This window comes from Amblyomma americanum, chromosome 9, assembly GCF_052857255.1.
Source record: "Amblyomma americanum isolate KBUSLIRL-KWMA chromosome 9, ASM5285725v1, whole genome shotgun sequence".
Taxonomy (NCBI): Eukaryota; Metazoa; Arthropoda; class Arachnida; order Ixodida; family Ixodidae; genus Amblyomma; species Amblyomma americanum.
Window position 1 is genome coordinate 87,818,862 of NC_135505.1, and position 288,358 is coordinate 88,107,219.

At 45.4% G+C, this 288,358-nt stretch overlaps 3 protein-coding genes and 1 long non-coding RNA gene across 7 annotated transcripts in view; 2 read left to right on the forward strand and 2 right to left on the reverse strand.

Annotated features, from left to right (window-relative positions):
* The window catches only part of LOC144104983 (uncharacterized), a 4,415-nt gene extending 3,325 nt beyond the window's left edge, over positions 1-1,090 (reverse strand). Inside the window, exon 1 of the mRNA XM_077638203.1 lies at positions 329-1,090. Coding sequence (XP_077494329.1) covers positions 329-679 — 351 coding nt within the window. The 5' untranslated portion in view covers positions 680-1,090. The remainder of the gene's footprint in view (positions 1-328) is intronic.
* Positions 1,091-62,899: 61,809 nt separating this feature from the next.
* On the reverse strand, positions 62,900-232,296 carry FMRFa (FMRFamide related propeptide). Of its 4 annotated transcripts, none has more exons than XM_077638788.1 (5): positions 231,613-232,296; positions 73,088-73,182; positions 70,820-71,099; positions 67,804-68,022; positions 62,900-67,112 (listed from the first exon to the last, which is right to left on the reverse strand). In XM_077638788.1, the coding sequence occupies exons 2-5, from the start codon at positions 73,155-73,157 to the stop codon at positions 65,489-65,491; spliced, it is 2,193 nt and encodes a 730-aa protein (XP_077494914.1). In that variant the 5' UTR covers positions 73,158-73,182; positions 231,613-232,296; the 3' UTR covers positions 62,900-65,488. The 4 variants fall into 4 exon arrangements, with proteins under 4 accessions (XP_077494914.1, XP_077494911.1, XP_077494912.1 ...); XM_077638785.1 differs by lacking the exon at positions 231,613-232,296 and adding an exon at positions 149,932-150,414; XM_077638786.1 differs by lacking the exon at positions 231,613-232,296 and adding an exon at positions 75,009-75,428.
* LOC144103495 (uncharacterized) lies at positions 107,911-110,591 on the forward strand. Its single transcript, XM_077636195.1, has 3 exons — positions 107,911-109,329; positions 110,419-110,494; positions 110,563-110,591. Exons 1-3 carry the CDS (start codon positions 107,962-107,964, stop codon positions 110,589-110,591), a joined length of 1,473 nt encoding a protein of 490 aa, XP_077492321.1. The 5' UTR covers positions 107,911-107,961.
* On the forward strand, positions 190,968-221,783 carry LOC144105315 (uncharacterized). The gene is made up of 4 exons (XR_013308757.1): positions 190,968-191,649; positions 191,762-191,851; positions 220,218-220,280; positions 221,299-221,783. It is a non-coding gene; the product is annotated as an uncharacterized LOC144105315 (long non-coding RNA).
* Positions 232,297-288,358: the final 56,062 nt, after the last annotated feature.

Below are 288,358 nucleotides of genomic sequence, written 5' to 3' on the forward strand. Positions count from 1 at the left end.
GAGACCGAAAAACTACATTACTTGCTTAAAAATGGCCCGGCTATTGTTTTTGAAACCAAAACCTGCTCTCGAAACACGAATAAGCGATACAGAAGTGTAGCAGTTGCGCCAAGTACCCTTTCTTTTGAACGTCACCCGCCAAGAAGAAATAACTAATTAATGCAAACATATATAAAAGAGACAGTAAGGGCACTAAATTGAGCCAAATCTGCAAGAAATTTTTTAACAAATGGTAAATTCCGCTAAAGTCTTAATGCCCCCGAAGGTGCTAACAACAACCGCTAAGATCTTTCCAGCCGTTCACTGTGTCTACAATGTGTGCACCCACCTTGCGCGGTCTCTCCATTTCGAGTACTTCCCGCGTCGTCACGAATCCGTGACCCTCCAGGTAGCCGCTGGATTTGCCAGCTTCGAGCATGACGACCACGTGGTCGGCGGCACTGCCTGCCGGGGCGCTACCTTTGAAGACAAACACAGCTTGCCAGTGCTTCGCAAAAGGGAAGTCCAGCATTTCTGCCTTGGGCAACACGTTCGACAGTGGAGATGAAGTGACCGGTGGTGAAGACAAGTGCGGTGCTGTAGAACCACTGCTGGACGAACCGGACAAAGGGCGGATGTGCAAGAACACGTCACAGTCGTACTCCACTTCGGGATTGGCCATAGGCATGCAATGCTGCATCCTGCTTATCACAACGCCAGAATTAGAGCGCGCTGTGAGCGCAAATCGGCAGTTGTCGGTTGGCACAATTTTTGATATCACAACGGCATTCCGGTCGCAAGCCGATGACCGCTGCTACGGCTGCAGAGCAGCGAAGAAGAACGCAACGGCGTCTCAGCAGTAACCAACGAAGCTGGGCCAAGCGTAAGATACTGAAGTAAAAGCTTTCAACAGTGGAAACTTGCAATGGAAAAAAAGAAAAATGTTGGCGCTTTGCGATTGAGACAAGACAAGAGAATCGGAGAATGCGAGTCGAGGAACCCCAGTGAAAACAACGCGGTCAATCAGAAAGGATCTTCGCCGACCGAGGCGAGACGATAGTAAAAGATCGGCTCCAAGGCCCTGAACACTTTCTAACACATATTCTCGCCTCTCTGCGCAAAGGGCAGACTGTGTAGCAAGCTGGACGCGTCACAGTATCTTATAGATTTGTGCGATACGCTTCGCTTCTAAATGCCTGACGAGGTAGGCACCATAAAAGCAATTGGGACCTCGCCAGGAAGCCTTCACCTCCGGTGTTTCTTAATTGCACCGGGACCCACTTGCCGCACCCACTTATCCGTACACCCACCATGCGGGTTTAGTGGCTAGGAAACTGAAGTCGTCATTTCGGTCATGTTCACGGAACATCGCTGTCGTGTTACGCATAGCGATTAAGTATTGGGCGAGCAAGGTCATCTGAGCTCCGTTTTGTGGTGACACCAGTTGGCACGTGTGAGGTAAAGCATGGAAAGAACTTCGTTTTATTATTTATATAGAAGAAACGGTGCCATGCGGTGTGCTGTACAGGTCCTTAATTTTGTTTTGCAAAAATGTCGGCTTAGTGCTGCCAGATGTTTCATGTTCAGAATAAGTATTGTTTTCAGCTGAAAACATTTGGCAACCGCGAGACATGCCTCAGCTACTGATAAAAACCTGTTAATTATGCGAAATCGTCCTACTTATCGGTTTGGATTATCTTTCAACTACATTTGCATGATGTAAATTTCTGGGAGAGTTGCTTCATGCATGGCAATGAAGGAACTATCGGAAAACGGAGAGTAGACGTGAAAGCGCACGCACCATTGCTGATAATTCAACTGATTCCAGTTGCGAGATATGTTTAAAGACAAGTTTGTCTTTTTTTTAGCGGTCCTACGTCTACTTGACGCTGGTACCCTCAGTTCCAGCTTTATTTTCAATACGTAACGCTTTCAAAGTTTGATCTTTTCATGCCATCTAGCGATCGTGTTGAGTCTCCCTCCAACCTTTGGTTTCGTCTATTTTTGCGCTACTTTCACCATGAGTCCCATTTAAATTGCCCAGCTTTCCACCCTAACTCCGCAGACGTAGTGTGCTTTCAAATGTGCAGAATTAATCTTGTCATTAATGCACAGGCGGGCAAAAATTATTATAGTGCGAGCCATGCATCGCCCAAAAAGTCTGGGTAGAGTGATTGCTTTTTTTTCTGTCAATTTTGCCCTTACTACCAGCAGACTATTCATTCACCCACAACGCTCACAATTGACTTTTAACATCTGCATTTTATCAGTGAGACCGAGCATCTTGCTTTTAGTGGCATTCTGACGCTCCGTCCTTTAAATTGCTGTGTTCGAACAACCGAAAAAAGGGGTGTTTATGTGTCCAAATGTGTGTTCACATACACAATATTATATGAACATAATGAATGTGTTCACATTCGCAGCTCGTACTGCAACTAAGAATGCAGTCACAGATAATTGTTCCCATTACGACAGGAATTTCTCGACCACCACCAGATTAAGAAGAAACATTGCTGTCGCCGCTTGATGCTGTCAGGATAGCTTATACGCCGAGTTTATATGGTTCTTAGAATGCGTCCTTAAGTTCCTATATTGCAATGAAGACTTAGCACAAAGCATGAGATGGGTTCATTTCGAAATATAGGCAGGGCATGTGTGTAACTTATGATATTGGTTTGATATATTGCCTGCGGTGGATACACGGAAAAGAAGACAGTTGCAAACGGAAGCACTGCATCAATGCAATTAATGAAAGCAGTGCATCGAGCCAAGAACATAAGCTGCTTTTAACTGAGTTCAGAGGGATACTTTTGTTTTTCTTCCTCAACTTCATTTTGCCTCAACCAAGTACGGTTTGCACCTGAGAAAGCATAAATGTTAGGGTCAGAGGAAAGGATTCTAGAATGCCACAAAAGTGCTCTCTTTTATTAAACGGGGGCAGATGAAGTTAAATTTAAAGCTACTGCCGCAGAAGAAAAAATTGAGGAAATCTTAAAAAGCGCTCCACAAACGTTTAATGACTAGTCTTGTCTACGCCAGGCTATGTTTTTCGACCATATCCGCTATCCGCATGAAGGTAATATGGTTTACAAGTTTCGAGTGCAGCAATACCGTTTTCGTTTTGTAGTGCCTACACTATTTCAACATGGATGGGTTTCTTTATTGGCATAGCATGAGACACTGTTCCTTGTTGATTACACGCAGAGTCGCGCACTTTAAACGGGAACACTCTGCCCGCTGAGAAAGTTGGTATCTTTTTGAAGACTGCGCAAGCGGGCCGAAAGAATACGGTGCCGGCAGGACTTTGAGAAAGAGGTGGGGGCGGCGCAACAGAAGGAGGCAGAGCAAAAAATGGAGGGTTTGTTGGATACGTGACCGGTGCGAATAGGTGATGCATGGGTCACGCCTTCAGCAAAGGTGTGCGGTCCAGTGACAAGAAGAAGCTGATGACAAAGATTTTGGATTTATGCTAACAATCTTGAATAATATTACGCTTTGATCAACGACAGAAACTAGGACGGGTTCCAAGGATAACCGGCAAGGCCGACAGTAGCAAGGGTCTGGGCAGGGCCGCCAACCCACTCCGTAGAAGCAAATTGCTTTCGTAATTGGTCATACACTTCGCAGAGTTCAGTGATGCCAGAGACATAGGTAGGATTCTTTGCCGAGAACGTTGAAAAGTGTTGTCGGCGTTGCACTCCAGGATGTTGTTGACCTGTTCCAGCTCTGGCATAGACGGTTTTGGTTTGGTTTGGTTTATGATGGTTTAACGTCCGAAAGTGAGTCAGGCTACGAGGGTTGCCGCAGTGATCGGCAGTGGAAGTTTCGACAACCTGGGATTGCTTAACATGCACTGACATCGCCTAGAACACGGGCCTCTAGAATTTCGCCCCCATCGAAATTCGATTGCCGTGGCCGGGATCGAACCCGTGTTTTTCGGGTCAGCAGCCGAACGCCATAACCTCTGAGGCACCGTAGCGGCTGAGATGAGCTGACATGCTTGCACAGGTGAACAATGACCTCGATGTAGCTAGTGAACGACCCACCGCTTTGGTGAGCTCAGGCTCGGAGACGTTGTTCGGTGTCAAGCTTCCGCACCACGGGGCAGCCGAATGCGCATTCGAATCTTGCCTTCAGTGAGAACCACGTCAGGATGTCGACTTCATAGTTGAGAAAGCAAAGGTTCGCAACGCGCAGGTATGGTCAAAAGTTCCCAGTCCGCTCCGAGTGAGTCAGGAGCGATTGCTCTTCGCTGTCGCGCCTCGCACACGCCGGCTTCGAGGGTGCGCGCTGACAGGGCATGAAATCCTCTCACCTTGTTGCTCTCCTTTATAACGAAGCTGGCAAAAAGCTAGTGCGGCATGTGCATTCCCTTTTCACTCTTCGATTCCTCTCTCGTAGTGAACGTGGCCTCCAGCATGGTGCTTTACTTTACGGGAAACTGTAGTTTTTCGGGAACTGACTCTGTGATGGCGGCCACATCTAGTTGGACTCCATGCGCTTATAAGCACTTTTCGGCTTCCTGGCGTACTATCCGTGCGTTTACCTTCACATGAGCTCTGTACCGGCTCTTTGAGGCATCCGCGTGACATCTGAAGGGCTGTTTTCTCGAATTTTTGTTTTAATGTTTGGAAACGGGCAACACATAAACGCGGTCAGAGTCCCGCATATTTTATTTTCTTCTGGAAGAATTCTTGTTCTCTGCAATATTCAATGCTCTGTCCTAAGCTGTGTGTTAATGGGTGAATTCGCAGCCTTCGGGCGCGTAGCGCTGCCGAAGTAGCTGTTGTGCAGGAGCAGCTGGCATAAAATGTTGACGCTTTCGCTGAGTATTTTGTACGCTCCTGTGCAGAACGTTCCATCCAAGCGCTTACGCGCGTCTTCCTGTGCTCACGAGCACGAGACGGAGAACAGAACGCATCGAATCGCCAATTGAGGTGTTAGACTATGCTTGATGTTCTAGCAGCTGTTCTCTCGCTTTCTCTTTGCGTGCTTGTCGCGTGATGTCCGGATTGATTCTTCATCGCACGGGAAGAAATAGTTGGTGTGCTGTGAGTCCCTGCCTCGGATTGACTTTATTTGCGGTTGGTGTTGCGCTCGCGCTGTCGAACTATCGGCTTCCGAACATGCCACGCTCCGTTCATGACATGGACCAAATCTTTTCGCCTTTCTGCAGCGAATCTGACGCATGATTTAAATATGGAGAAAAGGCGATAAACTCAAACACTGCGCTGCTGAAATAGTTTACCATGCACTTATGTGTCGTCAACCTTGTATTGCAGTGCAATGAACAAATGACGGCGGAAGCATCAGACTGATTTCGCTGTCGCAGAGATAGCGTCTTGATCTCGAAGAACGACAGAAAGTGAATCACTAGCGATGTGACACTCGCGTTTGATCTGACTCGCTGATCCAAATGAAGAAAAGTAAATGCCACCGTCGTGCTCCAGATGAAAGTCAGTTCGACATCAGGGATTTAGATCAGCACCGTGGTGGCCGATAACTGCCGTAGCGCTGCCCAGAACAGCCAGGACAGACGGGTGAAGGCATACGACCGATGGCTGAAATATCTTCCTTATAGGAAAGCTATCTTTGAGATGGCAAAAAAAAACCATGCGCCCCGTTATCGTCTCTTCACTGCTATGCGACACCTGGATGACGACGCAGAAATGCAACTTATTTTCTTGCAGTGACGTCGTGCGTATGATTACCGCCCGTTGGCCATGCACTAGAGACACGTAAGACTGGCAGGAGAGGAGCGAAATCCTTCGCTCTTTCTTTTCAGTGGAGCGCCATTTGCTTGAGCGCCGATAGCGCGGCCGCGCGGCCGCGCCACCAAAAGCAAACGCATCCAGACAGAAGCAGGTGCTCACAGCATAGCCACTTTTCCGAGTCGGCGATAAATAATCAACGTGTAAATCACACGACAAGCGCGCAAAGAAAGCGGGAGAACAGTTGCAACAACATCACGCGTAGTGTTATCACATTAACTGCAATATGACACGCGTCGTGAGCCGCGTATATGCTGAGCAGGTATTTTTTGACATGTTGTATGAGTCCTTTTTTCTGTCAGAGGGACAAGCTTGAGCGCCGAAAAAGTATAATTGATAGATCGAGCGTACTGCGTAGGGGCACACGAAAGATTTCACAAAAGCGCCCACAGCATGTTTTAGCGGCTTCAGCACATGATGACTTGAGCTGTGTTGCTAGCACAGAGGATATAATTAAGCTCACTCATTAACATTTGACTCAGGACCGCACGCTGGCAACATGGCAGCAAACGTGAAATTCTTCAGAATCAAAAGCAAACATTCAGGACTCCAGGCTCTAACCATTTCCGTATGTAGTCAATTTCCAGACTAGGAAACAAAGGTGTAAGAATATTGCGTTTGAGAGGACAAGCAGATGGCTCACAGAGCCGCAATCGAGCTCGTGTGAACGCAAACGCATTATATCGTGCGCCATGAAATAGGATGGTATGGAGAAGCACACGGAGTCTAACGAAGTATACCCGCCAGTATTCTGCGTCACTTTCTGGGAAACTGTCGTCTACTAAGCCGCGCGCTGTACTGCAGCGCAGTTCGATGTCGAACTGTGAAGGCGCATGCCGCACTAGCTTTTTTGCGGCTTTGTGATCAAGGGGAGCACAAAAGAGGGAGGAAGTCATATCCTCTCAGTGCGCGCCCTCGAAGCCAGTGCGTCCAGGCGGGCTTGCGATGGCAGCGCTCACGCGACAGCAGAGAGCAGACGCTTCTGGCTCGGTCGGAGCAGCCTGGGATCTTTTGACCGCCCTGTAGTTGGGGTAAAAGAGCACGTTGGTAAACCTGAAAGAATCGTCCCCTCTGTTATTACAGCTGACACGATTGTAGGAGGCCAGCCAATCGTCGACGTCGTGGTCATCGGTAGCACTGCAAACAACAGCGTCGCGCTGCCATTTAATGCCATGGAAAGAAACCAATAAGTCCTAACTACCGTGCCATTAGCAAAGGACTGTTGGAGCGATAGGTGGCGATGTCTGACTCCTACCGCATTTCACTGTGGCCAGTTAGAGCGACGTGCGGCCAAGCAGTTTCATTCTGAGAACAGGTTTGATGACCGGCTTTTCCACCGTATGTAATGTGGGGATTATTGACAGGGCTTCGCGCTGTAACGCTCAGCCAGACGTTCTGTGCGGCTATCTCTCGTGACGTTGCTAGAGTTCCAGGTCGTCTTCATCTTCTTTAGCGTTGTGCCGCGTTCTCTGTCGCGGTCTGTGCCTCTACAGTGCGAGAAAAAAACAACAATAGCATCCGCGAATGAAAATAAAAAGCGACACCGACTCTCGAGTACCTTCGTTAAGATGCGAAATAGGGGAGGGCAGCCACTGAATGAAGATACCATTCTTAGTGTGAAATCAGTAGCGCCTTGGGTACTACTTCTAGGAGTCTGCGTGGCCATCACCATCACACGAGTCAGGAAGGTAAAACAAGGATCATTACCACTACGCTATCTGTCTAGCGTTTAACATAGTAATATTGTTACGGGGAAATACTGTTTACATTTACTTACAAGCGTTAATGGTTAGAATAAAGAGTTCCTAGCAGAGAGCACCAATACGAACAGGGAGCAGCATTAACCTCCTCATCTACGTTCGCCCTTTCACGCGAGAGGCCACTTCGTCTTCCACTGCCACATCGTCGTAACAATATAAACGGGGAATTTGGGATTTATAAGATCACAGGCCGCGTCTAATGTCAGTAGAACAACATATAGGACGAAAAACAGGCAAAGCTTTAAATAAGAAAAAAACAAAGGCACGTATGTGTTGAATTGCGCTATTGTGCGCCAAGTTCGGACATCCTTTCTGTGCCTCTTGGGCTGATGTAATTCCAGTGCTCTAGAAGCAGGATGCCTAGTAAATACTCTATTCGTAGTGAAGACATCCTTCGATGCTGAAGAATATTCGCCTTCCACGGTGTAAGGATATATATATTTATATGTTGACACTCCGCTCGACGGACCGTCCAGATCTTGGTCGTCGGTCCTCGTGCTACTTTTCAGCGCGGACAGATTGCGCCATGTGATGATATAGTCCAGTATATTCGCCGATGAGCGGCAGCCGTACTGCATGTGTTGAGGGGACGTTCAGTGGCGCGGTAAGCACAGTTGTGATTAAGTGCTGCAATGCACAGAAGGAGTGAAACTTTTTTCGACATCGATTAATTTTACACTACTTCGTGCTCTGCAAGCTGGAACAGCATGAATGGGCAAAAGAGCAGCGAGGACGTGGCCTTATGTCCTTCAGAGCTCGTTATCAAAATAGATTCGTTGCAAGTTTTTTTCCGTTCATCCGCATGGCTGTCGAGAGCATGGTTAATTATTCCGCCTATTTAAGATAAACGGTCGGCCTCCACGTGCACGCTACCACCCACGTCCATTATAAATGGCTACCATCCGCTTTTAAACTCCTCTTCATAAAAGAGTGCGACTGGCAGTACGCGGTAAAAATGTGAAAATTCCCCCTTTTTAGTGTCGCCATGAAATCAAGGAGTAAAATAAAGCATTCAAATGATTTTACTTTTTTTTCGAAACAGTATTACGTCGGCTTGAATAATCCTTCAGAAACTTTAAAAACTCCTTAGTGTCTGCCCGCCGCCTAGTGCCAGCTGCCGGTTCGTTGCGCTTGCAGGCGATGACGCACCTGCAAGTTTTTAAGAATGCGGCTGAAAAAAGTGTGCGGCAGTACAGTCGTGGCTCTTTACGTACAACTGGAAGTAGGGAAGTGTTCCTAGAAACCAAATTTTCTCCATGTATTTACGCCCCATGAATACAGAAAAGCTGGACAGGCATTGAGCAAAGTGAAAATGCATCGCCGTTGGGGGTCCGTGAATTTTTCTATACATAAATAAATAATTGGTTTTTTGGGGAAAGGAAATGGCGCAGTATGTGTCTCATATATCGTTGGACACCTGAACCACGCCGTTAGGGAAGGGATGAGGGAGTGAAAGAAGAAAGGAAGAAGGAGGTGCCGTAGTGGAGGGCTCCGGAATAATTTCGACCACCTGGGGATCTTTAACGTGCACTGACATCGCACAGCACACGGGCGCCTTAGGTCGGGTTTGAACCCGGGAACTCCGGATCAGTAGTCGAGCGCCCTAACCACAGAGCCACCGCGGCGGGTTGAATTTTTCTAAGAACAGCAATAAGAACAAAACATCGCCTCCCTTAATCGCTTGCTTACTTTCCTCTATTTCTAGGAGGGCCTTGTGATGCAAACAAAGCAAGAGATTTAATTTTCTGTAATCATAGCACAGGGTATGGCGATGCCTTGGCGCTCAAGGATACAGCCTAAATGTTACATTTTTTTATTCATAACGGAAGCGAAGAAGCACAAACACGAGAAGAAACACGAAAACACATGGACGAACGCTGCACTCACAACTAGTTTTATTGAAAACAGATTTTGTGTAAATAAAGGTTCTACGCGTCTGCGCACTAAAGAGATTATAAAAAACAATCACATGCCACGGTAAGAGAAGAAACACATCTTATAGCCGCGAAAGGGTCGAACACGGAAGTGTGCATAAAAAAAGAAGCATCATTGCTACAGCAATGAGCTCTTTTCTTTATATAATAGGACTCTGGGAGTTCACGTGCCGTTTTATTACTGCTCCTACCTTGAATCTAGCGCTTTCTAAACGTGGCGCACATTCCCTGCAAAATGGCAGTGCTCAGCCAAGTGCAGACTCTCTTTGTTCTTTAAATTCTTTTCGTGCTCCCCTAGCAGGTCGTTGATACATCACCCCGTTTGACCGATGTACACTTTTCCGCATGTATGTGGCAGCTCGTATACCACCCCTGAAGCGCACTGCACATAGGGCGTGGTGTGCTTTTCGCTTCTTAAGTCGCTTATTCTTGTCTCCTTTCCGGATGTACGAGTGCACAGCTTGTAAAGCTTCACCAGAGCCGAAATTTTTTTTTAACCTTTTTTCGGTAACAAGGTGCATCCTTGACGGCTTAGTGTACGCAAGGAGCTTTCGGGAACGGAAATGCGCATGCGCACAGCGCAAGCACGAGCTCTGCGTCTTGTGTACATACGCAATCCGGCGGACTTTGCGGTGAGGTGCTTGCGTGGCTTGCGTGGTTAACGTTGACACTACGGCGGAACCCGGCCCGCCCGCTTAGGATCAAATACTGCGTCGCCGCAGCATTTTTCGACGCGATAGCTCGAAACGGTTGTATTCGCTTTTATTTTCCTCATTCTGGCGCCTCCGTAATAATAGAGGTGAGAAATAGTGACCGCTTGTTAGATAAATTGAAGAATTGCTTAATGCTAAACCTACGAACGGTCATACACCAATGGCCGATGCCGGGGCTAGCAAAAAATCTTTTCCTTCTTTTTATTATTATTTTAATAAAACCACATACTACTACATTGTCGTCATAAAAACGAACCCGGTGATGCACTTCTCCAGCGTTGCACTGGAATTTTCATTTGATTCAATTGATTCACACTGAAAAAAGAAACCTTGGAAAGAATCTGTAACTGCCATTAATAAAATAGAAAAAAAATTTTGACACACATTTCAGGAGTTTTGACTTGCTATGACTAGATGGCGCCACAGTATGCTACGCTTCTCGGGCGCTACGCTAGCCACTCTAAACTAAAACTGACGTTGCCAGGACGGCGGCAGTGCGCGTTAGGCGCGCCCGTAGCTCACGCAAAGTTTTTGCGGACGCAGAGATAAAACTATATAATAGACAGTTTTAGTATAGCGTACGCAAAACCTTTGCGTACGCAATAAAATAGCGTATGTAGAACGCGCATGCGCACAACGCTAAAAGAAGCTTAGCGTTTAGCGTACGCACGCAATTTTCTGGAAATAGCGTATCGTCTTTGCGGGGCTTACGGACGCAAGGTGGCAGCACCCTGCTTGCACGATTCGGTTCTAAAATATCTCGTCATTGCGTTATTCGGCGCTCAACTGGCTGTAAATGGTTGCATTCACTTCCGCTTCTTGTTATCTCACTCGGGCACAATGTTATATGTGATAAGCTGTCGGTAATTTTGAGATAGCAGTCTATTTTCAAGTCTGTAAGCCTAACAACAGGCGGTTTACACTGTCGTCATGGCAACGGCCGTTTGTGTCATTTTTATGGCTATTTTCTCAGAAGTTTCGGTTTCGCCCACGTGTGAGGACCATGGCTGCTAGCCGCGCGTTTTTCGGTCGAATATACTGCTTGAATAAGGAGTTCTCGAGGCAATTTATGTCCTGCAGTTCGTGGCGGGAACGGTGTCGTAGTAGCTCCGACTCCCGTTGGCGCCACATTTCATACTCCAAGTAATCTAATGAAATATCTCCTTTCAGGAGCCATCGCTCCGAATGCGGCAACATGAGGTCGTCGATTTCCACTCATGTGAGCACAGAGAGGAGGCCATAATCGCACAGGATGCTTGAGGGCATGGCGTGGAAGCTGGAGGAAACATCCGCCAAAGAAATCAGCATCATCATCATCATCATCAGCCTTACTACACCCACTGATGGCAAAGGCCTCTCCCATGTCTCTCCAATTAACCCTATCCTTTGCCAGCTGCATCCACCCTTTGCCTGCAAACTTCTTAATCTCATCCGCCCACCTAACCTTCTGCCGCCCCCTGCTCCGCTTACTTTCTCTTGGAATCCACTCCGTTACCCTTAAGGACCAGCGGTTATCTTGCGTTCGCATTACATGCCCTGCCCAAGCCCATTTCTTTCTCTTGATTTCGACTAGGATGTCATTAACCCGTGTTTCTTCCCTCACCCACTCTGCCCGCTTCCGATCTCTTAACGTTACACCTATCATTTTTCTTTCCATGGCTCGCTGCGTTGTCCTTAACTTAAGCTGAACTCTTTTCGTTAGCCTCCACGTCTCTGCCCCGTAGGTGAGTACCGGTAAGATTATGCTGTTGTACACTTTCCTCTTGAGGGAAATTGGTAAACTGCCACTCATGATCTGCGAGAGTTTGCCATATGCGCTCCACCCCATTCGTATCCTTCTAGTTATCTCCCTCTCATGATTCGGATCAGCTGTCACTACCTGCCCTAAGTAGACGTATTCCGTCACAATTTCTAGGCTGTCGCTGCCAATTGTCAACTGTTGCTCCCTTGCTAGGCTGTTGAACATTACCTTGGTTTTCTGCATGTTAATTTTAAGACCCATCGATCTGCTCTGCCTGTCTAACTCATTGATCATGATTTGCAGTTCACCTCCTGAGTGACTCAGCAAGGCAATGTCATCAGCAAATCGCAGATTATTTAGGTATTCTCCATTTATTCTTATTCCCAGCTGTTCCCAATTCAGGCCTCGAAATACCTCCTGTAAACTTGCGGTGAACAGCATTGGCGAGATCATGTCTCCTTGCCTGACGCCCTTCCTTATTGGACTTTATGGAGGACTATAGTAGCTGTGCAGTTGCTATATATATCTTCCAGTATTTTGACATAAGGCTCTTCTACCCCCTGATTACGCAATGCCTGTATGACTGCTGCGGTTTCCACTGAGTCGAATGCTTTCTCGTAATCAATGAAAGCTATATATAGAGGTTCGTTATATTCTGCGCATTTCTCTATCACCTGATCGATAGTGTGAATATGATCTATTGTGGAATATCCTTTACGAAAGCCTGCCTGATCATTTGGTTGATTGAAGTCTAATGTTGCCCTGACTCTATTAGCGATTACCTTAGTAAATACTTTGTAGGCAACGGATAGTAAGCTGATCGGCCTGTAATTTTTCAAGTCCTTGGCGTCTCCCTTCTTATGAATTAAGATAATGTTTGCATTCTTCCAAGCTTCTGGTACAGTCGAGGTCATAAGACATTGCGTATACAGGGTGGCTAGTTTTTCTAGCACGATGTCCCCTCCATCCTTCAACAGATCTGCTGTTACCTGATCCTCCCGAGCTGCTTTTCCCTTTTTCATTGCTTCTAAGGCTTTCATTACTTCATCTTTCGTTACTGGTGGTATGACGCATTGCTGTGCACTGCTGTCTTTCTTATTAACGCTCTGATTACATTGGCTACTGTACAGGTCTCTGTAGAACTCTTCGGCTACGTTAACTATCTTATCCGTATTGCTAATGACATTGCCCTGCTTGTCTCTTAATGCATACATCTGGTTTTTACCTATGCCTAGTTTCCTCTTCACTGTTTTTAGGCTACCTCCATTCTTTATAGCATGCTCGATTCTCTCCATATTAAACTTCCTTATGTCGGCTCCCTTGCGCTTATTTATTAACTTTGATAGCTCCGTTAGTTCTATTCTATCGGTAGGGTTAGATGCCCTCATGTTTTGGCGCTTCTTAATCAGATCTTTCGTCACCTGAGATAGCTCGCCGGTATCCTTTCGAACGGTCCTACCGTCTACTTCTACTGCGCACTCCGTAATTATTGATGTCAGATTATCGTGCATTGAATGAACATCAAGATCATCTTCCTCAGTTAAAGCCGAATATCTGTTTTGCAGCGCTATCCTAAACTCCTGTGCTTTCGCTCTTACGGCTAACTCGTTAATGGTCTTCTTCTTCCCTAGCTTCTTCCGTTCCCTCTTCAAGCCTAAGCTAATTCTAGACCATACCATTCTGTGGTCGCTACAACGCACCTTTCCGAGGATGGCCACATCCTGAATGATGCCAGGTTTAGCGCATAGTATGAAGTCGATTTCGTTTTTAATCTCACCATTGGGGCTCTTCCAGGTCCACTTCCTGTTTTCGCGTTTGCGGAAGAAGGTATTCATGATCCGTAAATTATTTCTATCCGCGAATTCGACTAATAACTCTCCCCTGCTATTTCTAGAGCCTATCCCATAGTCACCGACCGCGTGGTCGTCAGCCTGCTTCTTGCCCACCTTCGCATTGAAGTCGCCCATCAGTACAGTGTACTGCGATTTTACTCTATTCATTGCTGATTCTACGTCCTCATAGAAGCTTTCAACGGTCTGGTCATCATGGCTGGATGTGGGTGCGTAGGCCTGCACCACTTTCAGCTTGTACCTCCTATTCAGCCTAATTACTATAGCCGCTACCCTCTCGTTAATACTGTAGAACTCCTCTACGTTGCCAGCTATATCCTTATTAATGAGGAATCCCACACCTAGTTCTCGTCTATCCTCTAACCCACGATAGCACAGTATGTGTCCGTCCTTTAGTACTGTATACGCCTCACCTGTCCTCCTAACTTCGCTAAGCCCTATCACATCCCATTTAATTCCCGCTAGTTCCTCAAACAGCACTGCTAGGCTAGCCTCACTGGCTAAAGTTCTAGCGTTAAACGTTGCCAGGTTCAGATTCCAATGGCGGCCTGTCCGGAGCCAGAGATTCTTAGCACCCTCCGCTGCGTCACAGGTCTGACCGCCGCCGTGGTCAGTTGCTCTGCAGCCGCTGGGGACTGAGGGCCGAGGGTTAATTGGTTTGATCATAGAAGGTTGTGGCCAAGTACTACACCAGGGTGGCCAAATCCTGCTATGGTGAGAGAGTGCGTTGTCGGTTCTTGTTACCGAGATCCGGCCGCAGTCCAGGCCTGGCTATGCAATTCCATCGATACGCGGATTTTTTTTTTAAACCCGGTGGAGAATTGCGCGGCACCAGGATTTGAACCCCGGTCCTCTTGCACGCGAGGCGGATGTTCTACCTCTACGCCATCGCTGCCAAAGAAATAGCAGACGAGAAAAATCGCGCGCTTTGCCGTGGATTGCTTTAGATCAAAACGGCCTCAGAGTTTCTTTTTCTGACGTGTGGTGGCGCTAGGTACTTATCCAAACATGGCTGGACATGGGTGTTGTTTGTGCACTGAGCGCCTGTTGCGAAACGGTCCGCAAACGCTCATCTAAAAGCGTCGTTCGCGCTGTGGATTTAGCGTGCGCAACCGTGCTGAGTACGCAAAAAACGCAAACGCTATACTAAAACTGTCTAATATCAGTGCGCCTACTATAGCGACTGTGCTGCCATTGATAATTTTCTGTCACAAAATGCTGCACTGATCATTCTGGTTTTGTTGTTCTCGCATTCTAAATGCCGCAAAAAAAAAATGAGCATATCACATTCACCAGGCGCATAGACTGCAACGACCGTCCACGAGCTCAGAACGCTCCACCAAGGAAGCTTGCGCAACAATCACTGCGGGGGGGGGGGGGGGGGCAGTAAACCGCAACACGGAACCCTAGATTTAGCATAACTTTCTCGTGCATAGGCCCTACCGCAAAGTAGAAGCAGGAAAGCCTCAAAACATAGACAACAGTCAGCTTGAAACGCCACCGAAACGGTTCGCCCACTGGACACAGTGCCCCCGCTCCTCTGCGGTCGGCATACCTACTACAGGACGAATATTATCTTTGCGCCCTCTCCGCCGTGGCGGGCGGTCACTCTGAATAGCTAAATATATTCATGCATCGTGGGGCCTGCCACGTAAGCTGTCTACAAACCCTGGCATGTAAAGCGCGCTAGTGCAGCTTCAAATCCGGAGTTCCCGGGTTCGAACCCGGCAACGTCGGATGCGTATTTATGGAGGCAAAACGCTAAGGCGCCCGTGTGCTGTGCGATATCAGTGAGCGTTAAAGATCCCCAGGTGGTCGGGATTATTCCGGAGGCCTCCACTGCGGCACCTCTCTCTTCCTATATTCTTTCACTCCCTCCTTTATCCCTTCCCTTACGGCGCGGTTCAGGTGTCCAACAATATATGAGACAGATACAGCGCCATTTCCTTCCCCGCCCCCAAAAAAGAGACCATTATTATGCAGCTTCAACGTCGTGCTCACACGAAACTAATCCAGCAAGATAATAGGAATTGTGAGCCGTCAAAGGTGATTCTAAAGCAGCGTCTACGGCTTTAAAGATCCGATGTTTCATCTTTAGTTTTGCAGCATTGTTTTCGTACATTTAAGCACGTGTCATTTATTTTATCATCATCATCATTAGCCTGTCTCCGCCCACTACAGGGCAAAGGCCTCTCCCATGTCTTCCAAAGTCAACCCTTCCTTTGCCAGCTACGGACACCGTAGCCGTAGAAAATTTCTTCAGGCGCACTCTTTATTTCATCCTAATTGGAGTGTGAAAATATTTGGAGAAATGGCACTGAACGTCGTCAGTTGCGTAGCGCGTATGATGTTTAGTTCACACTTAGTTTGAGTGCCTTGAATGAACCCGTACATCTGTTATGAGTTTTATCAATTACCAATAAATCGCAGCGTTGTGAAGGTTTTTTTAATTACTTTTCAATACACATACTTCACGAGCACGGTGATGTTAGTTAGCGACAGGGAACTTGGCTCTCTCAATCTTAGCAAGTATGACGTCACATCTACACTGCCGGTAAGGTGACACTTGTCGCCACCAGGTCGCCAGGTGCGGCCGTGCAAAGCGGTAGGGGGAACGACATGCCTTCCCCGTCGCCTCCAGTCGGACCGTGTGCCAGGCAAGCCCCGTGAGGACGTCAACCAGTCGTTGTTGCGGTCACCGGTGCTAAAAAAAATTGGAGGACGCTTAAGCTTCGCCTTTAAGTGTGGAACGCGAGAGCGTGTTGCAGCACTGCCAGGGAGTCCACGGAACGCCATCGCCCGTTCGGCGCGATGCTTTGCCCGTTAGACATCTGATACGTACGTTGAAACGGACGCGCGAAGTGGCAAACCACGTATAAGCGCTTCCAGGGGCATTGCCGAAACGCGCGGGACTCAAGTTGCAGTCGTAGTTCGTCGGCACATCATTCTCAACAAACCCGATGCCACGAACGCCAGCATAGCTTCCGCGCCGAACGAACGGGCAGCAAGCCGCAAACTTCGTGGTGATCGCGCCTTGGATGTGCGCTGCGTTGTTCGTCGCTCACCGCGTGATTCCTGCGTGCCCGCACGGCCCCAGTGCACCCGAACGAGACGAGCGGCAGGCGATGCCGTCGCGCGCTATCTGTTGGAACAGTGACGTACATTGCGAGGAGGAGGAGGAGCAATTTTACGCTCACGGCCAACGCCGGCTTTTCTGGGACACGGGGCCCTTAAAGCTGTCACGTTAGAACGGGTTTCCGCACGTGGCGTACTTGTAAGGTTCGAAGCACATCGCGGTGGTCACTTCCAGAAGTCGCACGTTCAGATCCGGGTCTATGATGCGGTCCCAATGACCGCATAAGCGATTGCGCCGACTGGCGGGTAAGCGGGTACGGCCACCGGAAGTAAAAAAAAACCGTGTTCCGACGCGTGACCTGTAGTCACGGGGAATACGCCGTCCGAACCTCTTTTATTTATTCTTTTTTTTTCTTGTGCACCGCAGTGTGTGAATGGAGGAGGGGCAGCACGAAGGCCATTCCTGCTAGCCATTTTCTTCCCGTGTTATAGATGTTAGCCCAAATATTTTTGTAGCGTAAGCTACACTGGCCGAGGTTCAGCAGTTTCGCGTGGTTCCTGAAGAGCAGTGCTGCGCATGCGCGAGGAGCAGTGACATCACACGGCGCACAGCTCACGCGCCGGAGCAGCCGCCACCGCGCGCGCCTCCCCGGTCTGCGCATTCTCTCGAATGCCGCACCACGCGACCAACCACGAGACTGGTAATGTGACCGACCGCGTGGCGAACCACGTGATCAGGCACGGCGTCGCGCCGCCGGCAGCTGCTCCGCACCACGTGACCAACCACGTGGCCAACTTTGTTTTATCTTGCTGTTAACCCTTTTTATGCACTATGTTGCTTGTAATTGCGAACAATTGCCGCTTTGTTCTAAAACTGCCTCCCCTACGATAATGCCCCGAGGTGAGGCAGGTATTCTGTAACTAAATAAGCTAGCTGCAATGAATTTTATTATGCAAGTTTTCTTCCACCAAACAAACCTACGGCTGGTGCAGTTTACTAATTTCTTTAAATTCATTGTATTAACCTGTTACCTTTCGTGATACCAACTGGACAGTACTGAGGATAGAGAGGGCATAAGACGCACCAATAACTCTAGAAAACAAAAAAGTTGAATAGTAACAAAATCAAAGCACATTAATTTACTTTCCTTCTTCGGTATACAGAAAGAGGGGTTCAAGAAAAAGGCTTCCCTTGAAGAGATTCAGGTGAGTGCAGTATTTCTGTACAGCACGGAGGCAGCACGTATTTTTTCCAAAATTTTAAGAAAATACTATATGAACCACTAAAAAATGGGATAAAAAAAATCCCGGCGTGAAAGGGAAACCAAATAAAAAGTCGTGAAAGTGTACCAATTAAAAAAAACCGTAATAGGGAGATGAAGGTATTTTCTTCCAGTATTATTGCTAGGTGTCGCCGTTCCTGCTGATAGCTTCCTCTGCTTATTTGGGGAAATTTGCGCACTTTGGTTATATTGTCATTATTTCTGAATTTAAAAACGGCACTGAGCCCATAATTGCGAAGCTCGTGTACTTTAGTCAATGTGGAATTACTAAATAAGTTGGTCTCAGAAGTGGACATGATGAGTTTTATGCGTGCCGGACAGTGGCGTAGCTAGGTCGTCTGACGCCTAGGATCCGTAGGTCCTCCGTCACAGCCCCGGAGGGCTGTATGCAGGAAATCCTTCAGGGGAGTGTTTTCTTGGGGAAAGAGCTAACGTATTTGAGATTAAAGCACGTACCTCAAAATTTTAGGGGGTGGGGGGGGGGGAGAGGGAAGGTAGCAGGGGGGGCGGCAGAAGTTTAGGTGTGGCGGATGAGAATAAGTTTTGCAGGCCTAGGGTGGGCGCACCTGGCAAAGGACAGGGTTAATTGGAGAGACTTGGGGAGAGGGCTAGCTGTGCCCTGCAGTGGGCGTAGTCAGGCTGATGATGATGATGATGATGATGATGATGAAGGAGCCGAGTTTGAACACCAGAACAGCCGCCTTGGCTATAATTATTCTCCCCTGGCATCCCTCTCCAATATACCCATTGATCTCGAATGGAGGCAGGTATACACGACATGTTTTTCTCTGGAGCAAATTTTGAAGAAAATTGTGCTTCAAAGTGCATTTTCACATCCACCATCAATATTAGTGGCTTGGCAGCCACTAGGCAACGCAGCATCGTGCAAAGTAGGCCAGACAATAAACAAAAAGAATAAGATCTCATTACCACTTTTAAACGCAGCATTGCGTTTTCAAAAGAATTGTAAGTTGCAGAAGAAAACTAACTTAGAGATTTCGCAGCAGGTGCAAAAACCTGGAGTGTATTGATCTGTGGGCAGCCCGCAACAGAAAAAAAAAAATTAAATGCGCCGTCGGCGACGCCGATCCGCCAGTTCCGCGAGGCCGAGTGTTATGAGAACTACGAGTCTTTCCATTCCGACCATAATATCTCTCTTTATTTCCCGCTCTTGTTATACTGTCAGTATCGTGGCTGCGGAGCAGACACAACGCTGTGAAAGGCAGACAGCATGCTTGCTTCGCATCGATCGTTTGCTGCCCCGTGCAAATAGGAAGGCCACGATGCAGCCAGTGCCAGCGAAAGGTTGCACTACCGGTGGTCTGCATTCGCAACGTTGAAGAGGGGGGAGACAGATTCACGTCACAGGGGCGCCAATTTAATTTCCGTTTTGGTCCTGGGCCACCCGTTGTGCCAAACTAGCGCAATACCAGAACATGTAAGACAATATTTCTATTGCTAAAACGTTTTTTCTTTTTTTTTTTGGGGGGGGGGAGGGGGAATAGTATGCAGGGTGTGTAACTCGACTCAAGGATATAAAAAAAAACGCGGCGCACCGGAGCTGGGTGAGACCAGGGGCATGTTGTTTAACGTTGACTGACACTCCTCTCAGCATTTCTTGTATTACGCTTAATTATGTAAATAGCTTAAACTGATTATGCAAATTTTTAATATTCGCGTTAGAGTCACGTGCGTTTTGGTAAGTTGTGCTGAGCGGTTTGCGAAACAGTCGATCGAGTTTTTTATAGCAACGTATCCCTACATGTTCCTTTCTTCCAACATTTAAATATAGCCCGCGAAATATGAAAACAACGAAGTGATCTTGCTCTTGCGGTACAGTATTGTCGCGCTTCCATGCGCCTCCTGAGTTAACGAAATATGCGCGCTCACCGTGCGCGCCCATCAGCATGAAAGTGCGTCAGCACGTTCTTACTGAACATGAAACGCATGCGCCGCGATCTCCGATAAGTGAGAGGCTGGCCATCTAGAGACAATTCAGATTGAGCATCTATCGAGCTATCCCATAGGCAAAACAAATAAAGATGGGAAAGCAGTCAAGTCGCGAGTTTCAAGGTAGCCTCCTTTTTGTTATTTTTATCATTTTTTAGCCGGTCGAACTGAGCGGCTCGCATGGGCACGGTCACCGCGGACATTTCGCTCGGGGAAAACACGGTTGGGTATGGTAGCGCATGAGCGCATTCACATGTTTTTTTTTTCATATTTCGTGGGCTCTCTTTAAATGCTGAAAAAAAAAATCACGTAGGAGGTACGTTGCTACAAAAAACTGCGTTGGGGCTTTCTAAATCTTCTTTACAGCTAACGAAACTCACGTGGCCCTAAAATAAATATTAGAAAATATGCATAATTAAAACTTAGCTAATTAAGTAACTAAAAAAGATTTGAAAACTCTAAGGAGAGCCACATTAGGAGAAACTGTGCGTTTTGGTTTCAACCAGCTCAGTACGCCTCTTTCCTTTTAATTTTTGGTTCAAGTTACGCGAAAGACACTGTGTATCACTTTCTCGCTTCAAGTCCAGAAATCCGATAAGCAATTTATAATCGCTAATTAAATTGCCGACTGAGATTTTGCTGATTATTACCCGCATTGGGCCAAACGCCTCGTTCCTAGTCGTGTTAAAGTCATGTGACCTGATGGTACATCGGGAAATGTCCTCACAAAGTTCACCTTTTTTTTTTAAATTACGCGCAGCTAGAACAATACATCCTGCATTTGTCATGGGCACTCACGCATCAATAGCGAACTAATAACGACACTGTAAGCAAGGAGAGAGCGTTTTTATTGAACACTGTGTGAGAGAATAAAGGGAATACTCTATACATGCTGACGGCACATGAACGATGGCGTGCCTTCGAGTGTTTACGCCTAAAACTTAATAGCAGCTAACGATTTAGTAGTTCTTTTTCGGACACTAGGCTTCTGCACATGGCTTAATTACAGCGCAATGGTTTATATTTTTATGTGCTCTTTTTGTATGCTACGTTTCATAACATTTGGTGGCCCATCATCGCTCTTTGTGCGGCGCAGAGACGTTTTCATCCGCTATAATTTAGAGAAGTTCCTCCACCTAATGAATCTGAGACACACATCCTTAGGAACAAGCGAATAATAACACGTAAGGGTTTCGGTGCCCTGAGAAGTTTCCATTTGGCGACAAATTCCAGGCACTGTTTTGAGGTCCATAATCATGGCATCCTGCGGCCTTGAGGTACCTTGGTAACTGGATGACCTCCGTAAAGATTTCATCAAACTTAAACTCTGCATATCTTTCACTTCATTAAGACAACGCGGCGACGTCTGAGGCGTTTCCCCGACCTCAAACATTATGAAAACAGTCTCAATGATGTTGGAAACCAAAATCACCATCTCTTGTGGCCTTTGAACGAATCTGTGGAAATGATCAAAGAATTTAAACATTGTACATTTGGTCTGTTCTGTTAAGGTCACACTTGCGTTCCCTTCTCTTTCTCCTTAGGTCTAGTGATATGTAATATAAGCGCGGAGAACAAATTATGAAGCACGGGTTTGCATGCTCCGACCATAGATGACCTTCATTGAACATGCAGTGAGTGATTGTTTGGTAGCGGCAATCAAAAAGTTACACATCATGAGAAAAAATGGGAATATAAGGCATTTCCTTAAAAACGTAGGTTTCTTCCGAAGATTCTTCCCGCCGTTCCTGCTTACAGTCTAGAACTAGAGCCTACAAACAAAAAAAACTCTGCTAGACTTGGAGCAACGTATAACTTACGCGAAAGCAGTGTCGCCCAACCTGGGGTTTTCATGGTGAGGTCTGGTCATTAGTCGCATTTTTACAAGCTTATGTGCATCCCTATGTTTTGATTACACACCTTCTCAATCTCCCTCACGTTTACCTTTTTGCAGAGTAGGTAAGGTTGCGAAATAAATAATAAACGCTGGGCTTCCGAAACTTGCGCATGTTTCGCCAGTGAGTTATGTCTTTAAAAGAAATCTTGGATCGAATTTGTAGCGCTAAATATTGTTATCGTACCTTCGTAATTTTTTTGCGAAGTATTTAAAAAATGATTGTGAATGCCGTTCGCTGAACGATGTGTGGAAAATGATGGCTCCGAAAATCTGCTGAGTTTTGTCTCACGAGAGCGAGCATTCCAGTGGCCGCTATAATGCATTCGAAATTTTTGGAATATTGAATTAAGTTGACAAACAGTGAATGCTGACAATTTTCCTTCTACTTAGTTCCGGCGGTGCCGGTTTGCCAGCACTGGAATCCGGTTCTGCTTCTAGTAACACAGTCACTGATTTCGCACCAGCAGCAACCGCAATAGGGCCAAATAAGGTTGAAAAACCGAAAGCACCGATATTTTAGACCACCTTGATGAAGCCCAGGAGGTTGCTCAATATTTACAGCATTGCGTTCTGTGTAGTTGAAAACGTGGCTAAGGAAGTCACACCTCAATATTTCATTTGTTGCGGTGGTGGGCCCTCGCCTTCCAAAGCGAACTGCATTTTACGACTTCCTTACGAGCGTGCCCCACGCAACGCGACCACTTATCTCAGACTCGCTTCGTTCTGGCTGATCAACTCGGCCCCGTCTAGCAGCTCTCTTAATGCCTTATTCGCGCACACACGAGGGCGGCCTGTCATGGAAGGAGAGATTAGGTAGAATTAATTGGATATTGCGAAGGCTTATTCCAGGCATCTAACGCAACGTGGGTCTTATCGCGCACCTTGGTAATCCGGAATAGCGTTTAGTTTGAGACGTATTTAGCACGCGCATAATATGGAAATAATTTGCACGCCAAGGTTGTTCCTTACCTAACCGGTACCATTTTTATGGAACATGGTACCAGCGCAAGAAATAAGGACGAAGGGAGAAGAAAGACAACACGAACGCCGGACGCAAAACTTTGGACCGTAGCTTAGCACAGCTTTCACGTTTTCAAGCAAATTGCACTCACCAATACAGGTCACTTGATGTGGCGCAGTGTGCTGACGTCGCGCATCCACTTTCTTAAAGGCACTCAAATTTCGGAGACTCAAGTTAAACAGAAAGTCGGCATTCTTTGCAGCCAGACGAGTAAGTGTTCGAAAAAGATGTTCACCATTTTGTCCTTGTTATACCGAAGCGGCATATGTGCGCAGGTGGTTCTGCAGGTGCCGAATCGGCCGCCACAGCCCGGAGCGCAGTACTTTCGTCATTCTTCTGGCGTGCCGCGCAGATGGAATGCCGCGCCTTGTCCTACCTGGTGTTTGTGGCCTGTTTTCACCGTGCTTTCCATCTGCGCGGCACGCCAGAAGAATGACGAAAATCCTGCGCTCCGAGCTGTGGTGACAGATTCCGCACCTGCAGAACCACCTACGCACCTATGCCGCTTCGGTATACCCAGGACAAAATGAACCTCTTTTTCGAACACTTACTCGTCTGGCTGCAAAGAATGCCGACTTTCTGTTTAACTTGAGTTTCCGAAATTTGAGTGCCTTTAAGAAAGTGCATGCGCGACGTCAGCACACTGCGCCAAATCAAGTGACCTGTATTGGTGAGTGCAATTTGCCTGAAAACGTGAAAGCTGTGCTAAGCTGCGGTCCAAAGTTTTGCGTCGGGCATTCGTGTTGTCTTTCTTCTCCCTTCGTCCTTGTTTCTCGCGCTGGTACCATATTCCATAATAATGCAAACCCACTAGCCCAGCTGTATACCCTTAGTAACCGGTAGCTTTCAGGTTGGCAAGCTAAAAAACGAGTGCTTCTCTATTCCGTGTGAGTTCACTGCTGGAGGTTTGGGTCAGTGGAAAAGAAGTTGTGTTAAACAGCACAGAAAAGAAAAGTAACGACCAACGTAACGCGATTATCCTGCGTTATGCTTTTTTGCCTTAGTACAGCAGGGGCTGTAATGGCTGCGGCCACGAAGGACGAGTATCCGTTAGACCTTTGAAGCCAGTGAAATCCGCAACCTCGTATGTATGACCCCGGCTATAAATTCTTCTCCTCCACTTGCCGTCAAGGTACCAATGTCGGGACAGTATTCCTTATTTCGCAGTGTTCTGACTGCAGCGACCACTTCACCTCTTGAGGTGGTCCGATTGAATGCAAAAATTGCAGTTCCGCATTCCAATGAAGCTTAGTAAGGTGTACCACCGCATACCACCCTGCGAAATACGCTGGAATTTTCGATGCAACCGTTGCGGGCATGGGGTGAGATATTCTAGATTACATTTACACTAACATACGCAATTAGCAGTTCAGTAGAAATTGATAGATGGCCTATTGGCAAGATTCGACAACAAGCGAAAATGTTTGGGTAAAAGAAAAACGAGGAAGATCAGACGTGATCAGAAGAGATAAAGTGATTTTCACGAAGGAAAAATACAAATGCTATACACCGGGTTTGAAACCGCGTGCGCTCACGTCGCTAGAGAGGGGAGGGGGGTAGATCGATCGGCAAGTGGACAGCGACACTGCAGCCCGAGGTCTGCAGAGTGGACTGAATCGGCGCTGAGGCAACATCACACGGCTTGTTTTCGCCTCTCCATACGGCGCACCTCGCAGCCCCTGTGTTGCTTCGAGACGTCGCATAGTACAAAATAAAATTCACAACTATTTTTAGAATGCGCAGACTGTCATTCTTAGCGATGCATTCTCTCTCATGTTCGGCCTTGTATTTGTGGCCTCCCTCTTACGTGGCTGAGGCTGCGTTCGACAGGCTTGTAGGGTTTGCACATCTTCGCTTCATATGTCATAGCTTTTCTTTCTTACAATTGTTTAGTTCTAGCAACGGATGCATTGCTTGCTCGATTGAAGCCCTTTATTTTAAGTAAAATGCTCAGTGGCCTACATTTAGTTATTGGGAGAGGTAGCTGCGCAGCTGGCAAAAGTAAGGGTTAATTGGAAAGAGTGGGGGAGGCTTTTACCCTGGAACGGGTGTGATAAGCTAATAATGATGATGCTGAAGTTGGGACGGAGGTCACATTCGGTGGTTGATGCCGCTACCGCGTACAAAGGCCAACAAGAATCGGCAGATGAGTTCCGGGGCATAATCCAACCCTGCAGGCAGCGGATATCCGGCGTAATATTCCGAATGCGGATTCGACGCAGTATGACACTCCCATAAAAGGTGATTTATGGTCTGGCTCGCCTCTGTGACGCGTGTGGAACAGGAGGCTTGTTGTAAATGCGAGGCATCATAACGTGCATCAGGTAGTAGCACTCTCTTGGCGGTGTGTTTTCTCCACTTAGCAAGAATGTCGGCAGTGTAGGCCGCTACGGAGCGCGCCCTTTGGGTGAGGGCGCGCCTCGAGGGACCTTGTGATAAGTTAAGGACTTCACATCTGAAACAAGTGTATTGAAAATTGAAAATTGGTTTTTTGAGGAAACGAAATGGCGCAGTACGGTCTCACATATCTCTGCGGACACCTGAACAGCGCTGTAAGGGAAGGGATCAAGGAGGGAGTCAAAGAACAAAAGAAGAAAGGGGTATCGTAGTGGAGGTCTCCAGAATAATTTTGACCACCTGGGGATCTTTAACGCGCACTGGCATCGCACAGCACACGGTCGCCTTGGCGCTTCGCCTCCTTCGAAACGCAGCCGCCGCGTTCGCGTTCGAACCCGGGTACTCCAGCTCAGAACACGACCGCCTTAGCCACTGAGCCACCGCAGCAGGTCAGGCGCATTCTCAGAAGTGGATTTCGGGCTGCACCTAACGCCTCTGACGTCCCTGAGCAGAGAGAGGAAAGCGCTGAAAACCAAAGCTAGATTTTGAGCATTGACACGTTGTTTTTTTTTTTTTCCATTCTCTCTTGCGCCATTAGAGCACTGCGCCGTTTTGTTGTTTGTAGACAATTATAGAGAGCGTGCTTCCCGCCACCGTTTAAGAATGCAGCAACCGGTGGACTGTCATGCGCGTTCCTTCGGTACTTCGGTTCTCTGAGGGTCAAGCTCTGTGCTTTAACACGAGGGCGTTGTCATTACAATGACGCTAGCCTGTATTCGTATTTAACCATTGATTTGGCACCGATACAGAGACACTTTTAACAACTGCCAACGCACGGAATCAACGAGAAATCTTGAGACGACCACAGAACTGCACCGCTGATACGATCGCAGGTAAGTACTTGTTTCTTAATTGTCGACGTTCTCCCTGAGTTCTGAACATAGATGAAGGCTGGGCAAGCCCTACAGATAAGTCGGAATAGTGCAAGGTTGGGTAGAGAGCCAAAAGTATTGAAGTGAGAATTTGTGCGAAATTCTGTGCAGCTTGGAATCCACAAATTTGTTGCGATTAGTCCGGCCGCTGTCCCTAGCCTATTACTGCAGTCTCAGAACGACGCGCGTGGATTCCTTTCGGCTCATCTGTCACAGAAGATCGCGTTATAAATATAGAACTCGAAGAAAATACCCAGAAAGCGCGAAGGAAGAAGAACTAGAAACAACCAAAAACGGCGACGGCACTAGCCAGAAGCTCCCAGTGGGATCTGACGCTTCAGAGAAGACTACAGACAAAAAGAAATGGCTGGAGTTCAACGTGACCCGAATATAGTTATACGAGCGAAATGTCTGGTAAGCATGGCCTCTGTCGTATCAAATAAAATGTCAAGGTCAGGGTAAGGTACCCAATGATCATAATCATATGAACACGTGGTCAGGATACTATAGCTTGGGCCATACCACCACGCAGTTAAGGTCGGTTTGACCTTGTGGGGAATTGAAGGTCATTTCCGATGTAGTGCCCACTGTCAGGAAACCATTGGTCATAGTCATATGGTTTGGTTTATGGTTTGGGGGCTTAACGTCACAAAGCCACTCAGGCTATTCAGGATGCCGTTGTGAACGGATCTGGAAATGGTGACCTTTAACGTGCGCTGACATCGCACAGTACATAGACCTCTATATATTCGCCCGCATCGAAATTCGACCGCAGCGGCGTAAAGTCGTAGGATCACATGGTCATACTATCATAGCTTGGGCCATACTAGAGCTGTGCAAGAGCTTGGGCCGGCCAGAAAGCCTGCACCCGGCACTGCCCGCGGGCCAGGCACGGGCCCCTCGGAAGCGCTTGGACCCGGGCTCGGGCCGAGCCAGTACCAGTGTACATTTGTCTTGGACGGGCCGGCGGGGCTTCGAGATCGCGAGTACACGCACAGCCTTAGCCAGAAGTTTAGAGCCCAGGGGGTTCGTTTCTAAGCCTTATAGCGGAGCCCCTAAAGCGTTCATGGAAGTCCTAACTGGTTGGAGGGGACAGGTCTAGAAGTCTTACCTTCAGGAGATTTGGAACTCTTGGAATGCATTACGAGCCACACTGCTTAACGCATAACCAAACCCCAAGGGCTCTGAACTGGACAAAGGCTGTGTCATATGTGGAAGTGCGAATATGGCCACGGTAGGGTGGGTGCCTTGCATGGTGGACAGCAGGAAGTTATTTGTGTCTAGACCATCCATGAGGGAATGCGCAAGGACGGGAGGAAAGTGCAAACGCTAACAAAAAGTGAACAAAAGCCAGATGGGGCTCAAAACGCATTTTGTGTTCTAGCAAGTACTAACGTTGGGGTAAAGCCACCGGTTGTGGGCGCCTTGGAGTAAGGGCGGTAAGATGAATGAAAGTTTTTGGGAAGCAGAGGTAAGGCTGCGTACGGCTTACGCGCGGTCGCGGCGTCTAGGGAAGCTTTTCTGGAGAACTGCGGTATTGCTTGAAAACTAGTCGTTGACCGAGGTCGGCGAGAGGAGCGCGTCACTGCCAGCGCAAGAGACGTCGTTGTTTTCTTGCAGCAGCGCCTCGGGAAAGTGTGAACTTCCACTCGCCGCTGTCGGTATCCAGCGAAAAAAAATGATGGGACATTTTTGTACCTAAAGCTACACTAGGCTAATCAGCAGCGGATTTCAGGCGGTCCGCGCTAGTCACTTCGGCGCGTGCACCATAACCATGGCAACCAGCAGCACCTCTGGTCTCCTTCTATCCTTTCTTTGTGTCCCCTCACCTCTTTCATTTTATTTCATTTCCCCATGCTGCCTGCTATCCCTTATTTCCGCTGCCCCAGGTCAGGTGCTTCAGTATCGATGGCAGATGCAGGGACTCTCCGCGTTTCATTCTTACATAGACGGGCAGCTTCACGGCAGGTAATGACTTCTGGGTAGGCAGAAGCAGCTTCCCGTAGGCTCTGAAGATGCCGCTTGCTATACACGCGGCCACCAGCCGCGTCTTCTTCTTCCATTGCGCCTTCTCCCAAGGCTAGCGGCTCCTCCGCGCCTTATATCCTCCGCCCCGCCGCAGCTTTTGAGAGCATAGCGCATGCGCCCTTCCTTTCCTCAAAATCATCGGCATCTAGAACGTTATCAACGCCAATGTCAATGAACACAATGTACGCCGACAGGTTTCGCTTTGTATATCCTGGATTAGCTGAGCTAATCCACATTCATCTTTTTTGGTGCCATCCTCGCGAAGATGTTTCCCAACGCACAACAGCCCCGACAGCCTTCTCTCTTGTCCGTCTACCCGATAGGACCTAGTCGCTCCGGATACGGCCGGGGAGAAGGACAATAGTGGCGAGCAAGAGCCAAGGGGGGCCCCCCACCGTATGAGTGGCGGCAAAAGAATGCTACTGGCGCCGCAACTACGGCTCGTACTTTTACGGCGCAGGCTTGGTTGTTGTGTTTCGCCGTAATTGCTTGCCAGCGAAGTAAACACAGCGCCCTTCTTTCTCACGAATAGCAGTTCGTAGGAGAGCGACGTGCTGTCGCTTATTTGCAGGCTTATCCTCTGACAAGTCAAAAAGTGCGCCAGCCACGGCAACCCATCCGCGGCTTACGAGAGCACGCCTGTCACTCGATCCCCTTCGTACATCGAGCATTTCGTTCATTTCGCACACGCCGTGAGCTTCGAACAGTCAATCTTGTACGATGGAGAGGCTCATTGCTGAACACCTAAAAGCGGCATTTCAGGCGGACGCTTTAAGCGTATTCCCAAATCTGATGGAAAGAGCGCTGTATGGGACAAGATTCTCATCGCCGTTGAGTGTGCAACGAATTCACCTGTGGGACATGTAGAGTGCAAGCTGTGCAGGACGCTTTTCGCCTCCGACTCTTCGAAAACGGGAACATCGCATCTGCAGAGGAACCGGTCTAAATGTTTCGCGGCCAACGCGAGTGCAATAGCGTATTTTCTGAAGCCTCCAAGCTTACAGCTGACAAAAGTATAGCCCAAGAGTTCTTCTGCATTGGAGCTTGCAATGCCAATGTTCAGGTTGATCAGGTCCTTCCTTATCGCAGCACTGTCTCGAGAAAAGTAGGCGATTTAGCAGCACAAGTTCGGGGCAACTTAATGCCGGATGTTGCCACGTCTATGACCGAGGGGCGCTGTGCTATCACTACGGACATGTGGACGCATGATTTCCGTAAAGTGGCGCACACGACGGATACGGTACGTTAGATTGACAGTGGGTGGTGCCTGCACTCCTCCGTTCTTTTTACATCAATTTTTCTAATAAACGCAACTATGAGGAAAGCATTGAAACGAGTTGCAACGCTGTTTTCCTGAACTGAAGATTGACACGGATGCTCTGCCGAAGGCTACGTTTGTGACTGACCAGGGTGCGACCATCATGTCTGCTCTCCAGCCTTACAGCAGAATGAACTGCTGCGCACATCTCCTAAATACTGTTATTTGGAACACCTGAAGATCTTATTGCAGGTGAAGCCCTGTGTCCAAGAGAGACATCGGAAAATGCCAAATTGGTCGTGATATTCCTGAAACAAAGCGGCCTAGCTAGCCAACTCAACCAAACCATCTGCCAGAAAGTTCCTATAATATTTAACTCAAAACTTTCTATGCTGAAGTATCTATTAGGTCGACATGCAGAAATTGAAGCCCTTCTTGAAGCGAGCAACTCTTCGATCATGGACATTGTGGACAAGACGTTTTCAGAAGCAACCGTTTTCAGAAGCAACGAGAGTCCTCGGGGCGGAATAATTTCCAACGTTGCCTCCAGCCTTATTGCACTTTGCGAAAATAGGAATAATTCTTTATGACTAAGTCCAACGATCTAAGGCCTCAGAAGTGGCGAAAATTCAGCAACGTGCCCAAGTTTTTCTAAAGTAAAAGGTTATCCTGACCACAGACCAGAACACAGCGACGATTTTCCGCCCACAATTTCGACACCTTAGCATGGTTCCCGCTGAGGAGCGTGATGAAGTGTACGGGCGTATACGAGAGCTCGTCGGGCCGTCACCAGGGGAGCTGCTGACCTCTGTGCAAGAACAACCTCCCGCAAAAAAGCCGTGCATGCATTTGTTCAGCGAATGGAGCCACGAAACCAGCAATCGGAATTCCGAAGGGGACGAGCTGACTGATTACTTGGCCCCAGAATCGAACCCTTACTCAGCGTTTGAGCTAGCACAGTTTTGAAGAAGCAACGAAGCTACGAACCCGAAACTTCCTCTTCTAGCTAAAAAAAGTATTAGCCGTTCTGGTCGCCAGTCCAGGCAGCGAGAGAAATTTCGTCGCTTCCGGATTCATAATACTGGGCCGCCGCACTTGCCTCAACCAATCGTCAATGAATGACTTGTTGTTCTTGATTAATAAGTTGCAGTTATATTTCCATACCTATAGGCACTTTGTCTCTATATGTCACAAACTGTCATCTGAACTCCGAGACAAAAATTGAAATGTCATTTAAAAGAACTCATTTTTTTTTAATTGGTTTTGGGGGAAAGGAAATGGCGCAGTATCTGTCTCATATATCGTTGGACACCTGAACCGCGCCGTAAGGGAAGGGTAAAGGAGGGAGTGAAAGAAGAAAGGAAGAAGGAGGTGCCGTAGTGGAGGGCTCCGGAATAATTTCGACCACCTGGGGATCTTTAACGTGCACTGACATCGCATAGCACACGGGCGCCTTAGCGTTTTTCCTCCATAAAAACGCAGCCGCCGCGGTCGGGTTCGAACCCGGGAGCTCCGGATCAGTAGTCGAGCGCCCTAACCACTGAGCCACCGCGGCGGGGCACTCATTTTCCTGAAATTAGCTTTTTCTGTGTCGTCGTCGCTTCAACTGCACTTATTGCAGGTTGGGCCGCTCGCGGCCCGGGCTTTAAGTTACGTTTGAATTTAAGTTAAGGGCCGGGCCTCTTGTCGATATTGTCGGGGCCGAGCCATGCGCGGACTCGAAATTACGGCCCGTGCACAGCTATAGGCGTCGCAGCAGCATTTGCTCGGAGCCTCATCGCTTCTGTACCACTTTACTAGCGTGTGATATGAAAGCTGCTTCGCTAGATCCCGGCCGCTCAGTCTCGCCACAGATGAGCGGCAGGCCAGATCGAGTCTGGCGCCGAACCATGCGTAATCTTGCTTAACAGAGCTTTCGCTTGTCACTACGTTTAACAAGGGCTAAACCTGCGTTAGTTTTTCTTTTGATGGCTCGTTCGTCGCATGCACAAAATAAGCAAAAATTAAAATAAATCCCTGCGCCGAGATACCGAAACGGGCGGTGATTCTTAGGAGACATCACCACGCTACTTCATTGCTGGATGATTGCAAGTGACGTACCGAGACCAGTGCTTACAGGTTTCTTTCGGGACAACCTACATTGTGTTTTTTTTGTGTGTGTTTACACGGCATCAAAATATTCATCAGCATGCATGCATGCATTTCAGCAGTGGGGTAGTCTGGGCGTTCCATGGGCTACACAGCTAATTTTTATTTCTGTTTACAACTAGATATCTGCTGCCTTCAGCTGGTGCGAAAGCGGTCTCTGCAGCCTCGAACACCTTTCTTCTTCATACGTAATATCGCCTAACACTACTGCGGATCAAGCAGTATAAAAGATATTATAGCAGTGGAATCGGTCATTGAGCGTGTCCGATTACCCTGCTTTTAAAGCGTTTTTTCGAGAAGTATGCCGCACTGCCGTCACAAATAAGGCATAGAATAATGATATAACTTTGATACATACGATAAGCGTTTGATGGTCGCGACCGATGGGAGCTCAAAAAGAAGAATCAAAAAGAGCCAGGGAGGACTGATCAAGTTATGGTTGGGACAATTAAAAAATATTCAAGGGAATCGTTACCACTGCCCCTTGAGGATGCCGAAGAGGTCAGTGAGAGAATGTGCACGTACGAAGAATGGTTGGAGCAACAACATGAAGGGTTCTCGCGAGCCACTGCATTTACGAGTGCGCAGGTTGAAGAGCAAGAACAACCGCCATGCACAGGAGAGTCATGCACGACTAACGTTTTCCATTCATGAACACAAATTAAAAAATTAAATAGAAAAAAACATCCGCAACGCTCCATGGATTCGGACACTGTTGGATTCCGTCATGTGTGTGCAACACTTTTACGATGCACAAACAGCAATAAACGGTGACGCGCAGGGGGAGTTTGCGAAGAGGACAACTGTTGATTTGGAATCAGACACATGCACAGATGCAGGAACAAAAACCCTGAAGGCACCCTTCGTAAGTTTTAAGCCAGTATATTTAGGCGCACTACGGTGAAGCCCTGTGCAACAGTTCGAAGCCTTTAAACCCGCATGTTCGTTGCCTGCCAAGTGGTGCTGGCCAGACAACACTCTACATGCAGCCCAAGTCTCCACGAAGAAGAGGGTACCATGCGACGCCACCTGAAAATATTTAAGCACAACCGTTATCTGATCACAAGGAAGCGACAGGAATTTTTAAAGATGACTATATGACAGTGGTACGTGGCGGATACCCGCCACAGATGACGTCATAGTCAGTCTAGTGAAGAGAGAAGTGAGCAGCTCTAAAAAAGCATGGCCTATTCCACCGTGTTAAGAAAGAAGTAGCGCACAGCCATGAAATGAGATCGCATTTGACCAAGCTTTCATTTTATAAAACGTCCGCAAATGGCAGCCAAGTTCAGGGAAACTTAGTTGCATTGTATGAACTCCTTGACCATTTCCACAAAGAGCCGGACATCCGCTTAAAGAGAATTGAGAAGGTAGCATCAGCTTTCCGCATCATTGAGCTTGTTTCAATTATGTTTCTGACCATGGAAGCACCTCATGCCTTGAGGACTATTCTTGCTGAAATATGTGCCGATTTTTCAGGCGATCAAATCGTTGCTTAGATACTCCGGTTGCGAAGGTGCCTCATGGCCGCCGGAATGCACTCCGGTGCCACGCAGATATCAGCTCCACAACGCTTCTGTGAATTTATGTCAAAACGGAGGTTCTTTTAGATCCTCTCAACCCTTACCGCCAAATTTCGCTTGTTCTTCACGATCTGCGTTTTGTGTGGACGTGTCCGACTCAATCCCTTTAGTTCGCTTTCGCGCGATGCACCCTCTCTGGTTAGTTATCGTAACTAACAAGACACACCGCCTGCGCCGCAGCGACACGAGCGCCACGGACGGCGGGGCGCGAGAGGGCGGGTGAAGAGACGACTCTGTCTTGGGCTGAGAAATTCTACGGGTGAGGACATTCCGGGGCGACGCTCTGCTCTTCGCCAGCGGGGTCAGGCCGTTAGTTCTCAATCCCGTCCATATACCCTCTTTACACGGGTAGCCGTAACTATGGTTAAGCTTAACTGCAGTTAAGGCGTTTAACCGCGGTTAGAGTTAAGTGCAGTTCGCCGCGCTTACACGCAGTTTAGCCATCTCGGTTAGTGCGACGAAACAAATTATGTGATACTCGCCTCATTGAAGTTAAAACGTCGCCCACTCAGGCGTATTATTAAACAGGGCTACGTTGAAAAGAACACATAAGAGGAAAAAACGTTGTTTCTTGTGCTAAGGCCAGCTTAAAAACTTTTTTCTTTGTGCTTGTGGTTGTCGTTAGCCGAAATCTAAAAACAAGTTCTAAACAATGATCACAGTCGACTTCGTATGCCGACTGCGCGTTCTACTTTGGCTACTTTAAGCCTCTTCCCCGTGACTGCTCACTGCGACGCATCGCTGCTCACTGCTATCGTTGTTTATTTTCGTGGCTTTTCTTTCACAGTGAGTGCTGTGCTTGTGTAGTTTAAGATCCTTCGGACGTCTTGTGTGTCCAAGCCTATGTTGGCCTTTAGCAGGCCTGTCGTGAACGAGGGCGACGCTCAATTTTGGGCTGCGTTCGTGGGCGCATCAGGCAGCGCTACAACGCCTGCGCGTACAGATGCTGGCGCTGAGCGCTGAAATTGCCCATGCTGGAAGAGACGAGGAAGGGACACCGGGGGCGGCCGAAGCTCTTTTTGTGGGCGGCGGCGCACTTGTCCGTCAGTGAGCGAAATCTGTCGGCGTACCCGCGCCCAGACTCGTGGTACGAGGACCACGCTTCCGCACCTTCCGGACAGCTGACTCCGAGAAAACTTTCGGATCAACCGCGGCAACATTCCGGTACATGGTGGCTGTTTGTGGAAGCATGAGCCGGCAAGATACCAACATGCGGAAAGCGATTCCACTGGAGAAACGCGTGGCGATCGGCTTGTACCGCCTCGAAACATCAGCAGAAGAGCGGGCTGCTGCCAACTTGTTTGGCGTGAGCACTGCGTCAGTTAATTTAATATTTCACGAATTTTGCAGCGTGTTTGTGGAGCAGTTGAAAGCACGATTTGTGCATTTCCCAACAGTAGCTGAGCTTCACGAGCTCACGTGTAAATTCACAGCAGTCTGTGGTTTCCCTCAAGGTGTCGGTGCAGTGGATGCTGTCATATCGAGGTGTGCCGCCCAAAAGCAAGAAGCTGCTGAATAATACAATCATAAGGGGTGGTACAGTGTCGCTCTACTTGCTGTCGTCGACCACACATACAGGTTCCTATGCACGAATGTTGGGAGCCCTGTAGGAACAATGACCCGGCACTGTTTCAGAAGTCTCTGACTGCCAGCTTACTCTGGCTAGTGAGCTGTTCAGACAAGAAACATAGCTCATTGAAGGTGTGGGAGTTGGCACAATTCTTCTGGTGATCAAGCTTTCCCCTTGAAGACGCACCTGATGAAGCTGTACCCCTTCCAGGTGCCTCTGGGTCCCCCTCATAGACCTTTAACTACCGGCTGCGAGTGCCAGACGTGTTGTCGAAAATGCTTTTGGGACGTGTCAAGGCACGCTTTAGAATGGTGCTGAAGGGCCTTGAGTGTGACATCCACAATGTCAGTTATGTGACCCGTGCTGCTTGTGCGCTGTACAACATTTGTGAGCAGCTCAGTGACCGTTGTGATTCAAGCTAGTTTGGTGTGGTGCAGAGCGCTGATGAAAGGCGGCCTCAGCCGGTGTGCACAAGCAACCGGGAAGAGACGTCAGGTGTGGTCATCGGAACGCCCTGGCCAAGCACCTTGCCTTGAGCTAGAACCCAGTTCCGTAGGAAACTCAAGAGCAGCTCAGAAGGACACCTCTACCAAGAGGGGAACAGTCCTGAACAGAGCTACGTGCACATTATTGAAGGAGCAGACCACCGGGTTCGGCTCACCTTCAATGGCTACCATTGCACGCGCATGATGCATACTCCCTACTGGGGTGAAGGTTATGAGGGTTACAACGAATGTAATTTTAGTAACCTACATGTTCTTCATAAAATAGGTTTGGTTTATGGAGTTTAACATTTCAAAGCGACTTGGGCTATGAGTGATGCCGTAGTGAAGGGCTGCAGAATTTTCGACCACATGGGGGGTTTATTAACATGCACTGACATTGCACAGTACACGAGTGTCTTGCTTTACACCTCCATTGAAAAGCAGCCGTCGTGGCAGGCTTTCAGATAATAGTCTTGCATTATATAGCTAATGTTAATAATTGGTTCTTGTTAAACTGCAAAACGAAGTGGTTCGTACCAACTACTAGTACTCCTTATGACAAACAAACCTTCACCTACATGCAACCATCGCTAATGAACCAATAATGAAGATCTGATTACTTCCTGTAAACAAATCTCTTTCTTCACACAGTTTTGCGCACAGACGATAGTAAAATGCCAGCATGAGCTTTCAATTTTTATATGACTCATTCTTGTTGAGCACTGCTGTTTATGTTGCTGCTTCATTGCCATTGTACTACCTTTTTCACTGTTGTGTTTGTGTCACATGGTCCTGTGTATTGGCAGCTATTCTATCACTTGCTGTTTGCTTTAATTTTCGTGTATAACTGGCCATCGTTTTGCCACATTGCCAATCAGCAACTTGTTGGTACCTTGTCAAGCAGTACAAGCTTTTAGTCTTGCATTCCTACTTCTGAAAGCAGAAGTACTTGCTGGGAGGCAATAGTTGGTTCATCATAAAGTTGAATGGCACAAGGGAACAAACACAGGAAGACACAGCAGTGGCGCTTTTTCTGTCTCTGTGTTTGTTCCGTTGCGCCATTCAACTTTATTCTGAAGGTAACGAAACCATGTCGGTCACAGGTGGAAGCTTCATATTTTTGCACACATCATCCACACACAAAGCAAACACAAAAATGTGACGTAAATGTGACCCAATGGTGAGAGCTTTGAAAGACTTAGTGTGATAAATTTCCATTACATTCCACATCCCAACTCGTTATACCAAAATACGCTTTCTGTGAACAATTCATGACATTACTATTTTGCTGTTATCAAAATTCCCCACTGTTATATACCCCCCCCCCCACCCCCCCCCCCCCCCCCCCCCAAAGAAAAACCAGTTACGTTGCAAGAAAAATATCAGCCTTGTAGCAAACAGTTCCTGGTGAACATGCAACAGCCATTGGTTCTGAGTGGAGGAGCAGGTGTAGTGTTACTGCGAGAGCAGCAGCAATGTACTTGCAACAGACTTGTTTGATTACTGCACTTGTGTACCCCTGCAGTGTATGCATGGGCTCTGTAACTAATACTGCAAGCTACTACGGTAGCCAGCCCGCACAATACAATTCACTGTTTTAAAACACAATACAAAACTTTCAGCAGGAAAAGATCTTTCATCTCATCGCATGCTGTAATATCAATAAATTCCAGCTGTTTTGATCACTCTTTATTGAGCGAGTCATTATTTTTTTTGTTGTTTAGAAATTTTGCTAGCAGTTGCACCATGCTAGCAATTATGGCATTCGCTTCCTTCTGGAGGGGCACTAATATCTTGCACATTTTTGTGTGCCTTGCGGTCGGCTTTTGCTGCTGCCTCGCTTTCTCCTTTATGGACAGCAACTAGCTGCTCTATAGCAGATCCTTGTCGCTTGTGGCGGCTCTTTTGGGGTTCCCTTCTTTTGGCGCTTGTGCCAGCACCGGCACTGCTGCTTGCCCCTGCTGTGGCACTGCTGCTTACGCCAGCACTGGCTCTGCTTGTGTCGCCGCTGCTGTTGCCTGTGCTTCGCAGTACAGGTACTGCAGCACTGGCACTGCAAATGGGGGAGCTGGCCGCAAGTTGTGCGAGGTCGTCTCTTCTGCTTCCTTCAGGCAGGCTGTCCTCCCATGACAGCAGCACTTCCGAGACGTGTGGTGCCTCATTGACAACTGGCAGCTGAAACATACAAGAAAACAAGTTATCATCTCAGAAAAGATATTAAATTTGTCTTCATGTAATGCAATCATCCGCTTTCATAATATATTACAAAAACACTAAGTTATGATGGCCAATCTGGAAGGAAGGCAGCCGGTTCAAATTTTTGTTCTCCTGAACATAACTAAATAGATATATGAAGATCCAGACATGTACATCAGCATTCCCCTAGCCCCAAACTTTCACATGAACCAATGGGTTCAGTTTTTTCCTGAATACTGTTGCAAAGTGCAATCGCCTTCCTTTAGGTTTATGTGACACGAAATATTTTGTGAAGGAGTTGGAGGATTTTTGTACGGCTCCTAGTGTCGGTGTTGTGATGAATGTTGGATTTTATGTCCTTTAAATGACTTGTGGCTGTTGAGGCTAATGGTTTTATGGCTTTTATAATTGTGTGCCCTCCTGCTTGGGCCAAAGTTACGGCTTGCAGTATGTGCAAATAAATAAATGAATGAACAGCTGGACAAGACAGTATACCAAGCTGATCAAAGTCAATAACAAGCAATATGTTAAATATTTGCAAGCATGTGGGCATGGTTGACCAAGGGTAAACCGAGCTGATGAGGTTGAGTTGAACAGAAGTACATGGAAGGTGAGGTGCGAACTCTGGCACGACAAGGCGCTGCGATTTGAAGACGCAAGTGCCATTTCCGCTCCCCATTGCCATTAATGCCTATGGTTGTGGGAGTAGCTTACTCCGAATCCCCCCCTCTTCCGAGTCTGTCCAATTGTTCCAAAGGAAGGATTGCTGGGTCAGTTGGTTCATCATTCAAGGCTTAAAAACTGCACGAAAAATGAGATGATACAGAAAGAAGGAATAGACAGCACTGAACCTGCAATTTAGTGTATTTTATGGGAAATGGCAATAAATACAGAAAGCATGCACAAAGAGCTTATAGACAAAAATGCAATACAATACAGATATTACTTATATACTTCGAACAAAAACAGCGCAAAAAAAGGAGAACCACAGAAGAGGACACTACACAAAGAACGCTTCTCTTCTGTGGTTGTCCTTTTTACACTGTCGTTCATTCCAAGTATGGATCACCAACTAGCCCACCACTTTGTTTTATTGAATTACTTGGGCATTACAGATATCACACAGAAATTTATTATCTACTTTGCTACTTCTCTTCAGTGTCCCTGTAGAGAAACAACAGTTCGCAATAACAGCTTATGATCCACAGATTGCTGTATTACTCCACTGTATTCAAGCCCTGTTGCTAATGGAATCAATGGACGACGATGAGTATCTACAAGAGAGAAGGATGAAGGTGAAGCTGCATGTGCACAGGTGTGAAATATGAATTGTCATACAGTACTAGCAATATTAATATATCACGCAAATAAAGGCACCAAAATTCTGGTGCATACCGTAACTTCATCTTACTAGAGACCTTACTTCGTATCCATCTGCAGTGTGTGCCTCTTGACATATGATTCCACCTGAAAAAAAAATGGACGTAACCTAAACCAGCAATGCACATTGAACTCCCTGTACAACAAAGCGTTCTTTGCTCTGGCGTGGTAACATTAAGTATATGGGAGACAACCAGCTAACTACCGATATGTATAATTGCTAGAAAAAAAACAAGGATTTATGAACGAGCATTGAGAGTTGCTTGGCTAGTTGGTTTACGTTTCATGACAGAACAACAGCACAAGGCAAGAATGCAGACGTGGAGGCCAGTGACCATGTTTGTGGGAGTGGTTTACACAAGTGCTCGAGTCTGTTCGTTATTATCTATTGTTGGCCAGCATTTTATAATGAGTATAAGTTCCGCACTGAGAAATGAGCAGCAATAGAATTCTGAAGTGACCTGAACGACAGATTGCACGCAATGGTGTAAATCACAAATTACCTCTAAACTTTCCTCGACTCATCGTTGATGGGAAAGCAGCCGAGGAAACTGGAGCTGCCAGTAGAAGATACATGGGACACGAGGCGACCGAGTTGAAGTGTCTGTCCGTCTCAGCTGCCTGGACAAATAAAAATGATATGAGCTATTAAATGTGTTGCTAAAAAAAACATTTGAAAGCTGTGATCACAGCATTTCTCTCAGTGGATTAAGCTTCACTCTACACATTCTCAATGCAAGAATAAAATTTCATAGATATGTGTCTAATGCACATGCACAGGTACTGGTGAAATTAATGCATGCAATTTACATTTGCAATGTGGCTAAACTACATCCTGCTAGTTGCTTCTTTGCAATTGAAGCCACGACTGTGCATTATGGTTCAACTATTGTCATTCTAGCAATATCTTAATTGGTTAATTTCTAGATTATTTCTTTCATATATCATTCCCCAGGCTGCACTGTGTATACTACTTCACAAATGCTGCTAGTATACAGAGAAGCCTGGTAAAGAAATATGAAATAAATATAGAAATTCAATTAACTACATTGTTGCTCTAGCAGGTGGCCACAAATAGCGACGTGTATAGCAATGCTGTCAGCGCTGCAGCTCGCAATTTGCAAATAAAAACGACGAAGAACACGTTGTGTAACGAGGAAGACGAAGTTTGCATGCAGCTCCGTGCACGAGCGGAGATTCTAAGTGCTGCGTATGCTGCTCCTGCCTAAGGACATTACTCTCGATTCTTTACTACCTCAACAATGCATTCTCAAGATCGTCTTCGACACTCCAGAACTGTGCGACGACGGCGAAGAGAATCGACGCGTTGCTCCAGCGACAACACATGCTACTGTCGCACATGCGAGGCTGACGTAAGCAGTTTTAGCTGCACTATGAAAACAGCGCCAAGAACCCGATGGCACGAGCATCGTTCGGTAAAGGTCGCGCTTACCGTATATAATGTTGAGGTTTTCCATTTTCAGCTTCACTTGTTTGCTGATGTATGGGCCTTGTCCCGGCGGCAGCCCGGCGTTCAGTTCCGCTACAATCGCAACATATATCAGAGCGTTGCGCGTGTTACCGTATCAGATCCGTATCCGATGCGTATCAGGGCCGCGGTTGTTGAATCAAGCCAAACGACACAACTCTGGAGGACGAGTCGTTCGATGTTGCTGCTGCCACGGGCGCCGCCATCTTGTCGGTTAAGGCAGCAAACGGTGGTCAGCAAGCTCGGTTTGGGCAACGTGGTTAGGTGGCGTAACTGCAGTTTCGTCTGCCGTGTGAGCGCGGCTAACCATAGTTACGGGGAACCGTAGTTGCCTTAACCTGTGGTTAAGGTCGCCCGTGTAAATGCGGTATTAGCGGCCGTGCACTATCTCCCCGGCCCTAGCATGGGCGAACACAAGCTCGTAACCGTGCTGGTGAGTCTGATGACCTCGAATCCTTAGCGCATTTTTTTTTCTAGCTGGCGTTATTGTTGTTATAGCCATAAATGCCTGCTTGTGTCAGTCAGAGTGTCTTTCCTTTCTTTCCCTCAGAGCAAGACCCGCCGTAGTTGGCGTGCGCTCGTAGCGTACGCGATTACGGAGTGAGCTCCGGCGGTTTCACGAGCAGCGGTGAAACGGGAAACGAATTTATTCCCCCCCCCCATCCGCCCTATTAAACCCCCATATCACAACTTGGGGCTGCTCATGGAACAGTGGACGACTGTCCGTTTGAGGAACGCTCTTTATCCGGACATAACAAGTGCTTAGGCCTAGCGAGAATATTAATCTCCAGGACCTGGGGCATGCTTTCTTGAGTAGGAGGTTATTGCACCGCGGCATGTTTCAACTTTTCGACATGCTCAGTACATTTCTCGTCGTTTTCTCTGGAGTTTCTTCAGAACGGAACCACTTGGTCCGCATCGAGGGAGCTCGAGGCCAAGCCCCCCGTGGAGTTCCCGAGCCCTAAGCGAGTGAGTACGGAAGCCGCGTCGGTGGCCCGAGTTTTGTGTACACATTTTTTCTCTGCTGTCTCTCTTTCGACTCTGGGAATCGCAGCTCCGGGACACGGGTGGCCTCGGGCCACGGGTGCCGCTAGGTGCTCGCCGGTATTGCAGGGCGCCCGCGCCGCAGCGACACGAGCGCCACGAACAGCGTGATTGCGGCGCGCGCACACGGGGAGGACGACTCTCTCGTGGGCTGGGAAACTCGACGCGTGCTGACGTTCCGGTGCGACGCACCGCTCTTAGCCAGCGAGGTGAGGCCGTGAGGGGAAACGTTCTCCAGCATCTCGTTCCCGTACGGCCGTGGAGTATCTCCCCTGCCCTAGCGTGTGCGAACACTTGCTCGTTACCGTGCTGGTGAGTCGGACGACCTCGATTCCTTAGCGCATCTTGTTGCTAGCTGCCGTTGCTGTTGTTGTTATAGATCAATAAATGCGGTTTGTGTCAGCCAGAGTGTCGTTCCTTTGCTTCCGTCAATTCATCATGAACAGTGATAGGCCATGAAATTCGGCGGTACTGAACGTAGAAAGAAAGCACGTAAAAATATATTCTTTACCATCATAATGAATCAATTTTCTGATGCCAAGGGTAGGAAATGATATTCCGAAGGAAATAAGCGTTTAGCTGCCATTACGTTTAGTGTTGAACGCTCAATGTCCCTCTATTGTACATGTGTAGCCAGTGTGTGTGCAGTTATATTGCCTTCGGCCGTGTAGAATGAAAAAATGACCGAGCTTTTAGGGAGGTTAGGCGATATGCGAGTTAATTACGATAGAAGTTAGGTTGTGGTTTGGCTTTGACGCTCGATTTCCGAGGTGACGCAGGTTTCAGACTAAAATCGGTGAAATGGGTGTAGGGGGTCTTAGTGCCAGCGCTTGAAAGTAGAGTGACACTTAAGCTCCCAACTTAAGCATAGGGAACGTAGGGGCTAAAGGCCTCGCATTCCAGGAATTGGGGTCCGCAATCCGTGGTTTCGCCCGACGATTGACAGACGCACAGTCAGCACAAAAATACCGTTTATTCCGGACCAAAACAGCGCTTCAAAAGGGACGCAGCATAGAAAAAACGGAGCATGTGCTACCTCTCGGGAAGCACAATACTACGGTTACAAGTAAAGAGTCGCTGCACCTGAGCGCGGCCGAACAAAAGTGGAGTCGAAGGGGCTGTTAAAAAGAACTAAACAAAGTACAGCGAGACGCGTATGAGACAAAACTTCAGCGATGAGGGTTTGACGCATTATACATGAAACCTGGCTTCTTGCGTAACCGTCACTCAAGCCAAACAGCTATTCCATCCTCGCAGATGCAACTTCCTTCTGCGCTCTTCGACCCGGGTACGGTGCCACCTCACCATCCGTGTATACATCCTACTGGTTCGTGCTGACCGCAGAATCCGCAACCATGCTCTAGCAACGCTCCGGCAGGAATCTCTCGCGCGCCTCTTTGCTGCCTTTATCAAGGATTCACCACAGCGATCGCCACATCTCAGGAGGAACTGTTCGGTCATGCGCAGTTGTGCTGCCTGCGCGAGCACCTAGGTGACTGGAAGAGATCGCGCTGAGTTTAAATGGTTGAAAATGGGCCCCAGAGCTCTACAGATAATTAATAGGGTAATACCAATAACTTCAGAATTAGTGATTCTCAATCTCACATTCATAGATCCGTGTTGGTCTTCAAACCACTCCTGCCGCAATAGTGCAGCCGCTAAGCGATGCGGCACTGCCCTGCGATGGCATGTGCTTCCATGGGTGGTGCTGGTTAGGCCCAGGTTTCTCTTCCCAAGCACCCTTTCGCGACCAATGAATAAATGAACTGCCACCGGTCACAGTGCGCAGTTTCTTCGGTATCGGATGGCAGGTTGTGATGACCTCACAAGGTCTCGTGGCCTAGGTGGGCCGCATAGGTAACTAGTGGAGCCGGGCGCAGAGTGAAGAAATCGGTTAGGGGGGGGGGGGGGGGGGAAGGGGGGGTTTGTACTAGCGCACTAAAAGACCGTCTCTTTACTAACCGTGCTTTTATTAAGTTATTAGTGCGTTATTTCACATCACATATACCGAGTGTCTTGTTTCAGCTGCCGTAGTTTAGAGGAAAATGTGATTTGTGTAGGGCCATTTCCCAGTTTGTGATCAAGTTATGTGGCCTCTTGACTAGTCTGTGCAAATTTTGGCGCATAGTAGACAAGGATATCCTAATTAACTGTTTATTTAGCGAATTTAAAGGGTTCACTGCAGTTCCGGATGGAACTCGGATTGAGAGCCATAACCACTAACCCAACGAAAACTCTTTCTCTAAAAAAACATTTTGTTTCGTACTAGAGCCTCTAATAGTTTGGCTCTGCGGGCTGTTGTGCCCGGACAACAAGCCCGGATTCCAAATCTACAAAATGAAAAATTTCCCCTGCGAACGCCCTTGGACAAGCCCGGTGCTTCGCCGCAAGGCAACAGCGCCCCAACGCTCCCTTGACAAGGTAAGATGCTGCGCCGCCAGACAGCGGCGCCCTATGGAGAAGCATTTGCAAGCGACATGTCCAAACGTGCGGGAAATTGATAGACAGCCAGGCGCCGGTTCCCCTTTCCCCCTGGAAGTCAGCGCGACAAACTTCAAGCGGATGGCCAGCGCGGTAGCTGGTTGGACCTCTCGGACGGCCGTCAAGTGCTGGCTTTGTATTGGACCGTTTGAGTGACAACCGTTTCTCGGGGCTTTATAATCCCCAACGCTTCCGCCTGAAGAGCAGCTCCGATACACCGAGCCCGACCTACAGAGGGACCGACCCACCGTGAGCCTAGTGCCCCTCACGAGGGGAGTGAGATGTGTGGCGCGCTGGAGCCTCGCCGGACGTCGCCGTGCGAGAACAGTCGCGTTTGCTGTTAGCACTCGGCCCCCGAACCGATCTTGTCCTGTATAATGACCTGTAGATAGTGTATAAAATCCCTTTTGTTTTTCTCATCGACGCCTGACTCGGAGTCCTCGCTAGCGAATTGAGAACTGGCAACGCTCTTTCACAAAACTGGTGGCGAGCGCAACGGGACCTCCTCAAAGTCGCGACATTGGATGGCAGCGGTGGGATCCCCAATCTCAACAAGGCGCCCTCGGACCGAAATAACATGAAAATGGAGAGCAAGCGTCGGTCACACCACCCTACACTTTGCGAGTGCAGACCAACGGCATCGAAGCCTTTCACGGGCACTACCTTCATCGCAGCCATTTTTTCTTTTGCATCTTGAAGCCAATAATGGACGCGAAGCACACGCTATTCCGTGCTGAGCCCTTTGGCTGCACCGCAGCTCATGTATTCACCTTAGTCAATAGCAGCAAAGAAAGAAAGGCATTATAAGTCCTCATGGAGAGACCTTGTTATTGTAAATTCATTATGCTTTTAATAGTGGGGGAGATCAGCGTCACTGAAGCGCTAGTTTAGTTTCCTTTCTGGTCAGTGTGGCCCACAGACTGCAAAAACTGCATGCCGTCCAATCTACGACGATTTTTGCAAATAGCTTGTTGTGTTACAACATATAAAAGCGGGGCTTCAATTTATAACTGCATTAGTCTGCGCAAAATTTGTATTTAAAACTTACTGCGCTATGCCGCGTTTGTACTCGCTGCCAAGCGGCAGCGAAACTACCGTTATGCAGCACGCTTTATATCAAAATTTGGGGAAGAAAAAGAACCAATATACTGCTCCTTACCTTCCTCTGTAATTTTAGATACTACATTTTATATGGGTACTTGACTAGTAACACTATTTGCATCTTTTGTTTAAAAAAAAATCCACCCAAAAGGGCTTTCTGGCTACACTACCTCTCCTAGGGAAATAGCAATGTGAAAACAATCTCTTTTCGCAAGAAAATGTAAGTAGTGGTGGATTTAGGCAATGAATGCCGAAATATAACATTTCGGCTGGTCTAATTGTAGGATTTTGTTCGGCTGCAATTCAGCGGACGTGTAGGTAGGATTACGCATATAGTGTCAGATTGTCGCGACAACGCACGGCTGCAGAGGAAAGACCGGGGTCACTGAAACGAGCTATTTATAGGGCAAGCTATACAGCTTCAAAAAGGTGTTTTAATAAAGCATTCCACAGAATCAGGCCATCACTGTGGCTCAGTGGCGGTGCACGGCTGCGGACAAGAAAGATGCGGGCTCGATTCTGGCCGCGGCGGTTGCATTCCGATGAACGTGAAGTGCTAGAGGCCCGTGTGCTACGCGAAGTCTGTGCACGTTAAGCACCCTAGGCAGTCGAAATTTTCTGGAGCCCTCCACTACCACGTCCATCATAGACTGAGCCGCTTCGCGACGTTAAACCCAATAAAACCAAACCATTCCACAGAAACAGAAAGCAATGCGGCAGCTGGCGCTGCAATGCTGGGCTCATACGTGTGTTACCACTATTTTAATTCCTGGAGGTTTACAGCGACGCCGGATGGTCTTTGCGTTGTCTAGCTTTGGTTACATTCTTAATAAATAAAAATGACAACAAATCAAACTCAGGCAAAAGTGCAGCAAAACCAACAAGGCCTTGAAAGAAGCTTTTCTAAAAGGCAATGTGAGAACTTTAGATTCGTTAAAACATCTCTAGGTGAACGATGAAATGCTGAATTACTGAAAACCAGCACAGATTATAAAGCATTATAAATATTATGACGCGAAGTTCCCCACAAGTCTGTTTTTGTTGTCATTTCAAAGCAGTGTTTGTTCTGGACAACAATGCCGGCGGCAGCTCGTTACGATGGGGTCTGCGACCATGATTCCATTGTGTGATTTATGACAGCTATTATGAAGCGCCTGGAGGGCGTGTCGCTGAATTCCTTTCTTCGCGGCAACTGCGCTGTCATCTACTTGAAAGCGAGAGTAATGAAAGCTGGGCACTGAAAGAGTGTGTCATTGAAGCATGAAACAAGTCAAACAATATGAGGCTGGTGGGGAAGAAATGACGCAAAATCTTCTGGCTGTGCTGTCAGAAAACCAAAACCTGAAACAGCCTCCGGAGAAAACTTCCTATTCCATGGCAATATAAGAAACTGTTGCCTTGATAACGACAGGACACCGATGATAACACCGTTATGCCTTGCTAATTTTTAACTTACAGAAGCTTTTTGTTTGTTTCATATCGTAGAAGGCAGCAGCTTTATTCCTTTGGGTTGACAGCGTTATCGTCGGCATGCTTCCTGCCACGGTTGAATAGAATCCTGCAGCTCTTACGCACTCTTCATGGCTGGCTGCAATAAAAACCTTTTTAGTAATATCCGAGCCAGGGGCGAAGGTTTCTTAGCTACATCTCTTTACTAATATCAATACTGAAATTTATAAAGCAGGCTTTTGACAAGACACATCCGCTTCACAGGATGATGCCAGCTTGTTAAAGTGCATTCCTTATTCCTCCTCAATGTTTCTGCTTTTTAATGTTAAAATCGTTATTTCCTAGTCTCTAAAGATGATGATGATACCTAGTAACCAAGACTGGTATAGATTGCAGTAACCAAAGGAAAACATATTTTGAGGTGCCCTTACTTTTCAGCTGTCTATATTAAGAAAGTGTTTAGGTATATCAGTGGTTTTCCAGAAATAGAAAGCCGCAAAAGGATAATGATAACACGAGGAAAACCAAAGTATAGAAGAAGAATGATCAACGTACACTTAGAAAAACGTTCATTATTCGCTTTTCTATCGTTCATTTCTTCTTTCCTTCCGCATGAAATATACAGGGGATGAAATGTTAGGCTTTCCCTGCTTACCGACTCCTTCCTTTTTCTCATTGCGGCGCGGCGCGATACGGGTGCCCTGGATTGAAGGTCCTGTCTTATTTAAGTTACAGGTTGAAGGTACAGGAGGAAGTCTGGATGCTCCCGCGTCTTTACGCGTTCCGTCGGAGGCGTGGGGCTCACGGCGCGTGCAACGAAGCGCAAAAATCATATTCAGGGGGGAACTCTATTGACCCAAACTGCGGTGACGCGAAAGCCTTTAGCGCGGTGGTGCTGCTTGTGTCACTGATGTGTGGTAAAGATGTTAATTACGTTCACAATTGTTTGTGAATATTAAATGCTAGAGACACTGGAGGGCGTCTTGAAGGCATTCGTCTGATCTGACGCCTTTCTGCAAACACTCTCCATCGTCCTAGACAAGGACAACTGCATGCGCGTTGGCAGAAAGTAGCGTAGTCGTTAGCACTCTCGGCTGGGGAACTACAGGATGGTGGTTCGAATCCCATCATGCACAAGGATTTTTTTTCTTATCGAGTTAAAGAGGGTAACGGGCGGACGGACGCTACGAGTATGAGCCATTATAGGCTTTCGCCTTTAAAAAAATGCTCCAGGGCCAGGTCACTTTGTCGTGTTATTCAGTCGCCCCGTAGCTGCAAGCCTTGGTGCCACGTTGTTTCAAGCCACCACTCTGTCATGTGGTCAAACGCTGCTTACCTTTTTTATTTGCCGCTTTGTATCTCTGGCTGCGGGAATAGCGCGGTTTATATTTTTAACGCTCACTCTTTCACAACCGGCCGTTACAGACGAGTGTGCGTATATTTGAACGTATAACAGCTTTGGCATGTAAACAAATGTATGTGAAACTCAATTACGCTGCCAGCTGTGTAGCGTTTTAGGATTAGCTGGCTGCAAGAATCGTTTACAGCCAATTTCAATGCTACCGGAAGTGTCATGCGACATCAAAAAATTGTTTTGTTTATTACCTAACAGACAAATTATTTACGTTTCTATATGGACCCAAAAATTTCTTAGTAAACGAGGGGCGCCGTGCGGAGAGGATAGAGAAGACAGGTGTCTTAGCAATAGCGACAGCAAATGTACTAAAATCGCATTCATGAGGAGGATGCTGCTGATGGAGAGGACGTCAACTCGGGAAAACTTGAGATCGAATTTTTGGCGACAGTCGGGAAAGTGATGCTATGATGAAGAACAAAGGAAGGTGAAATTGCAACGAGAAAAATGCCTCTCTCGTGGAGTAGATGTGAGGGTCTTAAAATAATACGATAACCGTGGTGTAAAACTGGCCAGCACATTCATTCGGTAATGGTGTGCTACCTAAACCAATAAAAGACGTATGCAGTGATATCCTCTAGCGCGAGTGTCAGTGACCAAGGAGGTGGACAACTACACAAGGAATTTATCAATTTGTTCGTAGCAAGCCCGCATTCTCGGTTTTGGTGTTCCCTAAACTGCACGTTCGAATTTTTTGGGCGCCTCGATTTACGCGCCGTCAGCCCTGCACCTCCCATGGCGCGCGTGAAGACGCGCGAGAATCCTGGTGCGCTCCTTCGTAGCGGGCGTCACCCGGGAAACACGACCCAACGCGGTTTTCCAAGAGAAGGTTCGGAAAATTTTAAAGATAATTGTGAAAACATGATTCCACATGTCTTTGAAATTCGGCATGACTGAGCAAGCAGGATACAGTAAGCCTTCGGGTCCTAATGGCTTAATTATTCAATTCTCCTAACCCTGCCATTCAAGCAACACATGACGTGTTTCACATTTATCGTAGGCTTTTGTTTTATAAGGGTTGTTATTACACCGTAGCGAGCGTCAGCCTGGAAACACGACCCAACGAGGTTTGCCAAAAGAATGTTCGGAAAATTCTAAAGATAATTGTGAAAACATGATTCCACATGTCTTTGAAATTCGGCATGACTGAGCAAGAAGGATACAGTAAGCCTTCGCGTCCTAAAAGCTTAATTATTTAATGCTCCTAACGCTGCCATTCAAGCAACACATGTTGTCTTTCACATTTACCTTAGGGCTTTGTTTTATAAGGGTTGTTATTACACCGTAAGCGTACTACAGATTATGTTCAGAAAGCCACTGTATGCAAAGCTTCAATTTCATAATGGTTGAGTCACCTACATCAGTTCCCGTTTAGTTCTTTTCAAGGCGGTCTCTTCACCAATTGCCTGTTCGGACCTATGCGAATAAATACGTGGTGCAAGTTATATAAAGTTCTGCAAAAGTTCAATCCACAATTTATTAAATTTCCTATCAGTGATACCGGTCCTTCTAGAACAAAAAGATAAGGTAGGCATCCAGGCGCATTCTTCAGATCAATCTCAATTCTATTAGCTGTGATGAACAAGCAAGGCAATAATGGTTTTTAATATTTTTTCGAACGATTTTGCTCTTGTAAACATAACATCCGCTATTAGCCGTTCTCGTTATGCAAGAAAAGTTAACTGGAATGAAACGCTCTTGTTCTATTATCAGTGAAGTACAGCGGACGCAAACTTGTAGTGCGGACGAGTGGTAGTCTGCATAATAAAGACTGGAAATTTTCAAGTACATAACGAATCTCACTAATACCATACGCTTAAGCGTGGCAGCACAAGCGTGCAAGCGCGGAGGGGTACGCTCTGTTCCGCACAGGAAGCAGCTGGTATAATATTCAGCTTTGCTTGTTCAGCGACAAACCACTTCACCACTCTATACCAGGCTGGTCATGTGTGTTCCTTCTAGCAATGTCGCATTCGCCTTTTGATATAGCTGAAACAAGACGTCGCATAATAGAAGCCTGAGCAAGAGGTATTACACCTGGTTGAGTTGTTTCAAAAGGTCTGTGAAGTAATAACCCCAATGTTAAAAAATATACACAAATCTCATTTCTTCTAAATGGTCGCGGACACCCTAAGTGGCGCATTTTGTCAAAAAGTTAAGCATTATGTTTGGACAGTGTGAAAGCTGTATCCGCACAGCACTAAGCAAGCATTTTTGCAGCAGTTGATCGGCGGAAAGCATCGTGGGGCGAAATTGGTGCATCCGCCGCCAGAAGTCAGTAATCTATCTATCTATCTATCTATCTATCTATCTATCTATCTATCTATCTATCTATCTATCTATCTATCTATCTATCTATCTATCTATCTATCTATCTATCTATCTATCTATCTATCTATCTATCTATCTATCTATCTATCTATCTATCTATCTATCTATCTATCTATCTATCTATCTATCTATCTATCTATCTATCTATCTATCTATCTATCTATCTATCTATCTATCTATCTATCTATCTATCTATCTATCTATCTATCTATCTATCTATCTATCTATCTATCTATCTATCTATCTATCTATCTATCTATCTATCTATCTATCTATCTATCTATCTATCTATCTATCTATCTATCTATCTATCTATCTATCTATCTATCTATCTATCTATCTATCTATCTATCTATCTATCTATCTATCTATCTATCTATCTATCTATCTATCTATCTATCTATCTATCTATCTATCTATCTATCTATCTATCTATCTATCTATCTATCTATCTATCTATCTATCTATCTATCTATCTATCTATCTATCTATCTATCTATCTATCTATCTATCTATCTATCTATCTATCTATCTATCTATCTATCTATCTATCTATCTATCTATCTATCTATCTATCTATCTATCTATCTATCTATCTATCTATCTATCTATCTATCTATCTATCTATCTATCTATCTATCTATCTATCTATCTATCTATCTATCTATCTATCTATCTATCTATCTATCTATCTATCTATCTATCTATCTATCTATCTATCTATCTATCTATCTATCTATCTATCTATCTATCTATCTATCTATCTATCTATCTATCTATCTATCTATCTATCTATCTATCTATCCATCCATCCATCCATCCATCCATCCATCCATCCATCCATCCATCCATCCATCCATCCATCCATCCATCCATCCATCCATCCATCCATCCATCCATCCATCCATCCATCCATCCATCCATCTATCTATCTATCTATCTATCTATCTATCTATCTATCTATCTATCTATCTATCTATCTATCTATCTATCTATCTATCTATCTATCTATCTATCTATCTATCTATCTATCTATCTATCTATCTATCTATCTATCTATCTATCTATCTATTTATCTATCTATCTATCTATCTATCTATCTATCTATCTATCTATCTATCTATCTATCTATCTATCTATCTATCTATCTATCTATCTATCTATCTATCTACCGTACCACAGTGAAAGCTTTAAAAATATGTCTGTTGGAACTTAATGGATTTCGAACTCGCACTGGTTCACGAAGCAGGCTATCTCGTAACCAAAATATTCATTATTTATTAATACGAGCAAGATACCAACTTGGGTTAACACAAATTTTCCGAATCATTTCTTACAGTTGGACATTCTTCCGCCTTAAGAAGAGTCGTTACCGGCACCGCTACTGTTTTCCTTCATTATATTAGTGAATTCAAAGTCCAGAAAACCACCAATGATAACATAATCCAGGTGTGACAGCCAGGTGCTCGCCGCTTTGCATGCGAAAAGGGTATTTAATTGAACAATACATTTTTTGTTGTTTGGTGAAAGGGTTCGTGGGAGCGAATGCTCATACAGTAAATGCCGCAGAGCCATCTTTGTGCCATCTACGAACGCGGTAACGGCGAGATCAAAGCTGGCAATACTATGCCGCAAAAAAAAGCAACAACATATTTTTACTCCAAAAAGCCTTTTTTTTTATTTTTTAAAGTGTTCGCTGAAACACCCAGTATTTTGATGTACTATACCGCTAACATTGCTATGCCCAAAAAAAGCGCTCTTCTAAAGGCTCTTTTAACTCATAAAGCCTATTTTTTCAAATTGTGAAAAGTTTAGGTGAAACACCCCCTATTTGACTAAAGATCATTGGCTGGCTTTTTTGCTCACACAGAGGTTCAGACGTGTTGAATATCACAGTCCGCTAATCACCTGCCACAGTTTTTTGCGAACCATTGGGTCATTGTGGAGGAGCAACATGTCATAAACGACAGGAACAAATCGTTCTTTTCTTGTTGTTCTATTTTCACTGCTTATCTAACCTTGCATCAGTGAAGAGCAATTTCGGGTTGACTCATTCTTATCATGAATGCTATTCCCACTGTATGGCAAGGAGTGCACCCGTCATCCAACATTTTGCCACCCTATCTCGGCTAATTACTTATGTTAAGCACTGTGAACATTTTTATCAACCCCAGCTACGTTTTTTGCTACCGTGATATGTTTCAAACAACTGCGTGGCGGAACTACGAAAAACCGTTCAATCTTTCATCACTGCTTTAGAAGTTCAGTGAAAGTTTATTTCCTCCTCTATATTACCGTTACAATACGACTATGTCAAGTTTCTTCTCTCATTCATACTCCAGAGTTCTGCGATCGTAAGTTTACACACAGTATATTAATTTCTTATCTCGCTGTGGTGACCGTGATAATTTAGAGCTTTGAACTGCCTCGAAATTGCACAGGTGGATGCTCGCAGGGCACAAATTATATGTGGATTTTTTTTTTTGCGGAATGCAAGCGAGCTATTCGATATGGCTAAGCAATACTTTTTTAGAGCGTACTCATTTGTTGAGAGCGCCTGCCTGATGCATTCAATAACGTTCTTTCTTTGTATCAATTGCTTTCCCATGCTGATATGTGCTCGTTACTTTGCTCTTTGGCTTTTGTGCAATCTTACTAGCTATTCTAAACTACTCACTAAATCTATTCTTCGGAAACTACTCGTCGAAGCTACTAGAAATATTCTTCTCAGAGTGAGACATTACTTCAGATTTATTTATGTTACATGCTAAGCCCATGACTGCATTTTTTCATGCTGTTAAAGCATCAGGTACATATATTCTTAGGGTTACTTAATATAACACACTCAACAGCCCAATGGTGGTATGGGGGGGGGGGGGGGGGGGGGGGCTGTTTTCTTTAACTATTATATGTATTTCTTTGCAATCTAATTTTTTTTAATTGGTTTTTTGGGGAAAGGAAATGGCGCAGTATCTGTCTCATATATCGTTGGACACCTGAACCGCGCCGTTAGGGAAGGGATAAGGGAGGGAGTGAAAGAAGAAAGGAAGAAGGAGGTGCCGTAGTGGAGGGCTCCGGAATAATTTCGGCCACCTGGGGATCTTTAACGTGCACTGACATCGCACAGCACACGGGCGCCTTAGCGGCGGCTGCGTTTTTATGCAATCTAATCTACTGATGCCCTTTTGAAGATGTGGTGGAAAAGTGTGCAGAAATTCGGTCTGCTTTAAACCCTCCCTCTTTCTCTTCTTTCCTCTTTAATCCACAGAAGACCATGGCGTGTAGTTATAGTTGATAAATTATGTGCATTTACCTACGCGTCCTCTAAGCCAATGATAAGCATTCATATCGTGACAGCTAATTTTTAAATTCAGCACAATGCGTTTGGTCACATACGAAGGCTACCTACAGTGACTCATTACAACCTGCACATTTCGGGAAGGCCTTGCTAATACAGCCGAACTGTGTACTGTTGATTATGTATCGGTTGCATTCATGCCACTGCGTCTTGGTCGGTGACATGCGCCGTGGGATCGGCCTATTATCCTTAGGTGGTCTAAACCCGACGAAAAAATTAAGCTTTGCAGATTTCTCAGGATTGTGCGCTAGGTCTATAGCCTGCACCCGTTGTACAGTCGTCAAGGACCAATTTCGGCTGAAAATAAGCTTTCTTGATTGTACGCAAGAAGTGTGCAATGGGCAAGCAAGCATTTTATTGTCGAAAAGTAAAACTGCGCGTTTTAGTAAATAACGTTGATTTCGGTCAGGGAACACGCCGAAATCGCTTTTACCGAAGTTGTTAGTTAGCACGGTAACATGCCGTATTATGTATCATGTATAGTCATGTATCATCATCTATGTTCGGACACATAGATGGTACGCATGAATCAAAATTTGAGCTATTAATATTGTATAGTCAGCGGACTATAGCCCGGAAATTGCGGTATCTGAAATCTTTTTCTGCACTTAAGTAATGTTGCCACGAAGACACGAAATGAGATGATAATTGTCGTCTTCAGGCACGCAGAGGCCTAAAATCTATTGAGGAACTTTTCTGAGACTGCCGTAAGAGGTCGCATTTGTATTAGGAACTTATACGGAGAAGCATCCCTGCTTTATTCTATTCAGTAGAATTCGGCTATCACGTATATGTTCAGTGATATTTGCTTCGAAAATTGCAGCTTGATGAGCATAATCGCGCATGGAAGGCGGCGGCGATCGGCGCGAAACTGCTCCTGGAGTGCCACGGCGTTTCCTCTGCCAGCAATGTAGAGCGACCGTTGGCGCGGAGAACTGCTTCCTTTTCACTTTAGGCTATCAAAACACAAAAAACGCCCTACCACGATGCAAGATATATTGGTGGAAACACAGTGGCTCGCTCCGTGGGTCGATAAAATCCCCCAGTTCCTCTAGGCGTCACGAGATGACTCTTCCCTCACTTGGCCATCTAGGCGCGTTATTTGAACCGGTTTCCACGGGTAAGAACCGGCGCCCCTTACTGAAAAAGCAGCAACTCAAGCCTGGCGTCCTCTCGTTCTTCCGTTTGTTCATCTGATCGCTGGCTCTTTCATTTTCCGCCGTCCCTTGCCTTCGTCACTGCGCGCTCCATCTAGTGCCCGCTTTAAGAAACAAACGATTTTGCCACATGCGTATGGCGAGGTTTCTGTGAATGGTGGCTGGACAGGAAACACCAGAAAACAGGCGTCACGAGGTGCCGTCCGATTTCTATGGTAATGAGATAGTTCGTATATCTTTTTTTTTTTTTCTGCTGGCAAAAGTTCACCGCTCGACGGACAGAAGGCGAAGCGATCAAAGGACCGGTTCGGAGGTGCCAGAGTAGTATATAATGTGGCCGCTTGCGTGCAGTGCATTGCGCTTGCTGTGTCCTCACCTGTATATATTCACTTTGATCCCGACGCAACAGTTGTTGCAAACCGCTTTGCATGCGTAATTAAGCGAAATCAATGGAAACATTGGCCGGGGATATCTCGGGACAAGCGTGCTCCGGATGAATTCCAACAAATTGCGTACTCTAGAATGGTGACTGCGTCCATGATTTAAATAGAAACATTCACGATAGACGAAGAGCCAAAAAGTTTAGGAATAAATTTCAGTTTTTGGATGCCTCACGCTGACAGTTATCATGCCCCGGGCGCATAGCCTATGTGCATAGGTGGATTTCATTACCTCTTATCACCTAGATTTAAGAAAGCTGCTAAAGCTTAATTGAGATGTCAGCGCACTTTAAAGATCCCCAGTTGGTAGAAATTATTCCGGAGCCCTCCAATACGGCACCTCTCTCTTCCTTTCTTCTTTCACTCCCTCCTTTATTCCTTCCCTTACGGCGCGGTTCAGGTGTCCAATGATATATGAGACAGATACTGCGCCATTTCCTTTCCCCCAAAACCAATTATTATTATTATTACCCATGAATAATCAACACTTTCTAAAAACCTTCGTTGGTCTTGTTCTGGCTAACATGCTGTGGTACCGTCCTTGCTTGCGCGGATACCTGGCATGCGAAGTGGATACGACGATCTATATTGGAAAGCAGCATGGGAAGCATGGAACTGCTGAAGGTGCCTTAACAGCAGTGTCGGGCAGAGAAGGGCATAGAGGAAGCGTTTCAAGCAAACATTTGATCCTTTCCTGTAAACGCGAGAAGTTGAAGACCAAATGAAATGTGAGACTTCGAAAGCTTCGCTCATGCTGAGCATCGCCGACGACCAGGCACTCCACGAGCTCAACAGTCATAAGTTCCTGCCGGACGACAGCGAGGGTGACTACAAAACCTGGCTACGAAAGTTCGACCTCTACTGCACAGAGATGACCAAGAAAATGTATGTCGGATGCCTTTATCGAACGAGGAATCAAGAAGATCAGAAATATGCTTGAATTCTAAAGTTGTATGGTAAATAAAATAACATACAACTTAACATGCAACTTTTTGATTGATAGTTTGAGCGGACAACTTCCGTCCACAAACTTCCGTTTACAACTTCTGTCTACAACTTCCGTCTACGCCACTCATGAGCCAAGCAGGACTAACACCTTAATAGGCTGATTATGGGAAGAGTACCCTTCACCTGAGTAGGGAAGAACGTGTCTACATTGTGACTTCCAAAACGCCAAGAACGATTGTTTATTATAAACAGTTGTTTGTACAGAGTGTTTCACTTAAGGATTTACAGAATTTTTAAATAGATGTAGACACTTTGAGATAGAATAGCGGTTCTTTTCGTCATAGCTTTGTCAGCAGTGTAATACATTAGAATACAGCTTAGACGTGCTAAATAAATAAAAGAAGGGCAGCGGTGGCCTAGTGGTATGAGCACCCGTCTCGCATGCGGGAGGTGCGGAGTTCGATCCCCAGTACCGCCGAGTACCCACCGGTGATACAATGGGTACAAGTTTTTCCTAGGCCTAGTGCTCGGCTCCTTTAGGGTGAAATTCCTGGGAAATGATTCTTTTACTCTACCTTGAGAATACGAAAAACACCTTATGTCATGGCGCTCTTTGGCCCGAGATGCCCTTGCCCGGCAAAAATCCTCAATCATAATCTAAAAAATAAAATGTAGAACTTGATTAAACAACAGTTAATAAGCAACATACGTGTAATGAAATAAAACAGCAGAAATAGAAAACAAAAAATAAAAGCAAAAAAGAATGTAAAACTTAAAAATGCAGAACAAAAGTATAAAGAAGATGAAGAACATCAAAAAATAAAAAATAAGAGAGAAAGGCTTAAGTGCAGTCTTGTAATTTTTATTTTGTTCTTTCACTTCTGTTGCGTGGAAACTCTTAGCCTGTACCTAATAAACAGGCTGCGATCAAAGACCAAAATGGTAGTAAATCTGTTTTCATAGCGCTTTGGACGTAATTTTCTTACCACTCAGCATATCGTAAGTACTGCTAAGCAGGTTTCCGGCAACATATCATCATGTTATACATTAAGGGCAGGAAGGTATATAAGTTTTGAGCAGCGAAAAGCAAGCCAGTTCCTCTGTTTTCCTCAAGCATGACATTATTTTTTTTATATCAATATTTCGTTAGCAATTTACCGTCGGTCCGGTAAGCGTAGATGCAAAATGGCTAAGTAGAAGGAGCCTTTCCAACCTGAAAAAGTTGGTCACCGTTTAGCGGATACAAATTCCCTTCATCATTTATTCCTGCTTTGGCTTGTGTGTTGTCTGTAGGACTTTCCTTGCGCCTTCCTTCTTTGGAACCAAAATTTCAACAGTGCCATAATTCCTACTAGATTCTTCATTGCTTTGGACAACACAGATCAGCATAAAATTGACTGCTTAAGCTACCTTCATTACACAAACTGCAAAGTGCGATTCCTTTACTTAAACAATGAATTCCGGTTCGAAAATGCATACAATATCAACCACTGCATAATTTTTTTTAGTTTAATTATTTCACCTTTCCTTCGTACATTGTTTCATGCCAAATCTTCTTAGTGTAGTACTGTGTTGTGTCGCTTCCCCCCCCCCCCCCTCCAGTTTATGCAATATTTTTGAAGCTCGCTTAGATACACATATTATTTGTGTCGCATGAACGTTTAATGTTTTTTCTGCATGCTTTTATACCTTTTTGTTACCTCGGGGACATCGTGTGTGTGTGACAAGCTTACTTCAAAGACAAACCCTTATAGCAGCTTGCGGTTCGTGGCCACCTCTCCCATCATGCCTTACTCACTCAAAATGTAAAATCATCAAGTACTGCACATCGCGCCTTGTTCATCGTAATCATCATCTGCCTGACTACACCCACTCCAGGGCAAAAGCCCCTCCGATGTCTCTCCGATGCCTCCTTTTCTAGCTGCGCCCACCCTATGCCTGCATACTTCTTAATCTCATCCGCCCACCTAACCTACTGCCACCCCCTGCTACGCTTGCCTTCTCTTGGAATCCACTCCGTCTCCCTCACGGACCAGTGGTTATCGTACGTGCCCTGCCCAGGCCCCTTTATTCCTCTTGATTTCGACTGGGATGTCATTAACCCGCGTTTCTTCCCTCACCCACTCTGCCCACTTCTGGACTCTTAACGTTACACCTATCACTTTTCTTTCCATGGCTCGCTGCGTTGTTCTTGACTTAAGCTTAACCCTTTTCGCAGGCCTCCACGTTTCTGCTACGTAGGTGAGTACCGGTAAGATGCAGCTGTTGTACACTTTTTTTTTCTTGAGGGATATTGATAAGCTACCAATCATAATCTGAGAGACCCTGCCTTATGCGCTCCATCCCATTCTTATCCTTCTAGTTATTTCCCTCTCATGATCCGGATCAGCTGTCAGTACTTGCCGTAAGTGGACTTGTTACTTGCGCGTTGTTACTTGCGGCTTAGTCAATTTTTAATGTTTCGCGATAGCATTTCCCCTCTTTGATTTCCTATCGCGACTTTGTGTTGGCACTGTCGTCGTATACTTAACGCCTGTATATGCTGCACAATTTCAATATGGCAGCCCATCATTGAATGTATATTATCTAAGATCCCTTGATTTTTGGTATTCCATGTCCACGTACAATTTTCCCGTCGTCGCAAGAAGCCAGTCATGAATGATGATGGAGTTCCTGCTTTGACTTAGCGAAAAGTCCTGCTCTGTAACCTGTATGAGATTTCTCACTTCGCGCCCACCTGCCTGCTTCTAAGTCCCCTCTCTTTGTACAGTACTGTGCTCGTACTTTAATTATCGGTACTTCAACAACTTCTTTAAACCTTTGAGCTGTCTCGTCATGAACGCTCACTGTTTATGCTTACATCTGCATTTCTTTCCATTTCCAGGCGCTCTTAACCTTGCACACAATGACACTGGTCCTCTATATAATGCAGTGGAATTTGTTACCGGCTATTTAATTACCGTTCAGAAATCGCACTACAGGTTCTTACCTTCTGGTATGCCCCGGTAACAGAATTCAAACCCGTTGTTTGTTACTGTGTGCACTTTATTAGTCATCCTAACTTCACGAGCAAGCAACGCATCTTCATTTTTAGCGTAAATGGAAGGAATTGCTCAGGTGCACGTAAAAAAAAAGTTTTATACATTTAAAGACTGCAGGTCCAGGATGTAGACACATAGAAAAAAATAAACTGATTCCATTAAATATATATTAACGTTGATTCGGGAGGGAACGCGTTAAAAGAAACGTTTACAAAGACGGAACAGCTTCTTATTTTTTTCCGGGTAGCAATATTTTTCCGCACGAAATAGAAAATGAGAGCTCGCACCACAAGCCGCGGTGAGAGAAGGCTTTTGCTCTGGTAATTGTCGTTGTGAATGATGAAACAAGGAAAATAAAAGAGCTAGCGTTGCGGCTGCCATTATACACAGCTTTTTCTTAGTGCAAATGAGGGTTTATTATTATATAATTTACGGCAAATTTCAAATAAATTGCGACGTATGTTCACACCAGGAGCGCTATTAGTCTTTTAACCATTCATCATTTTTACCACAACTATTATGCAGGATCAATGTCATAAAGTTGCGCATGTGCGGCGTGAGCTCAGATTGAGGAATTATAGTTTGTTTCCGGTCGGCAACATTGTGGCCGCTCTTTTATAATTTATTTGTTGCTCTGTGCACGCTCGCACTGTCTTCGAGAGTCATTTATAACTCGTTTTCGTCCCTATATTTCCGAAAGATTCCGCTGTTTCTTCAAAGGCTTCTTTTAAAACTAACTGTTCAATGTCAGCTATTGATCTCAGCTGTCTTTGCGTATGCATCAATTATAACTACGTTATTTGGCATCGCAGGGAACGTATGGTTGCAGTTATAGAATGCAGATTAGCCAGGCTGGTTGGTGCAGCTCATGCAGACGACTGACCAGCGCTAACACTCGGGACGGAACAGAACACATGCGTGAGGACAGAGAGAACACAGCGCATGTGTCTGTGTTCTTTTCTTTCACGTCTGTAAGCGATATTAAGTCGTAGGGTTGCAGTGGGTTGTTTAAGTTGATTGAAATTCACCCGAGCGAAAGAAAGGAGCTAAATATACTAGCAATCACAGAAATGCAGTAGCCTGGCATGACATGTCAATAGCTGCGGTGGCACCGTTTCATTTTCTATATTAACGCCCTGGAGGGAGGGAAAACTTTATTTCGTCACAAGCACGTGTAGATGGTTCCGCGATAGATGGCCGTCAGTCCTCGACTGACGTTGACCTGGGCCCAGACTTTGACGTCCGAGTCTGTGCTAGCCAACACGGCCTCCCACTGTTCGAGAGAAAAGCATTGCAGCAGAGCCACAGGGGGCGGCTCTTCCTAGCATTCCTAAAGAATAGGATCACATGTCGCCGGGTCCCTACATCATTTACACGCAGGCTTCACTTCTTGTGGATATATTTTGCTAAGTAAGAACTTAGGAAAGATCTCGTCTGGAGTCTTCGCCCAACACACTCCTGCTCCTTGACCAACGTCTCATCCGGCGCCGGGAAAACCCCTCCGGCTCAACTTGTAGTGATTTGTAATCTCATGGAAGGAGGCCAGCCCAGCTGTCGTGAGCTCTCTCGGAACATGCGACTTACCTGCTTGGTTGAAGAAACCTCGAGCTTTTGCGTGAGCCTCCTCATTCCTTGGGTTTCCGGAGTGCGCCGGTACTCATACCATCTCAACCTCTGTCATATATACCTCCACGTCTGACTCGGCTCAAAAGCTGGGATGCCGCAGCCGATATCCTGCCCGTCGCGAAATTGCAGATGGCCGTTTTCGAGTCACTGAAAATCAGATCAGCCTTTGTACTAGCTATCGCTAGAGTGATTGTCGTCTCGGACCACCTGGTTTTGACCGTCCCGGAAACGATAGAGCGTCTTCGCTCGTCCACTATATCGTTATCGCAAATGCTTGCCTGTCTCCATACTCAGCAGCGTCCACGTTGGCCGCTCTTTCGTATTTCTATACTTTGCGTACAGCGCTTTCGCCCTCGCCTCTCTTCTGCCTTCATGGTGGACAGTATGCATGCTTTTTTGGTAACGGTTGGATATACAACCCCTTTCACACCACCTTCAATGCTTTGTTTTCCTATCTCCCCCTGGAGCTTCCACCTCAATTCCGATGTTCTCTAGAACGTTTCTCCCAGCCCCTGTTATCAAGAACCTAGCAATCTGCATCGTTAGATGCGCCTCGTTTAACTCTTTCAAGGTGTTGTGCACCCCTAGACTTATTAAACGTCCCGTCGATGCATTGTTGGGTAGGCCCGAAGCAGCCTTGTACCCTTGCCTGATCATAGCTTCCGCCTTACCCCTCTCCGTGACATCCAGCTTAAGGTAGGGAAGCGCGTACGTCACCATGCTTATAATGAACGCCAGCACCAGCTTAAACAGGTCTCTCTCCTTCGGCCCCCTCTTCCGGTTGGCTATTCTCCTAATGAGTCTCACCGTCGCATTGACCGTGTTCTTGAGCCGCTCTAATACCTCCTTATTCTTTCCGTTCGCCTGCAAGTACACCTTTTACAGCGACAGGGGAAGTAGTCATGCACTGAAAGCGCAGGACAGAAGGCCATGTGGTACTCCCGGGTGCAGCCTTGTAGTTGGTCTCTGGGTTTCTGTTGGAAATTTTGCCGAGGTAAGTTGCTTTAAGTACATGTATTCTTTATTTTCGTGTACAAGAGCAGAAATCAGTTTTTGTTTCTTTGCTAACACGTCGCTAGATGTTGAGGCCTGATGTACAAGAAATAAACGCCAGTAAAGCTTTGTGGGGGGGCTAGTTGGTCGTGCATACTTAGACTGGGGAGTGCTAGATTCAAGACAAGGGAACAACACCACAAAAACACAACGAGACACGAGCAGTCGTGTCTCCTGGTGTTCCTATGTGGTGTTGTCACTTTGTCTTGAATCTAGCGCTCCCTTGTCTCAGTTTTCACGACCAACTAGCCCCCTACAAAGCTTTACTGACATCGCTGAGGCTTGCTTTGGGATTCGTGCGAGGTTTACTTCAGTGGGAGGCAACCACTTTTAAAAATCCGCCTCCACACACAGCTTGTTTGCAGTTCGCACCTGTACATTGTTTTAATTTATTCCCCAAAGTTTCTCTTTTGACGTTTTTGATCTCATGCATAATGTTTATTCGCCCTTAGAATGTTTTCCCGGGGTGTCTCAACTTTCAGCCTGCGTTATTGTTTTGGCGTACGGTTTTCAGAAATCTTGGGACTAAGAAAAACTGCAGTATTTGAACGACGTAGCAATCTTTATATGCTGATGCAGTAGTGTGTAGTAAATTGTGTATACATCAGGAGTGCCACATAGGTGCGCAACCTTGTTAATTACTACCCATGTAGGAGGGGCTCGGTACCCAGCAGAACCCTATTTACTGTTCTCGTGTTTTGGGTTAAATCGTAACTTCTGAATCACTGCAATAGGGCTGTCATCGGCAGTGTTTTTTCTGTATTGTGAACCATAATATTGCCCCTGAATGTTCTCTAACCATACATCACGTTTCTTTTTCAGCAACAATTTTTGAATTCATGATCGATTCATTGCTCGTGGAAACTTAGTCGAAGTGCAGAATTTCTTGTGCTTTGTCAGCTGTGGAATATTGAATCAATTGCTGTAGGTTTGCTCTATAATCGCTGTTGTATTTCTTTATAGCTGTACTTCCAATATAACTTCATTTTACTTTTTTTATCTGTTCATATAAATCTAAGCGTGTTTAGGGCTCTGGGACCAAAATAAAGTAAGCAGTACAAAAGTGACAGCAACGGTTCCACTTCTAAACGTTCTTTTTTATTATTCTTTCATTCGTGCGTCTTCTTTGGTCATCCGGTTGAGATTGTCAACGTCTCCTTTTCCGCACGCTGGATAGAAGCTGTCCTTCGGCGTTCTTCCAAGTAGAACGGGCCATCAGGACAGCTTGCTGCTTGGGCAGCTAAGTGACGCCGGGTATAGACGCCCGGTGAAAATAAATAATAAATAAATAAATATTAAAATAAATTAAGTGCGACTCCACAATCAGAAAGATGAACCTGAGCGCAAATGCAATAAATAGAATAGGATGAATAGAATGGGATTCTTTTAAATAAAAAGGCACGAAAACGCATGCTAGCACGAGAAATATTTCCGAAAACAGTCGAGAGCACGACCTCTATCTACAGCTAGGATATGAAAGACCGCTTTCAGAGCTAAGCAGTTAACTCGTTGAAGCACTTACATCGCTTTGAACTGAAGTCACGCCACCGAGGACTCCTGCTACAAGGAAGTTCAGCTCAGTTTTGCATCTGCCGTTATCGTTGTTCTTTTTTGCAATAAGAGGTACGCAGAGTGTAATCCACCATGCCTGCTTATAATCAATGCAACAGTGGCATTATAGTTTACGCTACACTTTCCGGAGGAGTTGTCTGAAGCTGGAACGTCCAAGCGCTGTTTTCAAAATAAACTGAGAAGTAAAAAAGAAATATGGGACTGAGGAATTCCAGAACAGGAAAATCACGAAGCACTCACTGATGTGACTCCCTATGCTCAGAATCGTTTTGATTCGTGACACCTTTAAAGAGTAAGGACGTATTTCAAATATCGAAGACCGGCCAGATTACCAACTTTTCTTTTTAAGAATAGTAGTTTTCCATGTATGTTCTGAGCACCACCTGCTAAGAATGCGCCCTTCCAAATTGCTTTTACGGTCCGGTTTAATATGTAAGTGTAGGTGGTCATAGTACAGAGAGGATTTCTTCGGCTCGTAGCGTTTTACAAGAGACATCCCCACATCGAAATGTAAACTTTTGTTACACTCAGTCTAAACAAGGGTTTGGTTCTATGGAACCACGTATCCTTTTAAAAATTTCGGGGATGCTTCAAAACTTAATGCTTGCAAGAATGACGCTTAGAGTGTCCAAATCTATGCGTTTTCCCACTGGAGGAAAGAGAAAGTTACTCGAAACTGATATGAAGTGAAGACACGATGTGACACGTCCACGCACTGAAAGTGATTTTACGCTGTCATGAGGTTTGGATTTGCTGCCGGTTCTTAACTTCCATAAAGTATTTCGGCGCACCCAACGGTTACAAAGACCACACCATAAGAGCCAAGCTGATGTATTTTGATCATCTAGTTACTTGGAAGCTGGCTGTCCCAACAATTTCTGACCATCACTCTCACTCAATACGAGAAGGCGCCGGTAAACCGTACAGAAATGCACGGCACTGCCTTGCGCAAACAATGACTAAAATATCAATATACCGGATTTAAAGGAGCCTTGAACCTAATTGGCATAAACAAGTATTTTATATTTTCTGCTTATAGGAGGTAGCATAATAATGAGACGAGTTCTTGTTTTCGAAGGAAATCATAAATCATTTGCAGTGTGAAGTGAGAGCTTAAGTATAATAGGCACAACCTAAGAACATAAAAATATAATATGATGAAACAAAGGAAGACTAACACTAGCAGGAGTGATTTTGTCAAAAGCGATTCACACCTAGTACACAGAACACACGAACATGAAGTCATCCAGTCTTCTAAGATTACATGAATAGTGCCATCCGCATCAGAGTAACTTGCGACACCAAGTGCGAAACCAACACCACCTCAACCATTCATCGGAATACTTGCATGAATTCTCCAAAGAAACCAAATTGAACAAGAAAAGCAATGCGAAGAACTCACGCAACTGGAAAAGGTCGCTTAGTTCTGCTGCTATGCCATGCAATTCCGAGGAACTGAATCTGGAAGTGGTATCACAGTTTGCCTTCGAGATCGGCGACAATCATGCTGTCATTTGGGAAACGTAACGACATAGCTGCTGTCAAGCACAGAGGGATGTGTAGTTGTTTTTGCAAATCTTCTGCTGCCAGACACGACAAAAAATTTAAAGAAAATTTTCAGAGGGCTTCGGGAGTGCGCAATCTATAGTGGCAAGGAATGTCTGACCACTGACAGAAATATTCATTGGTTCTCTCAAGGTTAAACAATACCTCTGTTTTTCAAGCATTCCTTAAGTGCTGGAAAACGAACAACCCCTATAAGGGCCTGTAGTCAACCCTGTTCACCATGCTGCAGGAAGCCAGCAAAAACAACCAACATAGTGTGCCTCGTCATTCATTAGTGGACAAGCACAACACACACTGACCAGAAAGTAAACAGGCTCCTGCAACGACAATAAGCGGAACGACCAATGAAAATACTAAGGCAGCGCTCAGGTTCTTCTCCTCCCAGATCTATCCCTTTTCCCGCGATCGCAAAGAGGTAACACAAAGACAACGAGAAAGAAAAGGATGGCCGAGCAGAGTGCAACAGCAGGAATGCCAGGAGAAGTGAGGTTTTGCCACGGCTCAGCATTGTGAAGTGTGGAACAAACTCAGCCAAAGTGCAGGAACACGTTGCGAGACGTGCCCTTGGGCATTGTCTCAGCGCCATGTTCTCCGCTGTACAGTGCGCGGAATAACCTGTCGCTCCGGCTGGGTCGACTGAGCATGCGCGGAAAGGCATTCCCGTACACCTGCGCGGCCACGTACGCGTGAGGTAGGTGCAACGGTCCGGACAGGCCCGAGTGACCCATAGTGATACGATCCGCGTAGCCTTCTTCCCCCATCAGTTCGCTCATCATTTCCGCCAGGGTATCGTCGATGTCTTCGTTCGGTCGTGGAGACGAAGTAGATCGCTTCTTCCTGACCATGCTCTGCGTCTCAGGCTGCCCAAGACCGGCCAGCTTGGACGCTCCGGAATCTTCGACGTCTCCTCCCATGACGAGGGTGTCAGTCTCCGTGCCCTTGTCGTCGTAGGCGGTACCGCCTTCACGTTTTCCGAAATGGAGAATTCGGTGGGCTCTCTTGGAAACATCTGTCCACAACGATGGGTTGGTGTGAGTGTCGTATGGCCAGGTAGGCGGAGACGCTGCAACGTCTGCTCCTTCGAGCCTTTTACCAAAGTGAAGGATCCTGTTTCCTGCACGCTTGTCCATTGGTAGATCACCTGTTGGCATGTCCAGTTCGCTGCCCACCCGTTTCCCGAAATGCATGATTCGATTTCGCTTGTCTCCGCCCGTGAAAGAGACGAGGTCGTTCTCTCGCTTGCCAAAGTGCATGATGGAATGCTTAAGCCTTTTGTCCTTCGCAGCACTGCTAGGTCCTTGGTTGCTGGAGTAAAAAGTGTAGCCACCGCGCTTGCCAAAATGCAAGATCCTGTTTCCAAGACGTTTCGCCTGATAATACCTGGACTGCAGCTGCTGAGGCTCCCTCTTGCCAAAGTGCAGAATACGGTTCCGCTTCTTCCACTCCTGGAACTGTCTCTGCAGCTGCCTTCCTATTCCAGTAACGGACTGAAGCTGATCGGTGCGTCCGGCGTACTTGCTTCGGGTAGCAGCTGCCCTCTTAGCAGCCGTGTCCGGTGCTTCTTCGATATTGGTTGCCATGATTTGAGAAAGGTCCTCGTTCTCTCTCTTGCCAAAGTGCATGATGCGATGTTCCAGAGGACCTCGCTTGTCGTTCTCCTCTACTTCGTCTTCAGTCTCGACCTCAATGCTACTACCGCTGGGTCTCTTGCCAAAATGAAGGATCCTGTTCGGAGCCTTTTTGTCAGCGGTCACCAACTCGAACTCCGGTTCACCTTCCAGCCCGGTGGAAATACCGTACTCCGGGTCCCGTTTGCCAAAATGCATGATTCTGTTTCCGGCTCTTTTGGTGACGGCGCTGTCCACTGTGGCGTACATGTGTTCCAGGGCATCTGCGACGTCTTCTTCGTTCGTGCGCTTGCCAAAGTGCATGAGGTTATTGTGCGATGCTCGCTTCACGCCGTCCCCTTCTGTGGCTGACTCCTGGGTCCGTTTGCCGAAGTGCAAAATCCGGTTGGACGAGCGCTTCGTCTTCGGCGCTTGGGCACCGTTTTCTGCGTCAGTTGATTCGGCTCGCTCGTGGTGCTGCTCAATGTCTTCGGTGTCGGATTTGGAAGCCTGAATTGCCTCGGCCGCGACACTCCTCCTGAACCTGAAATAATAGATGTTCACAAGAATCAGACAATGCAGTATGGTGTGGCAATAAATTTGGATGTATACTCTGGCCGGAAAGCATGTTTTGTTTCGCTAATAAAGGGCTTTTGCTTTTCAGAGCAGATGTTGAGATAATGACGCCTGCTATACGTTTTGGATCATTTGTGGGCAGCATCATTTATAGGTGGTCAATATATCAGTTTCGACCGAATAATTCGCCCAATGTACTGAACGCTATATGTCAAGGTTTATCGCTTGTTATAGTTATAGTTTAGTTTCTAGACGACGTACTTATTTCCTCTCATGGCCTGAAATTGCGCACATAAAGTGTTTCGTGCGCGTTAGGTCAATTATAAACGGAATGGGATAATACACTTGCGATCTGCCATTGCGATCTGCAAAAGCGCTAATTTTCAAAGAAATAAGTGAAGCGTGGCGAAAAGAGACACTCACACCAATTAAGAGAAACATGCCACCCCAATAGTGCCAATACTTGATAGAACGCCAGCCAGTAGCTCATCTGTGCGCTGTGCGTGTGATTTTTATGGTGTGTGGGTCCTTTGTGACTTTCCTACACTTATTCCTATAACATTCAATACTAAGCACACAAAGCGATATTGCTTAGGCTTCGCCAGCGCAGAACGATTAGTAAAGGACAGGAAAAATAAGAGGTCGCTATATCGACTTACCTCAATCGCTCAGCGCCGCCATTCAGCTCCGGGTCCCTCTTTCCGAAATGCAAGAAACCGTTAGGGCCCTGTCGCAGGGTCCTCTTCGCCCAGCGCAAGGCAGCCGCTTTTGAACTTTCTTGGGACGCGGCAGCCCCGTCAGCATCGTCCTCGGCTTCACCTCCGCTCCATTCTGCGTCCTCCTCTCCAGAAGCGGTGTCTGCGGCCAGGCCCTGGGACCTGCAGAAATTTAATTAATTATTACTTAAGGTCAGTACGGTCCTCCCGGGACGAAATGTAGAGAAGGTATTTTTTTCTTATACTCTACAGCTAAGGTATTTGATATGTCACAAGTGAATGTCACGAATTATAAGCCACAGGTCGGAGATTGGAGACAGGTGTTCATGACTGCATTAATTTCACCTATAACATAATGAACACATTAACAAAACGTAGCATTTAAATTTCTTGAAAGCGAGTGCTGCTATTTTTGCGTGAATTGTAACGGTAAAAGCATTTTTTTATTGCTGGGCATATAGAAAAAAACTACTACTATTTCGGAATAAAAGTACTACAACCCTGACGGTCCCCTCGGAAAATTATTCATCTTGAATAATTGCAAAGTTTGGCAAAGTAATTATTTTCACAGAGTTTCAAAATAGTTTATAAGCCAGAAATCTTCTCAATTGCTTCTAATTAACGCAGTTTTCAAGCTCCTGCAGGCGAAGAGGGCAATAAATGGACAGTTTTGGGTCTCTTTCAGGCAATTCCTGCCTACGGCATGGAATATCACTGAAGCACATGTGTCGTCATCAGTTTTTGAGTGGCATGAATTTTGTTTCAAACTTCTAAATTATAGGCACTAATCATTCAGGAGATGTGCTGTGCCATCCACTGCAATGCTGTGTGAAAATAAAATAGCCGCAAATAATAGGTTTTCTCTACCACCACCGCAATGTACCCTCTTTGAAAAGGTAACCATGAAACAAAGTTTGTATTATAGATTAGTGGTGGCGCACTTCGAAAACGCCTTAAGCTCTAATTACGTGCTAGTTAAGGAAAACCATTTCCCCTTGCCATACGAGATTCTTTTGTCTCTAAGGGTGCCGTATTGGATACCACTATACAGATGAGGAATACACCTCGCTGCATGGCCACTTTTGACAGAGGGGTATTTCTGGTGCATATTAGTACTACTCATTCGAACTGGCTGTTTATGTCTTCTCTACGCTACCGTTTTCTACCGTGTTGTGAAAGTAAAGCCATTTATTTTTATAACTTGGATTCAGCACGAAATTTTCAAAATTTGTAAAACCCTTTCCAACACGATGATAAAATTTTTCCTCGCTTTGAAAGCATGACGTGTAACGGAGCTTATTCGAACTCAGTTTCTGCGAAGAGACTTTTAAGGGGCGAAAAGTAAGACAAAATTTCATATAATTGAAATAGGTACAGGCTTCAATTTCATCATACACGATTTACATAACAACAGGCAGATCGTTCACTAACGGCTCATAATGTGCTCTAATGCTTAACAGAAATTAAGCAGAACAAGATTGCTGAACAGAGTCTACAAGGTTAACACATTCCATGGGTACCTCTGAATCCTCGTAAGGATGTGTACCGGTAAGACATCCTGGTCGAAATCAGGAAAATAAATGGGCTTGGGCAGGGAACGTAATGCGAAGGCACGATAGACGCTGGTCCTTAATAGTACCATAGTACCAGAGTGGATTCCAAGAGAAGTCAAGCGTAGCAGGGGGTGGAGGAGGGTTAGGTGGGTGTGTGAGATTAAGAAGTTTGCAGGCATAGGCTCGGCGCAGCTAGAAAAGGACAGGATTATCTGGAGAGACATCGGAGAGGCCTTTGCCCTGGAGTGGGTGTTGTAGTTGATGATGATGAAGGCAGTGTACGTGATTGTGCAGTACAGATGTCGTTCTTTTTATTTGGTTGTATATGTTCGCCTGTTTAAAATATTTATTCTTGCATAACTTTTTAGAATTATGCACCGTTAATGTTGTACTTTCCACATTGAAAAAAATCACACTATTCTTTCTGAATAATTTGTAAATATCCGCCATAGACATTTTTTTTTTGTTTTCAGTTGTTAAACAACTTCTGTTTAGTTATTATGTAGTTGCATGGCCTAGAACTTGTTTTGGAATTCGCGTTCTACTGAGTGCATAGCAGCTCCTCCTTTTATGTGCATGATGAAGCGAGCTCTTAAACCGGGCCATGGGGCATTTTCCCACGTGCCCTTAATCTCGTTCATGTGTGCATAAAGATAAATTTATTAAAAAGATATTTGCTTTCCAGCCACTCAAGGACTGGAGCTGTGTGCGCTGCTTGAGCTAATACTGTTTTAATCGTGCACAAAATTCTGGATGCACTTAATGTCAACGCCTGTGTTCGTCACATTAGAAAAGAAAACAAAATGAAGCAAGAGACGTTCAATATTTATTGCAATTGAATGGAAGATTTTCTGCCCCGACTCCTCATTAACGCTCTCCCGGCTATCTTCGAAATCCATCACCTTCCCTTTCAAAAGCAGAATAATTGAAGAACGTGAAAGCATATTGCAGCTTCCCAAGCAGCGGATTTCCGGAAATGCACCAAGCCACTCAAGTAGGTATCTGTACTGGATTGACGCCAAAATAGCAAAATCATAATACGTTTCTTTGTCTTCTGTGTTCCAATATTACCTGGAAGACTGTATGGCGATTTTGCTCTTATCCTGAGGAACCATGTGAGTGAGTGCGTGTATGTGAGCATTTTCATCCATTCATTCAACACATATTCCTCCGCCTTGTACGTCATGCTATTCATTTGTATTCAGCTGCAATATTCATTACGCAACACTTCTCGTTATACGTGCTGTTTTGAGCTACGGATTAGGCATCCCCTCAAGATAGCAGGCTGTCTACCTTTGGTAGATTGATTCACTTCTTCCATCCCCCATCACCACCATCACTAATGAAGCCCGTCTGGTATAATGGGTACGAAACCCCGACAACAGCGAACCCGAACGGCTCCTCACCCGTAGTAGGGCGCGAAAAGAGCCCGCTTGCGTCCAAAGTGCAAGAACCGGTGTCGACGTGGGCCGGTCAGGGCAGCGCGGACGGCACTGTACTCGTCGACTACGTCGCCGCTTTCATCGAAGCTGCCAGCCGCCCGCGACACCCGGTTCAGGATTCCCGGTTGTTCCTCCGGCGTAGCCGCGGCATCTACGTTGCGGGCACCATCGAAGATGTGGTCGGACTGAGGCGGCTGGTGCCGAGGCGACGGCGAAGTCTCCGGATGGGTCAACAATTTGGCATCTGCGAAACACAGAAGAAGGTGAAGACATTGATCAAGATGTAAAAATTTCTCGGAGGTTATATCGTCTGAAGAACAGAGCAAGTGACAGTTACAGGGGTATAACTCCTGCAAGTAACCAAGCGTAAATCGACCTGCGTCACAGGGCCACGCATGTCCAACATTCTCGGACGAAAATTTTGAAAACTACAAAATCGTAAGATACCATTTTGGAAATCATGAACGTAATTATTCATTCTTCTGATATGTTGCAAAATCCTTCTTTTGCTGTGTTTCCATCGATCGCATCGAACAGTTAAGACTGCCATAGAAAACCAATGAGGAACGCTTTCGACGATAGCAAAAACGTTAAGAGGAAAAAAAGTAAAAATTACAAGACTGCCGTCGGTGATCTGCGGGCATATTGATTGTCACAGTGAAATCTTACATTATATAAAAAACTGTTTAGAAATTTTTTTCCGCTCAAAAATGGTTTGTCCAGAGTTGTTGAGTATGAATACCAGAGCTCATGTCCCTAAGCACTTTTTAATGTTCAGGTATTATCATCTTCAAACCAAGTGAGCAAAATTAAAGAAAATTCTACAGCAAGTACAAGTGCAACAAAAATCACAAGTAGCTGACCGAATAAGAACAAGTCCTACCAGAGCCTCGGCTAATATTTCAGGTTGAAAACGAACTCAGCTGCTATTTCCTCCTTAACTACGTGAGTGGTATGCATGGTGATGATATGCGTATGTTGAATGCTGCGAGTGGGAGTTATCCGCCTGACTTTCACCTTTAGTCTATTTTATATCCTCAAACATTGCCACGTTCCTACCAGTCTGCACTTCGTGAATGAGTCCTGGAATTGGCCTAATATCAAGTTGAGAGGACACAGTAGTAGCGCTAAAAAAAAAACACAGGGACGATAGAATAGAAGTAGAAAACACAGGCGCTAGTGTTGTTTTGTCTACTTCTATCGTACCGTCCCTGTGTTCTCTTTTTGTGCTAATAATATGTCCTTTATATATAAACACCAACTAGGTCAGCTTTCTGCCCTAATAACAAGTGCATTTTAATAATTCTTGGTTTCTTAACAACTACTCGAAAAGAACTTGAAGAGACTTTGGACACGTAGGTAAGATTTTAGCTTGCCTTCTGAAAAGATCTTGATGTCAGCGCTAACGCAAAAGTAGTGGGAGTTCCAAGAATAACAATTCTTGCCGCATGGTTGATTCACAGTGTTTGTGTTTTGTTCATAGGTCTCAATCAGGAGCTCTCCCGGGAGTTAACACAGCCACCCCGATGGTGGAAGGCGGTGATGAGGGAAGACGGTGACATGAAAATTTAAGTTATATTATTCTATACTCAAGCACTGACAGAAATTTCACGCATTTAGGCAGCAATATACGACTGATTTATAAAATCTAATAAAGCAAGTAACTGAATGTAGTTAACCTTTAACAGGATTCACACTTAGTTTTGCTATTTCGCCCTTTTATATTTCAGTCGGAAGAAAAACATTTCGTAATATTTCGTTTGAGATGCGGCTTACCGAATTGCAGCTGCAAGTATGAATGCCCCAAAAATCAATTCTGAAACTTTACCGAAGCTCCAAGAAAGGAAGCATACAAGAAGAGCAGACAGGAAGATGACAGGACGTCAAACTTACTGTAAAGTTCATTTCCTTTCTACGTGCTTTCGGCTGATGGAAATATAGTAATTTTGAATCACCATGTCACCCATCTGTTTGCTGATGCGAAGAGGTTCAAATGAAGTTTCAAAACGTTTTCCATAAAAATCCGCAATCCAGTCTTGCCGCTGCACATTTATCATCTTGAACTTCGTAAACCTGCCTTTATCACACTTTCGGCACTCACGCAGTACTACTTATTTTATGCTTATAATCTCGCCGCAATAAAATGCGCTTGATAAATTTATGACAACCTTATTTGCTGTTTAAGATTCGTTTACCGCAGACGCTTCATTGAGGGCTGAATCAAAAACTTACCATCAGCGGCGCAGAGAAGGAAGGGGCCACGGTAGCAGCCCACTATGCATAGCAGCAGGGCTATCTTCATGCTCCCACGGTCTCGGCTGACGTCCCTAAGAGAGGAAAATAAAAAAAAGAAAAAAAGTCATGTAATGCCTGGAGTAACCGCGTGTATGCTTTTGGAAGGAATATTAATTAAATGGGCAATGTGTACGAATGTGTACAATGCCTTCACTGAGGGATTATTGAAGCGAGCCGCAAGTGTAAATACAATTTATGTACAAAAAGGACAAAGAGTTTTGAGGCTGGTGCAGGGGATTCGGAAGTCAAAAACTAGTTGCACTTGAGTGTTATTCAACCAAATTCAAATTGTGAGCTGTCGCATGCACCTTTAATCACCTGACTTTAAGACAAATAACACGTACTTTTGTACCATTGTCAGTGGAAACCTGGGGACCATCCGTAATTCACCATGATAGAATGCGTTCGTCAGCCGTTTCAGGAAAATTTCTACAAGTTATGATAGATGCTCTTACTAAACTCACAGCTGGCTGTAGTGAAAACGTCCATAACAGCTAGACATATGGTAAACCGTACTGATACAGTTGCGAACAATCCGGAAAATTTGAGCCCTCGTAAGTGAGTAAGTATTCTCTAAAGAAACCTTTCTTAAAATTCTTTACAGAAGGTAAGAAGGCGAACGGTGGACATAAACACACGTGCGCTATAGTAGAGAAGGCAGAAAGCTTATACTTTTACAAAGTTAGAACGAAACAGGAGATCCTCAGGGTGCTTACATGACGTTTCGACAAGGGGACTTGTCTTCGTCTAACAAGTCCTCTTGTCGAAACGTCGGCTAGGTACCCTGAGGATCCCCCCGTCTCTTGTTCACTCTCCTTGTGTTGACAAGTGTGCTAGGTAGTCATCGGGTTCAGTTCGAACGGTCCAGACTATCGGCCGCTCTCTGCGTAAACATGGCTCGGAACCTTCGAAGAAACTCACATACAGTATTGCGGTAAGTCCTTAAAAGCACAGAATAAAAACTGCGCTTTTCCGCGATCTTTCGCGAACAATCTACAGCAGCACCCTTAGCAGAAGCGGAAGGTAATCCCCCAACTACAGCTCTCAAAAGAGAAAAAAACATAAGTCCGCATTCGGGCAAAGATTAATCAAAAGCACATTCCAAAAATAAACAACAAAATTTGACGCCAATCGTGCTGTTATCTGACCAAAAACGCAAAAGCAATCAAAATGTACCACGTGCCAGCGTTTGCTGCACGCAGCCGCTCGCGCAGCAGATGTCGGCACCTTGTTGCGCTTTCTCACAGCGCACCTTACCTGGCTTGCGCAAAAGCAGCGCAGCTCCTGTGGATTCCTCGTCTTGTGCTGACACTACGCCATTCAATCCTGCGTTCTCGTTGCGCGAAACATTTTTTTTCTAAGCGATGCAAGAATCATATATACACGCGATTGACACCGTGACCTATTGGATCTTCGCCTCTTTGGTTATCTTTGATGACTCTGTACTGCTTTATCTTCATTTTCTGTGGAATCAAGATTACCGATACACAATGGCTCCCACTCAGAGACACACGCGCAAGACAAGTTTACTTTTCAGAGAATAGCGACGGATTTCTAAATCTATATTTTATGAAACCGATAGGAAACCAGAATAGTCATTATGCAGGAAAACATGCGCATCGCACGACATTATCGCCTATAATCTCTAAGAACAGTGGGAAGCCTCGATGGACTTTTGAATCAGTAGCTTTGGTTCGAAGATTTCAAGCGGCCAAAGAGATGGAAACCTATACACCTGCCGTTTTTCTACCATGGAGCGTATCATAGATATTGCCAAGGCGGCGTGTGCTAGGACTCAAACTCAGCTTTAACTGCTGCTTCATGTTCAAAGAATGCTCCGAGTAAAATGAAGGATTACCTGTCGCTTGAAACCGGTCGCCTGTTCTGAAGCTCCAGCCTGAGGCAAGGTTGTTTAAAAACGCTGCTCCTCACCCCAGAAACAAACAGAACCCTTGCGCAAGCGGACCAGTGTTTTGTTTTTGTTTTTTGCTCCTGCAATACTCGCAGTGAATGCGGGGAAACAACATTAAGCGGTCGGAGACCTCAACCTGCTAACCGCACGCGTTCAACGCTATGTTTTCTCCGTGCTGCACTCGAGCTGTTACGGGTCGAGTGCAGTTCTCAGAAGATATACGAATGGCGCCAGTGAAAGGATAAGAGCGCGTGCCTGACATCATCCCTGGAAACTCCACAGGTGCGTGAGATATCGACTGTTTCCCAACAAACCTTGAGTTCCTTCTTTCTGCTAGTGTTGCCTTCCCAGAGACAAACGGGACTACCATGCACACTCGCACATAAGACTAATATACATAGTTCTGAGGCACCGGGTAAAGAATACAATCACTCAAAATTTTTGCAGCGTATGTTCCGATTTATACCATTTTATGACGTGCTTTTGCCTCGAAAAATGCGCGATCGCTTTCATGCAAAAAATTATTGTCGCGTAATGTTTTGTATTGAAGTAATTCGTTAAGCGCCAATTTGGCGCTAAATTTACACGTCATTACAAAGTGATGGCTGAAATGCTAAAGCAAAAGTTTTGACAGGCGTAGAAGAAAAATTGAACAGCTTTGTAAGTGTGCTTGGCCGCCCACTGTGTTCTGATTCCCGCACCAGTTCTACTGAGGGAAAGATGTTAAAACCTAAAACTTATGTGAAATTCTCTCAGCATACATATTGAAGGCGGTAGAGAAAAGTGAGGGGTAAAACCGTATTTGTATTTTTGTACTATTTGTAGTCATAAATGAGAGCCACCTCTGCGACTTTTGAAATGTAGCCTTACCGACGTCGAATTATTTCTGACATTTTAACATCCTCAGTGAGCACGATGAGTGCATTTTCCAGCCTCAACAAAACGGATTCGCCTATTAGTGCTGCAATTAGAAGTTTACGGGATGCAACACTAATCCTCCATTGCCTACATGGACACTAGTAATAGAAATGTTACTTCTCTTAAGTGAAGTCTTTCCACTTGTAGGGAGCATTCGTAGACATTACGCTGGCAGCTGTGCGGCCGCACCCTGTACTCCTGTATTCGCATTTGGAAGTCTTGAAGATGCCTCACTAAAGGATAGCGTTGTACTCTGTATTTTCTCAATTCACTTATTTCCCAGGCCACGGGTATAACACGAATTAGTGGTAAGTGACAAAAGGCTGCTCAGTGTATAAGAACTGTAATAGACAAAAAACGCTAACAGAACGGCGGAAATCACAGCAGTCGGGAGGGAAGGAAGGAGAAAAGGGGTTCCAGCATGCGCTAGTTCTTTACATGAAATAATTATTATCTGACGCGTTCTCTTTATCCACATATCGATTTTACTTAACCTACACTCAGAAAAACAAACTGCACAAAACAGTCTGCAGGCCAAATAGAACGCTGGTTTACATTCGACTAGACAGAAGATCTAACTTCAGTGAAATTCAGCTCAGACTAAGGTAATGCTTTCTCTAAGCCTAAAGAGGGCAATGCCATACTGCTGCGCTTGATATGATTGCTCATGGACCCCAAGCTGAAAGAAAGGAATGATGTGTAAGGATACAACCCTGTGTCCTGAAGGAGTTAACGCAGCCGCGGGTTATGGAGGACAAATGCGGTACAAGGCAGTGTATTATGCAGCGAGATAAATGACAGCGCGGGAGAAATACTAGGAACTGTTCTGATAACCTCACTCAGCATCACGGGACTCGCTTTTAGGGGCTCGGCTCTGCGACAAGGGGCAAGATAATTAAAAAGAAACAGCGCTCATCGACCACCGATTATGATAACGGGAATCTGGCACGTGTTTTCATCCTGCCTCGCCACGGCTGCCGACAAGTGCGCTATTTATCAGTGCTCCATGCATCGGAAGGGTTCGCCGCGGGGCCTACTTTTATCATTACTCTTTATTTTTTTCCTTTGCTTGCGGAGTCGCTGGAAATAGACTTGGAGTGCGCACCGTGCTACAGCAGCAGTTACATATCAACCCGCGCAAAGCAAGCGCCAGGCTTGCAGTACTTTATCGCTGGTTCGGTTCTAAAAAAGGCTCTTAAACATCCTTACGCCGCCTTAAGGGCGATGCGCTGGTCTCACTTTTGAAAGTTTTGCCCGCCCGTCATGGCCACGTAAAACGAATATGCAGTTTGATTGGCGAATAATAAATGCTGGAACCACTAATGCCGATCACGTATGATGATTCATAAAAGGGCCCGTACATTCTTTCGTTCTTCCCGTTCCCCCACGATCCGCGTTAAGTGCGGCGTCTGCGCATCTTTCGTGCACGAGGCCATTGCAGCGTCATTAGAGAGTTTTAGTTTCACGCACGTAGAGGCTTCACGTACGTAGAGCTCTTACGGGTGACCAGTGCGCATGCGCAGAACGCAAAGGGTATGCACGAGTCTCACGTACGTACGTGAGATTCGGATTTTTACGTTGCGTTGCTTGCGTACGTAGCGTTGACAAACATGGCGGCGCCCTGCCCGCCGCTTCACAGCGATAACAGCTTCGTCGCTAATCCCTCAACGCGATATCGTGTTCTAAACTGTTGTATTCGCCTTCAATTTGCCCATTCTTACCCTCGCATAAAGTTTCAAGCGGCAAAGAGCTTTTGTTTTTCAGACAGAAGGGCGATTTTTCAGCTGTTAAGCCTGCCGAAGCAGCGCTCCGACGCAGTTCGATTGACTTGGATTTGACTCGTCTTGTCTTAGAGTGGCTACAGCAGTGTCTTCATCTGTTAGGTTTTGAAGGGTTTGAAACTACATGCGCGTATGCTACGTAGACTTCTCACGTTTGCGTACGTGAACTCTGTACGTCCGTGAAACTAAAACTCTATAATGTATACTGACCAGTGACAACGATTAAATGCCGTATAATCGAAGATTCTCTATACACATGAATATCATTTTGCTCTTTTTTCATGACGTACCACCTTTTTGTTTCTTTACGTATTAACACATACCCCTGGCTCGGCTACCTTGCGAACAAAGTACACAGAGAGAACAGAATGGAAGGTTTATGGTTTATGGGGATTTAACATCCCAAAGCAACTCAGGCTATGGGGGACGCCGTAGTGAAGGGCTTTGGAAATTTCGACCTCCTGGGGTTTTTTAACGTCCACTGAACAGAACGGAAGCACCGATGAAAAAATACAGAAGTTTTAAATGTCAGACGCGGGTACCCTAAAGGAACCGTAATTCACAAGGGGAAATGCGTTCGAACAAGGTTAAGGTTAGTGCTCGAAAATGCGTTAAAGAGTGCATACATGGCGAATGCGATAGATGTGTTTCGTGATAAATACTGAGCGCTTCGTGAAAACTTTCTTTGGATAAACAAATTGCGTTTACTAGTACATCAGTGTGGCATTAGTATGCGAAACGCTTGTTTGGTTTCATTTATATTGTAGATGTACTCTTAAGATTTGAATTCACACCCCCAAAACGCATATTATATGCCCGTAAATTCGAAGACGCCTTTGATATCCCGCCACTATTTTCACACGTTACAATTCATAATTCTTTCTATGCATCATTTGTTGCTGGTTTTGTGCTTGATCGAAGTGGATGCTATCTTTGTAGATTTGAAGTTCTGCTTGTTTCTACAATAACACTTGTAGAGCTACGAAATATTCTAAAAGACATGAAAATCTCACTTTCAACGTGCAGTGAGGCACGTCAAGGAAAATCTCACTTTCAACGTGCAGTGAGGCACGTCAAGTTTGCCTCTGAAGGCATGGCCTTCCTGACTATGTGACACCTTTAGCAACAAATATCTGGAGCGCAGTAACGTTAGGACTTTGCGTATTATTCAACCTCATATCGCCAACGGACGTACATTTCAATGACCGCATATGAAACATTTCAGGCAGCCGCTTTGCAATTCACTTTTGAAACTCGCTTCAGAACAAAGTTAAAAGTCTTTTTTTTTTAGATAGCGCAGTATAAGAGCTGTCTATAAGTGCGGAGAATGTTTACATTGCTCACAAAAATAAAACTTCAAATCTCTCTTGAAATTAAGTTTCGAAATTTAGAAACGTTACTTATTCAACCGAAAATAGACCAATATATACGGTTCCCTAGTATCCGGGCTAGGATAAGCGTCTCTATAGTCTGAAAGGAATGTGAGTGAAAAACAACCAAATTCTGCGCACCGTCTACTCCGCGATTCGCGTCATGTACCACGAAAGCGGAATACATTCTCCGTATATCGAATGAAGCGCTGCGGTTCTGTGCTTCTTCCATTCGCCTCATGTTTGACTATTGGTCCATAAAGGACGTCTGGAGACAATGAAATGAATTCGATAGTTCCGGTTTGCCAACTCCACCTTAGGTGTCCCCTTAGATGTGCCAGTGGCGAACGCAGAGAAATCAGGAAAAAAAAAAAAAACTTACGTTGTTTTTTTTTCACGCACGTAACCGCATGTTGTCGCTGTCTGCACAAGATAAAGAATTACGCAGTGGAATGGCTGAAACAGAAACCTCGATTGAAATTCTTCGAGCGTAAGCGTGCCTTCTATATATTATCAAATATCAACTCAGACGGTCTCAAAGAATCTGCCTGCTATACGTGCACGGAAACCGTCTTGAACACTTCGGTGTTTCTCCAGCCTGCGTCGTTCTCAAGGATGCGAACCCCGCGCTCCAGGGATGAAGTCTTGCACCTCCGTCTCGTACTTCCAAGTGTGTGCCCGAGCACGACATTGCAACGGCCAGAATGACGTCAGAGTGCGCGTCACTTCATGCGACCAATCGGCGGAAGTGGTGGCCACAGAGCGCCATCCGGCAAGCAAAACAATGATAGAGCTGAGAACAAACTGGAAGGAAGCGGCCGCCTCCCAGACAGGCGCTGAAAGCCCCGGGACACACGCTGCTTTGCCCCGCGTCGTCCTATAGCAGAAGCCGGCATTCAGACTGCTCGCCAAACTCCCCGGTTGCCGCCAGTTCGAAGCGGGCTCCGTAATGAAAGAGCGCATCGGACTGTGCAAACCTCGGGGCCTTCGGTGCCGAAACTAATGCAATAACCTCACGCCCACTTCTCCCACAGTAACCCAGTCTGTCTCGGAATGCTCCCTAGCGGTCACCACCGCTGCTGTGACGGGTGCGACGGTGGCCACGCCCTTCCTTGCTAGTTACATGCAGCGAAAGTGTAATGGTGAAAACGAGGATTAGGGCGCACCTTATAAATCCACGGACGATGATAACTGCACCGCTTAACTATGCTTGAGAGGAGAACGTTTTTTTTTTTTAACTGGAGGCGAGGTAACATGCAATCTCATAATTAGACACTGAGGCTGTCATCTGATTTTTTTAATGCTATGGAGTGGCCCTGTTCAACCTAGAACGTTATCTTAAAGGTTGTGACATTTTGCTGCCAAGCGCGATGTTCCTGGGTTCCTTAGAGCCGGCGCATTAGAACAGTTATAATCGTTTCCTTGTTGTCGAGTTATATCATGCTGCTCATTATTTAGGCTTCGGTGCGGTTACTTCGGTTAAATACAAGTCAGAATGAAAAAGATCGGGGTAGAATTGGCTTCTAGTGTCACTTCGCCAGGTATAGAATATGAACTACGGTAGCTCATAATAGAAACGCCTGGTGGTTTGTATTGTTTTAAAGGGCTTCGCTAAAACACCTTTTGTAGCCGAGCGCTTGATTTGCTGACTTTTAGTTGTTTCTTTGCTGTATTTTGCATACAGCAGCCTGGATCTCATTTTGACATTTTTCACTGTATACTAATAACAAAACAAACACCGTGAAGGCATATCTAAAAAATAGATGCATTGCAATACCTCATAAACTGATGGCTAATCCAAACCTACGGAAAATAAAAACTATACACATGTGTAGGGGGAGAAATAGAATAACTATAAGTAGTTAAAAATACTCTTAATAATATTCCATCCAAACTAACAGCACTGAAATCCTGCCCAAAGGACTAGACGAAGGAGGTTTATTAGAAGTACTTGAACGAAGTAGGAAGTCATCTGTATATCAAGGCACTTCATACATAGGGAAATCTCTTTCCGAACAATACAACATTTAAGAAATTTCTATATCGACTAATTAAAGTACTGCAGACGTGACGGCGTGCGTTAACCTCCAAAAAAAGGACCTGAATACCACGTGTTGTAGCGGCGTCAAGAACTGTGTCGTTTCCCTTCTGAGTTCGTGAACCCAGGGCAACCGGGCTACGAGGGTTCGACCAGCGATTTTCCTCGAACTGCACACAATTAAGCGAGCATATGTACCGACGCAGCGCTCACTGCTGCTTTCCCCTTCCCATCTCTTAGTGGTGAGCGTACGGCTTCTGCGCCTTTCCTACGCACCTTCCGAAGCGTATAGCTGCCGGACGTCACTGACGAGGGTATTTTGTATTCCAATGCGACGCTTTATTAGGTGCAAAGGCGTGAGGCAGCTTCGCGCCACCGTGGAAGCTCGCACCGCATTTTTCCTACACTTTTCGCGCATGGCTTTGTTTGCAAGGCAAGGGAAGACGAACGCGCTTTATGCTTTAGCGCCTTCTGATTGGGTCCCAGCCTTTTTGTTCGGTCACATGCACACGATTTACATGGCGGACAGCAAGACCGGAAAGCAACCCGCTGTCTGGGCGAAGGGGATGGCGTAGCCATAGGGCGGCTGAGTGTGCGGAAATATTTCTGCTACACGGTTTCGTACTAACCGCTCATTTTAGCGCCTATCATTATTATTATTTCTTCCCCCTTCAAAGCTTGCCTCACTTGAAGTGCATATGTATGCTTTTCTCACCGTGTTCTTACCAAAGTTGGCTAAGAAAACGGAATGAAACCCATTGCCTTATAGAACAATTTAAACACCGCCGCTCTATTCACTCAGTCGGAGTGTTGATCGTATTTCAGCAAGAAAGAAAAAAAACTGAACCTTAAATGCCTTCCACAGCGGCAGAATATTTCACTTCAAGCGTTGAATCACAGTTGCACAGTTGAAAACTATACACGGCAGTGCGACCAAACGCTGACTGTTAGTACCAAATTAGCCATTACTAACAGAATAAATATAGCTCCAAAAACGAAGAAAATGGGGTGGAAACTGATTCTCCACTTTTCGATACTAATATGCACGTTTCTGCGGCTTGAAGTATACCGTAGGCTAATTTTCCGCGAATACGGTAACACACACCTCCAGTCTCACTCTTCCCCGGCCCTACTTTTTATCTCCTTCGAGCCCTAGCTACGTCCCCATTAGAATACGCATCGGGGGCCATGGAGAAGCCCGCGAAGGAGCGATCTAGTGTCTCCCATTTTTGCCCGGTCGTACATGCATTGATCTCGTTAGCCCCCCATCAGGGCCTCGTATCCGAACATGGCCCTTGCTTAGAATTGCCACCGTTTGCGGAACGTAAAAGAAATAACTCGCGGAGAGAGAGGGAGAGAGCGGTGTGTAGGGTTTCCAGGCGTAGTAAAGCGATTTCTTCGACAAAATACGTCCTGTCCTCGACGCGCAACAGTCGTTAAAGCCTTTTACGCCTGCGCTCGAATTCCTTCCCGAGAAAAACTAATTGCAGAATACGAGACATTGCTGAGTGGATGGGTGCAAAAATGGGATTTCAGTCTTTAATTCAACCGCTTCGCTGCCGCCATGCTTGTCAGGGAATAAAATAGGAGACAAAAATGGGGCCGGTGCAACGAATTGGGGCCGCTGAAATGCCGACGATCGTTTGTTCCGCTGTTTTAAAGCGATAAATGTTGCACTTAACAACGTTCACGCGCCATAATGCAAGTCTTGGGACGAAATGTTTTCAATTATTTTGCAGAGGATTTCTAATTTGCTGCGCAAGATTGTGTTAGTTATGACGAAATCTAATGAAACATGCTGTACGAAGACAGCTGGTGCCGCTACAGAGGAAACTGGAGAATTTTTCTTACGCAACCTCTATTGCTGCTGTCATCGAATTTGGGGCGAATGGAGGAGTTTTATTTCGGGTTACGAAAACTTCACTCAGACATCGAGGAATCGGCACAGGGTATGGAATTCTATCAACGACATTTGGTGATATCATTCCTCGTAAATTGGTCTACTTCTAGCCTCTGAAAAATGTAGTTTCCTTTCTCGGAAAAAATATATTGCGCTCCTAGTGAGCTTCCAGCGCTTATGAGATATCAAGTTAATATTTGACATCACGCTGGCTTTGCTTGTTCTTGGTGCTACGGTAAAATTGCATAATAAACAGAAATATGACGAGCATATTTCTAAAAGATGGTAAACTGCTATCACTAAATAAAATTCAAAGATACTGAGGCAGAAGCTTCTCCGTGGCGGGGTTATTATACTGCTATGTTATGATGACATGAAGCGATATTATTACGGTATCAGAACATACGAAGGCATTCGTACGCTTGGGGGTAACACGAGATATCGTTAATGCACAGAGTATTACTGGAACTGTGAATGTCACACACTTTTGCCGAAAAGTGCTGTCTAGGATATGAAAACTCTGAATACAATTTTCAATTTTTCATCAGCCGGAGCCCATTCGGTGGCCAGCAATACACTACTGAGCGCCTTTTCATAGCAGATAATTTTCAGCGCGACTGCTCATTACGTTGTTTTATCGTCGCTCTGCGTCGCGAAAGAGATATCTATTCGTCTAGTTCCTTGTGCACCTTGCTAGTTTCTGAACTTCAAGAAAAGCGCCAGTTTTGTTGTTCTACGCACTGTTCCAGCATGCCGAAGCTTGATTTGCTCCTGGTTGTCTGAGGATGCCCTAAGCAATAAATGCACCCTCCATCCTTTATGGTCTTATTTGTTTTGTTCTTTTCTGCGGAGCAAGCATAAATACTGCTAGCACTTCTCTGAGTTTCCACTCCTTCTAAACGACAGTAAGGCGTGCCCACCATTCTCCTGCACAACGCACGCACCTCAACAACACCCGCAAGCGAAGGCATGCAGTGATCTTTACTGCCTTTTCCATAAATCCTCTGAAGACGTCACGCGGCACACGATTCTTAGAACCGAAAATACGCGCTCGGAAAAGCAAAAACAAGACGGATAGAGTGATAGACTGGAAACATCGCGTGGCGCCCCACGAAGCTCGCCCGAAATGTCCGCCACTGTTTACTCACATAATATTGACGCTAAACTCTTCATCGGAAGCGACCCGTGCAAAAATATGCATATCACAAGTCTAGTTCCCTTCATCACTTGAGCCAGATGTGTTTTCAGGCATTTGTCCGGAAGAAATTCTAGGAAGTAAGCCACACATTGAGAAAACCAGGTTTCTTACGTGTCGCATCTTTCCTAGAATATTTTTCAGGTCGTCGCAGGGGCGCAGCATACGTCAGTAAGTCGGCCAACGCCGCACCTAAAGTGAGGGCTTAGAAACATGTGAGGGCAGGGGAAATTTATACGAGCGACTTTCATACTTTATTGTTACTCTTCAGAACTCTGCCAAAATGCGGAATGTGTCGATGGATGTCTGCGACTGTGCGCGACGAATTATTTCTCTCGCTCTGAGGGCCTTATTACACACACTAAAGTAGGATGCAACCAAAGAACAATGCGGAACAAATGACCCACTTCAGGCAAATGGCATCGGCTGATTTTCGTGAGCCTGCTAGCGTGACACTGCAGGGAATGGCAGATGAAAGGGGATAGTCGCCTCCCTGCTCTATCACGATAGCAGGCTCTTGAGAGTCATTCGACGCCACTGGCTGGAAAGAGGTCCTTTGGCAGGAAAAAGTCGCTTTTTCCTTGAGTTGTCTCCGAATAACCTGCAGGATATGAGACTTTTGGCACGAATTTCTCGTCATACGCATATCATGCTATGTAGAAGTGCGTCATGCCTATAAATGCTAATCAGACAGCGCTTGAACGCAATTTTTTAGCTCTTTCCTAATTTCCATATGCTGTCCTGGAGCCTCCAAACAGGTGCGAAAAATTTGAGAAAATCTGCTGCGCCTAGTTAGCATTCAATAAAGTACACTCTCCTGGAATGTGCTCTGACACGCTCGCCAGCCTGTCACAGGCTCATAATTTAGCCGCGCGTTATCGACCGCGTCTTGTTCCATCGACAAGATTTGAACCTGGACGGGCAGGCCATGGCTTCCGAAGCATCCTCGCTTCAGACACGTGACCCACTTGTGTCGAGCCATCGTCCCAGCCGTGTCTTCCCGTCGCAACGCGGGCAGTTCTGCATACCATAACCTGCCGTCAACGCTGCGTGCCCAGCCCTCGCTATCCCATCTCGCCGAATTTGCCTACATATACGTGGCATTAGCCGAAAATGCTTGGTACGGCCCTGTTCGCGTATGCAGCGGGACATGTTTCGTTAATAGCGCCCTAACGACGAACACGTGTGTCGCTGTCACGGGCGAGGAATATGTATAGAAAGGAGAAAAAATAGGGAGAGCATTGCACATAGTGGCGTGCTTTGTTGATGTGAGGGAGGGTAGTAGCGAGTGAAGGGATAATCCCGAACGAACGTTCGCTGGCCCTGGAAAAGCCACCACCCCAAATAAGCATACGCCCTCTGCGGCCTCAGCCCTGCTTGCCCCGAGGCCTTCGAGGTCGTTATCCTTGCTTCCATTAGACCCTTTTGCATCGAAAGACCGGGGGAAGATTGTGAGCGCTCTCTGAAGAAACTGTGAATTAAGTTATATATAAACATAACATTAACAGAATTTTCTGTTTGAAACAACTGGGAAAGCACCGCTAATTTTGAGCAGCGTAACTTTATAGCCCTAATTTTCTTGAGGCTACAATAAAATTATACTGCTCACAACTGGTCGACAATGACAGTCGTGTTCCGACGTGTCGTGGTGACTGGTCAAACAGAACAAAAACCAGAGAGCAAATATACGATACCTTCTTTGAAGTTAAGTTTAGATGTTTCTCAGGTTCCAGTGGAAGAATGAAACCAACGACACTATAAAACCCAATTTTATTAATTTTAAAGTGTTCTTTCTTTTCTCTACAACCTTAATTGCTGTCATGGATCTCGCATTTTTAGCCCTTACTTCATCACTAGGCTCCATAATAGGAAAAGCCGTGCATGGGGTCCGAGGTCTCTGCGCGCTCCATTGAAATTTATAGAATACTGCAGAGAAGTTCACTGTGAAGTTTTCTGTTCACGAGATCTACTGGTTGTCTTGAACTTCGCACCTGCCCTATGTCAAGTTAGTTTTTCTGCTCAGCCTACTGCCTCCATCAACCCACGCTACTGGCGCACACACTTAAAAAATAAAGTCCGCGGGAGTCAAAAACATGACGTTGCTGAGCTGTGGCGCACGTTTAATGTGATTAACCCCGAGCCCTTGTTCAGAGCAAGCATCATAAATTAATCAAACGCTTGTCACCCTCAACTTGGCTTTTTATGAACGCCGGCGCAGTGTCTCTTATCCATAATTTGCGATTGGCCACTTTTCCTTAGCTCCGCACCGTCATTTGTTTTCATCTGCCGAGGCAGTACCAACCGTGTATAGCTAAGGCATGATCCAGAAATGCACTTAGGTGAGAGTTAATGCTTGTCCCATATTTTTCTCTCGCTTTATTCCGTCAGTTTTAGAAGTTAAAGCACATAAAACCTCGCCATCTCGGGCAAGTAAAAATAAATAACGACACTAGCAGGCGTCACGAGCTCTCCTCCTCGACTGCCGGTGTCGCATTGAGGTGCACTCCCCAGCACGCATTAGAGCTTATGCGGCTCGAATCGGTTTGATTTCTTAGCTCCTGATATGAGAGTGGACATTACGGAAGGAGAGAGGGCATTCTTCTTAAGGCCGCATTTTTATTTACGGTGAAATCCAGAAAAATGTAAAACACCATGGAGCTATAAACGCGAAAAAAAAACGCAACCACAAAACTAAATAATTATACATACATGGTTTACGGTTTGTGGGGGTTTAACCCGCCAAAGAGACTCAGGCTATGAAGGACGCCGTAGTGAAGGGCTGCGGAAATTTCGACCTCCTGAGGTTCTTTAACCTGCACTGACATCGCACGGTACACGCGCCTCCAGAATTTCGCCTCCATCGAAATGAGACCGCCGCGGCCGGGATCGAACCCGTGTCTTTCGGGCCAGCAGCCCAGCTCCATAACCACTCAGCCACCGCGGCGGCTCCCAGATATATATAAAGGAAAACTTAAGCGTTCTTCGGAACTGAAATCGCGTCGATGCTGCTAGGGTTTACCTAAAGTTTCCGTACAATTTTTTGGTCGTTTTACTTGAACAATTATACGTGATTAATTAATTATTTTTTTTCACATACCTTGAAACGTTCAGGCGTCAATAGGAAAGTTGTGAAGTCCCATAAATAATGCCCAAGCCAGGCACTTCCAACGAGATAGCCTTAGCGTGGCCGTTTTCATATGGGAAAAACGACAGCCCGCACAGTTAAAAAATACCACGTGATAGCGCGCTCCGTGCGCCAGAATTCGACGCGATTACAGCGCTGTCATCCGTGATTTGTAAAAAAAAAAAAAACAGAGCGGCGGCGTGTAAGGTGCACAGGAGCAGACGGTGGCGGGATCGCCCTACACACAAAAGTTAAAGACGCGTGCACTCGCGTGCCCCGATGATAAAAAGTAAACAAATAAACAGAATAAAATGCAGACAGGGCCGGAGCTTCCGTCATCTGGAACCACTTCGGCAGCCAGAGCCAAGGCCGAATCAGCGGCGCCGTGAGCTTAACTTGACACACGTGCACTGTGCATGAAAACACCCAGACACACAACAGTAAAACATCCGAGATCATGCCAGTGTCGTGTGGCGGCTAAATGACAATGGCGGGAGCATTTAAGCGAGTAAGGTCTACAGAAACAGACGGTGGCGGAATTGTCCAACATATATAAATTGGAGATGCGTGCACTCGCGTGACCTGGCCAGAAAAAGTAAACAAATAAACAGAATAAAATCCAGACTATATATATATATATATATATACACACGTTTCATACACTTCGAAACATGAACGGTCGGAAGGACCGACAGAGACAGGCTAGAATACTGACAGGTGTAGGTAAATACGTAGAATCTTGTAGACGCAAGAGGTTTCATGGCAATATTTTATACGCGCTTGTAGTTAGTTGCTTTTGAGTAGATTTTAATTGTTCCTTGCTTTAACATTGTGTATAATTTTGTCATTCTGTTACTCCTGAATATATTTTTCTTCCTTCACTGCTAAAATCTCGAAAACGGGATTACAATTCAGAATGTAGTACTACAACAAAAGCAGAAAAAAAAGTGAGACAGAACGATGTAAGTTTAGAGGGGCTTGAAGGGGTCATAACTTAAAACCACCGTGAGGTGCATCCGCATCCCGTACTGGCGGAAGAAAAGACAACGAAGGAGCACACGCGCAGTGACGCGACTGCTTTTGTTAAGGAACGAAAGGGAAAATAACTGAAGGGCCTGCTCGCTGGTCTAGCAATTCGGAAAGTTTTCTGGTCGTTTTAGTGGTAGCGATTTCACCACGAGCGCTTGCACAATCAGTCACGACATGATTCCCTTGTTGCCCACTCAACCTCCGTTACCTGCGCTACTATGGTGGAACCGAGCCGTTTCTTTCACTACGCTGGATATTTATTCCCCCTTTCTCTCTTTCTGCTGCAGCGCCCCACACCGGGCTTACTCTCGAAACTAACGACCACCTTCACATTGCAACGCCAACTTTTGCTCTGCTCGCTGAAAACTGCCCCGGGCGCTCACCGCCCGGAATAACTGTCAACGACTGGTGCGGTAAACAACTCTGCTTGATATACGTATGTGTCCATGTTGCACGAAGATTCCCACGCTCTTGAAGAGGACGGAGGCTGGTTGCCACGGCAGTTTACAGCGCGGCTGAGAACAGCGGCTTTGCTCTTATACTAGGGCAAGAAAGCGTACGTGGCAGAGCTGGCCTTCAGCATAGCTTTGTACGCTTTCTTCCGGTGCCTCGAACATTTCCGGGCACCGTGATTAGCCAAGAACGCGAGCATTATTTCTTCCCTGATTATGCGCACAACTGCAGAACACGCATCCTTTGGGCACTTAAGGACTAGAAAAAAAAAAAGCCACATTCTGGATTACTAACCGTTATTCAGCAGACACGCCTGTATACTCTTGCAGTTAAATGCACTGTTCTTGTCTTTTAGCACTATTCGAGCAAAGAACTCTTTTTTTATTTGCATTAAATTGACAGATTACCCGACGAAGCAGAATTCATTACTGGGACTGCTTCCCGACCTGGCGTCTCAATGGGACTCCGTACGTTTCCAGGGGTGTTGCTGAACGCTTTCTTTGCATACGCTCCCCGTCCATATGCGCACCGACTGTGCACCGTTGAAAGCCCTAGACTACCTTCCTCAGTGTTTCTTGAAGTTCATGTTGGGTGCAGTTGAAATGTACGAATCTACCTCAGGCTCGTTACGGTTTTTTTAACATTGCTATAACTCCACCAGCGCTGTCCAATTTCCATTGTGTTTAAGGCGAGTCAAGCTCCCGTCAGCAGCATTTTCTTTAAATCTCCCATAAATCTCATGTTATTGGAAGCAAATAAAGTTTATTTAATATTCAGTGCAGTATATATCCTACAATGTGTGTGTGCGTGTGGGTGTTTGTGTGTGTGTGTCCGTGCATGTGTGTGTGTGCGCGGGTGCGTGAGCGCGTGCGCGTATGCGTGTGCGTGTGTGTGTGCGTGCGTGTGTGTGTGTGCGTGTGTGTGTGTGTGTGTGCGTGTGTGTGCGTGTGTGTATGTGTGCGTGTGCGCGTGTGTGTGTGTGTGTGCGTGCGCGTGTGCGCGCGCGTGTGTGTGCGTGTGTGTGCGTGTGTGTGTGTGTGTGTGTGTGTGTGTGCGTGCGTGCGTGTGCGTGCGTGTGTGTGTGTGTGTGTGCGTGCGTGTGCGTGCGTGCGCGTGCGCGTGCACGTGTGTGTGTGTGTGTGTGTGTGTGTGTGTGTGTGTGTGTGTGTGTGTGTGTGTGTGTGTGTGTGTGTGTGTGTGTGTGTGTGTGTGTGTGTGTGTGTGTGTGTGTGTGTGTGTGTGCGCGCGCGCGCGCGCTCGTGAGTCTGCGTGTGTGTGGCACTTCGCCGAATATAAGTAGGTCAGGAAAATTTTCTGACAGCAATCATTTCAATTAACATAAACCGCCGTGTAACATTTGCAGTAGAAAATATCCTTGCAGCGTTAGAGGCTTACGAGGATGCGGCACCGACGATGTTTTTTTGTGCTTGGACCTGCAGCCTAAACACCGCTGCTCACAAATGCACAAATTCAACGAGTCTAGGCAGGCATGGATGGCATCGCCCAGCTACACCAGCCAAACCGGGCTCTGAAATATTCTTCTCTCACGCTCCTTTCTTCATTTTGTTGCATTCTCATTCTGAAATATTTGTTTGATGACGCGCCTCTTTTCTGAAACCTCATGCCATCGCCCGCATAATTATATAGCGCGAGACTTCGCTTGCGAGTGGTTGGTGAGCGCTCTCCCAGCCGTGAATAACAGCACCTTAAATAATGGTGCCACGGCAGAAGACGATTTGTATTTCATGTAAAAAAGAACCGTCTTCAAAAATGCCGTGAATGGTGTGAAGTTTTGGGCGTCGCTGTTAGGGTCGAGATTTGGATAGAAAATGACTTGCACATTTATTAACTGAGGTGCACGTCGTTTTGAAGGAACTGAACGGCCTCAAATTCTAACTAAAAATGTGAACAAGTACAAAAATGAATGTATTGGAAGAAAGCTTCTGAGGAAACACTTTAACACATTTCGTACTGCAGATTTAAAAATTCGGTTTTTAATGAAAATAGCCGCCGTCTTTGTTGAAGCTCACAAGGAAAAATGTTAGCAAGAATTAAGCGATGTGGCCTTACTATGAGGCACCTACGCAGGAACAGTGCTCTCTATCCTCATTCTCATGATGTGTGCTTCGCGTTGAGCCGCGGGCGTAATATTGCGTTTTATGAAAGACGCCTGTCATAATAATAATAATAATTGGTTTTGGGGGAAAGGAAATGGCGCAGTATCTGTCTCATATCGTTGGACACCTGAACCGCGCCGTAAGGAAAAAGATTAAGGAGGGAGTGAAAGAGGACAGGAAGGAAGAGGTGCCGTAGTGGAGGGCTCCGGAATAATTTCGACCACCTGGGGATCTTTAACGTGCACTGACATCGCACAGCACACGGGCGCCTTCACGTTTTTCCTCCATAAAAACGCAGCCGCCGCGGTCGCCTGTCAATGCTGTTTTAAAAACTGTACTTATCTGTGTAGGTTGAACTTTAAGATTAAACCGATGGGAAATGACAGGTTTTCATTATATTATATAAGCTAATTTTAAAAATTAAATTCTTTTCTTCATTTGTACCAGCAGAGTGCACATCACTAAGACTTTGAATGTGTTAAAAACAACACCGCATAAAAAGAGCTGATTTCACCTTGCACAGCAGAGCGGCTGATAAATTATACCATGTAGAACCTTATAGTTAATCGGGATGCAAAATATAGCGGTAGCCGTTCGCAAAATTATCCATGGTTGTTTGGTATAGGTTTTAGGAACAAGTGAAATGACTAAAAGCTTATGCTCTGTTTCTTTTCAATGACACTGAAGCATTTTCTTTTCGAGACATCATTGTGCTGAAACATTAAAACGTTGCAGTCCTCCCGGATTTGGCTTCAATGAACACCAATACAAGATGGAAGAACAGTGTTTCATATTCGATGGATCAATTCATGGTTCATATGCCAAAACATGCCATAATTTCCCCCGACAGAGTGCACTTCCATTAGGGGCGCGCTGATATAAGGAAGCTAATTCTATTATAAGCCCGAGGAACTAATTCCAGCTAAATCTTTGCCAACTCTAAGGAACGCTCTTGAGCTGCGCCGGTTTTCTTAGTCGAACTGGTTCTTAATCCTTAAGGTTATGTTCAACCCCGATCATTTATAAATAATATCATTTCTTTTAGAAACAGCGCGGCTATGGGCTCCGATCAAGCAGAGAGAATTCCGCGCAGGATCTTGGCTCTCTGCGTGTGACAGAGTGTGTGTATATTTTGACGTTTTCTGCAGATGAAACGAACTAGAGGCCGTAGTCTTAGCCTGGCGCACCTCCATAGGGGTCCCGCCTTTCATGATGTAGTTGTGACGTTAATTCCGCCCCAGTAAAAACAATGTCCATTGAACTTTCCCGCTCCTGTCATCCAAGGGAATCCTTTGTGAAAACCATGGAGGGCTTTCAAAATCGGGCGAAATTGGTCGCTAAGGGCTTTGATGCGGTTCTGCGATGCGCTTCATTAAGACAAGGAAGCGAAACCTTTCCATTAAGAGATTCTCTTACCGTGGAAACCTCCTCGAAGGGCTTCCTCTGGGCTGCCTGTAGATATGTTCTACGTCCCTTAATAGCGGTCACCGTGTCTTTATATTTAAGAGGATTAGTTGGCGGCACTATTGCTGTAATGGAGCTGGGATTTGCACGGATGTATGCAGGGTTTGTCGTTACGGTCAGAAAGACACAGGGTTTATGCGGGCAGTAAGATTTGCCGACGCTCCGTTCTGGACGCTTTAATTTAAAGATATGGATTTGCTTTTTGTTCCAATTGCCCATTCGGTTGAGTAATATCTGTCTGAGTTTTTCAAGAAGGCTCTGTTCGAGCATTACTAGCACTTCAATTTACGAGCACACAGCTGGAGAAATAGCGCATATATTTAAAAAATTTTAAATGAACTTGTCTACTAATATAGATTAAGATAGAGAAAATGCCGGCTGTGAAAGCATTAGCATAGCTGTCAGGCCTTTGTGTACACTGCTTAAAATGAAAAAAAAAATTGTCTTCCTGTTGCAGCAGTGTAATTTGACGCCATTTCCGTAACAAAAGAGTTTGCCCAACATAAGAAACTGAAATTTCGACGCCACCGCTTGTGGCGACACAACCTTATTCAACTCGCCGACCTGCTTTCAGATTCGTCGTCGCATTACGTTCGTTGCTTTCTTCGAAGCTAACCGATCTCCTAGATTTGTTCTTTTTACACTACTCCATCCGGGCTCTAATTTTCAATAGCTTCAGCGATAGCATTATGGGGGCCATCATGGCAAAAACTGCGGCGGCGGAGTCTGTCCGAAGCCTCCACCTTCCAACCATGGCAGGTGGAGAGAGGCAGGGGATGCCTGACTAAGAACTAAGAATTACTCAAGAGAAATGAAAGAATAAGCTATTACAAATTGTAATGAAGTAAGAATGCAAACAGAATAGCAAAACAAATCGGCATCGCAATTGAATTAGAATTGTAATAAACTGATGAATGAGACGCAATGAAATCAAAATTTGAATAGAATCACAACATAAATATATTAAGAATCGAAATAGATTGGCAAGTTAAAGAAAAATGCTATAGAATTTCCTCTGCATCAATCCAAATGATCACCGTGTTTTTTTTTTTTTTTACCATGCTCGCAAGAAATCAGCGTGCCTATAGGTGTTGGCGTGACATTACTTACGCCTTTCTCTTTCATTTTTTACTCCCTCACTCCTCTCCACCGTGGAGGGTAGCAAACCAATAATTCTTCCAGTTAACGTCCCTGCCTTTCCTCTTCTTCTTCTTCTTCTTCTTCTTCCTCCTCCTCCTCCTCCTCCTCCTCCTCCTCCTCCTCCTCCTCCTCCTCCTCCTCCTCCTCCTCCTCCTCCTCCAACTGGCTCAAAACAAGTCGCTACTTACTCTACGCTAATTCACCGTTAAAATACAAGAAGATCCGTTTTAATCATAAATATGTCTGCATTACTGAATCCTGTTCAGTCTATGCAAAAGGAATCTAAAGACTTGAATGACCAAGGAACAGAGGCTGGCTATTGTAAATGGCTGCAACCATTCCCTCCATATATTTCTTTCCCAAAATTGTCATGAATACTTTTCTCTTTCTTATCTGCCTAATCTGAGGCTCACGTCGTTTTCGTCAAGATGCCGTATAGCACGTTTAAAGAGTCTTCACGCGTAAGCATATCTCCGTGGTTTTATTAACTCAAAACGATTGAAAATATTCTGAGCAATCATATATTAGGTGTCAGAAATTAAACAACCCACATTTAATTCTGTTACTGGCTTCTCCGAACGTAGTTTAATTCTACGCACTATAAAAAATTAGCACTTTCTTTCTGATCCTACTCGTGCCCTGCCTTTGAAATATTTGTGAAATATATGTGATGAGTGGTTCCCCTTCGTTTTAATGCGTTTTTGTTGTATTTATTACGTTATTATAGCCACGGTTGTTTGTCTGCATTTTTATCTTTCTAACAGAGGTACCTTCATGCGAGGCTGCTCTATATGAAGAGATAAGTTCCGCTGTATTCATCATCCAATTGGTAGGACTCCTCCCTTTTTGGAAAGATTACTTGTGGTATTTATCTTGAGATCTTTATGGGAACGTTGATCTCCTTTTGGAATGTATTTTTCGAGGAAAGCAATTTCAGAATTGCGTAGTTACATATACTCAATATCTCGAGGCTTAAACGGTTGCCTTACCGTAAGTTGAAGAGTTCCGTGTTTATATAAACTGTGCACAACTTTACAACGCGTGAAATGAGTTTAAATCACCCACGCACAAAGCCATAGCAGCGCTGCACGCAAATAGGCCAACTTTAGTACTTCCAGGCTTGATATGGTTTTTGAGGGTAACCACAGTTCGGTGCAATTCCGCGATGGACACCGTTTGTGCTACATTCAACACCATGGAAGCGCTTTTATTAATGTTTTATCTAATCAACGAAATTTTATTTCCTTGTATTTTCTGTAGACGAAGAGTGCACGTTGGAGGTGAACATCGACATAGCCTTCATTTTCAGAAGCCACGTGGTGCAGAAGAAGATAGCATTGACAGTGCTATAAAGGACCATTTAGAGTTCCTCCTGTAAGCCCCAAATAAGACTGTGCAAGAAGCAAACAGCTTCTTCGGGTGTTCAGCCGCCTCAGTACACATTTCAAGTGTCCTTATAGTCGACTATTAGTGTCTTGTATTTTTCATTACCTGATAGAGTCTATGAGGACAAGCTGGATGAATTCAACATCACTTGAGAACAGGAGACTTGCGTTCCTCATACAACGCTGCAAGCAAAACGAGAAAGCGTCCGGACCAAACTGAAGCTGCTTCCTTTGAGCATGCTTAGAAAAAGAAACAAGAAAAACGAAGAAGACGCAACCGTCCCCGTTTATAAGACAGCAAAAGCCGGCGCTAGTTTTATCTGGGATGCCGCGTCAATAAAACGTCTTGTGTCACCGAATTCTGTTGTTTCCGTTTTGGTTCTGAATTTTTTTTTTCCGTGCTGGCTGCACCGGCTGCCCACAGAGCAAGGTTGAGGCGAAAAATAATCCGACAGTTCGAGGTGTCGTTTCACAGCAAAAGGGGAAATTAAAAAAAGGCGCCGAATTTCTCGCAAGTCTCAGTCAGCAAAGCTACTCATCTTCTCTTTAAGTAGTCCGAAGACGGAGGGACTGAGATGAAACGAGAAGGACCTGATAGAAAGGAAGCGAGAAGTCCGGAAAAGCAAGCTAAGAAAACAGTGCTGTTCTTGAAACTTCATTCCCACAGACAGGATGGAAGAGTTCAGAGCGGAGAAAAAAGGGAATTAATTTTGTATGTTTCTTTCATCCTGCTCTAGAGTCTAAACTGGAATCGCGACACTCGGAGACCGCTGAGAGTTCAATTTCGACAATCCCGGTATCGACGGTATCAGTCTCTATTTCTTCTCCTGCTGCCTTGTCTTGCGTTTTGGTGCGGCACAAAATAAAGAACGACCAACGTGATCACTACGGGTTCTGTTTTTTTTTAGTTGCGTGCAGTCACAGTAATCAATAGTCTATAAGAGATGCTGCATGGAGTTCACGTGAGAAATTAAGCATTCACGTAAGCATTTATATTACGAAGCGTTGAAATTTTTTTGTTACCCAAGCTCTTTAGTACGTTGAATACGTTATTGACAAGGATGAACAGATAGAAACGTTAATGCGGCAAAATTATCTCGCATTGTTCTTGGAGTTCTGGGTTTTCGCCAGCGAATCCTTCAGTTGAAAGTAGCGCAAGCGGCTTTCATTGCAGCACTGCACCGAATCGTGGTGACCCTCGGAAACAATACCAAGCCTGGCAGTGCTGACGATCGGCTTATTTATGAATACCGAAGTTATGGTTTTGTGCGTGGATGATCTCAACTTATTCTACGCGTTCTTATGCTGCGTACCGTTTATGTACAAGTTTCGATTTAGCAGTTTTGCGAGCAGTGATGATCGCAGCTTCAATGTCGGTTTTTCAGTACTAATATTACAGATGAAGTTGTTCGAAAAAGTAGGGCATTGTTCTGAAACACGATTTCCTCAATTCAATCACCACCCACTCCGGTTTGACGGCTGTCGCTCCAACTTTGACGCCACTGCGCACAACTAGACGACAGGAAGAGCCGAATTGTGAGGGAGGGCACCTTGGGAAAGATCGCCGAGCTGACGCCTCGAACACGACGCGCCGATTATTGACCTCCTTTGAGCGATATCCCTTCTTAGTCCTTTTTCCGACGCTGGTGACGTGAGTCAATCTGAACTGCCCTTTGTTCTTGCTTCCATTGTTTTTTTTTTCCTAAGCACTCCGCCTGTTGTCTCTTCAGAGCCGCGTTGGCACACTTCCGTAGAGGGAAAAAATTTCAGCCCACATTTTCTAGACACCAAAAATTAGCGCCATCTGCTGGCTGTCAGCAGCGAACATCGTGGGAATTAATCATGAAGAAAAGTACAGTGTGTGCTGGGATACTGCGCGATCTTCTTGTTTTGAATGGAACATTTTTCAACTCGCTACAATATCTAACTGGTAAACTGGTTCGGGCGCTAAAATTGTTTATATCCAGTGGCCATTTAAAAATCAAGATCATGTGCCGAATCTTGCCATTATCTGCAGTAATTTTAATAATAATAATAATAATAATAATTGGTTTTGGGGGAAAAGGAAATGGCGCAGTATCTGTCTCATATATCGTTGGACACCTGAACCGCGCCGTAAGGCAAGGGTAAAGGAGGGAGTCAAAGAAGAAAGGAAGAGAGAGGTGCCGTAGTGGAGGGCTCCGGAATAATTTTAAAGTTCTTCATTTTGTGGTACGTGGTGGCGGCAGCGGAAATCAAACACGCTTCTTCGGATTGTGGAGAGGGGGGGGGGGGGGGGGGCTCATGGTGACAGGTTAATCGACGGGTCTCTGCATATCATATAACACATGATTCCACTCAACAAGCTTGAAGATGCTTCCCAGGCACGGGCATAATTCACAAAAAAAGAGAGTTTGTGGGCCAGTGCACCTGAAAGTTCCTTCATCGCTTCAAATCAGAGATTTTGCAAATGATTAGTTTGTATTCGCGCGATTCCGCAAACCCTTTTATTCAATGCAAAGCAGCTTTCATAACCACCCATTCAGTTTAAACAGGCGGTACTCTTTTTAGCAGAACGTCCCACATTAATGTAAACCATACAGGTGGCATAAATGGGGGAGAAAAAGAGTCCGATATGCCGGAATAAACAATACACGCGCGGGCCTGAAGAGCTCCGAGTTTTTGACAGCAGTTTGCGTAGGATGCGTTTCAGGACAAAGCGCTTGCGACCTAATTGAAAAAAGCCGGACAGGCGCCCCGTCGACGCCAGAGCAATTTACTTTTTCCAAGTCTGTGGTCTGTTTGCTTTTTGTTCTTCTTTATTCTCGCGCGTTTTGCGTCGAGCTGACGGCTGAGTAATGAGAGAGGAAGCCTCGTTTTAATGGGAAACGAAATGCCTCTGCCAGGTCTTCTGCTCGCTCTCATTATAAACGACGTTGCCGCGTCGAACTCCAGCCCTTTTTATCTCCCCACCGAGTGCAACCCCTCTCGAGTGACGCGTTCAGCGAAAGGGGAGGCGTCAGCCCCACCGACTTCGATTTCGACCCGCGGCAATTAAGCGGCACACTTTCAACACCCTGCCACTTGAGAAACGATCTCCCTTTCGTTCACGTTCCCCTGTCGTTGTCAGTAAAGCGATTAATATTTAGTTCGGATTTAAGAAATCTAAACGCGCACTCAGAATCTGTTGTGTCCGGTTCCAGTGCTACAGGCGCGAAGGGAAGGCGGTGATTGGTTTAGTCGCTCCTGACCTTAACCCACTCTGCTGTTCACACCACCTGGGCTTTGTTTTTGTTTGTTTTATGGTGGTTTAAACGTCCCAAAGCAACTCAGGCTACGAGGGACGCCGTAGTGAAGGGCTCCGGAAGTGTCGACCACCTCAGGTTCTTTATCGCGCACTGACATCGCACAGTACATGGGCCTCTACAATTTCGCCTCCATCGAAACTGCACCGCCGCGGCCGGGATCGAACCCGCGTCTTTCGTGTCAGCAGCCGAGTGCAATAACCACTGAGCCACCGCTGCGGCCTGTGCTTTTTGTGGTTTTGGGAAACGACAGCCGCCGTTAACTGTTAGTAGAACACGTTCTTGGGCAAGTTGGTTCATAGCTTGAGTGGATGAAGCGCACAAAAGACACGGCACATAGGTCGTGTCCGTCTTTGCCTATGTGCCGTGTCTTTTGTGCGCTTCATCCACTAAAGTTAACTGTTAGAGTTGAGCTGTGCTTGCGAAACGAATTTCAATTGTCCGGAAGTAGCGCAATGAAGAAATTGGGTTTTCTTTGGTATTTCCTCCTCGCGTATTCCATAAAAATGTTTTCTCTCTACGCTTTCTCCCTCTCGCAAAGTGCCCTTCAATTATTGGTGCCTCTTAATGCCGCATTAAGGTCATGTCGGCGGTATTTAAGAACAACGAAGGTCATGTCCTGGTACTTAACGTAAGAAATTTCTGAAAATGTCAACAGCACAGATGGTGGGGAAAGATTATAAAGAAAGAGAAATTCGAAACACAAAGAGAAAGCGGCTCGCAGCAGATATTGCTTTACAAGCGCACAAAAGCATGAACAGCATTTCAGCTGTGTTATTCGGGTCCATTTTTTTTTTTCACTGTTTGGCGCTAAAATTGCAGCCATCAAGGGCGCTGGCCGTCGTCAAGCAGACACTGTGGCATGCCGGCGTACTTCTGCAGCAGTTATTTGCAGGTGTGCGAATTTCAAGAACGTCAATTTTTTTCAGCTGCCAGTCTTTGCCGCTGCCGTGACAGTGCGCCTTTGTTACATTTTATATCGGGGAGCAATGACCGAAGTAGTTTTTTTTTTTAGGGTTTCTGTTCAAAAAGAACCTACGTTGGATAGACGAGTATGCTCGGAAGAGTTCTCACAGCGTGCTTGAGGAGCCAGCTCCACCCTTATAAAAATGATCTATAGTCAGTCTATAGACTTCTCATAGACCCTATTGCCTTCCTATAGATGTTTCTTTTTGTCTATTCATAGTATGTTGACTGTCTATAGACAAAGGTCTACTAAAAGTGTATGGCCATATATTCATAGATTGTCTACAGACTGTCTATAGGATTTGTATTGCCTATAGACTGCTCTCTAGGGTTTGTCTATAAGAGTCTATGGACTTTAGAGACAGAAGCCTATGGACAGTCTGTAGACTGTGTAAAGAAATTTTTGTAAGGGCACGTTCACCTCGAGTTTTTTGCGCAGCTACGTGTGTGAAAGACTCTTGTGTACTCTTGCCTTTTTGGCTTCAGCACTCTCCCTAGCTTGGGTAGATGCTTCCCGCGCTACTTAACTATGGTACACCGTTAATTACATAAGATTTTTGTTGTTGTTGTTATCATAACTGAACCTGTCGTTTCCCGCCGAACACGCTGTAGTAAAGGAGAGTTCCAGCTAAAAGAAATTTAGGAGGGAAGTGACTTTCCACCTGGTCGCTTTATATTGTTGACGTGTTTTCTCTCCTCGACGCGCTTTCAATTGTTTTAGTTGTGTAAATTAGAGTTATTTTCACAAGCTAACCCAGCGCAACGACTAACTCAGTGTTTTGTAAGTAATCTGTGTATATGGCCCCTTCTTCCGGTACACATGTGTCTATGAATACTATATGATAAAAAAGAAGTGGGGGCAATGTCATCTGAGTATAGCGGTGGCCATTTTATGTGGGAAAAGGTATAAATACAATCCTCAGTGTCCCACGGAACTCAAGCAGTGTTTCGGCTATTAGTGAACGCTTTTTCTTGTTCTCATGATTCGTTTTTGTGCAGCAAAGTAGTCGGCATAATGACTCTTTCGCACCATTTCGCACTAAATAAAATCGCTTTAAGAATGGCGCTTGTAAGTCGCCCTAAAGCCACTCTAATTAATTTCATCAATTAATAAAGCAAACTGCTAAAACCGATCGTTTTTTGCTTTCCTGAGATTTAGCAATATGCTCTTCACATCATTGTTTTCGGTTGCGTGCTGCTTCAGCGGTAAACAGCGGCTTTTCCATAGGGCATATTTTGTTCTCTTTCGTTATCTGCGCAAAATATCTCGAGATACCCGCTAAGATCACGCTTTTCTCTCTGCGCCCGTTTTCCGCATTTTGCAAGGCTTATCGCGTCAAGGTTTCCACGCTTGGAAGTAATAATACCAGGAGATATTCTCTGAACTGCTGGCTGAAGAGTCCCACGAGACTGTTGCACCTGGCCATTCAAAACAAGAAGATCCAACAGGTGCTGCTGTTCTGGAGACAGTGAGTCACCACAGGAGACTGATGGACGAGGCAGAACCTGGCGACGAATCGCTAAAATCCCCAACCGCTATGCAAATAACATTTCGCTTTGCCAATAATGACCTCTAAATGAAATATCTTCACAGTTTCAGCAACCGATCCACAAAAATCTGTTGTTTTTGGTGGGTGGCTTTCTGACGGAGAATCCGATGTAATGTGCTCCGAATTAAGTCGTTTCTCTTTAACTTTCTCGCAGGGTTTAATACAAAAACATTAAAGGTGCCGCTCACGAGAAAAGCCGGCGTCCGTCCTTCCATGTCACGAAAAGGCAGATGGCCCACCGTGGTACTGCGCTGCTGATCGTTGGCTGCGTGATAGGCAGCCTCCCGAGGAACCAACCACCTCTGGAAACGCGTGGCGTACGGAAGCTCGAGGGGAATAGCAACCTAGGTCCCAGAAGCGCGACCGGTGGCTACGTTAAAACAGTCACCTGCCAGGCCAGTGGCGCATCGGTTTAACGCTGAACAACTCTGTCGTAGTGGCATGAAGACTCCCGTCAGTCTAGGAATCTATGCAGGAGACGGAATACTTGCGCGGGAGGGATTTCTAGCGCTACCGCATTGTACTGCTAGGGTAGGTTAAGCATGGTCCAAGCTTTTTTTTTTTATTTCTCTATGCGAAAGCCTCTCTCCCTCGGAACCTTTAATATAACCGACGTCATGAAAAGCTCCCTCAAACCTACCAACAGTGCGGCGTTGTGCCACTGTTCAGGAAAGTTATTCAAAAGAGCATTAAGAAACGTTGGCCGTTTTTTGTGCAACTGCCTTCAGACACGAACATCTCGAGATGGGTCCCATGATGTGCGTCTTTCTTTCTAAAGCGAAGTTGTGATTCTCGATTTCTGTGTACTGCTATTCTAGAATGAATTTTAGTTTCATGAAAAAAAAGATCTACCATTGCACCGCGCCAGACAATCATGCCACTCCATTGGTGCAGATATAGGAAGTTCTCACACTGCACTTCATCCGCTAGCCAAAGAACGTAAAGCGCCGCAAAGTGTTCCTTGACATTATTTGCTCATTACGAGTTCTGTGGGTTAGAGGACCCATTTTTCTGCTTATTTCTTTATAATTCGTGTGCGGACTACTTGTACGTCATATTTTCCGACCGTTCACGCGGAAATCTTGAGTAATCGAACAGACACATAGATGAACGGCGTGAAATTCCCACTGAAGTTGAACGTTATAAATGGAAGGCCTATAGGCGTTGTTCTCGCATACAATGACTGAGTTCCTCATTCTGGTTAATGCCTCTTCCTTAGCTTTTCCTGATTCCGCACTCTATGTTGATTCCCCGGGCACTCGTTCAAACCTCCTTGGATAGCTATTCCAAACTTGGAGTTAAACGAATAGATATCTCTTCTAAAAGACCCCTCCCGCTTTTTTTTTTGAGTTAACGGAAAAGCTGTTCTCTCGATCACATTAAGTTTTTTTTGTGAGCCATAGCCATTTTCCAGAAACTCAAATTCCGGCAGATATGACCGATGTATACCGTCGTAGTAGGTCCACCAAAGTCCCCATAACGGCCGTTTTTAACGAGGCCGCACATTCGGTCCGGGGAACATCGGATGTACGTTTAAACCCGTCGTAGATTCGTATACGGGACCCGTGCCATGGAGAAGCTTTGACGTCACTTTTGTACGCCGCACGTGTGGTGGAGGAAGCGAAGTTTCTCTACAGGTTACGGCTGTCCGTTGAGCGCAATCTGCGTCGTACCACACAACCAGGTGGGTAGCAGGGAGCGTATGGCGACACGGACAGGCCAAAGGTCGTAGCGGTCTGAGCAAAGTAGCTTGTGGCCGGGCCCTTTTGCTCGATTGCCCACCTGCAGCGGCCTCGAGGGACGGCACCGTTAGCCTCCTAAGAAGTTACGTGCAGTGCTGTGGGTATGGTGTTCCGGGGCCCCAGTCAGTCAGTGGAAACCGCGAGCCTTTCTCGCTAAGCTGCTGTCGCACCATTGGACGTTTTATTTTTCCCAGCGCTTATTTCTTCCATGAGACATACAAAAACCGACTAGACGAATTTCACGTTCTGGTGAACTTCTCGGTTGTTCTCTCATGTTCTTTTTTAAGAGAACGTGCGCAGTCACTTTGAGATCACTCGAACTCTATTGCCGTGATATTCGAGAACAAACAAAAATATGCAATGAGGACGAGCTGATTATTCAAGGGAATATTCGATACCTGCACTTCTCCAACGTTTGTAAAGTTCGCGATTCTGTTATTTATTTCTGGCTGGATATTAGGAGTTACGGTGTTATCTCAGGAGACACGTATGGTCAGCATTCGTGAGTGTGAAGACTACGCAAGGTATTTTACTACGAGAACATTCGCACATTGCTAAACTTACCTGAGCACCTTTACGCATCTAGTCAGCTTCCAAATGCTTGTTGGTGGTTGTTATTACGGAAAAACTATGAGTAATGAGCCATCGGAAGAACCAATGCACGCCGCTACGGACAAAAGGCACGAATAACGCCGACTAACCATATATAGTCATTACGTAAGATAATGTTTTGTTAATCTCGCGCCAGCTACGTGCCGCTCAACTAATAGTGCCGCATAGTGCTGCACAGATTTAAGCAGAATTCAAATAGAATTCCCGCCTGGACGGCTGGTAAATTAGGGCGGTCGTAAAGGAGCGACGTCTCGCGCCGACGCACGACACAACCGAACGAGTGAGGGTACGGCGCGAAATGGTGACGTCGCGAGGAGGACACCGGGAGAGGCAAGGAGCGTCGTGAATGGCCCGTTTTACGACCAATCGGGATTCGGCATGATTCCCCGCGCGCCATTTTGCTGCCTCTCTCCGGCGCTTGCCTGCTTGGTGGCGTTGCACGCGCCGTCCAGATTTATGCCTTGCGCCAAACGACACGAATGAATGTGTCCTCTGTACATAGGCACGACCGTCCGAAGGGTCCAGTGTATGGCTTACATGCTCTCGAGACGAGGTCACGATGGCCGTAAAAACGTCTACGTTGAGAAAAAGCAAAGTTGTTTCGTCGTTTATGCTTCTACCTGCGCATCCTCTTCATTCTGTTTCTCTTTTCAGAGTTGTCAATGTGCACCTCTCCTTCGCTTAACCGCAGCTTCTTTGAGCGACGAGCGTTATTCGGACAGCTAGCTCTTCAGCGATACGACGGCTGTCATGTTATGTGAAGGCGCTCAAGTCAAACAGGCTCAGTTTATCTCAATGTTGTTTTTGCACGACATCTGCCAACTACTGCGCTTAGTGTCGGAAGCTTTTCTCTGCGGAAGTACTCTTGTACTAGAAAAAACTGTCCAAAGTCTTCAGTTCGTAGTTTTGCTTAATAGCTGCGATGGTTTAACAGCCATCGCGAAGTGTGTCATGAAAGTTTATGCGCAGCAGGCTCACGCCTCAGATTTAGAATTTCGGTGTTAGGTTGATGTTGCATATCAACGTGTGTCTCTTCAAAGCACTTTCTTGCACGAGCGGTGTGTTCCTTAACAGACATGGCACTTTCAAATGCCATGTATTGAAGGGTGCAGGGCGCGATTCCTATGTGCATGCGGCACAAGAAACAAAATTAGAATGGATTTTTTTTCAAATTTGGTATTTCAGAGTGCCTGATTGCAATGCATTGTTAAAACAGCCGGAGGTATATTTAGCTACGATGATTTATCATGTGGCCTTCAGCTTTTACATCCAGACAAGCGTAAATCTTTGGTTCCGGGACATCCGGTGAGGAATGTTATTTTCGGGCCTCAAGACCCTTCTCATGTTTTAGTGAGCAGCGCCATTCGTACTGTTCTATGTTTAGATTATTGTGAAACGGCTACGGTAGCGATGTTCTTCGCCATTTTAATTCATTTTGCTGTCATGGTTAGTGCCGACCGCATTTGCAATCCAAATTATCCGTGTCCCTACACTTCTGGTGTCCTCGTATAATAAGAAAGATTTCCATTCCATTTCTACGCTTTAATTTCATAGCGTAGATAAAGGCCAGAAGAAGGACATCAGTCCATATCTGTACCGGTCTGTATATGTCTTTATTAGTGCTATACTTCGCGTTTTTTGGAAGCTGCTTGGGTAATGACGCGAATAATGACTTCGGTCTTAGCCAAGAGACACGGTAGTTAACAAGCTTGATTCGTTACAAGTGCCGGAGGTTTTCTATTGCAGGCGGTTTCCTCAAAGAATCGGAACGATGGGGATGAGGCATGAGGGCCTTTGATCGGCGTTCCTGCGACCGGAAATGCTTGTGGCATTTAGAGACCTGGCCTGGCATTTCGAGCAGAAAGACATGTGGAAAAGGAGCCTAGAGCGTTTCATCGAATCAGCATCCTTTACCGGATGTAAGACACGTTGTGTGCTTTAAGGAATACATGTTGCTTTGGACACAAGGTGAATGCGTTTTTTTAATTGATGCTGTCTGTGTCGCCTTCTCAGCGTTACATTATCTTCAACATTTATTGCTTCCTTTATTAAATGTTTGACGTTTTAACCTAGTTAGGCGCTTCCGGCGTTTATTTTAGCTGATGAAGACCGCAGCTGTCCGCTGTGCTTTTTGTTAGTTACGTGTAAAAGCAGGTAAGCCTTTCTGGGGTCCTCTTGTGAGCTCCGCCGATTCAACTGGCTTGCAAAGGAGACATAATGCCCAGGCTTTCCTTTCGCTGCTTTAGCCTTTCATAGATTTGTTGCCGCCTGAGAGGCCCGTTGGGAAATCAGCACCCACTGACCTTCACGCAATTTCCAGCCGCCGGCATGCTTTGAGAGCCAAACTTCATGAACATTCACCCCAGGGCACTCTTCTTGTTCGGAAACTTTCTCCAGCGCTCATTTACGCCTAAGAGAAAGCGGGCCGTTAGGCCTGAATTACGTCTGAAAGCAGAACTTAGTTAGAAGGTCACCAAGAAAGTAGTGAAAAGACGTGACATGGGAGGTGTCTAGGATACCGATTGCACAGCCGGCCCTGGCGCCGCAGCTTTGATGCAGAAACTTGATGTCGAAGGTCGCGAAAAAAAATATAAACGCAGTGGTGGCGGTAGGTCTAAACGAAAGTTTCCTTTAGAAGCTGGTGAAGAGCGATAACTTGCTTTTGTAACCAAATGAGGTATTTCATACTGACGCCTTTGTTGGGTTGTATTGTATGCAGCGTTCCCCCGGCTTTTCAGGCAACGCCGTGAAAAAAATCTTCCTTTGGCTACAAGTTAAAGGGTAAAAAACGCAAAGGAGAAAGAAATTGAAAAAATTGATGTGGAAAGCTTGGCGGAAAGAACTTGGTTCATTCACCCGCACGTTATTTGTTTTCACCTTTTTTTGTTGTTGTTTAACATTGGAAAAGTAGATCAAAACATAGCCCCCGTGGCAGTGGTCGCCAGCGTCGAATTCTTTGCCGAGTCCGATACGTGCTCAGGAGCTTGGGGTAGTCTTTTAGACTCATTTCTATGCACAGAGGAGGGCTACGATGGGCTCCAAATATCGCTGTTGCAAACACTGCACGATACCATCGCAAAATCAAGAACCCCCTTTCTCGCGTTTACCGTACTGTATTGACTTTTCCCGGGTTTCCCGGCGCGTTCTCACGCGTGACGCCTCGAGGAGTGCTTCGCAGTCGTATCACTTTCGCTCTCGCCATCTGCCTCCGGCCAGATTCCGACTGCACGAGAAGTGAGCTCCGCTGCAAACCGGAGCAAATATTGTCTTCGCGCCCCTTTTCCGCGCCGGATAACTTACCATGGCCAGAGCGTGCTCGAACAGGGAGCGAACGCCGGCACTTGCATCCGGTTCGGTAACACCGCAGTGGAAGGACTCGCTAGAGGGCGCCGAAGTTTACTTTCTGCCCGGTGCCGGTTGGACAGCAGCGCCGCATCGGCATGGCGGGGCTTTGCCTCATAACGGGTGTGTCTTTTCTTTCTAGAGCGATTTCAGATTTTGTTTTCTCTCCGGCCTCACTCTTTCTGGCAGGTAAGAAAAGCGGACGACATCACTGACAGCACCCGGCTCAGGTCCTCGACGTCCTCAGTCTCGAGCCCTTGAGGCTCGTGTACATAAGGTGCCCACGCCGAGCAGACTCACTTTGCTCTTCTGACGTCTACCACTCGAGCTCACTCTCGCGCGCGGTGTCCGCCTGTCGCACTACGTCAAGGGCCATCTCGTGTAGTCTGAGCAAACGGCAGCCCGCGGTGGAGTCGGCTACGCCGTACCAGAGATTGCACTCAGCGCTGACGGCGGTTCCGGTTAGGCCTAACGTGGTCTCGGTAAATGCTGGCGACGCGATACTGCCGCTTGTAGAGGTCTCTTGTTTATACAGAGAAAAAGCTCGGTGCCTGTGGCGACGTTCCCACACGTGGCTTGGAAAGCAGACCCTCTGGGCTGGAGTGCCTGCCATACGCGTGAATTATTTGAACGCTCAGTGTCTTCGTGAAAATTATATATTTATCCATATGTATCATCAGTGCGAACACAAAACAGGAAGAAGAAGGAGCAGATAGTACAGAGCGCTTTGTACTATCTTGTTCTTCTTCCTGTTTTGTGTTCGCACTGATGATACATATGGATCGCAACCAACTAGCCCGGCAGATGGTGTTCTTCAAGTAAAAATTATGCCGACAATTTCCTCTTCGAATCACAACTAATCTCATTTTCTCTCCTGTGTTTTTCGTTGCGGGGAACACTGAGTTGATCTCAATGTGGCAGCGCAATTTTCAGTTTATTGTACTGACCGGCAACTTATTGAACGTAAAAATTTTTCAGTTCGCCAGAAAACATTTTTAATGCACCATTTTACAGCAGAGTTCGCACAGCGCGTCCCCGCGCTGAGCGACGTTTGGGAGAGCCGTAGTCTTTGCCGCATGTTCGTCTCAGCCATAGGAGAATGATATTGGCTCTTTAGAAAGCAAAGTACCGCCACATATCTAACCCCCAGACCGAGACTTTTTAAACAGTCAATCAGGAATGTCATCTGTGGTTTTAAAACTTCAGGTAAAATGTCCACGAAGAAACATATATTTTTTCCGTAATATGTTTCCATTGCTCTGTAATACGGTCCCCCCCCCCCCCCCCCCTCTCGCTGTATCGGGCTTGCGTGATAACACGCCTGACATGCGCAGTGCTTAAACCGCGCTATCACGAAGGCTATATATATCAATGCTCCGCAATAAACTGGCTCTTCTTGTTCTGGCCTTCATGCTGTCGAGTGCCGTCATTGCGAACTGATACATGGTGTCAGAAGTGGCCAGTTGGGCAGGGCGTAGCTCGGAGCGCTATGGACCTGCTGAAGCCCCCGGAACCTTTGCAGCTCTCCGATAACCTGTCGCAGAATTGGAAGCGGTTTAAGCAAAAACTGGAACTCTTCATCAAGGCGACCACGCCAAAGGACGACCCAAGAAGCGGAGCAGCGAAAGCTGCACTCCTGTTGAGCGTTGCCGGAGACGAAGCACTTGACGTCTTCAACACGTTTACGTTTGGTGAGCAGGAAGACAAGGAAGATTACGACACCCTGGTCCGGAAGTTTGAAGCATACTGTGCCGAGGTAAGCAATGAAGTGCATGAGCGGTATGTTTTTCGCTCGAGAAAACAAGAAGACGGAGAGCCGTTCGAAAGATTTATTAGAGACCTCAAGAAGCAAGCAGCGCAATGCAACTTCGAAGGACTGCACGATTCAATGATCAGGGATCAGATCGTCTTTGGGACGAATAATTCCAAACTGCGTGAAAAAATGCTGCGGGAAAAGGGCTTAACGTTGTTAAGAGCTGAAGAAATGTGCAGGGTAGCGGAATCAGTGGCACAAAGAAATCAGGTCTGGGCCAGGCCCGGTGCCAGCATTGACTCCGTCTCTCGCAGTAGGGCGTCGTGCCACCGCTGCGTAGACCGGCAAGAGACCAGTGCAGTAAACGGTAGTTCGTACCGGTGCAAGAAATGCAACCGACGGCACGAGCCGAGGCAGTGTCCTGCTTACGGAAAAAGATGCAACACTGGTCGAAAGCTGCATCACTTTGCGATTTGTTGTCCGGCCAGGGCGCTCGTCAACGAAGTCGGCGCACAGTTCAATGATGAGTTTGATGTTCTTGACGTCTGCATCGACAGCTGCATTACTGGTGATTGGACTGTCGAAGCCAAAGTTAGGGGTCGTAAAGCATTATTCAAGGTGGATACCGGAGCACAAGCAAGCCTCTTACCATTTTCGATATACCGCAAGTTGAAAACTGCCGAACTGAATCCTACGAGCTCTGTGCTGCGAGCATACAATGGAGGCATCATCACCAACTTCGGAACAACAGTTCAAAAAATAACCGTTGGAGATGCTGCAACTACAGTGAAATTCTACGTGGTGAAAAATGGACGTCGTGCAATACTGGGGCTTCACGCATGCGAAGCTCTAGGCCTTGTGCAGCGCACAGTGGACACTGTCAACACTTCTGCTGAGTACGAAGCGATCAAGCACTTCAGGCACGTCTTTGAGGGTTTGGGATGCCTAAAGCAACCATACAGCATGGTACTACAGCCAGATGCTACCCCAGTCGTCCAGCCAGCGCGGCGGGTGCCCCTGTCTTTGCGCCAACCGCTTCGCGACGAGCTTCAAAGAATGGAGAGAGCTGGTATCATCACAAAAGAAGATGGACCTACAGACTGGGTAAGCCCTTTGGTTTTGGTCAAAAAGAAAGACGGCAGTCTTAGGGTGTGCATGGACCCGAGAAGGATCAATGAGCATATAAAGAGGCAACACTACCAGCTTCCCAGGCGAGAAGATATTGAAGCAGAATTGACCGGCGCTTGCTACTTTAGTTGCCTAGATGCAAACTCTGGATTTCACCAGATATCCCTCGACGACGCAACATCAAAAATTTGCACTTTTGCCACTCCTTTCGGTCGATACCGTTACTTGCGCCTGCCGTTTGGCATTTCATCGGCACCGGAAGTTTTTCACAAAATGCTGAGTCAGATGTTGGACGGGCTGCCAGGAGTTCACGTGTATATCGACGACATTTTGGTGTGGGGCACTACACGTCAAGAGCATGATGAACGGCTAGTAGCAGTTCTGAAAGCTGCCGAAACAGCAGGATTGACACTAAACGCCGAAAAATGCAAGTTCGGTTTAACAGAGGTGCATTTTCTGGGTGACGTTATCGGACAAAAAGGAATTTCCCCGAACCCGAAGCTTGTGCGCAATCTGTTGGAAATGCCAACACCAAAAAGCAAAACCGATCTACAGCGCATGTTAGGAGTGATCAACTACTTCGGAAAATACGTGCCAGTGTTGTCAGAACGAACAGCGATGCTGCGAGCGCTTATCAAACCGCAAGTCGAGTTCGAGTGGACCGAAAACCACGCGAAGGAATGGAAATGCATCACGCAGGCACTTGCGACATCACCCTTGCTAGCAATATTTGACCCCAAAAAGAAAACAAAAATAACTTGCGATGCGTCCAAGGACGGCGTCGGAGCGGCGCTTTTACAGTGTCACGGTGGTGACTGGCGACCGGCGGCATATGCTTCACGAGTCTTAACACCACCGGAGCAGCGTTACGCGCAAATTGAAAAGGAGACGCTGGGCATTCTGTTCGGTTGCGAGAAGTTTCATCAGTTTGTGTATGGACAGACGGTCATTATCGAGACCGACCACAAGCCACTTCTGTCAATCGCTGCTAAAGGAATTTGTGACATGCCCCCACGATTGCAGAGATTTTTTTTAAGACTTCTCAGATATGACTATGTTCTACAGTACGTTCCAGGGAAGCACCTGGTCTTGGCAGACATGCTCTCACGATCGACTACACCCGGGGGTGTCGACAATGCTGGTGCCACAGAAGACGTCGAAGTACACGCACTACAGCTCCTGAACGGCATGGTCACGGTAACAACGCAGCAAAAACTGGCAAAGGAAACTGCTCGTGACTGCTACTTGCACACTGTCGTCAGCAACTTATCAGCAGGAAACCCAATTCAAGGTGAGCTGAAGCCGTTTTCATCTGAACTGTCCGTAATCAACGGAATTCTGTTCAAAGGAACAAAAGCTGTCATACCGAGAAGCATGAGACAAGAAATGCTAACAAGAATTCATGCCGGCCACCTTGGCTTAAACAAATGCAAAGAAAGAGCAAGACTTCTCGTTTTTTGGCCAGGCTTGAACAACGACATCGCAGTGCTTCTCCAAAACTGTTCTACATGCAGAAAGTTCGCGTACCAGCAAGCCAAAGAACCGCTGATAATGCGCCCGGTGCCGCAGTGTGCGTGGTACAGGGTCGGAGCGGACATCTTTTGTTTTGGGGGAAATTCTTACGTTGTCGTATATGATGCTCTTTCCAACTTCCCAGATGTCGAGAGGCTTCCAGACACAAGTGCAAGAAGTGTTGTTGCGGCTCTCAGTGCTATGTTTGCTCGATACGGCATTCCTATCGAACTGTGCACTGATAATGGACCACAGTTTTCAAGCCAAGAGTTCGCAGCCTTCGCTAAAGAGTATGATTTTGCGCACGTCACGTCTAGCCCACACTACCCGCAGTCTAACGGCCTTGCTGAAAAAGGTGTGCAAATTGTCAAGCGGATAATGAAGAAAACTCAAGACGCACGACACGACTTCTGGCTAGGCCTTCTGGCCTACCGATCAACGCCACTGATTGATGGTCAATCCCCTGGCGAGCTTCTTCAAGGCAGGCGCCTTCGATCTAATCTCCCCGATTTTGGCGGTATTAAGACTATCGAAGTCAAGAAGCACCGCCAGACGCCCAAAGGACAGCCGTTGCCTCAACTAGGTAAAGGTGACGTCGTCAGGCTGCGAGACACAACTTGGTCACAGAAAGGAAAGGTGGTTGGGGAAGCTGCCCCGAGGTCCTACCACGTTGTAACTGAAAGTCGTCGTGTTCTTCGGCGCAACAGGCGACACCTGCTTCATTCCAGCGAGCAGTATGCTGAAACAAGTGACGATGACACCGACGACGACTGCGCAGACGAAGCTGACCCAAATGCAAGGAACAGTCCAGGGAGTGTGACACCGCAGCCTTATGGCACTACAAGTGCAGCACCCCAGCAGCCTCCGGGGCTCTGTGACCAACATCTAGCCCACGGTGCCACGCCTTCGGCTTCGATTACCCATCCAGAGCAACCCACAAGTGTCATCAGTCTGAGGAGGTCGACTCGTACCACGAAGCCTCCCCAACGTCTTCGTTATGACGCTGCTTTCAATCAGTTATCATGAACTTGAACCACTGTCTTGTGCTAACCTTGGAAGGATGTATCGGGCTTGCGTGATAACACGCCTGACATGCGCAGTGCTTAAACCGCGCTATCACGAAGGCTATATATATCAATGCTCCGCAATAAACTGGCTCTTCTTGTTCTGGCCTTCATGCTGTCGAGTGCCGTCATTGCGAACTGATACACTCGCCAGCAATGCAGAGGAGGAAACCCCAAAACGGTCCGCGCTTCCAATTTCTCTTTAAATACTCACGCGAGATTATACCGCGTGCAGCTTGACACATTCCACTAATCGTGAACGTTCAGAGCTTGTACGTAAGCCCATAATTCGAGCGCTAGCTATAAAGAAAGCATCCATCGGGCTCGAGGTAATCGCGAATATGCCTTAAAGCTCGCATTTATACTGCGTGCGCATTGTACAAGACCTTCGGGTGGAGGGAAAAGCTTGCAGTTAAAGCAACCCGTGCACTTCTTGGAGCGCCTTTTATTTTCTCGAGTATCTACTACCTATAATTCAACACGGACAATTGAGCTAGTTGGTACATCTTTGAAAACTTTCGAAAGCTCTGCTACTGGGGACTCAAAGAGAAAGACGCACTGGGCCTTCGTCTCTTTCTCTTTGTGTCCCTTGTCGCAGCGCTTTCGAAAGTTATACTTCAACAAACCAGAGGAACGGCATCCTCCAAAGCAGCGACGTCGACTTGGCCTCTTGTAAAGGCCAGCTGGCCATGAGACACTATGCTTCTACCTTCTAGGACATGCGTATAACGGGAAGCCGCCTCTCCGTATTTCCTCTAAATGCCTGTATTCTCTGCTATTAGCACCATCAGGCTGCAATCAAGAGAATAGGGTCCCAGAAACGTACACGTAATCAATAAGACTTGCTCCGACAGAGTTGTCCGCATGGCCAAGGACACCAGGCTCTCTTCCTAGTGATGGAAACATCTGGGTGGACCATTACCACAGCCACTATTTTTACTTTGATTATCCGAGAAAGCCGCCATAAAACTATGTAAGAATAATACATAAGGTTACGGGTTCATGTTGCGCTCTTCACGACATCAAAAGTGCTCCTTCTATTTATATCCACACGTCTTCACTGGTGATAGCCCATTTAATGGTGTCCACAATGGCGACCTTGAATGCAGCTTCAGTGTTTCCCTGCAGTCGCACTGCAAGCGTGCTTTTTCATTAGCCTTCCGCCACTCATTATGGTGAGTGCCCTAACCCGGAAGAAGGAGCTGGTTTTACGAGGCTGTGCACCAGTGATGGGTCACTTCCGTAACTGTTTATAGCGGCAGGTTTGCACACAAATTTACGAGCGCCCTTAAATCGATAAAGCTGCCGCAGTTGTCAGTTGCTCTTTTGGCGAACTGTGAGAGATCAGGGTACTAAAGATTATCAACGACTTCAACAATTACTCTTCTCGACTTAGGGTACATGCATACCACAGTTGTAATCGCCCAATGCAACTCTGTAGTACATCTGAAGTAATTTCTGCTGGACAACTTGGTGCATTGCTATATATTCACAACAATTTGCGCCAACACAAAAGTCAGACACAGCAGACGAAGTTGACAGGAGCGGCCGAACCCGTTATGTCAACTCGTCTCCTGTGTCGGTCGTGTGTGTCAGAGCAATTGGTTTTCAATTTATGACTGAGGGAACGTGAAGTCGCTCATTCACGTGTAACGTCTGGACCAACGCCATTTTAGCAGTGACGCTGTAGCCCTGAACTGAAACTCCTTATAATGTCTCTCGCGAACACTGAAATCTGTTAGCAATCATTGGTCGAAAGCAGTTTGGCTAAAGGAAACATTTAATACTCATATAATCGAACAAAACGACAAGCAATCGCGATCATCTCTTACGCTGTGCATTTTGTTCGCAGTTATAGGTAGTTTCTCAGGACGGATTCCACGGCGCCATAGAAACATTATGTCGTAATGAAAGGCTCAGAAAATATTCTGCTCGACGCAAATTTTCCTCAAGAATGGCATTTAAAATTTGTGTTCGTATTGAGCCCCAAGGTATGCAGTGTTTCGATAATGGCAGAAATGTCTTCAAGATTCTGTGCAACTGCAGCGTCCCTTGCAGCTTTGTGTTCAAAATAGGTAAACTGCGATTCTGGATAAGGCTACAATATAGATAGAGAATTCTAGTGACCGATTCTCACGCTTCAATCATCACGTCTTCTTTTTGAATAGGGCCTGTGTGGAACTTATACTTTAAGCTTCTGTACAGTAAAAGCTAATTTTAGTGTTTTCGCTAATACCTTTAAGAACAGCGAAGCTCTTAAGCAGTTCTGAGCTCGTTCGCCGAATTCGCAGTTTATGTCGGCTACAAATCACAAGACGCATGAACTCTATATATATTCACTCGTAGTGCTCGTTCCATAAAAGGCCATACTCATCCAGCTGTTCAAGCAGGAGTAAAAGACAATTTCTTCTCAGCCGACTACAAAAACAAACATCGCTGTCTTTTTTTTCTAATTTGTGGTTTGAAAAGGAAAACTTCAATTGCCCAAGGGAAGAGCTTATTCGAACAATGTTTTCGCGTCTCCGGACCGTGGCATCCGGTTCAAACCCGACTTTCAATTTCCAGGCCCTCCTGGCTGCATATTCGGGACGACGTGCGCCATCTTTCGAAACATTTGACCTCGGCAGCAAAGTGTTTGTGTTTGTACAAATCAACGAACTCTCCACTTCGATTCGACTCAATGCTTTGTTTTTTTTTCCTCAAAACCTCTTGGGGTATTGAGCGAGCACAATGATGGTAATCCTTGGCAGCGTACACTCCTGCAGGTGCTTGGTGCTATTGTGTCTCCACTAAGAAAACACGGTTACTACCGAGTAACGCAAAATAAAAACGTAAGCTCAGCCCCTGTGTATTTGATGTCGTCCAAATGAAGCTACCCCAAGGTCCCAGAAACTTGAAAAGAGGCCCACCAGTAACCATAGGTTTCAGGCCTGGGGGAAAAGAAATGTTTTTGTTTGTCTCTGGCAAGCAAGCGCCCACGCGAGCCTTTAGAAGTGTTCCTTTCTGATACTATTCTTTTTTTTCTGTAACTCAACAGTGTAGTGCAAGAGTACTCGCTCGATTGCTTCAGCGTTACTTCTTTTACTTGGGGCGTTTGTTGTCTTAAAAACGCGAACATAAACCCGCTCTCATACCCGAATGTTTTGTACAGGAAATTCTGTGGAGTACTACATCATTTACCTTACGTTGGTGCTCTAAAACCGCACTCAGCACACCAAATAAAGTGGAGATTTTAGAACGTGTAACATATCTTGTCTAACAGCCGCACCCAAAACCTTCTTTGAGATTATCTCTTGCGAAAACCTGCAATATTTGCCGCGACCTCGACACAAACAGGGTCGTTCCTATAAACAGCTAAAATGTCGAGCACAGCGCCTAAGCTGCAACAGTGAGATGTTTCATCTGCCCACTGAAGCTGTACTGCCAAGAGAGGTACACCTTGTGGTTGAATGTCTTTGAAACTAGGCTTGCTCGTTAAACTCTTGTGTACATTTGCGTACACAGAGCGCCCTAACCCGCAGTAAAACTCAAAGTGAAAGAGAGGTATTGCCCAGAGACACGTGCGTGGCCTAAATGCTCTCAATGTATAATGCATAGGTCTATTCCTCAAGTAACGAGCATGAAACTGTGCTTGAGGAATATGAATGAACATAAAATCGTTTTAAATAATGCTTCGAGTGCAGAGAAAGTTATGTTTATTATTTAATGATGCAGGATAAATAAAATCAAGAAATACGAAGAGAAAAGTTTGACAGTGTACAAAATGAGTATAATGACGAACAGCTAAACCTCTTCATAATAATTTCTTCCACCACTGTTGCATGCGTTCACTATTCGAAGCGCTTCTGCAAGAAGTTATGTCACAGATACTTATTTCGTTTCACATCTCTTTTTTTGGTAGTTTTTACACTTTTTACATCTTTTTCGTTTTTCATCTGCAGCTCTTCAAAGAGTTGCTGTGCGCAGGCAAAAAGATGTTCCGCGTAGGTTGGTGCGGCACTGATTGAACACTACTGCGTTTCTACTCGAATATTGTGCGTGCGTTTACGCGTTCACATTTGGAGAAAAACTTGTAGCTTCAGGAATATTCACTGCTCTCTGTGCTGGTTGAAAATGTCCAAGTATATCGTTTTCTTCCTCAAATTAGATTTTCTCAGAACAAGTCTGTTGTAACAGGGTAATAACCTTCTCAATGCATGATGTTGGGTGGGGTGTTCCTACTTATTATCATCTTTTCAGCAATAAATGCAATTTTCGATTGATTTCTATCAGCTCACTCCTTTTTAGGCGCAACTCAAGAATTATATAAATACGTTAAAGCTAATATAAGGGTTGTCTATAAACGAAAGAAGAATATCTGGTGGCAAGCAGTCAATTTTTCTGGCAAGATACGCTTGTTAAGCATAAAACCTTGTTTATCTTTTTCTACGGAACATTTTAACTAATGACACGATGGGATAAATGATGCGTAATCCCGGAATTTCTTTATTTAATGCATGAAATCACCATTCTTGCTTTACGAATATCAGAACGTCGCTGGAAAACCGCAAGTTGCATGTAGAGTGGCTTTTTAGCCGGCTCATTGACATACAGTGACGTGCAGTGTGACTGCTCATGCAAAAAAAAAAAAAGAATGGTAAACTGTGTTATCCCCTGAACTCCTTGTTAGGAAAGCGTTCGGCTGACGTTTTTACTGCCTTCTAATTAAATCACCGGTGCGTGTTTTGAATACTTGCGTTAAAAAAAATCGTCCTTATTGCGGTCGCTCTGCTGTTTTTTTTTTTTTGCTTAGAGTTTACACAATCGAATAACTTACCTCAATGCATGCAAATGAAATCACGTCATTTCTCTATACTTTTCTTCTCAGACAGGAACCGTGTTTGATCAGGAAACTGTGTGATACACGCATGAAGAAATTGCTACTTATTTTTTCACGGCCTTCCTATGCATCAATTAGGTGTGGCTGCAAAATTCGCTACTTTTTTTTTTGTCAACCCACCAATGGTGCCTAGACTGAAATATCTTCCATAATAAATGTTAAGTTTAGCGCACTGGCAATAATCAGGCATGTAAGACTTCACAAAAAAAGCCCCCGGGCTGCTACATTTACAACAATTGTGTCGATACGAACAGGTTCACTGCGCCGACATTGGGCACCTTTCTCGAGTAGTGCACCCGCCGTGGTGGATGAGTTACCAGAAAATATCATCCTGAAATCAGTGTTACTCGTGTCACTTCATTGACGCTCAATGCACAAACGTCACAGGGCACTGCAGCCCGAATGATGAGATCAGAACGCCCTCATGTCAATTTCGTCGTGAATTGTCTCTGCCTAACTTCGTTCTTAACATCTGGTGAAAAATGCGGCCATATATGTCGTTGGTTGTTTAGGTATGCCGCCTTGCATAAGCTCATCTATGTAAACAAACATCATCACAGGTCAAGACGTAGAAACGAACGATATTTACGGCATGTACCGAAACCGAAACATTTATTACGATGCATGCGTCCCGGCTGCGACACTTACACGCAGTACGAAATGAGCACCTATGGCCTACAACGTTAACCATCAGACGCACACAAACTAGACGACGCGGCAGAAGTTTGCGCACTGCTCTCTGCTGCCATGCCGCTATGCCTGTAATGACCCTGGACCTTAAAGCAGCCCTGAATAAACAGATGGTGCTTAAGTCGAGCAAACCGTCTCGTCTAGAAAGGCTGTTTTTCTCTCGCAACACAAGATTCGTCGCAAGCCTTCGCAGCGTGCTCAGCGCGTGCGTTGCCCAAGGAGCCTCGTAAAGGATTTTTAAGAGGCGTCGTTTCACGGCGAGCAAAACAAAACAAAGCAGAAAAACAGATCGACATCACGCGCGCTACACGTCCGGTAGTTCTCCTTTCGGACGAAGGAGACGAGCAGTAAAGGTTCCTTTACATCTTAAAATGCTACTGTTCCTTTTTTCCTTTTTATACAGTGAACGCTACCGGGAAAGACGGGTGGTCCTTCCTGGCCATTAACCCCGCTCTTTTAAGCGCCGTTTGCATAGGGCATGCTGGAGCGTCCTCATCGCACGCTGACATCTCGTCTGGGATGAAATCAGGACGGCGCACAAGGACGGAAACAGGCTGACCTGTTCTGTCGTCGTGAGATATCTTCGCGCATAGCTGAAGCATTCAAGCCCATTCGGAAAAGATGGCTGGCCCCTTACAGTAATGTGCATTCAATGTTATTGCATTTTAAATATTTACGCGATAGCATTTGGGTTGTCGTCTTGCAAAAACCCGCCTGGTTCCTCCGTAAGGATATTACGTAATTAGTCAAGAGGGTCATGATGCCCCCATCAACGCTAAATTTGAAGATATGAGGTTTAGATTGTTCGAGCACCCCCCAGTGCATTATCATAAGGGATTATACTAGCAAGACCCCGTCTTCCACATTAATGTATCTACTGATCCGCAATATTCCACAACTAACCCACTTTAATTCGCCCACTAATTTCGCGCTAATTAATCTTAGTGAAATTCTGTGTTGGGCCGGCCTGGAGAATTTGCGGGGTGTTTTGGAATATTTGCGGTTGAGCAAACTTCGAAATGATATCGCCTTTTTTAAGAATGTGGTCTTTAAGAATGCACCAAGCTTTGTTCTCTTGAAATTGATAAATATTTTAAAATCTTCGCAGAAATCACAGATGTAATTAGTGCAAACGTAAAGCACACTAGCGATACGAATAGCTCCTTTTTTACATCTTTGCTAATGCAGGCGCAGAGTTACGCGCCAGGAGTATAACAGCTGCCCGCACGAATATGTATAATTGGTTCTGCTGTTACAGAAATATAAATTTCAAACGGAGGAAAATGTGTTTGCTTCTCGCAGACAATGTGGAATGCGGAGATCAGGAAATTCCGAGATTTAGTTTGCATTATGACGGTGCGGGGTGTTTGCGTTTAGGAGCGAATTCTATAAAGAGGTCCTTGATCTGCAGTGAAATTCTGGCTGGAAACACAATTATTGATGACGGTGCTTGTATAGTTCAGAGGAATCAACTTAGCTACAAGACCGATAACCATTTCACTATCAGATATGCAGAGTGCTTTGAATTCAGACAGCAATAAAATAGCAAATCACCTTTGTAGCACTCATGTGAAACTTCAATTCTTGCTGTGAACTTAACTCGGCTAGTGATGAAATATGACAGTGATGAGCTTAATTTGTATCTAAAAAGTTTCGAGGGCGCTGAACCTAGAAGTGTGAAAAAGTGAGTGCGCTCTGAATGCAAAGCGAGAAAGAATATATTACAGAGGAACTACAAATGATGTAAAAAAGCTCCAGAGAGTTTTGTGCGGTACTAGTCCGAATGCACTACGAATTTGACGCACTGTCGAACTCTGCATGCACATTTCCACTTAATTCCTAAATTTCGAAGAAGCAAAAAATGCTTATGAATATATCTTAAGAGATAAGTCTTATGACATAACAGGAATAACCAACGTCCCTCTACGTGCAAAAGCGTTGTTGCTGTTGTGGTCCACGTTTTTGTTGTTCCGGGCCTATTTGCAAACATGAGCAAACTTCCGGCTCCGCCTTAACATCGCCTTTTGGATAGACAACGAACGGGCTAAGCGATTACACGCTTGTCCGCCACACAAAAGGCACGTGGACTCCTCGCTCCCTTTCATGGGACTACACTAGCTAATTGCAGGGGGAACGCTCTATGGAAGCTGCTTGTCTTGGGGCGAGGGAAAAAGGGCTCGTTACGGGACTACTCGAAGGCGTCGGAAGAAAAAGCCATTCGGCGAAGGTGCGTGCAGTGCCACCGAGCACACAAAGGAGGAAGACAAGACCAAAACTTGCTTTGGGCGCCAGCCTTTGTTCGGCACGTCAGGGGAACAACAGCCACGCTTCCATGAGATTATCGGTGGGTCAGTACCACCTGGCGATTGTTGTCGAAGCCTTCTGAGTGCCGCCATTATTTATTTCCTCTGCAGAGCTCATCATACGAGGGACCAACTCACAGCTGTACAAAAAGTCCAGTGTTAATCATGGATCCATTAATCGACATGAATGCCCTGGCCAGGTGGGTTGACGTAAGCGCACGTGCGTCTCCACTGAGACCGGCTGCTCACTAGAAAAAGAATATAACCCAAGAAAGTAGACAGTACGCTGTAGTTATAAAGGCAGAATAATCCTGACCAACCCCAACGCAACCACTGCTTGCGCATGAGCGGTGAACCAATCGAGCAGCAGGTCTGTTAACGCGCTTGCCTAATGAGGTGCTCACAGCTACGCGATTCCCCACAGAAAACGGAGCAGAAGCTTGCAGCCGCTTAGCCGCCCTGTAAGCTCCGGTGAGGAGAGATGCGGGGGGCGACGTAATAGAATTTATTACTGCGTCTAGGTCTTTCTCTTTCGCAACGTGTCGTACCTCTGGGTTACGGCAAAACGCGCCTGTTGTTCAGAACCTGCCGTTCCTTTTTACCTCGTTTACTTACTGGTTCCTTCATACCCGGCGCACTGCATACGTAACAAGCGACCAGGCTCCTGCGCTCGGGCTCTTTCCAAACAGCCCCCGAGACCGAGCAGACGGGGAGGTGGGGGCGAGAAGGGGGGGGGGGGGGGGAACGGATGCCATATCTTCTTCAAATATAGGTACCCGCTGTTTCGCTAAGTGCCTGTATTCGCTTGTGAACAAAGGGGTCCCCTGAGGAAGGAGTCCACATTGTTTGAGGGGGATCGGGCCGTCACCTCCGCTAGGGAACTGCCCGCTGGGCGGCGCTGTAATCGCGGCGCGCCAGCTTCTTTCCACCGAGCATTCCGCTGCAGGCGGCCTGTTCTCTGTCGGAGACAAGCGCTGGCGAGGCGCTCTAAGTAATGGCCAGCCTTCTTCGCACACCGTCTGTGTGCCTGTTGTTACACGCCCCGTAGCCGTACGGGTCAGTGACGATGCACGTGGGAAAGAAGACAATTGCAAACAGAGGCCAAAGCTTGGGCGGTGTCTTTAGCTCTGCGTCTGGCTGGCTCGGCCTAGTTGCAGCTTTTGTGTTCGCGACGGAGTCGTCGTCGATTAGCTATTATTCTCGAGCATGTGCTGATTCGTGCATTCGTAGCAAGGTGCGACGGCCCTTCTCTGTACGAGTGGCGCTGAGCGGAGAACAAGATGCTGTGTCCTGGACGCTCGAGGGTTTCGTAAGCGCATCTGGTGATGACTACCACTGGTCATCATCCCGCCTGAAGTAATGACGAAAGGAGAGGAAACGGTCGGTCGGGTTGGTATCGTGAATTGAAAGTGATTCAAGAAAGAGGGTCAAACAGCATTATTTGTTTCAAATGGTCGTTTAGACTTTTCAACACGTTATGCAGCTCATAAAGAACCTTTTCGTCGATTTATTTGCGCTGTTCCTTAACAGAGAGCAGTCTTTCGATCGCGCGATGTTTGCAGAGCTTTATAATTATGAAACTCGCTGGCTGACGCCGGGTGTCTTCGCTAATGTGGCCCGCAGCGGCTGAAATGCAGGGATTGTTTGAAGTATGCTGGATAGCTTCTAAGTGCACTTACAGCCGTGGCACTGGCGCGAATGAACATGCATTCATATCAGTTTCACCTCTAGCTTACCGCTAATCCAACCACCGGCGTCGATCCGGCAAAAATTAAATCAAAAAGAAACTGCCCTTCATTGTGCGGGAACGTGAACGTTCACAGTAACTGGCGGTACCGTGAAAATTAAATACATGAGAACATCGGCCTACTCATGGTTCACAGGCAGCTGTCTTCTAATGGACATTTTGTAGCTTGCCTGTCTTTTTCCCGTGACTTTTTTTGTCAAAGGTGTCAAATCAGCAGTGACTCTCCGTTCCTGTTGCTTCTGAGGCTCGTAGTTTGTGTTTCATCCTCACTCTTAATAAGAAAAGGCATCATTCCTTTTTTTTTTTTACACGCATATTGCTGTTCAAAAGTGTTAACGTAGTCCTAGAGCATATGGGTGTGCTGTACACTCCGAACGGTACTGACAAATAAACAACGAAGAGCAGCGCTCCACGACGCTACTGCGCGCACGCTGTCCCAACTACTTGCAAACATTTTTGTTGCAACCCCACCTGCTTTTCAGACTCAGCAAACAAATTGCGTTCCTACGGTGCGCTTTAAATGCTTAAAAAAGTGTAAGAACATAAACTACCTCACCGGGTCAAAACGCGTTCGCTGAATTTCTAAACGGGCTGAACCCTGCCCCGCAGGAGCGGAGTTTTTTCAAAGGCTGGTAAAGAGGGGAGGCGAATGCCGCATTGTGCCAATTCGCGCAGCCAGCACAGCAGTGGCCAGAAAGGGTGCGTTTCAGAGTAAGTGGCGGGGCCTCGTTCATTGTTTAGCCCAAAGATGGGGCTGGAGACTGGCTCTGGTGTTTATGTAGTGAGTTGCCAGCCTGCGTTCGCAACATTTCTTCTCGTTTCCTTCCTCCCCCACCCCCCCTTTTTTTGCTTGCTTCTTTGCAGTCATTAATGCCCGTCAGGATTCGCGACCCAGCCCCTCTCGACCAAGCGGGCACTTACCAAACGAGACGGTTACGCTCTCTCACGATACTCTGGCCTGATGCGGACATTGAGGCAAGGCGGCCCGCGAGAACTGGTGTGTGTGTGTTTGTGCCGCCAAAGCGATTTAGCTGAGCGACCGAGCTCTGCGGATCGGTTTCGGCAAGTAGACTAGGAACTGGGAGAGAGAGCTTGCGTGCTCGGCAGCTCGCCGCCGAAGCTGTTTTAACTAATTGTGACCTGTTTGGAGAAAATTAGAGAGAAAAATGTGGGACCCCCGCCACGCCCTCTGAATGCCTTTCGCATGCTCGTAGCTCTCCATGGACCGACGCACCAACTGTTGCGCGCAGTTGAGTTTGTAGCACTAGCTTGGAGAACGGTTGCGTTGACTGAAGCGTTAAATTTTTCTTTGCATCGGTTCTTCTCCTAGGTAAAGCAAATGAGAAGCTTAGAGCTAGTTAGAAAAGAAAAAAATGCCGTGAAAAAGAAAGTGCCGACATTAGGAAGCCGACGTTCGTTGAAAGCGAATTGTAAGCGTGTACCCGAATGCTTGAAATAAATGCGGGCATGGGACACGTGGTTCGGGCCACTGGAATTGCATTTGTAACGGCGTTCCAGGTCGGTCTTTGCCGCAGCGTGAGGACATTTTGAGAGTGGGCCAAAAGCGTCAAACACTGCTTCTGGTAGCGCGAACTGGGCCATTGAAAATGAGGGAGGTTTACTTTTCTGTCTGGGGATGTTTCGTCGTGTTTAAATACTGCCTTCAGGCATGATTTACGTCTAGCATGGCGAATGCACTAGGGACCGTTTCTCCTTAAGATAATTTCAGTAGCAATGCAGGTTCCGTCTATATTTAATGTATATATGAAGTGTTCTTCCTGTATGAAAAAGCGAGACAGTCTCATTTGCATTGTGTAATTGCCGATCACCGGCATGAGGAATCAAAACAAAGTGAAATGAAGTATTCACAAGAATGTACAATATCTTTGTATATTGAAGGGGAAAATAATGGCGCTGCTCATGCATAAAAATGAACTGATATCTATAATTATTCCTATTACGGCCAATGCGGCTATCGCCTGAGCTAGGGAGAATTTTGATTTTAAATGCGTGACCTTTAGTCACGTTCTCGGAACAATATAACTGAATGGGCAGAATAACAATGCCTTGGTGATATTTTGTGTGTGTGTGTGTTTCTTTTTCCATCTTTTTTTGTTTCTTTCCGAGGGCGAAAGGTGCTTATTTCGGCCCATAGTGGGGCCAAAACACCCACTGTTTTCATTTAGGATTCTTCTTTGTCTTACAACCTTTTTTAACACTAGACATGCTATGTCTGCATCCGTCTGTGCTATGTTCGTGAGCATGATTTCTAGCAAAAATGACTGCGGCTTTTCATTTTCAAAATGTTTTTCCAGAATATGTTTAGCCCAGTTTCATTTCTTTTTAAGCCAGCACTTGCGATGACAAATTTCCCGCCTCAGCGATATGCGCTTGTAGCGCAACTATGCCACTGGTAAAACTCTCAAGGACGCGGGCAATTAAAGTTGAGCGCGTTCGTGCGTGACAGAGGGCCGACCTGACACGTGCTAATGGCTAGTAGAGTCGCGCCTTAAAGCTATGAAGTAGGGGGCGAACAGCTGAACTACACTCTGAAGCCACCGGCATATCACCTCAGGTAGACGGTTTGTAAATGACATTTCATATTTTCCTGTAAGGAAAAGAAGTACTAAGAATCTCATTTGCGGCGACCTTGCCTACACGGCGCCACTTCGTGTTTTGATTGCGAGGCGTCACAGCCCCGCTCCCACCGAAAGAGTTTTGGTAGGAAAAAGAATTCAAACGCTGGGGACTTCTGTGTAAACTATGCCTGCCGTATGAAGTTGACCCAGGAATCCAATAAAGACGGCAAAAAGATTTAAAACATAACTGCTGATTTTTAGTCCACTTTAGACCATCTTTCCACGCTGTTTTTTTTTTAAAAAGCTAATCTTTTTTTTGCAGACGCGTGTCGCAGGGCGGGAAGGGGGGGGGGGGGCACTTACTGGTTGAGTTTAGAAGTGAACACAAGAGGAGTGCGCATATAAAAATTTCAGGATGCCAAGCGGAGGAATGACAAGAATATTGCATCGCCGTGGGGCGCGTAGGAGAGGAAGCACTTAGCCAAATATTGCCTAGGCTACGTTTAAGCTGCAATCGTGAAAATGATAGCAGTGACTTTGCATATAGTGTGTAATTTAACTTTGATAAGAAGTCCGTGGTAAAGAAAACTGCGCGCTTGCTATACTTTGACATTTAGAAAAAGAAATAGTTGCTGGAAGGTTTTAAGCAAGTGATTTTTTTCTTCTCAATACATAGGTGATGAGATTCAGAGGAAAATAATGCGGTTTGGTTGGTTGGAGGTCACTGAAGTGAAACTGTTGATAAAGTGAAAATTTGAAGCGAGATTAATGTGCGTTGCTTCAGTTTGAACCCTTCGTATAAAAAATGTAAAAGAAGCACAGTTTTGATGATCTTTGCAATTTGTGTTCTAAAGGACAAGGTGGAATTAATTTACGACTGTAATCTTGGACGTGGGAAGTATGAACGGGCTGATTGGGATCCCGAAATTTTGTATGTCTATCCCAGCTTGGGAATGTTTTTATTTCTATTTTGATAATGCAAAATGGCTATTTTGTTAAAATGCTAGGGCTGTTTTTTGCACTCATAAAACCGAACCCTTCCATCCACACTGCCTGTTTGGTCGTATTAGCCTGCTTGGCAATCGGCAATACCTTCAGCACTTGCAGGCAAGTAGGGCAGGAATGGTTAAAAAAAAACTGACACGTATGCGCATTTGTAACGAGCAGAACTGATATATTAACAGCACTTTTTCATCTCATCTTGAATAAACTGAAAGTGTGGCTTGAAAAATAAAAAAAGGTAGGATTGTTGGGCCAGTTGGTTCATTATTCAAGACTGAAAATGGCGCGAAAAACGGGAGAAGATAGAGAGAATCGGTGCTGTCTGTGTGTGGCGCTTCTCTCTATCTTGTCCCGTTTTTCGCGCCGTTTTCAGTCTTGAATAAAAAGGTATAGAGTAGAAAGGGGCAGTGTGTTGGTTTAGTTCTCTCTATTAAACTAAGTTGAGTTGTCATTGTCTACAGCAATATATTGTATAACACAGAAGAAAATATTTCTCCGTAATCTGCACGGTACTCATTGTTTAATGCATTTTAGATTTAGCCCTCTGTTATTGCGACATCAGGGGAAAATATCCCACTCACTCCTTTTGTTCTGCTTGAGCTGTTGCTTGCGACCCATACAGAAAATTCAAGCACCGAGTGCGTACCATAATTAGAAAACTATTTGCAATCTCACCGTATATTTATTGGAAGTAACAACGATAAGCACACCATGTGCAACATGAAATAAAATGGTTTAAATTTGGTGCAACCATCTTCTTATGCTATGTCTGAAACGTCCTCGCGCTGCGAGATTATAAACTGTATGAATTGTTCGTTCACGGATTCTTTCATTCCTTAAACCATTTTTGTTCCATTGGTCATCAAGAACCACTAACGTTTTCATATTTGGTTTTCAGGGCAGTCTCTAATGCGTTTTGAATTCAAGCACCCTGGTGTTGACGCGAACTGTATATACATAAGAAAAGTAAATTGACTAAGCGGAAAAAGATTTGCTTTACAAACTAAAAATTCTTCTCAAATAAAGCATTGCTGATACAAGACACCAATCGGTCCTCATTTACGAAGAACGCTTGAGCAAAAAAAAAAGACTAATAGCGCGCAAGCAGCCGCCCGCAGTCCCAACTCGACACACAGAAAGGTGAAAAAGCTTCGCAGAAAAGAACCATTGATGTCTTATTGGAAATCTTCATCAGTGCAGCTTCATCATAAGCAGAATGTACAAAAACATCGAAACAGTGGCAACTGCTGATATGAACCGCAATATCCTTAGCCTTCAAGCAGGTGTTCCTGTTCTCATTCTGCTACGTATCCAGAAAGCACGGTTCTCGTTCCCCGGTTCAACAGGACTGCTCTCGGTTTTAAGAGCGTTAGTTCTTACTCATCACGCTTCGAGATTTCGTGGGGTCTACTACAGCCCTTGAGCACAGCGCCATCTGTGGCAGCAACTACTCACCACGTTTCGAGATTTCGTGAGGTCACCTACCACCCCGAGATCAAAGCGCGATCTGTGGCTGCAACTAGGAAACAGCGCATCTCGCATTGAGACTTGTAGCGCCACCTACAATAGCATTGTAGAAAAAACCACCTGCCGCGCGCCAATGATGACGTCACGGTTCGATATGGTGGATAGAGGTTGACCTATGTATGACGTCAGGGGACGAAATGGCGGCATAGTTTAGGTTTCTTGAATCCAAGATGGCCGCCATTAAAATTGGTTGTGCCCTCTCATTCCTGTCTTCCCCCGCTAACCCAAAAATATCCTAAGACGGGTAGGAACACTGCCCCGTTACGGGACCGGTAAACATGTATGCATTCGTACCGCTATATGTACTCCGACAACAACGGGTACCCATCCGGGGACAGTTGTATACCGAATTTGGTAGGCAAATAAAACCCTATGGGTTCCGGTTTAGAAATAAAACCACAATTACATAATAGGCAAGCGTTGTATACATGCAATTACTAATTGAAGCGTTACAATATCGCACCTCAAGCCGAAATCTAGGCCCACCTTAACACTCCAAATGAAGCAAATTCCGTTTGGGACTTACTTATCTTGAGGGGGTGCCGCTCGATAATGGGTAGACGTGCAACGTAACTTCTCTGATAGATGGCGCTAGGCGGCGATCGTTCAACTAGGCGGCGTGCGTGAACGCGTAGCCGAACATGGTGGCTATCCACCCCGTTTCAATGGGTATTACGCTCCGTTTCAAGACACGAGTTTAAGTAACAGCTAATGCTCGTTACTTAAACGTCTTCCGGATGGTGGCGGCCTTCTTTTTTCAAAACTAGACCATTCAGATGCAATGCAGTTTCTTTATTTTGCTACCATAATTCACGATAAGCGCAGAAGAGGTGGACAGTTCTTTTCTAGTTTTCTTCCATAACGCCTTTTTCTTAACTATAATGTGAGATTACCGTCCCTAGCCGAGCATTCACATGATCAATTATTGGGCGATGGAAAGTTTAGGTGCTGCATTTTTAATGAGCGCTAAGCTTTCCTAGAATCTTAGCTGCGCAAATGATTTTTTGAGGTTTCTTTTCTCATTTTTTATTCCTTTTCATCTAGTTTTACTGCGCACGTCATCTGACTTTCCACGTTGTCCCCGAGTGAAGCAAAATTTACGCGACTCCTCAACTTCCCCGTACTGAGTGTGTTCCAGAAGCATCGAATGGTTTAAGCGCTTTGCGAAAGGTATTTCTTTATTTGCACATGAAAAAGCGAGCAATTATTTCAGACGAAAAATGAACATGTGCTTTCAAATCCTCTTCTTACTACATGTTATAGTGATGATAAAAGGAGCACAGGACTAAAGCAATCATCGTCAAGTGGCAGAATTTGTGCCTTTGTGATCCGTTTTTTTTTTTTAGATTCTAATTTACGGTTACCTTACGGCGCGCTGGTTCTCATATTCAGGCAATAAAATGATCGCAATTGTTCTCTTGCCAAAAACTCACGGCTAAAAGCAATAGTTTTTTAAATGAAGTCACTATAATTTCGTGGTTCTTGCCTGCTAGATACTTCAAAGTATGGTCCATGGTGTGAAGTCTCTGAACGCTTTCTTTCGAATACACAAAAGTGAAGGGAGGTGGCGCGCAATACACAGAACACTGTTAGAGACATGACCCCAGATTCACGCACATTACATGAATATGCTCAGAAAAGCCGAACCACTTAAAGCCGCACAACGCGGCGCTGAAGCAGAAGGAGTTGACGCTGGCCAGCGGCACCCTGGAAGACCAGGTGGCGGTAGTCGCCACCGCCAAAGCGTCGGCGGAAGCCACTGGAGTCTTGGACTGAGAACCCGATCCACCACTCCGCTCAGGTCTCCCTTTTACAAATAAATGTTTATTCTCTCTCACTTTCACTGTGTCCCACCCCTCTCTTTTCAACTCTATCGATGCCAGAGCCACTGGTCAAAGTCACTCAAGTGGTTCGAATTGTCAACATCATGAGAATATTGCGCACAGGTCATTCTAGCAATGTTATTCCTTTCAAGGCGAAGCCAACATGCATGCATGTTGTGTTTCGGCACTCAGGCGGCACGAGGCTGTGGATAGAATCCACAAAAATCTCTGAAATTAAACGAAAATTGGTTTTTGTGGAAAGGAAAAGGCGCAGTAACTGTCTCATTTATCGCGGTGGACACCCGAACCGCACTGTAAGGAATGGGATAAAGGACGGATTGAACGAAGAAAGGAAGAAAGAGGTGCCGTAGTGGGGGGCTCCGGGAAAAATTTCGACTACCTGGGGATCATTAACGTGCACTGACATCGCACAGCATGCGAGCGCTCTATGCGTTTCGCCTCCACCGAAGCGCGGCCACCGCGGTAGGTTCGAACCCGGGTACCCCGGCTCAGTAGACGAGCGCCTTAACCAGTGAGCCCGCGCGGCGGGTAAACAACTATGACATGTGTACAGTACTTGCTAGGCCAGAGCAGAAGGCTTAGCGAATACTTACACGTGGAAAACCCATTGGCTAATTGTGACAACCGGCTTTAAAGGAGCTGAAAAACCATAATAGAAGATTTGGAAATAAATTTTGCAACTTTCACCAGATCTTGCTCTTGCCGACATGCTAAGGATAGGTGACTTCGGTTTTTCTTGCTAAGTGCGCATGAGCTAGTAGTGCTGTGCTGTTATAAATAATGTAAAACATAGAGCGTGCCGTCTTACAGTCGTGTGCCAAAAACAGCCACCATAAGGCGGTTGATACAAACAGCAATTGTCTCACACCAAGCAACACTCAAAGCGACTCGGAACCACGGCTGAATTATGTTAATTATTGTGGCTGAGGATCAAAAAAGGGCACTGGGGGTTCCGCAGTCCCACAGTGGGCAAGCTTGCCCGTCGGTAAGTGCGTACAGGGGGGGGGGGGGGGGATATTCGCACTACCTTGCCATTTTCTGCGCGAATACCTGTCTTTACGTATGCTGGAAAAGGCTTGTATCATGACCGTGGAGAAGTTCCAAAACTCTCGAAAAAGGCCGCGTGCGATCCAATCAGTAATACGCAATACAGCCCTCTGTTTGCTTTCGTTTGCGAATGGGAATGCTCTCAATCTGATCAAATACAAGGTCAGGAAATACGAAATTGTTCGAAAACATTCTCCTCATAAAAGCGGCGTAAGGGGCTCGAGATACTAAGAAATTCTATTCATAAGAAGGATTCGCTGCGGCCGAATGTGCGGGTTAATGTTTGTCTTTGCGGAATGTGGTGTTTCGGAAAGGATGAGGGCATGCTTAGAACACCTTGCCGAACAAAGCAATCAAAGGAAGGCGCAAATAAGCGGAGAACACATGAAACAGCCGCTATCAAAAACTGAATTTCACTCTCACCGTCGCAGGTAACTGACGTGAATCTAAGATGAAAAGCTTTAGATAGACCAGTATGCATGTTTTCTGTTCGGGCTATTGCAAGGTTTGAAAAGTAATATGCTTTCCTCAAAGAAACGAGTCGCACTCGCGCATTATGATTCACAGCAAGCATCTGCAGCGCAATGGACGCATTTTTTTAATTCGAAATATTGCGTGCTAAGCGTAGAATTCCTTTTATTTCGATTAGCTCATCTGCACTTGTACATGGAAACTCTCTAGAGTTAGACATTGTTTTCGCCAACGCAACGCACGCCACTTTATTGGTTCATGATCACGTGAATGTACTACTTATTGACCGATACATGAAGACCGCAGTGCTAATCAAACAAGAAATTCAAACCTCTCTTCCGAGAAACGAAGTGAGTCATTTTTATGCACTGCGCATATGTATTGAGAATAGGCCCAAGTTTTTCTTCTATATCATACTGCCAAAGGTTACTACCCAAGATTGTGTGGAGTATCGTTCATGCATCAGCAACTGAACTGATTCAAGCCGACCAACCAGCCAATCAACCAAATCAAGATAAATTTTCTTTCACGACGAAAAACATAAAAAATTGATGCGATGAAGTGAGGCACGAGTACCATAAATAACTGGGTAAATTTCTGCAAAGCGATTTTACGTGACTGCGTCAAATAAACGCCTGACTCGGCTAACTTCGGAACAAGGCACCGCTCGCAATCATCTATCAGCTGTTATAGCGCGTTCGTGGCGTGTCCTGCAAACTATTTTCCTTTAATAATATTCCTTAAATGAAGTGCCATAAATAATAGTTCTTGCGTACAGCTGCCTTTGTTTAACATTCCGCGGGACATGTTACTTTTGTGCCGAGTTCTACAAAACTATGGATGAGTTTCGTCCTTTATAAGTTTTTCATTTTTCAGCGTGCTGTCGTGAGATTCTCTGCTGCAATCCAGCGTTGTGACGACGCAAGTGAATACAAGAGTATTGTATTCATGAAATTGTTGCTTCTGTTCTTGCCACCACTTCTGTAATTATCAAAGCGGCGTTCTTGGCTGTCTCAAGGAAAGTACATTGCGAGACAAAGAGCGGGTCAACCACCTCAGTACGTCCATGACAGGAAAGAAACTAATCAGTGTTGTTTTTGTTAGGTTCTTGTTCAGCGAAAATTACGTTATCTGCGCTGTTTTGGAAAGACATGTCAGAAAGGACACGAACTAGAAAGTGTGTCTTGTTGTTCTTACCTTAAATAAACTTTGTATTTTTAAAGCTGTGGCTGTGTGATTCGGGATTTTGAACATACAAAAGCAAAACAAACGCGAACTGATGATTGGTACGGCAGCAAGACGCGAATAATTTATGAGTACCTAAAGCCTTCTTTGGACGGGGAAATCTTTTTGGGCCGATGTTCTTAATTTTTGAGCTAAAAGCGGCGACAATGCGCTGTCAACATTGTCGCGCATAAACAGCGGTAAGGGCTCAAAGTTTTACTGCTTTTTATGATTTGTATCGATGGCCAGCTCTCTTCATTTCGTTTTGTGAGATTATATCACATCATTGCCGAGCGCCGGCAAAGCTCATTAAGAATTTATTAGGCACCTGTAGGAAAATATTACTTCAGGTATTTTACGCACTATTTAATACTGACAACGTCTAGGTTTCGTCTAGAACCTCATTACGCAAACTTGATCTCTGCCGGCGCATCTTCCGGGCTTGATGACACGACGTTTGAAAAACAACTTTGCGCTTCAGATACGAAGATGGAAGGAGAGCAGACACGAAACACGAGGCGCAGAAAAGGACTCGTAATAGAAGAGACATGTTCGAGCAACAGCTTTTAACGATGTAGTTGACCAGCTCGTCAAAAGGTCAAAATGTGTATGAAATTAGTTTTCACTTTGGCTATACCTTTGCGATTTGCCGCAGCACAACTTCCGTAATCATAGTTAAAATAGTCGGTGCAAATTTACCATTTCTCGAACTGCTAAGGTGATAAATCTACGCCAGGCATGCTTTTCCTCGAGCAGAAGAAATCGAAACCTATCCTTTCTTTTGTGGTTTAGACCTTTTCCAACTTAAACTCGCTTTTTTTGGCAGGAAATGGAGGTAAGGAAAAGTAAACGTGGCGCTATTCATACGGTATGCATGGATTTCGTTGTGCAACGCACTGTGCCAAATGAGCGTGATAAAAAGTGCCGTCTACTCTAACGAGAGTGGGTCGACCAATCCAAAGCAGGGAAGGCGAGATGGCGAGTGCGCCATATTGCGGAGGAAGGCATAAAGTGCGATAAATGGAGGTAAGACAGTCATTGTTACTTCCATGCTACTGCACAAGAACAAATAAAATGTGAATCTTTTGATCAATCGCATGCAAAACTCACTACCAATTCATTGCTCAGCTGCCCCTCCCCCCCCCCCCCCCCCCTTCCCCCCAAAGTCCACCCTAATGGCTGCACCCATGCGCAGTAGTTTTTTTTTTTGGAATGTTTGTTTCGATGTGAATTTTTTTTACAATAGCTCCATATTTGGTTTCGGCCATTGACACGCAGAGGAGCTGCAAATTTGGTTTCGGCCATTGACACGCAGACAACTGGTCTCTAGGCCTCTCCTTCACTGCTGTTTCAAGAATGCTTCGAGTTATATACTCCAAGCAAGGCGACCTGACCTGATTGCGTAGCTTCTTACGTCACGCAGAGATATTAAAAAGCACAATACTCGACCTGCTGACCGGGCCCGCGGCCACGCTTGTTTGAGTGTGCAAGCTCCGCCCGTGTTTGCCGGGCCAAACAAGCCCGGCGCAGTCATTAAAGCGGCCGCTAACGACGCGTCATCTTTGGAAGACCGTGGGTGTACGAGGATAGCAAATATCGGCGCTAAATAAAAGAACGACGCGCAATGAAATCTAAAGCCGTCAGCGCGTGTCTCGGATTCGGGCTTTGGAAAAGGTGCAGAGGATTACAGTTCGCAGAATCGGTCGTTCTTCTTTTTGTTGCTAGCGTTGTATCCTAACACTTTGTAAAAAAAATCGAAAAATAACTGTATTCTTTCATCCCCTTCGAAAGGATAAGGGAGGACATCCACCTAGGGTGACCCACGTGAGGCATCAGGTTTCGGGTCGCTAACAGCTCTTATTTGAAAAAGTTGTGAGTTGATGTCCCACGCGTTTGAGACTGAGCACTATACTTTTCTTTTTAAGCACGGACCTTCGAAAATGTACCAAGGAAAATTGCCTGATATCGTAACAAAAATGAGGGAAAAAGATCTCTTCACTGCTGTCGATGAGAACGAACCCTATTGCTAAAGGCTGCCGTATCATGGTGATGTTCTGATCACTAGCGTCTTATGGGGGCAGAGTAGCAACCTTTGCGGAGGCAATCTCACTAGCAACAAAAGACAGCCCCGGGTGTTAAACAACCAGACACAACTGTTTAGCCATCTTTAATGGCTAGTCGTTAAATTTAATGGGGGATAGGAAAGCTTGCGAGGTCCTTCGACACGATAATTATTGAATTGCGTCACAGTCACTGAAATGTCCCTTTCTGTTTAGTATTTCGCGTGGTCGTTATTTTTTCCAAGAAAGGCCACCGAAGAAGACACAGTGCCTTCTTAAAAGAAACAAAACGAGAAAATGTTCCATCACGTTCGTTCCACAAAATCTCAGAACATCCGAATAAGAAACACGTCGCTTTTGGCGTTTTACTCATTGGATGTGACTTTCGGACTAATTTCGCTAATGGACTTCTATCTGCTCGCATCCGATATGGGAACCATAATATGGCTCTGCTGCGACGAGAAAAATAAAACTTTAATAACTTCCCGCAATATTCAAAGCACCATTTTGTGGCACTCACATCATATTCGTTTTCATTAATACTTCGCAAGCTTCACTCTAAATGCTAATAGTGGCTGGAAGATGAAGCAGGAGTCAAATGGTGAAATTGCCTTATGATTGTCTTTTTAGTAGCCTACCCACAAAATTGAAACGAGCTGCATTAATATATGCAAATACTCACTGCCATATCTCTTATTTAGCGCTACTTTTTGGTAACTGCGGATGATGCTTCTGCAGATAAATCAATCTAGTGCATTATTAAAAAGTGTAAGCAGGTTTATGCATGCTCAGCTATGATTATTGTCGAAGGTTTTTCTATTAAAACAATACGCATAGCTTTTCAAGTCTATTGTTCTGATTTCACAGAGCAGATAGTTAGCGCGTCACAAAGTTTCTTCACTAGGAATGCTTAATGTCACCAACTTCAATAACGTTTATTTGTTTCTTTTTATTTTTAGAGATCAGAACCGTTTTATAAAACGATGAGGCGTGGCGCTGGTTGGTGCTTGATGTTTTGGTGGAAACAACGGCCACACAGAACGGAGCTCAGCGAACACAACACGACGTTCGTTTTTTTTTTCTTTTGTAAACTGAAAGCATATTAACGTAAGCTGTGTTCACAACACGTGGCGATCCAGAAAAAAGCAATGCGACTAGAAGTCTACGTATTAAACCTACTTTCCATCCCTATTATTTCCCTTGGTTCGAATTGTTGTGTCGAGATTTCCCAAACGCGCAAAGAGTAAAACGCATCTCAATAAAGTCCACAGGTTTGTCGGATTACAGCGCGGCAGAAACTTTTGCGCAACTGAAGGTGCTGTGTTACTTCGTCTGAAAGTAGGTTTCCTAAAGCTATCCGCCAAGTAAGAGCACTTCCTACTGCATTGTCCTCAGCATGAAATATATGTGCACTTTGTACATTTCCTGTTCTGTAAAGGAGATCGCCACTTTCGTATAGACGTTCCTTTATAGCCGCGAATGGCTACATTAGCGGGCACGGCTCTTGCAATGTTAGAGAACCGCCTACTGCGATAAGCGGAATGTGGACATCATAGACCTTCAGCATTCTTACATAGTTTGTCTGCCGCTAAGTTACACATTTGCGCTTCCAGGAACGGTTCCTGCTTCTCTTTCAGTCATCGCAGCCCTGTCTTGAATAGCAATATTGAGGTATCTAAGTTTGTTTTGCTATTTGCCTGTGGGAACAAGAGCTGCCGGTATTATGTCTCTTAGTCTCATATTTACGACATCATTCTTGATCCTGTGAACCTTTAGCTCTTTTATTTCCTTAACTGGTACTTAACAGCTATACGCCATCTGTTTTTCTTGATAAAACAGACTTTGTCAGCCGAACGTTATCACCCACTTTGCCCAGGCATGAATTGCGCGCCAGGAAAGAGGGTTTTTTTCCCCCTCCTGTGCATCTCTTATCTCTAAGTCTACTCGTAAACGGAGTTCCCGAACTCCACTCTCATATCTTTTGTTCGATTCTTTCGGAGCTGAATACGTGGGCCAAGCGAAATTTCTATTTCACGCACAATGCCAGCGAGTTCAGCCTGGCCTTCGCGATTTGGCCACGACTTCTGGAAAGCCGCTTTTGGCGCGTCAATTAATCAGCGAGAATAGAAAAAACAGTGCAATGAGCACAAGGGGTTAGTGAAAAAAAGTGCATTGCGTCGCCTAACAACAAACAGAAGCCGTTTGAGAGTCATTTGCGGGTGGGCGCAGGGCTCGTTTATTCCCAGTGTGACCGCTGGCGCCGCCACCTTATCTGCTTTGCAGCGACGTATGCTGGCCAGTCCCATTTGGAGTGCTTTGGAAGCAGCAAAAAGGCGGCTGAGCGAACGATTAGCTGACAGCAGACACAAAGCGAGCGTATGTTTGTACGCTTCTTCGCGTCTGTATTCGGGAAGCGTTTGGCGCAATCCAATTGCGTGGATTGCCGCGGCGTCACAACAGCGCGGCGCCATACTCCCCCCTAACGGCGCGAAAGACAACTAACAGAAACAAAGAACCGGCATTCCTACTTCCTCGCGGGACTGGTGTCTCAGAAGCACCCCATAGGAATCGTCCTTGTGCGACAGTTTGCTTGCTTTCACTGAAGGCACGGAAAAAAGGGCCGTTGAGTTCGGCTGATGAGAATGACGCTCGGCCCGGCGGGAGTTTTTTTTTTTTTTGACCACATAGATCTGTGAAGTGATTGTGAATCCCCTTTAGACAGATAATGCATCATTTGAATTGCTTTATACTAAGTGGAGGGGATAGAGTAATGGGTAGGGTGGGATTTCTGAACCGATATTTAATATTTTTTCAATATTACTGACGATTTGCTCGTGTGTTGTGCCTGAAACATCGTTTGGGAGTAGAAGTGTCGTCTTAGCGGCTCGGGACTCTTATGGGGCGCAGTCAACAACCTGTCTTTTATCAGAGTCCGGAGCGCTGTGTAACGATTGGGATGCTTAGTATGGCTAACTAGCTCACTTAAGGTTCTTAGGTTTCTGTGCAGCCTGACAGACGCAGGAGCTACCGCTCGTATTCCTGGTGCCAATTTTAAATTTGAAAAAAAAAACTGTGTGCCAGAAAAAACACAAGGACGCAACACAAGAAAAGGTGGTACACATGGACGGACGTCGGACTCAAGTTTAACGCGCACCAACTGGCCCAAAAGCTAACGCTGATGCCTTTGCGTTTACAGAGAACTCCTGTGTTTTTTATATGGCCACGACTCATACGAAGACGTAGTATGAATCCCGCAAGAAAAAACTAGATGGCCTCGCCGCCATGATATGGCATCGTCATCCTCTGGATTAGTGCAGCACGCGCAACTTCGTCGTTTTTGCAAGATGTCTGAAAATCATGCTATATGTGCGGACCTCGTCAACATGCCGAATGTTGTATGTTGCCCTGGCGTTTTAAGTTGTTGTGATTGCCATTACAATACTTCCTGGCTGTTTCCTTTTAGCTACCTCTAATATAATCCGAAAATTGGTACTACATATCCAATGTTTTCCTTCTCCTTAAAGGTTACCGGGAAAACAAATCCCGAAAAAGTGATCAAGATTATTGTCGGCACAATATCACTATGCTTCTCCTGGGCGAAAAGTTTAAAAAAGAAGCCAGTGAGCATCCACTCATAAAAAAAATGACTCCATGAAGCCGCTATTGCATAAATAAAACTTTTAAGAAAAATTTTGGAGGATATTAGTAGCTCACGGGAGAAATTATTTCTCGAAACAGGTACGATGCTAGCCGATTTGAAAGCACAGAAGGAGGTTCGCGAAAAATAGTGTAGTGACAAATAAACTAAAAATGCCCACTATGGTAAGCATACATTGCCCTCGTTGTCTTCAGTAAGAAAGCAAAGATTAATTGTGGGTAAGTTGGAGCTACGTGTTAGAGGAGGTAAACCCGCCAATATGCACGTAACACGATTCGCATTAGGACACACGGTTTCTAAAGTTCGCAAACAGCTACAGTTTCGTTAAGAAGACGTAGAACCAAGTAAACTGTCCCCGCTTGCTGAAATAACGAAATTCCATCTCATTCCTTGAATGCCGTTCCGCGCTTTCAATTACGTAGAACAACGCAAACAAGAAACTTTATGGGTTGATGCTTGATAGGTGCTACTGCTCCGCTGGGAAAAAGGGCGGCTCACTGAAGAATCCGTCTAGGTGTTTGTATATAAGGACGTGCGTTTCTCGATTGAAAAGCGGGAAACCGTAAAAGAGTTCCCACAAATGGACTCGAGTATTCGTGCATTCTAACTGCGTTACTTTTCTTTACGGGCAAAAAACATCAATACTGAAGCATGTCCACAGATTTTTCTTGTTTGCGCTGGTTTTCTGCGCTGCGCACAACATGAAAGTCGCGCGTAAGCTTAAGGAAGATTCTTTTTTGGCATGCATGGGAAGCTTGGATCGTGGTTTGCTTTTAAAAGAACATTTTAGCGTTTACACAAGCATTCTTTCGGCTCCTCTGCACCATGTGTAGCGTTTTTCTAGCTAGTCAACGACCTGCAACTTGTGTGAGAATCAGAAAAAAGGCAATAATGTTAGTGTACGGCAGAATGAAAGCCTATGCTGTCAGAACAAAGTCGAATGGCGTCTAGGGTTTTTTCTACACTCCCTTCTAGATATCGCTCTACTGAAAGAGTAGAAAAAATAAAAGCAGTTGCAACCATATTCAAAGTATCTCTGCCCTTGTTATCTAGACAAGAGTTCTCTAATGAAGGAAGCTCTTTGCCGATGCGATTTGCAAATGGAATATCTCCGACCTCATGTATGAAGAGAGAATATTACCTTGTGCAAAGGGCAACGTCTTCAACAAACGCTTTCTCTATTTCGCTCAGAGAAGTTGTGCATTACGAAAGTTTGGCCCCGAGGAGAAAGGTTTCGCTGCGTGGGCTTACCACTTCCACGATTGCCTGCATATGCCGCGGTGGCTTCTTGGACGGAAATTTTAGAGCACGTAGGCTCAAGTTTGCAAGTTTCGCAAAACTCTCCGCTGTGCCGAGGAGGTTAGCTGTTAACGTTACGGGTTCTCGAATAGAGCCAATCAGCTACTCTTTCTGCTTAAAAGGATATCACAATATTGTCGTTGACGCAGCAGGGAGTCGCTGCTGAGAGCACCCAATCCATCTTTTTTTTTAAGTTTTCCTCCGATACTTTTGGAACGCCCACCTGTTTGTGCATTCTGACGCTGCGTAGGGTAAGAAAACAGGGAGGCCGCAGGGGTGTATAATAGCTAATTGTTTCATGACATTTCGGCAGTCGCCGACCTTTTTATTTCTCTCGTCATTGTTTTACAGCGTCAGCTAGCGTAGGCGAACTCGTTGATCTTGTCCGCATGAAATGACCTCATCTCACAATACGGTAAAAAGACCACTACGGGAATTGTAACCTAATAGATGTCAATCATTGACGTGAACCATTGTCCCTGGGGCGATTTCACATATTTCAGTTTCATTGGGTAAGCTAAACTCTGAGCTGTAACCTGCACAAGCTATGACCCGTTTTCCAGTTCTTTCTTCCTCAATCCGCTCTCACATAAACTGAATCTGCAAATTATTTGGCACTATGTGAACGTCCCTTGAAGTTAAATCCTTTGCTTTCTCTCTTTTCATATTCTCGAGTTTGGTGTGAGAAGACACTGAATACCTTATTTTTCTTCGCTGCAATGCAATGCTTTGAACATGACCTGTGAGTTTCATCGAATTGTTGCGTGCAGCACAGACGGCTTGCGGGCTAAAGCTGATGGCGATAAGTAGATTGACGACAATCGAATGTCTTTCGCTCGGTCGAAATGTAAGGTTGTGGGTGTACGAACTGAACCTGTCACTACATGGCAGGTGCCGTCTGATCTGAAGCGTCAGCCTGCTAAACAACACAAGAAAAAATAAATGTTTTCAATAATTCGCGGTGCACCCAAGGATAAACATTACGCGTGCAAACAGAACCTTTGCTTAATTCTCGGCATTTAGTTTTAGCCGGTGCTGCACTTAACTGCGGATGACCCTATGCAGCGTCTAGACTCTCGAACCGTAACTTGGTGTGGCTGCTAGCGATAAGCGTCGCCTCGGCCACAACGCATGCCACACAGACACCCTCTGCCTAGGCAGCCTGCTTCTGGGGAACACAGAACTTCTCTACCGTCCCCTAGGGTACCTATCGCTACCCCAACCCTCCGAAGAAGCGATTGCACAGAGTCCAAAAAGAAAAACAAAAGCGAGAAGAGCATGGCTGCCGGGGCCACTTCATGCTCGCAACGCTGCGTGCCCCAAAAAATACGATGCTCACTAACTCAAATTTCTCCTTCTGTGACAAAAGAACAAAACTCTAAGCGCCAGCAAGACGAAGAGACAAGTTTTTCTCTCTCTCCATTTCAGCACGCAAACTCTTTTATCGCATTTCGGAATAATCCTTTTAGAGTCTCCACACTTTTTGAAGTTCTTTGTGGTCACTGGATCACTGCTCCGTTACTTGTATTTGCTTCCAGTGTGCTAAACATTTATTATGATTTGAACGCTGGAATCAGCGGGGTATAATTTTTTCACCCGCAATATGTGCTTTTTCTTTTCTAGCGCATGTACACGCCATTTCCGCCTCTCCTTGGTATAATCCCAGTATTACATAACAGCATCCGACCTTCGTAGAAGTCTATGAAGTTTGCCCTACTCTTCGTAGTTCATCCGGTGGATATTTGCGCTATTGATTAAAAATAAACATAAGCCTACTGATGCCAAAAGTATGCTCTGGGGTCGGCAGACAAGAATAAATGAAGAATGAGCTCCCTGAAAGGAAAGGCATGCTTCTCGTTCAGATCAGAAGAGTTTAAGTAAGCAGTTCCATAAGCTGAAACCCACACTGGCACTCTCGTGTCTAAATCTTAAACTGTTAATGTGAGGACGTCTCGATAGCTCAGACTGAGTGACAGAGCTTGAGTCTTAAGCTGGACTTCAAACTTGATAAGCCGGCTTTGAACATTAGTGAAGCGGCAAGCCGATAATGTAGAGAATATAAGCACGTGGACAATAGATGAGAAGGAAATGGACCGGTCAACCAAAGTCTAGTAGGCAGTCCCGTTAGGGCGGCGCCAGCAGGCATACCGGGATGGAGAAGAGGTAGGTTTGAGAGAGGTTGAATATTAGGTCCACGGTTTTGTCCACATCTCCTGAACAGTGTTATTGCTGTATACAATTTTACCAGAGTTTAAATCCTACTTTAATAAGTAGGATCAAATTAATATTTCCTAAACGATAGTAAATACACATGCGCACATTCACATTGAGACACGCCGAACTGTACTGTAATCACACATCAAAAAATACTTATAAAGAGACAAACTAGTGTAAAATTTCAAGTCACTATAAAAGAACAACTGCACCACGTCGCTCGGGTACTTTTAGAAGAACTTGTTGGGCTTGTTGGCACATGGTTGTTCTTAAAGGTGCACTCAAGAGGAATCTGAACTCATCTTTTTACCTCGGGAACTCTATCTACACGTTCCGGGCATTCTTATAAACTTCGAATTATTGCCCTGTGCGGCCGATTCCCCTAATTAAATCAGACTACCGTCCCGGCTCCCGCCTTTTTTTGAACTGAACGCGTTAGGTAGGCGGAGTCAAAGAACGCGTGGAGTGCCTTTTTTGCCAGTCCAGTGGCAGCTTCGCTTTCGCTTTTATTTTGTTTTTAGGTTTCAGTGAATAAACAGCTCAGTCTCAGACAATATAGCCGTAAATTAGGCCCACGGAAATAAAAATACACGTGGACTCTTTGATTTACGTATCACTCCGCCGATAGCAGAGCAGCAAGCCGCCACGGGACTGGCTGACGCGTTGGATGACTCCTACCTACAGTGTTGATTTCAAACAAAAAGACGGGAGCCGGGACGTTTAATCCGATTTAATGAGGGCAGTCGGCCACACAGGACAATAATTCGAAGTTTCCATTAATTCCCGGAACGTATAGAGTTACCGCAGTAAAAAGACGAGTTCAGATTCCTCTTGAGTGCACCTTTAAGACGAGTTGCGCACATTAAAAGACAGACAACTCTTCTTAAGAAGAATCGCTCGGGTACAGTTAGAGCAATGGTCCTTAACCTGAGGGTCGGCTACTTAGAAGGTCCATCAAGACATGCATATTTTCTCTCCCTCCGTTCCCCTTCCCATGTGAAGGGTAGCATACCGGGCGCTGCCTAGTTAACCTCCCTGCCTTTCCGTCTTTCTCTTTCTCTCTTTTTCATTTGTATTGTCGAGTTTTAGAAAAGGCGTTATTTTTCTTGGAGGGAAGAACATGTTCCTCGGTCTTAGATATTCATCAAACTTAAACTCTGTTTATTATTGAGCTCGTGCGTTTCCCTGGGAATTATTTGAGTGCGCAACGATATACCGAATGAGCACAGGGTATGATTAGATTACAGACTTGAAATTTAAGCTTCTGCGTTATATTTGGGGTTTTCTTTTTCCTCGGTCTAGAAAAACAAATCAAATTCATGACTAAAACTTCAGTTGCATATCTTACATCTCCTGACGAAACAAATCTGTCTTTGTATCAGCGACCGCACAGAACGCAGAGACGAAAGGAAGGCTTGACGAAGAAGTGAGCCTGCGTCTGCAGGCAGGGACACTTTATGTTTCGTTATTTTTATGGTCCCACAGAAATGTTTGTCAGAATGAAATCTTATGCATTCTCTGATAGGTAATTACGACGGATTGAAATCTTTCTACACGCATTTGTATACAGATAAACGCCATGCCTAGCATCAAGTACCGCCACTGGAGAAAAATTCCGCCTCAACAGAGCATAAGATACCAACGCATAAAACAGGCGACAGACGTAGACCGCTGAAGCCTTCGCGGCATGGGCAAGGCGTTGCATAACTTTTCCTCGAGCACAGCAAAACTTCTTGCATGGCGTGTTGCACGCCAGACTGAAACGGTCCGCACATGTGACAGGGAGATCCGCGCAGCGACGGTGGACATACGGAAGATTGGGTTAGAGTAACTCGATTTAGTCTTCCAACCTCGGGGTCGTTTCATTCCGCCTCTGCGTCGACTTGTTTACACGCATTCTTTCGGGTCGTAACGCCTGCTACATGCGACAAGTCAGCCTCGGACTCAGTTTCATGCGCCACACGTGTTGTCTTGCTCTCTTTTGATCGTGCATTTGTAGCCGGCAGCAAAAGAAGATGAAAACTTACATAACAGGGAACAACAACAACAGCAGCCCGGACACCCCTTGCTTCACACATGATGATTATGGAATTTTATGGCACAAGGGCATCTATGGCCAAAGAGCGACATGACACAAGGTATTTTCTTTTCCTCAAGGTGGGGTCAAACACCCATTTCCCAAGCATTTCACCCTAAATAAGCCGAGCACCAGGGCAGGGGAAAGATTGTACCCATTGTATCAGCGGTGGGATGCCCGGTGGCACTGGGGATCGAACCCCGCACCTCCCGCATGCGAGGCGGATGCTCAGCCACCTTGCTTAACACAGTAGGTGCATTTATTTCGGAAACCTTGTGGATCAAAATACCAAATACGGCATGTTAAGTGCACCACACTCTCGCGCTGTGCATTGAAGAGCGTCGTCTCCATCTACCTCCATGTGCTCCGTCCCGCGGCATCGTCTGCTCACCGTCGTCTTCTACGTGGCAGAAATCCGTGCTTTCGCTCCGATTCGAATGCAGTAAAAATTATCTGTAGTTTTTAAGACTTGCTACACTGGAAACACCTCTTACGTCGCAACGTTTGTGGTGATTTCAATTCCTATGTAACGTAATGTTTAACGTTACATCAACTGCTCATTTTGCGATATTTGCTTGTTAGATGCGTCGGAATTCATAGGCTTAGGCATCAGTGTCAAATTGTGAGGGAGCCTAATTCCACCATGCCGAAAAATTACATCCAAATTTCTCTTTCGCGCTGACACTTGACAAAAATCAGGGCATCCAAACAAAAGCATCCCCATTTGCTAAACTCCAAAGACTTGTTTCTTGAAAATATATTAATATATATTTAGCATAAAGGTCTCACTATAGAGGACAGAATCTGAAGGTTTTAGCTCAAGGCAACTGACTGACATCACCTCGAAGAGATAAATTTGCTTACCTCCTTGGCGTGGTCTATCCCATAAGAGATTCACTTACAGCGGAGCTGATGTACGGTGGTTATGTGCCCGCTTAGTTCTAAGCACTGTAACCTGAGGCACGACGAGAGCATAAGTATTGTATTGTTTAAGCGGAGCAGGTGTGACAAAAATAAATGAACCTCACTGTATCCAAAAATGCACCATATTGATATGTTTCCAGCACACATACTTTTGCAATATGACCATTGAGAACGACTTCTTTTTCTTTGCGAAACTGTGGATATCTGCTGCAAGTCCTTTCAAATGGCCGCCCAGCACTTTTTAATCAAAATACATGTAATAGTATGCGGCCACGATTGCTTCAGGCTCAAGCCTCCATTAATCTATAGGAAAAGGTAAAGGGGAAAATAAAGCAACCGCTAAAAGCTTTCCCCAAAAAATAATCAGAAACAGTCTCCGTTGTATTTAAGTGAAGGCTACACCGTCTCTTGCTTTTAAGTAGTGATGGCGTGCAAATGCTGCAAGAAAGATCTCAGTTCTACTGCCTGCATAATCTTTTCCGCTTGATCTCGACATGGTCTACGGCTTTTCCTTCTCCTTGAGATTCATTATGCTCGCCTCAACTCAGGCAATGACCCGTATGTCTGAAATGTTTGCCTAAATATACATGCATGTACCCCCGCATGGAAATTTTTCGAAAAGAGAGCTCTCTGCACATCAGTCTTTTACAGCAAGATGAATACCAAACCACCCAAAGATTCTAGCAAAATGAATTCAAAGAATTTTACATATTTCCAGAAATAAAGCGTTTTCGGGAATAATACTAGCTCTAATGATTAGTATTGCTTCAGTTGCAAAACCGCCAACAATACTTCGAATTTAACGCGGCGCAGTACAGCAGGGGACCCTATTGTCTATTTGAAGAGACTAGCGGAGAAGCAGATTAGAGGGTCAGAGGTAACAAAGCATAACTAAAAAAAGGATTATCGTCAGAAGACTGATTCGTTAGGCACGGCATTTGCCCATCTTCCACGCGCTGGGAGCTAAAAGCGAGATATAATAAAGGAAATAAAAAGCATGATTAGAATATTTGTGCACTGTTTAATATTTACCACCAACAGCGGCGTAGTAATCCCTGGCGCTATGCGAGACTAGAACCCCATTGTGACCTCATTCCTTTAAAGTAGCCACGCACGACCCTCCTCCGCCTCCCGCCTAAGCGGATTACAATTGATCAAAGCGCTCCAGCTGTGAGAACAGACGCAGGAAAGTATAATAAGCCTATGGCAACGAGTGTTCAGTGTGCAACGCTCGAAGTTAAATTCTAAACCAAACGAAAAAGAAACTCAGCCCCAATCAAGGAAAAGCCCGTGATCCTGTTTTGGTCGAGTAGAGAAACAAAAGAAGAGCCGAGCTTAGGCTATTTAGTAATCTCCGAGGATATATTCGCTAATCCATCCACCACGTCCTGGGTGCCTGCTAATCCCTTTCATTCAGGTCCACTCAAAGCGCTTTCATCTCAACTAGCGGTAATCCCAGATGATCGCGTTTACTCTGGATGGCTCGCACTGACCTGTCCAGTCCACAGCCATTCATTTCTTAGGTTTATGCACTTATCTCAGGAAAGTAACAGCCGCTGCAATGTTTGGGCCTATGCGAAAGGGATTAATGCGGGCGTGCATCGCACAAAATTCGTTTACATACGAAATGACGCCCAAAACAAGGAGCAGAAATCATTTTTGATAATTATAAATATTGCAGAAAAAAGTTAATTTCAAGAATAAATTTCTAAATATTGTCCTTGCCACAGACTAGAGTTCGTCGCTACTGGTACCGTGACAGGCTCATAAGGATGTCATCCTTAGAACTCTATTTTAAACGTACCCGAGTATTCTCCATTATCTAGTTCGTTGCCTTGGCTTGTAGACAGCCGAGTTGTTTTCGGTCGCTTTGATGTGTGGGAGGGTCTTCGAAGAGTTTGGGCATTCTAGATATGTTTTACATGGTCCACATACTTGTGTGTGCAAACATCAATATTGTGCTCCTGTTCTTATCGATGCATTCCAGGGTGCTGTCGACTGTTTTGTTCCTAATTTTTAACTACAGGTTCTTCACCGCTATTCCGGGTTTCGGTGGAAAATGTTACCCCCTCTCGATATCTTGGTATTCAGGAAGGGCACTATGTCCTCCCAAAGTGCAAGAGTTACAAACGCTCAGAAAAGAAAAGCGTAGAGCTTCCCTTTTCATACACCGTATCTGTTGGTCGTACAAACAGTTCCAGTGAGAAGTGCAGCAAAACAAATGCCATAAGAAAAACGGAGGAGGACACATACGATGCAGGGAAGTATTGACGCAGTTTCCGGCTTCAAATATACCGTGCCGAAAGAGGCAGCGCTGTTTCATGGCAATCTTCTCCTTTGTATTTTAGCTTCTCACCGGCGCTGTTAGTGTGGGAATGCATCAACCGGCGCGCTTCTCGATGTTTTTCTTCCAGTGCACAGGTAGTGTTTCGCGATGCACCTTTATCATCTGTAACCTGAGTGCTATTCATGTGCGCAAAAATGTCACATAAATGCAAAGCGTGCAAACCCCTAGAGCGACTTACTGCGTGAAGCGCCACTTAGTAGCGTTAAAAAAATTGCTTTCCAGTAAGATATGTCTGCGTTGTGGGCATGTATAGGAGGTGGAGATCTTCGAGTGAAATTGGTGCGAAAAAAAAAGCTTGCATATACGTAGTGAGCGAGAAGGGAAACGTCGATAGTACTTTTGAGCCTGATTTAAAATATTCTTCTTTTATGCCAAACAAGCAGCCAAACTTGCTAGCTAAAGGCCAGTACTTCTTTAATGCCTCCTAACTGATAAAATTATAGTGTAATTCATTATCGGTGCATTGGTTCCCAGAAGCATGTGCAGAGGACTAAATGTTGCAAGAGATAGCAGAAATTGGCCCTGAAAATCTTAGTTAATGAGCAGGTGACACAGAGGCCAATCTAGCTCGATAATTCAAGCATAAGTGGGTGACGCAAATCCTGATCACAGAATCGAACGGTGCAGTAGTTATTTACCTGCGTCCAGCTCTACAGAGCTCAGTTGATATAGTATGCTCTCATCGAACCCATATGCTACGGTTCGCTTAGTTCCCTGTCGTAAATGTTTCCACACGGCTTACCCGACACGACGGGACTGTGTCTGCTTATCTCTGCATATTGCCACCAGGTGTCTGTCGTAAGTGGGGCGTGCGTACGAGGATGTCACGTGTTCTATGGAAGCTGGATTGCTGCTTGTTGAGCAAGCCGTCTACACGCCGCCTGTTTGTCAAGAGCAGGCAGTAGATAGATAGAAATTTATTAGCCTCCTTTTGTATCGGGGTGGCGGCAAGTGTCACCTAGCCAATAATTCCTTCCTAGCGTGCTCAGTACCTTCGCATTAACTACCAATTTGCTTTACATTATTAAACTACTCCCTTCACATTCCCCGCCGATCCCCTTGTGGCCCCTTTCTTGTTTTTACATTTTGAAAGTTGAGCATGTCCTGGCTATTCCGAAACCTTAGAGCTTCGCGGATTTTCGCAGCGGCATCGTGCACCCTGGGTTCGAGGGTCTTAGAGTGGATAAGAATGTGTGCTATCGTTTCCTTGTCTTGCGTAAAGCCACAGCAAACGTGACCCGTCGCGTCAAATTTTTCCCAGTAAGATTTCATCTTGAAGCGCCCGGCCCTAGCCTCAAAAAGTAAATCACTCCCTACGGAATTGCCAAAAAAAGTTTTCCCTTTTAATCTTAGATTTAGCCGCCTATATAGCTCTAACATCATCTTATTCTTCTTTTTTGTTTCGCCAGTGAGCATTTCCTGCGGATCGTACTTTATGTTTCAAGATTGTCTTGCTATCGGTTTCTCCCCTTTGATACTTGTATTGATTAGAAAGCCATCTATTTAAGAGCCAGCAATGACAGCACCGTCTAGCGACGGACAATAGCCACATCAAAGCTTTGGATGCTACAGCTTCTGAAAGAAAGAATTTGTATCGGTTGTTCCTAGATCCATGACATAATTTGTGGGCAGGGAGGATATGGAAGGGTGCTGGTTCTTGGTATACGCTCTTTCTTTCCCATTATTCCCATTCTCTTTCCCCTCACCCTCAACGTGGAGCCCCGAGGTGATAAAAGTTTTCCTCTAGTGTGAGCGCGGCTAGCAGTTTGGCCTTTGAAAGCAAGCAAGCAAAGCAAGATATGACCTTCTAAAATCATGTGGTCTGCGTCGAAGAACGACGCACAAAACCTCGGTTCTTAAAGAAAAACAGAAACACTTGCATCTCAACCGTCCCCACATTATCGACTCCGTGTTCGCAATTTGCCGGTTCCATCCAAACAAAACAATCAAAGCGATCACCTCTGATCGTTTTGAGACTGAAATTTCAGTTTTCTGCTCTTAGTGCTCTTTGCTAGTTGCTTATTATGATTTCCAGCCGCCAAGCCATATGTGTGTCAGCGGCAACCAGGTTGGAGACCGCCCTGCAGCGCCTAATTTACAGCCTTGGAAGCTGATCTGGACTACAGGCGACACTTCAAGCAAATAGGAACGTCGCCACTCAGCCTACGCCGGCTCGTGATTTATGGGAGCCCGTCCGTATCGTCGGCTCGAGCAAACGCGCTGGGTTAATTAAGCGACGCACTCCCGACCGCTCTGTCAACACAGGAGGAACGAAGTGCGGGACGCTGCGACGCAAGGAAGGAAAGAGGACCGCTGAAGGTCCTCCTCTCTCTCTGCTCTCCTCTCCTCCCCCCGCCATCACTTTCTTTATCCTTGACGTTCTCCCATGGCGTGTGTCTCCGTCTAGTCGCTTAATTTCGCCGACTTGCGGATTTAAACTGTCCCTGTCGGCTACGTTATAAGGTCTCCCTGATCCCAGTGCCGTGACTTTGTCATCGCGGTCGAGATTTTCGCTGCGTTTGCTTTGATGGATCGCCGAGTCCCGTATGCGGGCTCTGTCAGCGTTTTCGGGAAATAGGGACAGCGGTTCCGACGGCGCACCTGATTGAACACTTTCTTTTGTACTGTTTTCGTTCTGGACGCTTGGAAAATTGAATTTCCTTTATACCTGGTCTATCCTAAAGAAGATATATGGTGGTGCTTGCAGTGGCAGGTACCGTTATGTATCGCTCCTAGTTGTGTTGCATGTGGATGCGAGCGTCATCACTGTACTGAGGGTCTCCTAGACATATGATGAAGATTATGGATTTTTATGGTGCAAGGGTATCTATGGCCAAAGAGCGCCATGACACAAGTTATTTTCGACTTCTCAAGGTGGGGTCAAAGACCAATTTCCCAAGAATTTCATCCTAAATAAGCCGAGCACCAGACCAGTGGGAAGCTTGTACCCGTTGTAACACAGGTGGGTACTCGGCGGCACTGGGGATCGAACCCCGCACCTCCCTCATGCGAGGCGGATGCCCAACCACACGGGTCCACCGCTGCGGCCACCCCTTAGACATATGGTTAGGTTTACTATGCAACCTTAGGAGTAAGAGCTGAACTGTAACCAAGCTTTAGAAGACAGCTTTTAATTGCCTTTCTAAAAATTTTCTTGCTGCCGCACCTTAATTTATACTGATAATAAAGAAAAAAAGGTGCTATTTAAACGCGGTAGCTTTCACTGCCGGCAATATTGACTTCAAATTAGAAAAAGTACTTTGTGGTTAATTATTGCAGGTAATAAGTAGCTGATATTTCATGCTGCTCTTGTGAATATATTGGTTGGGAATTTAGGAAGCGCCAGCACATTACTATAGGTGCCATTGCATGAATATGTTCGCCGAAGTCACTTCAACATAGCATTATATAAGCGATAATTCTACTAGGGAGTCCTCTTTTTCCTCGCGTAGTTGCCCAAAGCGGGTCCCGTTCTTCTGGTGAAAAGTCAAGCGTTTTATTCCGATGCTTCTGTGGAGTGTAGCATATCTTAAAAAGGAAATTTTAATATTCTTCACTGCCTCTTTTAATAAAATAAATATCTTTCCGCTCCTCGATCGCTCCAAAGAGTATTCAAAAATACTACCTTATCTAACATCGGATAATTCGCAGAACTTTATCTGCCTTGATGCAGTTCTACCTTGCTGCTGACGACACATTTCTTCCTGCTTCATGCTTCAGATCATTCCAGTTATATTAATGCGACTATATCTGTCGCTGTTATGTTCGGTACATACAATTTATTTTATTTTTATTTATTTCGAAATACTGCAGGCTAGCTTTGGCCCAAGCAGGAGACACATTGTTTTGCTAGAACGCACCACTAACCCTCTTCATATGAAGCAGCTTTTCCAGAATATGCACGAAATACCCCCCCCCCCCAAAAAAAAAAAAACACGGTTTAATTACTCCCGCGTCCACTGCGTCAGCACATTTTTCTCCAATTCTTCTTTCCTCGGGGAATGTATTTAAATGCAACGGCGCCAGGTAAGCGAAAGACGGATATATCCCTCAAAAGAGCGTCAGAAAAAGAGAGTAAAACTAAAAAAGAGAATGAAAGCAACGACTCACCGGTTGCAGAGGACTGGAGAGTATATACGCGACGGCCGTCTCCTCCACGAAGACGACAGCGAAAGATGGCGCGACGAAAAGCCAGCAATTGACAAAGAGCGTCAGAGATTCTTCGTTTCGATTTTCCGCCGGCGAAGATCGTCAGCGAAATTATAGATAAATAACTGAACGCGGGGGTGGCGCACACAAAACGAGCAAACTTCAGCGGGGATGAGGTTCGATGCGTGCGCAAGATTCGGTTTCGTTAAATTCGTTGGTTGTCGTCGTTCTTCACTTAAGGCGGGCTTCTCCGGCTTTCCTGGTGGTCCGTGAAGCCGCTTACGGGCGATAAAAAGGGCGCTCGCTTGCCGGCCTTCCTGACAGGTCCCGACTGGAACGCGAGCGCCGGGGTTTCTGATCCGCGTATCGCTCGGGTTGCTGCCTTTTGTGCGGCCCGGCCCGCTAGCCCGCCTTCTCGGCTTGCCGCACGAAAGTGCAACACTTCAATCGGGCCGTCGTACTCGCCGAGAAGAGGCGCCCGTGACGGGAGCCAAAGTCGTTACCAGCCCGCTTTCCGATTGGCTCCAACTCCCGCGGCAACGTCACACGAGCTGTGACGTCACATCCTCCGGCACTCAAGACAACGCACCGCGTTGTGAGCGGAATCAGGCTGATGTAATGCGCAGATTTCGCGCGCAGACGCCATCGCAAGGTGCAAGGGGGAAATGTGGAAAGCGACTCAGCAATGCCTAGTCTTACATGTGTACGGTCACGAAACGAACAAGCGCGAACAAAGAACGCTGCAAGGGGCAGTCGGAGATTCTTAATGGTCAATCCTTCGGTATGACGTCATCTTTTCATGAGGTTACGTCATAACCGGCACTTATGCGAAGGCAGTTCGGAGGCGGTACCACAAAGCGAGGAGTTTCTACGCCTGGAGCTGCACAAACAACGAGACAAGGTTTATGAGCATCTAGGAGTTCCAGGGCGGAACGCGTCTCGCGACCATGTGGACCAACGTTCTGGTTTCCCCTAAACCCTTGCAAGAGCAGTTGAAACCGCCAGCAATGGCTCCGCTCTGTCTATGCGCAAACAAATAGGAACAATGGGTCGGGTGCGAAAAAGCGTTCCGCACTGGAGGCGGTAAAACCCATGCGCCAAGTTTTCTCTCGACGCCTCATGTGACCCATAGGTTTTGTACCCTTACTTTTGATTGCGTTCTGTTTTTCGCGGCGTAATGTTTGCTGGGGGATTTCACGAGTGTGCTTACATGCGGAAGGCTTGTGGATTCCCGTTGGGAGCTATTTTTTTGCGCCAGGAAGATCCATTATGACTGCTTAACCTTTGCCTTTTTCACCCCTTTGCTCGTGCCGCGCTTGCTGTCCAAGTTGCAAGTGTGACGTCATGATCTTCGCGCAATTGTCCCAAAGGGCTCGTCGCGCTCCTAAGAAATTCTTTCTTTTCTATATTTAGTCCGCAGCGGGTAACTAGGAGTTAACATAAACTGAATTATTCGAACCCCATAAACTGCATTATTCACACCCCAGGCCTATTTATACACGAAGGAAAGCCGCCAGATAGAATTATAAAAAGAAGGAAGCGCACGTACAGTGATCCATAGACCTGTCTAGGACGCTCGAACGGCGCAACGGGCAGTACACATCCGTCATATACGTGATCCACATTTACATTTACATCCTAATTTACGTGTGGCCTAGGGCTCGAATCAAGGCCTTGCCATCCATGCTCATTCCCAAAGATCTTTTTTAAAGTCCTCATGCCTTTGAAAACAAAATACCGGGTTGGGCAGGCTTCGGCAACTATCGTAAATGCACAACAGCACGCGCCCCTCCCTCGCTGTAGGCAAGTGTGTAGACGATGACACACAACCCCCAAAATAACACCCGGAAATGTAGAAATTTCTCATAAATTAGAGCAGCGGTGTCCCTGAAGAGCCAGCTAAATTGAGTCAATTCTGTTTTGCCGCCTGCTTGCTTTCGCCGTGAATTGGTTATGAGGGGAAAGCACGTTAGGAAAACAGCTGTACTAGTAGAAAGCCGGCAATTAACGTATTACTGTCACTAGCTCCAGCTTAACGCTATTCGTGACATTTGATTTGGTTATGAGGGGAAAGCACGTTAGGAAAACAGCTGTACTAGTAGAAAGCCGGCAATTAACGTATTACTGTCACTAGCTCCAGCTTAACGCTATTCGTGACATTTTAACAGGAACGCCTAGCGAAGTGCAATTTCATAAAAATTATATAGAAACAACAAAAAAAAAACATCCAGAATCCCTTCGCTGCCTAACAGCGCCGAATGGACAATCACAACCATTCCATTCCATGTGATAGCGTCTGCTCGACGACCAACGTGGGCAAGGCCTAGTGGCTAACCCATGAGCTGGGAGCTTTAGGTAATGTTGACTTGCGCCAGGAGACAGCACTCAGAAGGCGCGCTGTAACACCGAAAACATCGATTTAAACCATATCGACTGAAACATCTCTTGTACAAGACAGTCATCCTTTTACCTTTATAGCGAACAACCTATGGCAGGCATTAGTCTTCCAAAACTGTTAAAACTGCTACTAAAAAAGGCCTTTGACGTCATGCTCTGTGGGTGTGTAACAACTTTTTTTTTAAGCACTGACCTCATCTCTGAAGCCTTTCTGGGCAGCGAACGCCAACATCCCACATTTATCCAGCGAGGAGACCTGCTTCAACGTGCTACTCGAAACAAACGCAAAAGATAGCACCGCTTTCACGTTTATAGGGCTGTAAAAGACGAGGCCCTGCGTTCCTCTTCCCAGAGCCTCTGTGTGTGCTCACCTTTACTGTCCCGAACGGCTTGCGGCCATAAACGCAACTATTTCTGGGACAAGAAAAGCACAAGAAACAACGAGTAACTTTGGAATGTGGGCCGTACCGGGATTCGCCGCTTGGGTGGCACTCATTTTGCACGAGTCCTTTCTTCCTTGACCACCATTCTTCATTAAATTGCTTTGATCGAGAATTTTTCGCATCGTTCTAATGGATTTTAATGAGAGTCCGTTTTTTGTGAAAGCATAAAAGGAGGAAGAGTTCCAAAGCCATAATTGGCGACATAATTGAGGAGATAGTAGGAAATATGCACCAAGCTGAATGCCATTGTCTCCCAGGTAATTGGAACTACTGTCCCGCAAAGAAGACTCCTTGCGGTCGCGCCTTATTATGACGACTATGCGTTTATAAACCGAGTCAAATACAACACCGCTGAACATCGGCCACAATGTGCAACTAACAGTCCTTTAGTATACTGAGGTACTTTTACAAACTTCCTTACAGCGTTGTTAGCAAAGTGAAGATTTCGTGTGTCCACAAACTTTGTAACAACAGTACTGCCGAAAAGCTTTCCAAGTCATTTTTTTAAAGTGAGGGCTTGGCTTTTAGCAACATTTTTTTGTAATATGATTAAAAAAACTTCTAGCATACTGAAGTAATGTTATGACGACTCTCACAAATTTTTCGTGCTCTCTGAAGAACATTGTTTTCTTGTATTTATATTTACCTCGACGTTGTGAAAATCCTTCCGCGATACCAAAATACGGCAGAAAGATACTTCGACATTCATTGCGTTTTTACAGGCAAGCTGCTCGTTAGACAGGCTCGATTTTATTTACAGAAAAAAATTCCTGTTTTTCACCCCTTTGATGCAGTGGATCCATATACTTGACATGATCGAGAACAAAAGATTGTCAGAAGAAATTCAAGTTTCCACACTTGAAATAAAAAGAATGCTTTGACCTGTGCTATGTCTCTTGGTGTGCAAGAAAACAAACGCGGTCAAAGTGCACAATACAGCCGCGAAAAAATTGGTTGAAAGAAATGACCAACAACCAAGAAAAACAATATCCAGAAAAAAAAACATTCTAAGTTGACCGCTGCAATTATTTTTGTCAAGTGACCATTGTTGCACACCTTGGCGTCCTTTTAAATATTTCACGGTTCCCTATTTGCGAACACGGCGTCGTTTTCAGCTGGTTGCAATGGGTTATTGCGTGCTGGAAACAGATTCATGGCGTCAATCGATCAAGCCACTTTCCACGCACGCGCTGTCAGTCGATCCTGAACACCTCGGATAGGCGCTTATGTTATCTTCCACGATACAATGAATCAAAACTAGCCCGCAGGGAACCTTTTTTATCATTCGTGGCCACTGGCGATTGTCTCCTCCGCCTACCGTAGCTATTTTATGGCGCAGCCAAAATATATTAATAGATACGATCAAACAACTATGGGGCAGAAACTTAGAGGCTAATGAAAAGGGTTCAGATTAAGTTAAACACAATGCAGCCAGCTATGGAAAGAAAAATGATAGGTGTAACGTTGAGACCGGAAGCGGGCAGAGTGGGTGAGGGAACAAACGCGTGTTAATGACATCCTAGTCGAAATCAAGAGGAAGAAATGGCAGGGCATGTAATGCAAAGGAAAGATAACCGCTGGTCTTTAAGGGTAAGGGAGTAGATTCCAAGTGAAGGCAAGCGTAGCAGGGGGCGGCAGAAGGTTAGGTGGGCGGATGAGATTGGGAAGTCTGCAGGCAAAGGGTGGATGCAGCTGGCAAAGGACAGGATTAATTGGAGAGACATGGGAGAGGCCTTTGCCACGCAGTGGGTGTAGTAAGGTTGGTGATGATGATGGCGATAAAGCAAGCATATCCAAACGACGGGGTCAGCAAACGCCGCTGGCGCATCTTCGTAGGCTCCCCCGTAGACTCCGCAGTTTCCTGTAGGTGCAACCATGCACGAGACCAGTGTTGCCCCGTGGCAGTCACATGGCGAGGCCTTGAATTTTTTTTTGCTTTTTCTATCATTGCTTCTGGACGTGCGGACGAGGTGAGAGAGGCACCACATTTGAAGGCGACGAAACAAGGTTGTGCCGAGCCCCAAAGTGTGCCGCTCCGTCACAGCACATTGAAGATACCCAGGTTAAAAACGCGTCGATTTTTTCTACCGTTACAATCTATACAGCATGCACCGACGAGGTTGACAGTACAATTTATGAAGTACCTCCCCGAAGGTTTGCACAGATGTGCTCTTTGAAAGCATAGAAAACGAATGATACGAGTTGACACTAATTTTTGAAAAGCCGTGCTTGCGCATAATTTTTTTGAATGCCGCGTCCTCCCTTGAAAATATATTTAGCATACACTGCCGTGGTTGAAAAAAAAACCTTTTTTTTTTCTGGAGCGCTTCCCGGAAAGTTTCTAAAATTATATCCTTCAGTAAGAGAGGACCAGCGATAAGAATCGACACTTTTACTTTTGAAAACCAGTTTTGGCTATCTTATTAATTCAATGCCACGCTCCTCTTTCAAGAGCACGTTTTAAAGCTTATGTACTACCTTCCTCATGTGTCTCGGTTTCCAAGGTTCCCGGTTAGTTGAAATAGGCAGTCGCAGTGCATGCCGCAGTAATACACCTCTCGAATGTCATTTTTTTATATACCGCCCCTGCTTAAAATACGGAATAAAATCACAATTTGCACAATTGATACAATAAACATCAGTACCTGGCTCTTAAATATGTTAGATTTCTAATAAGCGGGACTACTTCGAAAACGTCGAGCATATTTTGCCATCGGAGTACACTGACATCGTCTATAAGAAGTGTGAGATTACACGTCGAAGAATCGCAGCGTGTACGTTACAAGGCAGGCCGCCAGCATTCGGTTAGATAGCGCTATCTGCAGAATTACCACAGAAAACCAGGTACGGTCTTACACTACGGCGGCTTATCACGTCGGCGACTAACGTGCACTGGCCGCAGGATCTACAGCGGTCTGATGATTTAAGGCAAACACGCTTGCTTATCCGGTTTGTAACAGGTTCCTTTCATGCCTCCCATCGATTGGCGGCAGGCGGTTTCGCGATTCAAATAAAAGAGGCCAGCCGCTCTCGAAGGCGGGCGAACGCGTATTGTCGGAAAAAAAAAATACACGCTCAGACAATCCACTTGACGCGGTCTCTTGCCAGAAGTGTGCGGGATGTTATCGCTGGCTTACTTCGTAGATATATTAGCGCAACACTTGGAAGCTTCACGCCTGTCCAGATAAGCTGTTCTACAGTATGGAGAGCGTAGATTATTGTGTACTTTTCACTTCTAGAATATTCGGCTTGTTATTCGTGCCCTTGATATGGTGTATTGTGTTTCTCGTCTCAAAGCGATATCGGTACAGTGGACGCCGCCGTGAAGAGCTCCGGAATAATTCCGACCACCTGCGGTTATTTAACGTTCACTGGCATCGCACAGTACACGGGCACCTTGCGTTTTGCCTCTGTAGAAACGCAACCTCCTTCCTGAGCTATTTGACCACTGAGTTACCGCCCCAGGGCTTGTGCTATTTGAAAGAAATTCACAGAAGTATTTTCATTTCCATTAAAAGACAACCTAGGTTAAAGCAAATGTTACCGGGATTTTTCGGAATATTTAAGCTCTTCTGCGAGATTATGTACAAGTGCAACCTTTGCGCTTCGTGAAATAATTTTATGTCCATTCTATCCATTTGACTAACTGATGTTCAAAAAATAGCACAAACAAATGCTGCCAATTGGGAGAGTATTTAGCATAACAAAGCCTCAAATTTACAAGTACGAGAAGGCAGTGCCAGTTACATGCGCAAGACTGTGGAAAGTGCTGGTCTTTTGGGTCGCAAAGCATTATTCTGCACGGCATACTAACTAATGGCCAGCACGAATAGAATGAATCACTGTTGGACAGAAGAGAACGCGTTGTCGAAAGTACACCGACTCTGGACGCAGTTCTAGGGAGATTCGCTAAACATATGTTTTTTTTTTCGTACACTGAACAGCTATGTCCCGTTTGCGAGAACACAGGTTGCTTATTTGATGATGCGCAAAGGATGTTAAATCAAACCGCGCTGAGTTTATTTGGCTTCGCGACTACGAGAGATGGCAGTCATCAACGGGACTGCTAATTGATGCAGTTTTCACCGCCTGTTTAGGGCCAAGTGGTCGCATACTCGCCTGATGCTGTAAGCTAACACACGCATTGCGCAATAAGGCACCTCGGTCTCCAGAAACAACAAAAAACCTAATCATCGATGTTATTGTTCAGCTATATGCCATGAGAATATCTCTGATGAATATTCGCCGATTACAATAAAGTCGTCATTTGGCTTTGCGGCTGCACATATACGTCAACTCAATAGATATGAGACAGAACGGTAGAACGCTCACTGTTACCAGATGTGAGTGCTGCTTAGGTAACGCCTATTATCGCCTAAAAAGGTCCAGACGCCTCGCGCACCAGTCCGCCAAGAACTGTTTTGTACGCAATGGGGGTATATCCTAGCAATGATTCGGTTACGAAACGCCCTTTATGTGCAAACATCTGCAAATATGCGGAACGAGGCAGAAACAAAGCAGCTTCACCGTCTTCTTCTATGTCTACCATTTTTAGCTTGCGGATAATACCTCCATATTGCATTCGGTGCAATGGCTCCAGCTGACCAGTGAACCCGACGAACAGGTGAGCGACCAAAACACCCACAACTATTGGAGCAAACACAAAGGTGCGCAAAAGGCGCATTGTTTGCCACCACAGCGGCTCCTATCCAGTTCGGAATCTACCCGAAGAGGCCCCCCCGCCACGCGCCGAGTTTGGAGGTGCGAAGATCGGAATGGACCTGTTACGTGTACCGCTGCGGAAAGCGACGATATGCGCTACAGCGAAACGCCTACGCTGTCCCGTGCCTTCATCCTGTCTTTATATTGGCTGGGGCGGACCACTGTTGTTCACCCTTCAACCTTCTACTGACTGGAATATTAGGCCCAGTCGGAATATTAGATTGGGCTGCACCTATGTTATGGTGCCTCATTTTTACGTTGTTTTTTTATCTTTCATATTCGCCTTGTTTCTGAAGAGATTAAAAACTTTTCCAAGCTGGAATTTCTGCTTGTCCATTCGGAATGTCAACGGCAGTGTTGTGACGGAACCAGTCCCTAAGTTATTAAGGTCTCTGAACTTGACGCCAAGTGCAGAGATTTGCTCGTAATTCACTGCCACTTATTTCTCTCGCTGCGTTAGGTTTTTTCGGTGATTGCCAAAGTAACATTACAATTTCACTTTCGTCATTCCCGGAATTAGGCTCTCGTCGGTCTCGTCATGTAGCGCCCCTATAAGGTGTGTGGTCTTAAGAGACTCCTGACTTCTGCATATTGTTCGACTACGGATCTGAAGCGCTGATGCCACAATACAGCAGAAAGATAGAAGACAATTATCTTGAAGTGAGTATTGTCGGCGACTTTCCTGCCTCTCTGAAGGGAAAGCGCGCTAAGATGTATGTGCAAGATAACTGCCTTGTGTAATCTATTAGTAAAAGACACCCAATCCTATCTATTGTTCTAATTTAGCTCTGTAGCGAATATCACGAAACTTCTGAGAAGGTATATCTAAGAATTCAAAGGTAACTCTTCCGTGGACGAATATTTCGCAGGCACAAGTGCCAGTAGTAAATTAATTATTCACTGTATTCAAACAGTAAAACTGGAATGAATTATTCACATGAAGCTGCAGTGAAACAAAAACTGAAATTTCTTCCGGCTGCTCAGAATTCCGACTTAATTAACTGCATGCAGAAAGGTGGCCTTGTGAAGTTTTGGTCTGAGCTTTCAGGCAATTTTAAACACTATCAGTTCAAACCCGTGCTGCTCTTACGGAAGTGGTAGCTACATGCACTGTGTAAAATATAAATTTTTCACTGCCGACAATACACAGAACTTTTATTTTTTTTAATTCAAGGTTACTAACGAAAGGCGGACGCTCATGAAAAAGCAATCTTAGCGCTTGAATGCTATGGTACACCAGACCAACTTTGTCTCACCAAGCGCTGGTTACAAGTTCTTTGGGATAATTCTCAAGGAATAAGGCTTTAGTGCTTAGAACGAGCGCAGCATCCTTGTATGGCGGTACGTTCTTCGCTACAATACGAATGAATGCCTTGTAAAAAAAGTCTATAATATGAAATTTAAGAACATTTCTTCAGCGAATCAGAAAGGGTCATTTACATTAGGATGATGGTAAAACAATCGATGTGCCGAGCCACTGATAGGAACAGGCATCATGTCGCTGCGAGACAAGCGATGACATGATAGCATACATTGACACTAGTGTGATAAAAAAGATGATTTTATGCTTAACAATCCTTAAGTTTCGGTATGCGACATTTAGATACCTGCCTGTACACGCAGTCTTCTTGCCTCGGGGTGAGAAAATCACCTTTTATGCAGCAACGTAAAATTTTTGCGATCTTTCTAGTTGATACTTGACTATACAGAACGCCCTGACTTGGTCCGGAGGTGTGCTTTACATAGCGTGGCCACTCCTGTAGACTGGTTGCCTGAAAAACTGGTTATGGGTAGAAATGATCAAAGCGTCGTGTCTCCAATCAATTTTTCTTGTGCTTTGAACGATTCTTCGGCACACTGCACCGAAGTAATGGATGTTTTCGTGAAGGTTTTTTAAAACAATCGAGACCCTTTCATTAATGGCTAGGAGTGCGGATGGACCAACCAGCTGTAACAGGAACATTAAGGTTTTAACAATGTGTGTTTTGAGAAGAGGCTTCTAATTTTCTGTTCGTGGCAAAAATAAATGCACCTCTGGGAATTTTTTGCGTAGAAAATAGTTTCGTACTCTGTTACCGGCTTTTGCTCGAGTGCGTGGCTGATGCCAGTGTGAGAAGAAAAAAGCTATTCAGTAAAAAAATATATATATTTCAGAGAAGAAGTGGAAGAAAAGTGAAAAGGGGAAAATTTTCTATGAAAGCGACATCGTGAGAAATACTTGACTACATTTTCCTCCTTACGTTTGCTTAGAGGTGTTATTATCAAGCTTTTCCTTGTTTCCGACCAGTATTTATTCATTTACTAAACTTGAATAATTGACGCTTTTACCTTTAGTGCCATCCACACAATACCGAATAAGGGGAGTGATGTTCGTTTTTGGCAAAGAAATTTGCCCGTCAGGGGGCAAATGTTTAGTTACCCCTTTCTCAATGGACAAAAATCATTCAGATTCATTCTTTGGACAGGGCACAATTGTCGTTGCATGCCTTTGAAAAACGTCCAACACAAGTTCAAGCTACTGCACTGTGATTTTGTTTTTGCTACAGTCGTGTCACAGTTGCAGCTCCGAGGATGAGATGTCAGGATTCTAGAGCAATGCCCTCGAGAACAAACTCCTGTGACGATACGAAATATTGGGATGTTATAGCCAAATCACGAAAACTCAATTTCGTTTTCTTACATGGGATAATTAATACACGCGAAAGGAGAAGCAACGCGCTGTGAGTTTGCTCTTTATATAAGAAAAGTGTAAAATTCGTGAGCAAGAAAAAAATTGAATGCGCCTAGTCAAAAAGACCAATGTGAATAACAAGCATTAACTGAAATCCAGTTATTATACCGAGAATAAGAAAAGATTGTTTATGCGGCCAACGGCAAGCGTGCCGAAGAGGACGCATTTCCATAGGCAATGTCATGCATGCCGTATCAGGAGAGCCAATGCGCCGTTCATGGGGACTTCGTCCACTCTTCCAGAACAACCAAGAACGTGCTCCAGCACCACACGTGCTCTTCAGACCCTAACTATCGCCAACCGTTGACACTCCCTGCCCAAACATGCACCCACTGTGTCGATCGCTCGCGTAACACCACTGCCACGCGAACCCAGTGTTGGGCAGAGCAGTTTATGCAAGGATAAACAAGATTACACGCCTCCGTTATGTTTTTTCCCCGGCGGCTGCATGAACCACGTGCCTGTAGATAATATGTGCCAGCCTTCGTTTTCCTACGCAGCTTCAATGACACCCCCCCCCCCCCTCCTCCTCCTTTGCGCAGCGCGCGTACGCGTTGCAAGATTGTGTTGGCGTCGTGAAACGACCCGACGATGTGTGCTCGAGAGCCGTGTGTTTTCTCGGGTGGTTATTCTTGGCACATGGCTTCCGAGCTTCCGCCCGCCAGCGCGGCATCAGTTGAATGCGATCGGTGTAAGGCCGCAGCTCGAGCGTGTTGCGGCATTAGCGCTGCGGAACAAGAGAAGGGTAGAAGGCGCGGTGCGGAAAAACCACCACGCCGAGAGCGAAAGGGGAAACGGAGAAAACACTTGACGCCCTGTGCGTACTCTCGCGGTTGCACGCAGTTCCTGAATGGCAGCGTCCTCCGACGTACGCGTCTCGCCGTCCGAGCCGTTAGGTCTGTCTCTGGTGCACAACAGATAGACAGGCTGTGGATGGCGTAGTTGTACCGCCGTTCCCCTTCCTTCCGTCAACCGCCGCGCCCTTTTTGCTTCAAGTGGTGCAAAGGTGCTCGATTAGTTGAAAGCGACCTCTAGGACCATATTCGCTAACCAACTTTCGCCGTTTTTTTTCCTTCCGTTATTTGCTGAGGCAACCGCTGGTGTGAGGGCTTATTGCAGAGAGCGATGTCAATCGCTTGCTCCCCAGTTAAAGGCGTGGTCTACCGTTCATAAAAACGGGAACAAAAAAAGAAGTGTGTGGAGACGAACTCTCAAAAGACGTATTATAAGGTCTGGCTGTTATCATCACAGAGGCGTAAAGCAGCCGAAATCAGAGCTCCCGTAAGCATAGATCAACACTCCACAGCCATCCGATCACTTTCTTCCGTGGATTCGGGACTGTGGCCGTTTGGTTATGCTGCGGCCACAGCTATGCCAATGCAAAAATGGAATGAACGAGGAAAATCGCCCGTCTGAATGCGAAAACACTCCACCAACATCGCACGAAAGTTATAAACCGAACAACGTTTCTTCATTCCACATTATGAGAGATATTTTTCCAACCTTTTGCCGAATGACTCTCCACAGCATCACCCGCCCGCTTTTTGCAGGTGCATCGGTTCATCTTGAGATTTCTGCATGCTATTAAAGAGACTAGCCTTGAGACTGCAGCTGTGATTTTTCAGCAAATAACACTTTCAACGAAAAAAAAAAACCTGAGGAAACCTGTCCGCGATAGTTCATGGTACAGCTTTCTATTGTTCATGTGTGGTGACGGCATGCGAGAAAGAACAAAAGTCCTGGCAGCTTTCGTCATCTTCTGTGGTCGAGCTCTGTTTCCCAGAAATATAACAGAAGAACCCGCAGGCTTTCAAATGACCTTTCAATCCGTGAGCCCAACAAGAATCCTACATTTAGACGCAATCGACTTCTCGCAAAAAGTGCAGCTTCTTAAGCTGCTTGTACCAAGACACCCGCGTCATCGGACTCTTCTAGGCTTTCTCAGATTAGCCAGCCACTTCCGTTTGCTATAATCGTCGCCTCTTATAGCTGCCGCCAAACACACTGCCTGAAAAAAAAAAGGCCAAGCTTTTCTCGGCGATTTTCGGGACATATGCAGTAGCTCGTTGCTACAAGAACGTTTTGATTTGGGACTCTCAGTTCTGGTGATAGCCCTTTGGGAGTCATTTAGCACTTGAAGGGATCTCTCGCCTCAAACCTCACACATAAGCCTTCGATCTGAATGACTTCAAACGAGCAGCCCAAATTAGGATTCAGAAGGAGAGAAAAAATTGTTTTGCAAGGGCTACATAGAAATTGCTATCGACTATAACGCAATCAGCGGTTACATCCTGAAGCGAAACAAGCTCGGGGCTTGAAAAAAGTTAAATTAGTTTTGAATAGAGACGGGGCTTTTCGGTTAGGCCCCAAATAAGCCGATAAAGGAACGCCTACTTCTACTTTTCAAACTCGGTTTTAACCGAAAAAGGCCAGTATTCTTGGCATCCTAGCACATCTGGCTAGATTTTGAGTACGAGTTCTGTTTAGTCAGATTTAAAAATTCGGTGGATGGTATTACTGGATAAGCAGAGGAGTTGGGCGCTTTCGAAGTAATGTGCCCCTAGCTTGCACGCCTATGCAGACCAGAAAGTACAATCTCCTCACCGCCTGCTCGCTAAGCGCTCTTAGTTTGTTGCCAAAATCCGCTTACAGGAGTTAGTACCAACTACACGCACGACATTAACAGGAAACCGCGCATGAGCTGCAGGAAAACAATGTTCAGGCTACTGTGGCGATGAGGTGATGCGCGGCACTTCCATCGCAGGCGTCAACATGCTCATCCCGTAATATTTTCTCCTTGTTGCTTAACCCTGCGCGACAAACCAAAGCTAACATGCCACCCTAATTCTTAGAAGGAAATTTTTCCTTCGCATTTTGTCTTCCGACTTTCTCATTTAGCTTGCCTTACGTTCTAATGACGATAGCAGTTCCTTATACAAGCTTTACTTCCAAGTACCGCCATTTTCACGATAATTACTGGTGCTTAAACTGCTCTTCCTTACAAAAATGCCTATAGACTTTAAGTGACTTTTAATCACACACGACTGACACATTAATTCACAGAAAAAGGTCAGCAATACAATCGACTAAAATAATATTCACCGAAAAAACAACGAAACTTGTAAAACACCGCAAAAAGTCCACGAAATTTACAAAAAGAACAAAAACGCAAATGTACTCTCTTTAGATGTAAATAATGAACGTGTAAAAACTTGGTTTGGTTTTCGTGAGTCAGTAACACTTCTCGCTGTGAGCTGTTTAGAACATAGCCCGCTATAAAGCAAAAAGAAATTTCATCGTTCTGCTAGGTAAAAAAAATATACAGGGCGAGGAATTTAATGAGCTCACAGGAAGGCGCACTTGCGCGAATGCTTTTCTCTACGTAGGCAACCTGAAAGGCCGGAAGAGAAATATGTATTAGTATTACTTTTCGGCATTCTTCCAAATAGGTTGAAGCGGCTAACTGGAGGGTGCTTTTTTTGCTTTTCACGAACGAAAAATGAAATCCCCTGAAAGAAAAAGGAATAATACCGAAGGCAGCCGTCGCTTTCACATCACCCACACTCCCATGCTATGTGAGCTAGGTGACCTGCTTTCGAGAAATAAATTCCGTAGGAGCATCATTTTCATTCCAGGTACCGGATGGCCCGGCTTTCAGGCATTACAGGAACATCTCTCTTCAATTTGGGGATGAAGTAATTTCCCGACGTCTTAACCTTTAGCTTCATCAGTCGGCGCTCGATCTAACGTAAAACAGCAAAGAGAAAGCGCGATGAATTACTGCAAAGATGATGTTTTCTGGGCTTTCCTTAAAGATAACAACTCTCTCTAAACCTAAACGAGCGGCGAGGCAGCCGGAAACACCCCGCAGTGAGCAGTGAAAATTGCTGATAATTAGAGATAGGGCGTTTGTTGATAACAAACTTCGAAAAGATAATGAAGCTGAAACTCCACCCACCCATTGTGTTGCATGCAAATTCAAAATATGCTCATAGCGCACGAACATAGGACACCAGGAAGATCATCTGTCAGGCCATTTGATACATTCTCTATGGCGTTTTATAAACAATGGAACCGCCGGATCTAAATTAATAGACATCAGCAGGACGTTAGTGCAGAGACACTAACGACTAAAGCGACGTTATGCACGACCATCTGCTTGAAACTGCCATGAGTCCTCGGGAGCATAGCACAACCGTTTTTTTTTAAATATTGTAAAGTATCTACTTGGAAAGAGTATGCTATAATGTCGCGGCTATGACGTGCAATAAATAACCTCCGGCGGTCGCTGGAAGGTGCAGTTGATCGATGCTATGGTGCCTTCATCATCATCATCAGCCTGACTATATATATACACCCACTGCAGGGCAAAGGCCTCCCCCATTTCTCTACAATTAACCAGTTCATTGCAGCTGCGCCATCCCTATGCCTGCAAACTTCTTAATCGCATCCGCCCACCTAACCTTCTGCCGCCCCCTGCTACGCTTGCCTTCTTTTGGAATGCACTCCGTTACCCTTAAGGACCAGCGGTTGTCTTGTCTTTGCATCACGTGCCCTACCCAAGCCCATTTCTTCCTCTTGATTTTGACCAGGATGTCATTAACCCGTGTTTGTTCCCTCACCCACTCTGCCCGCTTCCGGTCTCTTAACGTTACACCTAACATTTTTCTTTCCATAGCTCGCTGCGTTTCCTTAAGTTAAGCTGAACCCTTTTCGTTAACTTCCACGGTTCTGCCCCGTAGGTGAGTACCGGCAAGATACAGCTGTTGTATACCTTTCTCTTTAGGGGTATTGGCAAATTGCCATTCATGATCTGAGAGAACCTGCCATATGCGCTCCATCCCATTCTTATCCTTATAGTTATTTCCCTCTCATGACCCGGATCAGCTGTCACTACTTGCCCTAAGTCCTTTACCACTTCCAGTAGCTCGCTGCCAATTGTGAACTGCTGTTCCCTTGCTAGACTGTTGAACAATAATTACTTTGCTTTTATGCATGTTAATTTTTAGACCCAGAATTCTGCTCCTCGTCTATAACTCATTGATCATGATGTGCAGTTCTTCTTCTGAGTGACTAAGCAAGGCAATGTCATCAGTGAGTCGCAGATTATTTAGGTATTCTAGATAAACTTTTATCCCCAACTTTTCTCAATTCAGGCCTCGGAATACCTATGGTTCCTTTGTGCTGCATAAATATTCAGTGCTCGCAGAAGTATAGTTCCAACCGTTGCCTTAATATATATATATATATATATATATATATATATATATATATATATATATATATATATATATTGTAGGGGTGTGTTTATTCGGTGAACCCAGATGATTCCAGCCGCTCAGGGGAGACTCGCAGCGAAGCGTCAGGCGTGGCGAAAGAGCAAGGCAGCGAACAACTTCTTCGTCCTTGAGAGCGGCAGCACGCGACGCATGTCAGTGGTTATATCGATGAAGATTACCACACTACAGTTTCCCCCCCGGGCAGAGAAGGAGCCAGCCTGGCGACTCATGGTGCCGAAAGGACAGACGGATCGTAGTAGGGCTTGATTCGGTCCACATGAACTATTTCGCGTCCACGGCGACGCAAGTCCGCAGATGGCGTAACGGGCTCAACTACGTAGTTCACAGGAGATGTTTTTTGAAGCACTCGGTATGGACCGTGATACCGAGCAAGAAGCTTCTTTGACAGGCCGGCGGTTGTGGCAGGAACCCAGAGCCACACCAGGGAGTTGGGCGCATATGAAGGCGCCTCACCAGTGTCACGATGGTGTTTTTGTTGCCATTGATTTTCCTTTGTGAGCGAACGAGCGAGCTGACGGCATTCTTCTGCATACTGGGCGGCGTCCGAGAGTGGCGTCGATTCAGAAACATCAGGGCGGTAGGGAAAAAGCGCGTCCATTGTGCAGGTTGGCTCGCGCCCGTAAAGAAGAAAAAAGGGAGAGAATCCAGTGGTGGTCTGTATCGCAGTGTTGTACGCGTAGGTTACGAAGGGAAGAACGTGGTCCCAGTTGGAATGAGCGTCGTTGACGTACATGGCCAGCATGTCACTCAGAGTACGGTTGAAGCGTTCTGTCAGGCCATTCGTCTGAGGGTGGTAAGAAGTAGCGGTGCGATGAATGATGCGACATTCTTTCAGTAGGGCCTCGAGAGCGTCGCTCAAGAAAACGCGTCCGCGGTCACTGAGCAGTTCCTTCGGAGTCCCGTGGCGAAGAATCAAGTTGTTGAGAATGAACAAAGCAACGTCTCTTGCAGAGGCAGAGGGTAACGGTGATGTTTCAGTGTAGCGAGTCAGATGGTCTACTGCCACAATAATCCACCGGTTTCCAGCAGGAGTAGTCGGAAGAGGGCCATAGAGATCTATGCCAACGCGGTCAAACGGACGAGCAGGGCAGGGTAACGGCTGCAACGAAACAGAGGACTTCTGAGGAGTTTTTCGGCGTTGACAAGATTCGCAAGCGCGCACGAAATGTCTTACGAAGCGGTACATTCCACGCCAGTAAAATCGCAGACGTAGGCGTGTGTAGGTTTTCAATACGCCACCGTGAGCACATTGTGGGTCACCATGGTACGCAGCACAAATGTCGGCGCGGAGATGACGCGGGATGACTAGAAGCCACTTCCGTCCATCAAGCAAATAATTGCGGCGATAGAGAAGACCGTCACGAATGGAGAAGTGGTGTGCTTGGCGGACGAGCGCTTTGGAGGAATGACCGGGAGTAGGACTTGAGAGAAAATTCAAAAGTGCATTGATCCAGGGGTCATTCCGCTGCTCGGTAGCCATGTCGATAGTTGTAAGAGTCGACATATCGTAGGCACAGACGTGGTCAGACGAATTATCTCTAGGCAATGGCGAGCGGGAAAGAGCATCCGCGTCCGTATGCTTCAGCCCTGATCGATAAATGACATGGATGTCAAACTCCTGGAGACGAAGAGCCCAGCGAGCAAGGCGACCGGATGGGTCTTTCAGAGAGGCAAGCCAGCACAAAGCGTGGTGATCGGTCACAACGTAAAACGGTCGACCATACACATAAGGACGAAATTTTCCGATAGCCCAAATAATGGCCAAACATTCCCTTTCTGTGACTGAATAATTAGATTCTGCCTTTGTCAATGTTCGGCTGGCGTATGCCACAACATACTCGCTGTAACCAGGCTTACGTTGGGTAAGGACGGCACCAAGCCCAATACCGCTGGCATCAGTGTGGATCTCCGTAGGCGCAGCCGGATCAAAGTGGCGTAGAATGGGCGGCGAAACCAAAAGGCGGCGTAAAGTGTCAAAGGCTTTATCGCAGGCTGGAGTCCAGGCGGAAAGGTCGGAGCTGCCGGCAAGGAGCTGGGTCAGAGGAGCGATGATAGAGGCGAAGTTCAAGATGAAACGTCGAAAGTAGGAGCAGAGGCCGATAAAGCTCCGAAGCTGCTTCAGGGAGGTTGGCTTCGGGAACTCTGCAACTGCGCGAAGTTTGGTGGGGTCGGGAAGAATGCCGTCCTTAGAAACTACGTGGCCTAAAATTGTGAGTTTCCGAGCGGCAAAGTGGCACTTCTTCAAATTCAACTGAAGCCCAGCGCCGGCGAGACACGTGAGGACATCCTTTAGGCGGAGAAGGTGAGAAGAAAAGTCGGCAGAAAAAACTACGATGTCGTCCAGATAACAAAGACAGGTCTGCCACTTGAGTCCACGAAGAACAGTGTCCATCAGGCGCTCGAAAGTAGCCGGGGCATTGCAGAGGCCAAAGGGCATAACGTTGAACTCGTATAATCCATCCGGTGTTATAAAGGCAGTTTTCGAGCGGTCATTATCAGCCATCGGTACCTGCCAGTAGCCGGAGCGCAAATCCAAAGAGGAGAAATACTCGGCTCCCTGTAAACAGTCCAAGGCGTCGTCGATTCGCGGCAAAGGATAGACATCTTTGCGCGTGATTTTGTTAAGCCTACGGTAATCGACGCAAAACCGGATGGAACCATCTTTCTTGGTGACCAAAACAACCGGAGAAGCCCATGGACTGTTAGATGGCTGTATGACGCCCCGGCGAAGCATGTCGTCCACGTTGTCAGCAATGACTTGGCGCTCAGAGGCCGACACGCGATAAGGACGCTGTCGTAAAGGTGCGTTTGTACCAGTGTCGATTGCGTGCGTAACGACAGACGTGCGACCCAGAGCAGTGTGAGGAAGGTCGAAGGCAGAAGTGAAGTTCTGAAGCCGCTCAGGGGAGACTCGCAGCGAAGCGTCAGGCGTGGCGAAAGAGCAAGGCAGCGAACAACTTCTTCGTCCTTGAGAGCGGCAGCACGCGACGCATGTCAGTGGTTATATCGATGAAGATTACCACACTACAATATATATATATATATATATATATATATATATATATATATATATATATATATATATATATATATATATATATATATATATATACTTCAAGCTCAAGCTAAACAATGTTTCGCACATTTAAATGTATTAGGTAGCCGTCACCCCAGCCCCCAGAAGCGAAGCCTTGGATAAACGAGTACACATGTCTCACAGCTATCTCTGAAAAAGCCACGCCAATGCGCTGTATTTTGCAGTCCGAAGCATAGTTTCAAGAGCTGATTGCTTGCAAGCGAACGGTGTTAAGGTGTGCGCTGTACCTCGACATCCACTCACAATATGTGCAACTCGCATTCACGACAGAGCAATATTTTGTCCAAACTGACTGAACATGCGGCTATCGGCACGCAGTTCGATATGTAGCAGCGGGAGGCAGTGAAGTGCATTTTGTAGCTTGTCGCTTCGACGGCCGCAAAGCTTGGCTGCCGACCTTGTGCGTAGGCATATTCGGCCTGTGTCTAGCCGGCACGCGTTATCTTGGTCGTTTTGGCCAGTGCTTGCTCCGAGATAGAAAAGAGAGGAAAAAATACATCGGTGCTGATTGTAGGAGGATGTGGAGAAGATACTCATACTTGTGCTACATTTCATCTTCCGACTTCCACAAAGGAAGGACGAAAACTCGTCACTACGACCAGATCAACAGCCTCCATTGATTCTTTTTTTGTTTTTTCTTCTTCCTGTAGGTCCGCGCATTCCCATTGTCACTGAACACGTTTCTGGGTTTGCGATACACAACGTCCGGTATCTTCCGCAGAAAGAGCACTCTAAGCGAATAAACGTGCTTAATGCTACTTGGGTTTTTAGTTTTAGCGTTCGTTTTGACAGTATTTTTTTTCAAAGTAGTGGCTAAGGAAAGAAGGTGCACTCTAGTTTACGTTATGAAAGAGGAAAGCGTAGAAAGAGAATTTATGTAGCTTACCCAAGAGGCTCAAAAATCTGACTGTAACTGCGCTCTTGAATCGGTGGCTGCGTATGAGTAGATAAATGAAGAAAATAGCTTATAGGCAGTAGGGGCGAGCAGTGACTAATATAAGGGTCATCGCGGTACTGTGAAGCCTCCAAGTCGAATGAACAGAAAACCTTGTGTGTGTTTCTTCGTGCAAACCTTCAAGAGATACGCCAAAACTAAGCATGTCTAATAGGATGTTGAAGAATGGGGTGGCATTTCCGGGGAAGCACGAAGTTTATGACTCCAATAACGTCACCATGCTGGGAATACTTATAACGAGGCGAAGCCGGCGGTGAAAGCATAACTATTCTTCAGATCAGGCGACGCGATGCGGCAAAGGAAAAAATTGCTGTTGGCCTAGCTCTGTTAGGCAAGGATATACGTAGTGAAAGCGCGGCGACTTCTGTATCGGAAGAGTTAATAGACAGTTTTAGCTGTGCGTACGCAACGGCGTAGCGTACGCAAGGAGTTTGCGGGGACGGTAGTGCGCATGCGCAGAACGCAAGCGCAAGCCCTGCGTCTTGCGTGCGTACGCTAGCCAGTAGACTGCGTTGCGCCGCTTGCGTGGCTTGCGTACGCTAACGTTGACAAGATGGCGGCGCCCTGCTCGCCCGCTTCGGAATAAATACATGTCACCGCTGGATTCTCCGACACAATAGCTCGCTCAAATGGTAGCGGTTCGCTTTTATTTCGCCTACTCTTGCCCACACGTAGCAGTAAAAGCGATAACTAACCCCTGTTTTTCAGATAATTTGGCGATTTTCAAGCTCCTAGGCCTAACTAAATGCAGTGTGTTTTCTCGTAGCAACGACACCTGGCGAAGCAGTTTTCTAGCTTTTAGCCAGTTCTTACATTTTCTTCAGTTTGCATAGTTTTTCTTCTTGGAACAAAAAAGGCTCCCAATGCACTAACACTAGTTATCAATAGTCACGAATGAAATTTTTTCAACCGAGCGTTGATGTGCTTTGACGTCTTGTCACTAGATGGCGATACGTGCGCCTGAGGGACGCTACGGCTCGGCCAGCTAAAACTATACTTCGGAGCGGACAGCGTAACGCACGCAGCGCCGTAGCGCTTTGCGTACGCAAACACTTGCGTACGCACAGCTAAAACTGTCTAATATATGAAACCCGTGCATTCACTAGATGCGCCTTTATTCAAGATGAAACCCTGATCCGTCATGGCGGAATGGTGGTCAGGTACCGAATTCCGCGTGGTGTCAATGGCAAGTACTTTTTAAGGTTATTTGGAAAACATCCCAGTAGAACATCGCATCCCAACGATCCAGGAACACGTGTTCTACGGTCTATGGTTTTTTACACAAGAGACAGTTTGAGCCCCAAGGAACAAAAAGGCCGTTTCCTCTAGCCACGTTTTTACTGGTAGGGTTCCTGTATGCAATTTGAAAAAGAAGTGATGTTGCACAGTATTACCAGATTATGTTATTGGGCCTTCATAGCATTTGGAGGAGTAGAATGGCTATCAGACATTGTGACTTGGATGCACGATCGGTATGTGATTATTTTGAGGATCATTTGTATAAATTAAGAGAAGTCCTGAAGCAGCAGAATTATGCGGATGATGTATTGAGTCTGATGAACAAACTTTGAATGAAAGTCCATTAGACCCGGTTGTCTGCCAAGGGGCATGACAACTACGATATTTTACTGATTTATTTATTCACGCAATAAAGAAAAAAAAGTCATGGCGGAATGGTAGCGTCTACGCCTCAAAAAAGAAATGCCCTGATTCGATTCCCAGCCTCTACACAGGTATTCTTCTTTTTAATATGGCGGAATGGTAGCGTCTCCGCATCAGACGCCAAAGGACCTGGTTCGATTCCCAGCCTCGACACAGGTTTTCTTTTATTCAGTAAGTGTGCAGGGGTTTCAGTATCTCTCATAGATAGCGCCACCGAATACGTTGGTTAGCGGCTAAGGGCGTAAGGATAAAGGTGGCTCCGCGGCGAGGCGCGTGGTGTGACGTCATGCCAGATGGCGCGGCGAGCGCGCGGCGTCCGCCAGCTGCAGCCGTTGCTTGGCAACGGCTCTGTGCCTCCTCCTCAGGAGTGCCACAGCGAAATCGCAAGTTCGTGGCCAATGTAGCTTTCGCTACAAAAATCAAGAACAGCGCGATAGACAACTTGCTCTAAAGTAAAACTTCAAAATTCTTTTGACCTTTCTCGCTTGAAACTGATGAAGTCATTGCCTCATAGGTGCACAAAACGAAGCTCCATTTGCGACCGCTGTATTGTTCAACGAACTTAGGTGTTCATTGATCTCGCTGAGAAGAAATAAAGAATTTTCCACGCGGCTATGATGTCCAGGCTTTTGATCACACAGGTTCTGGTTACATTGACAGCTTGTACAAGTGCATTTAATATGAGGAAAACATTGGTATAGATCGGGTGATTTGACGAGGTTTTGGGATTCATATTTTCTGAAACGTTGAGCTATTAAAGCAACGATTTTCTTTCTGAAGAAATAATAGCTCGATTGATCGAAGAGCGACGAGATTCGTCAAAGACTTCTCATCACAAAGATCGTACAGAAAGTTACATTTGTCCCAGTAAGTGACAGGTTAAAGTAACATGTTAGCCATAAACTTGTGCCTGAAACATTTTTGAAAACGCTTATTAGTCAACAGAATCTTTACCACCTGTCGTGTTTTGTATTATTTTGCTCATTTGCAACCCTTGCCTAAGGTAATGCCACAACGGTTCAACTAGGGACCTCCCACCTTAACTCATTTATACTGCTAACTTCTCCGCGTTTAATAGGAGGCGCAGGTCGCTAGTTCGCCCCGTTAACCTTACGCAAATAATTGAGCGCCACATTATTCAGACGCACGCTGGAGTTGCTGGGAAAGGGGGGAAGAGCGAACACGAGGCGATGGCCAGTTAGCGAAATAATGTCCATAGACGCCCTTCGACCACCTGCGGGTCTTAGCAGAGAGGCCGTTAATTCCAATTGCCCGGCGCATCGTGATGACGACGCACCTCGCATACACGCGAAAGTCTGTCGAGCATCGACCAAACTGCTCCCAACCGGCAATGAAGAGTCTGTGCACGGCTCTCGACCATCGAAGCTGCGGGCAACATCGTTTGTTCGACGGTTGTACCTCTGACTAGTTGCATGCACTCACTTGAAACCTAGTTCTTGCGTCTCGACTAGGAACAGGACCGGGCGCACTTTGGGGTCTGGCGCGCCTCTGCCCTGCATACGTCCGCCTTATTTATAGTGCGGCATTGCCACAGCACCACGCAGACACTGATACTCATACAAAGTAGGCAAAGAACACGACGCAGGCCCTGCTGCACTGCCGCTAACCACGTAGTGTTCTGACAATTTCAACTTTCAAAAAGGAATAGTTCAAGAGTGTCAGTGGGATTTTCTTGCGCTGCAGTGCTGTCAACTGTAGTAGGGCAGTGATGTACATACGTCTGGCGTTCACACACTTTTATAGTGACAACGGCCTGAGAACAGCAGTGGCTGTGTCGAGCCCGTTGCCAACTGCCCTTGTGCAATTTCAGCTGCCTCGTCTCTCCACGAAGACAAAAATATTCCTGGGCATCAGGCACCTTATCTTTATATTCGCCGTCGAGGCAAACCTTGCGTCGACTGAATTCAGCAGTGATTTCGCTGCGACATTACTATGTAAGGGAGCTTGTTCTGAGAGCATATGTTGACAAAAAGTCAGAACCGTGTAGTGCTGCGCCCAAGATTTGGCAGCAATGTACCAGGCCATGCTCTCCGTTAGGGGAGCCCGCTGCACGGAAATTTCTGGAAGCTCTGCTTGGGGTTCAGCGTTGCTGCGTGAACGGGAGAATATTGTCCTCGTCAGCCGCGCTCATAACTAGTGCTCCAGTGTGTTACATCGTTGCACGCGTAATGAGCCGTCACCGCCTCTGTAGACGTTAAAGGGCTTGACCTGAGTCTGCAGAGTGGGCGGTGTGGCGTGATATAGACCTTTAGATTTCCGCTTGATGACGAAAAGGTAGGCAGTTCGTTTTCTGCTTTTGCGTGCGCCAGTCAGCATTAAAGGAAAAAGAAATGTTTCTGCCTTTGGCAGAGAGTTTTGGTGGCAATTAACGTATCGTGACTACATATCAGAGGTGTCTAGTTGGCGGCGTTCGTCAGTACATGTAATGAACAAAACAAAAAGTATTGATTAACGGTGTTAAAGAGGGTAAGCATCGCTTAATTACAACGAGTAAGCTTCTCTCATGAAAACATATGTCGATCATCTTTGTACTCGAAACTGTTTCAACTTCATAATTAAGGTTACTTTTGACTCCGTACGCAACTGCAGGTACTGTATGCTTTGTCAAGGCGAATTTTTTATGTTAAAACACGGCAGTAAAAGAAATTTATTTTGAAAATAAACGGTGTCATGAATTGCTGCGGTAAACGTTTTAAAAACATATCTTATAAAGAAAAAACTGGATTGCTCTCTGCTAATTTTCTTTTCAAAAAACAAGAGATATCGTCGCAGTTTCTAAAAAGTGCTCACTTGACATGTAGGGACATTGCACATTTTTTGAAATATTGTGTTTGAGCAAGAAGCATTTCTGGTCGATTGGCTGCTTTAGCACATTGCGTGATCAAGAAGTGAGCAAGTCGGTCAATAAAATTTATTATTACGTTTTGCAGGATAGCATGACGAGTGTGCTCTTTGTTTGTTGGCAATAAAGCACATGCAGCATTCATTCGTTTCCAGAATGCTTGTATTCATAATATCGCTATCCACATCGGAAATGAAATCTTATTTGCCTGTCGCAGATATCTGTGCTACCATTCTAAAAAAAGTTTATATAACGAATACTCATATATAACATGTGCATCAGATAAGCTTCCCCTTAAACAAGGTGATACTGGCCTTGTGAAAACAAACGGTTTCAGCGCAAGTAAGCTAAACGAAAACAATACATTATAAATACATTGAAATATTTCGTCTTATTATGCCCACAAGAAGGGGGCCGCTATGCAAACAAAAAACATCGCAGCTAGAATATTTACGGCAGAACTCTCACGCAGAGATCAGCTGGGCGGTTGCACACGGTATTTTAAAGAGAGCCAAGTAATTTCTTAATCCGGGTGCTGAACAACAACAAATCAACCTCTGGCATCGGACACTAGGGGACACATGTGTTCTGAAAATTGCAATCAATTACTCTTTAGCAGAGAAGCGTATTAGGTAATGCCATATAATAAACTGCACATCTCCAACCAAAAATGTTAACTTTAATCCAACGTTTCGAAGCCGACTCGGCTCCTTCATCAGGGGTGACTGAGGGCAGTAGCTAGTGTCTTTTAAGTATGGAGGGGAGGGGGGGGGGTGAAAGGAACGACAGCTGTGTCGCGCAAGGCGCGGGGGAGGGGGAGGGGTTTTAGGCTTTTAGTCACGCTGGAGCATTGCAGGGAGGTGCTGAATGGCAACTTTTTTTCGTTGATTTATCGTTGAATTAACAACATTATCGTTGCGTTGAAGAGCAAAGTCCCTCGGCATATATTGGGGGCAGGTTTCCTTTTGTGCGGTTGATATTGTTCGGGGTGGTTTGGATATGCCAGGATTCCAGAAGGAGCCTATTGTGGTAATTTGTTTCGGTTCCGAGGATGCGGGTCTCTTCGAAGTTGATTCTATGGTCGGAGTCCTCGGAATGTTCGGCTACTGGATTGCGCTCTCTTGCTAATTTGCGGACGTCGTTCTTATGTTGCCGAAATCTTTCTTTGAAATTTTTGGTTTCGCCGATGTAGCTTGCGTCGCAGTCTGCGCATGGAATTTGGTAGACAATACCTTGGGGTCTTTCTCTCGGCGGCCGGTCTTTGGGAACAGGTAGGCAAAGTGCAACAGCGTTTGTGGGCTTGTACGCAACCTGGAGACCCGATTTTTCAGGATTTGGGTGATGGTTTCGGTGACACCTTCGACATAAGGTAAAGTGACGTATTTTGGCGGTGGCGTTGGTCTTTGTGCGTTGATTTCTTGACGAATGTTGTGTTTTTGACGTCGAATGGTTTTTTGAATAAAGTCTTTTGGGTAGCCGTTCATAATGAGTTCTTTGAATACCGTGCGTTGTTCTTTTTTCTGTCAAGTTCTTTGCTGCAGTGTGTCTCAATTCTTCTGAACAGCGTCTTCACCACTGATGCTTTATGGACTGTCGGGTGGTTCGAAGAGAAGTGGAGATACCGGCCTAAGTGGGTCGGTTTGCGGTATACGGAGAATTGAAGGGTATTGTCGTTTCGGGACACGAGGACGTCCAAAAACGGCAGGGAGCTTTCTTGTTCCACCTCTAGCGTGAACTGAATGTCAGGTTCTTCGGAGTTTAAATGACGAAGAAAATTTTGAGTCTCAGATTTTTTGATGACGGCGAAGCAGTCGTCGACATACCTGAGGAAAATTTTTGGTTTCGGGTTGAATGAGTTGAGGGCTCGCTGTTCGACGTGTTCCATGCCAGCTAGAAGGATTTCGCTTCGTTGTGCAACTATCGAAAGTAGCACGCAATAGTTTGGAGGCGTAAACAAGAAGAATGATTTTCATTCGTACCTCAGATGTACAATGCTTCTCGGTCACTCATCATAAAAGCCTGGTCGCGGCATAAATTTTTTGCATGGTAAGATTCTTGAAAGTCCTCAGTAATGCAAGAGCGTAGATCCCTATTTATAACTTATAATTTATTTACTCGAGCGGAATCAATTCCCTCTTTTAAACGCTGCGACAAACGGGCACATCCAGTTTGTGTTGTATGATTATTATATTTATCTAGAGCCCTGCGCGTTACATTTTAAGCAATAGTCTGGTATCAACTACTGCGGCATTCTATTCTTTGTTGGGAGTGAGGGAACATACAAACTGTCGTTTACATAATGTTGTTCTTTTCATTTATTCACGGTAACGAGTCCTCAAGTTTCTCCGAAAGTTAAAAACAACTATGACATTTACCACAAATAATTGCGTAAAAGTTATATCAGTAAATTTCAAGCAATTCACAGTACTCTTGTTATCAACGAGGAGAATTCCCAGTATCAGCATAGGAGCTAGAGCACAACGTAAGGGAGCAGGACTACGGGCCTATGTGACTATACGGCTTTTACAACTGCGCAGACGATTCGTGGATAAGCAACAAGAACCCCAGTTGTTCCTAACGATCCAACTCCTACGATGACGTCATCGAAACAAACACTTTTTAAAGCGTGGTAACCTGAAGTCCAAATTTCTCGTTCCTGGTAAAAACAGCAAAATAAACCTTAGAAGTAACTCCCTGACGATTGCGACACGATTTGGAAAAGTAGGGGAAACAATCTAGATGTTATACCTGAAACTCGACGTTTTCCTACGGAAAGTTTGCTCCGAAAATCTCTTTCTTGGGCTCAGGAATGTCCGGTTTCATATGTCGAGCGCCGGAACTATTATCATACAAGGCCACATATAGCTCTTTGAATTCCAAGAGCCGTCCCGTACGGCTTTCTTCGTCTCCCTTGTCCATTGCGCTCACCCGTATTTTCGGCAGATCAAAGTACCTCTGCGCGTCTTATGCTAGTTCTTGTTTGATGCTCGCTATAAACGTAACACGGCGGATATCTCTGACGCTGCGCAAGGTGCTTTCTATGTACAGACCTCTTCGCTTTGTGCACGGAACTACCCTCCCGGTAAATTAGGCTTCGTTGCTGATGTGGCCCTCCCATGCAATCATTGCCTCTTCCTTTCGGTTCCTCGTCAGAGAAACAGGGTAAACAATAGCGGAAAAGTTTGTCTGGGCTCACTTTTCAAACTGGCTGTTGAGATGATTTTTGTTCATCTCTTTAGCAACGTTCGCATGTAAGGTGTTTACTGGCTTCCATTAGGACTGCAGTTGTAACCGTTCTTTTTTAGCGTCTGCCATTGTGCATTCAGTGCTTTGATTAGCCGACAGCCTGTTTTCCAAGGACAATTCCAATGCAGCCCTTCAATGCCAGGCCGAGAGAACAGTAAAAGTATGCCTAGACCATGAAATTTAGTGTGGGAGTAAACATTTTCTTCCTTGCTCTTTTGATCGCTCCCTACAGGCTTGCTTACTAGGTTTCCGGCGTAGCTTCTTAGTGGATGTACAGTTTGCAACTTTATTTGTGCGTCTTTTCATTTGTTAGGAAAAGAAGGATATAAGGTAATTACATACCCGGCCCACTGGCTCAGTCAATAAGTTATGTCTCTGAGGTCAAGATTTTTGACCATAAGCACGAGGTTTTGGGCCGAAATACGAAACTAAAGCATCCCATACATAATGCCAGCTTTAGTCAGCGATACTTCCATCAAGGAAGCCTGAACTCAGCGGTCTCTGCTTGTTATAGAGAGGTCTGCTGTGGTGCCAGGAACAATAGCTTTTAAGTAATGCACTCTTTGGAAAAGTAGAGTTCATTTAGAGGTCACTGGAGTTGCACTGCTTATAGTGTTCCAAAGAAAACGTGCGTGGTATTCGCCTGCTGGCGCACTGCGCTGTCTTGAGCGTGTTTGGAATTCACATTTATCGTCTTTTCCATCAGCCTGAAATGTGAAGGTGTTCTCACGCAGTCACCGTGACGGCAGTCCGCTAACATAAGCAACACTTTTTTGAACCTGTTCTAAGACTAGTGCCTTCATAGCCACGTGCACAGATATTTTTTGCTGGTTCGCCTAAGATCTGGTTTAAGGGGTTTTATAGATTTTGCAACGTTTCATCTCCAACGGCTATAGCTTATCCGATGTTCACCTAGTGTTGTCAGGCCAGTCATCCATCACTGTTTCCTGGAAGTAGTGGAATTTTGTCACCTCGCGGTCGCCTTTACGTGGCGGACACTCCCTTTGAGCCATAGTAAAGCAGCCAAACGAAAAAAAACCACATGGTTCTCACATTCCTTTGCAAAACAATGCGGTAATTGACTTTGGTGTGCTCGCACTTTATGCACTTCTTAAGTTTTGTTTCTTGATGCAAAGTCATCTTGGTTTCGTTTTTCATATATGGTGGCCTTTTCACGTGGGCCTGAAGCAATGGTTCAACCATTCCCTTGAGACTGGACAGCCTACAGCGCATGAGGTCGAGAAGCGTAGCCAGATTAGTTCCATTGGATTTCATTCCATTCACAATTGAAAGCCAAGAAAGCTAGGATATTTAAAAAACAGGATGTGTGCTTTGAGAGAGGCAACGACGTTAGACTTACATGGATATAGGTGTTGATCTCAGGAGCAAAATGCGTGTAGGGGCGCTGCGCTAATTTTCGCAATTATCCGACAACACTGGTTTATCCAGGGAAGGCCTACAAAGCCAACAGAGGACACCAGCAAGAGAAACTGCGCCACATCCATACCAACATGACAACAGCATCAGGCCCAAAATAAGAAAAATTATTCGGTTCGCTTTGCCTTTAAGACATAATTATTGCGGGCTTCAGCGAAAAGGCCAGCTGCAAATGCAAGACCGACAACTCAAAAACACCGCAGAAGGAGCTTATGCGAGAATATTTTCACGTCCCAGAATACTACAATATATTTGTTGCTACAGCAGACATTTTTTTTTGTAAATCTACTAGACAGTGGAAAGAATAATCGGGGCAGACGCGAAAATTTCTTTGGCACCAGCGAAGGTATGAAGATAAGCGCGCGAAGCTAATGATTGAGTGATTGATTTTTAGACTGTCACTTAACGCTTCGCTTTGTGAGTGAATTCAGTAATTTTTAGTGTTTATTCGCGTACAGAAGATGAGCGAACTAGGTCAAGTTTTCAGCCTTCTTGACTTCGATCTCATTTACAAATTGACTGATTGATACGTCAAGGTTAGTTCGTCTGTGAATTTATAATTTAGCGAATGAGAAGACCCAGGAATAAATGAGTGAAGAATGTGTATTCAACTACGGACGGCCTCAAGATACAGCGTGGTAGCGAACCACCCTTTGAGTCTTTGTGGTGCAATTATTTCTTGCGAAATGTCCTTTCGAAAGCTGCATATCCAGCGAGGAAAGCAACAGCAGTATTTTCTGATAAATTTAAGGACTTCTGTTCATATTTGTTTTCTCTTCTTGTCAACGAGTATTATTACAGAACCTCTCGACACTACAACGCGTCTGGTATTACCCGGAACTTATTCTTCTCAGGGTTTGAAAGGAGGCACAAGTTGCGGTTCAACGAAAGAGCATAATTTTGTTTTGCCATTCTTTGAGAATCTAACTTTCTGAGCGCAGACAGAAAATATGATGGCGATATCTAGATACTGGTTCAAACAAGTATTAGACTGTGCCGCGTAGTTCTCGCAGATAATTTTGCTTGTTACCTTTGTTATGAAGTATGTGAAAAAGTTTGCGGACCCGCTTTTTTTCAGGGCGCGCGTAATCGCTTGGAAGGAAAAAAGGATGTTAGCGATTTCCAACACAGTGAAAATTTTCTTTCAGCAGTGGAAACCAGAACAGCGCAATTACTTCTTTGCTAGTTATTAATTATACACAGAAGTTTATGCGCCATTTCTCTTCCCTTTCACCTTCAGACATCTGTCCATACCATTTTTACAAAGACCAGCCGTAAATAACATTCCAAGTGGTTAATTATGGGTAGTTTTATTTCTGATTCTTCCTTTTGCGGTTCCCGCTAATTGTGTAAGGGAAGAAAAATGTGCTTACCATCTTCACTAATAAGCCATTTTCGTTCTTTTGTGCCCTAAACACCGTTCATTCGGCCTTGCTCGGCTGTTTTTTCATATTTCAGGACTCATTTTTCACGGTTATCTCTTGTTTGCTGACAGCAAGTGCATCGATGCATCATTCACCAAATACTATCACCATTGTTATACTCATATGAAATGCTCCTCAGAATTAAGAAAGTACAGGGGTTATTAAGAAAATGAAAAACGAGATCAGCAAGCTGCTTTAACTGTTTCATTGTTTTCCGCCAAGCTGCAAAGCTTGAGGGGATGAATTGCTTCGCTAGGAAAAATTGTTCGTACGCTATGCAACGAACTTTATTCCTGGCCGCCCGCAGGCCACCAGCCTTACTGATTTTCTGCAACAGCTTACATGCGAAAGGATTTTGTTTGTGGCTCTGTGCAACACACGAAATGAAAATATAACGACAAATAGCAACGAATGGTTATTCGCGGTTATAGCTATATATTTTAGCAGATAAGATTTCTAAATCAAACATTAAGTGATTGCGTATCTCTACGTCAAGCGGGTTTGCCTCAATGTGAGCCAATTCGTTAAGCATCGAACTTCATCATTTTTTGAATTCTTGTTTCGCACAATAGCCATAGCAGTGTCGGATGCATTGCATTGCTACACAGTCTGCTTTGCAACAGGAGCCCAGTCATAACCTCTTGCACTAGCATTTTTCGAAACAAGCAGCAGTACAACGCCAGCCAATAAATAGTCCAGCTAGTAATCAATAGGCTATGAACCAGACATGTGTTACTCTATGTGAACAGCCAGTTTACGACAATTTCTCTGGGCCAAAAAAAAAAAACACATTTCACCTTCCACTAGCAGCCGATTCCCCCTTAATTCGTAGCGACTGTTTTCGAGCCAGATAACCTTTCCATACGCTTCACATAGTTGGCTGAAGGTCCCCAACAAATGGCTCACGTATGACATCGAACAAAGTGCCTTTATGCCGCATCAATCTCACTAACTTTTTGTGGCATACACGGCAACTGTGGCCTAGCGGTCTAAGCGTCCGCTTCGGCTGAGGAAGGTGGTTGGTTTGAGACCCACCGCCGGTCACCCACCGGTAAAAATGGGTAAAAGCCCCACTGGCTCGGCGCCAGGCTTGCTGAGGGATGTGTGTGCTCGGAAGAGGATCTGCAAATCCCACTGCGCCCTTTCGGGGGCAAACCTAGTTTCGAACACTCAGACTGCAAAGGTGGTTCGTGTTCCCCTCCTAAGTGAAGAGTTCAACTCAAGCTCGTACGCTCTAACCAGTCTAACCAGTATAACTAGTAGTGGTCTGAGCATCCGCCTCGCATGCGGGAGGGGGGGTTCGATCCCCAGTGCCGCCGGTGATAGAATGGGTACAAGCTATCCCCTGGTCTGGTGCTCGGTTTATTTAGGGTGAAATGCGTGGGAAATGAGTCTTTGACCCCACCTTGAGTAGAAGAAAAAGGGCCACAAGTTGGGCTTCTACCGCACGAGGCTGATTTAGGGTTTCTTGATGCGGAACGTATCCCTGGTCCGTCATGGCAAAGGCCCTGACAGTGACCTCGTGCTTGAGTGCTCGCCTCGGCTACGGGAGGTCGTGGGTTCGATTCCCGCGGCCGCCGGTCTACCCAGCCGGTTAATACAATTGGAACAGGCGGTCCCCCTGCCTAGTGCTCGGCTCTCCAGGGGTGCACCGCATGGGAAGGATAGCCTGCGCCTCAAAATTCTCGTCAAATATGGGCATAAAAAAGGGCCACAGATGAGCTTCTACCACTCGAGCGCGGATTTAGGGTTGCTTGACGGCGGAACTTAGCTCTGATCCGTGAAGGCAGCGGTTTGGCCCAAGACCCTTTTCACAAGCGCCTCACCCCTAGAGGAGCCGAGCAGCAGGCCAGGGGAAATCTTGTACCCATTAAAAAACCTGTGGGTACCCGGCGGCACTAGGGATCGAACCCAGCACGTCGCGAATTCGAGGCGGATGCTCTACCACAAAGCCACGCTTCGGTACGGCCAAGAAGGACGGGATCTGAAGGCGCAGACTTCTTTCCCAATCCATGCAGCCCTAGGAGGCCGAACAACAGGCCGGGGCATAGCTTGTACCCATTTTGAGGAAACGGGTGGGTAACCGGCCAGCGACGGGAGTCGAGCCCACCACCCGCCGAAGCCTAGCCGGGTGCTTTGCCATGAGGCCACGGCTGCGGCGTGCTCGCCACAGTGCCTAGTACAATATGTCTTTTGATAGCGCTCATGTCCTCATGACTCGATAGTGGCGGAACAGCCTAGTCGCACAGCGTTGCACATAGCGAAACGAAGTTGCTGAAGGTGTGTTATTTCGCATTAATGAATGAACATAAAATCAGCCGCGTCGTATTTGGGAAGTATTTCTATATTTTCAAACTGTACTTTACCGAATTCTTGTTGTGACTTTGACGCTGTGACTGCAGTTTGACACGAGAGGAAACATCAAGAAATGTATTCTAGCGATACCAATAGCGCTTTCTCAACCCACTCAGCATTGTAAGCACATAGAGCAAATGTTATGGGAAAGAGGTAGATGCGTGCGGCATTGCGCTTCTTAGACTTAAGGGAAAGTTCAAACGGGCTGGCTGTTTCTTTTCAAGAAATATGTGCGACAACCAAGAGCACTGCACAACAGGTGCTAGAAAGCAGTGAAAGTTTTACAGTTATAGATGGGCTTTAAAAAAGCTGTTTGTAAAACAGCAAAATTGCTGTAATGAAGGCCACGCCTCTCATACCTTTCGGATGCATTTTCCTAATAATTAACGCATGTACTAGCTTTTCACACCATTTTAGGTTTGGTAAAAAGTTTAGGGGAATCCCACCAAGGTGGAGCAGAGGTTTTTAATAAGGAGTAATTACTCATTGGCATCCACCCAAGCGTAGCATACAATTTGCAGACAACGCTTGGTTCTGTAATTTGCTCTTGGATCTGTTATTGGCCGCGAATCCTATGAAACCTGCTACGCTGTATCTGCATGCTAAGGTGTGGGCATTAAAAACGGCACTCGTTTACTTTTTGTTTATATTTACAGCGGCTGAGTTTTAGCTGATTACAAAAAAACAAAATATATTTTTTGCATAAAGCGCTGAAAAACCAAAATGCAGGGTTCATTAATTAAGCGTAGGGCCCCCCTTTTAGCAATCCTCATTAATATACAGCGTGCTTTGAATAATGAAATCTAGACGTAATGAAGACAAAAGCAATAAGGCGGTCCAGCGATGAAATAAAAGCTGTCGTGTAGCCTTCGTGCAGCCGAAGCACCGGCGATCGAATGTCAGCCCAACCGCACCGCCAATACGATGAGCTGTCCCTCATCAAACCTCCATCAATCTTGTGACCACCATTCAACATTTTCCCCTCTTCCCAGCATTCAAAGTGCGTTAGGCCGAGAGAAACTTCTTTAGCGATACATCAATATTCCTATTTTTTTAACCTTATTCCTAACTCAGCTTTCATGTTTTCGACCCGCACTATTAGCCTCAACCCAGAAAGACGTTGTTTAAAGCAGAATTCTTTTCGTATGACGTGAGTTTTGAAATAGCATAGCAACTTTTTTGCTTTCTTACCATGGAATCTAGCTTCGTCAAGCACATCGTTTTTTAAGTTGGTGCCGTTCCAGCGAATAAGCTAGGACACGTGTTGAGAGCTCGGTGATGGACAACTTAAGTGCACAGGCCAATTTTACTCCCAACTTGCACAAAATCGCGATTGAGGATTCCGCAACGGTGCCTTATTTCAGTTTTCTGTTTGATTCTTTTAATAAACAATTATGATTAAAATTAAAAAATCCTTCCATATGATTATCTTGCAAACCACCTCCGCGTCTTGGCCGTCAAGTGACATACTATCTCAGCCCTCCTATTTTCTTTCTCTCCGTGGATATTAAGCTGACCCTTGGAGGAAACAAGCGAAATTTAACATTGACTAGAACCTACAGAGCGTTTTTCTAAACAATATTGTGGAAAGAAGACTGAGGGCTATGGTATCCCACTCTCTTCCCTTTACTTGGCTTGAATCTGCGCACCTAAGAGTATTGTGCATTGGCTATAGCTATCCTTCTGTACGCCTGACATTAGCATGAAAAGTCGTTCTGTGACTTTGAAAAGAAATACGAATATTCGCCACAACTCCGCAAATAAAAATGGTCCTGGTGATGCTGGACGTCAATCATGGATCTTTTTTACTCACCTCTTACAGGCCAAAATATCTTTACGCAAAAAAAATCAATCTGCTTTAGATTATTAGTCAATTCACGGGTATTCCAAGTGAAGGTACTGTTTGCTTCATCAAATTTTAGTTGCACCCTTTAAATGATCCCGTCCAAGGCGCCATTTGACCGAAAGCTGCATGCCCTCCGGCTGTTTGTCAGTATTGTCGGTTCAGTTCGTAAGTATGCGAACGTACTGATTCAGTTCCTCAGTGCCAATCGCCCGTCCCGCATATTTCAAACGGTTGATGGCAGCGTCATTATAATAGAAGATGTTTTGTCCGGTACAGCTGAATTCTGCAGTGTAGCTCTGCCCACGTTCACGACCACCTTACTGAATTCCTAGCTGTTTATTATTTTACATTGTTGAAGCTTGTCTTCTTAGCAAAAAAAAAAAGAAAGGTCACACAAGACAAAGGTTCGCCTAATAAAGCACGTTGCGGGGCTAGTTGATGATGCATTTTTCGTTTCTTGAAATTAAACAGCGGTACATATTTAGACGAATACACAGAAAGACAATTAGAGGACTGGCGCCCGTCCTGTCATGCTTTTAATTCTATTAGTCTAAATATGTAGCGCTGTTTAAATTCACCACAAGACAGAAGCACGAGCGCAAGAATTTTCCTGTTCTTTCTTGTTTAATAAAATCAAACGTTTAAAATCTGATTTACTCTAGTCTTGTGATAGGTCATAAGAGTAATTCAACACTCATCGGGCAGTCCCCATTGTTGACAACTGTTGTTTGTTCAAGTTTTATCCTATTGTAGTGGACAGGTTACAATCGTTTGGAGGCAAGTCAAGGCCACGATTCGGCCTGTCGTCTCTCCGGGTGCTCCAATCAGAAATCATAGCGCACACGTATAGGAAACGTTCGCCCAAGAGCAAATGACTCTGGTATTCTTTGTTATCGTTTTTCAGTTGCCTCGCACAGCACGCCTGATGCACGTGAGAGATTTAGGTCTTGTATGGCGTTGCTCAGCTTCCCTCATGCGTTGTCAGCTTCCGTGCGCTTCTCAGTATTGCGCAACTCAATCTTTATCAGGGCAACCCTAATTGCGTGTTTCCAAGCGGGCGCTGTGGAAAACCAAATTAGGCCAGACATTCTTGCCTTCTTCACTGAAAGCCGCAGGAGCTGAGCACAACTTAGATAAAAAGGAAATCCGGACTAATCGGAAGTGGACCGGATAAGGAAGTCTGACGCAGCGTAGCCTTCCTTGCAACAGCTTTGTCTTCACAAGCTACGCATGGCTCCGGTAAGCAAAACCAAAATTTCGGCCAAGCTACATATATAATGCGCTTTGAAAAAAAATTCATAGGAAATCAAATCACTGCACCGTTGGTCGGGTGACGGTCCGCTTGGATGTGTAAGGAAAATATATTCGCTCAATGAGAGAGACTCAGGCCTCATTAGAAAGACACGATTTGTTCCAGATTACCACCAACATCGACGGGAAAGATGCGCAAGTTCTAGAGAGAATTAATGAAGGCGAAACCAAATGCAAAAACAATGTCTATTTTGCACATTATCTATGCGTCAATCAAGGCGCAGTTTATGTAATACAGTTCATGGTTATTTTTGCCGGCTTCATCTTAGAAGGCAGCAAATGGCTGACACTTCTACCAAAAGCAGGACGAGGCATAGGGCGTTCGATAGTTCCCGCTCCAATTAGTCGTAATGCGTTTCGAATGGATGTTTCTTGTTGCATGAAAGCCGACCCCAATGGCGTAAATTTTGTAGAGCTTTCTGAGCAGAGCTTAGTGACGGCCACAAATATATTTTTATTTTTTTGCAGCACTGCTAGACAAAGAAATGCAATCATATAATCTTGGTAAAAACATTGGCGAACAAATTCTGAATACTGCTGATAACTATTCCTGCTGATAACTATGTCGCACATTATGTTGGGAACGCAACAGCAACCTGCTGTTGTTTTTTGCTTGGCGTTGTCGTTGCTTTGGATTAAGTCAGTAGATTTAAATACCTTCCATCATAGCGCCTTGGGTTTTGTTCTCTTCTAATATATTTTTAATGAGTAGCTGCAGTTTAATCTGCCGCCGCTAAGTCCAATCGCACTGGTCATGAAAAGGCGGAATTCTATATTTCCGCTGCCTCAACTGTTATCTTATGTTTTTTTGCCTTTAACAATGAGCTTCCAAATTTTTGGTGCGTTTGACAGTTAATACGTTCTGACAACAATGAGAAGTTTTAAAATTTTAACTTTAACACAGTAATTAATGAAGAAAGAAACGTACTTGTCACACAGAACATCTTTTCTTTAGCACCGAAGCGGAAAAATGATTAGGACATGACACCCTCGTCCGCTAGATAAACAACTCGCACTCTACAGTGAGAATGAAGGCGGCGTGAAAGAAAGCGAAAAAGCAGCCGAGCGCTACCCTTGTGAAATAAAGATCATAAGCTGAAGCATTCATCATAGCTAGAACTCGCGCAGCAACAAGCGGCATTATATATTTGAAACTCTCGCGCTTCTGACGTTCTGTTTCGCATTTTGCGCTTATTTTTTCTTCGATATGGGAGCCGTGCTGACTCCAGAATGTTCGCTGCCAACGAAGGGTAGTAACTTGAATTTCAAGTGTAACTAAAACGGGCAGCTAGTGCACATCAATATTATTTTAGCTGCAATTATAAGCGAAGCGTATACCCTTTCCATCACACACAGCGTACCCAACGCGTTCTTTCATCCAGCGCTCTATGTTTCCATTTACGCTGCCCTCACTTAGCTGGAGTTGACCGGAAACTTATGCCATTATTGAACCGCTAGTGGAGATAGAATGATATAGGGCATGACAGCCGCATCGCTTTAGCTATGTAGCTCGAAGGGGCCAATAAATGACTGCGGTAATCAAAAGAGACGACATGCCTTCCATCACTATCCAGCGACGCGGCCCCCGCATCAATATTTTATGCCGAGAGCGCCGACGAGGCAGCGACATGAGGTGCTGGGCGAAAAAGCATGCCGTAAAGGTTTCGCCCGTGCTTGCAAAAGAAGTGGACGGAGAGAGGAGTTGATCCGCTGGAAAGATAATCGAATCACGAACATATGCCATTTCAATTGCTGGCATCTGGGCACGATCTTGCGATGCAAGAGACTGAGAAGACCATTAGAAACGTAGAGAAGATGGCGCTTCCACTGGGCGAAGGACAAGTCGTTGTACCCATTGTAATAACGATGAGGTTGTTCTTTTGCACTCGCGATGTCCAAGGGAACAGACCACTTGTAGGAAACACACGGGCGTAATAAGTTTACAGTGCAGCCGCCGCATGCGCTGTACTGGTAGGAATTGCACAGTGGAGGCACCGTTCGAGACATTGTACCTAGAATGCAGATATAATGTTCGCTAACCGACTTTAATCGAAACGTAGATTTATTTTGCTGGCTGGGTTAGATTTTAAAATTATCGGAATGGACAAAGAGACAGAGCATTGTAGAAGAGCTAAAATATTCATGTGCACCGGCGTGAGGCGTTTGGTGGGAGTTATAACAACCTTAGAAAGCCAGTAAAACTATTGGGAGAGGAAAGGCACTCATTACTCAAACGCATTTGCCTTCTTGTGTTCGCATCTCGATTATTTTGCGCCGCGCGAATGCCCTTAAAGCTTTCACACTAGCAGAAGTGTATATTACTAGACAGATCTTCTAGCAGGGGCCCTTCGGGGGGAGTGGTCTGTAGAAAAAGTGCCGTGTAGTACAGCACAGTAGATTTAGTTCACCATTCCAGTACAACATAATGGGGAAAATGGGCATGGCTATACGGCACATCGAACGAAATAGGAACCATGGATGTTATTCGAGAGCCCAAGTTTCTCTCCTCTGTTACTAACGCCACTTTTGGTACAACTTGTAAAACACGCTGCAGCCTCTTCAGCTAGCATTCCCCTCGAAAAGTAAAAATCCCTAGAAGAGAGCACCTCGACTTAAAATTTGATTCAAAAGCTTGCATCGGAAATCGACCTGTGTATATTTTGCTTCTTATGAGCCGAACTTCGCAAACTATTTGCTTCACGCGCAGCTAAAAGCTGGTCGCCGTCCTGCACATGATATCATTCTTGCTTCACGAAGATATAGGTTCAGTACTCTCTCTGAGTTTTCCGGGATTAATTCTGGGGATCCTTCAGAGCACTGGCATCATGGAGTTGCTTGTAGCAAATCCCGCGAAGTGGTAATAGGGTGTCGTGTCATTGGGGGTTAGGGGGAGGCACATTAATTATAGCTCATCCACAGTTCTTGCTTTCACATCGCACGATCACACGCAGCGAATGTTTTTGTTTTTACCTTCACTGAAGTGCGGTCGATATCGAACCGGCGACCTCATCGCCTTTATCAGAACGCAAAGGCCACTCAGCAGAACCATTTCACTTTCATCGTTAATTTTGTAATCTGGTTTCTCTGAATCTTGTCTTTATATGAAAATTACACGCCGAAGCGGGTATAGTGGTGCTGGGATAATGACATGTTTTCAAGGTATGTCACTGAAAATTGAAAATAATACTTAACTCCGTATATTATTAATATTACCAATGGTTAAAATAAAGGATTCCTTAAAACGTTCTTAATAAACTTTCGGATACTTTCTAATAGGTGTGCATTAGGCGGATTCACACAGCCTTGGGTTGTTGGGTTACTTTCGCTCATACGCTTATTTATCACTGAAGCAACAATTTTTCGTCACGTCAAATACTCTGTCCTGAATTGTCTAGGCCATTCTTAATTCTTACTCCAGACTTTTAAAGCCAGAAAAAATTTATTGAACGACTAGCTTTCACCTCCAAATAAAACTTGCTCGCCTCCTGCATTTCCCATATTGCAGATGCATGCATATCATACAAGCAATAAATATAAAAAAATACCGAAATGCTACGCGTGGGACGGTCAAAAGCGACGTCTCTGAAAAGGGAGCACTCAAAGAAGATGCCGAAGAGTGGTGCTTTAGGGTGGACAGGGAGTTTCAAAAACGGTTACAGTTAAGTGATGCATCGGCATTTCTTGTCTAACAGGCTCTTGAAAGACTTTGATGTCTAAGAGCAGCCAAAAAACTCCAGAACAATGCAGCATTTTGCCTACCATCATTAAAATTGTTTTCCCGTTTCGTTCTTAGCTTTTATTTACAGCACTGCTCACAAACACAACTGCAAAGCATGATGGGGAGAAAATGCATACCACAAAAATCGAGGAATGCGGCCTACACGTGGCGTAGGGTAGTGTGTTGAGACATGCGATGACATAGCGCATACAGCAGATATGAATAAAAGTTTTTCAATTTTTTTTTCATTCTAGACTTTTCACGAAATTTGCAACGCCCAACAAACGGCTATACAAGCGTTTCTCAGTCAAGCCGCAGGGGCCCGCTGGGCCCCGACATCAAGAAGGCTTTTAGTGCAACGAAGATGAATGAAACTTGTCGCCAGCGATAAAGTTTAGCGGAGTAGCCAGAAAGTGTCGCGCGGTGTTCATAACGAAAATAAAACAAAAAAAGAGAGAGAACTTGAGGCAGGCAACGAAGACAAGCGATAACGGTTATTGGAGAGAACCCGTTCATGCCGAATTGAATATTCATCACCCGCAGTGTAATCTTGCTGCTCTCATGATATCAAGCAAAATTCCTCGCGGAGACTTCGGCTTATTGAAGCTGCCGCATCGATGTTGGTGGAAAACACGTGTCTTTTTTTTTTTAGAAAGTAGAAAAAAAAGCGCCGTTGGAGAAGAACCTGCCGGCGTTAATAATCGATTTAATCCGATCGCAAAAGAGGTTCCCAAGCATGTCTTGCTTAACTAATCAGGATGGTGGAACACAAACGGAAACGACGTGTCGGCGGTAAGAGCGGCGGCGAATAACCGCGGCAATTAAGAATATTGCCATTCTATCCTGTCACTGTGCGTTCCCTTTATTACACTGCCGAACGCTGCATCCCGGGCAGGCGACAGAGAAGACTCTCTGGAGCAACGCCTTTGGTAAAAACTACGACACGTGTGCTAGAATCTTCAGTGCAGGTAGAGAGCAAAAAAAAAAAAGCGCTCAGAACGGTGCGTGTTGTCAGTGAGCGCTGTCTGGGCGAGCAATACCAAGCAACAATAGTTTTAATCCGGGACGAAGAAGTCGGTAATCAATGCACGTTAAAAAGATGGATGATGGATGGAAATAATCCGTAGTCTTCCACTAAGGCCCCATGTACCCCTGTGCATACTTGGGGCTTGTTAGAGTACAAAGACGGGCTAGTTGGTCGTGGTAACACGAATGTATGTTTTGCCTTCCCAGTTGCTCAGTGTTCCGGTGCTTGGCTGCTGATCCAAAAGAGGCGCGTTCGATCCTGGCCGCTGAGCCGAATTTGTATGGAGGCGAAATGCTAGATATCCGTCTACTCTACGACGGCAGTGCACGTTAAGAGCGTCAGGTGGTCGAAATTATCTGGAGCCCTCCCCTACTGCCTCTCTCATAGCCCGAGTCACTATGGCATGGTAAACTCCACAATGAAAGCCAAACCAATGCATGTTTTGATTTTTTTTTCAGCGCAAAACGTATGGGACCTAGGAAGCGAACAAACGCAGGACAACTGCTGATACTGCGTGTGGGGCGCGTGTTGTTGAGCATGCGCTTCACTTTCGGGACGTCGTGGGTTCGATTCCCAGTGCCAGAACAATTGTGACAGTACGCTGCGCGCCTCCGCAGGGTCTCTATCTTCGGTGACATCTTCCCTTTGTGGGACCCCGGACGCGCTTGAACAACAGACTGTGCGGCTCCAGGAATCGTCAGTTGTCGGGGGCCAAGGCTCGTTATGGCTCTCAAGAGCGACAACCTGGGTATCATCTTTATTCCCACGCCAATAAACAATAAACAGGTCGAGCACCCCCGGCAATAGTGACAGTGGCGCCGGCCAGTGCAGAAAAGGCCCGAGCCGGTAGGAAAATGTGGGGGAAGACAGGGAACGCCGCAGTCGCCGGCGCTGAGGGGAGGGCGAGGGAGACGCTCCAGCATGGAAAGAGGGATCACTAGATTGAACGGGTAAAGATGGGAGAAAAAGCCAGTCAGTGGGGTGACCAGTGTTGCCTGAGACGGCAGCGCTGGAAGTCGGTCCTCGAGTGCCCCAAAGCGCCCACGCCATCGGGAAAGTAGCTGATCCTCAGCTAACGAAGAATGTCTACTCCACCAGGCCCTCCGTACCTTCTGACGAACACCTCGGCGCCAACAGAGTGGCATGTAAGCTTGGGCACCCCAGCCTCTGCATCATGTACTCGTTAACATGTTAATCTTTAATATATTTGTTTTGTTACAACCGAGTCAAGCGGTGTTTCTTTTCCTCTCCATACAGTGTGGACCTTTGCAGTATGTGGGGTCGTCCCGCAAGATTTCCGAAGGCCTGGTGATCGGGTATTTTTTGCGTAAAATTCATGGAAAAAAGGTATTCGGACAAATTTTCTCTGTGTTTGTGCTGCGGGCGTCTCTTTATTTAAGTCCTGTCAATTTTGCATTAAAAAAACGCATTCGAATTACACGTGGCATATTGAACCTCGCATACCATGCCATAGGGAGCAGCTGTAGAGTACCAGACGAAAAGCTTTCGGCACTGTATACAGTACGCCTATAGTCAGGTCGTAATGGCTACTTCATTGAAAAATGTTGTCAGGATGCAAAATAACTGAAAGAATATCTGGAAGCATCAGTGTTGCGGAATAAAAGGGTAATATTGTCTAAAATTCTAGCAAAACGAAGACAGACCTTGTGTGGGACTACTAGTTAAAAGGTGCCTCTCGCATCAGCTCAGTAAAATTGCTGGGCTCCACTTCAGAGCTGGCTCCAGGCTGGGTTGTCAGGGAACTATACTCTTATGCGATTACATCATCATAATCATTAGCCTGGCTTTGTCCAATACAGGACAAAGACCTCTTTAACATCTCCCAAATTAACCAGGCCCTCTGCCAGCTACTGCCGCCCTATTCCCGCAAACTTCTAAATCTCAATCGCCAACCTAATTTTCTAGCGCCCCTGCTACGATTGTCCTCTCTTGAAACTCCGTCCGTTACTGTTAAGGATCATTTGTTATCTTTCCTTCGCATTACATGCCCTCCAGAAGACCATTTCTTCCTCTTGATTTCGACTAGGATATCGTTAGCTCTCGTTTCTTCTCTCACGCACTGTGTCCTCTTCCTGTCTTTTAACGCTATACCTAGCATTTTCCTTTCCATAGCTCGCTGTGCAGTCCTTAACGTAAGGTGAACCGTTTTTTTTATTCTCCACGTTTCTGCCCCATAGATGAGGACTGGTAAGATACAGCTTTTATATACTTTTCTCCACACGGGGTATTGGTAAACTACAATTGATGATCTGACGGAACCGGCGAAATACGCTACACCCCGTCTTTATTCTTCTAGTAATTTCGCTTTCTTAATTCGTACCAGCGGTCACTACCTGCCCTAAGTAGACGTATTTTCTTGCCGCTTCCAGCACCTCGCTACCAATTGCAAATTGCTGTTCCCTTCCGAGACTGCTGAACGTTACTTTGGTTGTCTTTGCATTAATTTTTAAGCCTACCGTTCTTCTGTGCCGTATCGGGGATAAATGTCTGTGCTTCAGAAACTCGTGGCAGCAGGGTGTATGTTAAGTGAGAACGATAACAGTTTTGCACTATGTAAGGCTGCCTAAACATACAAAACGCCAAAAGCTGGCAGACAATCATTACCACCGAATTGACTGAGATGTGGGCTGTCCAATGCAACCATAAGGTCAGTGTGCACGGCAAGACATATATTTGATAGTAACTATGCGCAAGGAACAATCGTGAGCAATACGTATGGATTGGCGAAGCCATTAGCGAGGCAATTACTAAACTCGCAAGTAGATTATGGATTTGAACAATGAGTTAGGCACGAAGCAACCCCTGTCGTTTTCAGACAGCCTAGGCAGTAGAAATTATAGAGATTTGAGCAGTTTGTCCTGTGAAAGTACTGCTGCTGAATGATATGTTGACTGCTCACAGGTGCTTTCAGGCAGCAGTGAACTAAATAATTTTTTTAAAAGCCGTACGTGTCTTTGCATTACTCTCGGTGGCTAAAAAAATTACGTGCTTTTCTCACTTCTCTTTTCTTACAGGACGTGAGCGAGCTGTAATAAAATACAAGGCGTCTGCCTTAGTGGCTTCTTAACAGTAAAATACCATTAAAGAAAAATATGACCGTTTTCTAACAGGAAAAGCGAAGGTTATTTTTATACCTAAACAAAGAATGGATTCAAAAGCCCTTACACTTCAACAATATCTTGAAAACATTCACGTCATTATTTTTATCTGGCGCACGCTGTGTGGCAAATGAAAACTGAGCTCGCATTCCTAAATTTTCGCGTTTTTTTGCCTGCATTTTATTAGCGCGAACGCCGGCGGAATTCTGTCAGCGTCTGAAAGAAATTCTCTCGTGGGAGTGGAGTGCCCTGGTCTCTTGTACTTAGCATATTCGCAGCTTAAATGACTATCAATCAAGACTTCTGTCTTTTTCCTAAATTTGGTACACATGAGGTTAAAACAAATTAATTACCATAAATGTTCGTGCTTTAGTTCCTGCCGTTTGGAAGAAAATAACAACGATTACTATAGCAACCCTATATTTACCTACTCCGACTCACCTGTCCACTGACGTGCCAACTTTCAAGCCCGCGCGTTGAGTGACTCCATAACGGTCATTCTCGTTTAGGAAGCAGGTATGGGAACGGTCGTGTGGGTTCTTCCATATGTGCTTATTTACAGAGAATGTCCTTATGGAGTCATTCAATGCGCGTGGACTTGAAAGTGGGCACATCAGTAGACATGTAAACGGGAGTAGGTAAGATACAGGGTGGCTATAATTAACGTTGTCCTTTCGTTCCAAAGGGCGCTTTCACATCCAATCCCATATAGAGTACATGAAGCTCCCATACCGCAACCGAATGGCAACTGCTTATGGCCCATATCTCCCTTCGCACTCATTCTCCTCCATCTCGATAACATTACTTCTGCGTGGGAAAAGCAGCTTCCACGTAAGACTTTCTTTGGGCGTGCCAGCGACGCCAACTCAGGCCTAGAACATCCCACATGAAGCTCTCAGTGTGCAAACGAAAAACAGTAAATACCAAAGGACTCCATTCATTGGAGGGTACATTGTAATGATGTGGCTTGCTTTCTGTGCCTCCTGACGGCTCGCTGACAACGCCATCAGCTGGAAGTTCAGATTAATAAAAGGGCTTTTAGCACAGTTCTTTGGTGGTGCGGCTACTCTGCCTTGAATCTTTTTAACCGCCCGCCTTCCCAGCTAGCTCGCGAAAACCTAAAGCACAAATCACGGCGCTCGATATCTAAGAAAAATAAAATGAAAACTTAGTTATCTACAGCAGTGCTTGGTCTACATTAGGAACACAATTTTTTCTTTAGTGATAGTGTGGAGAAATGGTAGCTTGAAGTGTCGGCGAGGGATCACTTGAAGTTTTACTTTGTTTCTAACTTCATTCTTAAAATATACTTCCTGATGTGGCATATCCTATTTCGTTATCAACAAACCGGCAGTAGTTAGCGTTTTATGCACAGGCAGTGGTCGGCATAAAGTATCTGTACGTCAAAGCGTGTTCAGACTGGTAGTGAGACCCTAAATATAGATCAGGAAAGTGAGATCACGATGCAAGTAGTAACGTAGATTTGAACTCATACCTTGGCGACAGGATATGTTCTTTACTTTTAAATGCAACTCCGGGAATTTTTCTAGCACCGCTGAATTTACTGGAACTTTCAGAGTGCACTCGCCGCAATTTTCTGGTCATTTGAGCCAAATTTCGCAGCGGGGCGGTGTTTTGTTGCTGCTCAAAAGAATGTTAAAATTTCCCTCTCATGGCCTTAGCTGAGCAGGCTTCTACGGGCAAACTTGTTTGTGTGACGACACTGCACCCACTGCCGTCGATATTCGCCCCGCATTTGTTGAAAGACAAAATTTCGAGCTCGCCTTAGTTCACATAAGAGAGATAATGACCAAAGACTCACTTACAGTAGCCAGTTTGATCAATTAACGTACACACGAAATGTATATTTATAGCACCCACTACCTCATAGGACGGCCTCACCTGATGTCACTGTTTTGTATAAACCCAGTTCCAGGTTCGGTTTCCCTGTTTTCGCTCGTTTTAGATATTTCTACACGGTGTTTTGAAGCCCTTTATTTTTTTTAACCGGAACGAGAGGACTATAAGGAGTGTGATGTGACCATGAACTAAAAATATACACAAGAAATACCCGGAATACAGGACACAGCCTCAGCATATTTTATGCTCCACCCAATGGGTGGACACTAAAGGCTGCAACTGCAAAGGCACTCCATGTCTGAATAAAAACACTTCCGCTCTTTACTTTCATCCTCTATCGTATTAGCTTTTAATTAATTAATTGGTTTTGGGCGAAAGGAAATGGCGCAGTATCTGTCTCATATATCGTTGGACACCTGAACCGCGCCGTAAGGGAAGGGATAAGGGAGGAAGTGAAAGACGAAAGGAAGAAAGGGGTACCGTAGTGGAGGGCTCCGGAATAATTTGGACCACCTGGGCATCTTTAACGTGCACTGACATCGCACAGCACACGGGCGCCTTAGCGTTTTTCCACAATAAAAACGCAGCCGCCGCGGTCGGGTTCGTATTAGCTTGCTGAAGTAGAATTTAGATACATGGTGCTCAATGTCCCATGACGACTCGTGAGCTGTGAGGGACGCCGCGTAGTAAAATGACTCGGAATTATTTTCATCACGTAGAGTTCATTAACGTGCAGTCACGTCATTCAAAAAACAAGGGAACTTTTTCAACTCACCTCAAAGAAAATAGTGTCAGCTGCATTTGAAAATAGAAATGAGAAAAAGCCGCCTGACTTCAGTCCCGTGAACTTGAGCTGAACAGCCGAACGCCAAAAACATATTAATTATCATTCTGAACTTAAATGTTTGATTTCGCAAAAATTCTGAAGCACTAAAAAAGAGACCACGCGATTCACATACAGCCTAAAATCACTGGAGAAAAAAATACTAAAGGACCTCTGTGGAACAAGAATACGTAGGTTTTGAAAACATACAACTGAAAAATCTCAATTTATTCCCTTCTAACAACAAATGCAGTATTTCGAAAAATTTAATTCTTTGCAGTGACGCCGATTACTTCGTTTCCTTCACAATGCTGTTTCAGATACCAATTTTGCCAGTGTCAAATAATAAAAAAGCGAAAACTAATGCTAAAGTGTCGGTTAGAGCAAAAGCAGTGCTAAAAAAATTTATACCGAAAACAGCGATGGGGACGGCGGCAATTTTTTTTTTTAGGAACGAAACCACAAGAAAGGAGATAAGTTTTGCAAGCAAGCGCATGCTTGTTGTTCTTATCCTCATGAGGACAACAACAACATTGAAGGAAATGAATGTCTTACCATGAGGGAACATGTTATATATAAGGCAAGCAAAGTGCTATGCTTGCGGAGCACTCCCACTTTGCTGACGTCAATTCCTGTCGGAATTTTTGGTGTGACCTGGCAACGACATCGACCTCTTGATTTATGACAATGCCGCGTTTCTTCAGGAGAGGTGCTCCTTATGCTCATTATATTAAAATGGTCGCCAACCAAACCGTTGTGTAGGGGTGTCAGCATTAGCTCTGCCGTTCAAGGACTTTAACCCATCTCGTTCGACAAACCCGACTGGCAGCTTTTTTTTTTTATCCGAACTTCATACATTTTTAATTTGTTTTTAATAGAATATGATGTACATGTCCTATATTTTAGTGTATTTTTGATGTGTGATAAATATAGTGAGTGGTGAACAGTTATATTTTTGACGTATTTGTAACAGTGTTCGAAGTATTACAACTAGCTTAATTAGAATGCATTCATTTTCGTATTTATATACAGGGACAACATAACACAATTTAATATGAAATTAACAGATATTGTAATTGAATTTTTAGCACAGCCTTTTTTCGCTAAAGGGTGAGTCACCGTGCTGATGGGAATAAGCGACCGTGTGTAGTGTACTTAAAGCCTGAAATGCCAACCGTCGAAATCATGTCATGGGAGGAAGATTGCTTTCTGCAGCCAGTTCCTGTCCCGACGGTCTTGTACGCAGCAAGAGAATTGCAATTTTATTTATTGCGAATAGTTTTAGGTAGCACTATGTCACAGAAGAAAAAGGAGACAAAGGAAGTTCAACCGTAATAAAAGCCTGATTTCCTATGATACTCATCGGACCGGGAAAAACGCATCACAAAGGAAGCAAAAAGCAGAAACAGTATAAATGGAATAAAGATAGCATAAAAAAAGCGTGTACATCAAGCACGCAGTTCACGAACAGTCTCTTAAACCTATAGATAGGTGAAGATCTGCAGAACTCCCGCGCCTTCCCCCGCCACTAATCGATGAGGACAAGATTCCAGGATTTTCGTTCCTGAGAGCGGATCAGTGTTCACCCGCTCTAGAGGAGTCCGTGGTGACCGCCGTTGAACATCGATGCGAGAACAGGAGAGAGAGAGAGCGCCTAGGCGTTCACCTCATTCCTAGCTGTCGAACACTAGTGTGTGAGGCGTGTCAATAAGTACGATTTGACATCAGCAAGGTTCACTGGCTTTCCTGAGCCTCCTTATGGTTAAATGCGCGGCACGTGGTTTCCTTCTCATTGCTTGCATCGGCTTGTTTCTTAGTTTAACAAACACAAAATAGGTGGATAATTTATCAGTGCGGAAAACGATTTTCAGATTATATATGGGCAATACCAGATTCTTGTCTCGGTCAAGGTCACACAATTACCTCTGCTTTAGAATCTGACAACGGACGCTGGACGTCTGGTAGTCCCGGTGGAGCTTATGGGGTAGCTAGATATTTAACCAGTGTACCCCACGTACAAGTATTTTTAGAGAAAAAATCACGAGGATTTATCTCGCACCCTTGTCACGACCAGCACGGGAAGGATTGGCTATGAAGTTAACGAGAATAGCACTGTCGCCCCGCCCAATGCATGCAAAATGGTGCATAGAGATTCTTCTATATCAGACTAAATGTAGGTTATAAAGTTGAAAGTATTTGAACGGAATGGCAATATTAACCAATTTTATTCGTTGTCAGTAGTAGAACTGTACTGTGTTTGTCAAAATTCTAAAGAGGTTATCTAAAGAAACAAACAAGTTATCAATAAATCGGGTTGAACGCAAGATCAAAGGAGGCCTAACACAAACCGGAGAGGTGTAAGGAGAAAACGTGTCAAGACTCCGATGATGTCGAAAACAGGCTGTAAATAAAAGACCAGTCGAGAAGAAAGAACAGCAACACGGCATAGCCCACACATCAGAGGAACGAGCGCAAGCGAAAACAGAAAAGCACACATAACGGGCCTTGGGAGCAAAAGCAGGTTGAAGGGCAACGGGAAGCTTTCAGGCCTGCCTACAATTTCTCCCCGCGGCCGGTACGTGAGGAGCGGCCCGACCAAATTACGTGCAATGCTGCCAGTGCTTCCAGGAAGGGAAAAGAAAAACCACACGTCCACTCCAGCACGCACTGGTCGGCTTCAGGGTTAGCATCTACAGTTTGTTTTTTGCATTCTGCATTCGTTCTTTTCTTTCGCTTCCGGCTACACATATTTTAGGGAACGTGTGCGCTCGAAAGACATGCATCGCTCAATTACTCCCAAGAAAGTACTGCTTTTATTAGACTCGTGGAATAAATAAAAAATAAAACTACTGAGATGTTGAGCACTTTTTCAGAGTGTATTAGTTTTCATAGCAGGTAACCATCAGTGTTTAATGAAACGCGACCAAGATAATCGAAATGCCAACAGCAGAACACATATATTGTCTCCTGGAGAGAAAATACATTGATTAACATTTTTAAAGCCCAATCTTCGACCGTTCGATGTGAAATTAATTTGCGCTAGAAATGGGATTTCTCTGCTTTTAGTGCTCATTTTGCAGTCGGTGTCTCAAAACTTTGGTTCGTGTTTCATTTGACGCGGAGAGTACAAGTAGGTTGAAAAATTTTGTCAATACATTCTTCATTGTTACTTTAAATGCCTATGGCAGCGCGACGGATCAGATAATACAGATCTAATTTCACTGTTTAAGTGCCGACTGAAAATGTACCAATCCGGATCAACCTAATATAGATAAAAAAAATACAGGCTATAAAAAAAAGCTATATGTTGCTTTGCAGTTGAATGCTGATCAGCGCAGACTTAAAAAAGCAGCAAAAAGGGCGCCATCTACCACCTTTACTGCAGCACCGGGAACAAAAGGCATGTGATTAGGAAAATATTTTAAGCTTTAATAAATTAAAACTTAATCAAGCTTAGGAGCGAAGGTTTAGTCAATGAATTTATAGAGCTGGGTTTCATTTCAAACTGCCGAGTTTTTTCCTCCAAAAATATCAGAAATTCAATTAATAAGGGGTCGCTGTCCATGTATCCTATTTTCAAGTTTTCCCCGTTTGCTCTCTCTCTCTCCAGGATATTGTTATAATAATCATAAAAGCGGAAAAATAAAAAAACAAAGGCCGCCACCGTCTGGAAGACGTTGAAGTAGCGAGCGTTAGCTGTTTGGTTTGCTAGACTAAGAAAGCGAAGAAGAACGCGCCCGTCGCCCGTTGTCCAGTTATAACCTCTCAAGATACGTCCCAAACGGAATTTGCTTCGTTTGGGGGGTCAAGGTGGGCCTAGAATTCGGCTTGCGGTGCGATATTGTAACGCTTCAATTAGTAATTGCATGTCTACAACGCTTACCTATTATGTAATTCTGGTTTTATTTCTATACCAGAACCCATAGAGTTTTATTTGCCTACCAAATTCGGTATACAACTGTCCCCGGATGGGTACCCGTTGTTGTCGGAGTACATATAGCGGTACGAATGTATACATGTATACCGGTCCCGTAACGGGGCAGTGTTCCTACCCGTCTTAGTATATTTTTGGGTTAGCGGGGGAGCAAAGGGATGACAGGGCAAAGCCAATTAATGACCGCCATCTTGGATTCGAAAAACCAAAACTGTGCCGCCATTTCGTCCTCTGACGTCATACCCACATAGTTCCACCTCTATCCACCATATTGGACCGTGCCGTCGTCACTGGCACGAGGCAGGTGGCTGTTTCTACAGTGCTATTGTAGATGGCGCTACAAGTCTCAATGCGACATGCGCTGTTTTCTATTTGCAGCCAAAGATGACGAGGTCTAACGAAATCTCGAAACATGATGAGTAGTTGCTGCCACAGATGGCGTTGTAATCAAGGGTAGTAGCAGACCCCACGAAATCTCGAAATGGGATGAATAAGAGCTCACGCTCTTAAAAGTGTCTAGCATAGTTTTAAAGGCTTCACAATAAAATGTATCTCGAAATAGGAGGTTTTGAGCATACCGTGTTTTATTTCTTCCATATAATGGAAAGGTTCCTAAAAACGAAGGGCGTCAAAAAGACAGAACTTTAGAAGGAACCAGTGAAGGGGATAAAAATCAATTACACCTCACGGACCCTTCAAAGTATTTCCAGGATATTTTAACTGAAAAGTTTAATGATCACTGTTTAGTAATCTCCGGGCGGATTAAAAACAAAAATTATTCTTACTTTCTATAAAGGTATATTTTTCATTACTAGATATGAAACGCTAATCGGCGTTGGTCAGTACGTACGCGTTGGTAAATACGTGTCCTACACACGCCGAACAAGGGTGAGTCAAAGGGTTGTCGGGAAGAACTGTATCCAGCAGTGAGGGTGAGTTGATACAGGCTCGCAATGTGTTGACTTAGGGGAACAGCTGTATCACTCCCAGCGCACGAGCCACAACGTGCTGCGCGCAACTGACACCTCTCGAACTTCACTGTGCAGGCACCGTGAGGCGGTCGGTAACCTGCATCGGGTGACGCTTTTTCCGGGGGCGACCTAATGGAGCTCCACTCTTCCCTCTGGCTTCCCTTTCAGCGAAACAATGTTTCCCCACATCCCTCTCCTCTTCCCTTTTGCGTCGACTGTACTGGGCTGCGGACGTGCAGAAAACCGGATTTCCTTTCGGCTCCCTGCGCCGCGCCATTCTACGCCTTCTGCGAAGAGTTCCGAACTTGACCAAGCTTTCATTGACTTCCTTTCTCTTCCATATATTCTTCCACTGCCTTGACACCAGAGGAAAAAAAGGCGCAACAAAGGCGCTTCTACTCGTTTTAGACCGAAACATATACACTACTTTTAAAGCAAGATCATAGTATCAGAAAGGCCACTGCCTTTAAAGAAGGGAGCTCGGTCATCATACGCCCCCTGGTGAATGCAGCGTACAGTTACGGATCCGTCCCTTCGGGAAGTAGACCCGTCATCGTGACGACTGAGAGTAAACATAAAAAGGAATGGAGGAAGTAGGGGATGCAGTACTTTGACAATGAGCATAACATTAAAAAAGATTATCGGAAGTGATCGTGGCGCATATTTAGCTTTTAATTTTACTACCAGAAAGGACTGACAACAGTTTTTTCATCGCATGTTTTTGTTGTCAGCATTATATTAAATGTGACCTCACTGCTTAAGAAGTAATGCTAACGAAGTGAAAGTTTACATGTAGCCGCCTCTTAACTTAAATGCCATGGTTAATTTCTTCATACAAGATATATCTCGCTAGGCTAATATTGCAAAAATAGGAACCAACACCGTCTAGAAGACTGAACTGGTTATCGGAGTGCGACTGGTAGTATGGCGGTAGTGGCAATTGATCGATTATTTCATACATTTAATAAAATTTTAATATTTTAGTGAATATCGTAAACGGTGAGCTCGCTTACACTTTCCGTAGGAACGCGCGGAAGTAAACACTGCCCGAAAATGTCATGCAAGGCGGCATATCCACATATGCGTAGGAAACAGGCTGTGTTCCAGCGAGAAAAAAAAAAAAACTCAATAGCGCAGATATCGATCGAGCGAAAGCTTTTCTCCGCCTTTGTATGGACGCCTACCGCAATCATGCCAAGCGCTATACCTGCAACCGATTATGAGAAAGGCGGAAACAGGGGACTGCAATTTTTTTTGTTTTAGCGTGCGATTTTTTATATGGGGATTATTCAGGCTTAAGTTACCTAAGCAGAAGCAGCATATTTCCACCAAAAAAGCTGTTTCATGATACTCAACCAGAAAATTTTATTTTGAATGCATTCCTTCGTGTTTTATTTGGTGCAGTTCGATGTTGGGTAGCGCGTAGCTCTTTAACCATGAAGGGATCGAGCAGAAAGCGCATTTTTTCTTCAAAGTTTTTCCTGCCTGACATCCTTTGCGTATTGCGAATTCTCCCGGGACTCTCTCTTGTGGAAATGTAATATCTGCGCGGTGGAGCAGGTTCCTGCAAGTTGCGCATGGCTGCCCACTACGCTTGAAATTAAGATAGAGCGCGTGCGGTACAGTAGTCTAGAGTCAGAAGAAAGAACACTTTTATCCGCCTACACCAAAGCGCGCGGGAGATCAGATTAGACTGCCGCCAAGTTGGAGCAGTATGGAGCAGCCCGTATTGGGCTGCACCTTCGGCGACAGCCGCCCGCGGCGCAAGCGTCGCTTTCCTGATCTGCGTTTGCGGCATGGGGATCGACATCGAATCTCTAACACAATAGTACCTTCCGTAGCATTCCTCAGGAGTATGGCTAGATGCAATGCGTATCTATTTCCAGCTGTATTGATTTACTACAACTTTGATTTCTAATGAACTTGAAGTCACAGAGATAGCGATGACTTCTTAGTAATGTTACTAGCCAGATGGAGTGAGGTTCAGAAGCCGCAGCGAGTTAGAACCACCACTTTCTAGGCAGTGTCGCGAATTCATGGCATACAGTTTCCACGCCACGAGCTAATTACTGCATGGAGCTTGAATACAATGCCTGATGTTAACATATTTTCGTCAGCAGGAAGTGCTTCCCGGCAGAAATGCTCCGCGTTACGGTAATCAAGGTATGTGAAAAAAGGGTGGCGACTGAGTGGCTTGCAGCTAGCGTCAAAGAGTTACTTGCTTCTTATTTCCTGACAAATCTTTCGGCGAAAGCGGGAAGACACTTTATAGATAATTTTTTCTTTCTGTATACCTTCTAGTTTGTCCGGGTCTTTCGGTTCGGTCTTTTATAAAAGCAGACTACCTGCACATCGATGGTTTAAAAGGTAATGGGCGATAATTGGCACCATGCCGGTTTCTCTAACTTTAGAGGCGCGAACAAAATTTTAACGTTGGCTTTTTGCCAATGATCGTTAACTAGTATAGTGCGAGAGCGTGATTTCCTTCTTTGATTCTTTGATAATTTAGGCAATGATTTTCAGCGATGTCTTATACACTCAGAAGATTATGCCACTCAGGATATCGGTTCGTATTAAGCGGTCTCTGACACCTCCACACTGCCGTTAAGAGTGCATGGACAGATGAGTGCTCTGAGGGAACATTGCGACAGACTGGCTTGAGCTGATAATGCTGCAAACAATCTGCGTCTTTTCAGAAGAGATTCCTTCAAGAGCTCCTAGCCCTGGCAGTTCCCTTCCTGAAAACTGCTCTGTAAGTAAAAAGCGGTTCAAATTCCGGCGATCAAATCAAAGCGTGAGTCCTCCTCCTGAAAACTGCTCTGTAGGTAAAAAGTGGTTCAAATTCCGGAGATCAAACGAAAGCATGAGCCGTCCTTTTTAGAAAGACCGCCAACGTACCCATTGTATGTTGCAACAGCGGAGGCCGTCCACATCTGCAGTACGTGCCTCGCAAGCCTCGGCTATGATTACGCCAGCGTTGATCCGCCCGGAAAGCCCACAGTGCAAAACAAACAGCGACACTGCACCGTGCTGTATCGCTCTGCAATGACTGAAGAAGCCTGTTCTTCCAGCCTAAAGTGTGGGCGTCACGCTGGACTCCAACTCGAAGGAAGAAATGGCGAAAACAAAGGAACGTAAAGCAGAAAGATTCACCGCAGGAGTCGTTTTCCTGAAGTGCGCTTGAATACGCGTCATCTGCGTGTTCCTGGCATTCACTGTGTGTCTAAGGAGCGTTTCGCGCGGCGGCTTGTTTTTGTTTTGCCGCATCCAAGCTGTTCGCGGTGGTTGTAACCTGTAATTTGGGGACAGTGGGCTTAGGCAAGAGATGGGGCACAATCTTTGCCGCTCTGCAGTATCTGGCGCCCGTGCGTGTGTGACTGTAGAAGAAGCAAGAAAAATAGAAAGAAAAGATAAGCAATAGGCGTTCCTTGAATGCTGATTCCTGAAAGGTTCTACGTTCTAACAAGATAGAGAGTTAGCCCAATGCTGAGAATATATTCCAGCAGTTTAATAGAGTTGAAAGAGAGTTGGATGAAAAGAAGCTGAATTCCATGCGCTGTATGTATTAGTTTTTTTCAAGTAAATGGATCTAAAACAATTTTTTTTCCGTTCTTTCGTGGAAACATGGCCGAGCGAAACTGTCGCACCGTGTTGTCGCTAGCACAAATGCCGTCTTTGATCACTGAGATTTGCATGACGGGGAGGCGAACATTAATTTACATAAAATGAGCACAGCACTTAAAAGCTCCGAAAGGTTTACTGTATGTATTTGTGGTTTTTTTTTATAATATCGATTGGAACTTTTGTTCGAGCGACTTGGGAGAAAACGAAAAATTTTCAGTGGCTCCCTCCAGCTAACAACAATCTCAGCTCCTCATAATATCACCTCGACCATGTATGTCGCGCAACACTGTTTTTTTTATAATCTTTCCCTGAGCCTCCTCGTTTTACATTAATGTCATGAGGTAGGTATGCTGAAAAGTTTACTGCTGGCACCGAGGCAGTGCCCGAACACAAGAAGAGGCGGCCACGGTGATGTTGACTGCAACTACATATTGAAATTGCGCTCAATAAAATACAAAACCTAAGCCTGAAGTTTGACAGACCAAATCACAATTCGAAGGAATAATTACCTGCCAGTGCCCACGCAAGGCGAAACCGTGCAGTTACAAAACAAAGCTGTAAACTCTACAGAAACTTCGCTGTTCTAGAATGATTCGCCTTGGTCCGATGAGCGAACTTGGATCAACCGCCTGTCCGAGGCAGTCGCGCTACGAACCATGGTAGCCAGGACGGCTAGCACATTGCAGTGCAGTTGCGAAACGTTCAAAAGCTCGAAATTGAAACGGGATTACTCCAAACGCCCTTATAAAAATCCCCAAGCCCGAACGAATAAAAAAAAAGAAGCATAAAATTACTCCTTAGCGTTCACCAAAGCGCACCTAAAATGCAGGAACACGCATAGTGTCGAATAAAGGTGTTGATTCCCTCCTGGATCAAAACAGATGGTTGCCCCTGCCCTCACTCACGCGGAAGATTTTAGCGAGAAGGCGCATGGGCCATGCCGTCAGAAAAAGAGAATGCGAGGAGTATAAGCTGTAATTCGAGTTAAATACTTCTACTGGAAACATTTTTCGCAAAAGTACGCACGTCTCATTGAAAGCACATGCCCAGTTCTGAGCCCACAAGCGCGTCTTTCAGCCTACTCGCTGAAAAGGAGATACATTTCCTGTAGGAGGTCATCTTGAATAATTGTATGGTTATTGTGGTTGCGCTAAACTCAACATGCTAGATGCACTTATGCGGAACGGTGTCATTCACAATACCACTCTAACTCACGCTTTCGCTGGAAGGAAAGTGAAGGAAAGGTGGGTCGTTTTTCTTATTTTTCCTTGGGTTCTTTAAAGACGCAAGGGGCGTAAGGTTCGTTCAGGCATAGTAATAATAATTGGTTTTTTGGGGAAAGGAAATGGCGCAGTATGTGTCTCATATATCTTTGGACACCTGAACCGCGCCATAAGGGAAGGGACAAAGGAGGGAGTGAAAGAAGAAAGGAAGAATAGGTGCCGTAGTGGAGGGCTCCCGCATAATTTCGACCACCTGGGGATCTTTAACGTGCACTGACATCGCACAGCACACGGGCGTCTTAGCGTTTTTCCTCCATAAAAACACAGCCGCCGCGGTCGGGTTCGAACCCGGGAACTCCGGATCAGTGGTCGAGCGCCCTAACCACTGAGGGCGTTCAGCCATAGGGTAAAAACAAATTTGTCACCGACTTCAATTATTCTATCTCTTTAGCGCATTCCATCTCGGACGCCATTAACGACGCTTAAACGGCGCTTACATTCATGGCCCTGACAGCGTCCTCATTGCACGACCGTCAACATTCGCAATGTCGTTCCCAAGTTCAACGGCCTGAAGGCGAAGCTCTCATAGCATTCCTCAGTGATTGGAAGCTTGAGACTGAGCATATTTTACGACGAGGTTCTTTTTTTTACCTGAGTTTACGTCAGAGTCAGTACATAGATCCTAAATTCTTTACCAACTTATCGGCGCCAAGAAAAAGAAGCAAATTATTAATCGTAGGTGCAACCGAGTGTTTTTGCTAAAGAAATATTGTAACGACTGAAAATAGTTTCAGTACTTTCGTTTTCTCCGACAAAATTATTACGAGAAATCGTAGCTGGTAAACAGTCATGACTGAAACCTTTGCCTGCTGTGAATACTAAGTGAACCTTTCAGCTGCATCAGCTGTGCAATTGTTTATCTAGGTCATACCGTGATTTAAATATTCAAATAAAAAAACAGCTAATCATTTTGTGTGTACTAATTCTTATTGACGGTCCATGCTTGTCCATATGTTCTAATGTAATTAGCTTTAGAAGAAGACGTGCTATTTAGAATAGTGAGTTTATGCTACAGTAATGTTTCGAATGCGTTTTGACATGAACTTCCATAGCAACCGTATAAAATTAGTCAGCTGAACATTGACTTAACTTTGCTTGGATTCGCAAGGGCCTCAAGAAGGTAGACACAGCTACTATTATCATAGCAGCCCTGCTTAAAGCACGCAATTTGTTTCGAAGGTTGGCGTCGACCATAAGAACTCCCGAGGCATCACGATGGCCTCAGCGTCAGAAGGGTGGCGGCTTTGTGCTAAGTATGTTGCTATGGCGAAAGCGTGCGCAGTGTCTGCCGGCCCCTTAATCACTCTATCGAATGGTTCGTCAAACCCGTGCGAGAGGCGATGTAGAGTCGTCACATCTTCTTGGGTTATGTCATCAAAGATGCTCGCAACACTGTGAACACATGATGACACAAGAGCCATTGGGTCATGCTGTTACGAAAATTTCTTGGAACGCGAACGCAGTTGCTAAATGGGCGAGTTGGTAATACATTCCTGAGGGTAGCAGCTCTAAAGAGGGGAGGGACGAAACCACTGAACTCTTCGAGGGCACTGAACTCATGTCTGCCACATGCCGCACCCATGGCCGCTTAGGAGCGAAAAATGTCATCAATTGGCTCCCTGGTTGGCTCGCGAGGAGGCATACAAGCCATCAAGAGTGAACACGCAGCATTGATCATTTTAAGACTTTTGAAACAAGAGTGTACTGTACGACAGGTTTAATCTTGATGTTCAAATAAGGGCCTGAACACTAGCATCAGAAAAATACAGCCTGCACTTACCTAACACACATATTGAACAAATTTCTTTTTCGTTGCATAGGGTGCAACTGGCAACGAAGACGAAGTCAAGAGGGTGCGACTATTCCTGTAGTACCGAGTCAGTGATGCGGCATGAGTTGAAATCATTCGTCATAACAGAGGTCCTTAAGTCACGCACAAAGTTTGCGATCTGTTCCGAATACTTTTGGCGGCATAGCTTTACTTATGTGCGCGTATTTGAAGGAGGTACGCCTAGAACGACTTTCATATGCTGCCTTTCTCTCCCCCTAAAGAAGGCCGAAATCACGCTTCCTTTTCTCCGAATCCCGTACGCTTCAGTGGCTCGGTCCATCCGATTCCAATTCGAATCGGGTTTTGCGCATGAAAAATTACCCCCGCAGTCTTACCGCATTTTGTCTCGCACAGAACGCTGAACGTTTTTTTGTTGCATGCGCCTGTGTGTATGCGCGCACAACTCCGCTGAGCTGGGCTTGAAACCATAACAGGTCAAACCACGAAAGCTGTATACCAGGCCTGGAGCGTTTAGCTGCGAGCAGAAATGGATGGCACGCATCGGCTGGCAGCCACAGTTTTGCAGGATAGATTGGGTCAACTGGGCAGCGAGGGAAAGGGTAGGGGGCGTAGGGAGAGGGCTTTTTGAATAATGGCTTCTAGCTGCGTTCGAAGGAATCTCGTTGGCCCAGAGCACACCATTAGGCGCCTGTGGCAGGCCGACGCTGAAGCCTCAGATAAACGAGAGGACAAACAATGCGGCTCCGGAGTAGGGAACACGGAAACCAGCTGACTCCTGTGCGTGGATCATACAATAGAGTTTGGCGCCAGCCAGATTGTTGAGGGAAGAGGGAAGTCATAGACGAGAGAGAGTACACGGTTGGTACGCTGTTACGTAGGCAGCTTCAAAGAATTCTACGCTTGAGGGCGCGACAGTGTGTGACGGCTTGAAAGCTCTTAACTTCCGCGATTTATTTCGCCGGAGCGCAAAAGTCGTTGGAAATTGGTCTATACATTTCCATCTTATTTTTTTGTATGAATAAACTTCACAGCTCGGTGATTATTAGGGGCCTTCGTGACCGTGGACCTGCGGGAGAAGAGAGGTGCACATATACTCCTGGGTGCAATTTAACGTTTGCGCGGAACATTTTTAGAAAATCTGGGTCACGGTAACGTGTGCTGTTACTAAGATAGGTGTGCTACATTCGCGCGTGGAATCTAGTGCACACGGGTAGGTGGCTAGCATATTTTAAACTGACCATGCTTTTTGGGGTAGTAGGTTGGTTCACACAGAAACGCAATCGCAATTTCGTCGTGAGCGAGACGCGGCCCTCACCGCATCGACACCGTCATTTTAGTGAACGAAAGAAAATGATTTTGGAGCTATTGACGTGCTGTGCGATGTCAGTGCACGGTAAATATCTCCAGGTGGTCGAAATTATTCCGGCGCCCTCCACTACGACAGCGCTTTCTTCCTACCTTCTTTCACTCCCTCCTTTATCCCCTCCCTTACGGCGCGGTTCAGGTGTCCAACGATATACGAGACAGATACTGCGCCATTTACTTTCCCCCGGAACCAATTATTATTATTATTATTATTATTATTATTATTATTATTATTATTATTATTATTATTATTATTATTATTATTATTATTATTATTATTATTATTATTGACAGAACCTCTTTTGGCGAATGTTTAGGGAATGTCTCCCAATGCCCAAAAGACCATCCTGCATATGTAGATGTTGGGTAATTGAAACTTGATTGCAGAAAAACCAACAGTGTAATAAAGGCGCAGAACGCAAATTACTATTCACATATACGCAGCCGAGGAAACTAGTGCCATGCAGACCGTTTCTGGTGTTCTTTCCTTGAATGGACGGTAGAAACATTTTATTATGCTGTGCACAGTAGGCGTGTACTTTCGGTGTCTACTGTTCGCATTGCTGCTATGAAATATTTTCCTGCTGTTTGTACTGTTTATAACTGCAATGAAATTTTCGAGAACGCATATGGATCTGGTTACATCGAGTGCGGTGTGTTTAACACCTATAATTTCCAACTTCATGAGTATCGAGACGTAAGCGGGTGTCAAAAGTACCTTTTGGTCGAATTTTCTTAGTATACAAGTATTTAAATTAGAACAAACTGAAAAAGAAACACAAGAACCAGTTCATGAAATGAAAGGTGCAGAGGTTAGCTACTAAAATATTCTTGAAGGCTTTTAGTATAATCTTGCAGGCTAATTTGTCTAGAATTATCCTAGCAACGGAAGAAGAGAGTGGAAACAGAACGGCTATAGGTTGGCACGCAAGTCTATTACTGGAGCGCCTACTCTCATAGTACAATTGTCACGTGCATAGACAGCGAAACTGAAATACTGCTTGATATTGCTATCATCAATGTCTTTCCTACTGTGGCAGTATCCTGTTCGTTTTTTCGGCCTCCGCGGTGTACTTTTTGCGTCAGCCACAACCGTGCCCTGAGTCTGTATCTGACTTGCGTTGGCTGCTACCTAATCTACTGCTACTTATAGCTTTGTTTCTTCGTCGGGGAGCATCCAGCATTATATTAAGCATTTTCCGCAAAAGGTCGGGTCCCTTAAAATATGTTCGTGCAATCCGCTGTGTTACATTACTTGCAGAGGCGCGTGGAATATGTTATGTAACTCGGTTGCTTATAAGTCTCTGAAGCAGAAGTTGGAAGAACCAACATATTCGCTGTAATGATCGCGGCGCTCAAGGAAAATCAACCTCGGCTTCAGGTCATAGTCTTTCAAGAGCACTGGCCCATTTGAGAAACCGGTTTCCGCAGTGACCCTATTTCACTCAGGACTTCCCATCAAACGACGTTTACATGTCGTCCTCCTTTTTTCCACTCCGGTGCTTTCAGCCCTCGTAACTACCTCAAGCGAGAAGCATAGTTTTCTTCGCTCGTGTAGGGCCATATGAACTGCGCCCCTTTTATATCAAGGCTGTCACAGAATCATGTAGCCTTAGTTAGGAAGCCGAGTGTAATACTGGAAAATGTTTGCTAAAAAAGCAAGCTGTCTGCCCGCTAGCAAATAGCCCATGACGTTCGAAGATGCTATAAACAAAAACTGCCTCACTGGTTATTTCGTTCCGTATAGTTGGTTTAAAGGGAAATCAGAGGTGAATTCTAAGCTAAGCTCGACGGGTAGGTCAGCCTCACAGGATAATAATCATCGTTTTTACAGGAAACAAAACTAGATAACCCAGGAAGTTGCGTAAAAGAGAAGCAGGCTTGACGGCGTACCTCAGGGGTTCCAGTAACTGCACTTTTTGAAATATTTACTGTATATACTTCGCTGAACTTGATCGGCTAATCGTTTTTTCGCGTAGCACTATTTCAGCATCTTTAGACGACGCTGAAATAGAGCGGGACCGCGAAGAACCGCGCAAATTAAAGGAAAGCAATGCGTGTAAACTTAGCCAACAATAGTAAAAAGTCTCATAGGAAAACAGCACAACCCAGAGGACGGACAGAAAAGTCACAGACGCGAGGCGTTATACCCACCTCACATTATGTGCAGTCAGCTTGCGTGTAACCGTCATCGCAGAAAATCGACAACTGCAACCTCTCAGTTATTAACGCACACACGCTTGAAAGTCGCTCCTCTGAAACGTCGGTGAGCTTCGACGAACACACGCTATGAAAGTAACGCAACCGCTTTCGAGTGCGGGGGCTTGTGATTGTGTGAGGATTTTGGGAAATTCAGTTGCGGTTTTCTTTCACCAACGCCTTCACCTTGCTCAAAAAAATATTTGCACTGTTCTCAAGGAATGATCTATACGTCTAGCTTAGCGTCTTGCTTGGTTTGCTATCCTCCTTTAGCGGCCCCTTGATGTATATGCTTCTGTGCAAAGGGTAACTCACTGGCAAGGAAAAGATATTGAAAAAGCAATCATTTAACGAATTTGAAACAGCTTCTTCGAGCAATATTAACGGCGAAATTGTGTTCGAAAAGCATGCATAAAAAAGGACATATTGCACTTGTTATCCGATGTTAAGGCATTTCATATTGTGCATCATAACAAGCAGTGCCTCGATAAGCATTTAACTGAAATCACAAATACATTACACATAGCTGGGTACGGGCGCGTTATTCAGGAAATACCGGCCTCCAAATTAAGGAAAACCGAAAACGGCATGCATGCGACGCCTGTTTCAGCGCTTACGTTGATAAATTTACCAGTGCCCTTTGAATGCCGTTTGCAGCTTTGCATTCTTCTGTTTCTCCAAAATAATTTGGGTGACTCCGATAGCCACAGAAAATGTAAAAATGTCACGTCATGCGAATAAGCTAGGTTTCTGTCCACATATATTTTTTTCAAAGAATTCAAAGAACTGTGAATATTAGGCTGACCTAATTTGTAGTGTAGGCACTTACTCTTTCGTCACGCCTAACACCAGCCACAAACTTCTGCACATTTCTAGCGCATGCACTAAATAGCATATGATGGTACCGAACTCACTGATGGTGCGTCTGTCTTGCCAAACACAGGCATCTATTCGCAGCCTTTATTATATCGTTGTATTGCCGGGGAGCAAGATTAACACTCGCGGTAGCGCAGTTGGCTTCTTTTGCCCCTAACACGTGTAAAGGCCACTCTAGACACCTAATGATAAGCGAAAAGGCGCAAAATTCTACTGGAGCTTAATAATAGGCTGGGAGCAGCGGCGGTGGCTGAGTGGCTACGGCGCTCGGCTGCTGTACCGAAAGACGCGGGCTCGAACCCGGCCGCGGCGCTCCAATTTCAATGGAGGCGAAATTCTAGAGGCCCGTGTACTTTGCGATGTCTGTGCGCGTTAAAGAACCCCAGGTGGTCGAAATTTCCGAAGCCCTTCACTACGGCGTCTCGAATAGCCTGAGTCGTTTTGGGACGTTAAACCCCATTAAACCTTAAACCAGTACTATGGTGGGTAAGTATGGCTATATTTCCCAGGCTTCAGGTATTACAGCACAGGCTAAATGCTGAAATTATTGCTTCCATCTGCTAAAAAGAATATACATGCATATGTACGTTAAACAACTCCGTTTGGCTGTATTACTGGACTAAGAGTAGTTATTAAAGGCGATATCGCACAAAGTACGGATAAGGTTACAGCATCGGTATAATTGGAGCTTCTTGCGGTACTTGCGTAATGAGGAGAAACATTTCTTATTTCGTTGGGTCGATCGTCGCACAACGCGCAGTCTTCTTCCACAGGGCACACAGTCTTCTGCATAATAACTCAGCTTTGGCATCGTCTATTGTGTCTTCTCTTATATTAATTGAGCGCCATGTTAGGACATACACAAGAAAACTATAACTGCCTGGAAGATATAACTGCCTGGAAAAGAGACAGAAATCACATTTTCTTGCGCTGAAGGTAGGTAGGAAAAACCAGACCAACTTGGCGGAAAGCTTTTCCTACTTATGACTTGGTCTCCAGCTCAGATTAGATGGAACATGTTGGTAAGGCACTCGTTGCAAAAACCGCAGAGTGGCACGGCCGTCGGCAATACTGCTTGCGTGATTGGCGGTTGAAGCTTTCTATAAAAGCTCCCAACGACAAAAGACAGATAATCAATGACGGAAAGGGGATTCTTGAGAGAAAAAATCTACGCAAATTATCTTTAGGAAGCAAGCACCTCCACTTTGCCAGTCTTGCTTCTCCCTGTCGCTTTCAATCCCCTCAAGGGGAGATTCCCGACCTGATAAAACCATGAAGGTGTTATGTTTCGCGGTTAAGGAAATGAAAGTCGAGCGTGCATATTTTCGTGTGCAAAAAAATGACTGTGTTGGCGGAGGATTTGTTTATTATTGCTCTTTTAATTTTTTTAACGAATTTCTTTGTATATGCGCATTTTTTATCACAAAGTTGTGAGCCTCGTAAGCAGGTCATACGCGTTCTTAGTGCAGACAGGCATGACACGAGGTCCTCATTTAATATGCTGAGCATGGCAACACGTGCCGAGTGTTAATCCGCATGAAATGTGAAGCAATCTTCTGGATTTTAAATTGAAAATTATGAATATTTTAGATTGGAAAGTCGGGCATGGGGAAATCGTAGTGATTGGTTAGCAGTACTGCCCTTATGCTTACGTGTGTGTCCACTGTCTACTATATTGCGCTTTGTTCATTGCTGTCTATCTCCTTTGATACTCAACCCGCTGTGAGCTTTAAGATTAATAACTAAAACGCAGTGCCTAGAGCAGGTACCCATTGCCTCATCTATTTCAGTCTTCTTTATCTTAAAAATAAAAGTATATAATGAGTCTCAGCGGAAAGGCGAAGCATAAATTCGAAGAAACAAAACAAAAGATTTAAGTGACCCTTTCTGTAGTGATATGTCTGCCCAGGAATTAGCCTTCCTTTCCAGTTTCGATCACTTGAAGTACTTCTCTGAAGCATGGCGTATCAGAACAAAGAAGCGTGTAGTGCCCAAGGAGCTTTGGAAACTAATTTCAGGCTTGAGAAGATGCTTACGGCTGTGTGCGGTTAGCCGAGACTGATTGATTTTCTAATTCTGGAATAAAAGGTTCATTTCCAATGCGGAACAGAAAACCAACATGATAATAGGCTTTGTCACGCTTTAATCGGCCAATTCCTGCATTTCTTGAATTCTTCCCCAGCCTTTCATGAATCAGGTTTGCGTCAGGATTTATTGTGCGCGTCACTAAATACAAAATGATACCATCGAGCCAGTGTACAACTCCAAGTGACAGCTTGGACAGTATAAAACCAGGGGCCATAAAGCTTTGTACCAAATAGCGCTGCCAAACAGCTTTAATGAGAGAAATATTTTTCGACATTCGTGTGATTGGATATTGGGCATTCCATACCGGGGCCACTATGGGCTAATATAACGACTCTTCTTGTTGGTTCGCTGTGATATTTATCGATCGGCTAAACACAGCGCTGCATGAGAGCGGTTCTCCCTTGAGACACTGGCGAAGAACACAGGAAATGAAAAAAAAATGCAGTGCAGCTCTAATAAAATTTTGATATTATCGTGGCTTGTGCTTTAGGATGTCCGTGGCACCAAACGTAATATTATTTTCTGTAAGAGAGAACGGACACTTATTCACATACCCTAAGGGCCATTTTCAGGCATTACGTAGGGGGGGGGGGGGGGGCGTACAGTTACAAATAAACAATACTCCACACATAGTTCTACAAGCGACACAAATCCAAAACAGCAGGCAAAATGGAAAAAAAAAGTACAGAAAATTCGAAGTTGAGCATCTGCAGGAATCGAGCCTTCCTAATTAGAATTTATTTGTAAAAAACACTAGTTTTCGCAAAATGTGTCATGATTTAAGGTAAAGACAATATCACCTGGTAACATGTTCCAATAATGAACGGCAAGAAACAATGGTGAATGACTAATGAGGTGGGTACGTGCAAACATGGGTTCGATTTTAAGAGCATGATCTAAGCGCGGAAAGATACGGTGGATAGTATGAAGCGAATGAATAGTGACTATGATACAGTCTGTGAAAGTATGATAGTAGTGCTAGTATTCTTCTCTTTTCGAGTGATGGTAGCCTTAGCGATGCTTTGATCGCCGTTATGCTGGAGTGATGTGAATGGTTCTTAGTTAGAAATCTCGCTGATTTATTTTGTATTGAAGCTTGTGAATTAAGTAAAATTGATGCGGGTTCCAAATTAAGGATGCCTATTCTATTTTTGAGCGGACGAAGGTATTGTAAGCAAAAAGTTTGGAGGCAGGATCAGCTTGGTGCAAGTGACGTCTGATGAAATCAAGTGCTTTAGATGATCTACTGACAATTGCATCGATATGGTTATTCCATGTTAGATCACACGAAAAATGAACACCTGCGTATTGATTGTAGACCAGCATCAGACTCAGACGGAAATCCATCCAGCACTGAGGGGTTAGCTATCAGAGCTTTGCGCATCAAGAGACGGAGTTATGTAAAGGTTCAACTTTAACTATCTCCTACTTGGAAGCTATGGTTTCTTTTACGCTGTTCAGATAACCATACCCCTGAGTCGACGATTTTCTCGGAGAATTCTGTAGCTGCAAAGTTATGAGTTTGTGGTAATCAAAATCAGCTGCAAATAGGATATCATATCTGCATTTCAATATCTTTTAGGTCTGGTGATAGGACTATTGTTAATAATAAAGTAAGGAAAAATACACTTTTATCTCTTTCCGTCGACGTTACAGCCAGTATGCTTAATGAGCACACGGTTGAAACAATATTACAAAAGAAGAAACGCACAGCCTCTGACCCAATTGCCGAAGCTGTGTGTCCGATGCTGAATGCTTTTTGCAGCAGCTTTCTAGTGCAGTGCAGATCGCACACATTTTTCAATGAGAGAAGTCTTATGAAATTTTCTTCTCATGATTTAGTGCTATCATGTTGCGGCTTTTTTGCGCAATACACTTGAGGAACCATAGACGTTTACGGGACCATAGCATTGCTGCCTGCCTAAAAAAAAAAGCACGCATGCACTTATAAAGCTACAACAAGAAAACTTCGTAGTGCGCGTGCGCACAAAGTTCATTTGTTGATGCGCTGTTGTTGGCTTATGGCTGACGCGGTTTAAGGTTCCATAGCAACTCGGGCTGTGAGGGACGCTGTACTTAAGGCCTCCAGTTGATTTCGACACACTTGGAGTTCTTTAACATGCACTGACATAGAACAGTACACCAAACGGGTGTCTAGCATTACGCCTCCATCGAAATGCGACCACCAAGGTAGAGATAAAATTCGTGTCACCAAGGTAGAGATAAAATTCGTGTCTTTCGGGTCAGCTGCCGAGCACCATAACCACTATGCCAACGCGGCCGATTGATGAGCTGTTTCATTCTGCCCTAGCAATGTTGCTTCAAATAACAATGCCTGTATTCTGCGAACGACTCAGTGCTTTTCTAAAAAAAGTCATTATCAACATCATCAGCCTGACTGCACCAACTGCAGGGCAATGACCTCTCCCATGTCTCTCCAATTAACCCTGTCCCCATCTGCAGCCACTGCATCCCCGCTAAGTTCTTAATCTCATTCACCCATCTAACTTTATGCAGCCCTCTGCTACGCTTGCCTTCTCTTGGAATCCACTCCGTTACCCTAAACGACCAACGGTTCTCTCGCCTTCGCGTTACACGCCCTGCCCACATCCATCGGGCCCCAGCTCTTGATATCGACTAGGATATCATAAACTCGTGCATGTTCCCTCACCCACTCTGCCCGCTTCCAGTCGCTTAACGTTACGGCTATCATATTTCTTTCGATAAGCCGCTGCGTTGTCCTTAGCTGAAGCCGAACCCTTTTCTGCCCTGTAGGTGGGTACCGGGAAGATGCAGCAGTTGTATACTTTTCTCTTTAAGGATAGTGGTAAACTGCCATTTATAATAGGAGACAAACTGCCATATACTCTCCACCCCATTATTATTGTTCTTGTTATTTTCCTTTCATGACCTCTCATGACCTCGATCAGCGGTCACTACCTGCCCTAACAAGATGCATTCCCTTACCACTCCAGCACCACGGTACCAAGTGTGAACTGCTGTTCTCTTGCGAGACTGTTGAACATTACTTTGGTTTTCTGCACGTTAATATTTATACCCACTGCTCTGCTCGGCCTGTAAAACTTATTGGTCATTCTTTACTGTTCATCTCCTGACCGCAGCATTTGTGAAACCTCTTTCACCCCTTTGCCCTCTTTCACAAAAAGAAATCTCTTTTTTTTTTCGTCTGGTGAGATATCTAAATTTCAAACAAGCGTCCTGGCTGTGCATCGCGGCGGGTTTTTATGTCATTGATGTGAAGGTAATGGAGGTGATATTTGAAGAAATATTATTCGGAACGACCCTTCGCAGCATCTACCAATATTACTACTTAACCACCTCCGTAATCTTCAAACATTTTGGTCTCAATGCAAACCTTTTTTTTTGGTTTTTCTCTCGCGTTATTCGCTGAACTATGTCGCTGAAGCGAGCGAAATTGTACTCGCTGCCAGACCAAATAAACAACAGAGAAAAACTCAGTTAGCCAGTAAGCTACGAAAGCTTTCACACTCTCTAGGGGTCGGCACAAGCTCAAGCTGGGGGCATTCCTTTGCATTGGAGGAGATATCGATTCTAAAGTAGTCGCGGCGCGCCATCTACAATTGTAAATGGGATAGCATGTTTACCAGGCCTCGCTCCGTGTGTAGATTCAGAACCGTTGGCAACGCGCACCCGGGCTCTTCTGTATAGCCGCCGTTACACGAAGAGTGGTGAACAAAGAAGTGGGCGCATCCGAAGGGCGAAGGACCAAGCGTCGACTCTGCAACCGCTTCTCATAAGGAATTTAGTCACGCAAGCTTCGCGTATCAAAATAAAGCGCTAGTCAGAACTTCCTAGCACTGTTTTAAAATTCAGGTCTAACTTCCGAAGAACAAAGACTCCCAGCCCGCGCAGATCGTACAATCCCGGAACCACATCAGACTGAAATTTTTCTGACCAAGGTTGGAAAGGGTTGGAACAGTACAGAGAAGGAAACAATCCCTTTTTCTCTTGAAAACAAAGGAGTATTTTTTTCGGGAAGACTGCCCTAACTTTCCACATTGTATTCGGCGTAGCAACGTTAAGCGAAAAAGTGCGGAACAAACTTAAGACTACTCACGTGCTTTCAAGAAGCAAGCAATATTTTTTTAATTGGTACTTTTTTATTCCTTTATAATACCTTTCTAATGCCTTTAGGATGAAGCCCTTTATGGCCAAAGGCGTTTAAGTCAAAGGCTTTTAGAATAAATGATTTTAGGCAAGAGGCTTTTAGGTCATAGGATGCTTTCGCGTTCATAACATGTAAGGACCTTGCTTCAAATACCCACACCTTCAGAAGAAATTCTACTTTTCTTTGCTGATGAGGCGACTGGACCTTTTGTGGACCGCTTTTCAATGACGCCGGGTTTCGGTGATGATGAGCCATGTAAGGATTTCGCTCTTTGAATTCGTGAAACATCCTGGCAGCATCTTAGCTTAGTGGAACATTCTCTCTGGGCGCCGCAGAGCACTGGTTAACAATTTCTAGTTTCTAGTTCATTTACGCAAAAGACGAATTGCAGCGTAATCTGAAGAAAGTGGAGGGCAGTAATTAGTGACCAATGGTCGCACATCTTGCGAAGTGTACACATCACCGCACGAATTAAACTTGCGTGAAGCATTCGCGAGGCAGCACCCAAATAATTTGGAAGCACTTTCACGGCCTCTGTTTTGGCAACGGAGCAAACAAGTGTCCTTCGAAGTGGACCCTGGAAGTGCGGTTGGTTGAAATTAATATATGCAGCCACAGTGCCCAAGATGACTGCCACTACTATGTGATCCTACACTTTACCGGTCAAAAGTAACTAAAGTGGCGCTTCCCTTTATTTATCGGGTAAAGTGGAAAGCTTCAGCAGAATTCAATATTTCTTCTATGCGGTTCAAATGTCCATATTGGGTGTATATGTTCCAGGTGGCTTCAAAGCAAATGGCTGGACAAACGGATTCGTAGACATATTTATACTTCATTGCAAAACTCATATGGCACAAAGAAAAAGAGAAAAGCAAAGAAAATCAGCGTGCTTAAAAAAATTCACAGATCACCCTAAGCTCAGGTAATCTGGTGCTAAACTGCTTTCATTTGTAACGATATGGTTGCGCTGAAGTAAAGAGTAATAGAAAATATTAATATTTCAAACAACTTTACACGCAAGGCTTCCTTTAGAGTAACAGAAGTTACAATGTCATTTCATAAATCCCTGATATTCATCTTCTTAGAGTGCCATTCATTCTGTCCCTTCGCCTTATTGGCAACACTTTTGTCCGCACCCAGCGTTGAGCACTGCCAGCAACTGGGGCTCAGTAGCTAGGACGTACTGGAGCTCATCCCAACGTTGCTGGTCTGATCCCAGCTATGGAGCTAGGATTTGGATGTAGGCGAAATGCGCAAACACCAGTCAATTCCACTCTGGTTTACAGAACCGGATGAAACAAAGTATTTCGAAGACAAACAAAGGACACTGCGAGCATTATGTGAGAAAGGCAACATCTCGCTTTGCCAAAGATGGCGCAGGCTCTTTCACTTGACAGCGGCTAATCGACACTCTAACTAAACTGCCTCAACTTTTGCCTAAATGCTCCACTGTGACTGGTATTAGTATGGGCTGTCTCACTAATACTGTGGCCTGAGTGTAAGCAAGTTCTTCAGTGATGCTTCCTGAAGGAAGTGTAATTATGCGATCGACCTTTTTATCTTTATTTTTTCCTATTATATACAATAAGGCTTTGCGTTTTTATTTTTTGTCTTACTTCCCTCTTCTAGGAACCAACGTGGACGCCTTTCATTAAGAAAAAGGCATTCCGCAACAAGTATTGCACAAGGCCGGTAAGCGAAGTGCGAAAATCGTAAATCGGGATGGGAAGGAACCGTGGCTTTGCCTGACAGGTTGCCTCAGTGGCAAGCAAGAAAAGCAATGTCGTCAAACACACTGACGCCTACGCCTTGGCTGCGTAATCTTCGCCGCCCAAGATTCCCTGTGTTCCTTGCATCCAGCAGTGGGTCCCGAATTGCGTGACAAGGCTAAAAAAAGGAAGAGGTTTGTGGGCGTCTTATATAGAGCAGAGAGAGTGAGACAAGAAGAAAGCAAAGGAAGATAACCAGAAGATCTTTTAGGCACCTTTGGATTAGAGGAATGAAAGAAGAGAAGAAACCAAAATGGTGAAAACTAGAGTGGAGGATAAAGTTCGCAAACAACACGCGAAAAAAGAGTTCGTTTACGCCCCAACCTGTTCCATAAGTTTGATGCTATTAGGAAGCCTGGCAGGACCAGATAGCGCCTGCCACCTTTTTAATGGTCGTCGCATCATTTTCGCTGCAAAGGCGTGTCAGACTTGAATGCGACGAAAGAATGCTGGGCTTCTTAGGCGAAAACGTTCGCTCCATTTCTGTGACCTCTCGAAATTCCTGGAGGCCTTTTCATAGAAATAATGCCAGAAGCTGCCTTCAGTGCATTGTCTTGAGAATCGCGCATTTGACGTCTCAAACCCAGTGATGCTGCTTCGCGGTTGACGTCATAACCTTAGCCTAGAGGGAACTAGAGTTTGCACCGAGGCGACAAAGACGTTGCGCTGTGCATGACTTGGTGCGTAAGCGAGTTGTTAAAGCAGTTTTGACGCACAAACTACGCTCTTTAAGCTATGTGCGGTGAAGCTAATTCAATTCCAGAAGAGTAATTTCATCTGAAATTGCATCAGTGTTGTCACGTACAACTTGTCGCCGCATGCAAACGCTTTGCCTTATGCAGACCTGTAATGAAAATTCGCTGCTTTACAACTATCCAGCGCAAGTTTATTTTCAACAATACTTTTTAGTGTCAACGCGTTTTTTTGTTTGTTTCTTTCAGGTTTCTCCTTTGGCACAGTGGCCTGATCTTCCCAACTGACGAACGTCTCCAGATTACCAGGATTGCCGTTGAGTTGTATACTGGATCAAAATCCTCCACTATAACGCGTTACAGCGATGAGACTCGATTCCAATCGAGCAAGATGAGAGGAAAAGGTGGCGAATCCCAGAAGATATGTTGAAGTACTGAGCTTTGAAATGCTATTTGGTTTATTATCATTGAAATAAGTGTGCGCTAGGTAGACAAATACAGATAAGAAAAGCAACTAAACGACCTTGTCCCGTCGTTTCTCTTCTCGTTTGCATCTTTCTTTGTCTATTGAGCGCACACGTATTACTCAGAAGATGCCAGGCTAAGTAAGACATGTGTAAACTTGTCTAACGTAAAAAAAAAACAGCATCTTCTGCCCACTTACAGTATCACTCTTTAAACGAAGATATCGTATTGCTTTGGCCTGCACGCTATTCAATTACGTCATTTTAATCAGGTATTCCTGATTGTTCCCAAGCCATAGGCATCCTTATTACCGAATCAATCATGAGCCTATGTGCGTGATACGAGTTATCAGCCAGAGTTAAATTATTTGACCGCTCTCACCGTTCTCTCAATAACAAGGTGACATCTTCGGCAGTCTACAATATTTTCTTTGCCTGTTTCTACGAATAACGCTAACTTGCTCTCTCACATGGTACTTGTTCACATCCTTTGCTGCAAAGTAACTCTGAAATCTCAGGCCATTTTATGCGATGATTCTTTGAGGCCATTGTGCTCGAGGTATCTGAAAGCCTACTTGATGTGAAACGCGAGTCAGATAAGAATACAGTAAAACGAAGATTCTCTGCGCCACACGGATACATGCAGTGGAGCCAAACTGTCGGACATCATCGTTCTCATAGCTTCTAATGTTCATTCACGCCACGGTTATATAGATTAAATAACAGTACTCAGGGATACAACATAATGGGCAGTTGGGGCGGGATTTGTCACAAGGGCTTTCAACGCATATTTTTCCCAACTACTTTAAGATAAGAACGCATAAAGGGACATGATAGTCAGGAGGGTGGATTAGATAAGATGAAATTAACGATAGGTTAAGATTCCCAGACCTGTGTGCAACACAGGGGGTAATTAGTGAACTGTGAGTGAGGCCTTCGTCCTGCAGTGTAGGCAATCTAGCTGGAAATTAGAGTAATGTCGGCACAATAATTTTCTTGTGAAGATTCCAGTTGCCGCTTTCACTTGCACAGACCCTATACATTATAATTACTGCTGTTTTCTACGGTTAAAAAAAAATTAAGACTCAAACTTTTGAAGACAACGTATGACATCATTTGATTTTCGGCCATTACAGCTCCATTGTACGTTTTTTCCCCAAATGTGCATTAGGCGACTAGGGAACGTATCCTTATATGAAATATTATGTCATCTTTCGAGCACAATTTTGTCAACAGTAGTAAATGGCAATCGCCGCATTGAAACTCTTGTCAGATGCCACACTACAGTTCTGTGCCACGTACAAATGACGTGATAATAAGCCGCAAATGAGCAGCTGCTCCTCTAAGGAGGCATTCCTTAACAACCTGTTGCTCCAGCCACGATCCGTACCGACGAACTTCCTGGAAGACGTTTCCCACAATCGGCTAGATACCAAGTAGGCAATGCAATCCCCAGCGGTGATGAGGAGCGGAAACGATGCCTCACAGCTGCTCCCAGGACCCCCGGCTTGATGTCACGTGATACCGATTTCCGCGGAAATACAGCAAAGAATAGAGCCGCATCTTTATGTTCAGAGCTCACGATTCACATCCCAGGAGTGCTCAAAGGCACCGTTTGGAACGTTAGGCATTTTCATCTTCACTGCGCCTTCTGTTTATCAGGCGACGAGCTGTTGGCAGGAAAAGAAGAACAACACAGGAAGTGAAAGAAGCTGCCATTATACTAACGAGAAAAAAGACGCAGCTTGCCAAGAAATGGATAGACACCGCATCGTACTTGCGTCCTCAGGGGTGAGCTCAGGACTATCCGGGACTCTGCACCCGCTGCCCAGAGAGCGAGGTCGACGAGATGGCTCTATGCATAAATCAGAAACTGCCCATCGATTGCTTGCCGTCCACAGGAAAAATGTGGCATGAGAAAAAAAAGGTAGTAACGTGGAAAGGAACCGGTCAGACTAACAAACAAAAACACTTCTTAGCGTCCGACAGTTTGCGTTGCTGCATGTTATTTTCGTTGTACGGCCTATACCAGTGGTTTCGTGCTTATTGCTTTCTGTTGCATCGCCTAGACTTTTGGTTTGTTGCTGGTTGTCTTGTTCTATACCTGCAAGACCAGCTCTTTCTTACACGTTGCCCGCGCTGCTCCAGCGGGAGGTATTTTTTGTTGCTTATGGTACGTGTCGTCAGTCAGTGCACTGACATGTACAGGCGGTGTGCCGCATTTCGCTCATTGCTGGCCGCGGGAAATGAAGTCCACCACCTAATACGAAGAAAGGGGCGGGAGTCGAGAGGAAGGGAGCAGTGAGGAGAGGAAGGGTGTCGCAGCGACGCGCTGCCGATATACCGCACCAGTCCGTGCACTGGGCTCGCGCCGAGCAATTTGCTCCAATTACAGCAACCGTTTGCATCTCTCTCGTTCGGTCCGTGTTTCCGCGCGTGCGCATAAATAGAACGCAACTCCCATTACCGGGCACGAGAGACCTTCCCGGCTACGCGGATTTTCGATTTCCGCCCCAGTGTTAGTCCTCTGTTGTTCATCGGCGCGAGCGCTTTGAGCTCATTGGTTTTCCGTATGCGGACTGTTTTCTCTTCTCTCTTTCGCCTCATGTCCGAGGGGGAAGCGAGAAAGAGGAAAGGGCTTGTATCCCGCGAACTGGGCCTATTTGTGGCATAGGCAGGAAATTCGAGTCTGCTTCGCAAGTGCTCCCCCTCATATGCCTGCGTGAATCTTTGCCCGAAATTTTGCGCAACTGGCCGGCTCGAAGAATTAAGCTTGTTTACGAAGGCCGAATTCTCTGGGGAAGAACTGCCCAGCGAGGGCCAATTTTCTCAGAACTTCGGTGGGCGTTAAGTAGTGACCCTAGTTTATTCAAGTCGAAAAGATCGATACTATTGCATGGCACGTATTGTTCAATCTATGGTTGTTACGGAGGATTGTCCACGCAAGACTTCGTTTGGAACCGGTAAAAAAGGTGGATTCCGCAGCCTTGAGAGCTGAGTTGCGAAGTGCAAACTAGACTAACGTCCTGGGCGCCTGTTTGCTAGTTTTATAAAAGAGGTCTCTGTGAACGTAATTTTAATGCGGGGATGCTTTACGAGTCGTGCACACCCGTTTGGTAAGTAGCCTGATTGCCGCCTGCATTTCGTAGCAGCACCTTTTCCCAAGTTGTAAGCCTTTAGTTGAATAACTATAAAGAGCATCCATGTCTTTGTAAACGTACACTGCATTCCATTTGCATGACCTGTGCTAGCTTACCCTGCAAGCATGCTCACATAACTAATATGTTCTCCCAATGAATTTGCATGAAAACTGATTAAGAAGAGGGTGGCCTCCATGAAACATTGGGCTTCAGAGAGCAATCGGTGCGAATGCATCTCTAGCAGTTCTGCTCAAGATAAGCATAAGTGCTGCGCTTCTTGTGCGCACGAGCTTCCACGTTAATGAGGTCACCTAAGGTGGAACTGTTAATGTGCCTATTGTAAACAGACATTGGACAATCAGGATTTCGACACACTTTGCAGCGTTGATATTGAAACTATAATGTGCGTTTCATTATCCGTAGTTTCTCAGACATCGCAACCCACCTTTTTTAACCTAAGCCTACTTGCACACTTGTGTAATAAAGCACAAAAACATGCAGAATTTTCATGTCAATTATGGAATTGTATCTGCGATATTTCTACCTTATCTACCTGTATTAAAATTTGTGTAGTCATACATTGTTTCTTCCTTTTTCATCCTGCAGGTGGATTTCTCTTTAATAATAAAACAATCTGAACAGGGTTCTATTTCTATACGCCTACTCGAAAGAACTTGAGGTACGCGAAGTTGAAGCAGGATATTTCGCAAGGTCCTCGCATACATTAAATATATTCACCGAGGACACTTGATACTGTCGCAGGAAAAAGAATTTCCTAATTTTGATCTGACTGTGGTCAGTGACTGATTTCCTAGCTGCGATATATGACTTTAACTAGGGCGATAACACTGTACTGGACATCTGGTTCCTAAAGAAAACAACAGAAACTATAGGGAAGAAGTTAGTGAATAGACACTTGTATTGCTATGAATCGCCTGTTCTCTATATTTGTCTGCAGCCTTGCGCTAAGGGGCTCGTTTTTCTGAGCTCTTTTTTCACTCTGCGGTCCTCCATTTTCCTCACGACATTCTTTTGGAGTCCGCTAAGAGACGGACAATAACTCTCTTCTGTTCTTATAACTGCTATACTCCGGTATTTCAGATCCGATCTGCCGTGGCTTTAGAAATTCTGTGGGAACGAAGTACATGATTTCCGAAACTAACGCGAATTGAATTCACACATAAAACCGAATGGATGCGAGTTGTGGTTTCAAGGACGGTTTTTAACAAGAATTCTTGTGATTACCAAATGCCACGTAAAACATAAGTCGCGTCTTCGCGGGTGGATCCCTCTCAAAGCCCTCATGATACACATCATCATCGCCACTTCAGGTAAACGGCTCTCTTAATGAACTCCAAATGTTCGAGTTATACGCCAATGGGGTTCTTATCATTTCCATGAACCGCTTCAGCTCACCACTTCAAAAGGTTTCAGCCACCTCCGAAAACATGTCCCATTCATTAGAATGCACTTCGCTGAGGTAGAAACATCCCCCTTTTTCACATGAATGTACAACGATTGCAAGGCATATTTAAGTAACTATTATTTAACAGATGTTGACCTCAGCAGGACACATGGCCCACTCAAGAGGAACCAGTTCAAATACTTAGTCGCTCTGCACTGAACGCGCGACAATCAACCGGTCGTAAATGGTTCGAGGTGAAGCACTGAGGAGCGGGAATGCAGTGCTATATAAATGCTAATGCGACGTCGCATGGACAAGGCGCTTTCTTAAGATGCAGGCGGATGAAATGCAAACCGATTCCTTCAAGCTGTCAGGGCTGATTTCTTAAGGCCAGACGTTCTGAAAGGCTCGACATCTATGAATGTTAGAAAGCTTCAAGCACTGTTCCAAGCATTTTCCACCAAGCCTAAGGAAGCAGCTTATACATAAACGTTCCTGGCATTTGAAGCATGTTTGTTTTGAGAGAAGTGAAAATATTTTATCAGTATCCAAATGCTGATCTTCTCTGAGATCTACGTTCGACATTTCTTTCTTAGAGTTCGACACCATTGCGTAAGCGTTCGAAATTTCAAGTGATATTTACCAAAAGGTTGATATCTGATGCATGTGCAAGTGGTATGGTATGCAATACCTAATTTCCTTTGGAAGTGAAATGGCACGAAGTGCAGAACAAGAGAGAAGAGACTTCTTTCTCTGCGGAAGGCGGGTGGGGGGGGGGGGGGGGGGGGGGGGTGCAGCTGTAGCATTTATAAAACCATGGAGTTTGGACGTCATAGCACAACAGCAAACTCACAAATTCCCGTATGACAGGTGTGCCTAGGCGTGAACTGAGCTAATCACAAAGCAGGAAGAAACAGTTTAAATATCCCCGCCAAAACCACTTCACAACTTCCGCTGTAAATATCGCCAACGGCGGGCAGACTTCTAAGTCGGAATACCTGTCATTTTAATGGTATGTTCTAAGGTTAAGCCATGCAAGCCTTACAGCGTCCACTCGATAAAGGCACGGCCACTTTCTGCCGTCTAAAAGAGAAGGCCTCACACTATTCCTACCCAGTTATTCTGGATAAAAGCATTGATGAACGGTAAAGATTTAGTGAACGCAATTTTTTTATTATATTATAAGATACTTTATAAGAATCAATTATTCCACAATCTTCCCTCGGCATTCTTGCATTTTTCTTGCTATTAACGTTTTTATATCGTGAAAAACCCTCCCCTTTGCTTTTATATTGTTACTGCTTGATGACAGCGCTGGAAAAACTTTAAAAGAAAGATTTTGCTTCGCTTCAAAAGACTAGACGATTGCCTTTAATATTTTCCAAACAGCATCGTGCAATATTCCAGTGTTCGAAGTGTTTGTCCAAGATTGCTGGATTTGGAACACCTCTAAATCTAACAAGAAAAGAAAGGAAATGGCCTAAATCTAAAATGAAGTCAACAGATGAAATTTTAGAGAAAAACTACTTTTTTAATAATGAACATATTCCCGCTGTACGTGGCAGAATGCCCGAAGCTAGGCTTAGCCTTCATAGCATTCGGCTTTTCAGCACAAATTCGCGTAATGGAATTCCATAGCCGGCGGCTGCATTTAGCCGGAGTAAATATGCCAGAACTGCACTGTACTTTGCGATGATTGCGCAGGTTAAAGAAAACCAGGTGATCTCACTAAATTAGCAGCCTTCCAGTTCGGCGTCTATAACGTCCCAAATGCAACGCTGGGGCGAACCATTATACGACTACCCAAAAAGACGAAACAGGTCAACAGATAGAGATGAATGGAATACTGCCTGCAAAGCAAAACCAATGCAGTCGCCAGAAGCAGCCAATTAATTGTTGGAGTTCATCCAGTCTCCACGACTCGAAAGCGCTGACTGAGTTCCTGCGAGCGGCTCGAGTAGATTACAGCTTCAATCCCAAAGTTGGGCGAACTTTCTAAAATTAAAGCGGATAGAGAGAGATTGAAAGATTTTTCACAAGGTCCGCTGTCGAACAGTCGTTTTCATTTTCTTTGGATTTAATCGCCGATTAAAAGAGGCGCATTTTGAAGACACACTCCAGATTGCTTTGGTGGAGCAGAAATCCGATTACGTTTAGCTCCAACCGATGGTTTTGTCCGGGCTCCTTTTTCTTGTATTTGCGATTAAAGTCACTGTTTTTGTTCTAACACGTTTCAAAGAGAGATCTGACGGGTGCTCAGAAACACTGACAAGAGATTCGCTCACTTTGCAAGAATACCGAAAACAAAAGATAAATGGAACTCCCGTTATTTCGGGTGATGGTGCAAGGGGCGATGAAAAACAGGCCAAGGTCGATAACACTTCTAGGCTTTATTAGTAATTAGCCCCCGTACACTATTTAGAGCGCCAGATTGTAGCCTGCGGTGTTCTCTGCAGGTGACCCACCGTCAACCCATTAGCCACTAATTGGCCTCAGAGCAATGCGCTAAGAATGTTGCTGTCGAAATGTAAGCAGATTTTGACTCACTGCATACGACGTGAGACACTGTACAAATCAGGTGTCTTTGCGACGACAGATACGACAATGGAGGCTTTGCAAAAGCAGTAAAAAGAAAACAGCACGCGTCAACCGCTTGCAGCATTGCATTGTTTACCATTAGTTACGTATCCAAGAAGGTAACAAGAAATACCTGCCCTCTTCCTTGTACTCCTTCTTAACCACTCCTCACGTATGTGGATCATTCAGTCAGGACGATGTTTATTTCGTTGCGACCTGTCAGGCACTACGACTGGCCTATTCCTTTCTACTAGAGGTCTCGGGAGTTCACATGCGCTTTATCAATAATACTAGTATGCAAATGACCTGTGCACTTGTTATTGGCTGTGCTGTTGCACGATCACGAGCTGCGCATCAAGCCCATGCTCACCTTGACTGCCACGTTGTGTGGTATTTTTAATGTCTCAGAGCTACGCATAGGCTACGGAAGACGCCGTATTTGAAGGCTTCTGATTAATTTTTACCACCTGGGATATACATGTGGTGGGGGAATTTGGATAGTAGTCACCAATAAGAGAATGCCTCTCAATATCAGTACCTAGGCGTTGTGGAGCTGAGAGAGTATCCAGAACAGAGACTAACAACGGGCATCGAAACGAGACTGCAGATTAACTTTTTTTGGTGCTGCTCCTTAGTTGTTAAAACTGCGCCTTGCCTGTGAATGATCAGCGGCCTATTGTACTCGACAAGTGCAGGTAAACCTCACATCAGTACGTACTTAATGAATAGTATGACCGAGCGCTTTCACATATAACAGCTGATACACCTTACAAAATGATTTTTATTTCTTTTCTCGGCTTTCTTAACAAAACAAGGTCACATACCTGGCGTATGGACCGTAGAGTGCTATTCTATCCTTCTCCCTTTATTTTCATTAGCAGCTGCAACCAATAATGTCAGAATTGTAGCCAAGGAGGGAATTTCATTGACCATATTCGAAATCAAGGGCACTGATGATGTATTCCACAGAAGGGTATGCTTGGAACGCAGAGATATTCTTTATAAATGAGGCCCATGCAGTTCTTGGCCCCATGAGGGAGCAAGATTCCTCTTCTTTACAATTTATTAATAAAAATGTGCTCACACAGTTTTGTCCAAGCTTTTCACAAATGATTATCACAGCTCTTTGCATGTTCGAAGGGGTTAGTTCACTTGAATGCTGCGTTTTGGAGACGATTTGACTATTGCCGAGCTTAAAGATTCATATCAGTGATTGTAACCAATGAAGACAATGTAATTAATATAATAATCCTTAACGCCTGGCAATATAAATGCCTACGATGCATTCACGAATTCCAACATTTCATTGCTATTGGTCACTACTAAACTTATTAGCAACACAACGACTTTTAAACTCTCAATGAAAAAGCAAACTTCACACCTTCTGGGGAAAAAATTTGCTCACACTTATTCATTCCCCTAAAATTTAATATAGTGCATTTCAAAACCACTTTACTACTTGCCGGTGAAGACAGTGGGGGAATCGTAATTTGGTAGATATTGCTGGTAGGGCCAGGGTTAACAGTGAGGGAGAATTTAACATTTTTTCTACATCTATGATAAATGTGACTTCTGCGCTGCTTTCATAAATGTGTTAAAGAATATACGGTTAGCAATGGGGTGAGGTTGTTGTGTTCTTTTGCTATCGCAAATGGAAACTATAGCCACTTCTACCGCTTATAAAGTAACTGATGCGCCTCGTATTGAAGGCTTAACATTTGCTACGTACAACGCATAGATTAGAAATATGTTTCCTCAAAAAAAAATTGCTCTCAAGCGTGCATGGAAACCATAGCTCCGAGCTCTAGATTTTGCTATCAGGTTAAATGTTTTAACAATGCGGGCTTGTTGTGTTGAGGATTTGAAGACCATTTACATGCCTCATTTCAGAAGGCAGAGAAAGAACCTAATACGTTATACGCATATGAGAAGCAGGCAACGAAAATATGCAGGGACACATTTTCGTTACCGGGCCGTAAAAAGAAGCTCCACTTCAAGCCTTCAATGTTTTTTCATGGAGATGCAGAGAGGGCATGAGTGGCGGAAGGAAGCATATACGTACAGTTTCATTCTATAAAGCATACAGCCTTTCTAAAGGCTAAGGTACAAATACTATGGATGTTGGCGATATGCATTGTGTCTGTCAGGAAAAACTTTATCATTTAGTCTACTAGAGCCTTTCTCTGGAGCCAATGTGTATAGTTACAAAAAATTGTTTTTCCGAACATTCTCGAGATACCCCAGAGAAAATAAAGCAGAATTTTTATCAGTAGTATTTATTGCATTCTTGCAACAGCACGCCGAGACCATTGCTTTGGTGGAACATGATTATGTATTGTTAATTACTCAGATGAACTTTCACTTCATAAACAATATTCTATTGGTAGTGAAGATATTCACTTAACCACAGGAAAACACTGAATTGCAGCTTCCGCATATCACTTCGGTTAATGAAACAAAAGATAGAACGCAATTTGAAAGATTATGAATCTTTTCTGTTGACAGCACTAATTGATATGGCACACCGAAAAACTGGTGCCTGAATTAAACTGGAGTGCCGTGCTAGTCTATCTTAAATCGACAAATCTGATCGAGATAGAAAATAGCGAAGAGCATTTTGCAACGCCGCGTGGAGCTTCAGAACGAGGATGGCATGAAAAACTTTCAGTGAGCGCGTAGCTGCAGTTAACTTCCCACATGAAGAAGCGACATGCTAAGCTACTACTGCCGATATAGCATGGTTCGCTGGCGAGTGACATCTCTCCTAGATGGTCGTTTCGACAACGTAGTTAAGTGATACGCTGTAGCTTTTTTGCATCCATCCTCCAGATCAAACAACTTTCCTTCGATTCTCATTAAATTTGAGTGGCGCATAACCCCATCCACTGATACGTAGACCCTTCGTGTTCAGCTCATCACACCTGAAAGTAAAACATGTCACAACAACGAAGTGACGCAAGGACACGTTGCGGCCTACCTTTCGTAGTTTTCTGGAGTAGGAAGGAGGGTCCAGCGTTGTCGGTCCCCAAGATGGACGAAACGCACAGTTCCTGTCTAGGCCTCCTCAGAGCCAGGCGCAAAAGCGCTTCGCTTCGAGTGTACAACAGGTGGGCACGTTATTTTCGTTGACGACGGCACCTGTGTTCTCCACGCAGACGCACGCGCCTTCTCTCCTCCGGTTTGAACCTTCCCGTCGAGCAGGAAATGAAAGTCCTTTCGCGAAACTGACCGCTATCTCAGTTCTTCACAAGAGCCAGCAACCACCTGTAGGACCTCGGGCCGGTGCAAGCAGCGCAGCAAACCTCTCTCTTCCTTTTCCTCTACGGACAACAGACAGCCGGTTGGCTCGATTGCAGATCGTTCCTTTCTTTCTTGTCACGAAGCTAAAGAACAGCAGGACCAGGAAAAGAGTTCCGTGAACCGAAGGAAGAAACAAAGACACCGGTTCTTCCCACTATGCAGTCCTCAGCAAAGACAACGTAAACAAAACAGAAAAGAGACTATAGACCGTGCTGTGAAGCTTGGCGCGCGAGCACTTTCGGGAAAAAGAGGGAAGAGCGAAAAAGAACCCGCGCTGTGGCGGCGGATTGTGGCGACGGTGGCGTCCCACTTGTTTTCCAAAGCAGCCCCAGAAGCCGAAAAGCGTCACGTTCTCGCGAGCGCGCCTTTTGCGCGCCGTTTCCCTTTTGTACCGGCGGACGCCTTCTCTCCCTCACCGACCGACCAATCGGAAGAGTTTTGGCTTCCCTAATGGGGAAGCGGCCATTGGTCGATGGGCCGCCGCGGCCCAATCGTAGGCCGCGTATAGGGAGCACCGGGACCCCTTGGTCTTTCGTCCGCGCGCGCTCAGCTTCATGCTGCTTCCTTTCCGCGTGCGTCCAGGCTTTTGTTTAAGGACACGCGGCGTTGTGTAAAAACGGGCCTGGGCCGCCGCTGCCTCCGGGAGCGGCGTGGGCTGCATCGCTTTGGTTCGTGTTTTCGCTGGGCAGCGCATCGTTTTCGCGGCTGTGTATGGTAATTGAGCACGAACGTGAAGCTTTTTGGACTTTTCCTATATCGTATTTCTCCCACCTTCCCACTGTAAAATGAAGTTTGCGGGGAAAGCCCAACTGTGTCAGTGCGTCTCCTAGTCGCAGTCGGTCTTGCTGCATTTTCAGTGTTACTCGTCGTGGGTAGACCTGATTGAGCGGCCCGTCAATTTCAACGGTTTGTATACGTGGGTGGTTTGCAGGCTTGTTATGAATGAAAAAAAATTGAGGTAAATTTAATTTTCCGCTGACATTCAGCGAAACTTTGTCGCGGCAAAATGAAAAGGGCCTTTTGGGGAAAAACATTTTCAATTTCTGAGCCCACTTAGAAAACCCCCTCGTGGCTACTTGCTTCTGTAACTCAGTGAATTATGAGGGGTGTTGTTAAAACATGTTTCAGCTAATTTACCTTTATGCGTATTTATAGCTGGTCGCCCAGTTAATGGCTTCCAGCGTTTTTTTTTATTAACACTCAGTTTGAGTAAACAACCGCTTATACCATTTGTCGTTTATAAAGAGAAATTATTAATCAGCGTCTTGCAGAATTATAAGGAACATAAGTTTTTCGGCGTTAGGTCTTCTTTCTCTACAATTGCTTCTTATTTTTGAGTAAACTATCTTTGTTACCATATACACATCTGTATAAGAGTACTAGAAAGTGTGCAACGATATAATAAATTGCACAAGTTATTCAACGATACGTTTCCTTTCTCCTTCATAAGGCAGAGCCGAAGGCAGAGCCGAACGGTGGGTCTAAAAGTCAATATGCAGAAAACCAAAGTAATGCGCAGCAGTCTTGGAAAGGCTTGAAGCTTGTAGTGAAGTTTACAATCAGTACCGAGGTGCTGCAAGGGGTAAGCGAATACGTCTACCTAGTGTGAGAGAACACGTCTACCTAAGAATGAGGTGAAGCGCATTTGACAGGATCTCTTAGGTCATGAACGGTAGATTACCAATATGCTAAAACGAGAAAAGTATAGGACAGCTCTATCTTGGTGGTACTCACCTATGGGGCATAAACGTGGAGCCTAATGAAAATGGCTGAACTTAAGGACAGCGCAGTGACCTATGGAAAGAAAAGTGAAAGGTGTAACGTTAAGGTACAGGAAGAAGGCAGAGTAGGTCAGGTATGAAACACATGTTAATGAAATCCTTGTCAAAATCAAGAAGAAGGAATTGGTTTGGGCAGGACATGTAATGCGAAGAGAGCGGCTGAAGCTTTTGTGGGCGGATGAGATTAAGAAGTTTGAGTGGTGAGGGTGCCCGAAGCTGGACAAGGAGATGATTATTTGTAGAGATATGGGAGAGGACATATTCCTACAGTAAACGTAGTCAAGCCCATGATGATGTCTTTATCTTTTTCTAAACGAAATTTACCTCATAGATGTACCGAAACGTGCACGACGGAAAATGGAAACTTTGTGTCCTCCCTTCATTGCGATGATCGCTCATACTATTCAAAAAACAGCACTTGCCCTCCAAGAATGATGGAACGGCTGTGGAAGATTTTATGACACCAACGGCGGATGACGTCGGTGATCGAGTCGCGTGAACAAAAACCCGTAGCCTTCTCATGTTTTTTTATAGTTAGGAAACAGCCCGACGTGAGATGGTACAAGCTTCTAGCTTTGAATTGTGCGAGGCAGTACACAGTTCTTAGTGTCTCTGGACTGTATTCCATGACGAAGGCACCACTGGGGGGTGGAGTAGCCCGCGTTGGAGGCAATGGCAATAACAAAAATTATGTAGGCCTGACAAAGGGGTTGTCTAAACGTTGGCTGTAATTTCTCTTAAACTTTTTCATTATTCACGTAAAAATGTAACATACAGGATTTCTAAACTCACTGAACACTGTTTGATATTGAATATGTGTAGTTTCATGCTTTCTGCGAAGTACGCAGAAAAGATAGACTGAATACACTCAGGACTTTATTGGCCCTGTGTGTATTCAGAAAGTAATTTCCTACTTCTAACTTCACCTCTACGGGGCTCTTGCCAAAGTAACATGATAGCGAGGTTGAATGCGAGAGATAATGGGCCCAGAAAAGCATGAAAGGCGCCAAAAATAACATGTTTTTTTACTTATGGCTGCTGTCCGTATGGTGGTGCAGATTTCTGATTGGAATACGGCAGAAGGGGCATGCGTGCACATAATATGAAACCAGTGTGCTTTGACCCATAAACGTTATAAATTCAGCGGATATTTATTATAAGCAGCTGTTCATATAATTCCAAACATGTTTCCCTATTTACACGGCAAAATATTTCACATTATATTTTAAAACTCCAGCTACGGCGCATTCCATTTCATTACCAAAGCATATCTGCTGGCTTTATAAGCTGTACGTTTCACGTGTGCTGGTTAAAATGCACACAAGCAAGATGAAGCATGCGGTGATAAAGACGTTCAAATGGGGTGTATTTTTTGTTGAACAGCCCGCTCAAACAATACCACCCTCGTTTTAGACGAAAGTTTCTGAAAGGTTAGAGAGCATTTTTATACTTATTTATTGATTTTTACTACATCTGTGTGCGTGTCATTGCGCCATGATACGGCACCAGCTTGGGGTAGTTTATTTTTGTCGTAAAATGCCAAGGACTTCTATTTCGGCAAATGCTGAAAAAGAAGTCTGAAGTCTCGAAACGCGCACTTCGATCCGCCCTATCGCAAAGCAGGGTATATAGCCCAGATCTTCATTCCTAAACTGCTGGTCACGCAAGACCGTTTCGTTCCACAACGCATGTGGGTGGTGCGTCAGGGGTGCTTCAGAATGAGCAGCTTGTAAGGGTCATCCGTCTATTTCCGTAACGTTCCTTTGCAGGCGGTCGATTTCAAGCGACAGTCTCCGCTCTGCATTGTGCGTTTAGCTTTTTTTTTGTATTTCTGGTTTCTCTTCCAATCCGATGACTGGGAAACTGCGTTTTCTCGGTTTCTGCTTGTATAGAAACCTAAATCGATGTCTCATATCAAGCGACAGTGTGGCATGCGCGGACGCCTATCCTTAGTGTCGACTGTATGGCAGAGCCGCCTATGTGATCGATGTCGTCTTTAATCCTTGCAAGTAAATGGCAGATCAGTAAGCACAAACTAAAACTAATGAATGCTCATGCCTAACGTCAGTGCTATGCACGGTGACTAGTCACCTGGTTTCATTATGATTGTGATGTGGGTTGTGACTACCACCAGTTTTGAATCCCATGTTCGCTGAATTGGAAAAACGGTCCAATGAATAAATAGAAGCGCTCCAAGAAACAGTGACTACGCTTCAGGGTAAAATGAATGATCTGGAAGATAGAAGTAGATGTTCAACCTAATTGCTTTGGCGTAAAAGGATCTAGTGAAGAAATTGACGGTGACAGCAGAAAGAAAAAATGTGTACTGTTATCTTCTTCACTAAATTGGGCGTCACATGTAGCTGTGTTGGTAGAATCCACAGGCAAGGAAAGTCAGGCGAGCAGAGGCCGGTTCTAGTATTTTTTCAAGATTTTAATGAAAAACAACAAATTAAAAAAGCGACTCTAATAAACGATAAACTACGAGTTGATGGGGTATTTTACAAGTGGGATGAAAATAAGAGTTGCAGAGTCACGGTGCCTGATCTTCAGAGAAATCAAAATCAGTGACTTCTGCCGCACAGTGATAAGGAGCTAAAGTTGCTAAACATGAACGCCCGCAGTATCTTAAATAAAAGTGACCAGCTGGAAGCTACAATTTTAGGTTATGATCCGCATATTGTCATTATCACCGAAACTAGGCTGTGCAACGGTATAGATGACGCTGACGTGTTTCCGCCTGCATACAAGGCATACAAGGCCTGCATACAGACCCTCAAGAGGTGGTGGTGTAGCTGTCTTTGTTAAACAAAATATTAAAACTTTTACATTTCAGGAAATGAAAGATCACAAAAGCAGTTCTTTGAAACATCTTTGTTGGGGTATATCTGTGCTGTTATTTGCTGTTATCGGGCCCTCTCCTCCCGGTCTCAGTTTATGAATGATTTGGCTAACCACATGAATAGCTTTCGTCATGACAGGATGCTTCTTGTGGGTGACTTGAACTTGCAAGAAATTAATTGTAATTGTATTTCTTCTCATCCAAGCCTTGGTGTGCACTGTGGGCATTTGTGTGGTATTATGCTTGGCCATAACATACCACAAATGAGCCCACACGTATCCAGAGAACTTTTGAATCAGTTCTTGACCTCGTCTTTACAAGTTGATCACTGGATCAGTTTTCGGTCTCGGTTGAACGAGAAATTTCTGATCACAATATGGTCTATTTTTTTTTTGTCATTTGCAACCAACCAACTTCCTCTTTGTCCCATCCTAAGCTCATTTCTGTATAGGATTTCACTAAAGCCTAGGATGAAAGTGTACTTGGCTACTTAAACTTCCAGATTGACAGTTTTAAAGGAACTAATGTTACTGATTTGTGAAATAAATTCAAACAGATGTGCAAGCACTGCCTTTACACATTCATCCCTAACAAAACCAAGAAAACTTGCAAAATAAATCCTTGTACAACTAGGAACATCTTACTTATAACAAGGAAAATTAAGGGGTTAAAACGAGCCAGCGCCTACGGCAGCATTATTCAAGCTAAGCAATATGGACTTAGTAATGCCGTTAAGAAAGCCAAAGAACACTATTTACAGCGTGAATTGCCGAATTTTATATGTACTGCACCAAATAAATTTTGGAATTCTTTGTGCAAAACTAGAAAAACTGTTGGTCAAATAATGAATGACGGGGCCCTCCTTGTTGACAGCGTAACGATTTCTGCTGAATTTAATCGCCACTTTCATATTGTATTTTCTGCACAGACTTCATAACAGCACCATGGTAATGCAGTATGCACAGCCGTCCCTGACATTGTATCGCCTTCTCGTTCGATTGCTATGTTGTTGAACCTGAAGACAAAGACGTCACCTGGGGCTGACGGAATACCCAACAGCTTTTTACGTCGTTATGCTGAAGTCTTATCTAAGTTTTTGGTTATAGTTTTTAATGCCTCCTTATTATCTAGTAGTCGTCCTCCCGACTGGAGAACAGCGCGCGTTGTGCCCGTTTTAAGCGAGGAGACTCTTTGATTGTTTCTAATTGTCGTCCAATTTCTATTACTTCCAATTGCTGAATTTTTGGTCTACAACGCCTGTGGACCGGCGTCGTCCGCAGACAGTAAGCGCGAACGCAAGTAAAAATCAAGTACAGTTTTTCAATTGCGTTTTCAAAAATTAAGCATCTGGAGATGCATGTCAAAAGATAAACTGCCTACAGACCAAAATGTTTTATTTTCTGATGCTTTTGAACTGCACGTTAAGAATAATTATTATACTTTTAGGTAACGGGGTCCAATTTGCATTAGATTTCTTTCAGTATGAATTTCCGCCATGAGATCACGACCTCGCTGACTGAAAGAATGGCAGAAAAGAGAAATCTGGATGATGTCACTTGCAAACATGTTAATGAATTATTTGGCACCCAAGCAAGCGATCAATTAACACTCTTTGTGGCTGAAAATTCTTATCTGACAAAATTAGTGCAGTAGCACTTCAACCCGCATTCTTGCCAAAACCAGATGTCTGAAGCCGACCTTTGCGCGCACCCACAGTGGAGAGGAGGAAGATGAGCACAGCTGCGGCAGGTAGGAGGCAATGAGAGGTGCGCGCCATACGTGACGTCACAAGCGACGCGACCAATCAGAGAGCGCTCAGCCCCACAGGTGACGTCACAGGCTGCTCCGCCGCAGCTGCTGCGCTAGGGGTAGAGAGGAAACGAAATGTTCCAAAAGAACAAAAGAAGAATCTCTCCTCGCTTCGGGTTCGCAGCTAGACGTGTTCGATCACCTTACACCGTGGCTATGCTTCTGGGATGAACATGGAGGCCAACCCGGGGTCGTCTGGGAACAGCAGCGAGCAAGACGACCGCGGCAGTGGGAATCAACGAAGGCCAATGCCGTGGCTGAGAGACGGAATGCATTTGAAGCACAAAGGTAGTACATGCAGAGAAATCGTCACCCCCGAAACCGATGAAGAAGGGCAGTCGCGATCGGATGCAATGGCTGCTTACCGACAGAGGAAATTCGAATAATATACGGCTGGAAATGCGGCAGCGAAGAAAATCTTCACCTTTGAGTTTTCGGAAAACCCGTTTGGGTTTTCGTGATCACTGTGTCACGTACTTAGGCATCAACGTGATTTGAAGACTGTGATGCTGATCCTTAACCATGGAGACACAAGAAGCATAGCCGTGTGAAAATGAAGTTTTTACTCTTATGCTACTTCTAAACACTCCGTGATTAACCGAGCTCAACCGTCTGTAATTTTTTTTTCAGTTCCCAATGCTTCTGTAACGACAAGGTTATGCCTTCGAAGTGCGTTTCAAGCTGTCTATAGCAGGTGTTATTCAATATTTCTTCCAAACAGATAGTGCCAATATGCATTACTGTATTAAACAAAATGTCTCTCTCTCTCGCTCAGCTTCTCGATGGTACATGCCGTTACGCCCGCAATATGCGGGCTGAAGAAAGCAGTCGAAAAAGTAACGCGTCATTAGTGTGCGTTCAAGCACCCCTTCCTAGGTGCGAATGACAAGCTTTCCTTTTTTGTGAGCATGTTTGTGTTCAACCCAGCCGCGTGATAACAACCTTGACTTTTTTCAGCTCGGTGCAAAGTTAGTAAAAATTTCATTCCTATTTGAGAACTCACTACTTCAGCATCAAATTTATCCTGCCTGTAGCCACAAAACAACAGATGTTTTCTACCTGCAAAACACTTTGCGACGAAAAACGGAAGGGCTACGAAAATTGTGCTTTCTGGTTTGGTTTATGGTTTATGGTGCTTTAACGTCCCAAAGCGACTCAGGCTATGAGAGACGCCGTAGTGAAGGGCTCCGGAAATTTCGACCACCTGGGGTTCTTTAACGTGCACTGACATCGCACAGTACACGGGCCTCTAGAATTTTGCCTCCATCGAAATTCGACCGCCGCGGCCGGGATCGAACCCGCGTCTTACGGGCCAGCAGCCGAGCGCCGTAACCACTCAGCCACCGCGGCGGCTTGTGTGTGAGTGCTTTCTGCTTCTCGATTCAGCTCAGCGGGAATCAGTGTTTGGCGTACCGTAATTTGCTGTTGTTGAAAGCTCCTAAAATAACAAATATTTTCTAACTACCGGAATATTGGTTTAGGTTGCAATGTTAGTTAATTAAAGATCATTATGTCGTGGCTACTGCGTTTATAGAGATCCACAGTAGAGTCGTGATAAAACATTTTTCCGTATTTTGTCGCGTCCCAGCACTCGAATTCTTAAACTTCATTTACGGTTAGCGCGCTTCAAGCCTTCTCTCCTGAGATTTAATTTAATGTTTCACGGTGTTAGTTCCAGAGAAGAATAAGAATAAAATCATTGTTGTTTCAGGGACGAGGTATTATCGCGAGAACATTCCGATGGTTAAAGTGAGCATACAATTATTGCCTGTGATTATACTACATCGCGGCGCTTGGGCTCCGCAAGTACTGATTAATTTTTTCAAGATTACCAGTGCAGCCGTAACTCCAATATCCTAAGAAAGACCTGGTACCAGAAGAAAATTTAAGCCTCACGTCAAGTGCGAGTAAAAGTGGTCGGTCACCGCGGAGAGACTGTCATGGTCTCAAGTAACAGAAGCTATTTCGGGTGATCTTCCTGCATTTATTTTCGAATTGGTCAGGGCAGGGCCAAGACATTCTTGGTACATGGTTTTAGCAGCAGCTAACTCTTTAACGCCACTGTGGAATGTTTTTACTATTCAATGACGACTTATTTCTTAGGTGCCGTAGCTTAACACACACTAAAACTGCTAACTTTAAAATGAAATATATATTTTTTTTATGAGATGGTTGGCTTTGGAACTTATTTGTTTAGTTTACACAAAACTCAACAGACGCACAGCGACAGCTGCTGAGTCGCAGATGTTAAGCTCTTAGAAAATCTTGTTGAGTGGGGAAGAAAAATCACCCGGAGTATTTTATGTTGAGGAATATACAATATTGCTTTGTTCATTGTTTTGATGTCCGCATAAAGTGAAAACGTGAAGTTTAAAAGGGAAAACTTTACGAAATAATAAGTGTATTAATTTAAATTCAATAACATGCTTGTGTGTGTGCGCGCGGGCTTGTGTGTGTTGCTTGTGCGTGCGTGCGTGTGCGTGTGTTCATGTGTGCGTGCCTGTGTGTATGCGCGTGTGTGTGTGTGGTGCGTGCGTGCCTTCGTGCGTCTCTGTGTAGTTTATTGCACATGGCGAAGTACGCCTGTTGGTTTGGCTTCCTATGGCAGGCAACCACATTAAGGCGGCAACACAATCCACGAAATAAAATATCAAGCACGAGACAGAAAAAATTACAGTAAAGTATGAAAATCGCTGAGGAACATAATTACTGATAAATCACATCGGTTGAAATGTCCTCGCGTCGTTAGTATTACCAAACCCATACGTGTGTAAGAGATTCACCAAGCCGAGATATTGAAGTTCTCTTATGAAAAGAGGAAGCTGTAGTGTGGGCCACTGCACAGTCTTTTTCCGAAGACCCCAATATAATTCCCAAGGAATCCTGTACTAACCGTCTTAACCGGAAGTGCAAGGGCTTCCGCATGAAATGCGATGAGCCGACTTGTTCCGTGCTTCGAAAACAAAAATGATCGTATCAGACGGGCTGTGCTTCAAAGAATCAGTGTAAAACCAATGGCAAAACGAAAAAAAAAAATAGCTCTGTGTCAAAAACCAAAGCAACTCTGTTGAGGACCAGCCTCCTTTTCAGCTTGCTTCCGGTGCTCTTCATCCTCTCCCTCTTACTGATATGCGCTTCCCGTTGCTATGCGCAATGTTATTCCGCCCTTGGAGACATATATTAGTGTGGGCAGAGAAAAAAGAAAGAAAAATAATGTTGCCCAGCCCGCACCGCCAATGGCACAACGGGCTGCCTTGGAGACAGCGAAAGGAAATAAAAAGCACACTCTTCCTCAAGGTACCTGAGCTGCACACTGTCGGAATAATTACGCCCAATGTCCAGTCAGCTGCCGATGGCACGGCCCCGCTGGAACAGAGGCGGTGTGGTGCAGTGAAGTGATCTGGGAGACACAGCCGCTCTGGCGTCCCGCATGGCTCTTTTTTGAAGTGGGAAGTTCGGTGGATTCCGTGATTAATGTGCAGCCACTCCAACAGCGAAACATTCCCGCAGTATCGACTCTTTACAAAGTCTAATTGAGACCACTGTCCCGAAGGGCCGACACGAAGAGCTCGCTCTCACGGGTCACTCTGTTCACCTGTCGTGGTCGCCTACGCGCCTAGCAACCGATTTGAGCAAGATGGTCGTGGAAAGTACTCGCCCCAGAGCCAACGATATACCTGCACGGCTTAGAAAAGATTTTACTTTTCGACGCCGAAAAATAGTTTAGTGGGAAAGAGACACGATTAGTAACGTCATGGCCGGCTTGAGTTTCGTGCGCACGAAGTGCGATAGGTTTTCGCGTCTAAAACTCTGGTAGGCTAAAACTTTGAAAAAGTTCAGGGGGCACTTTGTTGGCCTAAACTGCGGTGATGCGAAAACCTTTAGAATGGTGTTGCTGATGGTGTCACGTATGTGTGGTTAAGGTGTTAATTATAAGTACGCAATTATTTGTGAATCTTAAATGCTGGAGACACTGAAGGGCGTTTGGGAGGCATCCGTCTGATCTGACGCCTTTCCGCAAATACTCTCCTGCGTCCTAGACAAGGATGAACTGCATATGTGTTGGCCGGAAGAAGGGGTTCCTCTTCACCAAATTCTCAACAGTGGAGCCTACTGGGATTCACAGATAGTCTCCATGAGGCGACAAGCCCAGTCTTAGATCGGTAGGGAACTGTCAGTTTGTGCTCGGGCTCAAGTCTGCAACATTTTTTTTTATTTGCAAAACTTGCCTATGCGCTGGAGGTTCTCCACTGTGCGAGGAGGAAAGTGCAGGTGATGCACAGAATATTTGCTACATTCGTATCATTCACGGTGGGAACCCATGCGTCACGATAACCAATTTCTTTCTCTAGAATCTGGTGGAATCGGCCTTGTTCACTTATTCTCGCATCAGCTTGTTTCTCGTCTTTTTCTTTTTTCAAATCGTCAAACCACCCTTTTTTAGTAACGGTGCTTTTTAGGCGTCTCAGTGCTCATTTGCCTTTCCTATTTGCACTTCATGACACACTCGTAAGGGGCCTTCATGGGGATTACTTAAGAAAGTTGCTGACACCTTCAATTTCCTCACTGTGCGCTTTTCTTTAGACTACCTGTATAGCCTCTCCAGAAGTCAGCTGACTCAGGCACTTACAGAGTATTTGTTTCCTGTACAATTGTATCGGCAACCTTCTATGGAGTTCCTTGGCATCAGTGTTTTAAAACGTGTTAGGCGAATGAGCATATCTTCTGCTGCAAAAACATTCTTCTTTAAACTGCACACATCTACGCTGCCTGTGAAGGCATGGCTTCGTGCTAAGGAGACGTTTGCGCAATGGTCAGTGAACTGCCGCCTGTGCTGTACACCAGAGACAATTGACCATTGTTTTATTCTGTGAATTGCTGCTGTGTTCTTCTGGGATATATTGAAACGAACAATTAGGAAGGACATTGATATCACACCCTACAGCATCAGTTTTTTGCCTGTAGAGAAAAACTCTATGTTGCCTGGGCTATTTAGTCTCTGGAAGAGCCGTATGTTGCACCGCCACGCCGAATCACCACGGTTGTCGAAATCTTTGTTTCGTGAACGATGCGCTTTGGTGCTGGTAGTATATCCTGGCCTGCAAGAGGCGCCTAGCTGGCTCCCGTATCTGGATGCATGTGTGTGCCTCCCAGACTTTTGATGTTTTGGAAGGACGGGTCAAGCAGGGTATGATGGCCTGGTGTTTTGTGGCGTAAGCATGCTTAGACTTTACTTTTTGGCACTATTTTCATGCAATGAAGGAAAAAAAATGCAGGAAGTAGCGCAGTCATTAACACAGGCCACGGCCCATGGCATCCTGTGTTACTCCTCTAGCCATCACAAAAGTAAACGAAATAAGCTTTTTAATGTTTGTCTATAATGAAGACGCCCGGCATCAAAATGCTAGTGCTTATGTATTTTTTCTTGCAATTAGATTCTTGTTTAGGTTGCAAGAGGAGATTTGACGACGGACTACTTTTTGGTCATGGAGCAATTCTGTGCGGCAGTTCTGAATGTTGGCGGAACTTCACTGCAGCATTAAGTTGTATCCGGCTATAGTTTTGCATTACTTGTACCTGAAAAAAAAAACGCAAGCTTAGCCAACTCACGTGTGTGAGCATCATAGTAACAATGCGTCAGGGTTGCAGCAGCTCTAAGAACCTATTATCTCTGGTTCTCTTTGTAGGAATGCCTATGAATTCCATCATATAACATATTTTCGAAGAACGGAACAAACTGGCAGCCTTTGTATGAGAAAAGCAACCCGAGACATCCCACTAATAAAGCTGCATTCTGTGCCGTTAACTTGGCGTAACGTTGTGTGAAGCAGAGCTTACGTGTTTATGATGCCCAATGAGCTACAAAACAAGAAATTTAGCTCTAAGGAAAATTCGAGCTCATACGGCGAGCATGGCGACGCATTACTCGTTCCTTGAGTAGATCACGGCATGTGTTAACAGTATGCTCCACATAGGTACTTTCGCGTAAATGCTATCAAGGGTGTTTCCGTTTTTTTCTTGCCTGAACCATTGCATCCCGTAGACATCATTACACTAGTGTTGTGCGAATGCTTCACTGAGCAGTGTGCTCTGTTATAAATCCGGTATATCTCACACTGCAGTGCTATGACTGCACAGAGAAGAAATATGAATATAGTTCACTAGAGTGACGTTACGTCGTAAGAAGAGCAAACCGCTGTTAATAGCCCGTCTCTTCCTTTGCCGCACAACTTAATAGAAGCCCTGTGTGGCTTGCTCCTAATCCGTGGCACGGGCTGCCTAAGAGCAACTAAAAAGGTCCTTGTGTGAAGGAAATCTTGCACTGTCTGAAGGTCAGACGACGAACGATTTCCATCTTCTTATCTCCTAATCAATATTTGAAATAAACCGGCTTTTGCCTGATAAATGAATTCCTGTTCTTTTCGCGAGAAATCATCACTGTGACCCAAACCTACGCTTTTTCTAAGAAGGTCATGGTAAGTTCTATCATTGGTTGTTTCTTGCATGCGCTTAAAAACGATATGCCCAGGGCACGTTTTCAGTATTAAATACGCCTCAGTTTTATTGGAAGCAATCCTCCGATATCAACTGCGCGCTATCAGACCGGAATGAAACACGAATAGAGCTTATGCACAGAGGCTCACTTGTTTTGTCCACTTTCTTTTATTTTATACAACGTGTCATTCAGGTATTTGTGCCTAGCGTACAGCGAAGTATATTTTTATAAACCTACTGCAATGAAATGTGTCGCTGTACGGTATAAAAATGCGCGGCATATGCGTGTTCGCGTTGCAATGCTGCTTGACAGCGCATGCTCACAGGCAATAATACTGCACGATTCCCTGTCAACTCCCTATAAAATCCTAATGATGCTTCTATCGAATTTTCTTGGTACGAAAAACAATTTTGTGAGCTGTTTTATGGCATTCTAGAGTGTAACCAGCGTGCTTTTCTTAATTACCTGTCAGTGAGCAATAACAACACGCATATTCATATAAGACCCAAACGTATGGCATTATAATAAGCATACGGAGTAGGATAGGCTCACGCTTACTTTAGGGCCTCATCTGTAAATGCGGTGTTCCTACACAGCCAAATGTCAATATTCAAAAACTCGTGGTGACAGCATGATGGTTCAGTTAATATGCAAGAAGAAGGCTTGTTACGAAATTTCTAAACAATTTATGGAACTAACAACCGTGCAATTTAGTTTTTTTCGCCAGCAGCGGACGCAGAATTAATATTTAAGAAGGAAAAGGAATCAAAACTATTGTCATTATTTCTGCATAATAAGTACATAAATTTGGCACAGTTCTGTAACTTTCAATACTAATCTCGTCTACATTTTATAAAAGCTAGCTTAATAGTTGCTGAGAAGATATATTCACACTGATGAAAAGTCATCCCGCGGGCGTTATATAATAAAACAGATGTTGCACATTTTTTTTTTGTCTGGGTATTCATAAAGCCCTGCTCTGTGCCAAGAAGTTATTTTCTCGATTCCGCGTACTCATGGAAATTGAAAAAACTAAAGTACGCAGAAGTACATAAAAACATTTTTCACTAATATACGTTTTCAACATATTGCTAGTTTACACCGAAAAATTAACAGCTTTAATGTACTGTTAAATGTCTCAGGATGTATCTGCAAGAAACTCTGATTTTACTCTCATTAGTATTGTTGAAATGGTGAGTATTAGCAATCGTACAAAAAAAGCGATTTTATAAATGAGTGCTGCATATTTCGCTATAATATTTCATCCTGGGGAAGATAGAGACAGGAGGGCGACGAAAAATGATATTGAATATCTTCACCAATTTCGCGATATTATTTGCTGCATCCCCATTATACTCCTTCTCACAGCGAGATTGGGAGAGAAAGAGAGAAAACATGTATTGACAGCGACACACAGATAAACGAGGTGCAAGGTACATTCTGGAAAGTGAGCGGGCAAAATCAAAATGTGCGTCTTAAGAATAATGTTCTTATAACTTTCTATGTCGATAAACGTGCGTACTTTCTCTACGATGAGGGAAGGTCAATAGTTCCAAGTAAACACTGATTCTAACGGTATGAACCAGCATATTTTCAGAAATGAGCACTACAGCGAATCATAAGAAACAATTCATCTTCCTCTGTGTTTGATGTTTCCTACCGCACTTCCTTGCGCCAATACATACGGGTTCGCTTTTATTTTCATTTGCTACATGGAAGATTGCTTCGACTGATCCCGGCGGAAGGCGCTTAGGCACAAAAAAATGCACTAATATCAATATTACGATTATATTTGCATGTTATAATACCGCCTACATGCTATGAAGGCCACAGCTAAGAGATACAGCTGGGTGTTGAGTTTTCTGTAGAGCTAATGATGTCGGAAAAGCACCGTAGATAACATTGTTGCCAGTTTCTTTTGTGGAAAACAGATTGCTAAAATGGTTTGCCATACTAACCACAAGTATTACTACAATTTTTATGCTTTCAGTGACTATATTTTGTTATTAAACATTGGAGGAGAGGCTGTAAGTTGTGCCTATGACCAATAAGAGCAATAAAAATTTACAGTTGAAACTGCACTGATTTCGGCCACAGAGCAACACGAGCCAGCCGCCTACCCGCAAGAATACAATACTATAAAGAGGCGCGCGTCTGGCTGCGCGGCTCGCTAATCGCTATCACGCTTGTCGCTGCTAGGTCAGTTATTGGCGCTTTTTATCGCGTACTGCTCGAACTATGCGCTTACACTTGCTTTGTTCAGTAGTCACCTCACGTGTGCATTATTCGTCTTGTGACAGCTCAGCAGCGCGTTGGTGAAACAGTAATATGTAGTGATTTGCCTAGCAGCAACGCAGCGTCGAAAACATTCTGAACAAATAAGATACTTTATACAAATACACATTACTTTTCAAAAAGCACATACATGCCCCACACCTCTCCTTAGCAGCGAAAGTCACGACTTTAGCGACTGCATTTTTGCGCACTCACTACAAACAGGTCGGATCAAAGGAAACAGCATAACTTGCCGTAATTTGAGGCTAATGGCATAACCAAATTTTTAAAGTATGATAGGAAAAAAACTGGTAAACAAATTCGCGCAAGAAAAAACTGCTGTATATTTCTCCGTAAAGGTTTCAAATCACAAAGGCCAGTGGCCTAATGAACAATAGCGATTTATTTAGCAAGCGAATTCAACCTAATGGAATAAATACCTGCGGCAGGTCCGTTGTAAAACAGCGCAAAACTCGAGGTACCAGAGAAAGACACAGGACAAATTGCCCAACTCAACGTTTTGCTAAACCTGTGGCAGGCAGGAACTTTTGAGCAACGCGTGCATTCCCATGCAGCCACAGTTGTGGCGCATTGCAGAATACAAGTTCAACATGGCGCTTGTTTCCACTTGTCGCTTTCCGGATTTTGCCAGCGGTCATTTGCTGCGTCTGCTGCACACTGGGCTTTCGGCTCTTTCTCCTGGGGCAATTAAAAACACCTGGAGCAGCCGAGGTGCAGCGTGTGCAGAGCACCTTTTAGCGTGCTAGCACTCGAACTGGCCATTCCACACATTTAGTCGTTGTGCCTGCCTGCCTGTGTGGCTGTCTATCTGTCTGTCTGTCTGTATGTCTGAAGTTCGCTTTGTGCCATGCTATTCACCTGCCCACCGCGCAGTGGGCAGGCTGATACTCATGTGGGCAGCCTCTCATGATTAAATGAGCTAATACCTGAAACGATATATATATATATATATATATATATATATATATATATATATATATATATATATATATATATATATATATATATATATATATATATATATATATATATATATATATATATATATGTGTGTGTGTGTGTGTGTGTGTGTGTGTGTGTGTGTGTGTGTGTGTGTGTGTGTGTGTGTGTGTGTGTGTGTGTGTGTGTGTGTGTGTGTGTGTGTGTGTGTGTGTGTGTGTGTGTGTGTGTGTGTGTGTGTGTGTGTGTGTGTGTGTGTGTGTGTGTGTGTGTGTGTGTGTGTGTGTGTGTGTGTGTGTGTGTGTGTGTGTGTGTGTGTGTGTGTGTGTGTGTGTGTGTGTGTGTGTGTGTGTGTGTGTGTGTGTGTGTGTGTGTGTGTGTGTGTGTGTGTGTGTGTGTGTGTGTGTGTGTGTGTGTGTGTGTGTGTGTGTGTGTGTGTGTGTGTGTGTGTGTGAAGCCAACAGTCACCGAAACTAAGGTGCACAGGGGAATGTTTCCTTTTATTTAATTTGTAGTGCCAATCAATGGGAGAATAATACTATTAATTTGTGGCGTAAAGAAAATTGCTTATAAAGCAGCAGAAAAAACAACCATGCCGCCGGCGGTAAGACCCGAACCCACGGCATCCGAATATCGCGTCCGGTGCTCTACCAACTGAGCTACGGCGACGGCTGTGCAGCCTGCTGCTCACGTGGATATTTACGTTTTGCGTGCAAGCGAACCTTGAGAGTGTTCACCAGTGCCGCCCTCGTCCATAGCTGTGGACGTAGCACGTCCTGTACTACCGCGAGTGCATTACTTCGCCGTTAGATGACGTTCTACGTAACACTCATGGTAATACAGGACGTGCTACGTCCGCAGACAAGTTGGCAATTCTATAAAAGTACTCCCTGCTCTGCAAACCTTCGCACCTTGTAGTGTAGTTACCTGCTTGTACCCTCTTTAAGATTTTATACGCGTATGACAAAAATCTCTGTAGAAATCCTTGGAAATGCACTTTTGGTTTTGTTTGGACGAATCGCGAAGCGTCAGGCACAAAAAACTTTGTTTGGTGTCAGGCCACAAAATTTTTGGCAACGGTAGTAAACCTTTTTTTGATAAAATTTTATGCACACATTTGTTGTTTTAGACAAGGATTGCACAATTTTTGACCGCTAGTACTTTTTTATATATTATTCAATATTGGCTTGCACTTGCTTTGGACAGTCACAATACCAAAGTGAGGTTCACCCTAGAATCCTGCTTTGGCACTCTTGCCTGCACGCCCCTGCTCATATATTAATTTATTTGCAGGCAACAAAATATTATCCTGCCTTACTTTTACATAAACTTGAAAGAAGTTGAGGATTAATCTGTCCTGCGCCCTTCAGCGCTTGGTTCATGTGCTTGGGTGATACACTGAGGACCATCATTTAATAATTTTTTCTTTGGTGTTGTTGGAAAGCACGGAGCATACCCCTTCCCCCTTAAAGCATTCATTCGCCTTACAGCCGCTTATACAAAGGTTGAAGCAATGTAGAATTAGAAGCTATAGCCAGTCGTGTTATCAAGATTAGAATGATTTTTAAATGAACCTAACTTGCTGATATTAAAGATAAAATCAGATATCTTGTTCTTCATTTTTGTGCAATTTTTTTAATGACATAATTGCAGATCTGTTTGAGAAATGCATGCAGTAGTTGTTTGCAATCTAACTTTAGTATGGTTCTTTTTGAAACTGCGAAATGAAGGGCGCGCGATTTAAGAACTGTTGCGGGACCAGACACTCCTGCGTCGCGATGTTAGAATCATTACAGGGGCCCCGAATGGTGAAACACGACACGCAACGCCGCCATGACAGAGGAGACCAAAGGCGCTGCGATGGTTCCCAGTCAGCGGCAGCGGTTCGTTTTGTCATGAACATAATGCTGCAGCAGGAACACGACCACACAGTCATCGCTGTGTGGAATAGTCCCGATAATTTTTGGCTGCCCAATGCGGTTGCTTTTTTTGCTTCAGCGTCATGCTTATACAAAATCTAAACCTCTGTTCTCTCCACCGAACCATCGCTGTAACCTGCGACCTGTCTATCTATGGCCGCTTTGTGACGTGTTAACATCGCACCGGGGGAACATAATCATGTTACATTTTTAACAACTCGCGAGCTTTAATATAAGTTAAAGAAAAAGATACCGCAGTAAATAACTTTAAAAGAAAGTACTGAAATGCGCATTTTTCAACTTATTCTACATCTCGTACATTGTCACTTGCGCTGCAGTTAATTATTTAAAAACCTAATTAACTGATCTGTATTAAGTAGCAAATAAAAAGACTTTAAAGTAAGTTCACTTGGCCAAGACGGTTATCTGAAATAGTGTATTCTAGTATTTTCGTACAGCAGGTTCTTTTTTGAAACCTGATAGCTCGACTACTGAGCCGGACTTCTCGTTTTCGAAACCACCGGCAGCGGTGGCTGCGTTTTGATAGAGGGGAAACACAAAAGGCGCCTGTGTGCTGAGCGATGTCTAGGCACGTTAAAGATCCCCAGGTGGTGGAAATTTGCGGAGACTTTCACTACGGCGTTTGTAATAGCCGCAGTCGCTTTGGGAGGTTAAATCCCCATAACCATCAACCATTCTCTCTTTCTTCTCTGACTCCTGCCTTCCTCTTTTTCCTTACGGCGCGGTTCGGGTGTACACCGAGATTTGAGAGAATTACTGCGCCGTTTCTTTTCCTCAAAAACCAAATTTTAATGTTCAGTTTTCTTCAAGCTAGGACAAACACCTTCTTTGCCCGCTTTAAATAGCAGGCCCGTTTTTAAAGCCACGATTCTTGTGGGCTGTAAACTGCATAAAAATGAACATCACGAGAGGTTGCGCACCACAGAAGCATAGTTCGCCTAGGAAACTATATTAGACAGAAATTTAGGATACACAAGTCGTCCTAAGGCAAAGCAAAGACGCAATGAAGCGCAAACCCTGCGACATTTTGTTCCGCATAAGCCAGCGCAGCGCACTTTGAAGTCCGTTTCCCTTGTACAGCCAGAGAGGAATGTTTGCGTGATGCCGGCTGATATATATATATATATATATATATATATATATATATATATATATATATATATATATATATATATTTCTCGGCTATGAGCGAATGCAGTTAAAACAAAAACCTTGGCGTGCACTGACATCGCACAGCACACGGGCGCCTATGCGTTCCGATGGAGGCGAAACGCATAGGCGCCCGTGTGCTGTTCGATGTCAGTGCACGTTAAAGATCCCCAGGTGGTCGAAATTATTCCGGAGCCGTCCACTACTGCACCTCTTCCTTCCTTTCTTCTTTCACTCCCTCCTTTAACCCTTCCCTTACGGCGCGGTTCAGGTGTCCGCTGATATGTGAGACAGATGCTGTGCCAATTCCTTTCCTCGAAAACCAATTTTCATTTCGTTTTAATTTGGCGCCTCATGGCAGATGCGTGTTCCATAACTTGAAACCAATACCTACTCACTTTCCAACGAAACAACGAAACAACCGAGAAAATATTTTTTAAAGGCGCAGATACACAACTCACAAAAGTGCATTGTTTCTTCGCGTTCCAACTCTATAGAGGAGAGGCTTTTTGGGAAGGACCGTGGCCAAACGTTACGGTCACCATGACCACAAGAAATTAGAAGTAGAGCCCAGTTATGCACGACGCAAAAGGGCACTCCGCAGCGAGCCAGCTTTTGCTTTGTACACTCGAGCACGCCCCTGTCACGAATAATGCTCTGGGACGTGCCACGCAAAATTCTGGGCGGCTATCCCACAGATCGAAGTCCGACACTGCTTTGGCATGGGCGGGCATGGTACTTAGAATGAGGAAAAGGAAACCCAAGCACAAATATTGCTTCTTTTTTGTACCATGTCGCCTCGCCCCGCGAACAGCTGCTTGCGATGTATTCCGCCCAAGTGTCGTGCCGGGTTTCCTTACTGACGCTTCCCATTTATTTTTAGTTTGAGAACTGGGCGTTTTCGCGGAATCGTGATGTGAGCGACATTTTGCGTAAGCAAACAATACGGGAACTGCAAAGCAGCCGGGAAGAAATAAGAGGGGACAAAAATATCGAGGCGAGGCGAAGTACCAACCAGCTTGTGATCTTCCATGCGACGCCATACCGGCAGACGAACAAGGCCGAGTCGAAGCATTGAAAGCTGCATTTCTTCGCAAAAAATGCTGTGATACAATCTGAATGGCTCAGCCCGAACTTTCTCACTACAAGAAAACTAACACTCAGTTTTCTGGAAAAATATTCGCTGCATAGCCTGGAACTCTAATATGGAGCAAACGACAGTAATTGATTAGAAGTTATTACGCATGAATAGTATTTGTAGGTGTGATCCAGCAGCGTAATCTCTAATCTGGAACGTTATCTGTTCAACGTCCTGCCACTTGCAAACTTATATCTGTAAAATGCTCTTTTAGGCTCATATATCTAATACGCTCACTCATCTCGAGCTGCAATCAAATATATCTCGTAGACTCATTGGGCTCGGTTCAAAACCGCGCGGATTGCTTTATTTACTCTGGAAGCGCATATGAATTCAGCCTTTTATCCCTGCAATCCGAGTCTGGCTTATCAGTGTTTTCTTGTCCCCGCAGCTTTGCCCGTCTGCCAGTCTGTCAAAAGGTCTTTTATCTTTTCTCAATCAAACGGCGTTTATTACACCAGCAGCACGCTAATCTTACCGGACCAGCCATCCGTTCAAAGTTTCGATGTCACGTGCTCGCACTACCACTTTCATGGCCTAATTCTTCTCAACCGCCACAGACTGAAACGGATTTCGATACCTGCAACATCGATGCTGAGACATGTCTATCTTTATTTTTGCGATTTGTAACTGTCTATTTTAACAGATCTCTCACAATATATACGTTGTTTATATATAGACCCACTGTTTAGTTGTTCCTTCCTTAATCGGATCTTTACGAAAATGAAATTAACTCATAACGACATGCTAGTTTTATACCTGTCATTGCACTATACGTTTTTATCGCAGACAAAATACTGCGCCCTTTCTAGATCACATTGAAATTCTTAGCCAGAACCACTATCAATGCACTGGCACTGGCGAATTCTCCCCAAGTTTTTTGTCTAGTTTTCTTAACCTTTAGTGTTTGCTCAATAAGTTCAATTTCTGTTTAGTCAGACCACTTACCACTATTTTTGTCCTCAAGAAAAATAAAAAAACGTGTCCTATTTCTTCCTACGTCCAAACTGATTTGATGAGATGTAAATGACTGAAGAATGGAATGCGAAACGATGTTGTAGACAGGCGGTGCTACCTATGTCTACGAGTGCTTTACGGATGTGAACAGCAGTGCGGCTTCTATCCAGTCGTACTTCCGTTCGCTCGCTAGTTACGAATTTCACCTACTCGGCCTTTCGCTCAAGTGCACTTGTCCTTACTGCTATCACTCCTCATACGAAACAAGGGCTTATGGCAACTCCACAAGCGGGCAGATCTAGGGCTAGAAATACGGCTGGTGCTTGTTTAAAATAGTTTTAAAACAGGTGTTCTTGATTTGTTGACGAGGAATCGATGGACCGCCACATGGTTCATGTAGAAAGCGAAAAGAATACGTAGGCAGAGGTAGCCACTTCATTCTGCATAGCTAATGTGGTTAAGCGAAAAGACTGTAGAGAACGCCCGTATTCGACCACTGTTTGGTATCTAATAGCCCGAGTGATTTTTGTTGTTACCTGCCGCATCATGAATTAGGCTGCTTAGATTAGCGCTTCTTATGCCTAGCGACTCTCAAGATAGAATTTCAGCTCTCTTAACGAAAGAACGAAAGGATTATGGTGTCACAAATTTTGCCTGCAATGTTTACCACAGCTTATTCCTTTTCTAATCCCAGAAAGTATGCACGAGCTCTGCTACGGACGTTGGTGCAGCGTTACCAGTCACCTGGGCGACTATGGGTACTTCGTCTCTGAAACAAAGAAAATAACTGCAATTTTAGCCTTGTAAACCCGTAAAATCCATGCCTTCCTGGTTTCCGCGTATTCTGAACTTGAACATTATGGCTTCTCATCATTTGCACCTTTGACACATTGTCGAAATCGTGAGATTTCACACTGAAATTTTTACGCGTGGGTCGCCCTTAGTATATGAGACCTAAAATACCTAAAATGGCTCTGCATGCAAGTCAAGCAGCAGGCGATAGTGGAAGAAATTCCATCGGGTCAAATAGCTCGCCGGCGGTGCCCGATTTCCCGCGGCGTTGCTGTTGTCCAGTGCGGAGCAACAACGCGTAAGCGAGGCAGTCAGCGCTGACCAACGGTTCTTGCAACGATCGCTTTACGCCGCGCTCAGAGCAATGAGAAATTCAGTGTCCTCGGATGCAGCATGCCGAAATTCTAGGTCCTTGCTGAGAGCCATCATGCGAAATGATATGCATGAAAACCTTTACGTATTTAGAATGACTGAGATGAAACTGCTCATAGGAGTTCACTATAGGGAAGAGGGCTGTGCCGGTGCGTTAGATTTCCAGACGTTTGTCATGGATCTCGCGTCACCAGCCCTCTAGACGGTAGCCGACGTGAGTGGACTGTAAACTTGGCGTTTATGATTATTAACTGAGCTGTCGACAGAGTGTGTGGTGAAAAAATAATAAATTAAGATTCTGGCCGATGCAGGGAGTGCATGGTTGTTTTTGCTTCTGATTTTGTGTTACACGGACTGATGCTACCCTCTAGTGCTGTCCATGGTTCTGCGTGCGCATGTGCGTCTTGATTATGTAACCCAATTTATTAGTTGTATGCGTGTTTTCGCACCATACTTTACCAAGTTAAACCAAGCTTGTTTCGAGGATCTATTTCTTCAATACCACAAGTGGCATAAGACTTCATATATGCATCGAGAAAACTGTGTAGATCAATTCGTTCATCAACGGAAGACGTGTAAAATTTATTCAGGAGAACATTGTCGTCTGTAGTTGAGCGTGGGGCAGGTTTACCGTCCCGAAGTGGTATAATGGCAATGAGGAGCACCGTAGGAGAGGGCCCAAGAAAAATTTAGATCACCTCAAGGTTCTATAATGTGCGTTGACATCGCGCAGCACTGAGGCGTTATTGTATTTTTGTATTTTGCCGCCATTGATTTGCAGCCGCTGCAGTTGGGATTCGACGTCGCAACTGCGTCATTAGCCGCCGAACGCCAAAACCACTAAGCTGTCGTATGTTGAAAAAAGGACTTGTGTCCGAAGAGTTACTTAGTTTCCATGGGGACGGTGGCCTCGCAGAGTGATACAGCATTCCCTCAGCCAAGCTTACCCTATAACTGCCTATGTGATTGCTTAATCAATAATAAAGAGAACCAGACTGCGCTGAAATAGTCGAGCAAGAATCAAATTTTGAATCTGCTTGCTCACAACTCGGTGATGTACTGATCACGCCGCGAGCCCATTAGCATGAGGGCATATTCGAAGCTGCCAAATATAATCGAAGAAATAAGCGGTTATCGTTGACCACCTGCAGGCACTTGCGCTAGAGCTCCCGATGCCCTCTGCAGCGCCCGGTGAGCCCTACATATGTAGTATTTTTCTAGGAACAAGGGCTGGAGTTTGAACAACCCCGAACCCACCCATGCTTACTGAGAGGCGGAGCAGACTGGCACTTATCTGGAGGCTAAACGCAAGCTGATCTCGCTGGCGCTAGGTGGCGACCGCCACTGGGGAACCGAACTTAGAGTTCCACGCAAGCGAAATCAACAACCCTTTTCGGCGGATAAACGTCTGTTCTATATCCGCCTATCTTGCAGATTTCAAAAGTTGGAGGATGTTATTGGTGGCTTATATTCTTTGATCCTGCATGCAAATGTAACATGTTCTTCCTAACCGAAAACTTAATGACGTCATTGCCCTGAGATTATGTATTTCTTTTCTGGAAATCGCAATGACAGTTACGTTTTGACGCGCACTGAAAACGCGCGTTTCATCTCTGGCGGTATGTGTGAATTCGGGAGCTGGCTCCGAGCCTGCGGTTAAGCTGAGATCCTGAAAAAAATTTGAAAGGCTGCCAATAAGCGTGACCAGTTGCGTAGGCTGGTACACGAATTTACTTTTGTGGAAGCGCGCATAAAACAAAACGGCAAAAAAAAAAACGACACTACGCAAACTTGAGCAGCTTTCCGCCATTTTCTGAGACGAGTTCCAACACATATATGCAAAATAAACATTGCTCTTACTGTGCATGCAGAATATTGATTATTGCCTTTTCACATGAGGTCAAATAGTGAGACTGTACTGTCTGTAATCCTGTTTTCGCGCATTTTAATGTTACGCCAGCTGTTGTAAAATATTGCGCATTCCTCCCCTATGGCGTGTGAGAAAGGCCTGCAGTGTTGCTTCGACCCTTGAAGCTCTCTAGCGCCATTCAATGTAGAATTTATCAAGAACACAACAGGAGCAAAAAAATTCTTTTTTAATGAGAATGACACGAACCCAGAATTGATATTTATTGTAGGAACCACCAACAAGTAAAATAAAGTTCTACTTGGTATACGAAAGCACCGGCAGCTGATAGGGCACTTTAAAAATACCGGGATAAAAAGCAAAACCTACCCAGTTTGAACGAAATACCATAAGAAATGATGTCGCCTCAGCGGTGCTGAACGCACTTCAAGCCACCTTTTCGGGAACGCGGAGGCAAAGGTGATTAATGACTATGCCCCGTCTGCACCGGATCACTGCCTCTCACCGCGAACTTTGGTCGCTGATAGCTTTAAGCTTTCGAACAAAAAGTAACCTGTCGTCATCTGTATCCAGAGGTGTATTTTACTCTCTCCGTAGGTCCTCTGCTTTGCCGTGAGAACTTGACTGCACTCTTTGCTTCGCCTTCAATTTCTATGGTCATTTCTACAGCGTTAACACTTCCAGGATAATAAATCGTCGTTCCCCTTTCTAGCCATGTGACATTTCACCGCGGGGCTGAGCCTGGTCGGGCTTTTTATTTTTTCGTCACTGCAGTATGAAAGAGCAGGGGGTTGCTATTTAAAGAACTCACGAAATATACTACGCATGATACGGTAAATGGTTAAACTGTGTCTAACATCGCATTTTTTTTTTCTTAAGCTCAACGTCAAAGAAAGGCTTCACGAGTTTAGTTCGTGTTTCCTGCAAAGAGTGCGCGTTTGCTTTACTGACATTCACTAATAATTCTTGAAATGTTTGCTGACAGGTGTCGGTGCTAATATAGCCCGCTAAATCCAATAACGATAACTCGATGAGAAACAACCAGTAATTGTCGTTAGAGGAGGAATAGGGGCCCCGTAAATGAAGTAACAGTTTAGAAATTAAGCTCTCTAAGCTGCCTCTAAATGGTAGAATGCATGAGCGATTGAGAAGGTAGAAACGAACGCCTAAAAATGGGATGCGTTCATCTAGACCACTTCCCACGTGATGCGCCGCAAAAACTGAGCATCTGCGGCCCTTTTCTACTCTCCCTGTCCCTGTGGACATTGCTTCCAGCGTGGCGATAGTGACCATATTTATGTGATAATTACTACTAAAAATGAGTTACCATCCAACTTTGTTCATTAAAAATAAACCGAAGTAGGTGAAATTATCCTTGAATTTATCCTCAAAGTGTGTCGAACAACAGCTTGTTAGATGCGGCAACCAAATGTTCACGAAATTTATGAAAACAAGCGCTATAAAAAGGGCTAGCACCGTGCCTGTACACATGGGCGCTGGTGCAAGTGCATTCAGTCCAAATAAATACAAAATGTAGGCCTTTATGATGCAGTAAAAATTTGTGAAATATGTTTTTTTTCATGAACCGAAAACTCGTACGTGGCGGCCTTTGAAGACTTTTGAACTCCGGTACGAGCCAGTGACAGCGTTCAAGCTCTAATTTCTTGCGCATGAGAATTGGTCTATAATGAAGAAAACCACGAAAGCAATTTATTACAGATTACTCAATTTCAGAAACATTGTATAACACCTAATGTTCATTATCCGAAACCTGACTACTAATGTTGAGGTGTGCAATGATTGAACTCCGCGGCCCTACGTGTACATTGCTATATGTCTACAAATAAATATTTCGTATCTATTTTTCACAGCTTGAGCCCAACGGATGCACAGGGCAAGCTTCCGCAGAAGAGAGCAAGAATTGCTAATTTCGAAAAGATAGAGATGTCTACATTTGACAACACATTGTTTTTTTTTTCGGCCTTGAGGAAAGTAGGGCTCTCAACGTTTCAATCTTTTGTGTGCGAAGATATTACATTTTGTCAGCGCTCTGTGCATGACTCAGCGATATCACGCGACCTAACATGACATGATTTTTAATGAAATACTGAGGCTTCAGTTGTTAATTTTTGGAAGGTGCACGCAGAGGTGGTTACCCAGAAGTTATTACCAGCCATTGAAGGGACACATTTAATTTTCGTAGCTCAGCAATCCTGCGCGTTTTTTTTTTGGTTGTTGTTGCTCTGTTAGCAGCGACGGCTAAAACACACTTTCAGTTAGCCTGCTGGTTGCAAATTGGCGCCGCTTTGCTTGCTGAAGCAACTGAAACCCATTTCTCCAGTGCACTGAGAAGAGGAGGTTTTGTGAATAGAAACCAAGAAAAAACCAGATGGATTAGGCTTCAGTTTATGTAGTTACTTTTAGAAGCAGGTCGACGAAAATAATAATTGAAGCTGATTAATCATTAATTTGTAAATCCACAAATTCGTTTAACTGCAACTCTCCAGCCTTGAGGACACTATGTGACTATTTGTATTAATTTAAATACAAATGTAGAGCAGAGAAAGTTTACGGTAAAATAACGTTGCCTGCGAAAACAAAGATTGCACCTAGGACATTTCTTCTCTAAACGAACAACTTACCTCGCACTTTCGTGCTTGTATGGGAGTTTATGAAGAAAACCGAGCGCGGAAGTAGGAGATGAGTGCGATCTTAAAGAAGCAAGAGCTTTGACAAGCAACCCAGATGTGGAAGGAATGTCCTTGTGTTTGTAATACCAATGAGTTATTCGAAATCACAGGAAACAGCTCTTATGCACGTACATACATACATACATACATACATACATACATACATACATACATACATACATACATACATACATACATACGTACGTACGTACGTACGTACGTACGTACGTACGTACATACGTACATACATACATACATACATACATACATACATACATACATACATACATACATACATACATACATACATACATACATACATACATACATACATACATACATACATACATACATACATACATACATACATACATACATACATACATACATACATACATACCTACATACATACATACATACATACATGCATGCATGCATGCATGCATTCATTCATCCATCCATCCATCCATCCATCCATCCATCCATTCTTCCATCCATACATACACACATACATACACAGACACACACATACACACATTCACACATACATCCATCCATCCAGCCATATATACTCGCATACATACATACTTTATTTTCCACAAAGAAGTGGAATGAGGCGGAGGGAAAAGGTGTGCATTTGCGGCTTGAGAAATCCTCCCTTTACAGAGAGGGAACATCTTGGAGAGCTATTTCGGAAGCATTTTTCTTAGATAAAACCGATGGATTGATAAGGGTAATTGTGCTCGGCTTCCTTGCCCTTCGGGAATTTGGCAATCTGTTTCATAGCACGCTATACAACGCACTGATTCGGAATAGCGGGCATATCATGGGGAAGCTGCGAATGGCTCCTGTGCCGGTTTAGCGGTGTCAATGACGGGGGGGGGGGGGGGGGGGTGTAACCAGATTGCTTGCCTCGTCGCAGATCACGTGAGTGACACACACGTTCATACTGGTCCTTAGGGTTCTGCTGCCATCGCTCATGGGGTGTTCGATCCCCAGTGGGCCCGGGTCCTCACAGGTTACACAAAACGAGAAAGCTGTCCCCTAGCCTGGTGCACGGCGGTGAAACGCGCGAGAAATGGTATTTGACACCACCTTCAGTAGACCAAAATACTTTGTGCCATAACGGTCTTCGGCAGCAGGTGTCTTTGCGCCATTTAAATTATTCGTCGCGGTCGCAATCATGGTCGGGTGAAATAAAATAAAATAATGTATAGTAATGAAAAATGAAGAGCAAAAAGTTTATTTGCGATATAATAAATGAAAGTAGAAAGAAGAGGCGCAAGATAAAGAGAAACGAGGAAACATGTGAATTCCTTGAATAAAACGGCATAATGCCGGTATTTGCCGGCATTTAAATGCCAGTATTTAATGCCGGTATTTAAAACGGTATTGTTGCGGCAGATCAAACAGAGAAACCATTGCGCCCACTCTTTGCACAGCATTTTTATTGACCTTTCGTCCCGCACGGTGAGATATCGTAGTTTTTACATCTGACTGAGCGCTTTACAGTACAGACTAGTTATGGCGGTCTCAAAAGGGCGCCTGCTAGGATTCATTATCATAAGCCGGGGCTGAGCGCGAAAAGAACGGGGTATATTCAATATGTGAGAGAAAAAAAAAATTCTTTGAGAGTCAAGCAAGAAGTAGGGGGGGGGGGGGGTTCGTTCACTATGCGAGCGCTTTCATTCCGCGACCAAATGCGTTGCGCTAAATAGAGTAAAAATCTTCAATAGTCCTTCACTGCATCGCGGAATTCACCAGCACCAGCTGATCTGTAAAAAAAAAAACACTACCGATTATCGTATAAGTTCTATGAATTTTTTTTTGACGGTATTCATAGCCGCGTTCTTCAGTGGCCCCTGATACTGTGTAAAAAAAAAAGATACGTTACAGGATACTGTAGCAAAGCCCAAAGCATTCAGCGCGATGACCACCAGCAACAAGTTGTTATGGCGGCGTTAACAGCTTGCAAACGAACAAAACACTGTGTGTTTGCAAGAAAAATTATCGTGCAAGGCATTTGTCGTTTGACATGGCCTTGACAAGCGTTTGCATACATGCCAACTCCTTTGAAACAGAGCATTAAATCTCTGCCTGACTTTCCTCTCTTGTTTATTTGTGCTAACACCCTCTAGTACAGAAACACCAACTTGTTTTTTTACTTGGGAAAACGATAAAACTCTTCAAACAATTATTTATTTTGACATAGAACAATGAATATCTGAATGTGCTTGAATTTGTGTAGTTTATATTTTTGTAAGCGCAACTTTCACGTAGTCAATTTCATACTGTTCTCATCCTAAAACGCCTGCCTTTTCATTTAGGTGATATAATCACTGAAGACGTTTGGGCATGTATTAGTAAATTTACTTTGAATAAACATTATTTTTCCGCAATTACAAAGTACGTTCAGCCACGCATTTACAATATTTACAAAAGAAACATTCATTTAATGTAAATTCGAAGCTAATATCTTCAAATAAGTCTAAATCCGAAGTGAGACACACTAGCGCTCTAATTTCGGCAAGCGTTATATGCTTAATATTTAAGCTGGTAACAATGTCTGTGCCTAAAAATGGGTTGCTGAAAATGGGCTTGAGCTCACGCTTGACAGTATTGCAGCCAATAACACCAGTTGACTAGATTTGAGGCTGAAATATCACCTCTAAGAAGTCTTCGAATAATGCTCGAAAGAATATCTGCTTTCAGACAGTCGCTCATCCGCACAAATGCGGTTTAAGTGGAGCTGGATGTCATTTACAAAAACTTATATTGTTTCCCTCACCTCAAAACGATCAACTGCGAGCATGCTTGCCGCTTATAGTCGCATGAAACTCAAGAACGGAGCAGCAAATGCCCATGAACGGAGGCTGTCCGGCCGAAGGCCAGTAACCTGCGACGTCACGCTACCAGTTTTAGGCGAACTAACAGCGACATATTGATCATCGGTAGACGGCATTAGCTGCAGAAATCCTTTCGTTGGGCGTATGCCGTTGCTTTCTTGAGTTGTATCCCGCTATAGACATTTCCATCGAACAAGGAGGATGTCAAAACGCCTCCTCTCTGGGCTTTTGGGAGCCGGTTCCACTGCCGCTTCCACCGCGATATCCTAAGTGCAAACTACAGCCCAGCGATCATTGTGGCAATATCTAGGGAGCCCTCGATAGAAAGGTCTATACGTGACCCTTTCTTGAGACCCTTCTTGGTCGCTGGACCGAAGAGATGACCCAACAAATATATCACCTAGACAGCTGTCGTACAGTATGGTAACATCGACTTAGGCTCAAGCAAGAGCGGGCCAAAAAGATTTTTTAAACAAAATCTTGGAAAGGCGCATCCACGGAGGTGACGAGATAGGCTTACGCTCTTGTATGCTCTCTCTGAGAAAGCATGAAAAAACGTGAAGGTATACACAGCAAACAAGCCTGAAACGCAAAGAATCTTGAAAGGTGGTATTCGCTTGGAGTGGCATTAGTTCAGAGAGCTCTTTACTGATTTTCATCAAAATGCTTATATGACTGATTCTTGTTGAGAGACCTTGTCAGAATTTTACGATATTGCCGGCAAAACAAATAGAAGTGGTCGTCCACGAAGCTTCTAGTCCAGATCCTTTTGTCCGGTGCGTCTCACGAAAAACCATTGTGAGCCTTTACATTGCCTAGAGCTCTTTGGTTCCTGTGACTGCTAGGTCACGGTTGTCCGTTCCAGTGTGCTTCTATTACCCTCAATGCCATCACGCAATATTAAGCCAAGAGGTAATGTTGTGAACTGAGCACAAAGTCAGCAAGGTCGCAAAAGCTGCACTTAACGTCCTCAGTACGACTAAAAGACGTTCGAGGAATGCTGTTTATTCTTTTGCGAAGTGGCACGTTTTTTTTCGAACGAAGTATTTCTGAGTACCGGACAATGCGGAAGATATCTTCGTCTTTTCGAGTTGAACTGCTCAAAGAATAAGTTTTAAAAAATGACCAAACGTTCGTCAGGCAACGCTTTCAAGTTGAACAGCGCAATGAATGGTATTTAAAAAAATATTGGCAAATTCTCTGGTGAAGCCTCATGCAAAACATTATGTTTAGTAGTTGAGGCAAATTAAAGTAGCAGAGAAAAGAGAGTTCTATTAGTATTTCGCTTACCCTGCGAGGACAGGTTACGTTGTTGCTGAACGAAGTGGCTGTATTTTTTTAACATTTCTTCAAATAAAAGGTATTTTTTCAGATAACACTCCAAAACGCTGGTTCCTGTTGCTGCAAAAAGGTCAAAAATTGTCTTTTGTTGTCGCAGGTGGTAAGACATTCTTGCTGAGCTGACATTGCTCGGGGGAAAATGTGGAAGAGGCTCCTTACGATTGCGCTAGGCATCGGTGACGCTTTATGTGGTTGTTTTTGTTGTTGCCTTCGTGACATGTGGTTGTTGCCTCGGTCTACAGCCGAGCTATGCACTTCCTTCTTCATATCTCTTCTTCTACGTCTTTCGCCTCTTGTTGGAGCGCCCATAGTATGCATCCTATTGAGAATGTATTCTATTGCTTCACTTACAACTTTTTTTTCTATTTCCGACTTGATTCTGGTTAACATGAACCAACATGTACTTCTTCGTTCCTACTCATCTAAGTACGTGCTCTATATAGATACATACGGTAGTCAAGATATGTAACTTAATTACTTTTATCTTCTAGATATTTCAATGTGCCCTTAAAACTGGACGTAAGAAAGTTGAGAATGAGTGTCTGTGAAGCAGCTGCACGTTTCCACACTGGTATTTAACGGCGAGGTCCCGTTCTTCTCGTAGAGAACACCAGCATGGTGTATGGTTTCATAGCAGCCTATAGAAGCGCATGTGTTTATCCCAAAACAGTACGTTTTGCGAAGTTGATTTTGAAGCGAAAGCTCCCCTTCTCGAATGCAAAGCTGAAGATCAAATGACTCTTGGATTTGACCTGTAACTGGAGGCTCGCCGCAGGTGTGGCTGTGACGGCATAGCATGTGACTTAACGCAGCTGTTACCGCTCACACCGCCTATCCGACCTCTCTCTCTCTCGACATCGGTGTCACGTGACTAATCACGTGATTGGCTTTCGCGTTATAAAGGCCAGCGCTCACCCCTAGACACGTCAGAGACATGGAGCCATAACCGGCCACCGGGACGAGTTCTTCGACTGAGTAGTGAAAGCGCTGGCGTGCTTGTAGCGAACCTACGACAGAGAGCGTCACGAAGTCCCGCTGGCTAGAGATAAGTTGCGGAAGCGGTCTCGTCGAGTTGATGAAATCGATGAAGAACGGGAGGTACGTCTGGAGAAGCAGCGTGACAGGCAACAAGAGTATCTCAAGCGGAAAAGGGTTGCGGTGCTGCCAATGTCTCCGCGTCGACATCGGACGATGGTTCGGTTGCCTTTCGCTCCATATAAACTGGCTCAGCCGAGTGGAGCCACAGACATTTTTTTCCTGTCCTCTTCAGGTACTCGGGCGCTTTTGAGCATTTAAACGCTACATTCACTAATTATATGTTTTCGCTCGACCTTCTATTTGATCGAGCTCTAAAACCCCCGAAGAACCCTTGATCACCTCAGTTTCTTTCGCCTTCACATTTCTAAATTTAACCAATACTGGCGAAGCTTCCAACGAGGCGAGCCACGATAAATAGTATTTAGCGTAATCGTGCAGTATGTGCAGGCTATCAGGTGTTGTACTCCACTGAGCCCGTTGTCTAAAAAACTTTTTTTTTTCCAAGCACCAAGCTCTCAATGGCACTATGGCGATTAAATTGACACGCAAAAAAAGAAAGGGTATGGGAAAGGTTCATCAATTACTCGCGTTATTGGAAAATGTGACAATATTTTTGACATTTTATAATTGTTGTCTGGCTTCAAACACTTTGTGTTTATACCAAAAACACTGAACATAGATGCTTAGAAAAAAAGAGCTAAATGTTGTTCAGTACGACAAGCGATCATGCCAGTAAATGGAACTTGGTTTGTTTAGGAGCCTCATTTCTGACGCGGGATGTTTTGCGGTGATAGAAGTAGGTCGTTAATGTGCAAATGCTCATACCCCTGATGCCAGTAGTCTCCCATGTGCAGCGCCTAGATGAAAATAGATTTCTGCCTACTAATGCTTTTTCCGAATAACTCTTCAGCAGCATGATATTTACGATACGGCAGAAGGCTTACCTCTCGGTCGAAAACATGTGCTACCTCCACACGAAACAATCCAGTCAATAACAAGCGCAGATAACCGACCTCGTCTGAGGCTCATTATTGAGGTGACGCAATGCTCAGAAATATACATTATAGCGTTACAGCCCGACGAGTGCCGCACTGATTATTCTCTTTTCTTGCCTGAGGCTTGATTTACAACGCAGCGAGGTGGAAACTGTAGGTAAAAGTTACTGGATAAGCAGAGCCTACGGCCTTTATGTTGATTTGGTTGCACCCCATTGCCGAAGCTATTGAGGCTGTATCCCCTGTCAGTGACAGAAGGAAGACGACAAGCATGTAACAACATTGAGGATTTTTTTTTACGGTGGTTAGCTTCATTGAAAGTTGACGAGTTTGTTTGTTTGTTTGTTTGTTTGTTTTTTGTTTGTTTGTTTGTTTGTTTGTTTGCTTGTTTGTTTATTACCTGCAAAGAAATAAAAATGCACGGCAATCTGCACCCATGTAATTCTATCAGGGTCGGATTAGGTTCGAAGCACCATGGTGTTGTCAACGTCTGTGAACATGAGGGCGTGTCCTACACATGGAGGTGCAGTCTTCAACTATAATTACTGAATGGTGCAAGTGTGAAATCATCGGTAGATCATGAGCTGGATTGGAGCCCAGCTTCGGTTACAAGAGATTTACTGAAAAGTATACGAGTATATAGCCACAATCATCCTTGCAGTTCTACTTTAAAGTATGATTTAAGGAAATACCTTCCCAAGAAGGCTGGCAGTGTCAACCAGATTTGCAGTCACCCCATGTGAATGCAACACTGGATAGTGCACCTGACCTGTGCTCGCCACCAGCCAAGTGCGATTGTAGCCTTAGGTTAAAAAAAGCCCTTAAAAGTCGGTCCAAAAAACGCAGCCGCCAATGACACAATCCAGCGACGGCTGTGCACAGCCTTGAGCCATGCCTTGGCGAAGTCCCACTAAAACGAAAACTGCCGCTTTTATTTAACGCAATGCCCATAACGCATTGTGTATATGGGACTACAGTAGTGCTAAGGTTCTCTGAATTGGCAAAGTATCTTCCAAACTTCATGAGGCTTTCCTTTGCTTCTACTCTCATGACGAGCATGCTCCAGAACGCATGAACCAGTGGTTACAGAAAGTGTCGAAAGAAAAAGCCACACAATAAGGAAAGTTTTCAGTTCTGATAGTACAGAGTAAGTACTGATATCGACGAGGAGCCAGGGGGAGAAGCAAAAGTTATTGAGGGTAGCAACGCACCGAATAAACAGAGCCGTACGTTAAAAGAGCAAAAAAAAATTGTAACAAAACGCATCACATAGGCTATTTTATTCGTAATAATTACTTGGGATTTTCCTATCACAACGTAATCGAAGTTTTGCCGCTCGCCGCAAGCTCGTTTCTCTCTCTGGGATAGTGTGATAGGGAGAACGCCGAGTTTCCCACACAGCATGAAAGAAAAATTTCTGTTTAGTATTGAAACAGTCAAGCAATTTTGCCTGATTACTAGCACGTGATGATTATATTAAAATTTGTCTATGTGGTTCATTTTTTCAATTTTTGTTATTGTTTAATTTCGGTAAATTTCTTTGTCGTGTTGCTGCCTAAAGAATCTTGAGATTCAAAGCTTGCGGTGTTCTGTTTCTCCGTTGTGGTCTATATCCAGTCTAGCACATTTTCACAGGCGCGCATTACCACGAAGAACGGGTCCTTTCTTGAACTTCCTAGAACGTAGAAACCAGTCGCCTGCACTGGACACTGCAAGCAAGGACAGTGAACGCAAAAATTGCAAATGATGGCTAGCATAGGTAGCTTCCCAGAAATCAAGGAAAGGTACTCAAAATGTGCAATCTAAAGCACGTTTTACGGGTGCAAATGGTTATTATACAAAGGTGTTCAAATTAACCCTAGGCAGAGCTGCTGCCTTGTGCGGTTTTCACACTTTAAATACCGGAACAGCAAGCATTCCCAGCTACTCCCATCAGATTCCGCTTGTTTGAAGAGTTCGATTTCTAGCGGGACTCTGTCACCTGTATGAGTTCGTGCTCATTCGATTTGTCACAAATTGCAGAACTCCGGCGAGGTGGCATAGTTTTTGGCGTGATTGACATAAGAACTCGCCGGAAACTATGCAAATGTGAGGGACGCTCGAACAACCTTGAGATTTGGGCCGACGCTCCGGACGCTGCCGTGCAATGTGAGCACTGATTAGAATAATCGAGGTGGGATGAGATTCTTATCTAAAAGGCAGCGGCGTGCAGGTTGGCCGCAGCAGCTGATTTTCAGTTTGCCAATCTGATTGTTAGGTAGATTCACCCAAAGAGTGCTGCAGTCAACGTTGTATTTTCCCTTGCGTTCTCGTGTTTTTTTTTTCCTCTCTTCCCAAAGCGTTATTTAACGTGCCTTCATAGAGCAAACTCCACTCCCTGCGTTTAGTATATTGATGAGTGGAATTAAATCTCCACACTAATGAAATTGCTGTCACATGACCAGTCACTCAGCTACGGTGCAAACGGGAGTAAACTTCCCTGTGCAGGATAATGATGGTGCCGGAAAATGTGCGTTTGGTTGAAATGTGACACTGGGCATAAGAGAAGCGATCGATGCGGAGTGCTTGCTGAGCTAAAATGAAAACACCCTAGAAGAGTTCATAGATATATGTTAACATTGAAACATTAACATTTGTTAGTTTTTCTGCAGCGACCGCAAAGCAAAATAACAGCTCTTGGTTTATTCGCCGTTAGGTACAAGGGTCTAGACTGCCGCTGGTGCGTCGGCTGTGCCAACAATGGCACTCGTGTCCTAGCTCATCGACATACTAGATTTGTTGAGGAGGAGTTTGTTGTTGGTTGTTGAGGAAGATTTCGTGTGTTATGACGTCACCACGGGCATAGCTCCTCCACTGGTTCTCCAGTGAAGGTATGACATGAACGTTTCGGTTAGAGTATGGTGTAATGGTTCGTAAACTTGTCGTAGGAACATTTTTTTGATAATTTGAGTATGTGCTGTTTGCGGCTTGAGCTTCAATAACCCGCCCTTCTTGTCTCCAAAGACCTGTGGTCATCTCCCGCATCACATCACGTCAACAATTGCAGTATGTAATGACCGATTGTTAATCAGCCGTCGCCTGACTGATTTAGTGGGCAATGTCACCCTTTCAACCCTTAAGCAGCATAACTCGCTCAACGCCTGTCGCCCAGTCTCCTCTGTTAGTAAGTGAATAGCCATTATCTTATTTTTCTTTCCCTAGGCGACATGCGCTCATTGAATTGTCAGCATTCAACCTGAACTACGGAGCGCAACGTGCTTATGCATAAAGCAGTCAGTGATATGGTAGCCTCGTTGGTGCAAAAATGTTAGTTGAGATTTTCTTAAGAAATTTCTTGTGCTTCTTTATACCGCCGTTCTCTTCCCTCAAGCTGAGATTGATCGCTTTAAATTGTAAGTTTCATTATGAGACGTGGTGCTCTTTAGAGGGCGTACAATAGTTTCAGCAGTAGTGTCTTCAAACACGTTTCGCTTTTTGAATGGGTTAGTCAATTTGTAGTGTTTTTCTATATATAAATGTAGGGGCATTGGTTTTCAGTTCTCCCATGTCCACATTTCTTGCTGCCGACCATTACTGAATGAGTTGAGCTAAATTAGATATCGGTTACCGAGGTTTTCTTTCACTGTGTACATTAGGTATAAACTAATAACCAATGCAGTGAAGTAGCTTTGCAATTAGAAATCCTACAAACCTCTCAGATTAGGGCTTGATAAACAAATTTGCCGATTGGTGAAGCAACAGAGAAGAAAAGACTGCTTGAGAATGATATCTCCAAAAAAACCCGCTAGGTGGCGCCGCCCTGGTTAGCTGGCTGCCTATCGTGCTCCGCTTTCACCTGCCCCTGGCCTAGTCCAGGACTTCGCCCGCCCCTGGATTTCTTCTCCATCGTTTCCGGGAGGCTTCCGAAGCACGTGGATACCATCGGCATCACGGCCCGCTGCCGGGCTGGCCCTCCAAGCGCCTCCAAAAGTCTGAAGCGGCGCGGCGCCTCGCTAACCATAACGCGCCGCGCCTGCACCTCTGCAATGCAGCGTCTGACGAAGCCCCTGCAGCCCAGACTCACTGATGCCGCCACCGCGGGGCCTACTCCAACCGCCCACGCCACCGCGCAAAACCCTGTCGCAACCAACACTGTGAGCGACGCTGGGAGCTCCGGATCGACGGCCGCGGCGCAGCCGGCAGCGTTCGTCGACGCCGCAGCCTCCACTGCTAGCCAACTCCACGCTCTAAGGGACGCCAACACCTTTGGGCCCATAGACACGTCGCAGCCGCCTGCGTTCGTCGACGCCGCCGGTGCCGCCGCGCCTACACCAGCCACATTACCCGCTGACACCAAGACCTGCAGCCCGGCACCAGCGTCGCAGATTCCGCCTCAGGCTGACGATTCGTCGGCAGACATGGACTTCATGGCGTCCCCGGTAGACGACACTCCATCCCCGGAAATCGGCTGGAGCACCATCGGTGCCAGCCGTAAGCCTGCTTCCGCCACCCGACCCCGCTCCGAGCTCATCACTGTTGGCATACAACTCCCTCCTGGTACCCTCAATCCCAAGCTGCCTCTCTACGACGTGCTCGCCGCAGTCACCTCCGCTGCACAACTTTCCTCCAAGACCAGTGCAGACATCACCCTTCAGACCAGGCCAGCCCAAAGCCTTGTGATTTTAAAAACTCATTCTCCTCTCCCCGCCCACCTCCTACTTTCTATCACGCACCTTCACCTTCACGGTAAGCCTGTCAGCATCAAAACTTATTCCCCCCATCCTCCCATCTCCTGCCTCAGCGTCATCCATAACGCCGGTGGCCACTTCACTCCTGATGAGCTCATGCATGATCTAGAATCTTTCAAAACAGATATTCTCGCTGCTCGCATGATGGGATCCACTCAATCAGTGCTCATAACGTTCGCTGGTACCGTTATCCCCCACATTGTATATTTCAAACGCGTTGCCTTCCGGTGCCGTCCTCATAAACCTAAGCCTCCCACCTGCACCCGTTGTCTCACTCTATGCCACCGCGCCCACCAATGCCCCCAGCACAGCGTTCCGGCAAAGTGCCGTCGCTGTGCTGCTCCTCTACCAGCTGACCCTTCCGCTCATGTGTGTGCCCAGCCCTGGTGCGTTCATTGCCAGGTGAACACCCACCCCTCCCTCGACCCCACTTGCCCCTTCCTCCTTGCTAAACAACGCTAGTGTGCTAAAGCTGCTTACATCCGACGCCTAGCTTTGCGCCGGGCCACTCAACCCACCACCCCCTCCTCATCCTCCTCCTCTAATCATGAATATCCATCAGCTCCGATCACGTCACCACCACGCTCCTTCGCCGCCATAGTTAAAGGATCCTCGGTGCCAGCGTCCCTCTCTTCCACTACACCACCCTCTCCATCCTTGACTGACGCGAGCCGCTCCTTCGACCTCCGGCTCGCAATGCTGGAACGCCAGCAGCGAGAGCAGCAGCGCATCCCACGATCTACAACAGCAGATACATGCCTTGACTCAAACCCTCCAGACAACCACCTCCTCTCTTACCTCCCAGCTTAGCAAGCTAAATGAGCACCTTGCCACGTTCCCCACTCCCTCCTCCAGCGCCCAGGTCGCCCCTTTGGCTGACCTTGTCGAAACCACCACACAGACACATCACACTCGCTTGGTTCAGCTGGAAACTTCGGTTCTCCAGATTCTTACCACCCTCCAAGCACAATCAAAGCAATTGGAATCTTTCACATCTATGCTCCAATCCGTCCATGAGTCACTACCCCCGGCAAAAAAGAAGGAACGCGTACCATCGCGTTCCTCTCCACTCTCATAATGGCGTTTGGCGAGGACCTCGAAATTGTGCAGTGGAACTGCCGAAATCTTTGCCACAATAAGACCCCCCTCCACCAGTATCTACTCACCCACCCCTCTCTGCCTCATTTTCTCCTTCTCCAGGAGACCCGGACGGCCCGCAATGTCGCAGGCTACCGCGCCTACCATGCCCCTACGGCCACACCACTTGCGTCTATTCATATACGCAGTGACGTGCTCGTGGAGCAAATTGACATCCCCTCCACCCTCCTTAAATATTTAGTTTGTGTGGTTTATTACCACTCTTCTTCCCACATTTCACTCGTCATTTTGTCTTTTTACAACCCCCCTGTCACTTCCTCTTTATTCTCTGCTCTGGGCAAATTCCTTCACTCTCTTCCTTCTACCTCCCATCTCCTCTTTGGCGGTGACTTTAATGCCCCTCACACACTCTGGGGCTACCCACAAACCCTCAAACCCGGCCGCCTCCTGCATTGTCTGGCCCAGGAACGCCACCTCACCTTTAATACTCTTGGCTCTCCTACTCGAGCGGGCATTGCCTCACAACGCCCCACGACACCCGACCTCACTTTCTATCGGGGTTCACTTTCCTTTCACTGGCAGGTGACAGCCGAAACTCTTCTAAGTGACCACTTTCTCATCCATATCACCACCTCTCTTTCCCACATCCCTCGCTGTCATCCGGTTATTCACACTGACTGGCATGCTTTTCGCACTAATCTCGCCTCCGACTCCTTTCAATCCTACGACGACTGGACGTCGCGCATCTCTGCAGCGCTCACGTCCAGTAGCCGTCGCGTTCGCTCTCGTTACCCAATCCAAGACCCAGATCCTCACCTTATCCGTTTATGGCGTCGCCGTAAACGTATTCAACGCTCCTTTCGCTCCCAACCACACAATGCCCAACTTTCCTCCCGGATCACTGCTCTGCGGGCTGAGATCGTCGCCCACTGCGCATCCCTCGAGCACTCTCGTTGGAGTGCTCTTTGTGATGACCTTAATTCTGCATTGCACTCGTGATCCGCATGGTCTCTCTTTAAATCCCTCCTTGGCACTAAGGCTGCCCTTGCTCCCACTCTAGCTAAAGGCCTCACTCAGGGGACTCCCTCCGAAGTTTTTGATCAACTCGCCTCTCTCTACCTCCCGCCCCCTCTGGCACCCTCCTACCCGGTGTACTCAGGTGGACCTAACCCCGATCTGGACCAATGCTTCACTCTCCGGGAGCTCGAATCTGCTCTGGCTGCTAATGCTACACGCTCGGCTCCCGGTGAGGATGCCATTACATACACCACACTTCGTAACCTTCCTGACTGCGCCAAAGAATTCCTCCTTCAAACCTACAATGAGGCCTGGGAGAGCGGCTGCTTGCCGAGCTCCTGGACATCCTCCCTTAGTTCTATGATTCCAAAGCCGGGCAAACCTCCCTCTCTCTCTAACCTCCGCCCAATCTCCCTGACGTCGTGCGTTGGTAAGACCCTTGAGCGAATGGCTCTGACTCGCCTCTCTGATTTTCTTGAGGCACGGGAGTTCTTCCCCCATTCTCTCATTGGCTTCCGACGCCGCGTATGTGCACAGGACATGTTTCTGATTCTCCAGCAAACGTTCCTGTCCCCTACACCCACTCAAATTTACGCACTTGTGACTGTCGATGTTCGCAAGGCCTTTGACGGTGTTTGCCACGATCACATCCTTTCTCAACTCGACTCTTTGGATTGTGGCTCCCGCATGTACTCCTATATCCGATCATTCCTCTCTAAACATGTGGCTCGCTTTCGAGTAGATACCCACTTGTCTAACCCACACCACCTCACCTGTGGCACTCCTCAAGGTGCTGTTCTCTCTCCTACCCTTTTCAATCTCGCTATGGCCCCTCTCGCCTCCCAGCTAGCTGAAATTCCCGACCTGCATCATATATTTTACGCCGATGACATCACTCTCTGGTGTTCATCTGGCTCTCCTGGTCACGTACAGGACACCCTGCAACGTGGCCTAGATCTCATCGACTCCTTTCTCACCACCGCTGGCCTCTGTCCTGCTCCTGAGAAATCCGAGCTTCTCCTCAACCATTCCTCCTACCAGCGCTCACACAACCACTTCGTCTGTACACCTTTCTGGCTCTCCCATTCCTGTCGTCACACAGTGCAAACTTCTTGGCTTCCTTTTGCATGCGGCTAAGAATGTGCAAGCCCTCCACCGCGCTGTCACCACCTGCCACTCTGTAACTCACCTCCTGCGGCGCGTGGTCACTCGACGCTCAGGTCTCCACGAGGCTCACGCGTGCCGCGTTGCCCACGCGCTGGCCCTCAACAAGGTCTTGTACTTTGCACCCTACGCTTCCTTCACTCAGACTCAACGCTCTCGAGACTGCCCTTGTGGGCCTCTACAAGGCAGCTCTCAACCTCCCTATCACTACCTCTACCACTAAGCTCTTTGCCACAGGCCTCTTCCATCCTCTTCGTTCTCTTCTCAGTCTCCATCGTGACTCGCAGCTTGCCCGGCTTTCCCTTACCCGTCAGGGTCAGTGGTTATTGACTCAAGCGGGTATCTCGCCCATTCCAATCTCCCCGTTTACCTCTCCTATTCCCAACCCCGCTCCCAATCTTCGTATCCTTCCCCTCCCGACCAACATGTCCCCCGTCCTGCACGCCGGACGTCGTCATGCGGCCACACAGCACCATTCCCCTCTCTTTGATACCCAGGGTGTAGCTTACACGGATGCCTCCTTCGTGGCTCCTCGAGGTTCCTGCGGCTACGCCCTGTACCATCCACACCTCCCTGCTCCTGAAACCCACACCAGCGGGCGGTATCTACACCCTCCAGACGCATTGTCCCTCGAGGTCCTCGCCATTGCGCATGCCCTCCAGTCATTTGCCCTCCTTCCCTCTCTCCAAGAGTACACAGTCTATTCAGACTCACAAGCCGCTATACACCACATACAGAAACGCACCCTGACCCCTTCTCTCCAACAGGAGGTCGAACGAGCGGTCTCCGCACTGCAGCCTTCCATTGTTTTCCTCCGCTGGGTCCCTGGGCATTCAGGGATTGACGGTAATGAGCTGGCCCATCAGCTCGCCCGCGACACACTTTTCCGGGCACCGTTGATCCCCTGGCCCAAGCCCTCGGAGGACGGTGGGAGACTCACCCTTCGCCGCACCATAAAAGAGGTCTACCTTGAGCTCCGCCTCGACAAACGCCTTTACCCTCCCCCTCATTCATCACTCACGGTGCCGGAGTCTCGCCTTCTTCGGCACATTCAGATGAATGCAGTAATCACCCCGTCCCGCCTCTTCCTCTATCGCTATCGATCGGACCCTTCCTGTCCCAACTGCCCCTGTATCTATGCGGACCTGGCCCATTGCCTCTTCTATTGCCCGGCTGCTCAGCAGTCGGGTTCCTTCCCCCCACCCTTTCTATCCATCACCACCTGGCTCGACTGGCTTGGCGCTGAAGGGGAAGAACAGCGGCTTCTGGTCGCCCAGGCGGTCGACATGCTCGGCCTATAAATTATGGTCGAATAAAAGTCTTTTATTACTACTACTACTACTACTATCTCCAAATTAAATACGCGTCTGCCCACCTATGAGAGAAATGTTGCCTCTCATTAAACGCTGCACGAAGGATTAAAATATGAAGGACAGCTAAAACACAAGTTTAAACCGGGAATCCAAAGGCAGTCGCCACTAAAACGTGAAGATTGGGGTTGTGGGAAAATTCTTTTCTTGTCCAGTATTACGAAATATATAATTTAAAAAAAAGAGCAATATAGGACGGACATAATTAATCACTGGGCTCCCCAATGACGTCCCTTCACATGCTGAACCGTGCTGTCATTATTACTCCATATAGTGAAAAATTCTAATAAGTGCAAACCTCACTGATAACCAAAACAAGAAAACTACCTGCGGTGCTTGGGTGAAGAATGTTAAGAAAACTGATTTCTCGTTAACCCAGGATGCCCCGAAGTGAGTCTAATTATGCACTGCCACGGCTTGTACTGTTTGTTTATTTATGCTCGACGCTGCTGGCACGCGGCTTTTGTCACTTTATTTCTGATGCCTGATGGGACCAAATTTATTTAGAATGACCGCAGCCACAAACAACTTCTTCTCTATAGTTCACATTGCTGTAGCTGCTTTCAGCCCCTCATCTTGAAGGTTTTCAGTCAGCTTTATAGTGAGCGTGACTGAAAGCGGATTCCTGTATCTCATTGTAATTCATGATCATTGTAATTCGCAACATTGTAATTAGATAATCGAAATTCTATTTGGTAATCCCGAGGACGTAGAGATATTTGGCAACCTTATCGCCTCACAGGTCGCTTAATATTTAAGATGGCTTGTAAGACCGTGCCTAAAAAAGATACATATTGGCAGAAAAATATGAGTCATGCGTATGTATTTAGGCGAAGATGAATAGATAAAGAGGAGGAGGGAAAGGTATATAGGAGAAGAAAGCAAAATAACAATAAACATGAAAAAGAGCGCACTGAAAATTAGCAAGTTCATTCGAAACACAAGTGAAAAGATCATAAAGGCGGAAAGTCTAATAAGGCGAAACAGACTGCAGTAATCCTAAAACTAATTTTTCCATTAATTCTTCAGTAAGTCTCTGAGTTTGCCTCTAGAGCTAGCCTTAAATATTGTTGCGGGAAAGAATATATTTACAGTTATTTACAAAACGAATGAACAGCTACGGGCGGCACTCGGAACACAGCCAGAGATGAGTTCTTGTCTTCTTCCTCGTCCACTCGTTCACTCGTTCAATGTCGTCGTCGTCGTCTACCCGCTACAGGGCCCTCGGCTGATGAAACGCCGTCTCGGCGATACAGTGGTGGCGTAGGAGCGTCGTGATAAGGTTTGAGGCGGCATACATGGACGACGTCGGTAGAGGGACCACAGGACGATGGCGTGGACGCAAGGGGAGCAATTTCATAGTTCACGTCGGTGACTCGGCGCACCACACGGTAAGGGCCACAGTAGTGAGAAAGGAGCTTCTCGGAGAGACCGACGCTGCGCGACGGCGTCCAGAGAATGACGAGTGATCCGGGGTGATATTCGACGGCCCGGTGCCGGCGGTCGTAGGCGGACTTCTGGGAAGCTTGAGAGGCACGGAGCCGACTACGGGCTATTTGGCGAGCCAGCGTGGCCTGGGCGATGCCGTCCTGAGCGTAAGCAGTGGTGGGGACTGAAGAAGGCGGCATGAGTGTGTCCAAAGGCAATAGGGGGTGCCTACCAAACAAAAGGTAGAAAGGGGAATAGCCTGTTGTGTCATGCCGTGAAGAGTTGTACGCAAATGTCACATAAGGCAAGGCTGCGTCCCAATCGCGGTGGTCCGGTGAGACGTACACTGCTAACATATCGGTGAGCGTGCGGTTGAACCGTTCAGTAAGCCCGTTGGTTTGTGGATGGTAAGCTGCCGCGAGCTGGTGCTGCGTGGCGCACGAACGAAGAATGTCATCAATCACTCTGTACAGAAAATACCGACCGCGGTCGGTGAGCAGTTGACGAGGGGCGCCATGGTGAAGAATTACGTCTTGGGGAAGAAAATCGGCGACATCGGCAGTGCCCCGCCGCGGTGGCTCAGTGGTTAGGGCGCTCGACTACTGATCCGGAGTTCCCGGGTTCGAACCCGACCGCGGCGGCTGCGTTTGTATGGAGGAAAAACGCGAAGGCGCCCGTGTGCTGTGCGATGTCAGTGCACGTTAAAGATCCCCAGGTGGTCGAAATTATTCCGGAGCCCTCCACTACGGACCTATTTGTTCCTATCTTCTTTCACTCCCTCCTTTATCCCTTCCCTTACGGCGCGGTTCAGGTGTCCAACGATATATGAGGCAGATACTGCGCCATTTCCATTCCACCAAAAAACCAATTATTATTAAATTATTATATTATCGGTAGCGCAGCTGGTGGGCAAAGCACGCGTAATGGCGTACCGAATCGTATAATCAGTTGCGACAGCGATCCACTTGTTAGCGGAGAGGGACGTGGGAAAAGGGCCAAGAAGGTTGAGGCCAACCCGGTGAAAAGGTTCCGGAGGTACGTCGATGGGTTGTAGAAGACCGGCAGGCAAAGTGGAGGGCCTTTTCCGGCGTTGACACAGGTCGCAAGCGGCAACGTAACGCTTGACGGAACGATACAGACCAGGCCAAAAGAAGCGATGCCGCACTCGAGCGTACGTGCGGGACACGCCAAGGTGGCCGGCTGTCGGCAGATCGTGCAATTCTTCAAGGACAGGAGAGCGTAGATGTTGGGGTATGACGAGGAGCAGCGGAGGACCGTCGGAGCGTAGGTTGCGGCGATAGAAAATGCCACTCTGGAGCACATAAAGTTGCAGAGATGGAGATCGGTTTGCAGAGCGGAGGCCATCAAAGATAGGTTGTAAAGATGAGTCGTTGCGCTGTTCGTTGGCGATATCGGTGAGAGCAGTGATAGCTAAGAGGCAGGGTAGGGTCTCAGCGTCTTCGAGGTCAGGTGGCTCCACAGGGTATCGGGATAAACAGTCCGCATCCTGGTGGTGACGACCGGACTTGTACACGACAGAGTATGAATACTCTTGAAGGCGCAAAGCCCAGCGACCAAGGCGGCCGGTGGGATATTTTAGTGAAAACAGCCAACAGAGAGCGTGGTGATCAGTGACGACGGTGAATGAGCGGCCGAACAGGTACGGGCGGAATTTAGCGACAGCCCAGACAAGGGCGAGACACTCGCGCTCAGTAATGGAGTAATTTTGCTCTGCGGCGGAAAGTAGGCGGCTGGCATAAGCGATGACGCGATCTTGGCCCTGTTGACGTTGGGCTAGCACGGCACCGATCCCATATCCGGAGGCGTCGGTGCGAATCTCTGTGGGAGACGACGGGTCAAAATGGGCTAAGATGGGCGGAGAGGTTAGCAAATGAACGAGGGAGGAAAATGAGTTTTCTTGAGCAGGGCCCCAGATAAAGGGGGTGTCGTTCTTAAGAAGGTCGGTGAGGGGGCGAGCGATGCCGGCGAAATCTTTGATAAAACGTCGAAAATACGAGCACAAGCCGACAAAGCTGCGCACATCTTGCGACGACCTAGGAAGAGGAAACTCCTTCACGGCTTGAATTTTGACTGGATCTGGGCGTACACCAGAAGCATCAACCAGGTGTCCGAGAATAGTGAGTTGGAGGGGACCGAATTTGCATTTCGATGAGTTCAGCTGGAGTCCGGCGTTACGAAACACTGTCAAAATACTGGAGAGGCGTTCGAGGTGCGTGGCAAAAGTAGGCGAGAAAACCACAACATCGTCTAGGTAGCAGAGGCAGGTAGACCACATAAAGCCGTGAAGAAGGGAGTCCATCATTCGTTCAAAGGTAGCCGGTGCGTTACAGAGTCCGAATGGCATGACTTTAAATTGGTATAGGCCATCAGGCGTCACGAAGGCGGTCTTTTCACGGTCCTTTTCATCTACGGCAATTTGCCAGTACCCCGATCAAAGATCAATTGAAGAGAAATATTTGACGCCGTGGAGGCAATCTAATGCATCATCGATCCTGGGGAGAGGATATACGTCTTTTTTTGTGATGCGGTTTAGGTGCCGGTAATCAACGCAGAAGCGCCAGCTGCCGTCCTTCTTTTTTACCAGGACAACTGGAGAAGCCCAAGGGCTTGACGAGGGCTCGATGATGTCTTTTGCGAGCATCTTATCGACCTCTTGATTTATGACGTTGCGTTCAGCGCTGGACACGCGGTACGGACGTCTGTGGAGAGGAGCGGCATCACCGGTGTTTATCCGATGCGTCACCACATAGGTACGAGTCAAAACACGGGCATCAAAGTCGAAGATGTCGCGAAAAGATGATAAGAGGCACCTAAGATTGTGAGCTTGCATCGCTGGTAGGTCAGAACAGATCATGTCGGCGTAGTCATCCGTTGGTTTCTCTGGTGATGTTGCCGCAGGCAACAGGCATTGATGAGTGGAAGGTAAGCAGCTGTCCACCACTGATATGACACATTCGGCAGCAGGGCACAGCGTGGCGAGTGAGATGCCTTGCGGGAGCGGTTGGATAGACGAGCCAAAGTTCAGAACCGGAAGGTACGCACGGTTTGCCGACATTGTAAAGACAGTGTGCGCAAGCGCAATACTTCGCGTGAAGGCAACGTCAAGGTCCGGAGTGACTACGTAGGGGCCATCAGGGACAGGGGGAACAGATGAGAAAGAAATGTAAGTTGCGGCTTGAGGCGGTAGATGGACAAAGTCGACAGCACAAAGACGAGGTACAACTGGGGACGGCGACTCAGCAGAAAGAGGAAGGTCAAGCTGGGCAACACTGGTGGCGCAGTTGATGAGGGCTGAATGCTCAGACAGGAAGTCGAGGCCAAGAATGACGTCATGAGGGCACTGGTCCAGGACAGAGAATAGAACGGATGTATGGCAGCCGGATATGGTCACACGGGCTGTGCAAAGTCCAACCACAGGAGGTGTTCCGCCGTCGGCAACGCGGAGAACGGCTGTGGGTGCAGGGGTCAGTACCTTTCTGAGGCGGCGTCGTAGGGTGGAACTCATGACGGACACGTGCGCGCCCGTGTCGATCAGGGCTCTCACAGGGTCTCCATCGACATAAATAGCGAGCAAATTTTGGTGTGCGCGAAGGGCTAAGCGAGGATTTTGGGACTAGGGCTGTACTGCAGCATCACCTCCAGACACTGCAGCGTCTAGTTTTCCGCTTGCGAGCGTCCGTAGGGGCAAGGAGAGGAGCGACGGCGTAGGGGTGAACGAGACTGCCGACGCAGGGGGGACGGGGAGCGGCTGGAGCGGGAAATCTGGCCGTCAATGGTAGCACTCTGCTGGGCTGGAGGGGGCGTGAAGGTGAAGTGGCGGGGCTGGTCATCGTTGCGGTGAGAGCTTAGATGACTATATGTGCTACGACGAGACCAATAATTGCGACAGTGACGGGAGATGTGGCCAATGCGGTGGCAGAGGAAACAAATAGGTCTGTCGTCGGGTGTCCGCCAGTCGTTAGGGTTACGGCGACGTGCAGCGAAGTAGGAAGGTCGTTCAGGAGCAATCGCAGTGATGTCGGGTGGTGATGAAGGACGCACAGGGCTGACGGGCTGGAGACCAAGGTTTGCAAGCTCTTGACGGACGACGGCTTGTACCATCGAGATGGTGGGCAAGTGGTTGTCGCCATCACGTAGAGGCAGGGAGGCAGGGGACATAGCTTCGAGTTCGCGTCGAATGATGCGGGTCACATTTTCTGGAGGCGCAGGAGTTTGCCGGTGCAGCAGGTCTTCACATGAGGAAGTCGCAGCCGTGTTGGGGAGGCGTGTGTACGGCTGACTAATACGTCTGCTTTTTGCCTCCTCGAAGCGGCGACATTCCTTAATAATGCCGTCGACTGTAGTGCAGTTCTTGCAGACGAGCAGGTTGAAGGCGTCGTCGGCTATCCCCTTCAACACGTGACCAAATTTGTCAGATTCGGGCATGTTATTGTCAACTTTGTGGCAGAGGGCCAACACGTCCTGAATGTAGGAAACATAGGATTCCGTAGACGTTTGAGCTCTGGACGCAAGCTCCCTCTTAGCGGCGAGTGTTCGACCGAGCGGCCGTCCAAACAGCTCGCGCAGTTCCTGCTTACAGACGTCCCAGCTGGTCAAATCATCTTCATGAGTCTCGTACCCCGCGGGTGGTGTCTTTTAGATAGAAGATGACATTCGCGAGCATAAGAGTCGGATCCCAGCGGTTGTACGTACTCACGCGTTCATACATGTTGATCCAGTCGTCCACGTCAACGTTGTCGGTGCCAGAAAATGTCCCAGGGTCACGAGGGGAAGAAAGAGCGAGCGATGGCATTGCCGATTGTGATGTTTGCTGAGAGGCGTCTTGGGTCATGGTGAGCGAAGTCAGCTGGCGGCCGCTGCGGAGCTCCGTCTTCGGTAGGCGTAGAGGAAAGCCGCACCTCCACCAAATATGTTGCGGGAAAGAATATATTTACAGTTATTTACAAAACGAATGAACAGCTACGGGCGGCACTCAGAACACAGCCAGAGATGAGTTCTCGTCTTCTTCCTCGTCCACACGTTCAATCGCTCAATGTCGTCGTCGTCTACCCGCTGCAATATTTCATCTGGCAGTTTTTTGAGGGTAGTCGGAATATAAGCACAACGCCTGGCCCCACCATACCTCGTGTTTGACCGAGGAACAATGTAACGGTTATGTTTTCTAGGTTGTCTCGTCGGGGTAGTTTCCTGCTTAAATTCACTGTACCAATAGTGCTTAAGGACAACAGTATCAATGAATAAGGATTTGAAGTTCGGGAGACCTAGATCATGGAAGATTTTTTCAGCTGACAAAATGGGTGTGTTGTACGCAACGTTTTTAAGAATATTCTTTAAAATGCAGTCGATCCTACACACCCAACGATCCGAGCAAAAGGCAAAGATGGTAATACCAATACCATATCTTAACACACTGTACGCCAAAGCATGTACAATGTTTTTTTTTACAGATAAAGGCACAAAACATTTGATATCAAACAACAACCATGCCACTGACCTCAATTTACAACAAACATTACATAAATGGTAATGCCAGGTTAAGCTACAGTCGAAAGACACTTCTAGATACTTAACACAATCCACATATTCAATTGGTGAACATTTAGAAGAAACGCAGTTTGAAATATGCAAGTAAATAGGAATGTTAATAACAGTTGTTTTTAGTGGAGAACGAAAACAGACGCGCTGTGTTTTTTGTGCCTTGACAGCAATTCCATTCTCAGCAAACCAGCGCATTGCATTGTAAATGTCATTTTACAACAAATCAGAGGCCGATTTGTAGGAAATATGTTTTCCAGTAACGCTGTGTCATCAGTATATTGGAACAGTACTAAACAACTGCAAATAGTCAAAGGGAAGTCAGTCACAAAAATATTTAACAACAATGGAGATAAAATTGACTGCCGAGGTACACCCGCATTCAGCGGCAGTTTACAACTGAAAACGTCCTTATCACCGGTAGTGACCACTTGATAACGATTGCTGAGGTGGTCTTTGAGAATGTGGTAAAGACCCACGGAATCCTGACAAATACAGCTTGCCTAACAGGATTTGATGGTTAAGGGAGTCAAATGCTTTCGCTAAATTTAAGAAGAGAGCACACGTGAAAAGATTCTGATCAAACGCTGAAAATAGTTCATCCAATACTTCCTCAAGAAGGGCAAGAGTACCGCACCCAGAGACAAAGCCAAACTGGCGATCATTCAGGACAGAAAATTTGTTAAAAAAAGAAGATATAGTGCCAAAAGAAATTTTTCGGAGACCTGGGCAATTACACGTAGGATAGAAATTGGCCGGTAGTTTTCAATCTTATCTTTACGTCCTGTCTTTTGTAGGGGTAAAACAACTGCAGTTTTCAGGCGTTCAGGAATTTCGTCGCCCTCCAAAAAACCATTGAGTATGTAAAAGAGAATATCTGCCAGAACATTAAAACTTCTGCGAAGGATGCTTAATGGTATCTCATCATATTTAGAAGACTTGTTATGGCGGAAACTGGAAAGAATTCCCTCTAGATCACATCTCAAGATCCTAGGAAAAAAAGCGGACGCAGGTATGTACTGCATTAACCAACTAGAGCTAGTAGTTGGAGTAAGCGCACTTTGAGACGCTTTTACAAAGTGTTTGTTGACCGCATCAGCTACTGTTGGCGGAGGCTGAGTAAAAGATTCGGAAACAAAACATTTATTAGAATTCATACATCTGAGATAATTTACCAAAGACCAAGTTTTTTCACATTACTTGAAGGTTGCTGGAATTTATAAAAGAAGTAACGGCGCTTTGCGCCGCATAAAAGGGCGATAACCCTGTTTCTTGCTGACTGGTATTCTAAACGCAGAGCTAGTTTTTTTGGACCTCTTTTGCACCGTTTCTACAAACTATCTCGATCCGAAATTGCATTAGGAATGTCCGGCCTCATCCAGCAGTGACCCTTTCTGACTGTTTTAGTTACCACACGAGTGCACTGTAATTCAAAGTTTTTCAGCTGCATACAAAACTTTTCATAGACATTGCCCGCTGAAACTTCTCTAGATAGCGATGCCCAATCAAATGAAGCGATAAGATTATCAAGCTTGAACTGATTGACAATGAGGATAAAGGATATGCGTTGAACAGAAGCAGTTACTGCATCAGTGGTTCCAGACGCGTTCCGTAAAGCAAAACGGCATGCTACGAAATAGTGGTCGGCCAACCTTTGTAAAATCGTACACGACCGAAATCAGCAATCAAGAGCTCTTACCGCTATGTGATCTAGGCACGACTGCACAAGTTGGTTATTAACTCATTCCACTCTAGTAGGAGCTCCAATTGTACATTCTAGATAAATCATTAATAAATATATTGAAATGTAAAGGTGATAGTATAGAACCCTGACGAACTCCGACCTTCAGTGGAAGTTTACCACTTGCGATTTTGATTTATTCTAAGACAACTACTTGTGATCGTTCGGAGAGATAGCTTTTTGAGGACATCGTAAAATGGCCCCCTAAAACCGCTGGAATATATATTTTGTAATACAATCTCGTGATGAACTGCCTGGAAAGCTTTTATATGTTCTGGAATAAAGCAACACTAAACAAATTTTGGTCAAAAGCTGAAAACAGTTCACCAGAGAACTCTTCTAGAAGCGTTTTCGTACCACGACCTGCTACAAAACCAAACTGTCGAGTTGACAGAATTAAAAATTTTTCAACAAGTGACGACATGAATTTCAAAAGAAATTTTTCAATAATATGAGAAAGTACGGGTAGGATTGAAATAGGCCGATAGTTTTTCATGTCAACCCTTCTCCCTCCATTATAAAACTGCTTAACAATCGCAGTTTTAAGCTCCTTGGTGATAAGCGCGGTATCAAGAATACCGTTTAACATGAAGAGCAGGATATTGTATAATGCTGTAAAGTTCCTTTGTAGCAGATTCGCAGATAAACCGTCGATGCCAGGAGGCTTTCTGCGCTTAGAGCTGAAAATTATTTGGTGAAGGTCACTTTCTGAAAATCTAGGTAGGAAAGCGGCCGCTGAAATAGATTCCTTAAGCGTGTATTGAATGGCCTGGCAAGAAGATGCATTCTCGGAAGCCAGTGCAACCACATGATTGAACTTATCTGCGACCACGACCGAATCGCCCGGAAAAAACAAAATTGGGGAAATGTTTGCAGCGTTATGTCACGAAGATAATTTACCAGAGACCATGTTTTTGCGGGATTCCTTGATGACCGGTAAAATTTTTCGAGAAAATACTGGCGCTTCGTGGATCTTATTAAGGCAACTACCCTATTTCGTGCGTTTTTGTACTCTAGACGTAGGGGTTTATTTTTTGAGGCAAGCTTACACCGTTTCGAGAGCATGTCTTTATAGGAAATGGCCCGCATTATATCTGCGGTCAACCAGTTGTAATGCTTCCTGCGCTTGTTTATTAAGACGTGCTTTGAATTATTTTCGAAGTTTTTTGTTTGGTCGCAATAATAATAAAAATAATAATAATAATAATAATAATAATAATAATAATAATAATAATAATAATAATAATAATAATAATAATAATAATAATAAGAAGAAGAAGAAGAAGAAGAAGAAGAAGACGAAGAAGAAGAAGAAGAAGAAGTAGAAGAAGAAGAAGAAGAAGAAGAAGAAGAAGAAGAAGAGGAATCATCAATATTTATTTTAGGGCGCCCAGGAATAACCCAAAGATCTTGGTGCTGATACACCATACACACGCACAAAATGTAAATTCATTTCGCCATAAAAGAAGACAATCAAGTGAGGTAATGCAGCAGTCAAGGCGATAGAGAAAAAAAAGACATATCAACTAAGTGCGACAGCAAACATAAAGGACAAAAAGCAAAATAAAGAAAACAGCGAGAACAGCCGTCAGGCAACAGACGTATAAATGACTAACAGAAACAATAAACAAAGTGAATGAACACAATGCCTAACACAGCAAAGTACAGCACACAGCAAAATACAATCAACAATAAAACAATCCTAATATGAACGAATAATAAACCTCTAGAAAACAAGCTAGACGTACAATCATACACAATAAGAAATGTAATTAGCGAATGCATTACAGGAAATTAGACATTAGTGCATAGTTTTAAAGAAATAATAATAATGAAAACAAGTTGAAGTGACGAAACATTTAAGGAGAAGAAAACCGGTATAATACAGGTGGAAACGCACAAGTGAAGTAAAGACAAAATGCTTGAAAGTGGAAGTTATATATGACAAAAAAAGTGCTCAAAGTTGAACGTCACCGACATGCAATATAAACGAAGGAAGAGAGTTTTCGCATATATCAAGCTGAGGACAAAAGGAATTAAACAACGTTTGCATTCTGTCCAGAGGGGAGAAGGAGTGTAGGAGCACAGAAACAGGAGCTGAGGGCATAGAATATGACCATGAAGAAGTTTGCAAAACAAAATTAGATCTGCCCTCACACGACGGCAGCTAAGAGAAGAAAGCTACTACTACTACTTCTACTACAACTACTACTACTACTACTACTAATAATAATAATATCATTCTTTCTTTTCTAAATAATAAACGAGGACATTGTAGTCCATAATCCACTGCCGGAGCCCACGTCCCTCGAGCTACCTCTGTTGTTAGCGGGTGGGCCACGCACCTGCTCGCGTTCACGTGACCACCACGTGCACGCATGCCGTGCTTCACGCCTCGTGCTGCATTCGTAATCCTGGTCGTCCTGTGGCGCACGCGGTGGGAACACGCCTCCGGTAAACGTCAGTTAAGGCTGCTGTGAAAAGACTATAAAAGTGGCAAAGTCCTTAATGATCGGTTTTGATCGCACTGTGCCAATGGCCCTTGGGAGCGATTCAAAGCCGATGTCATGCAGCACGAGAATTTCTTCGTCGATGTTTTACCACGTGGCTTCAATTTCAAAACCAATCTAACTTTGTCTAAGTGATCGGTCGCTGACGAGATCACGACAAACGAGCATAAATACTGAGTCGAGCAGGCATAGGAGTGCAAGATCGCTTGCGACTACGTTGCATTCATTCAGCTTACTACAAAGATGTAAGTATCATCATCATTATTTTCATCATTTATGTAGCCTTGACGGCCCCTGAAGGATCATTCCATAAAGAAGAAGAAGAGAAGCCGATCACAGTTTACTAAATATAAAACGCAATGCGCAAATCAGTCGTTTAGTCCTTCACAATGCACCTATCATCATTACCAAAACGATCTCAAAACTCGACATCGCTGTGTCAATATTTCTTCAGTCATTATGTCAACCAGCTATCGTTGACCACTCTCCCCGCTATTAGAATAGGCGTCTGTTGTCGTTTCACTTCGCAGCCAACTGCCAAAAAGTGGCTCAGAAATGCAAGGCTTGCTTTGGAAAATTAATTGCTCAGAAGGTATTACATGCGCCCGACAAGCATGCGCCATAAGAATCTGAGAAATATATTTTGCTGCATCGCCTTTTCCAGCTCAACACAAATGATAATTTTCCGCTCCTGCTACGTGGAATTGGCGGAGGCAGAAAACCACTGTTTGGCGTTCATGCTATCCTACGTTTTCGATTTATGTAATGGGTCTGCAGACGCAAACGACCGCTCTGACGTACCTGGTACACGTCGCATCTTAGGTCTATTGTGTTCTTTCAGATCGAACCACGTACGTGCCTGTTGTCTCGGAAGGCCCAACAATCAGTCACGTGTTTTGCTTTGTGGCCCAAGAGACGTAATGACTGCACAGGTTAGGCACGACGGGGCTGCGTTTGTCCTAGAGTACAAAAGGGTCTGAACATACATCCTCACTGAACGGCGACCACGTTGACGCGGGTGCATACTAACACTATCGCGTACTCAGCTCTGGCAGTGAAGGAGAGGCTCCATGTAAGCAGCTTTCGAAACGCTCGTCCAGATTCTTTGTCTTGCTGCCGGTCTGGCAATGAAATCGTTATGGGTCTATTGACGCGCACGGCTCGGCACACTCAAGATCACGTTTGGCACTCACGTGTCTAGAAAAATCAATATGCTTTCCCCCTAAACAGAGCATTCTGAGCGTGGCTTTATTTGAAGGTGACACGTGCATAAGTTGACACAGGAAAAGCACTAGAGGTTTCATACTTCTTTGTATGCAGGGGTGCTTCCCGAGTATTACGAAATATGTCCAGGCAAAGAAAATCCAGCGTAACAGCGCCATTCAAAAATGTCATGATCGAAAAGACTTATTATCCCTGTTAACGTCAGCAAACTCGAAGGCATAGACACATCACCAAGTTCTCTACGGATGCGACAAATTTTATTTTACTCCGAGAGTACAATAGTTTCATGGGAGGCCAAACGGGCTCACCGGTTTCGTGAAGCATGGCCTTGAGGTTGAGCTTGGGCAAACCTTGTTTAAATAAATTAATACTGCCACAACCGGGATTTCAACCGCGCCGGCTCGAACAGGTATGCTTTGCTGAAGCCGATCACACTTCCTGTTAAGCTGCAACGCACTCTCTAACTTTGCACTGCACATCGTCAGCTTCATTAACTAATACTACGACCGAAATAGCATACATACTGTCGCGCTGTGCATTCAGTATAATCGTCTTCATGAGCTAATAGTACTAGCAAACTAATATTCGCGCTCTGGCCAATGTGGCGGCATTGACAGAGAGATGAGCACTCTATGCGTTGGCATGAACAACGTTGTGGCAGAAACATGGCACTAGAGCAATACGCGATGGCGTTGACAACATTGCTACAGAAACGCGGCGCTGGAGTATAGGCCGCTGGCGTACACTGTGTAAATTGGCATTGACGACGGAAAAGTTGAAGAACGAAATAACTGGCTCCCTGAGTCAGTTAACACCTGAGTTGCGCTTGCATGTACGAGGTGGTGGTGCCGACCTGCAAAAATGTTCTTTCGAACAACATTCCGTGCTTAGCAATGCTAAGCCACCACCCAAATTTTTTTCCTTAAGTGAGCGGTAAGTGCTAGGAATGAGCCAGGCGGGAAATGCTCTTGCAAATCCCGTCGCTACTGATCCACAGTGATGTATCATAAAACCAACATTTTTGCAATTGCAGAACCATCACAGGGTAAATATTGAGCAAGTTGCTGAAGTCAACTTCAATTCATCTAAAGAATTCTGCACACGGAAAATTATGAGTTATTTCAACCATAATGACAGATTATCAGGAGAAATTGATAATGCTACAACTTGAGAGCGTGCTGAAGGAAGCAGACGGGCGCCTATTAAGTAGGAGCCTGTTTAAATACCAGAAATCTACTTCCAATGTGGCCCGGAATGTTGTCTTTAAAACTTTAGCTTTATAATTTGAGAATTTGCCTCTA

What these genes read in the sequence shown, in the direction of transcription:
- FMRFa (XM_077638788.1), bottom strand. Translation starts at nt 73,157, where the DNA reads ATGAAGATAGCCCTGCTGCTATGCATAGTGGGCTGCTACCGTGGCCCC. An exon ending in CCTTCTCTGCGCCGCTGATG is followed by an intron (nt 71,100 to 73,087) that starts GTAAGTTTTTGA and finishes TGTGTTTCGCAG; the next exon opens with ATGCCAAATTGTTGACCCAT. An exon ending in CTTTTCGCGCCCTACTACGG is followed by an intron (nt 68,023 to 70,819) that starts GTGAGGAGCCGT and finishes AAATTTCTGCAG; the next exon opens with GTCCCAGGGCCTGGCCGCAG.
- LOC144103495 (XM_077636195.1), top strand. Translation starts at nt 107,962, where the DNA reads ATGGACCTGCTGAAGCCCCCGGAACCTTTGCAGCTCTCCGATAACCTG. An exon ending in AAGATGGACCTACAGACTGG is followed by an intron (nt 109,330 to 110,418) that starts GTAAGCCCTTTG and finishes TATGTTCTACAG; the next exon opens with TACGTTCCAGGGAAGCACCT. An exon ending in CGGGGGTGTCGACAATGCTG is followed by an intron (nt 110,495 to 110,562) that starts GTGCCACAGAAG and finishes GTAACAACGCAG; the next exon opens with CAAAAACTGGCAAAGGAAAC.